The following is a 206997-nucleotide window of genomic DNA, read 5'->3' as shown; positions in this document are numbered from 1 at the left end:
ATATGGCCACTTATTGCCCCTTGTTGGTCGCTGCCATCTTGTAAATCATCTGCTTCACATTCTGGAACATGCCCTCTCTTTGCTCGGGTAGACATCTTCTCCACTCCTTAATTGGCCTGGAATCCCACTGCTGCTGCCACCAAATGTGGTAGGACTCGACTTAAGCGGTCAAAGAAGTGCAGGAGACTGATGCTGTCCAGTGTAGCAAGTGATTTATTCACCATTCTGTGGCCCAAGAATATTTACAAAGAAACAAATAAGAAACTCAACTCTATAATAAACTCAATTCAAATAAACATAACTGAACTTAAATCAACGGAAATTAAGGTCAAACTGCACACAGCTACACTGACCTGAACCCTTCTTCTGAAACACCTGAGTTCGTCTGCTTAAATAGTCCCCTTAATCAAACACTTTCTCCTCTGGACTATTCCATTCAGTAGGTAGGTGAGATGAACATGATTATATTCATCCTCTACTACTCCTCTTGACTGGCAACATAAACTCTGGTGTAATCAATACATATCACAACATTAAATCTATTTCTTTATAAACCCTTTAAAATCAACTTTATTAAATTATAAGAATTCTTCCCCTCCTGCCCTTGGTCTCTTCCTGTGACCTCAGATGAACCCAGAAGGTATAAAGCAGGAAGTAGAACTACATTTCCTCCTTTTGCTTCTGGAAGACAGGTAGGTAAAGGTAAGTTCAAACAATACAAATTAACAGTTGAAATAAATAACATGTTAACTTAACAAACTTGTATGAATTGATTTAAACCAAGATGTTATATTATATAATCTGTAAAAGTGCAGAACATAAACAAACCCGGGATAGTAGATGTTTGCCTATTGCAGATTACATGTGAAATATGGTTAAATCAAAACAAGAATGTTAACTAAGAATGTAGACAAATGGTCTTCTCACCCACTTTGTCACATTGTGACTTTACAAAGTTATGATGCCAGAAAATTAATTATCAGCATGTAAGATTTTTCCATCGTGTAGATCAGAACCTGCAGATTCCTCTCAGCTGATTTTGATTTTGGAGCTCCTCACTCTGACGGTTTGTTCCAGTGAGTCACGCACAGTCACCTCCTTCCAACACTGACAATACTGAGCTGTCAGGAGCTGCAGCTGGGTTGATGAGATGACTAAAGCATGCAGACTGACCTTTGACCTCCTCAGTGTTGGCTGTCATGTCTTTGATCCAGGATGTGAGAGACGCAGAGTTTGCATCACCGATGTTCGTGTTGTCGAGGAGCCGTTGGGTTGCAGATGTGCACCTACATGATTCAACAGTGAAGTTCAAACATGAACAAATGTTTGATATCCAGGATTTCACACTCACATTATCTCAGATGGTTTTTCAGCCTGCTGCTGTGGGCTGAGATAACCGTGTCCTGAAAGATAAAGTGCAAAAAGAACACATCAGACCTTCCTTTCAGTTATTTCTGATCTGAACCTGGTCGCACTGCTGAAGTGCTGAAGAGTGTGATCGAGTGAACATGTTGCTGAAACTGGAGCTGAGCAGGATTTAAGCTGACAGACGGACAGACGGCCCTCATGCAGGTGGATTACTGTGACTCAAAGGTATTCACAGCCTTCACGGCTCAAACACACACAGAAAATCTAAAACAGCATCAGATGAAACCTATAAGCTCCATTTCAAATCTTTTACTCCCTCAAAGAATCAAAGCTAAATGACAGGCTTTTATTTTGAAGTTTCAGAGTCAAGCAACCTTTGCTTATCCTCGCTCTGATCTGATCGAGTCTTTCAGCTCAAATAAAGATAATTATGGAAAAAAATGATGAGCAGCAGAGTTTCACGCTGCTTTGTGAAATATTTCCAAAATGAAATGGGATTATTTATCGGCCGGCGTTTTTTCCAGGTTTACAGACTGAAACATCCACCTTTGCAGGCGTGGTGCCACGAGCCTCACATAGAGATGAAGATTTTAATTAAGCTCAATGAGGAAGAGCTCTTCTGCCATCATTCCAGCTTTGCTTCGTTAGTTCTGTTCTGCTTTATTACGACACTTTTTTTAACTAATAAACTCTCTGCCTGAGTTCTCTGAGCCAATCAGCTTCACTGTGTTCCCCCTCTCAGGCTGCCTGTCATCCAGGCCGTCCAGCGAATCTCATCCGAAATCTTCATGAACCATCAGCTTAACCTTCTCCTCCACCACAGGGTCCAGTCTCCGTGATGTTACGGTTCATTTACACAAGCGTGACACGTGTAGGAGAAAACGTCGGTACCAAACGAGCCAATCGCAGTCACCGTAGGCTGCGATGGCGAATGCGCAGTTACACGAAAGTGAGTTTCACTCGTGTTCCTGGACACAGCTGAATGCTTTGGGTCCGATGTAACTCTTCCTCTTCCCAACTCGATGCTCCTTCAGCCTCTCTGCACGGCTGCTGTGGTTTTTTGTTATACTGGTGCAAAGCAGGAGATCAGATGTTCACACGAGCCAGTGGCAGCGTGTTAACCTGAGCGAGCCGATCCCAGCCTGCATGGTTTCTGTGGGCGCGTGATTCTCTAAGTGATCAAACACAGAGGGAAAACTTTTCTGGCATTTGGTTTAAAATAAAAGTCTGAAAAGACACATTCAGGTGCAGAGAAGCGATATTTATCAGTGACAGCAGAAACATGAAGGTGGGTTCGGTTATTAGCTTATTTATAGCCAGAGTTACACATGATGAGTCATTAAAGGGAGATAAATGATTAAAAAACAAACAAACTGTAAATGTGTCGATAAAACAGTTCAGATTTTCTTCAGCGTGACGATTTGAAAGATGCTGTTTAAAGTCTTCAGGTTTCTTTGTGTGAGGAAGACGAAGACATCTCAAGAAACCAATAATAAGGAAGCCAGAGGTCAGAGGTCACACCTCCCAGAGCTTCAATCCAATTTAACGGGAAGCTTTAAAGCAGTTTAAAGTTTAAAGTTCAACCAGAGTTGAATCAGTTAAAACAAACTTAAATCCCCTGAATCATCCAGTTTGTCTGAACAATGATAACTGCAGTCTGATCAAAGCTGCGAGCGTCTTAGCGCTAATCAGCCGCTCCTCTTCATCGATGGGATCAATGAGGTCCCAGACAGGAAGTGTCAGCGCCTCGCTCTGCGGCGGCGGGGAGGTGACTCCTTCTCAAACAGCCTTCATCCTGTTTTTGAGCTGTTAATAATGTGTCTGCAATTCTCCACAAACAGACTGATCCAGTCACAGCGGACAGATACAGATGTGAGGTCCCTGCCAGGGAGGGACATACTTCACAGCATCTCCGACATTAGCACGAGGCGTCCCTCCGTCAGTTCACCGGTCGGGCAGTTCGACACAGACAGCTGTGGTTAGTGTCAGAGAAACCAGTCTGGGACTGGGACTGATCATTTCAGTATTTTTGAGGACATGTTGCCTAATCTCAGAATACACAAACCCTTCCACAGATTCCTGGATCCAGCTGTGAACTGACATGTGGTCAAACATCTGTTTCACCACATCTGGTAAAAATGTCATTTTCATGCAGAACTTTTCTTTTGAGTAACCTTCAAACTGACCGAACCAAAGCAATGGCGGCTAATTACCGCCACGTTTCTTTGAATGCAGAGCAGGCAGCGAGGTCCCGTCGTATCTGGAGCAGCTTGGTGAGCCTCTGCTTTGTTACTGCCACGTCTGTAAAGTCCTGCCACGCCCATCAGCTCACCTGCTGAGTATTTAAGGACCGTCTCTGTCGTACAGATCGTTAGTACTAACACAGTAGTAATGAGTTTAGGCTCTACCTGCTTTCATCCTTAACTACATGTTCTTGGTATTTACCTGAGTTCTTCTTCCTCCTGTGTTCATCTGCTGTTGTTGTTTCCTTCAACCCTAAAAAATAAACTCACCTGTCCGATCGCTCTCCACTGCAGTAGACTCTCCAAGCTTGTAGCTCGTCCCATCCAATGCTTCGCCACCTCAGTGCGCACCTGTAACCTGTGACTGTACCACGTATAGCACTCTGCTTCTGATTTCTGTTAATAAAACTTGCTTCTGTCACAGTGCCTACATTTGATCATGACATTGGAACATGTGTGACTGAAATAAACACAGCGTGGGTCTCTAATGATGGCCAGTCCTGTCCGAGGACAACAAGTAGCAAACATCTCTACATAAATGCAACAAACAGTTTTGTGTTGAAGGCTGGAGCCTGTAATCATCTTCAGCTCTCAGCCTCTCGGGTTTGATGTCACACGTGTTAATACCTGATTCTCTTTTGTCTGCCGTCACATCAGGTATTTCTGCCCGTAATCTGTTTGATAGCGACGGTTTCAGATATCAAAACACGAGCCGGCAGACGTCTCTGCTGCTCGCCCGTTCACGCCTGACGGATCCAGAAAACCCTTCAGGACAGACGCACTCAGCAGCACGAAGTCCTGCAGGAAATTAGACTTGATGCAAACTGTTTAATACAATTCCTGTATTGTACATTGTAAATTATATTTTTTGCTCCTAAAACAGTAGATGTAAGAAAATTAAGTAAATATATTTGATAAAAACATGTATTAAAATATTTTGTTGCATTTGGTTAACAGTTCTAAATCAACACTTTCACATCTGAAGTCGGTTATTCTGTTAAAAAAAATGTTCAAATACATAATATAACTACACAACCCGGGATCACAACTAAGTGTGAAATCAACACGCCAGTCCACGCTTTGTCTCTGCAAAACATGAAATGTACAGACATGCAGACGTTACAGTAACAACGCTGGACATCATTAACACGTTTACATGTTTCACTTGAAGTGGAAAGTTCGAGATCCTGAGATGTTAAGAGGCTGAAGTACCTGCAGCTTCATCCTGTTTACACTATACATGCTTCCCTTAGGCAGCATCATTAGAAGACATAGCATACATTTACACTGCTATGCAGATGACACCCAGCTCTATCTGTCCATGAAGCCAGATAACACACACCAATGAGTTAAACTGCAGGAATGTCTTAAAGACATAAAGACCTGGACGGCCGCTAACTTCCTGCTTCAGCAGATGGCCCCGCCCCTCCCTGAGCCTGGATCTGCTGGAGGTTTCTTCCTGTTAAAAGGGAGTTTTTCTTTCCCACTGTCACCAAAGCACTTGCTCATATGATTGTTGGGGTTTTCTCTGTTTTCTTTGTATTTCTGCGGGTCTTTACCCTACAAAATAAAGCGCCTTGAGGCAATCTGTTTTTGTGATTAGGCACTGTATAAATAAATCTGAATATAATTCACGCCACAAGTTAAACTGCAAACATCTAAAGTCTGCAACAAGCTTCTCCTCAGTTTCCTCTGTAGAGTCAGCGATGGCACTGAGAAAAACATTTGGTTCAGTTTATTTCAAATCTTTGGGGAGTTCTGTTGAAGCCTGCTGGACTGCAAGTTGTAAAAATGACACTAAAGAGGTTAAACTGTGATGCCAAGAGGTCCTGACCAAGAATCAGCATGTGAAGAGTCGGGAGTGACAAATTTTAGCGAGTGTCAGTGATTTTGTGTGAAATTCGCAGAGGCAAAGGCGAGGAAACGATCAGATAAGCTGCTGGTTTGATCCACAAACAGAGGATCAATGTGACCGGAAACAAAACTAAAGTTCTCATTCGTTGAGCTCAGACTGAAGATCGCTGCTGCACCGATGACTGATTTTCAGTAAGTGACATTTGATGCTCATTACTCTGGATCCTGCTGATACCGGCGTGCTGTTCATGTGCTGTTTCCCAGCATTCTTCCTCACTGTCCTCGGGTTGAATTAAACTCAAGTGAGCGGCATCACATTGGGAGAGTGCTCTGTGAAAAAGATGAAGATTATTTTTCTGATTTGGTGGAAGGTTTTTGAGATTTTGGGAAGTTAATGAAGTGGTCAGAACATAAAGTTTTTCACTTCAAGTTTGGAAATATGAGACAAAACTCCTTTGAGGTAAAACATCTGCTCGTTGCTGAGTAGACCCGGTCACGTCATCCATCCTGCATCTTTAATTACCCGACACGTTGTGCCGTCTGTTAGTAAATATCAGCGCTGGAGGCTGGAGGCGTCACCGGGGGACGTGATGCTGGCAGCTGACTACAAAGTGTGTGATGAAAATTTAAAAAGTGAGACAAGGTTTCAAACAGCGTCTACTTTGGTGTCTAGTTTCTGCCACGCTCTGCTGCCCTTTATTTACCACACAGTGTCTGCGAAAACAGAAACACTGAGCGCGAAGCGGGCGGACGATCGACGAGCGGCAGCGTTGAGGATGCGGTCCACACAGGAACTATGTGTGAGTAAATCTATGAAGGCTGAACCTCCACAACGTCTTTAGTCCTCGACAGTCAGAGCTGTGCACAGGCTGCATAATGAAAACTGCTCAGGGCACAGTGTGAACAGCACAACATATAGGCTGACATATTACACACTCAGACTTTCCCTGCTGCAGACTCTGAAAGTGCTGACGTGCAGCTGCGCGGCTGTAACGACCGAGAGCTGACGTCCTCTGGGTAACGTGTATGTTTGAAACAAAGTCGAGCTGCTTGGACTGAAACAGAAATCGTCTCCTTAAAGCTTGAGGCTCCTCCGCTTTCTTTCCACTGAACGAGCTGCTGCACAGGCAATAAATATGGGTTAATGAAGGAAGGGCGACTTCCACACGTCTGCTGTCTGTTATTTCAACCCACAGTTGGGAGGTGGAATATCACATCTTTAGTCCATCGTTGTCAGTTTGAGCAAATAAAAGTCAGACAGTGAAACACAGACACTGTTGTTCTTCTCTGTAGCAGCAAACTGTAAGCTCTGTCTGAGCACTGAGGGGACACATGAATGGAGGGTTTTTGCAGTTTTCCTGCATCCTGGTGAATTTTTACGCATTAATTTGAGTAAAAAAGCTGATAATTCTGTCTGATCAGGCTACTTTCTCTCTTCTCTTCCCCTAACCCTTACTGCTCCATCCTGGGGTTTACTGGAGGTCTCTTCCTCCCCACATCACCAAAATGCTGCTCCCAGCATCATCTGATAGTTGGGTTTTTTCTCCACTATTGTAGTCTTACTTTATAAAGCACCATTCTACAGCTGTCAAAATTTGTGCTACAGAAATTGAAATTATTTATATCTATGTTTTTGCTTAGGAAAGTAATTTCCTTAAATGTGCATATCTGTGGTACCTGGTCAAAAATAATAACCCCTGGATTTTAATAGCTCAGAAGTTCAAAGCTTCCTGCACATTCAGAACATCAACAGATATCTTTAATGGTGCGAGGCAGGAGAGGATCGGGCCCAACATGCAGACTCATAGGCATTTTAACTAAAACACAACTTTTTTGCTGAATTACCAAGAGAATGAACCAAGAAAGACAGGAAACCTAAACTGAGATACAGTAACCGGGCAGAACACAGCCGGAGGATGATGGAGACGGCGGCGCTGGACAGATCGGAAACACCTGGGGAACAAAGATGAACATGATACATGCAGGACAAGAGGCTGTCAAACTAAAACAGGAAGTACGAGAAACACACACCAGGACACAGAGGGAGAAGAGCGAGGGCGAGAGACAGACAATGAAAACCACAATGAAAAATGTGTTATGACGATGTGTGAATGCTGTAGGGAGCAGCCACTGGTGAGAGTTGTAGTTGTAGAGTCCATCAAGGAGCTGTGGCATGAGCACCACCTGTATTACTACACCACGTTCTCACGACAGGATTATTCCAATAAACCGAGGACATTGTGCCTGATAATTATTTGCATCCTCCTGTAGCTTTACTCTATAAAGAGCTAAAGCCTCCAAAGTGTCAGGAGTAATAAGTCCTGACACTTTGGAGGTGTTTGTGGACTAAAAGTCAAGAATGTGGGACACTGCTTGTCTGTGATTTGGAGAGCCCAGTGTGTGCTGCCGACGCAGAGGAAACAAATTCTGTGGTGGATACTTGGCACGACATCGGCAAACAGCCCACTGACCGATGATTGAAAACACCGACCTCAGAGAGGAGAGTTTGCCATCAGCTGAATATACTTCACGAATCCGTGTCTGGCTTTGTAGTGAGAGAAAGTTTGTGCTGAAGAACTCATTTACGTCACGTTTTTATCAACTACAGCAGAATCAGATATTGTCTGTGAGGAAGGGATTTTCACATTTTTGAGATTCAAACTTGCCGTGCGACACGCACACACATCGAACGCGTTGTGTTTCTGAGGAAAATTCTTCAAATGCAAAACATGGAGTTGACATGAAGCCACGATGAGCTGGTCCTGATGAGACTGAACGAGAGAAAGAAGAAACAGATTCCTCAGCAGCATCAGGCAGAATTTCACGGTTTGATCCAGGATTTGAGGCTTTTGTGCTTTTCAGGACGTCAGTGGCTCAGTTTGGGCCTCTGATAGTCATTTCAGAGAGGCGACTGACCCGCAGCAGCGTTTAGCTGTGTGTCCAGAGATGGGCAGTAACGCGTTACTGTAATCTGATTACTTTTTTCAAGTAACGAGTAAAGTAAGTACTATTGCAAAATCGGTAATTAGATTACCGTTACTTTCCCGTAGGAACGCTGCGTTACTGCGTTACTAAAACCGTGATTTTTTTTGCGAGAATGTCTCATGACAGTGACGTAAGCGAGTGCGACGTTAGTGACAACAGCTGTGTGCAGATCAACAATGGATCATATATCGAGTGCAGAGAGAGTATGAGCGTGCAGCGTTTAAAGCGTGGAAGTACTGACCTTACTTTGAGTTTGATTCCATAAAAAGTGACAAAAACATTAGTGTCCGCTGTGCGTGGGAAGAAAACTTTTTACAGAGAAAAAACCCCTAAACTTCCAACAAGCACCGAGTAGCTACGACGTAATGAGAAACTCACAGAGAAACTCGTGGATTCTTCAACTGACCGCAGCACACCTGCACCAGGGTAAACCTCCGCCTACCCCACTCCTGCTTTACAGGTGAAAATAGAGCAACAGGACCGCTGAGTCTTTGACTTTATTTATTTTCTGCTGTGTTTTACTTGCATCTATTTGAAAGACTGAGTGTAAACACAAAAAATATTTTATTTTATGTGCTGGAATGTGCAGAAAATAGGTTTAAATGTTAAACTAATTTCTTCCAGTCAGAGAATGTTGCATATAATTAAATTTTTGCTTGATGCATAAAGTTAAAAGATTAAAACTAATAAAACAAGTTTTAAAAAGAGACTTTTCCATTTGATTCCATTTTGTATGATGGATTATGTAGAAAAAGTAGAATTGGGCTGAAAGATCTATCGCTCTATCACCTCTTCAGGTTGTAAATCGTGTTTTTAAAAAGTAACTAAGTAACTAAGTAACTATGTAATTAATTACTTTTGAAAATAAGTAATCAGTAAAGTAACGGGATTACTTTTTGGGAGAAGTAATCGGTAATTAGTTACTGATTACTTTTTTCAAGTAACTTGACCAACACTGTGTGTTTGAGGTAAAACAGATTATTTGACTGTTTCCATGTCACTGTGTGTTCAGTAACCGTGTGCGTTTTGTGTTACAAGTCCACATGTTGTCAGTGGTGCGACTGGTCAGACCAGTTTTTTCGAGAAATCGACAAACTCGAAAAATAAATTCTGCAAATTCATCCGGCAAAATGACGCCATCAGAGTGAACGGCTGCATCAAGAGTGCGTGAGTTTGAAAACTGGAACACACAAAATATTTGCACAGATTTTAAACTTTCGGTGTGTAAAAGCTGTAAGAAGGAAAAGCTACCAAGTGTAGCGCTGCTCAAACACCTGAACTCACGCCTCACGCTAACTGACGGCGTGCTATCACGCTATCTGCTACGAGGAGTAGATGTTCACAACGGTTTATTTAAAAAAAGATGCATGTGTTTCGTTTCTTTGTTGCTATAACACGATTGATATTTCTGCTTTGCTGTACATGGAAACAGCATCAACATCCTTCATCTAGTTTCAGTTTTGTGCCTGTGAGCAGTTTTGACCCGAGAGATGACGTCGCTGTTTGGTCCATGTTCGCTGGTCTTTCTCCACATTTAACATCTCTCACATTAAATGTTGGTGCTTTATTTGCTCGAGTGTTACGACGCGTTTCTTAAATCCTGATGGTGATATGCTTAACAAAATCCCCGAGATATGATGTTTACAGTTTGTCAAAATCATTTAGCCGTCCGTAAATGGAATTCACTTTATGTGCTTTTGTCTACACGACGAGCTTCAGCGTCCAATGCAGTGAACGTCTCGATGACTAAGTGACGTCAGTGTTTGTTTTCCTCATGGTAAAGTCGGCTCTGTGCGTCAGCGCCATCACGGCAAAGTCCTAAAACTTTGCTAAGAGAAGCACAAGCAAAGCAAAGCAAAGGGTCTTAGCTCAGTCCCTTTATTTCAGACGGACGCAGAAGACATATAATTTACTCCGTATTGATTTACAAAGAGAAAAGTCCAAAATCAATTTGTGCCCGAGGTCAAACACGAGCCGGCGTGGCGGTCACCTCCGACGTGGAGCAAAGGGAGAAAACATGAGGAATTTTATAGGAAGTGACTCAAAGTTTGAGTATTACAACAATCTGGACCTCAGATCGGCCAAATTAAAAACATCAAAGAGCCACAAAAATGAGACCAACAAACGAGAAGCCACGATCTCATAAACCGAACAAGAAATATGAAAAAACCCAAAACTGTTACTGCAGTATGATTACTATTATTGTTGCTGTTACACTGAGTCACTGGATAATGATTTCTTTCTTTTTCCCGCTATTATTAGAATCTAACTTTGATTATTTTGATGGAAATCATCCAAACTTACAGATTGATCTTTAACTTTATTACCAGACAAAATGTCACGGTCCGCAGTGGCAGACCGTGTGGAGAGTGTGTGGAGGACACGAAACTGAGTTCGAACGAAAAGCGAGCCTTTATTGTGGCTGAATGACAAGGAGTTCAAACAAGGCAGAAACGCAGTGACAAAACTAAACTATAACTAAACTGGGAAACTGATACTATGATAAACTATGAAGACACAGAAAACCATGACTACGAATACAAAGACTGGCTGTGAAAACATGGAGGGTGGGAACACAGACGACACGACACAGACTGCCTGAAACACAGAGACTAAATACACATGAGGGATGATCAGGGGAAGTGGCCACACATGGGAGCACAGCTGACACACGTGAACCTAAAGACAGGACAGGAGAGGTGCAACTACATATACTGACATTAAATGCAGACTTTCAAAGTAAAACAGGAAACATGGACATGACATGAACTAAACATAACCACGCAGACATGACGCATGAACCAGGGAGACTTGGTACAGGGGGAGATGACATAAACAGCTAAGGAACAAGACTAAACAGCAATCTCAAAATAAACTAGATGAGCTGAACTAGGGCACAAATGAATACAAAAGATACATGAAACTCAAACACTGGGTCACTCGACCCAGGACCATGACACAAAAAGCCAAACAGTTCAGAACTTTTTGTGATCTTTATCATTATTATTATTATGGTGACATTTTATAGGGAAATTAACCATCGTCATTAAATCCTAATTGGAGATTTAAACTCTTAGACTAGAACTTCACTGACTTGAAGTGTCGGGGCTTCAAAATCAGTAGAAAAATGCTTTGGGCTTCATCCCGAGTCCCCCTCTGCGCGGGCGTCAGATGGTGTACTCTGGAGGTGTGCGTCCGCACTGAGGGTCATTCTGGTCAGCGGCCTTCTAAGTGGCATCTAACAAGCCGCAGAGCTGGAGTGTAAAGGGTCACCGATCGGGTTGCTGCTAAACAAAGCTCATCACAGGTTGTTAACACTGAATTTCACTCATTCGATGCTTCAGCTCGGAGAGGCGGCGAGCTTCAGGGTGGAGGACGAGACGCCGTCAAGTCTGTGAGTTCAAACAAAAATGAGGAAAGAAAAAGAAAATGGATTCTGTCAACAAAGAGTGAGAGAAACCTTGTACAGGATGAGCTGCTGAGCTGGGATTCAACAACCAAAGTTTTCTCATTTCCAGCTTCGGGTGGTTTTGGTTTGAGCCTCGTTAACGTATCAGGTTATTTTACTGTCTTTCATCAAATCATTTACATGTTTTTCACATGATGAAAACTACAAGAAAACAAACTTTGGTCCCACACTGAGCGAATCTGATGTTTCAGGTTAGAGAAGAAAGCCAATCGAGTCGTTTTAGATTAATAATCGTTTTACTTTGAACTTCAGAAACCAAACCATCATTAACGATTTACGGCTGTTGTTTAAGACCCACATTCAGCATCTGTGTTTGGTTTCTAATATTTTGTCTTTGTTAAGATTTTAACTTTGACTTCAGATAATGTTGTGTATTATTTTCAGAGTATTAAAGTTAAAGTTCAAATATTAAAGTATTAAAGTTCAAACTGACCATTATTTGTTTGACTTTGTTACTTTTTCAGAGGGTTGTTACTTTTTTACACTATTGTTACTTTTTCCAGATTACTGTTACTCTCTTAAATAGAATCTGTTACATCAGACTCATTGTTACGTTGTTGCTCTTACACACTAGAATCACCTGTAAAATGGACTGTTGTTTCTTTGTAGCGAATATTTTTGAAGTAAAACGGCTCCAACCGAAGAAGAAAATAATCCACAGTTTTCATGAGTGGGTTTTGCAGAATTAGAAGCAGAGTTTATGATCTCAGATTTATTTAAAATTAAAGCGAATGATTAAAACCCTCAAACGACCTTTATAGCGTCAGCGGGTCATGTGAGCACAGACCCACCTCAGGTCGAGCTCGTCGTCATTAACACGAGCACTGAGACGGACAGCAAACAGCTAACGCTAACAGGTTGTGCCACATCGTTGTTGTTGTTTATGACTGACGTGTGCAGAGCTGCAAACACCCGGATGGGTGTGCAGCTTTTTAAAAGATGACAACACCCCCCGAGGATGAGAAACGCCACAAGGACACGAGGAGGAGGCGTGCTGGTAAGAAAGCACCGCTATGATACTTTGATTTGTTTCAGGTGAACACATGCTGACGTATTGAGGAGACAGTTTTTAGTCTAATTTGCATACATAGAAGTTATTTCTGAAGTGATGAAATTTTGTTGCAAAAAGTAACTTCTTTAAACTGAATTTTGTATTTAATACTTTTCGTATGTGTAAAGAAATCCATAAACTTAAAAAAGTAACAGCTTCAGATGGTTTTAGTCTTTTATGTCATGTCTCAAAATATCTTCAGAATCAGGAAAGAAAAGTCAGAGCTGGAGGAAATAAACTTCAACACAAGTTATTCTGAATCATAAACGCGTTTCAGGGTTTAAAAAGAACTGGAAGTATCGGTTTGTTTGATTAGACACCAACGATTCTGGCTGTCAGGATGTGGTGATTTCCAAGCAGCAAGTGAAGGCAGCACTGTGTGAATGCAGCAGGTAAAATCAAATGGAGAAAAAGAAAAAATCATGTCTGTAACAATCTCAGGTCTGAAAGAAATGAAATGGTTCAAAAATTATTTTTGTTTTATTCTGATTTTCATTTTGAAATTTGAATATTTAAAAAGTTGCTTTTGGTGAAACAAAAAAATAAAATATATAAAAGAATATAAAATATAAAAAATAGAATATAAAAAAATAAACCAACTTTGTGAAAATGCTGATTTTAAAACAAACGCTCATTTTAACCTTTTCACTTTGCAGAATTCATGTAAAATATTGTTTTTACCTCATTTATTTATTTATTTATTGTTTTTGTGGGCGGAGCCTGGCACATCTCCACCTGCAGATGTTCAGTCATTGTGGAAAAACAACAGTTTTACCTGTACTCAGCTATATCCACAGATATCAGGAGGTTACTGTATAAACACAGAATATTTGTTACTGAAATGTTTCACATTTGTTTGACTTTTTCATAGCTGTTGGTGAAACAGGTATTTAAAAAACATGTAAATGTTAATGAAGTTAAAAAACATTAATCTGCAACATAAAACTTTAACAGTTTAAATGTTATGTACACAAAATTTACAAATGTGTACATTTATTTAAAATTTAAAAATATATTTTATGGCAGAAATTGTGATTGTTGCAAAACATTTTGTAATTTTTATTACAAAAGTAACAAAATAATAATAATAAAAATAAATAAATAAAAATAAAATAAAAAAGTTAAGTTTCTGTTTTGTTTTGTTTTTTAATTACGTTTAAAATTTTTGAAGTTTAACTTTCTTTTAACCAAAAAGGAAACGGGAACTAAACCGGAGAAAAGCCTGCGAGTCTTTGCATAAATGGAAATAATAATAAGGAACCTCATTTTTTTATACATCTAATACAATTTTGCCATTAAATGTGATTTTGAATGAAGACAAAGACGTCCTGTGTGACTGTTCTTGGTCTTCTGCAGAGAAACGTTCAGAGCTGATTTTAGACTTTACAGCACACAACAGGAATGTAGAGCAGCCAACCCCCCTCCATCGCACACATACGAATGTAAAACAGCACCAACACACTTTAACCCCATTAAGACGCGGCTTTAAATAACTTCCTGCTCCTGTGTTTTGACAAATGACTCACTTGCTCACAACATGATGAAAAAATACCCACTCAGTCGTTTTTTGATACTCAGTATTTACACATATTGTCTCATTTATACTCATTTCTGTTACTGTTGCAAAACAGTAAAGAAGAAGCAGGTTTCTGCTCATCAAACATCAAATTTTCCTTTTGTCGTCAATATTCTAACACATGTTTCTTCTGGTTTTAATCGTTTGCACATTTTCGTAGTTAGTTTGTTATGATCAGAAGATGTTGGAACAGTAAAGAGAAAATAAGATAACTGATTTCTTTTAAAGGATTAACAAAAGGCCATAAATTGCTTTAACGAGCTGTGATTGTACCAAACATCCTGGAGTCCTCGAATCTCTAAATTTAACACCTCAGACCTGCTCTAATGGCACGATTAGGCTCCCGTGAACCTTAAATTCGGTCTTTAAACTCCTAATCTGGGAGATTTTAGACTTCACTTTGGTTCTTTCAAGATCGCGTTTGGTTGTTTTGACACTTAAAGTTGCTCGTTCTGCGTCACTTTTAATCTTCGTGTCACTATGAAAAGTTTTCAGGGGTTCGTTTCCTAAAGCAAAAAGGTTAAACGCGCGTTTGAGCGGCTTCGACACGTCAGTTTGGTTTTTTCTGCCAGCCGTGTTTTCTTTCGAGCTTTCATTCGTTGGAGTTGAATCGCTCACGCGGCGGTCGTCGGGTTTTGGCAGCGACCTATGGCCTTGAACTCTCAGTGGACTTTTTTAAGGGCATCGACTTGCACAGCAGCCAAAACGCAGCAAAACTGTTCTGCAGTATTTTCAAACAAACAACGCAGGAAAAAAAAAGAAGCTCTGACCCGGGCAGCCGCGGCGCCGCTCTCACCCCGCCCCCCGGTGAAGATCGCGTGCAGAATCTAGGCAACCCTGAGCGTGCTGAGGGAGCGCTCGCTGCTGCGATGTGACCTTCCGTTCCCTTCGCCAAACAGCCTGTCGATGTGGGGGCTGCCCGACTTACCGAGCATGCTCAGTAGCGTCCGCAGCGTTTCGTGACAACACTAATCGTCTGCATGGATCACTGGCACGCAGAGTCACTTCTAATTAGAATTATCTCAATCTTCTGCAGGATTTCAGGCATTTTTTCTCTTTTTTCGTGGAGCGCCGCCGCCTGAGTGGTCCACCCAAGTGCCAGTTTCCCCTCTGACTCCGCCCCCTGCTCCCTCCCTCCGAACCGTCACTCGCTTTCTGCAGCCCGGCCTCCCTCCCCCCAGCTTTCCTTTCCTACTATGAAACAAGAAAACACAGGAGGTGGAGGAAGGCGGGCGATCCTGACCCGCTCTTCATCCTCACCTCGTGGCTTCACGCTCTATTACCTATGCGTGCTTCATCTCGACCGTGTGTTTGCTGCACGTTCCTCGCCCTCCATCGTTCCTTCCTTCCCGTCTTGTGACCGTCTGCATTCACGCAAACGTCTGCAGGTTTTCCAGACTTACAGTTAAAGTCAGCCGCCTTCCCTCCAGCTGACCCTCTCCTGAGACGTCAGCCATTTTTAACCCACTTCCTCCATCAGAGAGGAGGTGAAAAGTGATGGATGTCGCCTCAACCAGCTCGGATTATAGCTGGTACCTCACAGAGTAGCTAAAAGCGGGAGGAAAGGATTCATTCTCCGCCGATTAACTCTGTTGTTTCTTTAAAACCACCTTCGTTTGTCCGGGTTTAATCTCCGTTTCCTTCCCCGACACCCTCCTCTGAAAGGGAAGCACAGAAAGCTGCAGGGCTCCAGCTTTACAAGCAGGAGGTCAAAGGTCAGAGTTTCACTCAGAAAACACCTAAAACGGACAAATAGAAATCTTCACAGCTCCACTCAGAATGAGGGGAAACTGCGAGAACACTGGACAGTTTCAGACGAGTCGAGAGCAAAAGTTCAGACGACTTTCTCTGATTTTTACGCCCCAAAAGCCGAAGAGTTCAGGAGGGAAGGCGAGGCCGGATTTTAACTGTCCGCCGACGGACAGACGGACGGGCCGGCGGGGCTCAGACAGGCAGGGAGGGAAGAGCGAAGAGACAGAAACGAGAAGAAAGCGTCAAGCCGGGCAGACGGCCGGTCAGTCAAAGAGACAGAGAGACAGACAGGTGTGTGCAGCGATCGGACGGCGAGATTTAAACAGGCAGGCAGTCAGACGGACAACCTGCCCAAGAGTTAGACGGACAGGCCGAGAGACAGGCGCAGGTAACGCTTCCTCAGAAACACGCCGCAGGTCGGAGAGGCTTTTTTCACGTTTGGATCTGAAACTGTCCGAGGTTTCAGGTGCCAGCGAGCGCGGGGGGGCGTTTTTTGTTTCCTGTCTGCAAATCTGTGAAATCGGATTAAACATGAGTTTTAAAGGCTGATTCTGATGTCTGCTGATATTGTGTATTTGTCTCACTCTCAGTAAATCCCATGAAAGCAGCAGACCCACAGTAAATGTTCGCTACACCACCGTCTGATAGATCCTGTCATCCCTCTGCACCGCTCAGCCCCGCCACTGTTAAAGTTTCACCTCACGTCACCTCGGCTCGCTCGGACACCGTCGCCAAAGTGTTTCTGAACCATCAGCGTCAAACAGGTTTCCATCTTTTCCTTCCAAAGTCCAACCGAAAGCTCTTCTCCTTCTTTCTTTAACTCTTTAATCTCCACGTGGAAGCAAAGTGGAATCAGCTGCTGCTGTCTGACTGAAAGCATCAGGAGACGTCAGTGGCAGAACCTGACGTGTTACATGGAGGTCAGAGGTCGTGTAGAGGACCCAGCTGCAGGATGCTGAGGTAGGCAGGTAAAATCAAAAAGGTGAAACCCACAAAAACATGAACAAGACGGTAAAACCAGGAACTAAAGCAGGAGAAACTCCTCCTGGATCACTAAAACAGCTGATTTGTATTTCCTGCTGTCGAACAGGTTTTACACTCGTGTGCATCATGACGTGTTTGTGTCTGTCTCCTCATCCTTTTATAATCCTCCAGTAATAATTCACCTTTCTTTATCATGTAACCAATCAGACTGCCGGGACAGACAGGCCGACATGCTACGACGTCCACGGACGTTTCCACAACCGAGCGGCTCCAACAGAGGACACGCAACGGTTTCACTGAGTCACAATATGAACATTTTCAAGACTGAACCTGTCGTCACATCAGGAGCACTCCCTCACGCTGTCAGCTACAGTGAATCACGCTGGAACACCAAAACCCTACCAGCGCTAAACGTCCAAACTAATCCATGAACGGTTTCATCCCGTTTGTTCCAGATTATTGGGAACTTTCTCAGAAAGGACTGCTGGAAACATGGCGGTCGGTTTCACAGCTGCTGAAGGATGGTGAGGGTGATGAAGGAGAAGCTCTCCACAGAGGAGGCAGCGGGACGTGGAAACTGTATTTGACCAACAGATTTGGGTTTTTGGCTGAGCGTAAAGTCGTGAAGGGACGTTAGATTCTCTGCTTCTAGCTTCTCAAATTGAACATTTCTGCTGTTTATTCACAAATGTGGTCAAAATTGTGGATTTTTCACTCGCAGGTCATCTGCCTCCATCATCTGAGGTCTTCCTCTTTCCCTCCTGCCCGGCATCTCCCCTCTTCACATGTTCAAGTTTTATTATAACGATTAAATGTTGAATAATTGAATCATGGCCATGAACATCGGCCTATTCTGTAATATTAAAAAGGTTTTGTTTCACTTTTACACACAGAAACCGACATGAGAAGGTGGATGAAGCAGGAGAACATGGTGTGTTTGTAGGGCAGGCATCGCTGAGGAGACGGAGCAGAGGGGACGAAAGCAGGACACGGCTGATGGAGTGCGCAAAGAGAGGAGGTGGAGGATGGTAGAGCGGGAGGATGGTTGGTTAGTTGGTCGGAGGGGGAGGATGAAGAGACACGATAACAGCAGGAGGGAGGAAACAGCAAATGAGATGAAGACTGTAAAGACTCGTGGGGGGAGCAGAAGGTTCATGGAGCATGTGGAGGATAGAAGCAGGCTAAGGAAGGAAAGGTGAAACCGAGACTAATGCAGGAGGGGGGGAAATCACGAGCTCGCCCTCAGTGCCCTTCGGCCTCCTCGGGCTCCATGATTATTGACGTGTTTCTGAAAGAAATGCATTGTGGGAAATGTGGTCGAAACATGACATGAAACTGTTTAAGATGTTTTCTCCAACAAATAAATGTAAATGATATTTATTATGGAGAGCAGCAACTGCAAGCCAAGGACACAGGTAACAACTAACACTGTAAACATTGTGTGTACATCATTTATTTGTACTTTAATAAGATCGATAGTTCCTGTGTATGCCTTCCTTGTGTTTTTTCAAAATAAAGATTCTGATAAAGACTAAAGGATTAATGAAGCCGTGGTAAATATATCAGAGGACAGATGCTCAACCTGAGGCGGGAATACCAGTCAGTTACAAACCTCGGCTCAGTGAACGGATGTCTTTATAGAAATGTGTTTTTAAGGAATGTGGGTGCACCGTGATTGGTCCACCTGTAAGTCCGTCAGCTGTTTGACCACATGAGCGCAGGAAAGCATCAAAAACAGTAGTAAAAAATTAGAGACAGCTGCGATCGTCATCCAAATGACAGCGAGGCGACAGACGGTGCCGACATCCAATGGTCACAAGAACCATGAAAAGTTCCTGTGAGAAAGAAACGAGTACGAGGAAATAAAAAAGGCCACAACGAGGAAGTTTCACAGCGTGCAACCCAGAGGAAGCTTTAAGGTTTTATCCATTTAAGTAAGTGATTGAAGTAAAGGCACCGCCTTCCTCGACCTAAACACCGACGCTTTTGTTCCCTGACGGAGCGGCAGGCGTCCAGACCTGAACCTCGACCTGAACCTCGACCTGTGGGACTTTGCAGGGCCACCATCCACCCCGACCACCTCCGACTCACTCGTCCACGACAGCTCAAATGTGACGTCTTTATTTTAACCGTATTTATTCCCACAACAAAGCGTTTCACTGGCATGTTTGAGATCAGCGGCGTGTTTAACCTGCAGAACCTGACGGGTCATCTTTGGACCTGTTTTCACTGATTAGCAGTAACAGATGACATGATTACATTTTTATTTCTGTATTTTTATTTCTGCACAAACAAACATGGCTGACTCTGACCTCGGGCTACAGATCACATGACCCTGAGCCGAGGGCTTCCTCACTCCTTCATCCTGCTTCATCTTCATCGGCTTTTATTGTCTTTTATAATCATGTTTTTATCATTTCTGTTCTTTTTCACGTGTTATTTGTACTGTTTTTGTAACTTTGTGGCTTTTATGAACATCCCGGTTCAGTATTTCCATGTCTGTCAAAGAAAACTTGCATAAATAAAGTTATTATTTGCTGCTGTTGTTGATTTGAGGAGAAAAGGGAAAGGAACAGGAAGTGATGGGACAGCGAAGCAGAGCTGTAGGAAAGAAGGAGGAGGAGGAAAAAGGAGGCGAGAACATGAGGAGAGAGGAGTGAACGGAGGAGACGAGGAGGAGGAGGTGAGGCAGGTGGGTAAGCCAGGGTCAGCTAAAGGCCTCTGCACTGGAAGAGGGCGTGGCCAGCTTGACCTTCCTCTGCACCCTCCTCTGCCTCCGCCCCCGTAGAGCCCTGTGTGCTCATGGGAACTTTCTGCAGCCAATAAGAGCTCACTGGAAACCAGCGTGCAGACCAATGAGATCCTCTGGTAACCACCGTGCCCTCCTTCACTCGTCTTCCTCCTCTTCTTCATCCCCTTTTTGTTCTTCTTCTGAGTATTTGCGTTCATGCCCGTTGCGTGACCACTAATCACTTCAGAGGTCGAAGCGGCTCGAGCAGCTGGGCGCATCCACCGCCACTGCCGCAGCTCTGATCAGCTGATCAGCTCAACTCGGCTTGTGGTTAATAATGTTGGGGCAACGGCGAGATGTTTTGCTCCGTAAGGAGGCTTCCCGCTGCCGCTGAGGGGTGGCGCCGTCTGAGAGGTCAAAGGTCACAGGCGCTGCGGCAGTAAACACGACTTCCTGTAAATGTTTGAGGAGAAGCTCGTGAAGACGTCGAACTTTAAAATTTTCATTTTATATGCATCAGATTCACTTTAAACTGTGTGCTGGGATGTTGGCACGCGCAGGCTTCCATACATGGAAACACACACACACTCCTGATTTTACATCCGAGGACGTAACGCAGAACAAACGCAGTTTTTTACCTGAAACATTCATCAGCCATGACTGCTCCCCCATGAACACACATTGTGTGTCTCACAGCTGTGTTTTACACATAAACACATTTATTGGCATTTCTGGGTTTGCAAATCTTAAAACAAGCACAGCTACATTAAAAACCACTTTGATACATTTACTATATACTGGTTTTAAACCAGTGGTCTAACTGGGTCACTGTGCATTCATAACATAACACTAACGTATCATCGATTATTAATGAGCTCGTGAAATGAATGGAAAGCATCCATCCAGCCTGCATTCACTTTAAGTTCATATAAAATTATCATCATTTCTAAATTAGCAGCTAAAACCTATAAAGGTGGTGCAGATCTATTTTTATTTAATTTAGTTTAATGTATCATTCTGCGTGTTTGTTTCTGATTTTTTTGTGGTTTTTGGCTGATTTTTTAAAATAATTCTAAAATGTGCTTAGAAATAAAATTGACTTTTAATTAAATTAAAGTGAAAACAATTATTGGACTTTATAGTCACATATTTTTAGTCATTTATGTAAAAAAAACAAACATGAAATAATAAAATGAAAAATCTTTAAAGTTATCTTAAAAAGAAAAATAAGATTTCTTGTGTTTATTTTGGTGAAACAGGAAGTCTTTTTCTTTTACAATATGAATATTAATGCACGTTACAGACTGGTTTCAGATTTTAATTTTGCTTATAGGGCTTTTTTGTTTTGTTTTTGTAGAGTTTTAATGTTATCCTGACACAACATATAATAATGTAATAATAACGCTTTATAAACGGGCGTTCCTGTGTCAGCAGGTCTCAGTGTGATGACAGGAGAGCTTTTCTTCAGCTGTGAACAGCACAAACCTGCAGTTTGGTCTTTTATTAAACAGCCTCACAAAAAGAAACAAATAAGCAATAACATCAATAATAAAAGCCGCACAGGTCTGCGGAAAACGCGCAGAGCGTTCACTGTTAACCTTTGCTGTATTTTTCACAGTAAAATACCACAAAATGCCCAGTAACTTACCTGAAAACATTTCTACAGTTAATTACTGTAATTTGCTTTGCATTATGGGTATATTAAGGTTTTTTACATTTACTTACTGTATTTTTTAAAATTGCGGTAGTAGTTATACCTACCGTTAACACATTAGCAGTAGTGCTACTGTATTATGTGATTTGAATGGTTCATCATACTGTTTGTGTATTTTTACTCTTTCAGTGGTTGGTTGCAATAGTGCATTACATTTTAACTCTTTCACTGCCAACCATTTCCAGATTTTCCTCCAACCTATGCCATTTGTCAGTATGATACCAGTGAAAGTATTATGGTTTTGACTTTTTAGGGGACTTGCCTGTGTGTAAGGTTCAAGAATTCTGATCATCTAATCTGCTGCATGCAGTTGTATGCACATGCACAGCTGCTGCAAATGTGTGCTTGCCACTGCGTTGCCAAAGGCGAACTTCAGTCAGTGGAGAATATTGTAATAATTTGGTGGAGGCTTCTCAGTCGAGCAGTAACTGAATTGCTCATTTACATGTACAGAACTCTTCTGGGAACTAGTCAACCCAACTTAGTGAAACACACACTGAATGCATGCTGGCCCCGCCCACCAACCTATCTCTACCAACCACCACTCCATATCCTGACTGACATGACCTGTGATCCAGTGATTGACAGGAGAGGAAAGACAGGCCAACTTTGCTAACTCTTCGTTACGATATGCTCGAGAGGACAAAAGATTTTGCACCTGTTATTGTTGGACCTCTGTGTGGAAACTGCAAACGGGACGTCATAAGGTAATGCAAAGGACTCTCCTACCTAACATACTCGTTTATTAATTTTTAAGAGCATATATATTTTTTGTGTGTGTGGGGGGGAGGGGGGGCTTAAATTCGGTGTTAGCTTGGTCGAAATAGCACATTAGCTGAATTATTCTGGAAAAAATAGGTTGTGTGTGTTTTTTTCTTTTCTTATTCAAATAAATATTTAGATATATATTTTCCACGGGGAGGGGCGAGGAACACAGGCGCAACGACAGTCTTTGTCTTTTTCCCGCCGAGTGTGGTGCATTGTCCTCCTGCGCTTCTGTTCTATGACTTTTGAGAAGCTGGCCATGCTAACAGTGGGACATTTAGCTTCAGCTAAAGCAGCAGGTAAAAATACACATTTAATGAGAATAATGTAAGACAACTTTTTTTTTTTTGGAAATTTAGAGACTGCTAAAACAATCTTATCCAGTTTTGAGCTTGCTCATGTAGGTTAGCCTGCTTTATTTAATTTTGTGTGAGCTGCAGTGCACAACATTAAAAAGTTAATATAACGTTAGGTTGGTGGCGCGAGGAACTCCAACCTAAGTTTAATATTTATTATTTTTTTAAGTGGGAAGGGGAGCATGTTTTTTTTCCTTTAATACAACGTCTTCCAGGGTCTTTTTCATATGAAAACCATGTAACGTCTGTGTTAGGTTGGTCAAAAGGGAATTAGTTGAATTATTCTGGAAAAGATGGGTTGTGTGTTTTTTTTCTTTTTTTTACTTATGTAAATATATTTTTCAAGGGTTAAATAAATGCAACATTAAATTAACAGTTGTCTCTCTGTCTTTTCCCGCCCAGTGTGGTGCATTGCTGTCCTCCTGCCCTTGCTGGCCGCGCTGACAGTGTGATGTAGCCTCAGTTCTTTGACAGACAAGACAAAACAGCAGGTAAAAAGACATATTTAGTGAGAATAAAGGTAGACAACATTTTTTTGGAAATTCAAATTCAGACACATGCAGCCATGTACAGGTGTAAATTTTGTGGTGTTTTTTGTTCAGAATTAAGACAATTTTGTTATCATACGAAGAAACATCAGCACACAGCTAATTATCGATTCACATGTGGAATAGAGCAATGTCCTTCTTCCTATCGAACATTTTCTGCATTCAGATCCCATATGCACAGGAACCACCGCTATCGCAGGGCTCAGACTAAACACACCCATTTTAAAGGAAATCTTGCTTGTGGAGTTGAGGCATGTTTCTATGTGGCAGAGAATTTTTCAGCATTATGCACTCATTTGAGATTTCATATTAAAGATGGCAAGAAAGTTGTCTGTCCTTATGATGACTGCCACAAACATTTCAGAGTGCGCTCATCTTTTGCCACACATTTATCCAGGAAACATAAGCCGGTGATAACAACTCAGGTGTCAACTCTCCCCGAAAATATAGACTGTACTCAGCCTTCTGAGGAGACTCTGACTCCAACTCCATGTGATCATCTAGAGGAGTGTGATAATCAACAAGAGACATTTTTACATAATTTGGCTCTTTTCTACCTGAAAATGCAAGCCAAGATGCTGTTGCCAGCGAGCACAATACAATGTATTCTTGATGGATTTCTGCATGTCCATAGCACTTCTATGGCAGATGTTTTTGACAAGTTGAAGGGCAAGCTTTCTGAGCTAGACATACCACAAACTGAGATAGAAATGATTATTCAAAATCTCTCTAAAGAGGATGTCTTCACAATATACAACAAAGGAATACTCAGATCTGACAAAACAAGGAGAACATTTTACAAGCAGTATTTTGACTATGTTGAACCCACCCAGATTTATCTGGGAAGTGATGCTGCTGGAAAGGAATGCTTTTGCCAGTACATTTCCATCAAAGAGACATTAAAATCACTCCTTAGACAGTCAAGTGTTAAAGAGCAATATCACCAATCCAAAAATCATACCTCTTCCAACATGGTTGTAGAGGATGTGGCAGATGGAAGAAATGTGAAAGAAAATGCTCTGTTAAAAGACAATCCTTCTTCATTGTCCATCATCCTTTACCAGGATGGATTTGAGGTTGTGAATCCTCTTGGGTCAGGGAAGAAAAAACATAAAGTTTTGGGGGTTTACATGAGTCTTGGTGAGGTCCAGCCACACAATCGCTCTTCAGTTGATCCCATGCAGTTGGTGATGCTGTGCAGAGAAAGGGACTTCAAGACATTTGGTCAGGAGAAAGTTTTCTCAAGTATTATCACAGACCTTAAAGATCTAGAAGATACAGGGATTGAGACAGATGATGGAAATACCCTCAAAGCGGCCTTGATTTCCATTTGTGGAGATAATCTTGGTTCACACTGCTTAGGTGGTTTCACTGAAAACTTCAGTTGTAGTACGCATTTTTGTAGATACTGCTTGATTGAAAGGACAGACTTTGAAAAGACACCACTAAAGCTTGGTCCAAAAAGAACCATCACTGGTCACAAGGAGAGTGTACAACAGCTATCCACCACTGACCAAGACATGGTACAGGGGGTAAAGTTTGACTCACCTTTCAATTCTCTGAAATATTTTCATGTCTGTACTGGGCTTCCCCCATGTTTGGGTCATGATTTATTTGAAGGTGTAGTCTCTAATGACTTGGCATTGTACATCAGTCATTTAGTGAAACAGGAAAAGCATTTCACTTATGCACAACTAAACAGGTCGATCACACAGTTTAAATACTCAGGGAATGATAGTCTCAGTAAACCATGTGAGGTTAAGGAGTGTGGCAAAAAACTTTCTGGTTCTGCAGCACAGAACTGGTGTCTGTTGCGACTGTTGCCATTGTTGGTTGGTGACAGGATAAAAAATCCTGAGGACAGTCAGGTCTGGCAACTGTATCTACAGCTCAAGGAAATGGTTGAGCTCATATGTGCTCCCAAGATCCATCATGACCAGATTGCATACCTTAAGATAATAACAGAGGAGTATGTTCATTCAAGACACACAATTTTCCCTAATCACCCACTCAAGCCCAAGCATCACTATTTACTGCACTATAGTGACCTCTTTTTGCACTTTGGGCCTCTTATTCGCTTGTGGACTCTCCGGTTCGAGAGTAAGCATTCGTATTTCAAGGAATGCGCCCGGAAACTGCACAACTTTGTTCACCTTTGTAAAACACTGGCAGAAAGGCACCAGCTGCTTCAGGCGTACCTCAGCAGTGGACCATTGTTTGCTCCAGCAGTTCAAGCAGTTGGTGAAACCAGTGAATATGATGAGCAGTTGTACAATGGTCTAATTCAGGAGTCTGTCAGGACAGCTGGCTTGATGAAAGAAACAACGTCAGAGGTATCAGCAGTAGTTTACAAAGGAACAAAATATTGCAAAGGGCTTGTTGTTGCTATGGGTCATGATGAATGTGGCCACATCTTTGGAAAAATCTCAGTGATCCTCATCAGTCACAAACAAGTACACTTTGTTTTGGACATCCTTCAATCTGTGATACTGATCAACCTTGGACTTCACTGTCTACACAATTCTGAAAAAAGATTCATATGTGTTCAAGCAGACAGTTTGTTTGATTACTACCCTCTGCCAGTGTATATCGCTTCAGGTTTAACCGTTGTATCTTTGCATCATTCAATATCATCCTCTTAATTCATTGCAGATATGGACAGTGGCAGCCTACATCATGAAATTAACCTGGCATTACCTGACCTGCATGAAGAGACAAAGAGGGCAGTTATTGAGCACCTGACAGACATTATTGGTGTTAGAAACAGAGAAGATCTCCTGTTTGTTGAGCCTGATGATATCAAGCCTTTCTTGACACCAATTCAAAGTCGAAGACTTGTTCAAGTATTCAGAAAAGGTGAGAATGCATTAATGTCATAAATGGTTGCAGTCCTATCTTGAAAATAGTTGTAAATTAGTTATTTTGAGAGTTATTTTGAAATTGTTATAGCTTTCAAAACTAAAACTAGCTTTCATTGCCATTGGTATTATTTCTCCAACACTCTTGCTTTTGTGTCTTATATAAGAGTATTACTCAATAAATACTCCAAAAAACCCATCTGTACATAGTTAATGTGGAATTGTTCTGCTGTGTTTATGTGTGTGTGTGAATATCGACGACCAAGTGGAGTCTGGCTCTTCAAACAACCCAAAGGAACCTGAAACCACCTGCTCAACAACTGTGCAAATGCCACTACAGGGTAATTCACTCTGTTCTGCACAAGCATCAGGTCAACTCCCTTCCACACAACCAAATGTAAGCAACACCTCCTGGATCAGCAATTTTTCAGTTCCCTGGGAGAAGATGCCAACAAGACTTTCACAGGCCTTGGCAACTGGTGGAATGGCTCACCCAGAAGACAGGAGAATAATGATTAGGACTGTTGTAGAAGGAATGCGAGTACACTGCCCCAACCCTAACAGAGCTGCTTGTGGGGAGGTAGCTAGAGCTATTGTATCTAAGTATCCCGCTACCTTTGCAGATAAGACTGCAGAAGGTGAGCAATTAGGCTGTGGTTATTATTCCCTACTCAAACAGCTTAAAACAAGAGTTGAACATGTAAATAGAGACAATGTCAGCAGCAGAATCCGGCAGCCAAGGAAAAGGTCTACCAGGGAAAACAATGAGGGTGATGTTGCCATCAAAAGGGGGAGATCTGAACTTGATAGCTATGGTTGCATCAACTGGCAACCCACAACCCTACCAGAAGGAGAAACGAGTGAAACTTTGGAGACAAAAAGACAGACTATGTCAACTGTCTTCAGATCAGCAGGTCCTCAAGCAATTGAAACAACAGATGTAAATACTTATATGTCTTTGACTTATATTTACCAGAGGCACATGCTTAATTCTTGGCCTGCCCCCACCTTATGTGAGGTTCAAGAGCATTGGCCATTTCTTTTTACTAAAAGAGGCCTCTGCACTCACTTCCACACACTCACAGATATTGAGGTAGAGACACGTCTCAGTGAAGCCCTTCTTACGAAAGGAAGGAGAATTTTGAACTTCTTTCAAAGCCAGAGACTTCAGTGGAACAAGGAGATTGAACATCTGCTACGTGAGTGCGACAGTGCAAAGCTGAACCACAACCAGATCGCCACAGCAGCCATCCTCCTTCTGATGAAGTACTTCCAAGAAAAAGAGGACTCAATCTTCATCTTGGCTGACGTAATTATATTTAAAATTTTACACATGCACTCTCAATACTGTCAACATAAACAAAGGAAAATATTTCAATGATTTTGGGTATCATCATTCAAATCAGTTCATTTTGTGTTTTAAAGGCTTTTTCCACCAAGATGTCTGTTGAGAGAGAGATGACCTTACCCATCACACCAAGGGTAATAGCGCTTGGTAAGTAAATAGTTTCAATCCTGTTGTAATATTTTTGTAAAAAATCTATGTAATTATTGTGGTATTTGTACCCACAACAACTTACTTAACAGGGGTTTGTCTGTTTTATATTGTATAAAAATAGAATACACACAGTTTGCTGCTGTTTCTCTTATTATTTATTATACACAATGACCAACAGGAAAAAACAGCCTAACACTTCAGCACAGGCCAAAATGCAAAGACATAAGGCAGTTTTTTCCTGTAATTGATCATAATTTTCATTAGATAATAAATAATAAGAGAAATAGCAGCAAACCGTGTGCATTCTATTTTTGTACAGTGTGAGGCCTGCTATCCAGCATTCTTGTGGAAACCTTATTTGTAAGGGTGAGCACATTGTCTTATTGGACTCTTGTCTGTTTTTAGGGAATAATTTCATGTCTGCAAGCCGCTGGATGATCAGTTTGGAGGGCAAGACATTTTATGAGCCTGAGCAGATGCATGACTTTGCCAGCACCCTTGCTGTCTTCTTTGCGTCATACTACGTTTTCAACCTTGAGTATCAGGAGTCAGCGTCCATCACACTGGAGATGATACAGAGGTAAATACTTTACACCATTTAAGAATGAAATATATGTGATAGCTTGACTACAGTTGCAGAAACATATAGGTGATTGCTGTAACGTATGTTTTAATTTTGAAATTAAAGCAGCCTTTTTTCTGTTAAAAGGTTCTTTGTGAGGATCAATCCAGACATGGGAACAAAATGCCCTGCAAAACTTGGTACAAGCCGCAAGACAGGTCGTGTCATAAAGAGGAAGGTTACAAGCATCTGCCCTCGGATCACCACCTTCCTCCAGCGGCTCTCTGAGTTTGAATGGAGGACTTCCAACTAGGTAAGAACAGAGATGATAATATCTTTTACATAGCTGATAATTATATACATACTGTACACACATCCATACAACAGTATGAATGATCTCAGACAGATGTGAACAAGTGAATAACCTGAGCAAACATGAATATTGATTATGTGTCTTTGACAGGTGGTGATGTAGACTACGCTGAACCCGACCATCCTGGTAACGGAAATCTAAATCCCATGTCACATTCTATTTCCTGGGACCCACTGATAATTATTACATTTTGTAAATGAGTTTTGTTTTACAATTGTAATAGTTTATTTAATGTTCATGCTGGTGGGTTTGTCCTGTTTTTAGTGGAATGAAAAACTGTTTTCCTTAAAAAAATCAGACAGAAAGGTGAAGGACTGTGTAGTTTTCATGTACGCTTCTATTTATTTTGGTTATTGACATTGTTTTTATTCAGTTGAAAAATGTTTTTCTTGTTAAAAAAAAATATCAACAATAAATGTTGGTTTAATTCACTATTCTGAGACTACTTTATTGAATTATATTGTTTTTTGTAAATGTTCTTATATTGAATATGAATGTTAATATTATTTTATATGCTGTAAAACACAATTACAGTCTAAACAAATTATACTGTACACAATTACAGTGTTATACCATAAACCACATTTGCAGTACAGTGATACTATAAAACTTAATCACGGTAAGTCTTTCTAACTGTAAACCACGTTTACAGTAAAGCTGTTATACTGTAATATATGTTTACAGTAAAGTGGTTGAACTGTAAAACATCACAACAGTAAAGATACTGTAGATCAGTAATTACAGTAACTTACTGGCAATAGTGTTGCCAGTAAGTTACTGTAAAAATACAATAAAATGTCTAACAGTGTTTGAGTGTTTTGCGTTGTTCTCGGTTTGAGAATCTTTTTTGTCTTTTTTCTTTTATCCCACCTGACTCTTTACTTTCTTTTTCTTTATTTCCTGGTTTTTATAAAAATCATTTTGTTACTTTTTGCAGATTATTACAGTTTTTCCCTCTAATGCAGCATTGTCTGAGGTTTTATTTTTTCCGTTTGAGTCTCGAGCGGCTTCTTTGTCCTCGGAATTAAAATGAAACGTGTTTCAACTTTTTTTTCTCCTCGTAACAACAAGGAAATAAATGAATCTCTATTTCCTTTAAGAGTGTGAGAAGCAGCTGCCGAGGGTGAAGTCTCGGTTTGGAACCTGGAGCCTCGACACGGAGATCAGGCTGTTTGTTAAACGTTAAATAAAAGTTCAAGTCTGAGACTTTTTAAAAAAGTAAACCGTAACTTTATCCGTCAGAGGAGACAGAAACGCAAAAACAGTGACGGTAAAAAGTCCGCAAACGGCACAGATATATATATATATATATATATATATATATATATATTAGTATTATTTAGTTATTATCGGAAAAAGCGTGTTGATGATTTCGATTTGATTTTTCTCGGTAAAATAAAAAAGAAGCAGAAAAGAGTCACAGCCAGGTTACCAAAGCGGAAACTTTGATGGTTTTCCTGCAGCGAGCAGCGCTGAAATCAGCCAACTATTCATGATTTTCACTTTAAAATAATAATAATAATAATAAAAATCCACCATAAACTGTCAGAAGGACAATTATGCATATGCAATTATGAATATGATTAGGCAGCTAAAACTTATTAGCTGATGTAATAATACTTTAAGTCTAAATGACATTAAATTACATCAGAATTAATTAAAGTTTGTCTGAAGAGCTTATTACACGTTTTTAAGTTTTTTAAGTTTCTCCTGTTTGAAATGTTATTATTGTGTATTTGCATGATTGTGGAAAGAAATAAATTCTTTAAAGTAAAAAATCAGAAAACACATTTTTGTTTTAGATAATAAATAATAATGACGAACAGATATTGTAGCTTCCACGAGACTTTGTCTGTAATAAAACACAGTTAAACTTTAATGTGTTTTTCTCTGTTAACCAGCAAAATAAATCAGAACTAATAAAGTTTGATGTGAACTTTATGAAAACAGTTTTCAGAGAGTTTATGAAGCTGTAAGCAGGCGGGCAGAGAGAGGTGAGCTTATGATCACATCCACAAGCACCCAAACTGACCACACTGATTAGTAATCAGATTACAATGACAATCGTTATTAGGTGTGTGTGTGTGTGTGTGTGTGTGTGTGTGTGTGTGTCTGCGCAGCTGTAATCAGGCTGTAGTCATGATGCTAAAACAGAACATGGATAATGATGAATCTGAACTTTGCTGCTAAAAGTAAAAACATTTCTGAAAGTTTATTAAATTTTAGATTAACCATCAGAAAGTGTGAGCACATAAACAAGTGATGGAAGCAGCATTTATATTATTCACTTAAAAGAAACAAAAGCATGCTGTGGTATGCTAATAATCTTCTTTTAAAAGTAATTTTAACATGAAATAAATAAAATCAAACACTCTACCATGTTTATTACTGTTGCTTTACATTTATTGGTGTGTTTGTTCAGACAGAGACACTTTTAGCTGTTTTTATACAGTTTCTCAATTTTTGATCTTTAAAAATGCAAAAAATCTATTTTGTTTTTAAGAAGGATTAAGAATGACAACAAAGGAGCAAAATGCACAAAAATAAACAAATGAAAAAAAAAATTAAATTACACAACATAGATGGGATTTTATTAAAAGCAGTCCTGACGTGTTTTAATTGTAACATTCGCTCTGGGAAAACTGACAGACTGAAAGTAAAAGTCAGTTCACCAAAACGCTCTGAAGCCGCACGGACACATGTTGGGACTTTTATTTTGTAGGAGGCGTGTGGCTCTTGGCTCCCAGTGGTGTCGGGCATCGTGTCGCCGAGGCTCATTTTAGTGACACTGTGGATGAAAACAACATCCGCCGCGTGCCCAAACTGCGAAGACGTTGCTGGGAATTAGAGGATAATTAGGCAGAAAAAAACGAGCTGACCAGCGGCCGTTTGCTCACATCCCATTTCTTCTCCTCAGCTCAGCGTAATCTGAGAGGACGCCCCGGGCTGCACTTTACAGTTTGAGTCGAGTTTAAATAGGGGAGGAAAAAAACCAAATACAGCAACCTGTTATCCAGCAGGACTCGGCTCAGTGAAAGCAGTGTGTGCTAACATGAGGCCGTTTGCTGCCTGCAGCCATGACACCAATCTGTGACTGTAATCAGCCCACACCAGAGGACTGATCGGTCCCATCCAGCCTCACGCCAACGTAATCTTCCCTAAAAGTGTGCGGACATTCATATGATGGATGTCACTCCGATATTCCAGCCTTAATCTGCGGCTCTGACAGCTTCCACTCTTCTGGCTTCATTCTTCCCACCAGATGTTGACCCTGCAGCGAGGATTTGCCCCCACGGATGAAGGAGTTATCCCTTAAACTAACAAACAGGCCGAGCTTCCAGGCCTGAAGACTGCGTTCTTTTAATGCCCAGCAGGGGGCGACTCCAGAGGATATCTGAGTGCATAGAAGTGGAGGAGAAAATGAGCCTACTTCTCATCTTATTAAAACAGTTTCCTGACGAGTTTATCGTCTCGCTCTCTAGTTTCAGGTCCTACGAAACACAACGTGAAGTTCACTTTGTAAAATATGATCACATTAGAGTCAACACGGACAGTAAAACTGGGGCTGATTTAGGGCGGGGCAACCTCCTGACTGAAATGCCCTGAAACTGCAACAGCATCAAAGGTCAAACGAGAGGTCAACGTTTAGGTTAGTTTGTATAAACCTCCTGTCGGATCTCTAATCTGCTGACTCAGTGTCACAAATGTCATTTGTCCCCTCTGTAGAGGAATTATGTGAAGCAGTAGCGGTTTTAGATACGGGCGACACGGGCGGTTGCCCGGGGTGGCATCATGGTGGGGGCGGCATCACGGGCCTCGGCAAAATTTTTTTTTAAAAATGATCGTACTCGTGCTGCCCCGACGTCATGCCAGTGCATATTGTGAATGTCACAGGCACCGATCGGTTTTCTATCGCCCATTTGCTGGGAGTAAGGGCGCCCTTCGTTTGCGAGGTGCGCCTGCTGCTTGCGGCACAGGGAGGAGAGGGCGGTTTGGTATCCGTTTGCATACCATGCATACTCTCTCTCTCTTCATATGTGTGTGTGTGTGTACAACAGTTTTATGTTAATGTACAATCCTTAATATGTTTTATGTGTGTGTGTGGGGGGGGGGGAGGGGGGGGCGCCCGAGGGAGTGTTCGCCCAGGGCGCCAAACAGGCTAGGATCGCCACTGATGTGAAGTACGAGTTACGAAAAGTTTATTATGGGCAAATTCTGTGAATGTTTGAGAGATTTTTATCCAGCTCGACTGCTCATTCTATACATGCATGTTTTATAAAAACACTGAGATCAGATGAAAATGAACTTAATTCTCCAAAATAACTCCCTGAATAACAACCCAGAGCCATTTCAAGGCTGCTGCCGAGTGACAACACGTGCCTCTACTGCAGGAAGCATGGCCTGCATCATAAATGCCCCCAAACGCACTGCAAACAGCATCTTCCTCCATGAAGATCTTATGAAGGAGGGAGTCATGGACAGAGACCAGACAGTGTTTTAACATGGGAGTCTACGGGGACGGGCTCACTGCTGCCTCTGCTGGACACCAGAGGAACTGCAGGGTCAGGGACTTCCAGCTTTGTATCAGGCAAAGTTAGACTTGATGATTTTTGTTAGTAGCAACACAAATGGGAAAATGTGACTCAGCGGTTTCATAACTGATCTGGTGATAAATGTGTTGTCCAACAATATTCACAGCTGAGCATCAGCTTACATCTACTTCAGGTTCCTGTCTCTTAGCCATGAAAGTCTTCATCTTCGAAAAATGTGGTGATAAAAACAAAGATGAAAAAGATAAAAGAAGATTTGTAAATACCTCAGATGTGCGTGGTTTAACTGCAGTGGTTCCCTTCAGTTGTGTGGTGCAGATGGAGGAAACATCCACAGCACACCGACCGTTAGTGAACAGGATGCAGCTGGCACACAGCATCACAGGGCAGATGGTGGAGGAACACTAAGCAACAGGGCTGATGGGAAATGTGGTCCTTAATCAGAGAGAGGAGGACTCAGAATACAGCGAAGGCTGCAGGCTGTTTACAAACCCACCAACAATAAGATGCATAAAACAGAATCATGTCGAACGTTTCCAGGTGTAAGCGATGATTAATAGTCTTTGAAGGATCAAAGCTAACCCTAAGCTGTTTGCTGTCATGGAAACAGCAAGTCCCCTCCACCCCACCCCAACCACCATCTTTACTGAGTGCCAGTAGCTTGCTATACATTTGCTCCTGACCTGTGCCAAGACAAAGGCTTACAGGTCACTAATGTTAGGCACTGCTGAGGGATAAAGGTCTTTAATAAGCCTCACAGTAGATATTTTAGGCTTAATGGATGAGGGAAGGAAACCGAGTGGGAATACACAAATACCTGCGGCATCGGTCCAAAAAGGGAAGCACGTGTGACATTACGTGTGCTCCCATCCACCTGTTTAAGGCACATTTTAGTCATGATGGAACACGTCCTAAATTTCACAATAAGAATTCAGTTTTTCTTCTTTGTAAATCAGAGATGGATGAAGATGATGGAAAAGTCCTTTAGCAGCAAAAACCCAAATCGGACACTTCCTGTAGCTCCAGAGTCGCTCTGTTCATTATGTGTCTGCTTGAACAGCTGTCTTTGGCCATGAACAGCACCTCAGCTGGGCTTTCACAGCGATTAGTGTCGACAGAGCTGAGCCGTCCGACTTCCCGATACTGAAGCTGTCCGTGAGATCAGCTCAAAGTGCCGGGAAGCTGTTCCTCAGTGAACTGGAGGAAGCTCACTTTGTATTTGTGACGTCTGATTTTAAATGAAACAGCACTTCTGTCCTTCAGTTTTCCTTAAAAGGAAGCAAATGAAAACATCAGCATTGTGCTAAAGTGTGCTGATTGGCTGGTTTAGGATTGAGGCCGTGCTCCATGGCGATGGCGCTCATTTCCAAACAATAACTGTAGAAGCGTAGTTACAGCGTCAGTCACACAGGTGACTTCCTGTGATCGTTTGCATGAAGGACGCCGTCCTGTCTGCTGACACGAGCGAGAGCACGTCCAAACCTGAAACTCAAAGCTCGAAGAATATCTGTGCAAAGACGTGGACTACAGAGGGAAAACTGAAAATATGGTGGACGCACGATAAAGAGGGAAAACAGACACGCAGGGAAGGTAAACGAGAGGAAAAGCAGTTACTGAAAACTCTAAAAACACGAGTTTTTCCAAGAAAAATATGAAATTGCTGGTTGGTCGATTTAATTGTTGACTATCTTCTACTCTACAGATGAGTGGGCGTGTCCAAACTCAGGTGTTGATTTAACCAATGGAAATGAGGAAAAAGAAGAAAGGAAGGAGAAACTGACCTGTTAGTTTTATAGAAAGTGAGAGAAAATATTGATGAAGATGATGAGCTGAGCTTTAACAGCAGCACTGTGGATTCAGACTCATGAAGAACCTTTGTGATTATTTTCCAGAGAGGTGCAAAGTTTGGCCTCTACACCCAGTTATTGTTCATTATTTCACTGATATAAAAATATAAATAAACATCTAAATATGATTTCACTAAATGTCTATTCTTGGATGTGTCTTTAGTCACAAAGTGAGATAAACATCCCTCCACCCTCAGGTCACAGCTCAATTAACTTGTAGGTTCATTTCTAATAGATCCATATTCATATATGATCTACTATAGATAGGTAGGTAGGTAGGTAGATACAACTTGACTAAAGGCGGCAGCTCTATTGCTGGAAAAACAAACTTAAAAACATAAATACATGAATACTAAAGAAACAAATGAAACATGAACGAGAACTAAAAAATCTGGTCAGTAGTGACTGGACTTGACCGGACTGGAGAACATGGACCTACACACAGCAACGTGGAGGAAGCAGCAACAAACAGGGGAAGACTGAAGACTTAAATACACCACAGGGTAACGAGAGGAACAGGAAACACAGCTGGGAGTAATCAGACATATCGAGACAAAAGGAAGCAAAACTGAACACAGCAGGACGCGAGACTGTCAAAGTAAAACATGACGCATGCACAGAGACACAGACGCTGAGACATGACTGACTGCATATGAAACACAGGGACTGAAAACTAGAAGCTAAAAACAACAAACATGAACAGAAAACCATCACGACAACTAAAACCATGAATAACAACAATCAAGGAATAAACACACAGAAAACACTGGATCGCAGCCCCAGTGCCGTGACTGGGATCATCGGACTGGTCAGTCCTGATCCTGGTCTGTTTGTGGCTCACTGAAGGCTGTAGTTCATCACGTGTGTGCTGATTTCTCTTCATATTTCTTATTGCTCACACAGACTTTGCTTTCTAGCACTCTGATATGTTATAAAAACAACCAAACATTTCTTTAATACATTTGTTTTGTGTAAAATCAGGATATTGTTAATTTTCCTATGCATTGATTAACTGAGGTCACCAACCTGCAAGTTGCTTTTAAACTAAGTTAAAATCGAACTAACAGACGTTCTGTTATTTCTGTCCGTGCCGGGGCTCGAACCGGCAACCTTCCGAATACAAGACGAACTGCCAACTCTTGAGTGAGTATGATAGCACCCAGGCTCTGTGTGCTCAGTAAAGTGTGTTTGATTATAAAGACCACGCAGATGAAGCTCAGATCAAACTTCCTATAAAAAACTCTCAGACTTTTGCTTTTACGTGTGCACGAGCGTCAGCGGGCCTTCAGGGGTCGCACGCCTGGAAACACCAACAGTAAAAATATCCCTTTGTTTACGGTGAGTCGGTGTAACCGGACCTATCGCTCAGAAGCTCGCCGCATTAGCGCAGCTCTGAGGGAACATCATATTTTCTGTTTACTCATTAACCTGCAGACTGGCCGGACTCCAGCACACAGGCTCACAGGTCAGCCAGGTTAGAGCCTCCTGAGAGATGCTGCCTGATAACAGGAGGCTTTACTGCCCAGCTTAATCCTGTGTACCAACATTAAGAGCTGTGTTTGGCCACAGAGTCCACAGCCAACAGCTGCATTAACACTGCGTGACTCGAGGGGATGAGTCGTATTTTTGTTCGTTTATGGAGGATGGCGTGATGTTTTGTGCTGGTGGCGTGCGGCAGAAACAGGAAGTCGGCCCATGTAAACACCTAGAATCTTTTTTTTTCTTAAGATGAGCTCAGGGGCAGATTTGGTCACAAATAACTTTTTTTCCCCACCAACTAAATCTTCCAATGGAAACAGGATTGGAAACATTTGTTTAGCCTAGCTTAGCATAAACCCCAGCAGCACAGGGGAACGCAGCGACTGATTAAGTCTGATATCTCAGTGAACGTCACACTAATAATGTCCCGATATAACAAACTATTCAAACACCTTCATACCCTGAAGTTTATCTGGTAATTATGTTAAACCACTGCTGGTGACAAAACATGCAGTTCCTGTGACGTCCACTGGAGGCTCCAGCAGTGAGTCAGCCCCCACAAAGCCCCATGTTAGCAGAAATAAACATGTCGGGCCTTCTGGAGCATTTTAATGACATCATCTGACCAATAATATGGCTGCAGTGACGTCACTGCACTAACAGAACATCCAAGACTCTGAGCCCAGTTTCCTGAGTGAAATATGAGGATTTTATTTGAATGTTACTCGGCACTAATTCTGTCGCTTTAATGTTCTTACACAGTTTATAGATGCAGCTTGTTAGCTAACATACCTAGCATTAGCTCGTGATGTTGTGGATCCAAAATGTAGACACAGAAAACAGGTGAGATTTTAAAAAGGCAGGAGTTTAATGAGGCTGAGGGTAATCAGGGAAGTGGAGGCAGCTGAAGACAACGGGAAGGAAACTAAAAGTAAGGCACTACTAACTATCAAAATAAAGCAGGAAGTGAGAAGTCGCAGACACACAAATGAACTTAATACAGGAGGATTCAGTGTTGCCAACTTAGTGACTTTGTCGCTATATTTAGTGAGTTTTCAGACCCCCTCAGCGATTTTTTTTCGCGACTAGCGACTAGCGACAAATCTGGCGACTTTTTCTGGTGTTTTTGGAGACTTATTTATGACGACTTTTTGACATAAAAGCACGTATCGCTCTTACTCTCAACAAGCAGCGGTGCTGCCGTGGGCACCTCACCCGTGCCAAAACGCTCACGGGCGGAGGATAGTCCTCCCCCAGCTGCTATCAGGGCAGGAGATGTTCACACCTATGAGTCCAAACGGCAAATGAATCGCGCATCAGTGAAGCCGCTGCTCTGCACTGACTGTAACGCAGTCAGTTCTTCTTTTACTCTTATGCTGTTTTGTGGATCACAAGGTTTAAAACTACTTATAAACACACACACAAAGTAACTCCACCATTTCGGGTCACTTTTGCGGGTCCAAGCCCGGGTAAAGGAGCAGGGTTGGAACAAAAAAACAAAATCAACAATCGCTAAAAGAAATTTAATTTGTATTTAATTTGTAGTTCTAAATAAATTCTAAATGCATTTAGGACGTTTTTTTACTCGCTTTATGTCTCTTCCACGATGTTATTTCTCTCTCCAACAACGTAGCATAACCAATTATGCAAATTAGGCGATGACGTCATTTAGCGACTTCTAGCGACTTGCAGGACAGCCAATAGCGATTTTCCTTACTGAGGAGTTGGCAACACTGGGAGGATTAAACACCGAGGGAAGAACTAAACTCAACCAGGAACTAAGAACGGACTAAAGTCTAAATACACGATAAAAGGAGACTACATGATGAAAATATGAGCAATGATCAAACCAAGAATCAAAATATCTAAATAAACAAAAATGGAAAGTCCAAAAACTCTGGGTCAAACAATCCAGGAGCGTGACACTGAGGGGATTCTCCAAGGTAAAGTATCAGATAAATATGGCTCATTTTAAACTGTGAATCATGCAAAGCTGCTCTGGATGTGGAAATGAGCAGCTGCCTTCTTCAAAATCCGAAGTACAGCAAAGGAACCTGCTTCATGAAAACGGGGAGAAAAGAATGACGACCGAGCACTGACTTACAGACATCGTTGACTCTGCAGTGTGACGCAGGCAGCAGAGTTTACATGTCAGTGACTGTGACAGCGCCGTTTAGACAACACAAAGGAAACTGCACCAAACTTCCCGTTTAAACCTTGGCAGAGAAGAAAGTAGTGATTAGGATCTCAAAGGCATTTCCTCCACAGCCAACCATATACTTGACACAAGGGAAAACCCGAGCAGGCCAAATCCCTGGTGTGCTTGATGACATGTGATGTAATTGAGGTAACGACACGGCGTGGGAAGCGCGAGGAGGTCTTTGTGGGTCTGTATGAGAGCGGGAGGGGAGCAGCGGGAGAGGACATGGACGAGAAGAACAAGGAGAAGAGGAGGAGGAGGAGAAAGGGGGTCCTGCTGGCTGGCTACCTCGACCTCTCCTTGGGGGTGGGGTGAAGAGGTTAAACAAACAGGTCATCGCGGCGGTGTCGGTCCTCGTCCGCAGGCGTCAGCGGGCATCCTAACTGCCACTCGGCGGCCTGTTGTTGTAGGAGCCGCCGTTCCTCCCTCCATCAGCACCACATGAACATGGAGCAAACGTTTCAGCGCGGTGGGCGTGGCCCGTTCTGCCACCTCGGATGGTTACTGTTGTTCTTTTAGTCGAACATTTCGTTTCCAGGAAACTTGAAACACAAGATGTTTTTAAAAATGACCAATTAAATCAGTGTCGATGACATCAGAGGAGGAGTGTGCTTCTGTTCTCACCCAGCACAGCAGCAGTACTAACAGCTGTAGTGTTTGTAAGCAGCAGGTCACAGACGTTTGAGCGTCTGCACCGTAAATCCAAGCATAATACATGATTTATAAAGCAGCGGATGTAAAAACAAACACGTCAAACACCAAAACCTTCGTCCTGCTGCTTTGTGAGCAGCTAAACTCGGTTGTGTAGTTGTTTGTTTGCATCTGTTTTTATTTTAATTACAAACCCATAAACATTTTATTGATAAAGTTAAAGGCTGAGGAATCAATAACGCTCTTTAAATATTGTTTGACATTTTATACAAAGCACACGGTTTAATATTTTAATGAAGGAAGAACTTTAGATATGCAACAATCAATAAATGTATTTATTTATATTTACTTTGTTATTTTAATTGAAGCACTTTGATGAACTTTTGCTACATTAATGATGAATTTTACATATTGAAGATTTCACATGACATTCTCTCATGACATGATGATGTCACCCAAACTTCATCCTGTTATCCCTACAGTGTCGGCGTCTGCGCCGATGTGCTATTTTTATGGCGGCTTATTTCAATAACTTTATCGATAATCAGCTGGACCGTTCCACACATCGAGCTCCACACACAGTGTCACAGTCCCTGGGTGGGTTTGTGATTCTGTTTTGAGGATAATTTACGTTTGTATCCCACTTTGGGTTCAGCGTGTCTGGGTTGTTCAGTCTTTAGTTTTCCTTTTGTGTTTGCAAGCCTCATTTATCTTCTGACACTTTGTATTACTTCGTGTTAGTTACAGTTACTTTCTGTTAGTTTCCTGTTGTGTTTTGTGTCCTTCGGTGTCTCCTGTGTCACGTTTCTCCTGTTTTACTTCCTGTTTTATTTTGATCTTGTTTAACTTCCCACTGTTTGGTAAAGTTGTCTCCATATCGCTTTTGTATATATTGTCTCAGTCCTCCTTTGTCCTTTGCCGTGTTGTCTCTCTAAGCTGTGTTCCCTCACTCTGATTTCCCAGTTTCCTAGTATTCCTAGAGTTCTCAGATTTAACTCCATGTCTCGCTCCTTGGACTTTTTTCTCCCGATCAGCGTTAACGATCGTTTGAGTTTGACACGTGGGTCGCGCGGTTGGGTCTCTAAGGTGCTCCCACACATCTCAATATGACAGCGAAATGCTGCTGCTTCTCTGGGCCTGAGCAGAAAACTGTCCTGTGATTTGACCAATCAAAGAGTTGTTTTGATACTATCAGACAGAGACCTGGTAAAAGCTCTGTTGTCCTGTAAGTGTAAAGACATATTCAGGGTCTGTACTCCTGGCAGCATGATTGATTCTGTTTTTTGATTTTGTGGTTTTTGTGATAAAGCCCACAGATCACAAACACTCGTGTCCCCTCTGAAGTCAGTGCACCACCATAAAAAGAGACTTTCTATGCTTGTGACTCAGGCAAAGCCTCATGTGGAAAGACGGTGATACATGGTTGTGTGACAGCCAGTTAATCAACACATCGGCTCTTTAATAATATAAGATTGTGTAAGTGAACTGAAGCATTGCAGGTCTGACTTTTCCGGTGCTACCCACATGGATTATTTCACCTCCCAGTTCAGGTTTTTCTTCTTCTGTGACCTGAGAACGAGGTGCGCCAACATCGCCGCAGCAGAGGTTGAAAGCAGGATTGCAGAGCGTGTGAAATGTGAGATGGAAGCAGAGTTTTTAAATGCACGTCGGTGCTACGCTACACTGACCGGACCAACTTTGCTAATGGTCTCTCTGGCTTCTGGCCAATGCTGTTCCCCCCAGTAATCTCCTACTTTTCCCACTTTGCTCTTTAGTTTCGTTACTCTCCAGTGCAAGGCGTTCAGCCTGACCTCTGCCACCTGTCCTTTCATTCCTCCTTTTCCCGTCTTTCTGTCAGTTTAACTTCATCTACCCGCCTTTTTTTGGTCGTTTTCTGAGCACTGCACTGCATTAAGTTTGACCTTTTGTCTCTTTTCTCATGTCCATCAGGTTCCTCTCTGTGTTCTTTCTCTGTCCATGTCTTCCTTTGTGTAATTGGGTCTGTTCGTCTCTATGCTGCCTGAATGGAGGAGAGGTTTAACTCCTCCTGGATTAGGGACCCCTGTGGTGAAGTGAAGGCATGAAAGACAGAGGAGAGGACACGCTGATGCTGACATTCATGGGTTTGTCCTTTGGCTCATCTGAAGCCTCGGAAGATTTACTAAAAGTCACAAAATCATTTTTTAACATGTCAAGAACCAGTCCGGAGAGATGGGAACAACCCAAAGCCCGGATTCAGACTTCAACTTGAAAGATGGAGTAAGACGTGGGAGCGGGAATGTTCTGAATTAGATCACAGCGTTCAGTGTTTTCCACTTAGTGCTGAGGGTTCAGCTCTCCTCAGTGGTTTCAGTAGTAAATCTGACCTCTGAGATGAAAGCCTCGCTGTCCTCGTCCAGCGGTCATGATAACTGTCAGGAATTTGTCCCGGGCGGGGCGGCGGTCACGCCTGGTCAAACCTCTTTGCTGGTCTTTCTCCTTCCTCTGTCACCGGGCTCACTGAGCTGTCTCACCAACACGAGCTGTTAAAGGCAGAAAATCAGCCCAAATTAAGATTTACTCCTCCAGCATCAGTTGTCAGGAGGTCAAACTGCAGATATGATGCTAATAAGCTTAGCTTTTTCATTAAATGCAGATCAAATAAAATTTAGTTTGACTTCACACTCACTCATGCACAGAGATCGTACTGCCAGGGCTGGGGCCCAATGAAGCACAAAGAAGGCCTCTGGCATGAACATGTGTACTTCTATCAGGAAGATTTGGTAAAAGACCCGAACATCATCTTTGCAAACATCACCCTGCACAAGGTTTCCAGTCTCAGCAGACTCGACTGCCAGACTCTCTCAGCAAGAGACACAACAAGCGACTCTTATCGCTCGATAAAGTCGTGGTAGCAAATACTAAGTCTGAATAAAGCCAAACAGTAAGACGCTCATTTGCATCCAGAACTAGTTTAGAGATACTGAACGTGCAGTTTGGCCAAAAACCTGCAGGTCCTCTGACATCCACGTGAGACTGGCTCCAGCGGTGACTCAGTTCCCACGGACTCTTTGGTAAAATGCACAACTTTTACAGCAAACATACACATTTACAGCCTGCACAAGCATGAAGGTTTGTTGTTTTAAACTCGCCTGTTTAATTTGCTAGGCGCTCCTGGACTGGACCTGTGTGACGGTTCTTGGATTAGAGGAGGGGCTCATTTAGAGTCATGTTGTTGTCACCTGGGCTGATTGACACAGCACAGGTCCAAACATCCGAACATCACATCAGTTACTGATGAACTAACAGCATAGTTAAGTGATGTATGGGCTCTCTGTGCACAGACTTTGGATTAAAAAATAGTGATAAGGTTAAACTCATGGTTTTCAAACAGAACTCCACAAACCAGTGGGTGATGTGGCTACTTCCATCTGTTATATACAGTCTTATTTTTACAGTACATCACTCAAAGTTTACTTTACTACTTAGTGACAGTTCAGGCTATCGGATACTGGAGATACTGAATCACTCGACTCCATCACTGAAGGGCTCCGCCCTCAAGGATGACATCATGGATGTCAGTCTTTAATATACAGTCTATGGCTGGACTAGTGATACACAGAAATAGGGAGTCATAATATTAAAATATTAATCATATATTAGTATCAAATATAATACAATTAATATGATATTAATATTAGATTTTAGACACTGTGACTTCAAACTGGTGACAGTTAAATTCAAACAGGGCCAAAACTTTTAGGGAATAAATTCAGAAACAGATTAACGCGCGTAATTCAGTTTTACATAAATAACAGTAAATCTCACTGATTTGGAGTAAAATGAAAGTTATAAATCAGAGAAATCATTTACATTTATCATGTGCTGACTTTTAAGTCTCTGATCACAGTAGCTCCATGCTTAAATATCATGTCTTAAAAACGTTTTAGGTACAGCTGAAGCCAGCTGCTGGTTTTCAGGTCTTCATGTGCAGGTGTTTAGGGGTAGCTGGGGCTGGAGGGAGGAGCATCAAAAATAAACAATCACAGTTTCTGTTTCTTTTTTAAAAATCACACGACAGGGACGTCTAACAAAGCAACACCTTCTTGGTTCACCATCAGCCCACCTTCAGACCATCGTGGTGGACTCGCTCGTGGCAAACAGGCTGCTGAAGCTAGTTTGGTTCGATGCCTGAACTCATACACAGGACTGTGTGCCACTTCAGCCGGTCTGAAGCCGGTCTGGGCTCCACCCGCTTCCTCTCATCTTCCTCATTTCCATAAAAGTGACTTCACCTCTGGCTGTGCGTTGATGGTCTGTTAAGAAAAGATGACGCTCTGCACGCTTTGTTTCCAAACGTCGACTGACAACAGGCGCACGACGCTCCACTTCCAGGGAAAAACTCTGAGGAACAAACTGTCCAGGCAGAACCAGACAGGCCTGATGTGAAGTCTGCATCACGCTGATGGCGCAGATGTTTTCCTTAGATTTCAGATTTAGACACTAATGGACGGCTTCGTGTCATCTGAGTCAATTTAAGTCTTTCTCTTTAGACTCGCAGGTCTGTTTGGGATTTCTCGTGGTCACATCATACGACTGTAAGGTAAATAGAGCAGCTGGAGAGGTAATTACCAAGAGTTCATCAGCAGATCATTTGATTGTCTCAGATTTCTCCTCCTTTGTTTTAGAGCCCGTGAAGACGGATGTTTCTCAGACAGTTTAAATTCTGCATCAGATTTGACGTCCAGAGGATGGTGACATGCTGAGTAAGCCTCTCGATAAGCTAGCTCTTATGTTTATAAATATTTCTAAATTTCCTCAGCTATCACTTTAATTACATTATGGGCCAGAACATTAGGAACACAAAGGAGAAACAGGGCTTTTGTGATTTTTCTGTTTTCAGAAAAGATCATGAACATTTATAACAAGATGTTTAAACTCCAAAAAAGAGCAAAAAGTCTTAGGATATTTAGACGTTACGTTCTCACTGACAGAGCTGAAGGGTTTTTACCGTAAGCAGATTATTACCCTTTATTCTGATTTCCAATAACACATATTAAGACAAATTTACTCAGATCTACTTTTCATGTCACGGTGTTCAGGTTGCTGAGAAAAATCCACAATACAAAGCCTGCAAGGTGACGGCCAAAACCTACCAGAGAACAAACCAAGGACACTACGCACCCCAAAGACTGAGGGGAAGGACAGGGCTATTTATACACATGAAGGTGATCAGAGAAGTGGAAACACAAGGGTAAGGAGGCACCGCTGAACAAGACAGTGAGACAAGAGGAGGGAAGTAAGACTGAACATGAAGTTAGAATAATTACACGAGGAACAGCAGAGATGAATGAACTTAACGTGGAGGCAAATGGACGGGACAAAGAAAACACTTACAGAATAAACCAAAACAGAATAAAATAGAGAACTAAAAAGGACTAAAGACAAAGTGACTAAGAAAACACAAGAAAATCCAAACAGATTCACTGACCAAGCAAAGGAGCACCAGAGAAAAAGAAGAAATCAGAACAGTTGCATCACAAAGTGTTCTCGACTTTATCCGCTGTCTCTTTATCATTTGGAGAGCCGCACAACTGCTGCGATCAGAAGTAATCCATAGCGCTGACCGGCTTATTGCTGCATACAGGAGCGTCCCAACTGTGGGTGATCTGAATGATTGAAAAAAAGGATTAGCCCCCACAAACCCACTAAAAACATTTAAGTTGGATGTGAAGTTTTCCCATCTCGCCTCGTTCTGAATGTCAGTGTAAAATTATACTTTATTGTCAGCTGATTTTAAAGCTCTGTGATGACCTGCAGATGAACTCATTCACTTCCTTTAGCAGACACTTTCATGAGAAAGCCGTCACATTTCCCACGTCAGATTTATCCTGTTGCTCCTGAGAAGTTATTATTAATCCAGCAGCATGCAGCGCTTATTTGCTTCTTATGAATGAAAACACAGACGTGTATATTAATTTACCACGTCATTCTTTTATGCTCATTATATCGCTTTAATAACGAAGTTATAAAAACATATTTATTGTTCTTCTTCTTTGCGAGCTACATATTCATAGTTAAAGACAGGGGTGGTGGAGCTCCAGGGTGCGAAGGCCGGTGTCCTGCAGGTTTTAAATCTCACCCTGGGTCAGCACACCTGAATCACATGGTTAGTTCATTCCCAGGCTCCTGGAGAGCTTCAAGACATGTTGAGGAGGTCATTTATCCATTTAAATCAGCTGTGATGGATCACGGACACGTCTGAAACCTGCAGGACACCGGCCCCGAGGCCGAGCTCCGGCTCTGAGGCAAAGTGATCGATTACAGGCTCTGTTAGCATCACCGACGATGAGGATTTATTTAAAGATATGTATGACAACATATTTCTGTGGACTTAAACTATTTTTAGTGCAGTGGTTCTTTATCAAATAATTTATTTACAAACAACAGCATAAACATACTGCAAACGTATAATTTCCAAGGCTCTATAGATATTAGTACAGATAACATATATACAGATACGTAGATGATCCTGGTCCCACGGCCAGTAACAGAGTGAGCTTCATCCCGACTGATCAGCACCTCCAGGAGGAGTTGGGGAACAGTCACTGTGATCGTTATCGATGATTTCAGGTTAACGGGCACGTTTACTTTAATCCCCCCGCGCTCTTCCTCGGTCGACGGCTTCACTCAGCTGTTTGTTTTATGTTTCGCTGTCATTCTTAAAAGTTTCATTTCTTCTTTTCACTTTTGCCTCTCAGTTAACTTCATGCAGCGAAGCTTCAACACAGTTTTCACGAACCTGGAAAACACGTTTCTGTATTTCTGTGATGAAAACACAAATTCAGACCAGAAAAAATTGTCACAATGATCAAAAGAGGAAACTGTGAGGACGTGAAATGTGTTTGATTGTATCGGTGCTGCTGATTCGCTCTTTGAGATATTTCTCCCAGGCCGGACTGAGACCTTGTTTTCCAGCCGGCGCTCCACCAGGCAGGGTGCAGTAGAGAGCAATTACACCACCATCTGCCCTGCAGGGATTTACTGTGGTTTACATGTCAGGATTTTACAGGCTGCGTTCAATAAACATATTCAAACATTTTCAAACAGCACGCAGCCATCTCTCCGGCCTGTTGTGTCTTTCCCGGCTGTAATTACACTCGTGTTTCCACAACCGCCGTCTCAGGTTTCACAACGCGGCAGGAAGCTAAAGCGGCGACTAATCAGCTGTAATGGAGGAAAGAGCTGCCGCAGATTAAAGGCTGCTCACGATCAATATGGCCGACATTTCTACATGTGCTTACACATGTCATCGCCGCCAGGGAAAACCTCGATGGCAACGGAAACACGAAGATGCTCTGAGAAGTCGTCGGCGCCCTCGGTTTTCCAAAGGATTATTACCATGTATTGTGAAAGGTGATATTTCTGTTCTTTTCTTTCACTGCTAACGTTTGTTAGAGCAACAGCAGGCTGGAAAACGAGGAGCAGCACGTTATGTTGCCACAGCAGAAAGTGATAAAGCAAAAATCTCATTTTTGTCAAAAAATGCTGAAAATCAGCCTCCAAACCTCTGTGTGCTTTGACAGGATGTAAGGAGAATCCAGGGATCTTTAGATCTGCTCTTTGAACTCTTAACTGGGAAAGATTAAAAAGTACAGCAGATATTTGTAAAATATTTGTCCTGGACGATGAAGCAGGATTAGAGGAAGAGTATCTGGTCCAAACTGGCATCATGATAGACAGATTCCTTCTAAAAGATGGACGATTGTCAATAATGGATTTAACAGATGTCAGGAGTGTTGTGTTGATTTTTCAGCTCTGTGTGAGTGTTCATCTGTCTTTGTGGGAGTGCTGGATCTGTGAGGCCATGTGATAAAGACCAGAGGTTTGGCTGCCTGACTGGTAACACGCAGGTTGCTGGTTTGAGTTCTTGTTGAGTCTGTCATCTACACCATCACTGAAAAAGTCCACACAATGTCCAGAAGTCCACAGCTACAGGACGGTTTCATCTGTCTACAAATAGTAAGAATCAACATCTGCACATTTATTTTCTGTTGCAGCTTACACACACACACACACACACACACACACACACACACGAAGTCTGTTCTGGGATTTTTTTTGGATTTTTTTTGGATGTTACTGAGCTCTGTGCAGCTCAGCTCTCCACCCTCACATACAAAAAACGGCAATACTATTGCACACCAACAGGTGATGTCACTACAGCCACCTTTTATATACACTAGTGGACAACAAAGTACACCCTCCTCCTCCTTCCATTCTCAAGTTTTCTCAGGACATACTAAAAACCATCTGCTCCTTTGCAGGTCTTAAATAAAGAGAACCTCACCCTGTGTCGTTAGCTCTTTAAAAGATGAGGAAAACCGCAGAAACAGTGTGTGAAAAACTGGAGAGGGCACGTTGCATTCAGGTGCTGCTAATCAGATACGCTAATTAATGAATTCATTAGTGAGCGTGAGCACATCTGTGAAAGCAGAGGTGTTGCAGTTGTGTTCACACAATGTCAAAAGGACATCAGTGTGGAGAGTGTTCTGCAGCCCGTCATCAAACAGTGACAAACATTCAGTCGAATCATCAAGACGGCTCCCAGTCCTCCCAGTAGTGGAGTGACCCCAGGCCACACCGAGCGCTGCTCAGAGGAGCTGCAAAAACCCAAAAGCTCCACCGCAGACTCTACAGGCCTCAGTTAGCAGGTTGAAGGTTAAAGGTCATGGCAGGTTTGGAAAGGCTAGCAGCACAGCTTAGGTTTGCAAAGCTGCATCTGAACAAAGAACAACTGCTGGAACAGACGAGACCAAAGAGGAGACGTTTGTCCTTAATGCACAAAACCAACTCCTCAGACCAGCTGTGAGCACGGGGAGGAGTGGACCGTGAACTCCTCAGTATACCGAAGTAGAGTCAAATATGTCCCACAGCTACAGGACAAAGATCCAATCACAGCAGCAAATCTGCAACAGAACAGCTGAAAAAGGACAGATAGAAGCTGCAGCGATGGTCCAGAGTGCAGAGCTCAGAGAGCTGTGCATGAATGGATGCTGCAAATGTGAAGCCGAAGCAACGACGCTGATAAAGTCACACAGGAAGCCATCCATGCTGCACATGTATCACTGTACAGCTGCTGTGTTTGGCCTGGTGGGGTCGGTGGGCGGGTGGGTGGGGGGCATTCACTGATAATCAGGCATCTGGAAACAATGACAATCAGAGAACAGGAAGTGCTCAATCAATGGGACGGCACACGTACGATTATAGCACACATACAGAGAGAACATGGACACACACTGAAGCTCACAGAGACCACAACAGTCACACCTGCTGTTTCACACACACGGACAGCATCGTCCAATCACAGCTGCTTATAATCATAAGGAGGAGCTGTCACATGATCACAGACAAACCGACCTGCAATAAATCCTCCAGAAACCAGAGCAGCTAGTCTGATTATTCACCCAACCTCAGACACCCACTTCATTACGTCAGCGCTAATCATATCACATCCCCACAAATGATTTTTACCCTGACCCCCCACCCCCACCAATGGGCAGCTAAAATTAAATGTTTGTATTGATTTCAGGGGAAATAAGGTCTGAGGTTTAAACAGGAACAAAGTCTTTTTTCCCAGCACAGAGACGAGAGGAAACACGGTTAGTTTGAGTCATTTATCAAAACAAAGGCACAGAAATACACTGAGATATTAAAATAATACGGAGGAGATTAAAATGCAGAAGAATAAACGTGACCCTGAAAGTCTGTGAGTGCCCAGATCAGAGAGGCGTGATTTTATTATTATCATGTTTCTGTAAGAATAGAAACTGTATTTGTTTCCTTTATTTATTTTATTGTTTGGATTCTGAGAAAAAAAATTCTGGAATCTTTTTACTTTTTTACATTTGTTTATTCAGTTTGAAGATTTAATATTTATTAAACAAATCAAAATTTCAGTTTTGAACATTTTATGACAAGACTTTAATTTCTCTATTATTCTTTGCCATTAGTATCTCCAGTGGCGTGTCCAGCGGGGTGGCCGTGCCCCCCCCAGACTGGCCACCCCAGGTGCCACCCCGAAGCTAAAACAATAAAATTCAATCAAATAGCAAATCTACGATTATGTTTTCACAGTGAAGCTCAGATATCCAAGTGTAAGTGAATGCAGCACCGGCTTCGGCACTATGAGCATCATGTTAGCAAAGGAAGGAGAAAGACGCACTGCAGGAAACAATTTTTCGGAGAAAGAAAATGAGGAGAGAATAAATGTCCCGGTAAGTAATATTAAGTTTGTTGAGTTTAGTAAACTTTAAATTACAATCCCAAGGAAAAAATAACACTTAAAGAATTATTGCAACCGTCGAATATTTCAGACAGTAGACTGCTGGGGGAGCTAACATAAGAGTTATGAGTTATAAGATATAATCTAAGTCGTAACATTGCTGTATGGAGCTGCAGATTTGGTTGCAGGTTAACATCGCTGGACTGGCCATCGGGCATACCGGTGGGCTGATGACTTTTTTTTTGTAACGGCATGAACAATGAGAGGTGGTGGATTGGCCAGATGCTGCCGATGTGTAAAAATAACTGAGTTGTTTGGTGGTGGCTATGGCGGAGCTTCCACAGAGGCCAGCAGGTGGATGAGGGAAATGGGGGGCGGAGGAGCAGAGACCTGAGGTGGCCGCCGGTCCGAGCGTCAGGTGAACTTCAGGTAAGAAGTTCTGACCTGCAGTCTGTCTGGGTCAGATATAAACCAAGTTTAGGTGGAGTTTCTTTTCGTTGTGCTGACTTTTTACAGTCAGTTACAACAGCGGTCTCCAACCTTTTTTGCGCCACGGACCGGTTTATGCCCGACAATATTTTCATGGACCGGCCTTTAAGGTGTCGCGGATAAATACAACAAAATAAAACTAGTACCGGTACCGAAAAAAAGAAGATTTATTCATAACACACGTGAAAAGCCCCAGGAAAACCGAGTAAACGATAAAAACGATAACAAAATAACGCTGAAAACCGATAAAAACCCTGAAAACTAAACATTTCACACCTGAGCCTCAACTCTCGCGGCCCGGTACCAAACGACTCACGGACCGGTACCGGTCCGAGGCCCGGGGGTTGGGGACCGCTGAGTTACAATAACTCGTACTGTGTGAGCTAGCATGACGGAGTTCCTATACAGCTGGGTGGGTGCTGTGATGTTACTGATAGTGAACTCTATTTTATTCATAAGGTCAGTTAGTAAAGTTGCCAACCGTCCTGTAAAAAACAAAATCCTCCCGCATTCAGAGAAAATATTACGCGTTTGGTGTTGAGCTGAAAAGGAACACAGTTTGTCCTGGACTTCAGCTAGAATGAAAAAGACACAAAGCTGGAGTTACTCTGTGTTTACGCTGCACAGCTGCCTCTTCTCCTCTCATTCTCCCCCCTCCCTCTCCTGTTGCTACTTTAATCATGAAACTGATCAATGATCAGCTGATCGGCTTTTCTCTGTTGTTTGTTTATCGCTCACTTTGCGCCAGAAAGAGGAAACCAGCGGATGTCGCGCTAAACAACAGCAGCACGTTTAAGTTTGATCAGCTGTTGTTAGAATTGATTTAATATTAATTTCTAGTATCAGCTGATGTTTGCTGGAGCCACAGCTGTAAAGCTGCTGGTCATGATGTCGGTTTGGATATGTGGTGAGAGGGAAACATGAAGATGAAACCAGGAGATGTCCTTACTGAACCATCAGAGCTGAACAGGTGATGGAGAAACAGGTTTACCTTTTAGGTGACATGGATGAGTTGAAGTTATGAACTGTTTCTGAGAGACAAATAACACCAGGATCCTTTTCTAAGCAGCTGACAGCTGGTAACTGTGCAGGGGCGGGTCTAGCAAAGTTCTGCCAGGGGGGCAGGTAGGGCATTAACAGGGAAAGGGGGGCAGAAAGACATACCTTTCTTTCTTTTTGTCATTTTAAAAATCTAGCTTTTATTAAATAATTATCTGAATCTTGCGAATTATACGTAAAATGTATAGAAATCATACATATACCAAAAAGACTGTACATCACTGTCACCACAGCGTCTGTTTTCATTCAAAAGCTTTATGGCTTTAATACCTGGTGGGCCGGTCTGTAGTGAAAATGCCCAATTTTTTTGTCCCAGTCCAGCCCTGCAGGTTAATACTGGCAGTGTCACCATGCCAGCTGACTGGATTTCATCATCAGCCAGTGTTGTTCTTTATCAATATTACCAAAGTTTACCATAAGGCAGCAGAGAAAGTATTTACTTGCTTTCAGGTTTTATTCAAATGTTAGTCTTTTCAGTTGTTTCTCCACTTTTTTCCTGTTTCAAAATCAAACACCAGTTTGTGAGAAGATTATCTTCTTTTTTTAACAGGCATTGGTTTTGCATTGGCCAATTTGCCAATTGTATGTTAAAAATGTTCGTATTTTAATATTCAAAAATGTTTTCACCCAAAACATATGTGCACTACATGTCAGTAAAAATACTATGCAAATATTGCTGTCCTTAAATGCTGAGTAAACACTGACTGATTGTATCTCTTGTACTTTATCAACGCAGTATCTAAAAACTTTGCACTGTAGTGGTTAAAACCTCATTATAATAAGAGTTAAAAGCACATTCGGTTATTAGGTTTATAGGGTTACTGAATTATGATGAACGGTTGGTAGATTTGTTTTTAACATTATCTGCCACCCTTCTCCAAATCTGTGCCCCCACCTGGCCCCCCCAACAAAACTTTTCTAGACACACCACTGAGTATCTCGGAGCTTTTATTGTTGCTGCTTTTACAGCAATAATATTTTTGGTTGTTTATTTTTATTCTGCACTTACAGAATTAATATGTCAACAATAATGTTGAAATACTTTTTTGTTTTCGTGTACTTCATTGATCCCCTGTAGGGAAACTACTCTCTGCATTTAACCCACTCACTCAGTGAGGCAGGGAGCAGTGCTTAGGGACGCTGCCTTGCTCAGGGGTACCTCAGGGTAGCTGTTCAGTGGATTTGAACCCCTGACCTTCCGATTACGGGGCGAGCGATCTACCTACTGAGCTGAAAAGTTAAATGTAGAGCTCGATTACTGAAGTTCAGGTTCATAACCTAAACTTACATTTATTCACATTTTATAATAATAAAAAAGACATGACAGCACTGACCGAGTGCACAAAATAACAAGAAAAGTTTTTACTGAAGTTTAAATCCGTCGGGATAATTTCCCAATCACTCAAAAAAACTGTTGAGTGAAATGTGATTACTGCAAGTTTTCTGTGTGTTTAGTTCTTTAAGCACAATTTAAAATGTCAAATCTGTTCACATCAAATGTAATGGCTTGCACACGTTCAGCGTACACCAAACACATTCCTGAATGATTCATTATGTGAATCAATAAACTTTGGATTTTATATATTTCAGTTGCATTTTACTCAGAATTATTGCTTCAGGTTTATTGAGAGTGAAGAACAATTGGAGAAGTCGCCTCCTGCTGGCCATTGGACAGAATACAGGTTTCATGCACTTCAGAACCCGCAGACGCTACATCCATCTTTTATATACAGTACGCTGTTTCTTCCTGTGACGCTGGACGTTTTCCTCACACGACAGAACACCCGCGGATGACGCTGACTGTGACCTGATGCTAAACTAATAAAATGTGTTCGTTTAAAGCAGCTTCAGCCCCGGCTCAGCAGCCAGCACGGCCGTCTGCAGCTCACGTTTGCTGTCTGTGTTTTCCATGATAGTGAGCCATGGCTTAGACGAAGCCTCTGCATTTACAGTACAACTTAAACTTTGGGACAGATGGCCTGACGTTCTGTTTAAGCTCAGAGGGTTTCCCGCCAGCATACTGTAAGCCCGGCGACCCAGGGTGCCTAAGTTGCCCCCTGTCGGGGCTCAGCACCCGAGGAATATTAGACATAAACAACAGCACTTAAATAAGATATTCATCGTTTTGACCTGCTGCACACCTGTGCAGGATGCACCCTGCATATGAGAGCCTCAGGCTGTTGGTGATGGAGAGCATGCAGCAGCTGCTGAGATCGAGGCTGTAACGCTGATCTAATATCAGACTGCAGTTATGTGGTTTCAATAAATGTGTTTTGATGTGCTTAATAAAACCAATCAATCAATTAAACAGGAGATATGAGCGTGCTGTCAAACTGCAATAATGGACACACAAGTGTGTGTGTGTGTGTGTGCTGTACTGTAAAACACACAGAAACTTGCAGATGTTCTCTACCCCAGCCCTCAGGAAAACACACAAAATTGCTCATTTATGTGCAACATTTACACACACGCAGACACACACACAGACACACACACACGCAGACACACACACACACGCAGACACACACACAGACACACACACAGACACACACACACGCAGACACACACACAGACACACACACACACAGACACGCAGACACACACACAGACACACACACAGACACACACACACACAGACACACACACAGACACACACACACACACACACACAGACACACACACACACACACGCAGACACACACGCAGACACACACACAGACACACACACACGCAGACACACACACAGACACACACACACACACAGACACACACACACACGCAGACACACACACAGACACACACACAGACATGCAGACACACACGCAGACACACACACACGCAGACACACACACAGACACACACACACACACAGACACACAGACACACACACACACGCAGACACACACACAGACACACAGACACACACACAGACACACACACACACACGCAGACACACACGCAGACACACACACACGCAGACACACACACAGACACACACACAGACACACACACACACACGCAGACACACACGCAGACACACACACACGCAGACACACACACAGACACACACACACACACACAGACACACAGACACACACACACACGCAGACACACACACAGACACACAGACACACACACAGACATGCAGTCAAGCAGGCAAACGTGCATGAAGTCACATTTTTTTACTACAGCGTCTCAGATTCTACAAAAACGCACACAGACGTGGGCGTGATGACACACAGCATGTCTTATCCAAACTGCAGGCCGGGACACAGCAGATGAGTCCTGGGGGCAGAAACAGTGAACCACACGGCTAAAAATAAACACAAATACACATAATACAGCTAAAGTGAGCACGGCGCTCACGGTCGCAGGGTTGACAGTCATCCGCTCGTTAAATCCTGTCTTCTTAACTGTTTATGGGGCCAGGTTCTTTTTTCATGTCCTCAAAACTAACTGGGAACCAGTTTGAAACACTTAGTTCTCCCAGGTGTTAGAATAAAGCGACACCCATGTAAACTAAAATTTACAACGACTGCCAAGTTAGGAGGAAGTTAACTACAGACGATCCAACTGGAGGATTCCTAAAAAACAAAAACCTTCAGCTCTGCTGGAAGAAAAGAAAACGAAATCTCAGCCATGTTTGGAGGAGAATGGTAAATGGTAAATGGCCTGTATTTATATAGCGCTTTTCTAGTCCCTAAGGACCCCAAAGCCCTTTACATATTCACACACACATTCACACACTGGTGATGGCAGCTACATTGTAGCCACAGCCACCCTGGGGCGCACTGACAGAGGCGAGGCTGCCGGACACTGGCGCCACCGGGCCCTCTGACCACCACCAGTAGACAACGGGTGAAGTGTCTTGCCCAAGGACACAACGACCGAGACTGTCCAAGCCAGGGCTCGAACCGGCAACCTTCCGATTACAAGGCGAACTCCCAACTCTTGAGCCACGATCGAAAGACAAGTATCAGACGCCAAAAACAGACCAAACTTCAGCTGAGAGAATGTGACCAACGAGATGATCGGCGTTCGGTGAGGCTGTGAGCTTTAAAAAGCTGAGCTTGAAGACGAGCTGACTGTGAACAGAGCCGGAAAGGCCCAACGAGTTTTTACGGTCTCTTATTTAAAGAGTTAAAAGCACGAGAACCTCGTCCGGTGTAGGAGACGCTCAGATATCAACACTTGTTTACTATGAATACAGTTGCATTTCAGTTTTGCAACAGTCGTGTTAAAGGCAGCTGCGGAGGAGAGCGCGCACAGAGCTTTTTAACACAATCCTGGAGGGCGAGGGGACGATGAAGAGAAGTGTGCTGGTGATGAAGCTGATGAGCCGCGCCGTGAAGCTGAGCGAGCAGCAGTGTGGCTCCATGCTGATCACGGTCCGTTACAAGCATCAGAAAGGAGGGTTTCTATTATTCGCTCACGATTTGTCGGCACGCGTCACAGTCGTTAGTCGGTGAAGTCACGGTGGCTACATCCACCGTCCACGACGGACGCAGGTGACTAAGCATGCACGGTAGAAAAATGAATGAATAATAAAAGTAATAATAAAATCAGGCAAAGTCAAATAGAGAAGAAAAACATCTTTGCACTTGAGCTGCTTCCTGATGTGCCAGCTGTGCTTTTGATGCTTCTGCACCTCCGTCACAGGGCAGGGATGGATGGAGGCACTTCTCTCTGCTGCGGGGAGACATCGTGGAGGTCGGAGGAGTCGCAGGGACTTTGTTTCCAGAGGTAAGGGTTCTGCTGAGTTTGCACATTTTTTCTTTTTTGCTCCGCCTTCCACTCGATGGTCATGCTGATGTTGTAAAAACGACTCGGTGAAAGATCGGGGAGATTTGTGGTTTGGGTTAAAACGACCCGTTAACGGCAACAAGCCTGTTCGTTCACACGTGACGGGAGTGATCGCTGTCACCTTTGACATCGAGCACAGAGCCACAGCACACACGGCTCTGCAGACACCCATCAGCCACGCCGGCACCTTTGAGGAAGCGGTACAGACTGAGGCCTCGGCGATCAGCCTGGCTGGACTGCTACAGCGGTTCCAAGTGTAGGTGTCTAAAACCAGATGCTGACTGGTGTGCACACGAAGCTGCGTCTCCGTAGATGCCAGAGGGACGAGGCGTTGTTGCTGCTGCGTTACATTTCAGCCACGTTGAAAAGCTTTGATCAAACTTGTCTTGAACTTTAAGAGCTCGCTGTTACCATTTGTGCAGTGATAAACATTCAAATGTGTGAACTCAACATTTTAAACACATAATACGCCCTAATGCTCACACACACACACACACACACACACACACACACACAGACTTATGGCTCGCTGCCAGCGTCCAGCTGTACAGCCGTTAATGATCAGTGAAGTGATGACCACCAACGGACTGGTAATGAACCGAGCCAGACAATGAAAGAAGCGTCTGCACGCCCCGCCACAGTGCACGCACACACACACACACACACACACACACTTACACTACATTGTAATGGAACAAGATGGCCGATGCGTCAACACAGAGGTCACTGGGTGTGATGGGGGAAAAGCGAGGCTGTCGGGGGTTAATGGCGCGAGAGGGTGTGGGGTTCACACACACACACACACTCCCACGCACTCCGGGGTTTGTTTTCGTGCAGGTGTCGCCCGCTCGCACACGGAGGGAAGCGAAGGCGGCGGTGAAAACAAGGAGCTGCCTTCCAGTCTGCAAAAGTTTTCCAAACAGATCAACTGCAACCGAAAACGGTTTGCGGACACAAAATGGCGGCGCTGGCCGGGAGTGCTTTGGTGCCACTGTAGAGCTGCAGGAGGGAGGCGACGCTCGAGCCTCCTGGTTTTTGCTGCAAAAAGAACATTTTTCCTCCTCCGGTCCTTCTGCCGTCGAGCCCGAGCCCATCCAGCTTTTGTGAGGTGCGTTCAGGGTCGTGGTCGTCTTGTTAAAAGAAGTCGTTTCCACTCACAGTCTTCGTTTTAGCCTCTCACGGTGGAGTAACTCTGTGTGATCCTCTCAAAGGGAATTAACATCACGGCTGTTTGGGCTTTCTTGATGCAATAAAATATAAAAACCTACAGAAAACGTGCGAGCCGCCGTCGCAGTTTCACAACGCTGAAAAATCCTGAAAGTGGAGATAAAATCGTCCCGTTTGAGTCGAGATTACGTTCCTCTTCTCACTTTATTCAACGTTTTCCTACAATTACACGGAATTTACTCGACTGCAGAGCAGCGTCCTGGTGATCGTCGGTGTCCAAAACGTCTCGAAATAACGTACATCAACCTAGTTTTAATTAAAGAACAGCATGAATGTAAAACTCTGAGAGCTCCAGGTTGAATCCATCGTTTTAAATGTCGCACTTTGAATTTACCGTCAAGAGTGCAGCGATTTCATATTTCTGCTTTTAAACCGTTACGGCTTCGATTCCAAACCAAGTCAGGACATCAGAGTGTTTGTGTGTGAATACTTCAAAGATGGAAAAGAAATACGGAAAGTGTAAGAAATTTAAAATTAGGAATTTTTATTCCGTTACTGAGTTAATTAACTTTAATGTCAGAGCGTTGGATTTTATTTTAGCAGAACAAGGTAAAGACACTAAAAAAAAGTTGAAATAAAAATTTATAGAACAGGATATTAAATAAATGTATTATTTAATATGTATATATATGTATATATTTGTGTGTTTTAATGAAGCGTTTCATCTCTGGAGGTAAAATAGAAAAAACACAAAATATGTAAAATATTTCCAGGTCACGTGAGTTTTAAAAACAATCCAGACGAGTTATTAAGAAATCATTATAGAGTAAAAAAAACTTCTCTGGTAATAATAATTAAAAATATACAGTTACACCTCATTTAAATAAAATCAGCACTTCTGGAGTTTTTATGCAGCTCAGTGTGTTTTAATGTTGATAAAAAAGTTGGATAAAGAAATGATATAATGTATGTATTTTACACAGCATATATTTGTTACCTGTAATAGAAGCAGACGATCGTTGTTTTATTGAGGTTTCATTATCAAAGAACTCTTTCTGGATGCTTCTTTACTTTTGTGTGAGAAAAATGAGATTTTTCAATCACTTTGATTCTTACATGCATTATTACAGCCTTTCGTTTATTACTGCAGTAATACTTCACTTGGTTTGTGCAGGATTAAAGGAAAAACTAGAAAGCGAAAATTTCTGAAGAAATTTTAAGTGTGCCTATGCCGCCGCTAATCAGTATAGTTTGCCATTCAAACGGCTACAGAGAGCAAAACTCACCGGAGCAGCCATTCTCCACCATGAACTATGGTAAAACCAAACACCGCTCACGCCTCACAGATGACAGCTTACAGTTTTGTGTAAAGATGAGGTGACTTCGTACAGCCCCAATTTGTAGACGCTGTGCGCAGAGGTTCATAAGCAGACCCGACAATGTTTGCATGAACACACTTTGAAGCATTACGTTATGGACCACTTTTCACACATAGTTGCTGTACCCACACAGCCGGCTGTAGCTTTTCATCTCATAGCCCGACACATACAAAAAAAAAAAAAAAAAAAAAAAAAAAGCAGAGAGAGCACAGACTTTACACCTGAGAGGCGTGATTGCAGATGCCGCTGAGGTGGGTCCACCTCCCCTGCAGCGGCACTGCAGACCACGCCCTGCCACACACATCAAACACGTAAAATAAATATTTATGCACTTTTCATTCACTTTTTGTTTTTTGTTATTTTTACACAGTGTTCTGAATGATTAACAATAGTCTACAGCCAATCTTGTGTATTATTATACAAACTTTGGTTGTAAGATTCAGATAACTATTTAATAAAAGCTAAATATTTTATATGAGAGTAAGAAAGAAAAGTATATCTTTGTCTCATACTCTCATCAGACAATACATGAACCTCTCAATAAACAAAATATTTGCTCGGCTTAAATGACAAACCGCTATTTTACACAGTGGAACACTTATTTTTAAACAAAACCAATGCAGTTCGCCACTGACAGTGCTTACCTTTGCACATCACAGTAAACACTGAACCAAGATGGCGCCCACGCGAACGAGAAATCTGAACTACGGTGTCCTGCAGAGGACAAATGGTCAAAATTGCTAAAATTTACAACATATATGCAGCTCAACAGCGACACCTTGTGACTTATTCCAGTCACTACCTTACATATACATAACGTCTTACCTGACATTCAGTTCACCGGACACTCATACTGAATCACCAGCCCATATAAATGAAAAATAAGTCCAGCAGCCAACCAAGAGTCATCACGAAAGACTAGGGGTGACACGACAGCGTGAGCGGGCCTGGGTGTCAGCCAGCCCAGCCTGGGTGTCAGCCAGCCCGACCTGGGTGTCAGCCAAGCCGCGCTAGCCAGCTAGCCGCCATGCGGCGGTGAAACGAGAGCGTGAGGCGGCCTGGGTATCAGTCAGCCCGGCCTAGGTGTCAGCCAAGCCGCCCTAGCCAGCTAGCTGCCATGCGGCGCTAGCAGTAACATCGTGAGAGATATGGGACTTCTTGATAAAATATGGGACTTCTTGATAAAACGAGCAGATATTTGAAGTTTACACCCCTACATTCTCGCCTGAAAATAGGGGAGGCTGTCATAAAGTTCAAAATCAGTAACTTAGCGCGCACAGCTGTATAGAAACGCCATCGTGCTAGCTAGCACGCAGTACAGTTATTGTAACTGTCAGCACAACGAAAATAAACTACACCTAAACTCGGTTTATATCTGACCCAAATAGAGTGCAGTTAATAACGTCTTACCTGAAATTCAGTTCACCAGCCGCCTGCTTCTCCTGCATTGGGTTTCCCTTATCCACGATTGAGCTCCGCGTTAGCCACCACCGGTCGATCGGTGTTTCTTTCCCCGCATACGAGGGGAAGAGACATATACCGGTGGCTAACGCGGAGCTAGCTAGCCACCGGTATATGAACAACTCAGTTATTTTTTCCACATCGACCAGCATCATCGGCCCATATAAACGAAAAATAAGTCCAGCTAAGACAAAGACTGTTTGCGGAGCGATCGGGGGTGAAAGGAGTTAGAGACGCCTCACTGAAAGCCAAGCCTGGGTGCTTTTGAGCGAAGCGGCGCTAGCTAGCCGGCTGGCCAAACTAGCTAGCCGGCTAGCAGCAACATCGTGAGAAATCTGTTGCTAATATGGGATGTTTTGACAAAACGAGCAGATATTTGACGTTTACACACCTACATTCTCACCTGAAAACCGGTCGATCGGCGGCCGCCTCACATGTTTCTTTCCCCACATATGAGGGGAAAGAGACACATACCGGTGGCTAGCTAGCTCCGCGTTAGCCACCACCAAACAACTCAGTTAGTTTTTCCTCATCGACCAGCATCATCGGCCCATATAAACGAAAAATAAGTCCAGTGTGAAACAGTCGCTTGGCGAGCGATCGGGTGGTTTAGCGAGTGTCAGCCTCTTAAGTTTAAGACAAGCCCGGCTGCTTTTTAAGCGACGCGGCGCTAGCTACCCAGCTAGCGTCAGTACACAGGAACTACTTCCGGTAGTTATACAAAATAAAAGCGTCCACAGGGACACAGCGGCCGCCTCGCATTACTCCCGACATACCACTAGAGTGAGCCAGCACACCACAAATGAAGTTTTCTTGTTCTCCATTCATTTCAATGGGAAAAAACTTGCATTAAAATATTCATATTTAAAAAACTATAGAAGTAATAAACACCAAAAGTCATAGCAACTCATTCCAGCTCCAGCCGCACACAATGATATATCATATGTGAACCTTGTCTCAAAACTGTGGGGCGAGTTAAGGTCCAAAATTTCAGGCGGAAAAAGAATAATAATAATAATAATAATAATAAATCCGAGCAATAGTAATAAGTGTGCCTTCGCATAGGCACACTTAATAATAACCTGCAGCAGGTTTATGATGCATAGATGTGGCCGAACGTTGATCAGACATCGGTGAATAAATCAGTGCTCCTTTATGTTTGCGATATTTAAGTGTAAATGATGGACAATAAGTGCAATAGTGAAATTAACTTTCCTAAATTTAGTGAAAACGTGGTGCGGCTATTCGATGTTTTGGTAATAACTGTTAATAAGCAGGATTTGTGTGGTTGTGTTCACAGTGTCGTGTTCACAGTGTCGTGTTCACAGTGTTGTGTTCACAGTGTCGTGTCCACACACAGACGACAGACGAGCCGCCGTTAAAAAGAGGAACTTCCTGTTGGGAGCTGAAGCCTCACGTTTAGCGCGACGTCTCATCGTGTTTTTGACCCCGTGTTGTTGTATAAACTCGTGTCAGGTTATGTCAACATTAAAGTACTGTTCAGCCATCCACACTTCCTGTAGAGCACCTGCCAATCACAGTGTGTGGGCGGGCACAGTGACATCATCACATGTAGCCTAGGATGTGCCCCGACCCTCGCCCAGTATGAGCTGGGAGACGCACTGCGACCCTCTGCCGGGTGACACTGGTACCACCGTGAAGAGTTTTGCTTCTGATTACAGCAACTTTATTTATTTAGTTGTTTCTGATATGAAATGAATAAAATGTTCAGGTTTCAGTCACGCTGTGCAGTTTCGTGTCGGGCAGAAGAAATCCAGATTACGTCAGGAGCTCTGCTCGACGTCTACGTGGTTCTCAAACGCTTGCTGGTCGACAGGGGCAAGAAAGATTTCAAATTTTAAATCTATCCACTGCTTTAATCAATCATAAACAAAGGTAAATATAACAGCTGTGAGGCTACAGATGACCAAAACTACAAATACAGAAACTTTAAAAATAATGTTAATGTGGGCAAAATTACACAAAATTCAAAGATTTTGAACTCTAATATAAATTAATTATATATAAACAATTCTAACATTTAACACAGTAACAATTTTCAGCTGGTTTATATTAGAATATAACAGGTGTGACGCTGAATTAAAAGCAGAAATGCAAATAAAATTAATTTATAGATATAAAATAAAATAACACAAAGGTAACTACAGACGCAAATGTCAGAAATCCATTTGTCACATTTTATATCTGAACACCCACACTTTTTTAATATATTTATATTATTACTATATATTTGCTGAGGTGTACAGTGATCAGGTGTGTCCCTTTTGGGAAACTACTTTCATCCCGTCTCTCCGGATCTACATTGTGGGAAACTTTCCTAGGGATCAACCAGCTCCAGAAAGTTAAGACTTGTGAGTGTGAACGGGAAGTGTTTATCTGAACTCTGGATACATCCATACTGAAACTCCGAGGTAATACGGAGCTGAAGTGAGAGCTAACATAGTAAAGTGCTGGTTTAGGGGAAAGTGGAAACAGGATATGACAGAGTACAAACACCGTCACCGTCTGTGACCTGCACGGTTTATCTGTGAGCCAGGTCCTAATCTGCTTTGGTTTTAGAAAATGAGAAAAACTGGAATAATTAAGTTTTCCCGTGAAAATATCTCAGATGAAACTGGATCCAGAGATCATTCTGGTTTCACAGGCTTACTTAAGTCTCACAATGCTCTGAATGCTTTACATGAACTTCGCTTCGGCCACGTCGGCTCTCCCACTAACAACACGTGCACGAACACGGTCCTGTCCTTCAGTGCTGTTCTCCGTTTTGTATAGATACAAGTTTGAGGGAACCGTTTCATATTTGCGTGATCTATTGTCTCATCATTCAATCACCCAGGTAGGAAACGCTAATCTATCCCCAAATATTGGGAATTCCTTTGTTCACAAACATAAAAGTGTATGCTCTGCTATTACTAGAGATGGACCGATCCGATATTACGTATCGGTATCGGTCCGATACTGACCTAAATTACTGGATCGGATATCGGAGAAAAATAAAAAATGTAATCCGATCCATTAAATATCACGAAAGCACCTCACAAAACTTGCAACACACCGTAACTCACCTCAGAACGTTAGCATGTCGGAGCAGTATGCATCATGTGATAGAGCGGCTGTGGCATGGGGACCTGTAGGTGGTCTGGATAGCATTTGGAGCTTCGCTAGCAACCCGGCATTTCATCTCCGACAAAGTTATCCCGAGAGAAGTAAAGCAAGTGTGTAAGTCCATCTCTGAATGTTTGTAAAGCATTCCTGCATTAAGCTTAACAAACGATATATGGAGCGACTGCCTCTTCTTGCTGCTACTTCAATCATGAAACTGCTTAACGATCAGCTGATCGGCTTTTCTGTCGCGAGTCCGTCTCTCTGGTTTGTTTTTGGCCCACTTTGCACCAGAAAGAGGAAACCTTTGGCTGAACAACAGCAGCACGTTTAAGCTTGATCAGCTGTTGTTAGAATTTATTTATTATTACTTTCTACTCGAGGATCTTTTTCTACGTAGCTGACGCTGGTAACTGTGCAGGGGCGGAGCTAGCAAAGTTTAGCCAGGGGGGCCGATAGGGCATTAACAGGGAAAAGGGGGCACAAAGACATACTTTTCTTTCTTATTCTCATTTAAAATGTCTAGCTTTTAATAAATAATTATCTGACACCCAAAGTTTTAATTTGATGCAAAATAAATAGAAGTCCATTACTGTATATAGTAACTATTAAGTCTAATATATATACCCTAGTAAGCTATAGTACTTTTTCCTTTGGGAAGGTACCATCTGTGCAGTCTGCAATTTTGTTGAAGAGAGATGTTGAATCTATTTAATATTTCTTGAAAAATAATTGATTTCTGTGCATTTTTTTTCACACTGCATCAAATTAAGGTTGATTACGTCGATTAAGCATCATGAGGTGGCGCGTGAGGGGTGGTTCCCTATTTTTTATTTATTTATTTTTGTTGTTGCTGGGAGTTGGAACCCTATTAGTTAGGCTGCTTAATATTTATGCTAAGTACTCTTTAAAATACCAGAATAGGGAGGATGGTGTAGGTTTAAGTTTATTAGATTGATCAGTATTGCTGAACTATGAAATTTTTTTTTTTTGCATACAGGTATAACAGAATAGCTTTAGTGTAGTTGTTGTTTTAAACTTGAGTATGAACTTATACAAAATGCAGCAAGATATTTAAAAAAAACAGTTTTGTTGATTAAAAAACACTATATCGGATTCATATCGGTATCGGCAGATATCCAAATTTATGATATCGGTATCGGTATCGGACATAAAAAAGTGGTATCGTGCCATCTCTAGCTATTACATTTTAAAAAATACTAAAAGAAAGAATTTATTTTATTGTAAAGTGTAATTTTGGACAGATGGATCAACAAACGCAGCTCTATCAGCTTTTTTTTTTAAACCCACCACACTTCACTCACAAAATATTCAAGGTTAACAAATGCTGATTTTTTTTCAAAACATCATGTTCTTCCTCATCTCATTTATTTCTTATTTAATAATTTATTAATTAATCTAAGTCTTGAATGACCCACGCTGCCCTCTGGATGCAGAGAACAAGCGTTGCTGGAACCTGGAGCACAGAAGCTGCCGTCTGGTTGTATTTCAGACTTCGCGTTCTTGTGTTTGCAGAGAAGAGCTCAGAGCTGGTTTCCACTCTGCTGCACATCCACAATGGGAGCTGCCCAGTACGAACACACACTGTGCTTTTAATAATTACCGTCCACTTCCATGCATGATATTATTGTATGTATTACTGTAGGGTCTACCTTCAAAATATAAAGAGCCTCAATATTTAAAAAAACTGAATTGAATATTATGATCTTACAGCTGACATCTCTAATTATAGTTTAATAAGAGGTATTTTGTGAATAAATAAAACCTATAATTTATTTATACTGTATAAATATTAAAAGTACTTCTACAATAAAACAAAAAAATTAATAGTTTCAAACAATTTAAATGAAAAACATTTTTACGTGTATTTATTTCTTAAACTTAAAACATGATAAAGTTGTTTCAGTTTATATTCCTGAGAGTTTTCATTACAAGCAGTAAAAAAAATGCAAATCTGAAACCTGCTAAAATAAATAGATAAATCCCCACAAACACTTTCTTACATGACAATGCTGACGGATGCCAATAGGCACCAGTATGGCCCCCAAACTTTATGAACTGGTCTGAGTCTGGATGTACCGTGTACGGTACTCTACACCAGCCTTTAACATTTGGTTCTTTCTCACTAGCCTGCTGCATTAAGACGTTCTTTCGAGTACTGATACACAAAATGTGCACTGTATGCACTCACTGTGAGTGTACTTTAAAACTGTGTTGCTCCGTTACTGATTGCCATCATTGACTGTGACACAGAGGCTGTGTTCACATGTACGGGAGGATTTTTCCTCAGCACAGTAAACTCAAATGTCAAAGAACATGAAGAAGAATTTCCCTTAAAATCTGAGATTATTGTACAAAATCTGTCACGTAATAGGACAGAGGGAGACGTTAAACCTTTCTGTATTTGTAACATGTGGTAGTGCAACAAAACGCACACACACACACACAAACCTACCTTAACATGAATGATTCTAATGTTTTTGGCCACTTCACAACATTTAAGATTAAAACAGGTCGGTGCAAGTAACATATAATATAGCATAAATATATGTGATCAAAGTTTAGTTTAAAATATTTGTAAGTATTTAAATTATTTTTATTCGTTTACATTTACAATAATTCATTTTGATAACGTACAAACGTTTTGCTTTGAATTGTTCTGAACTATACAGTAAGGAACCGTTCAAAAGTAAAAATAGTTGATTACAAGTCTGGAACTTTGTTAATGTAGAAAAGTGTTCAAGTACTTTCAGCAAAGTATTTGTACTTTGTATGTACGTAGTAATTATGCAGCAGAACAAACACAGTTTAAAACTGTCAGTCACGTATGGAGTAAAACGTCTGGTTTTTATATCAATCGTTTGCACTTTTCCAACTAAGTTGTTAAAATAAAGTTCAGCTGTTATGGGTATTACAGATGAAGTAAAATTAAAATGTAATTATACGACAATTATTATTAATTATTATTATTATTTAGGAATTAACGGGATGGACAAAATAACAGAAACAGCTCGATACAAGAACAATAACCTCATAAAACTTTCTACATTCCCCTTTTCACTGCTAAATTTCACCAAAAACAAACAATGTTAACCAAATGTTGGATTTCTTTGCAACCCGGTATTTTTGACAGTTCAACATCTTCTCTGTCTTCTTCTTCTTTCTTAAACTTTCTCTCAACTTTCAAACGGTTTCTTACCACGACCACAAAGTTGATTATTTTTATGTCTTGTACATCAAGTTTAAAATATTAGCATAGTGTGTTGGTGTCACAAAAGGTCATACAACCCCTTTGTATGACACTATCAGGAACACTGACCATATAACTGTAATAAAGGTGTAATGTATCACAGAATAGTGTGCCTAATAAACTGGCAGCTGAATGCTTTTCACAGATGCTTGCAGTGTGTTTGTTTGAGTCACAGCTGAACTGTTTGCACAGAGTTTGGTGTGTTTGAATAAATGAAGGAGACATTTTATTTTTCATGCCCGCTCCTACAAAACAGAAACGTGTAGATTAATCCTGACCTTACAGATGTAATCGAGGATGTAAACAACATCCAATTGCTCCTTGGGGTCACTGAACGCAGCCGAGGTCGGCCCCTGAAAACGAGATTTAAACCTACACGAGCGATTGTGTGTTTGGGAGTAAAGGGATCGCTGATTTTAAAAATACAATAACTGTTGTTAGTCTTTCACCTCCAGAATCGGACTGAAATAATAACATGCAACAATATTTAGAGACTGCAGAGCTCCTGTAATCTCATTACAGTGAAGTCTGAAAAGCAAACCTGCACTCACGTGTGTTTTGTCTGTTGCTGAACGACCTCAGCTCGGTTTTAATCCCATGAAACTTCCTGTTATTTCCATTTTATGATCCAGATTTAAGGTCAGATCTCCTTATCCAACACCTCATACAACAACAACAACCAGCACATGGCTCTTCTGCTTTCATTTCCCTTCCACCTCCACGTTTTAGACTCCCCCAAACACACCGGCACAAACAACCTCAGACCATCGGGTGGTCCAGGAGGGAGTCTACTGCCCCCTCATGGACCCCAACTGAACAGTTCCACAGCAGCTCGTTCACACATGGACCAGTATGCTGACATATTTGGTCCTGTGCTATTTACTCTGTATGTTAGCAACCTGAATTAAAGCGAACGACCTGCTACAACTTCACAGATGTACGCTGATGATGCCATCAACTATCCACACGCTAAACCAAACAGGAGACTGCAGAAGAACTCTGAGTTATACTGGTCCACATATCCGATCCATGTTTGCATCCCAGTGTCAGTAACACTCTGGAAAGGGATCCAGATGTGTTTCAGTAACAGGAAAACGACGATCAGTATCAGAAAATATGAATGTAACAAACTTAAAACACAGCGAAGAGACTTAAAAGTAGTTTGCCTAACTTCAGACGTCTCCTCCTGAGAATGGAGGGAAAGTGTTTTTTGTGATTTCCTTCCTTTTTGGAGCTAAAAGAGGTCACTCAAACACACCAGATATCCAGAAAGCCCAGGATGTGTCCTCGACAACGGGGCAGCTCAAAAGATAGACCAAAAACAAATGTGCATTAAAGAGGACATTAATTAATAAGTTGGTTCCCATAAGGATACTGTAGGCTCTTTAGTTTACATTATAAACCACTTTGATGTGACTGCTGTTGTGTTTTGGCTCTATATAAATTTAAGTGAATTAAATTGAATATTAGGAAGAGTTTGTGTTCTTTAAGTTTGACGGGATACGTGGTTATGTGTTTGTTTTATCATCCACATGCTTCTGCTCTTGTCTGTGAATAGATTTCTAGATGTAGCGTCTACAGATAGGCTGCAGATAACAAAGAGTATGTTCAGATAAATTACACAGACTTTGAAACTCTCCTGCCTGCAAAGCAGCTCCGTCCAAACCATCAAACCTGTAGCATCTGCTTTAACATAGAACAGCACAAACCTGTCCCGCTGTCTCGTCTTATGTGGGACTGCATTGAGGTTTTAGTCTTTTTTCCTACATTCTGGTGGTGTCCAGTATTTCCAAGTCAACGCTTCTTTAACTTCAACACCGCAGCAGCAGTCGGCCTCCTTCGGACACGCTCAACCACGAATCATGTGCCTCAGTGGCGATCTGGAGCAGTGATGGAGCACCGATAAAGAATGAAATACTATAGATAAGTGAAGCCGGCGGGAAGTTATTTTTGCTATATTATTCAGTTATGCAGAGTTTACTGTGCCAAACAGCTTCATGGATTTAAGGGAATAAATGAGTGTAGCAATGCATGTTTATATTATTCACATAGAGACTGAGCTGGGGTAAAATACAGTATATTTGTCTGTCACATGCTGAATACCAGACCTGTATCCTGCACACGAGTCACCTGCCACACTGTGGGCAGGGTGAACGGGTCGGGGGGGGGGGTCTCAGATCCAGGATTAGATCCAGTCTGGCTTAGAGTAGACCTCAGATCCATCACAACTGTTTCCATATCCCAATGCATTATTCAGGCTTTCCTATCCTATCTTTAATTCCTCTGGGTGCATATCCGTGTTCAGCAGTGTATGCTTTAATGTTCTGTTAATCAATAATTCATTAAGTTTGTCTATATTAACAGCTCGTGTGGTCATGTCTTTGTTTCTCTTTTAAGTGTAAGAAAATGTGTTATAGAAATCACATTTTCATTTCGAGTCACTCCTATTTTTTCTCTTTAATGAAGAATACATCAGTTATTGCTCGTGTTTTGTAAATAAAATACAAGTTCTATTATTTTTTGCTCTTTTTAATAAAGACGTGCATGCTTACACTGAGAAAGAGTAAAATTACCATTCTTGGTAAAATTTGTTCTGCACGTTCTTTAAATCCTTTGTTGAAATCGTTATCATCAGTAGGTTCTGTTTTTGGTAGCGTTCGTGTGCATTCGTGTCCCTCTGTCAACACCACAGCTCATTTTCAAGTTTTGACTTTATGCTGATAAAACTCAGTGGGGGTGTGGAGTGGGGTCGTGTCTACGATCCATAAAAAAATGTAGCTTACATCCATTTAGCTCTTTAAGGTCAACTTAATGAATTATTGGTGGAAAATTGACAAAAAGCCTTAAAATTTAGGAACTACGACTCTTAAATGTTTGGTGCTTCTAAATGTATTAATGTGCTTTTATTTGATCTTAGATTTTTAGAATATTTGTTCATATTTAAATATCCAGTAACATTGACTTTATTGGTAATCAAAAGATAAATATTACATCTAATTCGCACAGTTATTCAGGTGAAATGTGTTGTGAATATCACAGAAAACTAGCTCTCCGTTTCTACTTCCAGTTTAAGCTCTCGGTTGAGTTTGTATGAGCCGTACGTCATAAACTGCTGCAAATATTTTTAGAATCACTAACCAATGACAACAGCGTCAAGTCACGTGAGTTTGAAAAGCTGCGTTCATGAAAAAAGCCTAAACAGAGCAGGACTGAAACCCTCGTGATGCCGTCCACGTTAGTTCGAGGTCCAGGCTCCTCTTTTTCCTAATGCCACATCTAAAAAATTCAATATACTTTCAGTTATTTATCAATTTGATGCAACACATTTTAAGACCACAGTTTTGTGTTGGAGTAAGCCCAAAGCTCTGGCTCGCTTAAGCGATCAAACCCCAGCAACACTTTTGACGCAGCTTCAACACTGTTTACACGTTTATAACACGTTTATAACACGTTTATAACCTGAGAAAAGTCCATTGTGGTGTGAAATCGATCATACTTGTAATGCTGAGATATGCTTTAACATGCAATAGTGGGACAGTTCCTTACACTGCAGGATGCAAACACAAACATTTAATTAAATTCAGTTTCATTCACACAGCACCAAATCACAACATGTCACAGCTGTCAATTCATCTGTCATCATGAGAAACACGAGTCCAGTGTGACCTCATGTGGGCAAGATTAATAAAATGACTTAAAACATAATTTTGCATTAGTGTAAAAAGTTCACTCTAAAAATCCAACTTTACTTATAGAGCAAAAATAACACCAGTGACCAAAGTGCTCTCCAGTAAAAAACAGATAAATCTCATACATTAAACGACAAAGAAAATTAAACAATATAAACAAAATGAACAAAATAAAGAAGAATAAAAACCCTGACTGCACGCTAACTCTGGTCCTACTCCTAAAATGGAAAAAGGTGTTTTTAAAAGGCCGGATGGGAGTGTTGGGCGGCCGCGTCTGGATCCGTGGCTCTCACAGTGAAGACCATCCCGATGGGCCCGAGCGGCTGCAGGGGGGGATATGAACTAATGAACTCGACGGCTAAATACACAAGATGACACGGTGCCAGGTTTGTGTTACTGCGCTGAGTTTTTGTGATATAATTGAGTTTTGAGCCTGTTTGAGGTTTTAACTCCTGTTGTTGGCCTCCTCAGAGCTCCCACTGTTTGGATCCCCTGATTTGTTTCTGCAGGTTTGGTTTCTTTGTCAATTTTTAAGCTTTTTAATCATTCATAATTGGGGTTGCTCTAAGTTACTTTCACTTCCTTGTCCCTCACATTTAAAGCTGGTGTCCGCTCACTCAGGACTCACCAACGACATATTTCACAATACATTAAATCTGCCGTCCCCAGCCTCTTTTGCGCCACGGACCAGTTTATGTCCGACAATATTTTCACAGACTGACCTTTAAGGTGTCGCGGATAAATGCTACAAATAAAACCAGTACCGGTACCAAAAAAATATTTATTAATAACACACAGGAAAGAAAAAAACAGGGAAACCGAGTTAACGATAAAAACAATAAAAAAAAACAACGATAAAAACCCTGAAAACCATAAATTTCACACCTGAGCTTCAATTCTCGCGGCCCGGTACCAAACGACTCGGGCACCAGTACTGGTCCATGGCCCGGGGGTTGGGGACCGCTGCATTAAATAACCAGCTGCTAGCTTCCTGCTCTCTTAGCACAGGCCTTTAGGCCGTCATCATGTGACCTGATGCTGACGCTCGGCTCAGGTAAAGAATATGACTCCATTTGTGAGCCAATATATCGGCTATTTAAAATACCACAAATAATTGATACAACAGATTTAATCACAGTCCAGTTATTAGTAGCTGGAAGTGCTGCCAGAACCCGCTTGAGCACCACTGAAACGAGCATTTCAGCAGTTGAACGCTAACGTTTAATTTATTAAAACTGGTGGAAAGAAAAACAAGATGTAAGCCCCGGCTAATCCTGCAGTCACACGAGGGAGAAACAGGGGTGCTTTAGTGACGAAGACCAACCACTAACTATAGGACTTTAACCAGAATACAACCAGTTGGCATCCAGCTTAGTCAAGTCCCCTACTGCAAAGACACGTCATAGATGATCCGAGTTAATCGATGCAGACCAGCTTAGATTGTTTACAACCTGCATTTATAAATCAGACTGTAATTATTTGACAGTGATTGTTGGACTGTTTGCAGATCGGTTGCTTTTCTACCATTTTCTACCAATCAGTCTGTGACAGCAAAAACACTGAATGCAACCACTGATTGTTGGTCATCACGGGGAGGTTACTGTGCTCTGGTGTGAGTAAACCCTAAGTTTCAGTGGTGATAATTATGAGCTGGTGTTTGGAGCCATATTACAAATTGTAAAACAGACAGAAATGTTGGTTAAACAAAGTTCTGCTTAAAAAGCCTTCAGCTGGACTTTTAGATGTTGACTTCATCAGTCAAAAGTAGCTTACCTGAAAAACACGCTGCTGTTTTGCTCTTAGTGTCAATAAAGTGGTGTTTGGGATTATAATTTACAAAACAAACTCATCTTATATTCATTAAACATGATCAGGGAAGTGTTTATAGAGTCCATAGATAAATTTTGTCATAGACAATCGTGTTTTTGCAGCCAGAGAAGTCGCCCCCTGCTGGATACTGGAAAAAATGCATTTGCTTTGTTGACAAAAAACCAATTGTAACTTTTTATTTGAATTTTTCTTTTTAATCTCCTTCAATCTGTTTTCAGCTTTCCATCTGAACCAAATTGCACAGTTAATCCACTGTATATAAAGGATGGCCTGAACCACTGTGACATCACCCATCGAGGTGTCCAGTTTGGTTTGTCCTCCTTAGATTGTTGCTGGTGTTTACAGAAATAACCTGAGCTCTCTAGCTTCTCCTTAGCTGAGGACTGGCTGTCTCTGCTTGCAGTTTGTTGCTAGCACACTGATTCATATTGGCAGAATATCGCCTCCATTACAGGTTTCCAGTTATTTAAATCCACACCTTCCAACCAATCAGAATTCAGAAGTTTCAGCAGCATAACAGCACCGAAGACACCAGCCAGACTGAGCTGAGAGTCAACAGCTGCTGTCTCAGTATGAAAACACGAGTCTTACCTTAAACCTCTCCGTCACCTGAAGTCGCGCTCAGTGGATGTCCAGCCAGCCAATCAGAGCCACCGCGGTGCCGCTCGTTCAGAGCCGATGAACCGAGCCAAACGCCCTCCAAATCTGCTGCTGCTGTTGTGCAGTGCTGGACTGAAGACCCATAGCGACGCAGGTCCAGACAGAGACGCCCTCCCGTGCCTCTCCCAGCAGCCTTCAGGAGTGTGTGGCTGAAATACAAAAGAAGAAAGAGGCCGAGGGATGAGTGAGCGCTTCGGCGTGCAGAGGAATGTCTTAATGACTGTCTGTCTGTGTATCTAACCTCATGTCCGTCGTCCCGCTGCTCTTTTATGCTCCAAACCGAGAGTGTGACCTCAGTGCGTGTGAATTAGAGCTTAAACAGACATGAATGAGGAAATGTGAGGCACACAGTGCCTGAGAGAGTCTGAGTATCGTCAACAGTCAACAGAAAACCTGCAAGAGGTGAAAACATGACATTTAATTTCATGCAAGCAGAGAAACACGATTAAATACACTCGACTGACTTACAGCATCACATCTGCATTGTACTGTCATTTTACACTGTGCTGCTACACAGCGCACATACATGTGACACACACTGGAAAATATACTGAAATATTCAAAGACTGACAGTGAAAAATGTGTTTTTAAATGTATTGAAATGCACTCACATTAAATAAAATTAGCTACTTGTTAGTTTTTACTTTCAGTATATTAGCTAGCAAAGCAAAGCAGGTGCATGTGGTTCTCATTAGATGAGGTGAATACTATTGTTTTACTTTGCTCTTTATTTCGTGCTCGAGGGCGTAAAAATCCTGCACTGATGTGTTGATTGCAGTGTCACATTTACCCATTAACACTTCAGGGGAGGATTTTTTTTTCACCTGTTGAGAGAAAGAAATAATGTGCAAGCTAAAATAAGAAATGAGGAAATGCAAAAAGGCTGAGTAGAAAATGTTGTTTTACTCAAATCAAATCTGCATTTTAGCATTTATGTCACTGAACTGATACGAGATAGTGTGCCATCTTAGGACAACCTTACGGTGGCCCTGAGAGGCCAAACGGACTGCAACTAAAGAAAACACCAGCAATAAGAAAAACGCTGCAAAAGCACACAAAACACAACGGAAATAGGAAAAAACACAAGGGAAGTGTTTCTGGGGAGACAATAACCCAAAAAATGCTGAGAACTGAGAGACACTTAAAAGCAGAGGATCTGTCGATTTTGTGAGGAAAGAAAAGATGAACAGTAAGTGTGTTAGCCTAACTATTAGCACAAAAATCCGTCATCAGTATTTTATGAATCATGATAAGACACACCCACCATGTTTTGAGTTCCTGCAACTGGTGCGTTGGGTTATTGTCTCCCCAGAAACACTTCCCTTGTGTTTTTTCCTATTTCCGTTGTGTTTTGTGTGCTTTTGCAGCGTTTTCCATTAATGTTCGCCAGTGTTGGTCAAGTTACTTGAAAAAAGTAATAAGTAACTAATTACCGATTACTTGCCCAAAAAAGTAATCCCGTTACTTTACTGATTACTTATTTTCAAAAGTAATTAATTACTTAGTTACTTAGTTACTTTTTAAAAACACGATTTACAACCTGAAGAGGTGATAAAGTGATAGATCTTTCAGCCCAATTCTACTTTTCCTGCATAATCCATCATACAAAATGTAATCAAATGGAAAAGTCTCTTTTTAAAACTTGTTTTATTAGTTTTAATCTTTTAACTTTATGCATCAAGCAAAAATTTAATTATCTGCAACATTCTCTGACTGGAAGAAATTAGTTTAACATTTAAACCTATTTTCTGCACATTCCAGCACATAAAATAAAATAGTTTTTGTGTTTACACTCAGTCTTTCAAATAGATGCAAGTAAAACACAGCAGAAAATAAATAAAGTCAAAGACTCAGCGGTCCTGTTGCTCTATTTTCACCTGTAAAGCAGGAGTGGGGTAGGCGGAGGTTTACCCTGGTGCAGGTGTGCCGCGGTCAGTGGAAGAATCCATTACGTCGTAGCTACTCGGTGCTTGTTGGAAGTTTAGGGGTTTTTTCGCTGTAAAAAGAAGTTTTCTTCCCACGCACAGCGGACACTAATGTTTTTGTCACTTTTTATGGAATCAAACTCAAAGTAAGGTCAGTACTTCCACGCTTTAAACGCTGCACGCTCATACTCTCTCTGCACTCAATATGTGATCCATTGTTGATCTGCACACAGCTGTTGCCACGAACGGCGCACTCGCTTACGTCACTGTCGTGAGACATTCTCGCAAAAAAAATCACGGTTTAAGTAACGCAGTAACGCAGCGTTCCTACGGGAAAGTAACGGGAATCTAATTACTGTTTTTGCAATAGTAATCCCTTACTTTACTCGTTACCTGAAAAAAGTAATCAGATTACAGTAACTGCCCATCTCTGATGTTCGCTAACCTTCACTTCCTGTTACGGAAAACGTTTAGCCGGTAGCTTCAAGAATCCTGTTTTACCCCCCGGAAGGTCATAAAAACGGGATTTACTTAAAGGGGTTAACTATTCATAAATCAACAGGCTGAGTGGTTGAAGAGATGATTATGAAGCTACATATCAGACTTTAGTATTTTTAATTTCAGCCTCAGCAGGCTGATGATCGAAAAATGCTCTGACATGCAGTTTTATCCAGGTAACTGAAAGTATCAAAATGAATCTGTGCAACAGTATCTGCTCTAAAAACATCTTTTGGGAGTATTTCCCAATTGTTATTAATATTATTATTGTTTTACTATTTAGTGAGTCCAATTTTTCCATATTTCAAATATTATTTTAAATACAGAATATACATATTCTATATAAATATTTAGATAAAAACATTACTGGAAACATTTCTGTCGTAATACTACCAAGGCAAACACAATAAATCCACAGCACCAGATATAAAAGTCCAAAGAACTGCTTTGATAATCGAAGCTGAGATATGGAAACGCAACAAAGACGAGAGAAACACGAGGTTTAAACAACATTATGTGTCATTTTACACGTTTGTTTCTTTAACTGAAGCCCAAAAAGTTGTATTTCACTATGTTGAGATATCTCAGAGATTAAATATGTTCCCAAAATTTGCAGTGGGACAAGTGAGGAAGTAATGACCAGCAGGTGAACCAATCAGGGAGGAGCAGACCATCACAAACACTGACATGAACGCTCAACAAGATGTGAGAGACAAGGAGGCACCAAGTCCAGTAAATAAAAACAACAACTTCTCAGTAGAAACCACAAAGTGAAACAATAATGGAGACATGAACCAAAACACAGGATCGCACGACAGCCAATCAGAAAACCACAGAGTCAAACAGAAGCAGGATCTCAACGATATGACACGAAATCAGAGTCAGCGTTAGAATAATAACGAAATCTTTCAAAGCTTCAAACACTAGAATAAAAAACCCAAACAGGAAGTTAAGCACCAAGACCTCTCACCATCAGCGACCATCACCCACCTGTGCTTCCAACAAAGCCTTTAAATCAAAACTAATTTTTCTTGCGACCACTTTGGCAGCGTGGCTGTCAATCATGTCGATCATGTGATGGTAGCAGCAGGCATGCGCCAGTCCCAGGAGAGTCTGCAGTCGTGGCTTGGATGGCGTTGCTAGCTCCTCATCGCTGACACGATCCAAACACAGACGCTTGGTTCCATCACAGGAAGTGAACAAGAAGTTGAGGTTAGTGCTTCCTGCACTAAAAACACCTTCTGTCCAACGTTAACGTGAAGCAGTCTACCTGTACCTGGGATGTTGATGACCACAGGACGAGGTTAAAGGTCATTCACAGGATCAAATCCACTGATTTAGAAACAGATTTTTAAAATATTACCTGATATTGTCCAGATGTGACTTTGTGTGAAACACGCGTGCTCCAAAGACAGTAAAACTACAAAACTGACAAAAAAAACTACAGATTTAAACATTTAGAGTGACATCATGCATGTTTCCCATAATGCAGTGCAGTCTGCAGTTATTACTGCACAAGAGAGTTCAAAGTTAATGTGCACGATACACAGCACCTACATGCAAATAGAAGATATGTAGTGTGTGCGTGTGTGTGCGTGTGTGTGCGTGTATGTGTGTGTGTGTGTGTGTTGGTGTTGTTGAGACAGAGCCCCCCCCCCCAGACAGTCTGGCGTTCAGCCAGGACTGATCGGGGTCCCGAGACGTCCCAGAGAGTGACCCGAAGACTCGGCTGTCGGTCCGCATGAGCATCAAACACACACACACACACACACACACACACACACACACAGAGCAGTCAGTAGAGTTGAGGGGGGGGGGGGGGGGGGGTGCTATCTGAAGGTAAAGGAGGGGTAAACTCCTCTCTCTCTCTCTCTCTCTCTTGGCTCCCTCTCTTGGACCAATCACAGATCTACAGGCAGATGGAGCTTAAATCCCAGAACAATAAACTTCTGATCAAATAATCCTTAAAAATAAGTAAAAAGTTGAGACGTGACTGCAGATACATGAAGAGGAAGGACTCGCGCTGTAAGGGCCGAGGCAACGATTCAAAGTACTCAGTGCGGACAGAATGTAATAATAATGTTTCCAGATGTCACACAGACTCAAACTGTCCAAATCAAGACGGAAAAACTCCAAAACAAAAATCATAAAATCATTTATTTGCTCCCTGACACATGCAGACAGCGTCACAGCAGTCCTACAAAAGCCTCTGCAGCCGGACCAAAACACCTTTGTACTCTTATTTTGAAGGACGACTTCACTTTTGAATATGGTCAGTAAACAAAAAGTGCATGTACACAAAATCCTGTCACATCTGAGGAAACTCATTAATTTGCCCATAAATAAAGTTCAACGTCTGTCATCATCGTTTTTCTTTTTATATTAGTGTTTATGTTTATTTTGTTTTGAGTTTGTTTGGCTGAGTTTCCACTGCACGTTTGCTTGTTTACTTTGATTTCATCGTCAGATCTACAGCACAGGTGTTAAATATAAAAACACTGATTTTTGTAAACAGTCGACTCTCACTGATCATCCAAAGCCTCGTTAGATGAACGAGTTCTAAAACTGAAGATATTTACTTCTTTATTTTTATTAATTATATTTATAAGGATATTTCTTTTCATAAAATGCTTGTTTCAAGTGTATTTTATTATTATTCTAATAATCTTGGTTATAATTATCGTATCAAGCTGTTGTCAGACGTACAGATCCAGTGTTTGACTTTTACGTATCTCCTGTGAACGTCACATGCTGAGCAGTGTTACCATGTTTCTGAAGTTGTGGCCTTTTTCTCCCGGGAACACGCAGCAGCTGAACCTTCGCACACAGTCAGGGTGAGATTTGTTTCTCTGGTCAAAGCGCTGCTTTGTTAGAAGTGACCTTCAGTTTTTAAAAGGTTCCTCCGCTCCCTCCTCTTCATCAGCACTCAGCACGTCCTGAAGGACAGCGCCTGAGAGGAGCAGGTGGAAGGAAGAAGGTTGGTCTGTGGAGTATTTACTTCAAAAAAATGATCACAGTTAATATTATTGCATCGGTCAGATTTAAATATTTGTTTATCACCTCCCGGGATCGTTTACAGATGATCAGCTCATCACAGAGCTGGAGGGGACATGAGCTTTGATGATGATGCTTTTCTGGATTTCTTTCCTTTATTCAAAGACTCTGACTCAAAGAGTCTGACTCCACTCTGCCCTGTGTGACCGCAGCATGGACGCCCTCCACCCTGATTCTCAGAGGCTCGCCGGAGTGCATATGTGCTCCACAGATATCAGCTGTTTCCTCACCTGAAACTAAAAGTATATTTAGAAAACAAACACGTCGTACGTGTTATTATCCTGCCTCCAATTTTCTGCAACATGCAGTCCGACCTTCAAACCAGAGATATTGAGGTCACATGTTCAGATTTCTGATCTCTGGGCCTTGTTTACCCCTTCTCTCTCTCGCTCTCTCCATCCCCTTATTCACACACACACACACACACACACACACACACACACACACACACACACACACACACACACACACACACACACCCCTCAACCCTCTGGCAGTTATCTGTTGTATGGAAACACAGCTAACCCTGCTGCCCTCCGATTGTTCCTGCTAAACCAACCAACCAACCCAGCTGTCCATCCATCCATTCATGCATTCATCCACAGTCAATACGTTACCTACTGTTAAACACACACACACACACACACACACGCTGACATTTGCAGCTGAAACACGGTGGAAACTCAAGCTGGTATCGACTTGAAATTTGGAGAGATTTGCTCAGTGCAGCAAACTGCATCCACACACTCAGCTGCTCCTGTTTCTACTGCCCCGGGCTCAAACGCTGACATTTTATCTGCCGCCGCATCGCCGCTGAAAACGCCTGACGGTGATTGATTAATCTGCCAACACAGAGTTATGTATCTGCACTTCTGATGATTAATGCCAAACGATTTTAAAGACTAAAGGCCGATAACTCTTTAATGAAAGCGTCTCAGGCTCCAGAGGTTTGTGTTCACTGTTTTAAAACTCAGTAAATTACATTTGTCTGCAGGTGAGACAAAGCAGGATAAAACAGGACACTGTGTGATGCTAACAGGTTGATTTTAGTTAAGTGAAAGACTAATTATAGTTCTTCGTCAACTTTAAGAAAAACGTTTTTTTGGTGCCATTTCAATTCTTCATTTATATTTAAAATTAAGGAATAGTTTGTTTTTCAGTTTACATTTATTTAATCCTATTAAATAATATGATTTGAATTACTAATATTACTAATATTTAATTTTAATTATGATTTAAAGAAAGGACATATTTAAATAAAATATGTGTTTAGATAAATTATTATGAACAAAATAAGAATATAAATATAATCAAAGCCTTTTTCCCTCTCTATAAATGTTAAATATTTCAGGCATATTTAAGTCCAAAAAGGTTTAAACTAACTTCCAAATATAGATTCTAAAGAAAGAAACCTGCAGTTCCCCTGATGCCCAGCAGGGCGGCAGCAGTGAGTCAGTCCCCATAGACTCCCATGTTAAACCTTTACAGCAGAAATAAACACGTTTACAGGCTGATACACAAACTGATTGGTCTCTATAGATAATTTCCTTTCAAAACACCTACATGTGTTTTTATAACTTAAATTGTATCAAGGCTCAACATCTGTATTATTAAGGCGGGGCCTCTTAGCTACCATAGTATTACCTGATAATTTAGTGGTTCACCTGTCCAAAAGGGGTATGGCTCTTTAAAACTAGGATGGCGATGACCACAGTGGGGTCTCAGATCAAACCAGTGACATCACCACTGGGTGGTGTCTCGGTGGCTACGTCCATCATTAATATATTACAGCCTATGGATTACTATTGTCTAGTGACAACTGCAATTATTTTTAAGGAATATGGACGAGGTGGGGCTGATGGATGGGCCGATAGACTTTAACCAGAAACAGGATGTGGTGGAACGGGAGAATGCTCTACATTCAATTTGTTTAAGGCAAAGCTTAAAAACTGGTTATGGACAAATCAAGTGTGTGATCATGTATGAGTTGTATAGTTTTAATGTTTTATTTGGGAACAGAATGGTGTGTATGTGTAAGTTTGGTGATGGAGTTTTTATTATGAATGAATGATGAATTTTGACAAATTTATAGATAAACACAAAATAATAACGGATAGTCAGTATGGTTTCAGATCAAATAGATCAACATCATTGGCATTAATGGAACTGATCGAAAATATCACCAACAATATAGATAAAAGACAATGTATAGTTAGTGTATTCATTGACCTAAAAAAAGCTTTTGACACAATTAATCATGACATATTACTTGATAAACTGGAGTACTACGGCATTAGAGGAGTGGTGTTAGAATGGGTAAAGAGTTATTTGAGAGACAGGCAGCAATTTGTGAAAATTGGGGAATATCAGTCAGAGTGTATGGACATTGTTTGTGGAGTTCCGCAGGGGTCAGTATTGGGACCAAAGCTGTTTATCCTCTATATCAATGATATATGCAGAACATCAGATATACTACAGTTTATTCTATTTGCAAATGATACAAATATTTTTTGTGCTGGAGAGAACTTACAGCAGCTTTTGGAAATTGTCACACAAGAAATGATTAAACTGAAAACATGGTTTGATAGAAATAAGCTATCATTAAATTTGGAAAAAACTACATTTATGTTATTCGGCAATTGTAAAAAAGATGCAGGAGCAAAATTATTAGTAAACAATGTTGAAATAGAGCAAGTTTCGGATACAAAATTTCTGGGTGTGATAATAGATAACAAAATCTGCTGGAAACCTCACATAAAGCATATACAAGCCAAACTGTCAAGAAGCATCTCCGTACTAAGTAAAGTTAAATATTTTTTGCCTTCCAAATCACTCCGGGTACTTTATTGTTCACTTATATTGCCATATTTGGAATACTGTGTGGAAATTTGGGGAAACACATATAAAACTGCACTTCAACCAATATGTAAAATTCAAAAAAAAGCAATCAGGATGATTAATAAAGCAGGATTTAGAGACCATACTAACATCATGTTTTTGAAATTAAAAATACTGAAGTTTATGGATCTTATAAAATATAAAACTGCAAAAATTATGTACAAGGCCAGATACAATATGTTACCAGGAAATATACAGAGGATGTTCTATGACAGAGAAGGAGACTATGAATTGAGGGGGAAATTGAATCTAAGGATTCTTAAAGCACGGTCAAAGGTTAAAACCTTTTGTGTCACTATTTATGGGGTAAAACTGTGGAATAGTTTTACTATAGATCTACAGCAATGCTCAGGAATTAGTAAGTTCATGAAAATACTTCGAAAACTGATTTTGGAAGAATATGATACCGATAAAGATGATCACCCATTGTATGTATAAAAATATCAAATTATATCCAAATTATATCAGTCACGGTAGCCAAGTTTATATAGGTTCTCCTCGTGTATCGTGTGGAGTATGTGATGATGGGAATTAGGTGAATTATGTGGGATCAATAAGATGTTGAGCAGGGGTAGGAATTAATAAGTATGTTCATACTTCTTCCTACTCCTTTTCAGACCAAACATTGTTACATTATGTCAGACGATTTTGTTTTATTTCATTATATATTTTTTGTTTATCTGAACACATACGTGTGTGTGTGTGTATATCTACATATATATTCGTATCTGTAAATGAAAATATATGTAGTGTGTATATATTGTTTTTTGTTTTATATGTCTGAAACAAATAAAGATACAATACAATACAATACAATTTTTATGAATTATTATGCCTATTTTTTATGCTTAAGGACAACAGATGGAAATTAGCCCTTGGCTATAATCTGGTATGTTTACATTCATGTATTATTTTTTTTTACATTTATGTTCATTAACATGCACTGTCCTAAATAAAATAAATAAATAAATAAATATTCACATGGTGATGATGTCATGTCGACATAGAGCTAAATCTCTGAGGAATGTTTGCAGCTGCTTGTTGAATCTGTGAAATGAAGAATTCAAACAAGTCTGAAGGTAAAATAACAAAGTGTACCTAATGAAGTGGCTGGTGAGTTATTTTTCATCAGTGGAATACCTCCCACTGTGCAGGACAGGGATAACCAGTGTGCAGTACCATTACTACCAGCAGTGCTACTGAAATACTGCTTGTAGTAATAAGTTCAAGAAAAGATGGAAGCAGCGGCGTCACAGTAACTGTAGGATCAAGTACTGGAGTCAGCATTCAGAAAGCCAAACACACACACACACACACACACACACACACACACACACACACCCTATCCATTGTTAATGGGAGTGAAGCACTCAGTGTTTGACTGTGGGTGAGCGAGGAGGCGGCGGGACGTCAAACAGCATCAACGTCAAAACGAGCAGCATTCAAACTCAGCTCAACGTCGCCGCCCTGCTGCTGCAGCAGGAGCACTGCACCTCATCGGACCTCAGCCTGTGTTCTCTTTAACTGTCTGCAGTTTTACATGATTGCATCTGCTCTCTAAACACAGTCACAGCTCACATTTATCAGACTGTAAATGAGAGGAGACCAGTTTGTTCTCACGGTAACTCAGTTTATGAAGATTAGGGATGGGTATCGTTTAGGTTTTATCTGATACCGGTGCCAAATCGGTACTTTTGAAACGGTGCCGGTGCTTAAACGGTGCTCAAACCGGTGCTTAAAGAATGGAGAACACAAAATTGGTCCAAAAACCTCTCATGTTCAGCTGTTTTTTGTAAAAAGATAACAATGTTAGCCTTTTCTGCAGCTATAGGGCATATATGGTATCACTCTTGGCTGGAAGCAGTGCTTAAACAATGGAAAAAACACAAACTTTGTCCAAAACCTCTCATGTTTAGCTGTTTTCCACTTTTTCTTTGGTCATTTTAGCCTTTTTGTCCAGGGTGAAGGGAGCATCTGCCATCACACAAGAGGACAGCTGCACGTAGCTATGATGATGTTTGCTAGTTCACCTTACATGCATTAATGTAATAACGTGGTTAGCCTACTCAACGTAAATTACACACGAACAACATGAAGCTACTCACGCAGAGAAGAACGGCTGCTGCTGCATCATCATCCTCATCATTTCTGCTACACTGGCAGGGCTAGGGGCCAGGACTCTCCTCTTCGGGTTTTTGGGGGATGTTGCATAACAGGCAACCCACCCGCAGTAGATGTGCTCGGTGTGAGGTCTCGCAGCAAGCTATCAAATACGGCGCATTTCTGGGCTTTTAAAAAAACGCTATGCGTCTCCAGGTGTTTCATCAGATTCGAGGTGTTACCTCCTTTGACAGTATCACAGTATCAGCTTAAAGCACTTGTTGCTGCTGAGTTTGCATATTTTGCTGTGAAGTACAGCCAGACTTTTGACCGCTTTGCCTTGGACATTTTTAATCTGTAGCTCTGCTCTAAAAGAACGTACGTACCTGGCCCCGCCTACTATCCTCGGAAACGTAAAATGATTGGCTAGAAGTGTATCACAGCTCAGGAAAAAAAAGCACCGAAATAAAGCACCGAAATGTGCGCTGCTTTTCGGTCTGGTTACTACCGTTTATGTCAGACACCGGTACCCATCCCTAATGAAGATATACTGACATGGTTGTTGGAGCTAAGAGATGAGCCTCAAATCTGTGAAAGTATCTGTGAGCTGAAGACGTCGCTCCAACCTAGCTTTGACTGGTCATTGTACACACTGTTTGTATTTTGAGGAAAGTTTCTGCAGGAATCGTGTGTTTGTGCATCTCCACACATTTTCTGCCATCATGGGTTCAGATCACAGCAGGAGCGTTTCAGAGGAACGTTTTATCCACAGAGTCTTTGGAATTGAAATCTTTGTCTTCAGTGGGAACGATTACATCACAGCTGGAACGTAATGGAGCTGGTCTCGGTGTATTCCTGGGAATTCTGCTGTCAGCTACACTTCCTGTCTTTGTCAGTTTGCCCTCCTTTCTAACTGGCCCATCTCCTGTCTGAGCCCCACACATTTGCATCATCGCTTGGAGGCGTTACCTGTTCTGAGTCTGAGGTAAGCTAGCCTCAGGTGGAAGGGTGTCATAAAGTCCTCCAATACAGCGTCTCCGCTGATGCTGCCTGCGAACCGCACTCTGAAGGTGCTGCGAGTGCTTGTGTCCGATATGTGCCTGAGCCCATAATCTCAGACTGGAAGTCTTTTTGCAGCCGCAGTTATCGCCCCCAGTGGCCATTAAAAGTAATGCAGGTTTAAGCTTGCAGTGCATAGCACAGGAACGCTGCTGGCTTTAAACCAGGGGTGGGCAACTCCAGGCCTCGAGGGCCGGTGTCCTGCAGGTTTTAGACCTCACCCTGGGTCAGCACACCTGAATCACATGATTAGTTCATTACCAGGCCTCTGGAGAACTACAAGACATGTTGAGGAGGTCGTTTAGCCGGAGGGACAACAATCTGCTATGATGCTTGAGGGCTAAAAATGAGCATATGACATCATTAAATGCTGATGATGTAGTGCTGTTTAAAACAATATTATTAAGAACAGACTGAGCACAGAGGTCAAATTCAGGGGCTCCAGTTAGCTGAGGCGAAGCCTCGCGGACAGCTAGCACCTATAGAGTCATCTGTGACATCATTCAGTTGTCAGTCAAAGAGGCCACGCCCCTAATGATGCTAAATTTGAGCCTACACAGGTGAGTTAAAAATAAAACCCTCTGGGTTGTTATAAATGGGGAAGTAACGATAGAGAGCACCGTATCAGGCTGCAAACATTCTGCAGGTGGAGCAGAAGGACGCCCGTTTTAATTTTTGAACATTTAAAACACAAAGTTCAGAAAGTGAAGAAGTAGGTCTGAATATTAAGATCCTATTATCACTTTTATCTCACTGATCTGTGGTTGGAGCTCTCAGAAAAAAAATCCAGGATTTAAACAAGTTGACAAATCAGCTACAAGAAAAACAAGTGTGTGTGTGTGTGTGTGTGTGTGTGTGTGGGGTGATAAAAAAAGATTTTGGTTGCTTTAAGAGAGGGAAGCAGCTGTAGTGTGTGTGTGTTGCTGGATGTTAAACAGACAGTGATTGTGGCTCTAAGTGTTTCTGTTCGGCCTCGGGGGATTAGGTCGTTGACTTTAATGTTCCCGCGGAGCTCGGCGCTGTGTGTGTGTGTTGCGTCGGATTAGTCTCTATTTGAAGTGTGAGGTCGCATCTAATCTGCAGGTCGCTGTAAACAGATGCAGTGATCCCGCCTGTCTGAACACAGTGTTCACTGCCAGCGTTACACAACACGCGGAGATTAACACAGTGATTTCATTCTGATCACACAACTGCTTCCTGTGGAGGGCCGACGTTTCAAACGAGGCGGCTCTGAGGAATCAGAAAATGACAGCAGGAAGAATTACAGCATTAGTGACGCACAGCCTCAGCCACAGGTAGAGATCAGGTGATTCACGCTCTGATTTTTAACCAACTTTAACAAGAAAACGTGGATTTGGTTCATGAAACAAAGACAAAATCTATTTTACACTCACTGTGTGGGGCTTTTATTGTGAAAGGCGAGGATGGGAGGAAAACCTTTTCACACGTGATTAAAACTAATCGTTTTTCAACAACTGGATCGGGCTGAGACAGATGTGAACAAAATGCAGTCTGGTTACGACTGATCAGGAGTGGTTCTCCGTCGATCTGCGACCCTGAGCTGCAGGGAGTGACCAAAAAATGAGGTCAAAGACACAAGTGGTGGAAATGAGCTTCCTTTGTCTGAGTTCACCAGATGTGACGACTGTGGTGTGAATCTAGCGACATCCAGTGAGCATGTGCAGGAAAACCCTCCTGTCTGACACATTACATGTCTGCCTTTTTAGACTTGATGTTTTACCCAGTACGAACCAAAAAGGAGTAACTGTAAACTCACCAGAAACCAGCTTCGACTTCCTGTCGAGTGCCAACACAGGTGCTGCCCCCTAGTGGTTCATTAAAGAGACTCCAGTATCGATAAACTTCCATAACAGCTCCATGGTGCTGTGACCACAGCGGTATGATGCGATGTGCAGCCAGATTCAGTTTCAGCTCAGATTTCTGGAACCTGCTGGATATGAAATGACTGAATTTAGTCTAAACGCCTGCGTTCAGAGGGCGTCACTTTCTTTTACTCATTTCCTGTTTTTCTGCCACCAGAATGTTCCTGCACAGAGTTATCAGGAGCATGTGATGGCTGGGAATTAGGAAGTATTGTTAAAGCTCGACTTTACAGCAGCCAGAAGGACCCATGTGAGGCTAATATATAATTTATCACACTGAGCTTATGTATCTCCTACAGACCGCGTACAGGATGATAGCGCTGTCTCCCACAGGACGCAAGAAGTCACTGAATGTTGTACCGAGGATGAAAATGATCCAGGGACAAAACACAATGCATGTGATTGGCAACTCTGCAGCATTCAGTTGCAGACTGACTTTAGCGAGTGTTTGTTTGCTTCACAATCTCAAAAAGATCAAAGGTGACGTGAGATAACTAACAAAATCGCAATATTTGTTATTCCGACACTCTGCATTTGACAAAACGTTAAAAATCTGGTGATTCCCACTTTGTGCTAACTCCTTCAGAGTCCTCGTATCTCAGCCCAACTGAACACTGATGGTGGCTTTTGAATCTTCATCCTCATCATCAAAGCATAAAACCATGAGGAGAAGCAAAGCTGCAGAATGAAAAGCTCGATGTTGGCTTTTCCTTTAATCTGTCAGCCATATAAACGACGCGATCACCTCTGAAAGTCGATTCGAGCGACCAGCCATCAGTGAGGTCACAGGCCCCGCCCTTCCCCTCCAGGTTTTCTGCTCCAGTTGGCGCAGCTGAGGTCAGGGTTTGTGACCTCAGAGGACCTCTGACATCATTATCGCCCCCGCGGCTGCTGCTGCGGCTGCCATGACCGCACTGAGCACGTGCACCACATCTCTGCTTTTCATGCAGATATCCTTCTACGCTGTAATCCTTCTTAACCCGACATATTCCTAAAAGACCAGCAGAGCCTCAGTCACCTCCCTGCAGCCGCGCTCCACCTCCAGCAGGCTGCCCTACATACGCTGCTCTCCTCCTCCTCCTCCTCATCATCATCATTGTATTCCAGTCAGTTTTTTTATCCTCAGAAATCACACGAGAAAAAAAAGCATGCAAACTTGCACTAAAATCTGTGAAACAGCGAGGTGAAAGGTGAACCTGGTGAATCTGGTTCGACTATTCTTCACCTGTAGTTTGAATGCTGAACATTTGCCTGTTTAAATCATGAGACCAGTCACTATACAGAGATGTGCTTCTGAATGTGGACGATGTGTCTTCTGCTGCAGTGATGCAGTTCTGCTTGTGTTGAGTGATGCAAACAACTGATCGATCGAAACGCTTTAAACGTCAAAATTGATCATTAGATTTTTCATGACACAACAGCGGTGAGTGTTCCCACCTTCTGCTCTTTGTAACTTAACGCCATCTTTCCGTTTTCGAGTTTTGGACATGATTTTGGAGGATATATCTTCGCAGCAGCGATTGACCGCAAAGTAAAGCTACCGGAAATGTACAACCCCACATCCGGTCTCAAACGAGGAAGTTAGCATTTTCTCGTGCACAGGGTCTATCAGCTCAAATCCAACGGCAGCCTTTGGAGCTGTTACAGGAACTATTATTACTAGAGACACTGAGACTGTGAAGGAGACCAAACAGGTGCGCTCGAAGTAAAGAGATCTTCACTCTGCCTGTACATTACATCAGCAGGTGTTTGCTTCTGCATAAACCCTCCAACACTGCCTATAAATATCATCATGGTCGCTCATTTAATCTCTAATAAGAGAGCCAAGAGATTTGTCCAGATCTGACTATTTAAATGTCAGAAATCTATTTTTTTTTCAGCTTGTTTGGTTTTTTAAGGTGAGATCCTGACTCCGCCCTCCTGAAAGAGTAGTGGAATGTCAGCAAGCAGTACTCGAGTAAATGTACTTCTACTTTCCTCGTTAGGTTGCGTGTACGCAGTCGGCCGGTGTGACCTGAGCTGACCGTGGGGCGGGCAGCGTCGACCTCGGCGGTGTCAGATTTGACCCAGAAAGCAGCGGCGCTGCACTGATCCTGTTCATTTGGTGGGGATTTTGGTCACAGATTACAAAAGCTCAATACCATTTGTTTTGTAACAAGCGTGTGAAGTCAACACTCATAAAAACGCTGCCACTCCGGACTTTGAAATGCTGCAGGACCTCGTTACAGGCTTAATGACTGTTGAGCACATCCAGCGCTGAGGGAGCAGAAGCTCCCGCTAAGCTTTCCAAGGAAAAGTACTTCTTTGATTGTTTGGTCAAAATCTCCTCTGAAAGCCGCAGAACAAAACCAGAGGAGGGATTATCCTCCTTTGGAGAGGAAATGAAATTCTTCAGAAGAGGCACTTAAACGGGTTCCAGCTTCTGCGAGTGTGTGTTGGGGGGAAATACGAGCGGCGCTGTGCGACTTGTTAGCTCCAACAATTTGACATATCATCCAAAAAACGAGGCTCCAAAGCTCATTAGAACAACAGAAAGCGCAGCTGTGGGCTCGGCAAAACCAAACATCAAATCCTGAAAGATGAAGCCAATGAGGAAGGAAAAGCTGCAGTTCCTCTAACGTCCAGCAGAGGCACCAGCAGTGAGTCAGTCCCCATAGACCAGAAAGAAACATGGTTACAGCCTGACACACAAACTGCTTCGTCTCTATGGGTAATTACCACCTTTGTAACACCTGTACAGGTGGAGAAAGCTTAAATTGTATTAAAGCTTAACATTTGCGCTAATAGGGGCGTGGCCTCTTTGACTGACATCACTAGCATTACCTGATAACTTAGTGCTTTACCTGTCTTGCTAAAACCAGGACGGTGATGACCACAATACTTAAACCAGTGATGTCACAGTAGCTACAGCCATCATTTATTTACAGCTTATATTTTTAAGACACACCCTCTAATGACAGCTGTAACAATGACTGAAGGATGGGGGGGAGGTCAGGTTGATGGAGCCGATGCACTTGAACAGGAAACTGATGTTTATGTCCAGTTTCATATCAGTATCTTAACCACATCTGTGCCTGTGTGATGCACAATTACAGTTTATTAGTGCATCTTCTTAATAGAGCTTGCTAGCATTAGCACTTTACCCTCGGGTGCTGAATGTAGTCCCTTCTGGCATTATCCAGAGCACTACTGTTCAGACTTCAGCCTTTTATGTACAGCCTAAGGTTTACCATCAAGTGACACTGCCCTCTAGTGGTGACTTGAAAAAGGGACAGAGGTGGTTAGGGTGGATGGATGGGTCAGCAGATGACAAAATATCTCCTTTGTGTCACATTTCAAAGAAGGTCTTGCCGTTATCTGTGTGATGTATCCATACAGGCTAACACTTTGCATCCCATGCTAGCTAGCATTAGCAGATAGCTTCCACACCATGTGGGCAAACGTTTGAGGCCAAAATACAAATGCAGTGGCTTCAAAATCTGAAGCCAAGAAACCAGTGAGTGACCTCATGATGATAGCGTGGAAGCTGGATCCCCATCTTTTGTGTACAGTCTTTGCATTCGAACTAAAGTCAGATTGTTGAGTTTGTAGCAGAGCTGAAAACGTGAACCAAACTAGGCCAGTTTAAGTGGCAGCAAAGTGCAGCTTTGAACCCTGCTCAGTGTTTCTGACACATTCAGATTCTACAAAAATAGGCACACCTTCGTTCTTCTGAAAGGTGAAAGGCGTTGTGCTGAGGACATAAGGAGGTGATCAGCTGCCTCTTCAGTGAGTTTTATGTCTCAAAGATGGACTTGAGCATGTCATCTATCCTCAGTGTTTTACTTCTGCTGCTGAAATTTATGATAAAGTTTCATTTGGTGGAGAGCTGTGTCTCATGTATTTGAAACTCCTCAGATTTGAGCCGAGCCCTGCAAGGATCCTGATCACAGAGGAAACATGAAGCTCGGAGTAAAACGTGTGAATGTTTCATGGGGAAGGAAATGCTTTTGTCAGTTTGCGTGAGGCTCAGTGATGCGTTTCTGTGAGAGACGAGCATCACTGCGTTTACCGCAGGAGGAGCCCGAGAGGGGACGAGTGTGTCGGTAAACATTTGGTCGCGTTTGGCACATTCTGGGACAAAGTTTGAACACGCACCTCTTTAGTAAACTCCTGGGAAAACGGCGAGCTTCCCTCCGTGCCCAATCTTCTCCCCATCGTTGGATTTGAACAAACACAGTGATCAATGTGCGCCGAGCTGGAAAAACAGCGAAACTTGGGCCTATTAGCGGTTTTTGGAGACCAGGCGGGTCCCTCAGTAACGGGGTCAGGAGTCTGTTGGCCTCCTAACACGTTGCGACTCCGCCGGCCTCGAAGCTGTCTCCTTGCTTCATTCTCATTCGCCGGCCCGCAGCGTCTCTCACTCATTTGAATATTTTCTGGGCTGATGAGGATGCGAGGGCGGCGAACCGAGGGCCGAGAGGGTAACGTAATTGCAGGGGACAAAATAATGACCAGTTGCAGCAAAGTCGCTAAAGTGTGTCATCCATTAAAATGCAAGCGTGTGGCTGAGCACGCTTTGTGGCGTCGGCCTCGTTGGATGTGACAGCAGAAACAAGATGAAGTGAGGACACGCCACAGCGGCGTCCTCAGACCCTCTGATGCTTCCAGGGTTTTGAAAACTGTTCAGGACCTAACAGGTCCATGAGCTCCACATCACAAAATGATCCGGACGTAGATGGGATCACAGCTGGAAGATGACCTTAATTTAAGTTTGATCCAGTAAAACGTGACAAACATTAGCGTCCGCTGTTCACTCTGCGTGGGAAGAAAACTTGTTTCTACTGCGAAAAATGAAACTTCAAATCTGAGCGAGCGGCGAGCACGCTGCCACGGGAACGTGACATTGACAGAGAAATCCCCACTGACACGCCCGCTGTGGGCAAACCTCCACCCGCCCCACTCCTGCCAAACAGGTGACAACAGATTTAAGAGCTGCTCAGTCTTTGATTTTATTTATTTTCTGCTGTGTTTTACTCGCATCTATTTGAAAGAGTGTAAACACAAAACAGTGTTTTATTTTATTTTATATGCTGGAATATGCAGACAATAGGTTTAAATGTTAAACACATTTCTTCTTGCATATAGTTAAATTTTTGCTTGATTAATTTTTGTTAAAAGATTAAAACTAATAAAACGAAATAAAAGTTTTAAAAGGAGACGTTTTCATTTGATTCAGTTTATATGATGCAGAAAAAATAGAACTGGGCTGGAAGGTCTTTGTCTTTATTACGTACTCAGGTTGTGTATCATGCTTTTAAAGAGTAACTAAGTAACTAATTCGTTTTGAAAATAAGTAACTTTAAACGTGTTTTTCTGCCGTCGTTATGAAGTTCAGCAGAGCAGTCAAAACAGCTGGAAGCATAATTTAAAAGTACTAAATGGAGGTCCTGTAGAATATTCATAGTATGAAGGTAAAACTTTGGATTTATTAAATATAATAAAGTTATTAATCTAAAAAAATCAGCTGATTCTGAGGGGGTCAGGTGAACCAATGGGGACCTGTCTGTGTTTGTATTGGGCGTGAGAGAGGACGGGCTGTCTCAGTACAGACAGAGGATCATCAGGTAGAAGCTGAGAGGTCAGAAGGTCACCAGCGTCCTACAGGACACGATGAGGATTCCAAAGAGCTCGGCTCATGTTCACAAAATCAGACGAAGCTTCAGATGTTGAGAAGAGTCAAGAATGTCTTCAGTCAACTTCCAACCTCAGAAAACATCAAATTTAAGAAGTCGGGAAAGTTTTCCTGGCTCGGACTTCAGAACTTCAACGATTTGCTTTTAACGACTGGAGCAGAGGCGTCACAGCCCGACATTTAGTGTCATTAGGAACTGTTTGAGTTCTTTTGGCTTCACTCTGTTCTCCTTCAAACATTCCCTCGACCTCCTGAAACTGAAGGACAGCGAGGAGGAAGAGGAGCTGATTTGTGCGACTGTACCCAAAGCCTCATGGCCTCTTTGTGAGCTCGTCTGATGGGGATGTGCAGCCCTGATTTCCTGATTAGGACCCGCCTAAATAAAAGCTGGTCTCCTCCTCCTCATCATCCCCACACGCCAGGACGCGGGAAACCTCGTACAGGGGCGGAGTCACTGATGGTGTTTAAAGTTTAATAGTTGATGGACTGAGCAGATTTATGGACCGGATAAAGATCTGGGAAGTTTCCTGATCACTTAGGTCTCACCTTTGCCCCGTGACGCGGAGCTCCACCACGCTGGACGAAGTCGGTCTGTGAGGAAGTTCTTCGTTAATAAAATCTGCATGAAAACGACTCAAACGAAAAGATAAACGAGGATTTCTGATGTTTGGTGAATCTCGGGTGAGACGTGGAGTTCGCTGTGATACTTGTTTCACGCAATGCTGGAAATATTAAACATCAAACTCTTTCAGACTCAAAGACTTTTATTTTTTTAAGGAATGTTTGCAGGAAAAAAAAGCTTACAAAGTACGAGCACGCCACTTTCTAACCGCCAAACCTCACGATCAGTCCCATAACAAAGAAAGCACTCAAAGATACGCGGTGGTCTCCTCGTCCGGACAATAAATACATCACCACCATCGCTCCTCTGAAGTCATCGACATCTAACACCAGAAACTGGCGCCGTCGTCGATGCTGTGACGCCGCTGCCTGACTCGACGTTCCCGAGGAGCCGACCGTCACAAATGAATTTCGAGTACCCGAAAGTCCTGAACCCGCCGGAGCGGTCACGGCCGGTACTGTCGGTACTGCGACTGTGAAGCCAGAGGGTTTCCGAAGCGCAGCGGCGCCGTCGACCCGCCAAACGCAGTTCTGTAGCTCTGAGAGGACGGCCCGCCGCCACTGCCCACGCCCAGTCCGAGCCCGACCCCCAGACCCTGTGTGCCCAGTCCCATCCCGCCACCAGGCCGTGCCAGGCCCTGATTCAGCATCCCTGTGTAGGGGGTCGACCCGTAGGAGAGTCCCAGGCCTCCGTACGGCCTGTGGGTGTGGTGTCCCAAAGCGGCGAGGACCATCGGCTGCACGTTCCTCCCCGGAGTGTCGAAGGAAAACTCCGGAGGGGGGCTGGTGGGTTTGGAGGGGGTGGAGGTCAGCGGGTCGAAGTCTCCTCCCGGGGACAAGAGCAGAGGAGGCAGCGATGAGGCGAGGGCGGCGTAGCCATCGGCAGCACCCAGCGGGGAGGCAGCGGGCGAGGAGGACGAGGAGGAGGAGAGGGCCCCGGTGAGGAGGGGCCGGGACCAGTCGTCTTTGAAGATCTGCACGGTCAGCGTGGAGACGAGCGGCAGCAGCCGGTTGGTGACGTGAGCCAGAACCAGCTGCTCGTTGGCGTCGCGGCGGATCCGGACGTGGGCGGAGCCAGCCTGAAACACAAGAACAGAGAGAGAGAAGAGCTAACTCTTCAGTAACTGCTCAGCAAAGCGATTAAATACAAACACGCTCCAGACCAGATCAATAACACACAGATTACAGTAAGCCTGATCATGCAGTTCCTCTGACGTCCACACGGGGCTCACTCCACATACACGCCTATATTAAAATGCCCATACGATGTCTATCGATGCCCAAATATGGTCACATCTGGCTCCGAAAACCCAAAATGAAGCAAAAAAAAAGCTTCAAAATGCAGAAACCAGCGGGTTATGTGACGGTGGCCACGCCCACATGGCCTGAAGTGTCTTCAAGTCCGTGACCCCGTTATCGGTGCGCAGACACGAGAGCGATCATCTGATCCAAAATCATGCAAACAGTTCAGATCCAAACTCGGAGACGAACAAAGACGTCTCCAGTGTTCCTGCAGCGCTCCTCGGGCAAACCGAGCGGCGTCACAAACGTGCGCTGAAACGAAGCTTAGCTGGACTCTAAACGCTGTTAAATCCAACCTCTCTGACCTTAAAACATTAAACACAGTTTGTCATTTCTGTTGTTGGGAATATTCAGACCTCACAAGGACAGACTCCCTCTCTTACACACGCACACACGCACGCACACACGCACGCACGCACGCGCACACACACACACGCGCACACACACACACACGCGCACACACACACACACGCACACACACACATGCAGAGCAAATCGCCCCATGGGGCAGAAGTGCAGTCAGGGGGTCAAATCAGTTTGGACAGCTGCTTTGTTAGCAGTGGGCCAACAACCAACAGTTGTGTAACTGCAGCAGCATCACAAACGACAACACGAGGGGCGGTGGCATCGACAACACGAATACAAACAATAAAAACAGCATCAGGGCGAGGTAAACACGGGCGCTGCGCCACCCGGAGGCAGGCAGAGGAACGGCGGCCTTCATCCTTCATACCAGAGAGGAGCTTTCAGCAGACACACGCCTAACACAGAAGGTTTGGCCTGTAACCATGGATACTGTGGTGATGTCATCTTTAACCCCACAGACATGAGCCTCGGCTGGAAAACGCCTCCGTGCCTCGCAGCTCTTCGTTTACAGGAGATCCAAGAAGAAGTCTAAACTCAACCTGAAGTCGCCGATTTCAACCAAATTTAAACCTTGACAGGCTCAAAGCACCCACCCCTCCCACCCCATCGCCCCACCTGACCCAACCACTCCACCCATCTAAACCACCGGAACCAATGGGTGTGTTCACTGAAGTCTCGAGGGCGCTGCAGGGTGGATAAATTTGACTAAACGTTGTGTTTTGGTTTTATTAACATGTATGAGCCGAGTGATATGAAACTGTGCTAGCCTTATGTTAGCGTCTCAGTACAAAACTCCAACAGGAAAGCTGCTAATTTAAGATAATAAGCTATAAAGCAGAACTGAAAGCTGACTCATGAAGTGCAGATGAACTATTTTATCCCTGTTTGAACTTTGTTGTTTTTCATTAGCGACAGCTTCACTTTTACTTCCTCACTTTGTTTTTAGGACGTTAAAAAAACGCAGGAAGTGGACAGGAAGTTCTCCTCGTGTGAACCTTCAGGCTCAACAGCAGCACGGTTAAATTATCCATAAATTATAATGAGCATCTGAGCCCGGCAGAGGAGACTGTCGGTGTGTGCGCTCCTCTCTGTGTGCGTCCCGCCCTGAAAGCCAGCTGGGTTTGTTTGCGTTGCGACGACAGCAACACGAACAACAACAACAACAACAACAACAACAACGCACCCCCAAAAAACAGAGAGGGAGAGGAGGGGGGAGCCAAGTCTCCGCATGAATGAGTCGTTCCTTCTTTTCGTCTCGTTGAACAAATCCCTGCAGATCATCGCTCTAATCCGACGAATGACGGAGGAGCGGACGGAGGAGGGAGACGGGACAAACTCAACAGGAAGAGGAAGAACCGTCAGAGAGGAACTGATCAGCAGACCCTGAGAGACCTCCGACCCCGCTCTGTAAGTAACCCGATTCATTTCTTTAAAAGAGATCGCGGCGCCCTCACTTATTTATTTACTACGAGTCTGCAGAGCTGCACTCAGGCTCAGCCCAGGATACGTTTTCCTTATCGGGCTTCACTGATTCTAACGCCAGCGATCCGACGCCACGATTAACTGGATAAGTTAATCCAGAGTTTCTCCGTCGGCCTCTGTCACTCACCAGACATCCAAAGCCAACAGTCCAGAAGTGCTCGTTTCGGACCTCCAGCACCCCGTCCAGAGTCGACACCTGATTGGACACAAGAAGGCACAAATAGCCAATCATAATCAGTCAGTGTGCTGTTCTCTCAGCTGTTCCTAATAAAGTTTAACGTGGTTTACGGCGTTTGCTCGCTGGTTTCCGTCTGACGTTGACCTCGTGTTGTGTCTGAAGGACTCAGAAACCAAGCTGCCGTCACCGTTAACGTGAATGAAGGAAACATGAACAGCAGCCATGTTTGGAGGGTTAGCTCAGGACTCGTTAACTCTCTTTAACTAAAGTTCATGTTGTGAGTCCCTGATGGGCGGAGACGAACGCCATCGTACGACAGGAAGCTGAAAACGGAAGCTGTGAAATGATCCGCCCAGTCAGTAATCTGCTACTTCGTGGTTTGGATTGACTGTGAACGAAGTCGAGATCCTGAGCGTCGGTGAAATCGCAGTCGGCCCCGAGGCGGCCGGTCAGCTGCAGAGGTTTGAAATTCGGAGTTTCTGCACAGTTTAATGGTGCAGTGTGCTGGACACCCGATCGATACGTCAACAGTTACATTTGCGCTTGAAATTTGATCTTAAATGCCAAAAGTGACAGTTTTATGCAACAATCTGGACTCAATGTAAGTGATGTATGAAGCCTCGCAGGGAGAATTTGATTGGTGGATCCAGTTTATGTTTGGATTTTAAACTCTGGTTATGATGAATTCTGGGATAAAACTAAGCAGTAGAAACACTTCCTGATGTTGCAGTAACGCTGCGATAAAGCGCCGGCTCTCACCTCTCTCAGAAGCTTGTCCAGCTGCCCGATGATGTGGGAGGGCGTGGTCTGTGGGCGAGAGGCGGTTAATAATCATGATCACGTGGCTTCCATACCTGCATCATATTTTGGGGTTAAAGGCCAAAGGGGAGCGCACTGTCCCGTCTGTCTCACCTGCAGCAGCACTTTGCCGCTGTACACGCTCATGGGATACATGGTGCCGAAGGTCATGAGGGCGATGGCGACCGCAGACGCCGTGTCCACCGCGTTGAAGTTGCTGAGCACACAGATCACGGACACGAGAGAAGAAATGGTTCATCAAACATAAAGAAGATTTCCACTTTTCTAAAATAAATAAACGACATCACTGTCACCACCACAGATCCTGATATAATCCAGTCTGTAAATGAGCCGATACAAGCGCACAGTTCACTCTGAGGAAGACTTCAGAGGAATAAATGACAATATTCATGTTATTCGTTGAAGCTGGTCGACATTTTCATCTGTGCACGTTTGCCGCTCTAAGCTCAGCACAGCTGAAGATATAAAAGGGAAGCAGGGATGGAAACGGCATCAGCTGAACAAACTCGGGCTGGTTAAACAGATCGTGGACGAGCGTGAACGTGGGGATTTACATCCACGCAGATTAAATTCTTACTTGATTTCGATGAGCATGTAGGTGATGCACAGGGACAGAGCTCCCGCCATGTTGATCAGGACAAAGGGGTTCATGCGAGGCAGCAGCACGCTGCTCAGGCCTGGAACGATGCCACACAAACTACACACAGACACACACAGGGAAACAAACAGAAACAGGATTAGTGCACATGATCACCTCCACATTCTCCCACTGAACAAACTCCAAAAGCTCCTCCAGCGTCAATAAAACATAAAAATGATTAAAATACGACGAAACATGAAACAGGTCACTTCCTAAGGAAGCTTCCTTTACGTATGTTTCCTACATCCTAGTTTTGATTTATAATTTTTTTTCTAACTGTATATTATTAAAAATAAGTGCAGTTATGCTCACGTGCATGTTCTTTATGATTATAATGAAATTGTAGTTTTAAAGTAAGCTGCCCTTAAACTTGGTGAAGATGCAAAGCAGAGCCGAGCAGCCTGTTTGGAGACTTGTTTGGTGATCGTTGTGAATGAAACTGTCATTAAAATCAGACCAACACTCGGAGGAGCAGCAACGTTATCAACTGTGCAAGGACGGATGTGTGACAGTCACCTCCCCGTCGCACGAGCTCATTGGTCGTGCAGCGAGCGAATTAAAAAAAACAAAACTGTAAACATCACGTACGATGCGTCCCGGAGGCGTCAGATGAACCAGGAGACCTATTGATCCATGAATCACTCAGCCTCAGCATTAATAACTCCTCCTCCACGTCTCGCCAGCTGCTCACGTGAAAACTTTCTGCCGAAGTTAAAATCTGTGGTTGGATTTGCTTCTGTTCACGTTTGCGCCCGTCGGCTTCGCTGCACAAAATCAGACTGTGCAAAAATAGGTGTGAACACACCTGAGGGGTTCTCGACTGATGACCTCACAGGGTTAACAGGACACCCTCACCTCATTGGCTCATCGCAGACACAGCAGCAGGTTCAACTTGTTAATAAAATGTCAAATTCTCGCACCTCTGAGTCTGTGTGCTCTCAAGTCTTTCTGGCGTCAAACAGGTAACAGGTGCGCAAAGGTATGAATTTAAACTGACTTCATAGTTTCATAGTATCTGGAATTCCTGAAACCCAGCAGCGTCTCTGGGAGGCAGAGCCCTGAATCCTCCGGTGTTTATATTTGTCTTCAGGTTTAGGCCTTTAACCCGATCACGCCATCATAATGGACTTTAGGGGGATTTGAACTGGACCTGATGGGATCATTCTTGTTTTGTTTCATGTTAGTTTAAGCTCCGACCGAGCTCCCGCACATCCTGCCTGAGCATCGGAGAAGAGCCGTCACACAAAAAACTCCCTCTCAGTTCATGCCAACAGCAGCAAATGGTTTAATGTGGGAGGAGCCGACGGGGACGCTGATCTAAACGATCCCGGGAGTTAAACGCTAAGGACCTGCTCCAAGAAGCAGCGATCCCGACTCCATGATCATCAGAAGGACGAGGAAATAGGCACTGAAGATGAAATATAGTTTATCCCACAGTACAAAAGAAAACCCTGATAAATGATAATAATACAGTGAAATATCAAAAAGAATTTAAAATGGTTTATTAAATACAGTCACATGTATCAGACAACAGCAGATATTAATATTTATACAGATACATGCTCATTATTTGCTGCTGGTTGGATAATAATAATAATAATAATAATAAAGAAGAAGAAGTAACAAATATAATAAAGGTGTGCGATGAAAGTCGACCACCTGCAGGAACAGTTTGACCCCTCGACCTTTATTGTTCCTCTCAGCTGAGGTCAAAGGTCGCGCTAGCGTAAAAAACCTGTGGAGCTGTGGAAAGTTTCGGTTTCTTGCTCAAAGGCACTTCAGCAGGAAACGATGCATCTGACAGGACCTAATGTGATGTGACAGCGTGACGTGATGCAACGCGGCGTGACATGCGGTGGCGGGATGGTGTCCCGGTGGAGCGCCACACGTCGCGGTTCAGAGACAGCGGCGTGGCGCCGGATGTTCGGCCTGAGAAGACTCGACTGAAAGAGGTCAGAGAGGACCGCCCATCGATGATGCCTCGTCCATAGATGAAGATCGAACGCAGCCTGTGGACGGGCTCGCCGTCATTTTATAAACAGCTAAAGAGAAACGTTGGCCTCAGGACACGCTGCCAAAAATCCTGCTGTTCCAGCTGTGGCAGAAGAAAAGGACATCCTCCGTCCTAATCCTGCCCCAAAGCCTAAAAGAGCACCTCTACGGAGGGCCCACAGTGCCAACAACCAAAATCCATAACATGAAACGCAGCAAAAAGACCTCGCGCCCCTGGTGAGACTGAATATGTCACATGGCCGCACTCTGCCGCCGCTGCCTGGGCGTGTATCATTAGATGATGATTAGAAAGAACGCAGAGACACGCATGTCAACACGTAATTAACGTCAAACATGTCATTCAGAGAGGCGTGTGCTCGCCACGGGCGGAGCTGGAGGAACAGACGAGGGGGGGGGACATCACATGTTTAGCAGCAACAACAGAAATGCACGTGCTCCTCCTTTAATGTCTTCAAGGTCAGCTGACGGCGTCATCAGATCCTGTGGCGGCTCCTCGGACGGTGAATAATCGAGGGCCGGGCAGGACGCGGCGATGTTAGCGGGATACTCGAGCACATGTTGTGATTCACCGGAGGACGCTCCGCGTTCATATCTGAGCCGCGGCGAGGAAACCTGAGCGATGATTCACGACACGGGAGCTGCTGGGTTCCCCTCGCCAGGCTTAGGAGGTGCTTTTATGTCCCCGCAGGACCTTTGCGGGGACATAAAAGGTGTCTTAGGTGTCTTCCTCATCATCATCGTCACTGCTCGTAGCTTTAAGATTGCAAAGATTCATCAGGATCATTTAATTAAAGAAAAAATGGATGTTTGGAGAGTTTTTTCCTTTAATTTACGTAAAACTGAGGCACAGACGAAACAAAATGACCATCTGATCTTGTTACTGAAGGAAAGCTCCGGGCTCTTTAATCTGACATTCAGTGAAAAACTGAGTCTGCACACTGTGAGACTTCCTGTCTTTAGTGTTGGACTGGAAAGAGCAAAAGACAAAAAGGAGGCGAGACTCAGAGTGTCGAGGATGAGCCTGACAATCCCAGCGATCCCATAATCCCCGCTGATGCATTGATATAATTTGACATGTGACCTTGGTGTGTGCTCATCCAGAGCGGCTGCAGGATTTAAGCAAAGTCACAAACGAACTCTTGATACCCCGTGGCGCTCTGCCGGCTCCACAACGAACCCGATAACAAGAAGACAAACGCCCAAACTGCAACCCGTTAACCTGTGGGAAAACTCCAGTTTAGGTAAGGGGCGGAGCCTGGACACAGCGCTGCAGGAGGCAGGACCACGACTACTCGATCACTGTGAACTCTCCAGGCTGAACGCGGGCTCGACTGAAGCGCCGTCCGAAGCATGCAGCGATCTGCTTAGGGGACCAATCACATTTAAAGTTGCTGCTGGTTGAAGTCGTTCACGCCCATTGGAGACAAATGATTGTTTATTTGAAACAACGACAACGGAGTCGGTATAAATGCACGCGGTCCAGCGCTGAAGCTTTGAACTCGGCGTTTTCACTGATACCATCTGAGGAACACCTGACACCTCATTAACCACTGAGCACACCTGGGATAATCCTCTAAAGCCCGTCCACGTTTAAACCAATTAACTTGTTGCGTACACTTTGTAGCCGGTCACTAGTGGACATTCGTAGATAACCCTTTAATGCTTTTACCACCTCGTGCATCCATCAGCAGCATCCTTGACTCACGCTGAGTGTGATGCAGGTTTGAATCTCTGTCAGAGGTTCTGATGGAGCTGCAGGGAATTACGATCGACATGTACGGACATGTTTCATTTCTACTAGGGATGGACCGATATCACGCATCGGTCCGATACTGACCTAGATTACTGGATTGGATATCGGAGAGACATAAAAAATCTAATCTGATCCATTCAATATCACCAAAGCACCTCCCAAAACTAGCGACACGGCGTAATTCAGCTCATAACGTTAGCACGTCGGAGCAGTATGCGTCACGTGATAGAGCGGCTGTGGCGTGCGAGACCTGTCGGCGGTCTGGTTGAGCATTTGAAGCCTGGCTACCAAAACGGCATTTCAAAGTAACAAAGTGGCATCGTGCCATCTCTAATTTCTACACTGCAGTTTGTTTATAAATAACGTCGTTCCCGTGGCTACGCTTTTAGCATCCCGGCCTAGTTCCAGAAAACATCTGCAGGAAAAAAACTCCAGATCAACACAATTTAAGACAAACTGGTTTCCAGTCTCAGCTTCCACCCACAAATATCAGGTGTGCAGATATTCAGCTCCCTGCAGCCTGACTCGAGTTCACAGTGAACTGTGACGGACCCGTGGAATTCAGGAAGCAGGGAGGAGTACAGACTCCTCCCTGCTTCCTGAATATGAAACAATAATTTACATCCAGCCTGTGAGCACATAAAGGCATCAGGAAAGGTAAAATTCATGCAAGGTGAAGCGTTATTGGAGCCAGTGTGACTGCCCCCTGCTGGCCGTCAGAAACACTTCTCTGTTTGCGACACGTCTCAGATCCGGGAGCTACGGCCCGACGGCTCCCGAGGGAAACGTCTGCATTTCGAGCCGCTAAAAGCTTCTCCGTGTTCAGCAGCGAGCGTCTGACTGAGCCGTGTCTGTTTGCTGCTGAGCAGGTACTCCGCTGTGGCTTTTTAGAGCTTCTCCTCTGAACACAGACGCCTGCTGCGAGTGAAAACAACGCTACGGGCAACCGCTCTCGCGCTGTCACAATATTTTCACATCGTCATTAGAAAAAAACGCCAGTTTAAAAAAAGAGAGAGAAGAAGACGCTCAGTGATACAGCAAGTGTTTTTTACTTCAATGCAAAAGGAGTCCTGCATACAATAACCTGAAATATGACACAACACAGCAGCTCAATGTAAACATCACATGATCTGCAAGGAAACAATTAAATATGTGTAAAGACTTCAGCTCATACAGACGTTCAACGATGAACATCTGCAGTCACACATCTGTCTGCTGCCCAGGTGTTTGGGGGCTAATCTAAGCTCATTGTGACATCACTAGTCTAGTCCAATCATCTTTGTGCTGGCCTTCTCCAGGCCAATCAATTTAGATGGAAAAAAGAAAATAAAGAGAAAATTAAATTACCAACTGAGTTAAGTTGGTAGAGATTTCTAAGTGTCGAATGATTTTGACTGTGGTCAGACGTCCTGCCTGCACGGGCAGAAAAAGGCGTGGGACTCCGTGACCTCCGTGGCACAATCACGTCTCCTGTGACCAACAAGTCGCCTCCATCAGAGGTCAACCATCCATCAAGTTATCAAGGTGATGCAGAGACTAGTCTCCGCCCACCTGAGAGCACAGGTAGAACCTCCCTTGACCCTGAGAGGTTTGCACGCAGACTGAATCTGGGGGTGGCTGATGCAGTCCTCTGCATGCACGGTTAGAAACGCCTCCTCTGGTTCCTCACGTGCATTGACACGATTCAGCAGCTGCTACTGAGAGAGAAGCTGCAGGAAACACCTCAGGAGGCGATAACGTCTCCATTCCTGCTCACCTTCGACACTTTGAGGTCAGAAACACTCTGGATGTGTTAGTGATGTTCAGGAGGAGGAGGACAGATCTTCTCCTGCATGTGATAGCAGCAGAGATGGTGAGAGGACGGCTACACAGCTGCCGTCTGGGACAGGATGTCAGGGAGGTCCAAGAGTGCGCGTACCTGGGCGTCCACATTGATAACAGGCCGAGCTGCAAGACCAGTGCAGAGGCTGGATACGAGAATGATCCGAGCAGGCTCTGCTTCCAGGGAAAGCACCACAGTGGATTTCTGCAGTAAGATGGGGGAGCAGCATCGAGCTGCAGCCTCCAGCAGATGGGATAAACTGATCAGGAAGTCGGGCTCTGGGATTGGAGGTCACCAAGAAACAGTGATCCATCATGGATAATCCCGACCACCTCCTGCTCCTCCTCTAACACACAGGAGCTGCCCTGAGCGCAGACGCAGGAAGACACATCTGCCAGATGTTGTTGTGACTCTTCATCATGTCTGCCGTAACAAACGCACAAATCCAGACATAATAAAGAATTTCTCATCTCTGTATGTAAACGTAGACAAATGTGCTATAAATAAAGTTACTATTTAAAAAAAACTGAAGACGGTGCAGCGATGCTTGGAAGTAACCGGACGAGCAGGATCAGGGCTTGTTAATCCAAATCTGCACGTTTTTTACTTCCTCTGTCTCTCTCCTCCCCGGTGGCAACTTACACACACACACACGCACACAACACACACGCACACGCGCACACACACACGCGCACGCACACGCATACACACACACGCACGCACACACACATGCACAGAGCTCAGGCTTCTGGCTGGTGAGGCTGACCGAGCAGCAGGCTTTATATAACCCAGTTGGCCCGCAGACCATGCTGGGGTTAAGTGGGGACAGGCTGTGATAACACACACACAGTAACACACACACAGCATCTCTGTGTGTGTCTCTCCCACACGCAGTCAAAGAGTGGAAACTAGGCTGGGACGTCCTGTTCACTTCTGCCCTCTCAGCCAATCACAGCGCAGTTCTGTTGCACAACTCTCCAGGCTGTCACCCTGAGTAACCCGCGCCGACTGAGCCGCTGACTCTCAGCGTGTGTGTGTGTGTGTGCGTGTGTGTGCAGACATCGTATATTTCACCCACTTCGGATGCCGGAGCGATGCAGCAGCATGGAATATTTATCACAGGAGCAGCAGAGGCTTCAGAGCCGGTTGACAGGTTGCACACGGGAAGTTGCCTTTGGCGTTTCATCAGACGCGACGACACAATTATCAAACACCGATTAATGCTTCATGCTTTGATTGCATAACTTGACATAAGGAAGCTGAATTCTGGGAAGCATTTCAAATTTCTGATTCCATGTTTCTATTTTTGGATTCGACTGCAGCAGCTTTGCACGATTCACTGTTAAAAATAATCAACGTTTACCTCACCTGCTGGATAATAAGCCCCGCCCACATATAAAGCACATCGTGCGTCACCCGACTGCCACCTAGTGGACAGTCTTGGCTACTCGCTTGCTTATTTACCGCCTCTCACACGTCCGTAAAGAGCAACCTTTGTTCTCATTGGCAGTCACTGGGTTTGGACTGATTTCATCAGCCAGCAACGACTCGCCAACCACTCGGGGAACACAAACTTTTTCCTGGAGGGTCATCGGCCAGTCTGTGTGTCTGCGTCACTGACGCCTTATTTCGCTTTCATTTGCTTAATGTCACTTCCTGAGGTCATCAGCCATTGTCCAACTCTCAATTCTCCCTCAGCTCTAAAAATCAAACACTGCGGCGCCGCTGAGACTCAAAACGTCCAAATTCCTCCAGTTCAAACGGACGGATCAGTGTGGCTGTTTCCCCGGGTCGGCCACGACCCAGGCTGAGAGTGACGGGTGCAGGGGTTTGATGATGCTGCAGAAGAGTCGTGCCTGTTGTTGCTGACGTCTCGTTCTCTTAAACCAACCATCGATCGGCCTCAGAAAGACTCGCGGTTATGATAATATTCACTGAACTAACGCAGCATCAGTGGCGTAGCTTCGGAGGCTTTTCCTTCCTGACCAAGGAAAACGTCTGCAGTTCTTCTGGGCGTTGATCCTCCGGATCAACAGAATTTAAGACAAACTCTGCTCTGGTGCAAAGTCTCAGCTTCCAACCACAAATATCAGGTGACCAGAAACTGTCAGCGGGGGGATATTCAGCCCCCTGCTGCCTCGCCTCTGCAGACAGAAACTGATCTAACAGCTGTTTCTGAGAAGACAAATCAATGAGGCTAACCTTTGACCCCAGAGGCCATACACCTGGGCACACACAGGGTGTAACATACAGGATGGATGTGTGTGTGTGAGTGTAAGCAGAGCGAGGAAGCGTCCTTACCTTCGACTTAAATCTGCCACATGCTCCTGAAGCCAACTGCTGCTAGCCGCTGAGGAGAGAGAAAGATCGGTTTAATACAGCAACAAAAACCACACGCAGCCTGTCTGAGGGTGGAGCAGTGGTGGAGCGGTGCACGGACACGATGAGCCCGGCTCGTTGATGGCTGCACTTGTTAAACTGTTCAGATCAAACACGAGGAAACTGGGGTCAGTGTCCCATTTAAAACCAAAGGAAGGTTATTTTTAACCTCCTAACTCTTTGATGGCATTTTTAATTTTTGCTATTTGGGCTGACTGCGACCTGATGAATGTAAAAACAAAGAGTTGCCTGATTTTTGTTTCTGACAAAAATGTGATGTCCACATATGAGGAGCCCGGTCCTCGGAGGTTAGACTGAGTTGACTTTCTTCTTTTTTTAAACTTTTCTGTTTTGGAAAATGTGGTTTCTGCCCTTCGAGCCCTTCATGATGTCACTCCTGTATTTAACGCCTCTGCCTGAATACAAACGTGATTGGTCGGATCATCAACACTGATCGCAGACCCTCTCACCTGCGCCACATTAATCTTACAGTTCTCATTGGATAAGAGCATGGGCGGTGCTGGAAGGTAACTTATTACATTTACTCGAATACTTCTGTGCTATGGTGCCATGGTTTTCTGGAAATACATCAAATACTCAACTTTGTAATTTATACTTTTACAAGGGTATTATTTTATGTAATATTTTAAGTATAAGATTCTGTATTATTAAAGTTCATGTTTAGATCAGAGTGAAGATTAAAGGAACAACGTTTTTTATACTTATGTGCTCACCGCACACGTATGACCCCAGCTGTAGGAATATTTTCTGCTCATAAAATTGTTTCCTGTTTCTGCTCCTGCATCTTTTCACTACAGGCTTTGATTTTGTCGCTGAACACAGCCGAGCTACGAGATTTACCGCTGCAGGTACTCAGTGCTCAAAGTGACGATTAACAGAGCTCAGCTGACAGAGATGAGTCGGGCTTATGAACAAAATGATAGAAAACCATATCGGATCTCTTTCTGAGTCAGCTGTAGAGGAAGCAGGTGTGACAGACTCCGCCCAGCCTGCGTCCTGGCCCGGGTCCTTCAGCGTTACAGTTTCAGACACGATGACGCTTGTTGTGGAGAAACGGAGAAGCTCGAGATGGAGAGTGGAGGACACGTTTCTGTCTCAGTGCTGCATGAAGGTCCCAGCTGTTTCACTCCACAGCTGCCTCCGTCAGCTCCGTCCTATAGATCTGACACTCGCAGACTCCCGCTCACCCAAACCTGCAAAACTGTACATCGCAGTTTTCTTCTACTTCTTTTTTGGTTGTTGGGTGGGCGGGGGTGGGGGGAATCTGATTACAGTGTTTAAAGTGAGGAGGGCGTAGCCGCCTCCATGATGAGGGATAAAAACACCTCCCACTCGTCTTTAAAAAAAGATAAGCGCTCTCGCTCGGCTGCGCCGTCCCACCTTTAATGTTTGAAGACACCGCGAGGCCCGAAGGCTCAGCGTCGGGTCAAAGGCCCTTCACATCCCATCCTGCTCAACCCCCGAGTGTGTGTGTGTGTGAGGGAGAGTGTGTGTGCTCTGTTTGTTTTTCTAGCAGGGTGAGTCAGTCTAAACAAACATTTTAATGGAGTGACTTATTTATGATCCGTGTGCACGAGGACGCCGTGTGTGTGTGTGTGTGTGTGTGTGTGTGTGTGTGTTGGCATGTCTTTCTGCTCGCATGGCCCCCTGGCACACTACATTACCACAGTCTGGAACATGGTTGCGTAATGCACTTTTAGTCTCGCTCCATCAGAGATGCTGTGTGTGTGTGTGTGTGTGTGTGTGTGTGTGTGTAATGAGTGAGAGATTGTGTGCTTCAGCAAAGTTAAGTGCCCGTGTGTGTTTGTGTGCGAGCGTGTGCAGCTTCATCCCCCTCCTGTTCCAAAATGTCAGATGTTAAGTGATGTTGAGACTGCTCCGAACGCAAGAACAGACAGCTGACGAACGCGCACACACACACACACACACACACACACACACACACACACACACACACACACACACACACACACACACACACACACACACACGCACACACATACACACACACACACACTCTGACCTCATTCATCGGTAGACTGTTCATGCAGTGAGTCAGCCGGAGAGGAGAGGAGACGAGGGGAACACATGAGAGGAAAGGAGAGGAGGAGAGGATCTGTCGGTCTCCTTCCATCTTTTTATTTCTCCACATGATGACGGTTTGGATTTTTAAGGAGAAATGATGGGAAAAGGAGGCTGGAGTGAAGGAATGAAGGGAGCAAAGAAGGCTCTAAGCTGTGTGGCTTGTTGTTCATGGACCTTTCAGGCTCCTCCTCCCTGCACAGGTGTACACCTGGTTGGCCAGGTATATTCTGAGGTTTATTTTTACCTTTTCATCCATCAGATTTTTCAAGTTCAGTTATCGCTACGAATCTCAGGTGGACTTCAACTCCAACATTAGTCCTTTTTCTGCTCTGGAGAATTTTAATTCCAGTTATTATAGGCAGGGTGGAGCGGGTGGAGACGAGTGTCAGGGGTGAGCTGTGACAGAAGGTGAGCAGGAAGACTGAAAGAGGAGGTTTAAAGATGGCACTGAGATGGCGATGGTTTGGAGACGGTGGAGCTGAGCTGATGTTCGCTGGGAGCGAGCGGGATCATCTCCTCCACAGAAGTCTGCATCCTACGTGGGTGGACGGCCAGTCGACTCCTGGTGCTTTTAAATGTTCTTAAAAGGGACTTCAGGAAACCTTCAGGAGCATGGAGCTGCGTTACCCCTTTAAGACCTACCATAGAACCAAGTCCGCCAGAGCTTACTTTATATTTTTACATGCTGCGGAGCCATTTCTGGGAGCATTTCAAGCTGCTATACATCAATACAACTGTTATAGCCCAAATTTTAATAATATTTATGCATTAAATCCATAGTAACCACATTAATTGCAAAAAAGTGCAACAAACTACTGAAATATTGAAATCGTTTTTTTTTTTAACATATATTTCTAATTAGAGAAATTTAAGAGGTTTATCCCTCAAAACTTTAAATACAAAAAAGTTGCAAAAAATAGTTTACAACAACAGGAAATTAATTTTGAGTGCCTTCATAGTTTTATTTTTGAGATACAGCAATTTTTATACACTGCAGGAAAAACAAAAAACAATCCTATGATGCAAATTTGCAAAGAAAACAGCAGGTGCATCAAAATAAACTATTTCCAGCAGTGCAATTCGAGTTCTAAGCATCCCAGAAACTATTCAGAAAAGCATAAAGTCAAACATGACTTTATGCACCAGTATAAAAAACACCAGTATAGGCTTTTAAGGCCTACAAGTAAAAAAACTACATTTTCCGCGAAAATGACGTCACTTCCGGTTTCGGACAGGTAATGGCGGACATGCGATAGTTCGCGCTGACGTCTGTTTCACTGTGGGAAGTGTTACGACAGCTGATCGGATCAGCAAAGCGTTTTTCTGGAATATTACGTTTTTGTTCCTGCAAGCGCTTTTTATGCAATTTTTGCAAAGCTATATGTGGAAGGAAACTGTGACCGAGGACAAGCTGATGGCATAAGATGTAAGTACAACTCCTCCGGTTTCATATGCAAAAAAAATTATTGCGCTAGCTTACACGGTTCAGGTTCTACAGGGATTTAAAAATAGTTACACAAAACGGAGCATGCTGCTCTGACCGGCTTTAAAGGGTTAAAGCTTCAAATCTAAAGACATTCATTTCACTCTTGTTTGTAAAAGGCTCTGAATCCATTAGGTTTGGGTAGAACTCAGTCCGTTTTTGATATGTGCTTCAAAATGATGCCCCAAACCTTTAGATAACACGTCTCACAGAAATCTTAGTGATGGGTTCAGATAACAATAGCAACTGCATACACACATTCTTGTTTTGCTATCTTAGTGAGGACATCTACTTGAAAAATAAATGCCTAACCCTTAGCCTAAGCCTAACCATAACCCAACTGTAACCCTGACACTAAAACCACATTTTGAGTCTCAAAAATACCTTCAAACTTGTGGGGACCCCACGAAGATATGAATACACACACACACACACACACACACACACACACACACACACACAGCAGGTGGGGACACGCACTGGTTTAACTGCGATGAAGAGGCAGGACGTACCTTCTGAGACGTAGGCAAATGGTTTGTTCCTGACCGACAGTAAAGTCAGCAGGTTGAAGAAGAGAGCGACGAAGGTCCCGACCAGCAGACGCCCGCTGCAGACAGAGAGAAACACGTTCAACATGTTATCCAGACACGGTTAGGTCTGCAAACGTTCCCACAGGAACACAGGGTTCACATGTAGGCACGACAGATCTGAATCAAAGGATCGGACTCTGATCGCCTCAATTCAAGGAGCCAAACACAAATATTGCTTTAAAAGTTTATGACTGCAGTCGCTTTTGTACATTTTCAGATAAAGAAGTAGAATAAAGTCCATGAAATAAATCTAAGATACACTTTTTGTATTTTAAATATACGTGTTAAAGGAATGACGGTAGATTGTGGATGGGATTAAGATGCTGGAACGATGGCTTCAACTTATATTTGCGTTTTCTTTCTATTTAAATGAAATAATTTGTGCTGGCAACCTCAGGTGTGCCATCTTCTTTATATATTGCGTTCACTGAGATTTTTGTATTTTTTAGCTGCGGCTCTTTGAGCATCGAGCTCTGATCGGCATGGATGGATTTCCATCGATCAGAGTTGGATTCAGGAGATGATGAACGGCGTGCTGCACAGAACTGTAGAGGTTACGAGGAAAGGTGAACGCTGTGAACTCCAATAAGTCTTTGAAACATTTGAAATTCTTATGATTGGTCACGAGGTTATTGTAGTTATCTAAAACTAAAAACTTAAACTTGACCTTTAAAAAACTGAAACCTCGAGAGTTTCACTTACTAAACAAAACAAACACTGAAACAGTGAAGTGGAGCAAACAGACTGAGCCCCCACGTGGCCACACCCTCGCCTCCCCGAGACCTTTTCCAGCGATCGGGCCCTCAGATCATCTGATCAGGGTCCACATCGACCGCGCTCTCAAGGCTGTACCTCCTAAAGTGTGACGCAGCCCTGAAAACGCACGTTTACGGGGTCGCCTTTCCTTCATCTGTCATCACTGATCTTATTCAGCTACAGCCATGGATGCTGGGATATGTACGTGCCTATGCCTCTTTAACTGGTGAAGCACTGCTCTAAGACACGCTGTACACATAAAGGTAAAACTTTTAGAGGATCATCGGACCAACAATTTTAAGGTCTAAAATCTAAAAAAAAAAAAAAAGACGTCATCAGCAAGCTAAACAGCTGAAGTACAGATTAACGTTTTTAATTAACATCCTTGTAATAAGAGCCTGTAAATAGATGCTTAGTAAACCATGTTAATGAGACTTAATAAACAAACAAACACAGAGTTTGAGCTCGACGGCTGTTTGAGTGATTAAAATTTAATGGTTAATGTTTTTAAGGCTTTGTCTTTGTGTCCCCAGAAGAAGTCGAGTGACTGTGTAGTATGAGCACAGATTTACACACACACACACACACACACACACCAATACACTAATCACACGGGACAATCCATTTAAGAGCCTAGAAATTTGGTCCAAACAATCAGCGGGAGGCGAAACGCTGCCCGACGGTGAGCCAGAATAACTGGATGATAACCTCCTCCTCCCTTTAAAAAGGAGATTAAAGAGAGAGAGAGTGTGTGTGAATGTCTCTCGCTCGGCGGACACCTTTCATGCCGTCCAATCACATCTCGTCAGAGAGGAGAGAGAGAGAGCAGAGTGGGGGGCGGGGGGGTAATCTCGTCACAAGAGACAGGTTTAAAGCTCGCTGTTTTATTTTATAAAAGCCGTCGCTAATCTGCTTTAGAACCGAGAGAGATGGACAAAGATGGAGAGGGGACGAGCGAGAGAGGAGAAATTATATTGCAGAAATCAATAATCATGATTGTTTTGGTCAGATTTTAAAACAACTATCACTGACTCAGGGTCGTCTGCTAGGGAGTTTAGGGGAGTCGTCATGTAGTCAGTATAAAAGAGGGCCGCAGTTTCTGAAACACGAAGCCGATACTGCCCTAAACCTGCATTCTATTTAATATCCACCAGGGGGCGACAGGTGTGGGACGAAAAAGACTTCTAGACCTGCTGAAACTAAGAGAAAACTGTCAAAATCAACAACCTGTAGTGATGACTGGAAAAATAACAATCGGTGAGCTGGTTCTAAAAGCGAGGTTGAGACGAGCGATGGAGGCAACCACCAATCAGAGTGAAGGGTACGACTGATTGACTTATTCTGAGTGGTAAACATATCAGAGGGCTACCTGTGGATCCTGAAATACCAACCACCAGATACAAAACAATGCATGAAACTTAAACTAAAGTTATCGAAGGATCACTTTGCATGAACGCGGGACATCAGCGCGAGGTGTTTCTGACATGGAAGGCCAGCCTGAAACCTCCACCATGAGAAGTATTGCTGTGTCACGTGGGGGTAACAAGAAGCTTGGGCAGCATCAGGTTATCCCCAAGCTTTCCTGGACTAACCCGGGGTCTCCTTTTGGTTTGGAACTCCAAAGGGAGGCGTCCTGACATCCAGGAGACGAACTCGGCTGACCACTTCCATCTGAGTTCACGACTGTTAGCAACTCAGCTCTCTTTACCGCGATGGTTTGGTACAGTGCTCGCATCACTGGGACCGTTGAGAAACTAAAATATCAACCAGCGACTTCCCATTCAGACGCAAACTGAGTTAAACTTTGATGTTTGGCTGCGCCGATGCCTCAAAGGTTCAGTAAAACCTCCACGCTCCACCTTCCCAACGCTCATATCTCCACTCTGATTACCTTGATGTTTATTCCAGACTTCACAAGAAATCTGAACAACCTACAGAAAACTCTGAAACCAGGAAAACACTCGGTAGGTATGGAAAACATAAACGATACCACCGAGGGAGGAAGCATGGACAGATCTTACTGGTCTGCTTTAGTTGGTGTATGCAGACTGGTCAGTGAAGGAGGCGAGGGTTCAGCGTGCTGCTGTGGACAAACACGATCCTCCGACTCAGTCCCAATCCCGCCGTGTTTGTGGGTCTGTCTGACCCAGTTTGTTTGGGATGTTCTGTTCTGACAACAGCTGGCAGGCTCTGTGTGTGTGCTTTTACAGACACACACACGGGGGTATCATGCTGTGTCTGTTTATTTTACAATGTCACATGGGAATTTGTGTGTGTGTGTGTGTGTGTGTGTGCATGGGTAATACTTACGTATGGACCTCAGGCTGCTCCATGAAGCGCTCCACACTAACAAAACAGAAACAAACACCGTCAACAACAGTGGCCAGGTGGGACTACACTGTGTGTGTGTGTGTGTGTGTGTGTGTGTGTGTGTGTGTGTGTGTGTGTGAGCTAGAGGCAGAGTGATCGAGACAAATGAAATGAATGAAAGGAGACAAGGGGTGAACAAACAGAGAGAAAACAGGAAATACATTAACACACATGCACGCACAAGCATGCATGACATGGTTTCATCTGGCTCCGCCCCCTGTGCTGCTGCCCTACTGAGCCTTTCATGGTGTGCACAGACCCCCCCCACCTCCCCCAACATGCATGCACGCGCACACACACACACACACACACACACACACACACACACACAAAGCTTTGTGTGTGTGTGTGTGTGCTGCCTCGCTCACAGGAAGGAGCAGAAACGAAGAAAATCGCAGACCTTTAAATTAAACTGCTGTTTAACAGCAGCATCAAAACCGTGAACGTCCACCAGCAACACACAGGAAGATTTAACCCTCGAGTGCCCGGTCTGGTGCACAGTCACCAAACATGAGTGTATCAGATGAAATGGTCACGACTTTTAACCTGTTCATTTGGGTTTCTACTCGTAACTGAAAATCCTCCAAAGAGAGCCATGTTTCCTGACTTCCTTTCGTAAACCACCTCAACCTGACGGAGCTGCAACTCCACGCTGCCTTCAGAGCTCCTCCTGCATCTGCAGCCTCATGGTTCTGGTCATCCAAGAGTTCATGACAGAGGGAGCCACAGACAGAGGGACACGAGGAGAGAGGGAGCCACAGACAGAGGGACACGAGGAGAGAGGGACTCACAGACAGAGGGACACAAGGACAGAGGGAGCCACAGACAGAGGGACACGAGGAGAGAGGGACTCACAGACAGAGGGACACGAGGAGAGAGGGACTCACAGACAGAGGGACACAAGGAGAGAGGGAGCCACAGACAGAGGGAGACGAGGAGAGAGGGAGCCACAGACAGAGGGACACGAGGAGAGAGGGACTCACAGACAGAGGGACACGAGGAGAGAGGGAGCCACAGACAGAGGGAGAGAGAGGGAGAGAGACTCACAGACAGAGGGACACGAGGAGAGAGGGACTCACAGACAGAGGGACACAAGGAGAGAGGGAGCCACAGACAGAGGGACACAAGGACAGAGGGAGCCACAGACAGAGGGAGACGAGGAGAGAGGGACTCACAGACAGAGGGACACGAGGAGAGAGGGACTCAAGGACAGAGGGACACAAGGAGAGAGGGACTCACAGACAGAGGGACACAAGGACAGAGGGAGCCACAGACAGAGGGAGACGAGGAGAGAGGGACTCACAGACAGAGGGACACAAGGACAGAGGGAGCCACAGACAGAGGGAGACGAGGAGAGAGGGACTCACAGACAGAGGGACACAAGGACAGAGGGAGCCACAGACAGAGGGAGACGAGGAGAGAGGGACTCACAGACAGAGGGACACGAGGAGAGAGGGAGCCACAGACAGAGGGACACAAGGACAGAGGGAGCCACAGACAGAGGGAGACGAGGAGAGAGGGACTCACAGACAGAGGGACACGAGGAGAGAGGGACTCACAGACAGAGGGACACGAGGAGAGAGGGAGCCACAGACAGAGGGAGCCACAGACAGAGGGTAGGTGGACTGACAGATCTAAAGCTGAGCTCAGTCTGATAACACGTCTGTATCAAACCTCACATTCCTCCTTTGCATCACTCGTGAAGAAGAACATCCCAGAATATCTGAGCGCTCTCTCAGCACAGTGAGGTTCTGGGACTAAACACCTTCGTGGTTAAATTTAGGCAATGAAAATGAGGTGCAGGCTGTTTTTCATCCATGTCACCTCTGTGAGTCTGCACAGAGAGACAGACTCTGCAGCAGTAAATCTCGTGACCCTCGGTGTGTTAGGTCGGAATTAGAAGCTCGCCACACCAATGATCCAGCTCATGTACGAGTCGTGGTGAACTTGACGTGTTGAATTTACCTGAGACGTTTCACTGACAGCTGCAGTGCAACTGAAGACTTTAACCTCACTGAACCACAAACCGATCGGCTGTATTTAAACCTGATGGGATTTTTGCTTTTATTAATGGAGCTAATCAAGTTTACTCTGAGTAAATCACTTTATGCAGCATTCAGGTTTGCAATATTAAAACTAAGACTCAGGCTAAGCTGCAGAGTCCTGACTGAGCACAGACAGAGAGCACATTTCCCCATCATTAGTGTCTCTGTGGAGAAATGAATTTAAAATCCTTAAACGTCAGGCCCGATTAAAGACCTCGTAGCAGCACATCATCCACACACTGCAGGCTGACTCGTGGTTTGCAGAGTAACTCAACGTTATAATGGAAGGCAGAGCAGTCAGGACTCTCTCCTGTGGAGCGAGTCGCAGTAATAAATACAAATGAACTTTCTGTGAATCTGATTTTCCTCTTACACAAAGGCCACGTTTACAAAGTACTCTGTGGTATTTTAGGTGTGTGTGGTCAGTTTTCCTCGACGCTCCGTTCATAAATGCATTTATGCAGGTTGATAAATGCTGAGGCCAATATTCCCAAAACACACACGTGTCTGCAGATGAAAGCGTGAACAGACCTGTGTGTGTGTCTGTGTGTGTTTCAGTTTTCTGGAAAGGGAAAGGAACCCCTCCCTCCCCTAAGAACTGACCGCAGGACAACCTCACACAGGCCACCTGAAGGTGTGACTGTGTGTTTGTGTGTGTGTGTGTTACACTGACAGACACAGCTAGGCAGTGACATTCCCACAGTCTGAAAAACATCTCTCACACACACACACACACACACACACACACACACACACACACACACACACACTACAGCAACCCACTTGCCCAAAAAGTGTTTGTGTTTTAGAGTTTAGCAGAAAAACTATTTCACACCCATTTTTGTCCACTTGTTTAACATCAGTCTCATCACAGTTTGCAAGAACTATAACTGTCAGTTTGTGAGATCACTATTTAAAAAACGCTGGCAGGAGTAAAGAAAGAAGGACTTTTTCCAGAAGAACGATTGTGTTTAATCGAGATAAGGCTTAGACGTGAATGAAGTGTGTGTTCACACTTTTACCCGAACAAACCACGGGTTCACAAACTTTTGAATGTTCAAGAGGATTAACAGTGTGAGTGAGAGAGACCTACACACCTTTCCTTCAGGATGAACAAAGCTCCCAGCTGGACGAGAACAGTGGAGGCAAAAACTGCCAAAACTTCCAGTCTTTCAAACCTGCAGACAAGAGGAACACACACACAGTCAGATATATATACACGACACACCAACACACTCATCAAAATCCAAAAACGCTGATGTTTTGGACTCATGCTGGTGTACGGTCACTTCCTGACGGCTTTGAGCACCTATAAGCAATATTCCCACTGCAGCAGCTTCGGCGGCCGAGGGAGATCTTCTCAGCATTTATAGGGTTGGATGCTTGATTCAGATTCTGGGTCTAAAGGTTTCCCTGAAACACCTCAAGAAAAAGAGATTACGATTTCTATTTTCATGGGCCTCTGTCAAAAACAAAGTAAAAAACGGTAGATTAAGAGCAAAAAAGGACAATTATGGAGTAAAAATAGTCAAATATAGAATAAAACAGAATGGAGTTTATTCCTTCCAGACTCAAACATGAAGCTGAGGTCTGTCGTCTCCGAGCCTCGGGACACGTCCCTGCTTTGGGTTCACACTTTAATGCTCATGCACAGGAACATAGCCTGACATAACCTCTCCACAGGGAGACAAATGAACCGCTCCGCTCTCTAACACCAGCTTTACTCTGTGAAGCATATTCAAATATAGTCACTCAAATATACATTAGATCCATCTCACTACAATAACCTGAACCAGGATGTGCCACAGCTGCAGATGCATGTCAAATCAAAACGAAGCAAGCGTCGGCCTCAGGGCGAAGAGATGAAGCTGCGACTCAAAGTACTACAGCTGCAGTTCCTCTAGTGCCCACCAGATGCTCCATCAGTGAGTCAGTCTCCATTAGGGCTGGGTATCGATTTTGATTTCTATGATCGAATCGATTTAATTCAATTTGGACTCAAACGGTCAGAAATATTATAATTCTGATCATTTATCAGCACATCTCCATATTTTATATATGTATAAAAACAAAGCTGACACTGTGAGACTTCGTCAGAGGAGTGAGCATCACAGCAGACACCTTTGTGTCAAAGTCACTGAGGATAAAACAGAAAAACATGAAGCACATTTTCCTGTCCTGTCCTGTTTCTAACAGAGAACCTTAAAAATATTCTGCACTCGATCAAAAACTGAGGAAAACCATGAATCAACATCTTTACGTTACCTGATGCTGCTGAAGTGAAGCAGAGCAAAGTTACAGAGGTTTGATTACAGACACAATGAAGCAATTTGGCATCACTTTAAAAAGTTTACATTTCTTCCTGACTGAACAGCAGAAATGAGGCTTTACTGTCATTTTTGGAGGAAAAAAAAACAGAGGCCGACAGCACTGAACACAACTGTAGACTCGTGCGTAACAAGCAAGAGAATAATGCAGAAAACTGAGATGTTTGATGGTAAACTGGTCTCTGAGTACGCTGAGAGAGAGCGCTGTGAGGAAGTGTGATTTTATCGTGGTGGAAGCAAAAGTAAAAGAGAATTCATGACGATGTTTATCGAACGTGTAGTTCGGATCTTCTTTTGCTGCTGGTTCAGTGAACTTTGGCTGGAGTGATGAAACCTGCAGCCTCAGAATCTGTGAGACGTCGGCTTTCAGCCCCGGGGGCGTGTCCGTACCATCGAGTGACCGTGTACCTGCTCTCATTTACTGTTTCACCTGTTTGGCGGGTGCTGAAATAGTTCTGTGACCTTTAACCTGAGATTCTGGCGTTTCTGGCAAAATGTATTTATAGTTAAAAATCGATTCAGGATTTAATGAATGAATATCGTTTTATTCAAACTAAAATCATTTTGAATCGGAAAAAACGATTTTTTAAACCCACCCCGAGTCCCCTGAGACTCCCAGGTTAAAGTTTACAGCAGAAATAAACATGTTTACAGCCTGATGCACTGATGTACATTTAAGGAGGACTGGTTCGGTTTGAGTCTGCAGTCTCAGAGGAGGAAGCTCATGTAAAACATACTGACGGCTGCATTACGTGTGAGTATTCTCTGTGAGGAACCAAAGCTCAACACCAGCTGATTCAGACCGGAATAAACCCTTATGTCACCAATAACAACCATGAATACACCTCTGAGTTTAGTCAAAGTCAAAGTCAACTTTATTGTCAATTCTGCCACATGTACAGGACATACAGAGAATAGAAACTACGTTACTCTCAATCCCTAGATAAAATAGCAAATGAACATTTAAATATAAGAGTGATTAAAAAATGCAGGTAAAATAATTAAAAACTAAAAATTTAAATAAATACAATACAATTTTACATATAACAAGAAAGCTATACAATATACAATATAATGGGTAAATGACATTGGGTGTAAACCACCTTAACTCCACCCTCTCACATCCACCCGGTTTATCGGACACATTCACACGTTCTTTCCTTTCACAGGAAGTACAGTTTCTCTCAGAAGACACTTTGATTTCCAGGTACCTGTTTAGCCCCTCCCTCTCGCAGTCATTTGTCCTGACCCTGCAGGTGCAGGTGAGGTGAACAGATCGGGGCTAAGAGGCTGAGTGGATTCAGTCTCAGCTCTAAAGAAGAAACTTGGCTGCACAGTTAGAGGTTTGATTTCTGAATGTGACCGTGTTCAGAAATCTCTGAACCTCTCAGCCGGTGTCGTCACCGCCGTTTGTGGCAGCACATCGTGTGGGCGGGACTCGTCACCAGGGAAAAATGGGGATGTCTATTTCCGAGCAGCGAGATAAGGCGGACAGAGACAGGAATGGGGCGACGCCAGTCCTTTGCACAATGGTGGCGACAGTGGTGATGAGCTGTCAAGATACTGTTGCCATAGAGACAAAAACCAGAGACTTATGAAGCGACTGGATTTGTCCAAAGTCCTTCAATCTCAGAAAAACGCAAACCCTGTTTAAGTGCGAACACTGATGGATCTGAACTCTTTCATACTTATTTTTCCTAAAGATAATTATAACATGTGCCAATTCCTGTTTTTGATTTTAGACCAATAAGATTCAGCAGCTCATAGGACCGCCTTCAGCAACAATAAGCTGCTGTGATGGTTTCTACTTTTCTTTACGGCGTTGCTTCAGCTCACAGAGGTTTTCAGCACAGCTCTTTGAAGCTGCAGCATCTCAGTCAAGCTGAGCTCTGCGCTGTGACATCACCATCGCTGCAGCTTCATTCTGTCCTTCTTCAGCTGTTCTGTTGCAGATTTGCAGCTGTGATTGGATCTTTGTCCTGCTGATGACTCAGTTTGGTCCAAGCTGTAGCTGTGGGACACATGTGACTCTACTTCGGGCGATCGTGGCTCAAGAGTTGGGAGTTTGCCTTGTAATCAGAAGGTTGCCGGTTCGAGCCCCGGCTTAGACAGTCTCGGTCGTTGTGTCCTTGGGCAAGACACTTCACCTGTTGCCTACTGGTGGTGGTCAGAGGGCCCGGTGGCGCCAGTGTCCGGCAGCCTCGCCTCTGTCAGTGCGCCCCAGGCTGGCTGTGGCTACAATGTAGCTGCCATCACCAGTGTGTGAATGTGTGTGTGAATGGGTGGGTGACTGGATATGTAAAGCGCTTTGGGGTCCTTAGGGACTAGTAAAGCGCTATATAAATACAGGCCATTTACCATTCTGTATACTGAGGAGTTCACGGTCCACTCCTCCCCGTGCTCACAGCTGGTCTGAGGAGTTGGTTTTGACAAACGTCTCCTCTGTGGTCTCGTCTGTTCCAGCAGTCTTGTTCTTTGTTCAGATGCAGCTTTGCAAACCTAAGCTGTGCTGCTAACCTTTCCAAACCTGCCATGACCTTTAACCTTAAGCCTGCTAACTGAGGCCTGTAGAATCTGCAGTGGAGCACAGCCCGGTCTGACCTCAGGGGGACTTTGCTGGACGTCCATTCCTGAGAGGACTGTGGCATTAACACACACCTGAACGCTCCAAACCTCTGCTTTACAGATGTGCTCACTCTTACTGATGCTCAACTAATCAAGTGCGTTGATTAGCAGCACCTGTCTGGTAATCAAAACAGGCGGGGGGGGGACAAGGTCTTGTGAGAGACTTTACTCGACGTCAGCTAACTCCCGACGCCTTCAGGTTAATGGGTTCCTCGTCTCACCAGGACTGCAGAGTGGGGACGCTCACAGATGACTCCTAAATAAAATCCCACATAGTTCCCACTGATGTGGGGTCAAAGGTCACACTCTGCTCTGCAACCTCCTGTGGTTAATCTACACAGGCTCCACGTAAAGCTGCCATCTGCTGACATCATCATGTGTGCCCCTCCTCCTAGTTAAAGATAAGATCAATATTGATCGTACATAAAGTCAGTTTAGTGAGGACGCGTTATTACCGTCCATCACGCCGCTGACTTAACGAAGTGAGTCACTGCTCAACCTGGAAACGCGCTCAGTGCTAATGAATCAACACCACGCTGTCGGGTGGTGGCGATGATGTTTTGGGGGAAACAGAATTAGAAGCTGCCTCCTTCGCTCTGACAGCCCTGTCACCGTGCAGATGACAGCGCCGCTATTCATGGTTTATAATTGTTTCAAACATTTGAGTCTAAACATTTATTCACCCTGTAAATCCACTTTATTGTGTTATATTCACACATTAATGCAGCATATGAAAGCTCTTGGTTACTTTTAGAATTTAACTGTTATTATGTGAAATTCTTTTCATGTAACTGAGATATTTTATTTCTAACAGTTTGCATTTAGTGTTTCATTTCATGTTCTTAACGTCTGGGATGAAAAAAAGAATATTTCTGATTAAAAATACTTATGGGGATAGTTTTGACTGCTAATTTAAATGGCTGAATGATAACGTCCCACTGTGATCAGGTGGTCATCACCGAGTGAAGATCTGGATCGTGTTTATCTTTTCATTATTCGTCAGCGTTTATTTTTTGTTTGATGTCCTTTATTAAATTGTACATTTACTGTTTTCTTGTTTTTATGCATCATGTCTTAATTTTAATGAACTGTAAATTGTCTTTATCCAGCATCATTTCATACAATTTATTTTATTTGTATATTCTAAACATACTCTGGGTATAATTACAGTTAACTGGTCATTTTGGGCACATAAGCTCCGCCCACCTACTGATCAAACTTTTGGTTTGTGAGGGATAGCCAATCAGAAGAACGCTGATTTCATGGAGGAATTAAAATAGTTTGAGGATGATCCTACAGGCTGCAGAAAAGCCCAGAATCAGTAAAATATGGATTATTTTGAACTGTGAATCATGCAAAGCTGCTCTAACAGTTAGAATAAAAATATGGAGCTGGATAACTTTCATGATAAGCCTACTGTGATCAAACTAAACTGCAGCCTGAGGTGGTCATGAGGTGCTAAGCATTAGAACAAACATGGATCAGGCTAATTCCTGAAAAGACCAGTTCAGCTCCGGTGGGGTTTAAAGGAGTCAGACACTGGTTGAACTGGGCTGTGGGCCATTTAGGTACTGAAAGTCCATTAGGACACACACACACAATTGCAGACACACAAACACACACTTGGGCATTATTGGTGTCAACTGAAGCTGAAAAGCAGATTTCTACACGATCACCAGTCTCCCACACCTCAAGGTCAGAGATCACCTGTCAGCTGCAAAAGCACTGTTTAGCCAGCTCACAGACACACACAGACAGTAAACTGGCTGTGTGTGTGTGTTCGTGAGAGACACACAAACAAATGACAGCGCATAAACAAACACAGATGGAGCCCAAACCAAAGGAAGGAAGCGATGCTGATACATTCATGTCAGTAACGACTGCAGTAAATATAAACCAACGGATGCCTAAAAATAAATCTCTCAGGTCTGGACCTGGAAAACGAGTCTACAGTCTGGAGTGGATCACGGCCACAGAAGGTCGCTGCTAATTTCACTTTTCAGAGGCCGACGTTTAGCAACGAAAACCAAAAGCAAAGGCACAAAGCATGAAGTAAGGAGAGCCTTCAAGAGAGTGAACACCAGGAAAGCAGCAGGACCAGACGGCATCCCAGGTCGTATCCTCAGAGACTGCACATATACCAGCTAGCTCCTGTGTTCACTGAGATATTCAACATCTCTTTATCTCAGTCGGTGATCCCCACATGCTTCAAAGAGTCCATCATTGTTCCTGTCCCGAAGAAACCCCACCCTGCTTCTCTCAATGACTATCGCCCTGTAGCCCTCACCTCAGTAGTGATGAAGTGCTTTGAACGCCTGGTCAGAGACTTCATCATTTCTTCACTACCAGACACACTGGACCCACTACAGTTCGCTTACCGTCCAAATCGTTCCACAGACGATGCCATCTCTCATCTCCTCCACACATCACTCACTCACTTGGACACTAGAAGGGGGAATTATGTTAAAATGCTCTTCATAGACTACAGCTCTGCATTTAACACCATAATTCCCTCCACACTCACCACCAAGCTGGAGCATCTGGGACTCAGCTCATCTATGTGTCAGTGGATCTCCAACTTCCTAACTGGCAGACCACAGGCAGTAAGGATGGGCGGACATGTCTCAGCCTCCACCACTCTCAGCACTGGAGCCCCCCAGGGGTGTGTTCTGAGCCCCCTGCTGTACTCTTTGTACACATATGACTGTGTGGCCACTACCAGCTCCACCACCATCATCAAGTTTGCTGACGACACCGTCGTGGTGGGCCTGATCTCTGATAACAACGAGACGGCCTACCTGAAGGAGATTAGGAATCTGGAGAACTGGTGCCAGAGGAACAACCTCCTTCTAAACGTCAGTAAGACAAAGGAGCTGATAGTGGACTTCAGCACTAAGCAGGAGAGGAACTACCAGACCCCCGTCATCAACGAGTGCCCAGTGGAGAGAGTGGACAGCTTCAAATACCTCGGAGTTCACATCACGCAGGACCTGTCATGGTCCTGTCACATCAACACCGTGGTGAAAAAGGCCCGTCAGCGTCTCTACCACCTCAGACGCTTGAGAGACTTCCAACTGCCCTCCAAGGTGCTCAGGAACTTTTACTCCTGCACCATAGAGAGCATCCTGGCGGGAAACATCTTAACCTGGTTCGGGAACAGCACCATGCAGGACAGACGAGCTCTACAGAGGGTTGTGCGGTCAGCTGAGCGCACCATCCGCTCCGAGCTCCCTGACCTGCACTCAATCTACAGCAGGCGGTGCTGGACCAAGGCCAGGAAGATCGTGAAGGACCTCAGCCATCCCAACAACAGACTGTTCTCTCTGCTGAGGTCAGGAAAGCAATTCCGCTCCCTGAAGACCAACACAGAGAGACTGAGGAGGAGCTTCTTCCCGCAGGCGATACGGTCTCTCAATCACACCACCACACAGTACTGACCCACACATATGGTTCTTACACACACACTGGACTTTCTGGACTTTGGTTTTGCACAACACTGGTCACTATATTCTTCATTTCCGGTTAATACTTGTACAGCTGCTGTTATTGTGTATATATTTATTTATATGTAGATTTCTTCATACATTCTTATATAGTTCTATATTGTGTATTGTGTATTTTGTTGTACAGTTATTTTATTTTCAACTTTAATTTATATATTTTATCTTATTCTTCCCAGTTAAATTTACCCTTCATTCCAATTTGTGTTGTACAGTTATTTCATTTTTAACCTTAATTTATATTTTATTCCTTCCTAGTTAAATTTACCCTTTTTAATTTTTCATATTTATTTCCTATCTTATTCATAGCCTTTTCCTTTTTTTGTTCTCTTTAGGTCACGAGCAGTTGTCCAAGCATTTCACTACATATCGTACTGTGTATGACTGTGTACGTGACAAATAAAATTTGAATTTGAATTTGATCCCACAAATCTGCTCAGAAATACTGCAGCGTGCACTAAAAAGGATGGGCTCGCTCAAAATTACACTTCAAAAGAAGTACAGCAAAGCATCGACTGTATAATAAAGATGGAGCTAATGACTGTGCATTCATTCTTTGTTAAGTCCCATTTTTATGCTTCAACTTAAGCATTTTACAAAGACAGAAATACCTGCTAATTAATGCTGGAGCTCAGACGTCACAGACAGTCTGTTCAAACGATATCTGGGGTCCAACTGTAAAAACACGGCCCAGAGGTCCCATTCAGAGGACAGCTAGCAGCTACGGCTACTGTCAGTCAAAGAGGCCACGCCCATAATAATGGAAACATTTTGGTTTTAATACAATTTAAACAGCTAAGTTATAAAAACCTTTTCTCCCCGTACAGTTGTTATGAAATGATCTATAAAAACCAGAACAGTTTGTGCATCGAGCTGTAAACACGTTTATTTCTGCTGTAAAGTTTAACATGGGAGTGAATGGTGATGGACTCACTGCTGCCTCTGCTGGACGCTAGAGGAACCTCAGCATGGAGGTGGTTTGATCTAAACCAGGCAGAATTTACTGATATCTGAGCCGTTTGAATAAAGATGTTTATTCAAAGAAAATGTATATAAGTATAACTGTGGTGTACAACACGTTCTGGGTTATTATGGTGGACTCACCCAAACGAGTAGACCTGGCTGGGTTTCTTCATGGTCACCCAGGAGCTGATGAGACAGGTGATCAAACTGCAGGTCAGAGGAAGGAGAAGAGGAGGATGAGAGGAAGCAAGGGTGATGGCAGGGAAAGAGAAATTGGGTGATTGATGGAGTGGATGGAGGAGGACAGACGAGAGAAGGGCAGATAGGAAGAGTCAGCGAGAGACAAGCGGCAGAAAAAAGAAACCAACACGACACAGAGGTCGGCCCAAGTTCACCTCCTCCTGATTTATTTTTCATTCATAACATCTCAGAATTTATTTTTCATAAGGAGCAGAACATGAAGGTACAAAGCTACGCTGAGCAGGCTGAGTGCAATCTGCCATCAGTTTCTGCGCTCAACCCGTCGATCAACCTGCCAAACATCTTCAACCGGCTCTAATCTATTAGACTAGTCTAGTCTGCAACCTGCTCCGGAGTTTCTGTAACTCTCCCGAGACTGCTAAAGACCTCAATAAATACAAACTAAGATTAAACAACCACATTTTGTGTCACGTTAGATTTTTTATTTTTTTAAATGGAAACCTCCAGACACCAGTGGCAAACCTGTTCTGCAGAAGCTTTCAGTTATCCAGAGCTACACTGTCACGTTTTAATAAACTATTTCAACTTTAAAGTGCCAATAAAATCAGAGGAAACAGAAATATGAGGTAACCCACTCACCTGAAGAGGTCAAAGATGGTGAGGTACGTGTAGGCAGTTAAAGCTGAAACGACAAAACAAAAAAAGACAGTCGAGTTAGAATTTTTGTAATTTCATGTATTTGAGGATTTATCTTCATCTACATTCTGGACGCATGTATACGCATAAAAGAGGTAACTGATTAGAATAAGACATTTAATAAAATTACCCACAACATTTAAATTGTCTTCTTTTGGTGAATTAAATGTCATGAATACAACTTCGTGTATTAACCAGCATCTGTAATGAAGCGAGAGGTTGATTCATCACATCTCTGAGACAGTTCTAACATCAAACTGTGTCTGATGGAGTTTGGCAAAAACACACAAACTGAAACACAAAGTCTGACCTGCAGATCTGTTGCCATCATCTGGTACTTACAGTTGCAGCAGATTAAATGTTTTTCACTGACTTTAAAGTGAGTGAAGGTGCTACAATCAGTTTGTTAGCAACGAACTGAAAAGTGCCCACGGTCGGACACCCATCCATCAGGGTAAAGAGAACTGAACAAAGTTTGTACACAGAGAAGTCAAGCTCAGCACTATAAAATGCCAAATCCACAGTGCTTGCCTATGAAAATTTAAAAATAAACATAAATTAAAAGCCAAAGTGAAATCTCTCCTTATATATCGAACAGCGTTCTGTTCTATAATCTCCTCTCGCTGCCTGTTTGCATCCGTCCTTTAATTACTGCCATCTTATGGTCACAGTTTGCTATTGTCTCTGGAAGCAAGGCCTGAATCTGTCGAGCTGAGCAGGCAGCAGCTTTTCTTTGCTGTAGTTAGCTTGTACGCATTAACAAGCTAACTACAGTAGCTTGTTAACATATAGCTTTCATTGTTATTTGCCTGCTTAAGCTAGTGGTAGAAAGCTAACAGCTCTGTATTAAGGTGAGGTAAGACGTTCTTCTTTGATCTCAGAGATGGTAAAGCTTCGCTTTCTAACAGTATCGAGTCAAAAATGGTAAATATATTTCATGTTCATTTATTCTGGTCTTACTGACCACTCAAGGTACCTGATACCTCAAAAACATGCCCATTAGTGCAGCATGTTGTCTATCACAAACACACATATACACTGATGGATGCATTGGGGACAACTGGGTGTTCTGTCTATGGCCCTTCCAAGCCACTGTAGATTATTTTGGGATGCTAAAATAATCCCTAGGCTTAGTGAAATCTAATATTTTTACCCAGTTTGGGGCATTTTGTTGGCATTTCATCCTTGAGTTGTACAGTGTAAGGTTTACTGTTCATAAATTAACTTCCATGTAATCCAGCGGTTGCTGGTGCGATCAGGGGAACACACGGAGAGTTTTACGACTGTCCAAATGAAACGGGTCGGTTTATACAGATTGTTTACTACCAGGCTTGACTGCTAGCCACTAAATCAGTCACTGAGTTAACAAGTCAGTAAATCACGCGGGCAGACAGTCAGCCAGGCTTTCACCGAGTTAATCACCCAGACTAATTACCTGGCTCGTTTCCAGCCAGGTAAGCTGAAGCGGCAGTTAGCCAGTTAGTAGACCAATTAGGCAGTCGGCCAACAAAGTAATCAGTCTGTTAACCAGCCAGATACAAATATCGGCCTGGCTTAAACCCTGCCAGTCCGTCTGTCGATCTTTCGGCCTGTCTGTCTGTCCTAATGCTTGCCTTCCTGTAATCAGGCTGTGCTGTGGGGGATGAGGAGAGCGGATTAGAGCGGCTTTGTGCTGAGAGGAACATTTTGTTTCCCCACCACCGCCGTTCATGTTGGCCAACCTGACGTCCTGTAATCCTGACAGAGAGGCCCCGCGGCAAAAACCCAAAGAGAGGCAGACGGACAGAGAGGGAGACGGGCGGGAGGGCTGAGTGACAGATCGACAGGCTGGGAGAGGGAGGCGGAGGGAGACAGATGGATGGATCGAGGCAGGAAGACGGGCAGAGAGAGGGAGGTGAGAAGGCGGATAGACAGCATGATGGACGTGTGGACGGACGGGTGCAAAGAGGGAAAGTGAAAGAGTGAGAAAGAGTGAGAGACGACCCCTAAATGTGGCGAGAGTAGACAAGAAAAGGGAGATTGAACCAAAGAAAAGTGTTTTATAACAATGGTTTGGATTCTAAAAGAAAAATCTATTCACGTGATCCTCGTGGAGAATAAAGTATGACTAGTCTCTGTACAGGCGCCAGTGCGACCAACAGCATTTATTTCAACTTTGATGAGCATGAAGTCGTAAACAGTTCATGGAAAGACAAGAAGCCCTTCTTACATACCGATTACATCCTTCAGATTGATTGCTAACAGCTGTGGCTCTGATAAACTATTAATAAATTATTTACAGTTAGATTACTGCTCAGTGCTCCAAATCAATACCCACATTTATCATCTGTTCAGCCTTTTAATCACGTCCTGCTGTCACAGAGGGACTGGAATAGTTTTTTCCAGACTTAACGTAAGAACTCGTCAATAACACTGATAATCTAATTAAAATGTGAATTAAAATACATTCATGTCAGTTGTACTTAGACACCATCCACCTGCTTCATCGCGGCCCCGGCATGCTCCAACAGCCAGTCAGACAAATTTGCTTCGTTAAGTAACAAAAAAGAAAACAGCAAAGCAGGAAGCCGGCCTCCAAACCAGTCCAGAGGTATCAGAACTGAGACACTGGGCCCTGATTTAGGGGCTTTTCCTCCCCGCTGTTACTGTGCTGGCTCATCGTAGGGTCTTTACCTTACACGCCTCGAGGAGACTGCTGCTGGGATTTATCACCATATAAACAACTTTACTGCACTAAATTTGACCTCTGACCTCAGTCAACACTCCCCTGTTGAGTTTCTGGTCCCGTGCTAGCAAACAAGTGTGCGGGTGCCAGTTTCTGTTAGTGAACAGCCCCACAAAAAGGCGACGCTACGTGGGGCGCATCGCCTTTCACCGATTCTGTTCATAACTTTCCTGGACAGCAGCTGCAGCCACGGAGCGGACTGTGCTGGGTTTGGTGGTCGTTTGATTCAGAAAGCAGCGACCTCCACATCAGACTGTTAAAGCTTCAAATCAAGTGTGAAGTGGCACCTCCACGCCTGAGCCTGTGGTTCTCTTAGATTTCACCTGTCCCACATCTGATATGAGCCTTTAAAGTTTACCCAGAATGCAATTTTTGACGTTTTCTCCAGTATCAGAAACTTTTGGTATGATTCTGATGCTCAAAGCTGGTCACAGACGCAGGAACTTGTGTTCACACTGTGACTCTGGGGGTAAACTGATTTGGTTGACTTACAGTAATATAAAATAATTTTCAGAAGGTCCTTTTGCTGACTTAATTTTGATATGCAGCAGCTCATCTCTCCACGGGGATCAATGAGCGTTGATGTCACTGTGTTGAATTAAGAGCTGCAGACAATAAAAGCAATAATAATACAAACGCTGACATCACAGTGACCCTGAAACAGGCCGCAGCAAATCAATACGTGGGCTGAAATTTCCCCTTGCTGTGCTCAGATAGGTTTACATGTACACTGCAGCGCACACACACACACACACACACACACACACACACACACACAGAAGCCAGTTGAATTCCTGTCCCAGCCTCCTGCTTACAAACACTGACACCCAGAGGACGTGTGGATGTGATACCAGAGCTGCAAACACAGCAGACAGGACATTATTCATCTGTAACACACACTCATACTAAAAGGAACAGATGGAGAACATTACGCTGAGCTACAAAACAAGAAAACACACACACATACATGTATATTAGAACATGTAGAGACATAAAGGCCCCAGAGGACCTGAACTCAATACTCAGAACAGAACGAGAGGATTAAGATCCCTGTGTTTGTTTTCAGGAATGATCGATGGAGGGGAGGGCAGCAAATCTGTCACAACCACTCGTCTCTCTTTATTTTTTTGGCTCAACTCTTCTGTTCTCTTGGTTCCACGTCTTTCCTGGGTTTGCTTTCCTTCTTTGATGTTTTAGAAGAAACAAAGTGTGAGGATTTAAAACAGAAGGAAGAAGGAAAGCAGCCGGGAGTGGACGGACAGATGAGAGAGGAGAAATACGAGCAGCAGGATGAATATTTAATGGTGTCTGCAGAGGAGAAGCCCAAACACACACACACACACACACACACACACACACACACACACACACACACACACACACACACACACACACACACACACAGGAATCAGAATTAAAACTATAAGCGCACACTGGCAGACGGACGCTGCACCTTCACAGGTTGCAGATTCAGAATTCGTGTGGCCCATTTTCTAAGAAAGTTTCTACGAGTGCATCTAAACCAGCTGCCCCTCCCATAACCATCACGTCCTCATGATGGACTCCTGCTTCACGGTCTTGGACTGCAGCTGGTGGTGTTTGGGGCATTGAACCAGCTCTCCACCTGCTGCAGGGTCTGGTTAGCGTGGCCTTCCACCTCTCACCACCTCCAGGCCAGAAGGACTTCCATCAGCAGCTGGAGCCTGAGACTGTGACACTGGAAGAAACCTATCAGAGAGAAGCTAGACCAACCAGCCCAATGAGCCGGCCTGCAGAGCAAACAGGCAGAGCACAGGACAGCTGGTTAGGACTGCCATCACCAGCTGCATCATAGCAAGGACCGCCTCAACAGCAACCCGACCAGCAGCAGGCACAAAGATGGCAGAACTGCAGTGAGAGCATCACCCATTCGTTCTGAACTTCAACGCGTCAACGTCAGCATTTTAGATGCCGCCATGTTGTTTTGATATGGATGAAAGGGCGGAGCTTTAGCCAATAAGCTAAAGCTTCTATGCCCGGTTAGCAACAGCATCCACACTGATCTGCACTGATTAATGCGACATGAAAAACGATTTAAATACCAAGAAAACTGGAGCTGAGTTAGTACAGTGACCTCACAGCAGCCATGTTATTGGTCAGATTAATCATTAAAAATGCAGCACAACTTCCACCTCACCGCTTTCTGTTTGGGGCAACAGTTAGACACTAAAACCACATTTTGAGTCTCAAACTTATGGGAACCAAAAGCCTGGTCCCCATAAGTAAACTTTCAATTTTTGGTCCCCACAAAGATATGAATACACACACACACACACACACACTCACACACACACACACACAAAATCGGGATCTGGATGTGCTAACCACAGAAAATAGCAGCTTAGTGTCATTGGTTCCGGCAACCAGTAAACTGACACACACACACACACACACACACACACACACACACACACACACACACACACACAGTGGTCGTGGTGTCAGTTCAGCTCTTATGTGGTGCAGATGTAAACTAAAAGCTTCTATCGAACGCCTCAACTGCTGCGGTGAGGAGGAGGATCCTCGGGGACGAGGAAGAATATGAGGAGGAGGAAGAGGAGACGGCCGGGACACGGGAGGAGGAGGAGGTGCACTGCTGACCACTGAGGAGGAAACTTTAAACTGGAGAAGGCAACACACACACACACACACACACACACAAACGCATGATCACAACACTGCCTATAATATCAGCATGCAAACACTCAATACACACGTGCTGATCAATACACACACACACACACACACACACACACACACACACACACACACACACACACACACACACACACACACACACAGTCTTCATCAGCTTAATGTGAGGAAATAAGCTGGAAATCAATCAAATGAATAAGACTGGGAACCATCGTGTCCATACGATCATATTTTAATTATTTAATTGGTCAAACAGAAACACAGACACGCCCTCGACATCTTCGGCAGATCTTCGTCGATATGAAACCAGAGCGACGCCGCTCTCAGTCAGACTCGTGTCTCCACGTGGGAGTTCAGAGGCAGCTGGCTGTGATATGTTAAACCACACAGCCCCCCCCCCCCCCTGACCCCGCAGCCCCCTCCTCGGGCACTGCTGATGAGGATAATCAATAAAACACGATGAAGATAAGCAGCAGGGCTGTGTTAAGGCTGCCTCTGCTGACTTGGATCTGCATTTAGGAGGAATTTCAGAGCCAAAGGACCATCTTCATGACAGATCAGGTAAACCCCCCCCCCCCCCCGAGACACTGTGATAGGCTTATTAAATGCACACAAAACCTGACCTTCATTCAAAATGAAAAAAGGCTGAATTTTTGTGCTTTTCAATCATTTTCCAGTATTTCTGAGTCCTCGTGATTCCACAAAGTCCTGCAAACACTCACGTGGAACTTTCAGGACAGAAAACTGCAACCAAATCCGTTTTCTCCAAAATCTGTTTATTAATGACCGGTGGAGCTCTGGTATGGTGGGATCTGTGGTAGTCTCAATAAAGAGCTTCATGTCTCAGGAACAGAAGCGAGCGTTGTTACCCTGCATGTTGGTTCTGTTTGCTGATTTCCTCTAAGTTTGTCTCCAACCGTGTGGGACGGACGGCTGCTCAAAACAGGCGACGGCACATTAATCCTCCATGTTTGGTTCAGGCCGGCCCACACGTTAAGGCGGGCATGGAGCACATACAGTCGAATCACTCCGGTCCTGCTTAAAATTCCTGCAGTCTGAACCCAAACAAGCCGTCGTTAGAATGAAGTGACTGCAGTTTGCAGCAGGCTGTGCCTTTAAAGGTGGGACCCCTGGGAGCACATTCACAGACATCAGTGTGTTTAGGAGATCGAGTCATAGGAAGAGCCAGGAGCACATGTGGTGGCTGTTTGGGGAGCAAGAGGAGTGGATCCCTCTCTCTCACACACACACACACACACACACACACACACACACACACACACACAGCTACAGCAAATGTGTGTGTGTTGGCTGTACTGAAGGCCCCGTGGGACGAACTGCTTCACCAGCTGTGTTCTGACACACAGGAACACTGAGGGCCTGGGGACAGCACACACACACACACACACACACACACACACACACACACACACACACACACACACACAGAGATCACATGTGTGCACTCAACCGTGTCGGGATGAGAAACAAACAAACTCATGGATATGCACACAAACACTGCAACAGCCGAAAATACGACTGAAATATTCCAACTTCTAAAGTCAGTGCATGAAAACCGTCTTTTCTACTCGAATTTAAAACAAAACTCCAGGAAACATCAGATTCTTTTTATCATCTGTCTCAGACTGAAACACGACTAACAAAATCAAACTAAGATCTGCACATCACAAAACCCCCCACAGAGGGCAGGTCTTCTATTCTGAAATCGCACACCTATCCTTTCATTGTCTTAATGTGAGAAAGTCAACACACACACACACACACACACACACACACACACACACACACACACACAGGCTCAGTCTTCAACTCTCCCGAGGACGGAGGAGCAGGACGTGTGTTTATTCGTCTGTTGAAGACACTTGACCTGGATTGTCTGAGCTGCTCTGGGCCGAAAAACAGCTGGAGACACACACACACACACACACACACACACACACACACACACACACACACACACACACACACACACACACAATCAAAATATTTAAACTATATATTGAACCTGGGCATTAATGTGGGTTGTATGATTTTAGAAATGTTAATTCAGTGAAATATTCAGCTGCTCAGCCGCCACACAGGATCCAACCTGCACATCTGCACTGACTGTACGGGTGAAGATCTCAGGCAGGGTACGAACCACCACCACCCTAACGCTTTTAAAGACAGCAGTTATTTTAAATAAATCCACAAGTATGGTCTGCCATCAGAAACCATTTCCGGGTCCAAACACTCGACCGGTGCCATCAAATGATCAGCGCACAAAAAACAAAGCAAAAACAGAGCTCAAAGTCGTGCTGATGAAAGCCTGGAGAGGCCGAGGATGACATATGACACATGACATCTGTGCTCTGAAATAAATAAATAAAGGTCAAAGAACTGAATTAAGAGACGAGAGGCTCGTCCCACCCAGGAGCTGCTGCAGGGAATAAAGTTTATTCAGTCTGGAAGCCTCGAAGCAAACACATGCAACATGCAATTAGGTCCAACTCTGTGAAAGGAAGAGGAAAACATGAAGAGCCTCTGAAAGATGGAGCAGCCATGAGCTGGGAGGAGGGTGGGGTCAGGGGGTTGAGACAGACAGGAGAGAGAAGGAGGTGAGTTCAGGTAAGTGCTGAGAGGTGTGTGTTTGTCAGGGAAACAGAGGGGTGTGTGTGTGTGTGTGTGTGTGTGTGTGTGTGTGTGAGAGAGAGAGTGAGAGAGAGACAAAAAGCTGATGTCTTCATTTTGTAGAAAGCTGAAAAACGATCCAGTGGTCCACTGCACAATTTGATATGGACACACACACACACACACACACACACACACACACACACACACACACACACACACACACACACAGATCTGAAGAATCATCATCAGATTAAGTTTCAGCAACACTGGCTGCTTAAACAGCGTGTGCACATGCACACACACACAGACACACACAGTCTGAGCTCTCACATTTAAAGAGCTTTTTGTAGTTTCCCTCTGCAGTGCTCGACTAAAACTTTCACCAGCAGGGGGCAGAGTTTCACCAGTGTGGTGACATGTTTCGTGTGCCGCAGGTTTCGCTTTTTCACTTTTATATAAGCCCACATGTCCCACAGAGCTGTAAAGAACAACTTCCTCATTAACACTGATATAAAGATTACAGCACTGCGCCACCTTGTGGTATAAAATGGTACTGATGTGGGCCTGTCTGATCATTACTGTGTTTTCTTTGAAAGTAAAATCTCAGCCCACACAAATATATCAACAGCAGTGATCACAAAACGGTGTATAACTGAACACAGTAGTGCAATTTTTAACCAGGTCTTCCCATTAACACCTGACCTGTCCAGAGGTTCAGTCAATGAGCTCGTCAATAGCTTCAATGCAAAAATGTTAAATGTAATGGATACAATTGCTCCCATTAAGGTGAAGGTTATCTCTGGAAGGAAAAAGTCTCCATGGAGAAACTCCACACTGGTGAAAAATGAAAAAAGAGAGTGTAGGAAAGCTGAGCGCAGATGGAGAAAAACAAACCTCCAGGTTCATTATGACATCTATAAAGAGAAACTTCACAATTATAATTTACAACTGAGGAATGCAAGGAGGTCCTACTTCTCTGACATCATCACTAAAAACAGCCATAATGCTCGGGTCTTATTTTCTACAGTTGACAGGCTAACAAACCCTCCTGTGCCAGTGGCAGCTGAACTTCATTCAACCATGGCCTGCAATGACTTTGCCAAATTCTTCACAGACAAAATCCAAAAGATTAGACAAGCAATTGGTACATCAACAGCAGATCCAGGATATGTACTGTGTCCACCGAAAAACTTTTTAAACACCATCAAACAGTTTCACCCTATTAACAGCAAAGACCTGGAGGACATCTTAGGTCAACTGAACTCCTCCTCTTGCTGTTTAGATGTCCTGCCAACAAGTTTTTTCAAAAAGGTCTCAAAGACTTTAGAGTCAGACCTGTTACAGATCGTCAACTTTTCCTTAATGTCAGGTGTGTTTCCAGAACCACTAAAAACTGCAGTAATTAAACCTATACTGAAAAAGGACAATCTTGACAAGACACAAATGAACAACTACAGGCCGATCTCAAATCTCCCGTTTTTAAGTAAGATCATTGAAAAAGCAGTTTCTCAACAGCTCAGTTACTTCTTAAAACAGAATAATTGCTACGATGCCTTCCAGTCAGGTTTTAGACAGAACCACAGCACTGAAACCGCTCTGACAAAAGTGTTTAATGACATATGTCTGAATACACACAGTGGAAAAATGTCAGTCCTAGTTTTACTGGATCTCAGTGCAGCATTTGATACAGTTGACCACAACATATTACTCAAACGACTGGAGAACTGGACAGGTCTTTCAGGAACTGTACTAAACTGGTTCAAAACATACTTAGAAAACAGGAAATACTTTGTATCAATAGGTAACTTCACATCTGAGCAGACAAGTATCACATGTGGAGTTCCCCAAGGTTCCATCTTGGGACCCCTTCTGTTTAACATCTACATGCTCCCACTGGCACAGATTATAAAGAACAACAAAATAAACTACCACAGTTATGCAGATGACACACAAATATATATCACAATGTCACCAGGAGACAGAGGCCCTGTACAGGCTCTTGGTAAATGCATTGAGGAAATCAATGACTGGTTGTGCCACAATTTTCTCCAGCTAAACAAAAACAAAACTGAAGTAATAGTCTTTGGCGCCAAAGAAAAACGATTACAGGTCACCAGAGAACTTCAATCTATACATCTAAAAACCACAAACCAGGCGAGAAATTTGGGTGTAGTGACGGATGCAGACCTAAACTTAGAAAAACACATTAAGACAATAACAAAGTCAGCTTACTATCACCTCAAGAATATATCAAGGATAAAAGATCTGATGTCTCAACAGGACCTGGAAAAACTAGTCCATGCATTCATCTTTAGTAGGCTTGATTACTGTAACAGCATCTTTACAGGTCTACCTAAAAAATCAGTCAGACAACTACAGCTCATTCAGAACTCTGCTGCTCGAGTCCTCACTAAGACCAAAAAAGTGGACCACATCAGTCCAGCTCTGAGGTCTTTACACTGGCTGCCTGTCCGTCAGAGGATAGACTTTAAAGTTCTGATGCTGGTCTATAAAGCTCTGAATGGTTTAGGACCAAAATACATCAGTGACCTCCTGACCCAGTATGAACCTTCCAGATCCCTCAGGTCATCTGGATCCGGTCTTTTATCAGTTCCCAGAGTCAGAACCAGACACGGAGAAGCTGCATTCAGCTTTTATGCTCCTTATATCTGGAACAAACTCCCAGAAAGCCTCAGATCAGCTGAAACACTCAGTTTATTTAAATCCAGGTTGAAGACTCACCTGTTCTCAGCTGCATTTGAATAAAGCACCAAATCCACACTTTTAAGCTTAAATTTCAAAACTAACATTTTAACTACTGATTTTATCTACTGTTCTGATTTTATCTGTTTTGATTTTATATACTGTTTTGTTTGTTTGTTAATTAGTTAGTTTGTTTGTTTGATTGTTTTAATCAATTTTAAATTATGCTTTTTACTTGTTTTTGTTTCTAATGTCTCTGTAAAGCACTTTGAATCACCTTGTTGTTGAATTGTGCTATACAAATAAACTTGCCTTGCCTGATTACAATGGTGCAGCGTGGTTCGACTTCTTCTGTGTCATAGTGATGGTTTCGTCCAACGCCGTTGATGCCTGTGGTTGTTTGCATTGAACCGTTTTTAAACCTATGAATTTACCTTTTTAGGCATCGTTGACGGAGCCTGTGTTAACCTGAACATTCACATCGTTGCTTTGTCCAGATTTCAGCTAATAAATAATCAGATTCATCATATTAGACAATCTCAGTCGGCTCGCTCGTGATGTAAGACTGAAGTTTCATTTATTCAAGACAGGCATGTGTTTACAGGTAACTACAGACTGTGTTTTTATGTCTTCAAATATATTTTTTCATTAATTTGGTTTATTTGATGTATATTTTATCATTTGTAGGATCACTTTATAGTCTCTCTGTGTCGCAGTTACACACAACGTGAGGTTAGCACTGGCTTTCTTTTTGCTTTCACAATGACAATAAGGTAACAAATGAAACGCCACCTGTAACGTTTCCCTCTGATTTAGCTTTAAATACCTGCTCCTCTCCAACATTTAAACCAGGTTCCTTCTGTCTGCAGTGACGTCATTGCTGCTTCTTACAGTTATGCAGACCACCCTGACATGCCTTCATCTGGATACAAGTGCTGTGCAAAAGGCCTGAACCACCCTCATTTCTTCCTTTTTTGCGTAGATGTGTTGTTAGGTTGGGATAAAGTAAGATTAGGCTGAGATTAGGGTAAAAGTTCAGGAAACTGACTGTAGAGAACATGCCATCCTCTGATGGCTGTAAATCTATGGTGTGTATTTAAACGTCAGCTAAGCCATTAGTCATGAGCTAAAGAGTGTCTGCAAAGGGAGGTCAGCGGGGACACGTCTGCGTGCGTGGGGGGAGTCACATATATGTGGCTTATGCTTCATTTAAATGAAGGCTGCCTCTGCACCACAGGTGCTGGATGTACACATTTTATTTCAAAGGCACCAGAAAACACCAGCAGCTGCAGTGAAGTACGAACAAATTAGCCTCCAAGTTAAACTACATAAAAATGTCCAATAAGTCGCCTGTAAATGAGGCATTAGATTTGTCTCCAAGCATGACATCATTGAGAATGTTGGCATGATTTAACTGAGCTGGTCGGCTCCTGTGATGCTGCTGTGATGCTGCACAGCAACATCACTGCAGCATCACAGCAGCATCACAGCAACATCACTGCAGCATCACAGCAGCATCACAGCTCTGTGTCCAGTTCTGAAAATCACAGCAAATCTTTTTTTGCACACATGAAATCAAAAATTTTAAAAAATAAGTGTGTAGGTGTGAACCTGTGAGGGTCTGTGCATCCACGCCTCATACGTGTGTGTGTGTGTGTGTGTGTGTGTGTGTGTGTGTGCGCGCGTGTGTTTGCGTGTGTGTGTGTGCGTGTGTGTGCGTGTGTGTGCGTGTGTGTGTGTGCGTGTGTGTGTGTGTGTGTGTGTATTGGCCTCAAACTAATGAGGTGGAAGATAAACAGTGAACGTTCCACATCATCAGGGTCATTAGCCAACAGCTAAGGACAGGAGGAGATCTCATTGGATCTGACACACACACACACACACACACACACACACACACACACACACACACACACACACACACACACACACAGCTGATAACTAATTGACATAAATAAATCGGAATAGTTTGACAAAAATGAAACAAAATTGCTCAATGAGCTGAAAATGAAAGACAACAATATGAAATCTTTAAACCTTCCTGTCTCAAATCATCGCTCAACATCATCTCCACCCGCTCCACCCTCCCCTGCACTCATGATGATGAAAGAATGAGGAAGAACATATTCTCTCAGATAACAGAGTTTTTAGGAGGAAGGATTTTCCAGTGGCTCCATCTGAAAAGTTCAGAGAAGCAATTCTTCTAAAAACTCCGGCCAGGGTGGAGATTTCCGAAAACTTCGTTTTTGCATTTACGTGTGGACGGGATAATTTTTTAAAACGAAAACGGAAAATCTCCGTTTTCAAAAATACCCGTGCACGTGTGGACGTAGCCTTAGTTTCTGTGTTTAGATCAGTTTTAGTTAAATGTAAGCAGTATCAGTCTAAATACAATTAGGGAGTGTGTCTTTACATGCCAGAAAAAGGGGCGGAGCCTGGACTGGAATCATGAGCTGCACAAACGTCGCCCAACAAACACGAATGTACCAGACGCCACAGCGTGAGCGTCGCTGTCTTTTTCTCAAAGGGTGCATCCATAAACACAAGCACGTGTCGTACTTCCTCGTAACCTGGGTTAAAGTTGTGTTTGCTGCTGAGGTCGGAGGAGACTTCCTCGGTGCAGAGGACTGTCTGACAGCGTTGAGACCGGCCCGCTGTCTGCGCCCGTTGTTCTCCTCGGGGCCGAGTATCGACAGCGGTGTCACCTTCCCCTGTTTGTTCGATACCTCTGTTCTCTGCTTCCTGTCTGTGCGACACCCGACGCCACCACCCCGTGTGTGTGCGTGTCTCAGTGTGTGCGTGTGTCTGATGCCGCAGTATTTGCAGGCAGAGCAGGGGATAAAGTTGCATGTTGTTCTTTTCATGGCAGCGTTTTTCAGAGCGATGGATCCCTGAGAGGATTTAATGTTGGTGGGCATACACAGGCCTCGCTGACCATAAACACGCCGCCTCACCCTGCGGCTGGAGGCAGACGGAGCATCAGCACAAACACTAAATAATCAAACCTGAGCTCGTAACACTCACACGAGTTTAAGCTCCGACAACCGATATTTCAGGCTTTTGGAAATGTTTCTCTCCTCGGCATCATTCCCACCGATCTATGAATCCACCGACCTGTGAGCAGACGTCTCCTTCCCATCTGCACAGCTCTGAGACTGATTTAAACCTGTCTCTTTCATATACAGCGAGCAGAGCTATGAGGTGGAACGGCTCTGCTGTGCTGCTGAGTTTGGAGAGGAAAAAATAAAGCGCGCCTGTCAATATGACAGATGTGTTCTCTGTGTTGTAGCACCGGAGGGCGAAAGCAGACGCTGTGAAGGACTCTGTTTCTTCAACGTGCCCTTTAAAGTGCAATATTTTGACTGAGGTGACCTCCCCGCCGCCGCCGCCTCAGACACACGCACACAGCAGCATCGGGATCAGCCTGACCCCCTGCGGCGAGACGATCCTGCCTGTGTTTGTGTGTGTGTGTGTCTGTGTGTCAATCTGTGTTTACGGTGTGTCGACAGGTATCTCTGCCGGTTAACATCCGAGACTCCGAGAGAGTGTGTGTGTGTGTGTGTGTGCTCACCCATGCTGTTGGTGGAGCTGCACCACATCAGCAGACAGCCGGTGCACAGCAGGTTGAGCACCCCGAACAGCAGGATCCTCCACGACTGCAAACGACAACAAACAAACAAGAAAGCCGTCAGAGAGCGGCGGCTCAAGCTCCGGGTCGAGGCCCCGCTGAGGCCCCGTCATACCAACAAGCAGTCCTTTAATCAGCATCACATCGACGAGAGGCACGAGGGACTTTACTTCACTCATAGTGCTGAAGAAATGTTTTGAAGCTGTTTTGAAGCTTTTTACCGACTGGGATGGATCAGTGTGGTTAACCATATGAAGCAGAACAGATACAATTATTTTAAGTTTATTTGCACACGTGAGGCAAATCTTTTTCGAACATGCAATAATAACAAAAAGGTTCATAAGCGAGCAGGAACACCAGCGCTCCTCAGACATCTTTACATCCGGCGAGCAAGGAGCAACGTCAGCTGATCAGAGTCAGGCTTTGATCAGCTGACACTCAGTAAACCAAACAAAACTCAGAGTGACACAAGAGTTTTTTTTTAATACATTTTTTGAGGCTTAATCACGTCTCAACCACTCACCACAGACAGCTCTCCTCTAACAGGCAATCAGAGCTCCAATCGGATTGGGAGCTGCTGGTTTTGGCTCTCGGACGGAGAGGGTGAGTTTACCACCTGCAGTCCCGCCGCTCTGAGCTGAGTGAACGAGGCTCGCTGAGGTCTGAATCAGAAACACGAGCCCAGAGGAAGGTCACATTCAGAGCACGAGAGAAGGAAACGGGCTCGGTGATGACAAAGAGCAGCTCTGCCCGTCAGGAACATCTGCAGGGCCGAGCCTCTTATTCCAAACAGAGAAATAAACGAAGCAGAACACCAAGCGTATACAGCGCTGAGCCACGCCTCATTTCTTTAGATTTTGCCTCGAGGAGCCAGGCTGTCTTGTAATTCTTAAACAGGTCTTGAGAAATAGTTCTCCAGATTATCTGAAGGTATTTTTAAGTTGTTCTCTGGACATTGGCGGCTTTTTCACTCATTTTCAGTGCAGTCCATGTACTTGATAGGGCTGAACGATTATGGAAAATAATCTAATTGCGATTTTTTGCCCCAATATTGCGATTGCGATGCGATATGCGATTATTTTTTAAGGTCTTTGTCTTCTGTATTATTAAACAAAGACAAGCAATACATCATATAGTATGGCCAATACTATATTACATTAATTTTAAACTGTTCTTTCCTGGAAGACAGACCTCTGTTATGATGACATGAGGTGATGCATGAATTGATGACTGACATTTTTATTTAACTTCTTCAATCACAACAGTATATTTGAACATACACAATAGTTTATTTTTAGCTTACAAACATCTGAGCATAAAGTGCTGACAAGGAACCCTGGTGTAAACATTAAAATGAAAGTCAGTACAATGTGCAGATTGCAGAAATATACATAAACAAAATCAGTGGCTTTACCACACTCAGTTTTTCGACATCTGTGAACTACTAGACAGTCATTCAATTAAAAAATAATATTAAATAAATAAAACTAATAAATAAAAAATACACACATCTTACTGATCTCTGCAGTCAGTAACATTACACATAAAGTGCAAACATAATAGCAATTGTATAAACACACACACAAACACGCCTTTAAAATTTAAAGGCGTGAAATTGGACGGTCTAGCCTTCTGATTAGCGTCACCGCTGTCTCGGTGGAGTTTAATAAACTCGGCCGTCTGCTTCTTGCTATCTAAAATATAACCAGACACTGGTGTAAATTCTCGACTGTCTCATACTTCTGTTTAATAAGTTTTCTGTTTGACGTTTAGTCAGCTGTGTGAAAACCAAGGAGGAACCCACCCGGGGGATTAATAAAGTTTTATTTTATCTAATCTAATAACTTTAATCTCAGCCAAACCGATTTACTCACGAACAAACAAAACACTGAAAAAAGCCCAACAATAACATTTTTAGGTTGTCTAAGTGACTTATATATTACGTTTAACCCGAGCAGCGAAACTCCGCGGTGATCTGAAAATGATGTGCCGGGAGTTGTGCCGTTCTCGGCCGCATCAGTAACCCTCGAGCTCCCGGCTAGCTGTCGAGCTGGTGGGTAGCAGACGCCTCTGAAAACGTCGAAGCACTTTTGCAAATATGGGATATCTTGATAAACCGAGCAGATATTTGATGTTTACACAACTACTTTCTCGCCTGAAAATATGTTAAAAGTTTATTTTGTGACCCAGAAAGATTAGTATGAGTAATTTTAAAACTTAGTAGCGGCCGCCATTGTTGGAAACTGGAGTTTGGCTGGGCCGCGCTATGAATTCTGGGATATGGTAGTAATTTGGACAGCCTTCGGCGCGTCGCTGTGACGTAATCGGTCTACAAATGCGGCCTCAGGAGGATGCAGCCCATGAATTGTATAATATAATCGCAGTATAATCGCAGCCTTTGCGGTTAGAAAATTGCACTTGATCATGTCGCGATATTATCGCAAATGCGATATATCGTTCAGCCCTAGTACTTGATCATTTTCACCGCAGTTTCATGTTTGTTAAACCACCTACGACTCATTCAAGCAGAAATAGCTTCAAACTCAAAGCATGAATCAGTGTTATGTCTACACACAACTGAGCACCTGTTACCAGCAGGTGTTTCCATTTCTTTAGTAGAATCTATGAAAAATGCCAAAATCTGACATAAAATAGTATTTTTGCACCAACAAGGTGAAAAGAATTTGCTGAAAACTTGGCATATGGAGCACAAAAGAAGAATTTCTTCTTCTCCTTTTTATTTACAACAGATCAGAGATGACCTGGACCTTCAGCTGATCGTCTACTGTTGACTGAAGCCTCCTCAGAAATGTCTCGTGAAAGGGCGGCTGTCAGTATTTCCATGTATGTTTGCATGTTTCAATAAATTACTGCATCTATTACTGCAGCAACACATAAAGAAGGCCTGGCTCAAGACTTTTACACAGTGCTGTGCTTCTTAGCACTTAATGATACGCACCAGCAGACCCATACGCAGCATTTATAAAGACATAAAATAGGCCCTAAAGCAGGCCCTTGTGGAACTCCATATGTCATGGTGGCTCAACTTTACCTGAGAAAGCTACACCAGTGTTAGCTTCTGTCCTCATGTGTGGTTTGTGTTGGTAACCAGTAACGAGGCGACATTAGTGATTACTGGATGTTATTCCCAACAGGAAACCTTTGTGATTTTTTAAGGGAACATCCAACTTGACTCAAAGAAAATCCTGCTATTAAACCAATGTCTTCCTTCTCTTACCCCAACCAATCACAGCAGATGGCCCCGCCCCTCCCTGAGCCTGGTTCTGCTGGAGGATTCTTCCTGTTAAAAGGGAGTTTTTCCTTCCCACAGTCGCCAAAATGCTTGCACATAGGGGTCATATACATTTTCTCTGTATGGTCTAGCTTACAGTATAAAGCACCTTGAGGCGACTGTTGTGATTTGGCGCTGTATAAATAAAACTGAATCGAGAAGATTTCACTTTTAACAACAGAACAGCTGACCAAAGTGCTGTACAAAAACAAAAGCCTGGTTAGCTGATCTAAGCTGATCATGGGGCGATCGTGGCTCAAGAGTTGGGTGTTCGTCTTGTAATCGGAAGGTCGCCGGTTCGAGCCCCGGCTCGGACGGCCTCGGTCGTTGTGTCGGTCGTTGTGCAAGACACTTCACCCTACTGGTGATGGCCAGAGGGGCCGCTGGTGCGATATGGCAGCCTCGCTTCTGTCAGTCTGCCCCAGGGCAGCTGTGGCTACAACTGTAGCTGCCTCCACCAGTGTGTGAATGTGAGAATGAATGAATAGTGGAATTGTGAAGCGCTTTGAGGGTCTCGAAAAGCGCTATATAAATGCAATCCATCATTATTATAAGAGAACTCGACGGCACGTGAGGGTGAAGCTCGCACAAATAAGAAGAGGCAAGAGACGCATTCCTGTTGTCTGCATAAAGCTTTGTTGTTACAATTTGTTTTACATCCTTTAGTTAACAGTCAACAAAAGAAATTTAACTGCGTCTTCCTACAATGACAAGTAAAAGATCTCAATCTTAACCTTAATAAAACGCATTTTTTTAAAAAGCACATAAGGCGCATTTAAATCTCTGTGGGTTTTATGGGCAAACACACAAAGGTGACACAACTCCAACAGAGTCCGCAGGTAAACGTTCAGTGTTTTTACTGTGAGTACAGCCCGTTCCCTCAGCCTGGATGTGCAATCAGCAGAATTTTCAATGAAGAGAAAAAACCTTGAGTCCAGGCTGCGTGTGCACGTGTGTGTGCGTGCACGCCTGTGTGTGTCAGAGGGGAGAGAAACGAGAAATGGAGCGAGGCGGGCGAGCGACTGTGTGTTTGTGTCCTGGCCTGTCACTTCGTGTTGGAGTCATATGCCGTGGTGGGGAGCGCAGAGTGCTGTGAAATCTACAATTACTGTGGTGTGCTGTGTTATGACAGCGTTGGGGCGTCTGGTGACAGCACTAGCCAGCGACAGGCATGGGAGACCTTCAGTGTGTGTGTGTGTGTGTGTGTGTGTGTGTGTGTGTGTGTGAGAGAGAGACAGAGAGTGTGTGCAAACACAGAGACAGCACTCGAGCCAAAACACCCCCCCACCTTCGCTTCCCTCCACGTATGCAGAGCGCCCAGGGGAGCGCGCACAGCGGCCACATTGCGACGCTCTGCTGCCCCCGTTTGTCTGTCAGCGGCCTCGCCCGGCCGTCCGGCGGCAGCGTGACGGCGTGCCAGCATATTGAGGCTACATGTGACACTGGAGTGACAGAGGGTCAGTCACCAGGTACTGTATTAAAATCCCGAGTCGCTGCTGATGCCAGGCGCATTACGGCATCACCACGCAGCGCCAGGCACATGTGTGTCATCGTGGCGAGCAGAGGTGTGACTCACACCAGTCTCGAGACTTTGTGCAGAGCGGGATTGTGGGATATTTTTTTGTGTGTGGCGAAACCCACCGAGGCTCGCTTTAGGTGGCAATTAAAACACAAGGAGTGACCTCCGATGACCTCGGTGTGGCGCTCAGACCGCGCCGACAGGCCTCGCTGTCTCCAGGGTGGCAGTGTTCTCCTCTCAAAATAAACCCACTTACATAATGAAGCGGCGGCGGCTGCAGACGAGTTTTCCCGCTCGTTTGAAGCCTGCCAGCCTCTCCCTGCCGCCCTGCAGTCGTGTCCTTCCCGATGTCCCCGTTCAGCTTCGTCGGGACGTTTTGCTTTCAAAACGTCGATGCAGCTCCCCAACCCTGTGCTGAGGGAGAACTGCAAGAAGCTTCCACTTCTTCTTCCCAGGTCTAAAGTCTCCTCCTGTGTTGGAGGAGGATCTCATCAGCGTCATTCTCAGTCTCTCCAGCAGGTCTGTGTGGCACAGTGGTCCAGTGGTTAGCGCCGGTGCAACAGACAGTCCAGGGTTTGAATTCGGTCTGAACACATGCACGTTCAGCTAAACTTGTGATTCTAAATTGTCTGTAGGTGTGAATGTGACTGGTTGTCCATCTCTCTTTGTTAGACCTGTGATGGACCAGCGACCTGTCCAGGTGTACCCGCCCCTGTCCCGCCCTGTGTCAGCTGGGATTGGCCCAACCCCCCTCAGCTGACTTTTGGTTCGTTTTCAGTGTTTTCTTCCTGCCACGTGATGTCGTTTGTCTTGACGAAGTTCTGAAGAATTTTTTTTTGGTTTTGAAGCCCTTCAGTCTCAGATGCCGTCCGACGGTTATGGGGCTGCAGTCGGCACCAGTAACGGCCTTAGTTTGGGTCGAGGATCGTCCGGTGTCTCAAAAGACAGCCAATCAGATCCTCCGGCTCAGTGCTGGTGACATTTTTTGGGGTCTTCCACTTGATTCTTTTGTTCCATAACCCTGAGGATCCTTTAAGAAATTCCAAATGACCGTCTCACTGCGTCCCTGTTTATGCAACACGACCACGTTCAGGGTTTGTTTACCTTTGCCATCAGGACTACCTGACAGAACATGACAATGAATCCACATTTTTGCACCGATTTAAAGACACGTGGTCCTAAACCTTTGATCACCTGTTTCGATTTAAGTGTTGTTTTCAATAAATTGCTCGAAAAAAGTTTCTGTCTCACTCACATTTCTTCTTGTTGCATGTTGAAGCTCTACTTGGAACCTTGTTGAGATCCAAAAATGCAAAATAAAAAATTTTTTTTTTGTTGTTGTCATTTTTAAAGTGGTTTTAAACTTTTGATCAGGACTGCACCATCTCTCTGGCCAACTGCCATTACATTTGAACTAGCCTGACTTCAGTGCTGCTGATTTTCCTCCATCGTTTTAGAAATCCTTCAGGCAGCACTCCTTTAAGTTCTGCTCCTTGTAAATCCTTGTTTTAACGTAACAGCTGGGAGGAGAGCCGCACTGATCGCTGAATGGGGCCGTTTTTAACGCTCAGTTTGTCTGATGTCAGGAACTAAAAGAAATGGCTGCGAGCAGAACATACAGCTGGAAGTCTGACAGTAACATAATCACACAGTCACATCCGTTTCTGTAGACCGTGAAGCCGCAGGTAGCTGCTGCAGTATTCTCCTGAGCAACAGGTGTCGCCACTCAGACGATCCACCACACATATGAAAGGAAGATTCGAAACTAGAAGCAAAGCCATTAAAAAGTGTTTTTATTTTTAACAGAATGTTTCATCTTTTTGAACATCTGCAGCATGTCGGTCTATAAAAATCTGAATCTGTGAGCTTCTGAATGGATGTGTCATTAACACGCTGGTCAAAGGTGACACGATCGTACACTCGCGTCTTCAACCAAGAGGTGCACCACCAACCGAAAAGACATCAAAGCAGCCACTCGCAGTTGTGTCCTTGATCCAACACAGCTGATTCAAATGGCTAAATGACCTCCTCAACATGTCTTGAAGTTCTCCAGAGGCCTGGTAATGAACTAATCATTTGATATAGGTGTGTTGAACCAGGGTGAGATCTAAAACCTGCAGGACACTGGCCCTTCAGGCCTGGAGAGGTCCACCCCTGGTCTACATACTACTCTTTTTCCATCATCACACACAGCTCGCCGTTTGTGCCTCTTTCACACGAACTCGTAGTCAGACTGGGAGAGCCCGTGCTGACTTTTCCAGTTGGTAACCACCTTTATGTGACCGCTTGGCTGACATTAGGAAACAAAGGCCATCCCCCAGCTGGCGCAGGACGCGTGTTCATTTTGAGGCACATTTAGGCAGCGAGAGTCTGACGCCGACTTCGTTTCACAGACCTAATGTCAGCATTTATGGCATGAAACCTGCAGATTTCAGCGATCAGTAAAAATATCTGCATCGTGCTGATAAAACCTCAAATCAGATGTTGACGAGCTTTATTGCACAAACAGGAGATGTAAGCGGAGACTGGAGGCGAGGCGCTGAGGAAGCACGTCTCAACTTTTGCTGCTTTGAATCGCGTTTGGTCGCTAAGCCGTGTACGACACTGCGTAATCCAATCCCGGGCTCTACGGGGAGGCTGGACCCCCTGCTAGTGCATCACCAAAGTGGATTATAGCACAATAACACACACACACACACACATTTAATCCTTTCACATTCATTACCATGCCTTCAGTGTTTTTGCTTTTTTTTTGTCCTGTTCTGAAACATTTTTAGCTCCACATCTGTGCCTGTTTTGTTTTGGCTCTACCTTATTTTTTAATGCACTGTAATTGTATTTTTATTTATAAGCAGGAATCAGTACAAACTCTGCTTCTGCTCCTTGTTTTTATGTTGTTGTTGAATATTTAATTTATGTGTACAGGGGGAAATCGCAGAAGAAGAACCCTCCCTGGGATTTAAAGTCGTGTTGCAGGAAGGGCGAGAGATGCTGACGAGACGCCTACAGCAGGCGGCTGAACCGGAGGCTGCAGCAGGAGCCAGAAGCAGGAAAACCAGGCATGAACACAAGCCTCGTGTGCGATGTCTGAAGCACTAACATTTGCACTACACAGCTCCTACCAGCATTTAATTCAAGCTGCTCAGATTTAGGAACTTTCAGACGATCTGAGCTCTGAGCGAGGACAGCTGGGTTTCAGTGAGAGTTAAGTGAGGAAGGAGAGTTAACCAAAGGACACTCAGTATATTTATTCCATGTCACCGTTTTGTTTTTTGTTTGTTTGTTTGTTTTATACACTGGGATTATTCTGCTTGTTACAGCTGGAGATGTTTTCACATTTTGTGATGGACTGATCCAACTTTTTCCCGTTCTCCTCCGATACTGCAGCTTTGGGAATCGGTTGACCCCGAGCACTGATCTGATGTGTGTGTTAAAATAATACCGGGGCCAAGTCCTCACCTTTTCCGTGGATCCAAGTTTTCAGGTCGTGATGATGATACAGGCCCGGACGCTAAATGCTCACCTACGAGCCCAGCCTGGCCTTAGAGATAAGCGGAGGAGTTAAAAATAGATCCGTTGCTCCTTCGTGTTGAAAGCGAGCCAGCTGAGGCTGCTCAGGCGTCTGCTTTGGATGCATCCAGAGCGCCTCCCTTTGGAGGTTTTCTGAGGACATCCAGCTGGGAGGAAACCTCGGGGTAGACCCAGAGAAAGAAACCCAAACCTGAGCGTGATAAAAGCGTGTTCCCATTTCTGCTCAGTCTTTCTTTCCCTTTTTATTCTCTGGCTTTTAAACCGCACGAGTTCTAATGACTGTTTATTCACTTCATCTTTTATTCTTTTAGCTCCACAGCACCTCCCGTTTCAAGCAGAACTGAAAGGAAACTTCAGAGTTAAATGTGCCCAGATTTGGTCACCGAGCAGCGATCTCTGCTGGAAACGCCGCTAATAAGTCAGAGGTGGTGGAAACCTCACGGGGTTGATGGAGGGTTGTTTTAAAGGCCTGGAGTTTGATGTTAAAGGATTATCTGAATCCAGACCGAGCGTGGACATCGACCAAATGAAGTGACAGGCTGACGACGATCACCCACAGAGACTAGCCGCCTCCTGGTGTGGGTGATCCTGGTGAGTACGTGCCATTTGCTTTTACAGCCTGTGATTTGGTCATTCGAGGGCGAGTAGGAGTGACACAGGAGACTTTAAATTAAAAACACATAATATATCCACACATCCTTTAATCTGATGACCTCTTCACTCAATTCAGCACATACATGCAGACTTTGGGAAGTCCACATGGATCTCCCTCTTTTTCACACAGACTGTTCACCTACATCAGCCACAGCTGAAGTAAATATCACTCAGACGGAGCACAAACACAAACTCAAAGGTTTCACTGCCAAAAATCTCGCTTCTGTGTGTTCATATGTTCATAGAAATGAAACCTTACACTCAAAGTAAGCCTGATCTGCGATAAGGTGTGTGTGGTATTCCCAGTGAGTTTTTACCATTGCAGTTAAAACACCCAGCGCTGCATGTTCATATAAAACAACTTTCAGTCTTTTTTTTTTAATCTACAGGTCTTTATGATGTCAGAGAGAGAGACTCATGTGCAGAAGCCCCACCCACCTGCTTTTCAAACCTTATTTTTCCAAAAGCAGCCAATCAGAAGAAAGTCTTTGGAGGAAGGAGGAGCTAAAGCAGCTTGTTTCACACTGGATGAACTGAGGGTGCCGTATAAGAAAAATTATTCTGAGCTGTTAATCATGCAGAGCTCACCACAGGGCTGTTTGTACCTGCCACGGCTCATCTAGTGTGGAACAAATAATAAAAGCTGGTTTCTGAACAGATTTTGGTGATTTTGAAACTGCACAGAGTCACAGGTTGACTCATCAAAGTTTAAGGGAAAGGTTTGCTACTAAAATCCTAAATTCTGCTCGGTTTAATCTTCCAATCAGAGGGAATATTCTAAACTTTAACCAAAAAGCAGCAGCAAAACAGATGACAGCAGGAAGCAGATGAGCGGAGGCTCTGCCGGCGCTCCGAGGACCTTTAACGAGCTAAAGAACGTGAAATCAGCTCACGAATGACAGTGTTTTCCTCTGAGGGTTTCATCCCTGCTGGAACACGGTGACCTTTCAGGAAAACAGGATTACAGGAGGTGTTTGGGCTGGGCTCGGCGTATGACACACAGCGTCTAACCAGCTTATCGGGATTATAACGTGAGGATCCTTCAGATGATCGCCGCTCAGTGAAAACGAGAGGAGGCCGAACAACCAAAGCCCGGAGAGGACACGACATGTTTCATCACTTACTCGTCTGTCTGAGGACACCAGCCTGAACTCCTGCAGAAGCTTCCCAAAGATGGATCTGTGCGTCTTCCTGAACGGGTGAATAGTCCCCTGAAAATTCAAAGCACACGAGGAAGAGCCATGAGAAGCAAAATAAAAGCCCTCGGTCCGGCTGTCAGTGAAATTAAACTACGATCAGGTCCAGAAGAGCGGCAGGCAAACATTGACCTACACCGCCACCATGTGGTTGCGTGTTGTAGCACATTTATTTCAGCTTCCCGATAACCTCAAGAACAACTTTATTCTAAGTTTGTAACACTGAAGGAAAATAAATCACAGTGAAGTCGGCTCAGTTTTCCATCCTGGGTCAGATCCACGAAGCCCACTCTGATCTTCATGGGCTGGACGAGTGAAACTTTGCCTTCTGTCAGTGTAAACAAGTTTAATTACACATTTAAAATCCCTGCTACATGTTAATAAAACAAAAATCACACATCTCAGCTTTTCTTCATGAGACACAGATTTGCTGTAGAAAATGGAAAAATGTCTTTCTGTAAAATGTTAATTCTAACATTTAATTGTTTATCGGTCACTTTGGTGCAGTATGAATCAGCCATGAGCTCTTTATCAGCAGGAAAGCAGCAAAACGCCTGAAAATACAGTTCAAAGTTCAGACGCCCTCCTTTACATTTTCCAAAGCTTGGAGACCTTTTCCAGGGAAATGTGCAGAGACGGGCTGACAGATTCATGCAGGGAAAGTGTCACAGCAGCACACGATGACTGCCTGGCCAAAGCAGCACTCACATTAGAGGCACTGAGAACGATCAGACCAGGGTTTCAGCTAAAATTCTGCGGATTTTAAAGAAGATAGAAATGTTTTGAGGTGACACCAAATTGAGTCTAACAGTTTTCAGCTTTTTGATGTCGTCAGATGACGACTAATAACTCTGTAAAACCCAAGCGTGTGCTTAAAAACAGCTGAAACCCAGAAAAACAACACTGCAGAAACTTTACCCCAAAGAGTATGTTCATTTAAATATTTAATATCTGCATTTTTCTGACAAATGACTGTTTTGCATCACACATGAAAGCCTTAATTAAAGCTTTGCCTGCCTTCTTTCTACAAATCCTTTGTTCCAGTGTCACACTGGAGAGAATTTCTCTCTCTCTCTGTGGCCAACCCTCCACTCCTCGGAGTTTGACTGTGTTTGAGCCCACGTGGACCATTGGAGACATAAGAGAGAAACTATGACTGTGAAACCTGAGGAAACTCACCAGGACGTAGGTGTCGTGCTCGTGCTTCTTCCTGTGCATCGGGACGTCTGTGGACGACAAAAATCAGTCAGTGTGTTACAGCACAACTACAGAAGGACTTAAAAGTGTGATTACAGCCTTATAGGACAGAAACGTTTGTCCCGTCTCAGGTTTTCCAGGTTTCCAGCTTTTGATTGACTGGGTCACAGCTGATGTGGTCCTCGATGCCATGCACCATCACTAGTTCTCAGAAGAACTACATTTAAAGCTGGAGCACATTTTTCTGCTTTGCAGCCTCCGTTAACTCATCAGAGCTGCATATAAACCAGTTCTCCACCTGCTGCAGGTGCTGATCCTTCATCTTGTAGCAAAGAGACAGTCAGGTCAGCAATCTAACCAGGGCTTTCCACAGATCAGATCCCTTCCATTGTTCGGCAAAAGGGTGTTTTTGATCCAAGTGGTTGACAATTTTAAAGATTTATCTGATTATTCATAAGAGGTCCAAACCGATATTAACACACTGAGCATGTTTCAGCTGATCTCACATCAACCACGAGACAGCAGGACATGAAAAGATTCTTCCATCCACTGTCTCCTCCAGCTTCTCCATCTAAAAGGAACTAGTTTCCTATAAAATACCTGCACACATACTTCACAGGTGTAGCGAGCAGATATTAGTGAGTCTTTCTTTAACAATAAGATGAAATGGAGCAGTTACCATCAGGTTCTGCTGACTCCAGCAGAAAGATGGCCCTAACCCTGGAGTGTGAGCCTGTCGCTTTTACAGCTGTGCTGGTTGTTGCTGGATCCACCAAGAAGGACCAAAAGAGTCACGTTAGGCTGATTATTTAGCAGCAACACGGGAGCCGGTGGAGGACTCCTGCTTCACCCTTTTCCATTAAAGGAGAGGAAGCAGGAATGGTGGAGGAGTGCAAATACGCCGTTTAAACGTTAAACTGCTTTCTACGAACTGATTATCCGGATACAGCCCTCACCAAAAAAAGACGACAGGTCTAACTGACTCAAACCGGCCGTTAGCCACGGTGCTAGTGTCGTTTCAGCCGGTAACTAGTCGGTAAACTCCGGAGCAGCTGATTGAATACGTGTTGTTAGCCGTTAGCCTGCTAGCATAACAAACCTGAATCCTTGATGTTGAGGACATCCACCGACACCATGTCCGGTTTATCCAGCGGCCCCACCTTCCTCTCCGTCACCCCGGACGGCACCACGTCCGGCTTCGGGCCGAACTTTCTCGGGTAAAAGTCCCCGGCATTGTGATAAGATAGACCCGAGGACGTGGACATCATTCCGTCCATCGCCATTTTGGACTTCCTGTTCCCATCAGTCTGTTCTTTCTTTTGGTTGCGCCGCGCATGCGCCACTCCACCAATCAGCGGAAGCGCTGAACGTTTACAGATCAATCTATGGAAGACCATTTGGGCTAAGGCTTTTTTTTTTGCATATAATTGAAAAATTGAAAAATTAGAATTTAAAAACTGTTAGTGTTTGCTCCAAGTCCCGAGAAACTGAAAGACAGGGCATCCTGCGCCAAATCAAACATGTTACAAATGGAGCATGACGAAGGAAAAGCTCGAGTGTAGAGGTGAGGGTAGGGACAGCAACTTAAGAAAACACAGGCAAATAGAAACACGCTGCAAAAGTGCACAAAATACAACAATTTTTGGTTAAAAAAAAAAAAATATATATATATATATATATCTGGCGACATAGTAACTTGACGGACCGGATGCGGAAGTGACAAGCTAACAGTAAACAGCAAACTCAGTGTGGTCCTTCATACATTTCGGTGCCGGTCGGGTTCCCAGTCTTCAAAGAGTTTGAAGACTGCCTTCCCAGAGAGGTTGTGAAATGGGACAGTTTAGCCCACGATGCGCTGCCCAGTTTACCTAGCAACCAAGACATTAGCCGCTGGAAACATTTTATCATCTTATTTTGACTGATTTCACATTGGTATGTGATATATCTGAGGCGGAGAGACAGTCATTTTAAGATTAGCTAGTTAAAAACAACAAGCTAATATACTTCATGAGACCATTGTCTATCACACTTTGGTAATTTAATGTACATATAATATGTCAGACATTACATTTATTGTATTAAATTAGATGAATTCAATTAGAAAATTTAAACCTGTTTCAAATACCATTTGAGGTGCAGTTGTTTCTATTTCCTATCACTTTGTATCTTGTTCATCTCAAAGACAAATATCCTTTACACTGAAGTTTTAATCATTGGTCCCGAGGCTCAGAGAGAGAAACTCTTCTCTAAATTAGAGGCATTTTCACTATGTCCTTCGCTACAAGTGAAAAACCTGGGTGTTATTTTTGACTCTGAGCTTGGTTTTATCCCACATATTAAACATGTGACCAAAATTGGATTTTATCATCTAAAAAATATAGCCAGAGTCCGCCCTATTCTCTCTCGGGCCAACACGGAGATGCTGATGCATGCTTTTATTACCAGTCACATTGATTACTGTAATGCCCTGCTCTCTGGTCTCCCTAAAAAGAATATTTCAACTTTACAACTTACAAAACTCTGCAGCTCGTGTGCTGACGAAGACCAGAGGGCGGGCCCACATTACACCGGTTTTAGAATCGCTGCACTGGCTCCCCGTGTGTTTCAGGATCGATTTTAAAGTTCTTTTATTGGTTTTTAAATGTCTTAATGGTCTTGGGCCTTCTTATCTCTCAGATCTGCTTTTACCATACGAACCCTCGCGGACCCTGAGGTCCTCTGGTACTGGCCTTTTGATTGTCCCTAAAGTCAGGACACATACTCACGGAGAGGCAGCTTTTCAGTGGTATGGTCCTCGTCTGTGGAACAGCCTGCCGGAGGAGCTCAGGGCCGCAGAGAACGTACATGTTTTTAAGAACAGGCTCAAGACCACCTTTTTAATTTAGCTTTTACTTAGCGTTTATTTATTTTATGCTTATTTATTCTATCCTGTTATTCTATTATTAATTTAGGCTTTACCTAATATTTATTGATTTTATTCTTATCCATTTTTTAATCTTCTTACTCTATTTATATTTATATTGTATCCCGTTCTTGTTTATTTTATCATTTTACCCTGTATATATCCTATTGTGTCATATCTCCAGTGTTTCCTCGGAGGGCGCTCTCTGCACCGGGGCTGTGATCGACCGTGGCTGCTGGGTCTCTGGGGGTCCTCTCAGCCTGGCTGGGGGCTCCTTTGCCTCCCTCCTGCTGTGTGCCCGGCCTGGAGGCTGCGGTCTGTGACCGGCTCTCGGTGCAGACGGCTCCCTGTGATAGTGTTTCCTCACTTGGCTCATGTGAACCCAGCCCAATTTTTACTCTTTAAGTGTGCGTGTGTGTGGGTGGGGGGGTGGGGGGGAGATATGTGTGTATTCACATCATTTATGTTAATGAGAGTGCAGGGAGTGAGTTGGAGGGTGGGGTGGGCTGCTTTTAACTATGTAAAGCACTTTGTGCTACATTTTTTGTATGAAAAGTGCTTTATAAATAAAGATTGATTGATTGATATATAAGGATGCATTATCTATGAAAGAGATAAATATTGTTCTTTTAATATATGGTACCCCTACATTTGTCTGAAAGCTTACCTGTATAAAAAAAAAAGAAGAAAGAGAAAGAGAGAAGGGGAACGTGAAGGACAGACAGAGAGGTGACGGGCTCAGGTGGTGTACAGAACTACAGAAACAGCACAAGGAGTACTTCCTGTTTGTGTTAGTATTAGGGCTACTAAATAAGATGAGAGCTACATGTTCCCCCACTGGCCAAGCGTCTGGCTCCTGTGAATAAACTCGTTTCTCCTTAAAACAAACGTCGGTTTAGCTCGACACCACTAGCAGAACCAGCTTAGTGTAATCGACCCTGATGTTTGTGCATCACTGTAAAAGTGAAATTCAGCTGAGTGTTCCCAGCATGTGTGTGGGTGTCACATGTTCCGTTTTGGGATATTCTGCCATTATTTATCTATAACATCGTAACCGCTCTGTGAGGTTGATGTCAGTCTGTGAACGCCGTGCGTCATAAAGGCTTTAAAAACAAGTGGAACCTGAGCTGCACTGAGATCACTAATGTCACGTGACTTTGCCAACATTTGTATCTCTACATAAATCAGTGAGATTAAACGCAGTACACACTTTTAGAAGTTTACTCTTTGGCTGTCGGCCATTTAAAAACTTATCCACCCCCACACTTCCATCAAATCACTTTCCCAGAAACACTTCTGATTTCTTTCCAGATTTTTTTCTTTTTCCTTTTGCATTGTTTTCCCATTTCTGTTGTGTTTTATGTGCTTTTGCAGAGTTTTCTATTTGCAGTTCGTTTGGCCTCTGAGGGCCACCGTGCATTCAGGTCTCACAGGCAGTTCAGCAGAATACTGATATTTTGCACTTAAAAACCAGATTGATAGAGCCTGATCACTGCGCTGTGTGCGGCTTATTTAGTGAGTGAAGCTCCTGAACAAACGTGCCGAGGCACATTTGTGATTCAGCTTTCTCCGTTTGCCTGATTACCCTTTGCAAAACCTAACTAAAACCTTCACCACCAGGGGGCGGCGATGTGACAGTAGGTGTTTTATCTTCTCCTTATCCAGCTCAGGGTCACCGTGAGGTGACAGCCGGATGTTGAAATAATTTCATCTTTAAAATCTTGATATTTAACTTTAGCTAACGTCAGTTTTCACAAGACAGAAATTCTACTGATTTCTCTTTCTCATAAAATTTATGCCAAAAATATTAATAGTATAAAGTGGCTAATATTTTAAAAAAGTTTTGCTAGATGTAAATATTTTTGTCCATGTTGCCACTGAGCAGCGTCCTCTTCTCTAACATCAGTCTGTGATAGTCTGATGGAGGATTCCAGCTGCTCAGCTTCATCCTGTTTTTCCTCGTGATGCTCCAGATGTTCCAGATGGCGGGCCGGTTCAGCGGCTTTTCTCCTACGAAGCTGTGCTGCTGGAATAGATGCAGTCACCTGTAAAATCTGCCTCCAGCTAACAACGTCTTGTTGCCATGAAATAATAAAACATGTCAGTTTGAACATTTCATTTGTTTTGTCTTCTATTGTGAATAAAATCAATGCATTCTGTTTTTACTCACATGTCATGCGAACTTACAACTTTTTGAGAATTTTGATATAAAGAAATAGTAAACTGAGATATGTTCATACTTGATAAACGTCAGCCAACACCTTTTCTGTCACTAATCTGTGTTCTTCTATTTTACTCAAACCTCTGCTGCCTTTTATTTACTTTCTAATCGTGATTATGGCGATCAGTAAAACTCGGGAACAGGCCTGGCATCATTCTGATGAAGTGAAATCATTCCCAGCAGAAACAGACGCGTCTTTGTAGGTGTTTGAAACGCCAGCAGGAAAAGTCAGCAGGGTGTAAAATCATTAATTAATTAAACACTTTAAGAGAAAGATGAGGAAGCGTGACGGATTCAGGCGTGGAAATGTGTGTGTGTGTGTGTGTGTGTGTGTGTGTGTGTGTGTGTGTGTGGAATCTGTGGTTGCTCCTTTGCGTGGAGCTGAATGGAGTTTTTTGTTTGGGACAGTTTGCAAATGACACCGTGAGGCCCCGATCGCCGCTGTGGCCGAGAGGGGCCCCGGGCGGAGAGCCAGGATGTAAGACAGCGGGTGAAGAGGGGAGGGGGAGGGGAGTTATCTGAGGACAGCAAAGAGGAAGGGTGAGGGACCAGAAGAACAAGCGAGCGATTGAGACTGGCAGATTCTTTTGTTTTTAGACCAAAGGTATTTTTCTCCGTCCGGCTTCATCTCAGAGCCCTGAAAAAGGATCTGCTTCTGATACATCTGCTAACCTTCAGAACTAAAGTGCCCCGGTGCAGCAGGGATGCTGCTGATTGTTTGAGCTTTTAGATTTTGGTGCAAATCAAACTAAGACGTAGCATCACTGAGTTCCATCTTCAGTCTCTCTCCTGATTTTTCTGCTCTACGTGACCTGAAGAGAAAAAGGTTGCGAGTAAAACCAGCCGGCTCAGAACTTATGAGATGAAATGTTTCATCTAAATTTACAGAGAAAAAGACACAAACACGCAGATGATGGAAAAACACCTGAGATCAATAAAAATGGAAAAGTTTGATTTTTATTTTAAAGGTTTACAAATTTAAAAGACAAAAACATCAAAATCATCTGTAATTTTTTTAGAAAACTGACATTTATGAATGAAAGCAGTATCTGCATACAGATGGCATTAACATTGCATGTTAGGATATTATAAAATAAGGTCAGGTTTATTTATTAAGCGCTTTTCGTAGACAGGCAACAAAGGTTAAAATAAAGAAAACATTAAGTAATAAAACAGACAATATAAACAATGCAAATTCAAAACAATTCAAAAGTGTTGATTAACTGAAGGCCTGTTTAAACAAACACGTTTTAACTGCTTGTTAAAGGATTCCACAGAGTCAACAAACGTAGTTGTGGTGGGAAACTGTTCCACAGCCTTGGTGCCACAGACTGAAAGGCTCCGCCCCCTTTTCACCAACCAACAAACTGTGAGCCTGTGAGCAAAGACCTCGAGCAGCAGTGTAACAATAATATTTTTAACATACGTCAGAGTCAAAGGAGCTTGCAAAGAAAAGCGTCTGGACTTCTTTAAGTTGCTTGAAGACGTTTCACCTTCATCCGAGAAGCTTCTTCAGTTCTAAGGTCAAATGGTGGAGAGTCCCAGATTTAAACCTAGTGGGAGTGACCCCCCACAGAGGGACAAAAGGACCCCTGATGATCCTCTAATCGCCTGAGCCAAGGTGGGAAACTGGGCGTGGGTCCCAATCAGCCAGAGTTTCGGGTGAGTTCATTGTGAAACCTGGCCCCACCTTATCATGCGAATTCCTGAGATCAGATGGCCCAGGATGTGAGTGGGCGTTAAGGCGTCTGGGAAGGGATCTCAAAGGGAAACTCCCACTAGGTTTATATCTGGGACTCTCCACCATTTGACCTTAGAACTGAAGAAGCTTCTTGGATGAGAGGTGAAACGTCTTCAAGCAACTTAAAGAAGTCCAGACGCTTTTCTTTGCAAGCTCCTTTGACTACGATGACCTGGATGACTGAGAACCTTCACAGACAACATACGTCAGAGTTGGCTCAGAGCGATCCTGCCACAGAGAGTCGGTCCTCATGTGCAGCTGCTAAGTGACGAGGGGCTTATGTGTGTTGATAATGCAAATAACGCACATATGCAAACACAAGCAAGGAGACCAAGCAGAAAAGGGACGAATAAAACACGACCTAGAACATGTTATGAGTAAATGGTGACCTCGTGAGTCTCAGGATAACTCCACCTGAAGACCTGAAAACATTTTGATGATGACCTGTTTACAGTGTTCAATACTCTTAAATAAAGGGTGTATTTGATGGTAATTATTATACAGTTTGTCGATTGCTGTTCTTCATTCTTTTCAGACGTCAGACGTCTATTTTGTCGTCACACTGTGACTCAGGTGTGAGCCCACTGGACAGCTTTAGTGGACAGATGTTAAAGTTCTGTAGTTTTCCCTGTTGATAAAGACTCCCACCACTCATTGCCACCCATACAACAGTGCTGTCAGGGTCCTGGGTCTCCCCACCCAGCATGTTTAGTTCTTTGTGATTTTTGTATTATTGTACTTGTGTGAGTTGTTCTATGGTTTCTAGTTTCGATCCCTTGCCCTTCATGTTTCTCTGTGTCCCCTCTGTTCTGTGTAGTCTGTGTCTGCATGTTTGAGTTCCCCTCTGTGTCTCTCGGTTCTTAGAGTCCTCTGCCTTATGGTTTGTGTCTCTGTGTTTCTTAGTTGCGGTCTCCACTGTGTCAAGTTTGCGTCTCTGTGTCATACTTCCTGTTTTACTTTGAAGGTCCGTGTCTTATGTGAATGCGTCCTGCTTTGCTTGTCTCGTCAGTCCTGATTTCTCCCAGCTGTGCCCTCCTTCTGTGTCTCATTCCACTCGTTACTTCCCAGTGTATTTAAACCCTGTGTTTCTCTGAGTCAGTGTTGCGTCGTCCCTCATGCTGTGTGGATCTCCCTGTGTGTCCCTGTGAGTTTAGGTTGTCATTCTCCAGTTTGGTTTGCTTTTCCCAGCCAGCAAATAAAGCTGTGGTTTTGAGTTCACCCCTTGTGTCTAAGAGCCTGCATTTTGGGTCCAATTCCTGCCTGCCACACAGCGATTCATGACAAATACAAGGACATTTTCTGTGAATAAATGAATTTTCTACACGTTTATCTTTTTATCTCCCGTCCGGCTCTGCAGCAATCACAGTTATTGTCTGAAGGACAAGAAAAATACCCAATAGATTTATTTTCCCAAGTAGGCCAGTACAGCTTTTGCTATACTGCTGACATGAAGGCAGACGAGTGAATCGCGTGTGGAGGACTGTTAGATAACTCACAGCCTCACCCACAGGGACCCGCATGGACCGGGGCTGAGCAGGGCGCTTTTCCTCTGGAGGAATGTAGCTGTGTATGCCCTCAGTGCAGCCACTGAGGCCTCTTTCTAAGAGACTGACACATAATAGCTTCCTGAGGTTTGTATGATAAATGAATGAGGATTAGCCCCGCCCACTTATAGCACGCTCTGCTCTTGGAGCCTGGCTCTCGTTTTGGCCATGAAACAAGTTTTCTTAACTTTTTCGGTGTCCGGGAATTAGACACAGGCTTAAATAAAGGCTTCACTTGTATTCAGGTGTCAGGTTATGAAACCCCACAACTGGTTAGTTCTGTGCAGCAGGAGTGCAGTGATGGGCTGAGTTGGTCATAAGAGACAAATACATGACAAAAAAGACACGAATGCTTAAATGTGTTTCACTAAAGCAACAGTTTAAAAAGCTTCCTGTGCCACTCGTCATTGTCGGCTAATAGTTCACATTTAGAGGATCGCTTCAGGAAGCTGTTTACAATTCACCGACCAGAAAGGAGCACAGGAAGCTCATCTGTAACGCTTGTGTGTGTGTGTGTGTGTGTGTGTGTGTGTGTGTGTGTGTGTGTGTGTGTGTGTGTGTGTGTGTGCGTCCGTGTGAGTCAGTCTGGCACCTCCATATGGTGAACCTTGTCCAGAGATCTCCATTCAGCCTTCAGCCACGCCTCCATGAATCCAGGGTTTTCTGCATATTTGTGTGCGTGTGTGTGGAGGGGGAGGTGCTTGATGCCTCCTCCTCCTCCTCCCGTTGTTCCTACTTTACACACACACCCTTTTTCCTCTGTGTCTCAGTTCTGCTTTCTCACTTTCAGCTCCAGCAGCGTCTGCAGCTTCTCCCGAGTTTCCTTCCTCTTTGAGTCTCTGCTCCGTGCGTAAGTCAGGATGAGCGGCGAGGGACCGATGGGCCCGCTGCAGGCCAAGATGCTGAAGGCGAAGGAGATGAGCGACGAGGAGAAGGTGTACAGATACAATGGTGTGCTGTACTTGACCCTCCTGTCTCCCAAGGAGCATTTAAAGTGTCTGGAGAAGATGCAGGCCAGAGAGGACGACATCATGCTGGTGGCTTACCCCAAATGTGGTGAGTAATGCTGATCGAGTCAAAAAGATCTGTTAATGAGCTGAAGATGAGAGCCTTTCATTTAAAAACGCCAACATGTTTTTAGTCGTGTTTAAACTCCATCAGACGGTGTGACCTCTGACCTATGAGCTTTCTAGGTGCAATCCCTGAACTCTTCACTCTGCAGCAGCCAGACTCCCTCAAGAGTGCACGACAATGTGCAATCAATCATGAGCCGACTACTCAGAGATGATTTAAAAGGCGAGGAAAAGGTTCACACGCCGGATATTAATCAGAGCAGGCAAACAAATCCAACAGGGAAACCAGCTGTAAAACAAAGACAGAGAGGAGGTCAACTTTAGGGGCAGGGCAAAGATTACAACAGCGGGAAACACGTGAAACCAGGAAGTGACGAGTCTGAAATGAGAGCACAAAAAACAAACAGACGAGTATCAGGGAAAAACGGGGAAGCCGCCACAGTTGAAGTTCGGGACCTGCTCGGCTCATTTTTACTTCCTTATTTTGTTCTTAGACAGCTGTGCATGACTAACAGCTCAACACTGATCCTTTTCCTCAGACGAGCAAAGGGATACCCCTCTCTGTGACATCATGCAGATCTGAGAGTATAAAAGCTGTGTGAGCTTTAGTCTCACAGGGAAACACTGAGCTCAGCATTAGAAACATGTTTAATGTGAACATTCACCACCACTTCATATCAAATCTACCAGGTTACAGCAAAAGTTGAAACTTGTTTTCTGTTGGAGAAACTTTTTAAAGGCCGTCAGTGGATGGTAGCTGAGTCTGCCCTCTGCTGGGACCTCTTAAAAACACTCTCCTGATGACTTCATGCTCTTGGCTGCTTATTTCAGGTCATATTGAATAAAAGGTTTTAGCTCAGTTAGTAAAATGTACATTTTTGGTCATTGAAGTGTCAGAAAGGATTATCCAATATATTCTCATTGACTAACAGCTGATGATTGACAAGCCAGTGAGCGTGCGGCTCTTTGGCTAATGCTCCACCAAAGCCAGCGTCACGCAAATATAAGCAAACAGATCTGCACAGAAACGACCAAAGAGAGCACGAAAGGGTTATAGGCCTTATATCTGTGTAATCTCTGCAATGATAGCACAACCGCACGTGTGTGTGTGCGTGTGTGTGTGTGTGCAGGTTTCAACTGGATGGTCGGGGTGATAAAGAAGATCATCACAGCGGCTACAGGCGTGAAGTCGGAAAGCAAACTCCCACCGCTGATCGAGTTTCATGGACCAGAAAATTTAAAGGTTGTGTGTGTGTGTTGTATAATGTATATGAGACACTAAAAATCAGTCATTATTATTACAGTTATTGTTAGAAACCGGCCTCCTGTCTGCAGGTGTGCTGTACAGGTGAAAGGTTGAGCCGTGCAGAGCGCCTCTGTGTTTGCGTGACACACCTGCTCCTGTGCAAACACAGATACCATCTAACAGCGCGGGCGCGGCGACACGTCTGAAGCACTTGTGTGTGTGGTGCTTTTAGCTACAGTGGGGCAAAAAAGTATTTAGTCAGCCACCGATTGTGCAAGTTCCCCCACTTAAAATGATGACAGAGGTCAGTAATTTGCACCAGAGGTACACTTCAACTGTGAGAGACAGAATGTGAAAAAAAAATCCATGAATCCACATGGTAGGATTTGTAAAGAATTTATTGGTAAATTAGGGTGGAAAATAAGTATTTGGTCACCTCAAACAAGGAAAACCTCTGGCTCTCACAGACCTGTAACGTCTTCTGTAAGAAGCTTTTCTGTCCCCCACTCGTTACCTGTATGAATGGCACCTGTTTGAACTCATCATCTGTATAAAAGACACCTGTCCACAGCCTCAAACAGTCAGACTCCAAACTCCGCCATGGCCAAGACCAAAGAGCTTTCGAAGGACACCAGGAAAAGTATTGTAGACCTGCACCAGACTGGGAAGAGTGAATCTACAATAGGCAAGCAGCTTGGTGTGAAAAAATCAACTGTGGGAGCAATCATCAGAAAATGGAAGACATACAAGACCACTGATAATCTCCCTCGATCTGGGGCTCCACGCAAGATCTCATCCCGTGGGGTCAAAATGATCATGAGAACGGTGAGCAAAGATCCCAGAACCACACGGGGGGACCTGGTGAATGACCTGCAGAGAGCTGGGACCAAAGTAACAAAGGTCACCATCAGTAACGCACTACAACGGCAGGGAATCAAATCCCGCAGTGCCAGACGTGTTCCGCTGCTGAAGCCAGTGCATGTCCAGGCCCGTCTGAAGTTTGCCAGAGAGCACATGGATGATACAGCAGAGGATTGGGAGAATGTCATGTGGTCAGATGAAACCAAAGTAGAACTTTTTGGTATAAACTCAACTCGTCGTGTTTGGAGGAAGAAGAATACTGAGTTGCATCCCAAGAACACCATACCTACTGTGAAGCATGGGGGTGGAAACATCATGCTATGGGGCTGTTTTTCTGCCAAGGGGACAGGACGACTGATCCGTGTTAAGGACAGAATGAATGGGGCCATGTATCGTGAGATTTTGAGCCAAAACCTCCTTCCATCAGTGAGAACTTTGAAGATGAAATGAGGCTGGGTCTTCCAACATGACAATGATCCAAAACACACCGCCCGGGCAACAAAGGAGTGGCTCCGTAAGAAGCATTTGAAAGTCCTGGAGTGGCCTAGCCAGTCTCCAGACCTCAACCCCATAGAAAATCTGTGGCGGGAGTTGAAAGTCCGTGTTGCTCGGCGACAGCCCCAAAACATCACTGCTCTCGAGAAGATCTGCATGGAGGAATGGGCCAAAATACCAGCTACTGTGTGTGCAAACCTGGTAAAGACCTATAGTAAACGTTTGACCTCTGTTATTGCCAACAAAGGTTATGTTACAAAGTATTGAGTTGTATTTTTGTTATTGACCAAATACTTATTTTCCACCCTGATTTACCAATAAATTCTTTACAAATCCTACCATGTGGATTCATGGATTTTTTTTTCACATTCTGTCTCTCACAGTTGAAGTGTACCTCTGGTGCAAATTACTGACCTCTGTCATCATTTTAGGTGGGGGAACTTGCACAATCGGTGGCTGACTAAATACTTTTTTGCCCCACTGTATATGATAAACAGGCATGGTTTAAGAAACTGGAAGGCTTTGCTCCAGGGGAGGCACATTCACTGTCTGCAGCGTTCGTGTCTCTCAGTACAGTTTATAGCCGTTACCTTCTGATGAAAATAAAGATGTCATTCAAACCCAGAAACCACAGAAGTGCATTTTCCCCTCATGCATTTTTCTTTAATGTGAGCTCATTTTTACTGTTAGGCTCCACTACAGTGGCTTTGCATGATTCGCTTCAGAATAATCTGCATTTATATCGTACTGGGCCGACTGTGGGCTAAAACCCTAACCCAGATTACTAATTTAACAGTCTGAACACTGATGTTTGTTAAATATGCACTAAAATAAGACAATATTTCATCAGCTGCTGCTACTGGCCGAGCCTTGTTCATTCAATTTAACAATTAAAAAATATAAACATAAAGTAATTAGCAATTATTCGGACTCTCTCAGTTCTATGTGACCGGGAGAAGGCTGTCCGTTTTCTCATCGTTACAATTTTAAACCAAAACACATCAAATAAATTAAAGAAGCAGGGCTCGTTGTACTGGAACCCCGGAGCACACATTGATGAGGAGCTGTGTGGATGTTATTTTACAGCACAGTACTGACGAGGTCCCTGATCCACATCTGGATTCCTGTCAGGCTTCTCCTCAGCGTTCAGTCACTGAACGTCTGTGAGCTGCTTCAACATTTTATGAGATAAAAGGTTTAAATCAGACCCCGAGATGAAGATCACATCTATGTAAAAACAGAGCAAAATGTCTTTTCAGTCTTTGCTTTCTTCAGGAAGTTGGTTTGTCTGCTCCCATGTGGAAGTCATTTAATAGGCTGATTCCTACACAGTTCATGTTTAGAGTATGGAGGCCTTTTCCTCATTTTCTTTTGACAGCACTGATTTGATCCCAGAGTCGCCTGAGGAAGAAAAACCAGTAAAACCTGTGTTTAATAACTGCAAGTTAAAAAGTACAGTTAGATCACACGTGCCTGCCTAAAGTAGAAGAACTAATATATTTGTATGAAGTCCTATTAGGTGAAAGGTTGGATTCAAGCACGCCAACTTAACTGTAATCAAACAGTTTGTGTAGTGAATATTTTAAAAGAATAAATCCTGAAACTACGTTTAAACGTTTGTGTTTACAGCTTGACTGCAGCTGAAATCACTTCCAGGGGCCTGTTCTTCGTACCTCGCTAAGTAGGTTAGCCGGATTAGATTGTTGACGATTTCGCGTGATCCTGGATCAGTCGGTTCCCCGAAGCTCATCCGGGACTTGCTGTCATAGCAACAGAGCCGTAAGCGTAAACCTGCTCGGGAGCAGGTTCACTTTATGTAAACAGGATTAGATCGCGGCCACGCAGGTATGTCCGCTTCATTTATACGAAAGCAACAGCGATATTTTTCCACTGTTTCACCATAAATAAATATTATCAATGTAACTAAAGATAATGCAGCACTTGATCCTTTTATTGATGTCACACAGATACATACAGGTCATTTCCTAAAAAAGGGAAATGTACTATTAATCATTCTATTACATGTATGTGATTATTACAGATGTAATTCATATTTCAGAGTAGTAATTGTAAATTACTTCGTGTAATCAAGATGGGAGACCACGGCTATAAAAGCGAAGGTGGATTTGGGAAGTCTGTCGCAGTCATATCCTGTCCGTATACGCGACCAACCCATTGCGGAAGGTGCAAGATTGATAAGGAGAGTCCTCAGAATTCAGCGTATATTGCGGGACAGACAGGATCCTTTAGCTCAGCGCGACAGTGTGCTCATAGAGAGATATCAATATTCCCGTGAGGGTATTATTTACTTAACCAACTTGTTGACGAGGGGGTGCAGGACCACCACCTGTCTTTTTTTCCTCTGCCCTTTTCTTGGTTGCTGTTATGAACAAACTAACAGAGTATTACAGGCCAGTATTACCTTGCCAAGAGACGCAAAGCAATCTAAGAGATAAATATTACCATTCTGTAGAATACTCCTGTATTCCACTTTTACTTGTTCCCATGTTCTTGTGGGTCCTGTTGTGGCTCTAATGTGAAAGGGGATATAATATAACATATTATAATATAATATAATGCCATATGATATTGGACAATATAGTGTCATATGATAGATCTACCCTACCGCCTACTGGTGTTGGCCAGAGGGGCCGATGGCGCGATATGGCAGCCTGGCTACAACCGTAGCTGCCTCCACCAGTGTGTGAATGTGGGAGTGAATGAATAGTGGTATCGTAAAGCGCTTTGGGTGCCTTGGAAAGCGCTATATAAACCCAATCCATTATTATTATTATTATTAAATTACCTACGAGTTTGATTTGTCAGCAACTTTCTGCCAGCCCTCTCTCCTTGCTTTTGCAGCCTTTGCAGTGTTCTCTTGCGTTTTAATTAAACTCTGAAACTCCTGAAATCCCTCACTCAAGAGTTCTTGCTCTGCTGCCGGAAAATACCGAGCACGCCCCTTGGACATTTTCGCCGACCAATCAGCGGGTTGCCGATCAATGTTTCTACTATCGATGCGTAGCCCCTTTTACGACACCCAGTGATGTCACATTCCTGCGTCCAGCTGTAGTAATCGTCAACAGCAGGTGTGTTCGGGGAACCGGATTAGCGAGCTCACGGTTAGCGCGATGATTTGATCTTGGATGTGTCATTTGATCTTGGATGTAGTAAGCGACGTACGAAGAACGGGCCCCAGGTGTGACGTAATCATGTGAAGCAGCTGCTTTGTTTGTTCCTGTTTGGATTCACAGCATTTTCCTCATAATTTTCCAAAATTTAAATTCGGTTTAGCTGGAAATAAATCAAAGATACTTAAAAAATAAAAAAATAAAAAAATAAATTTGTATTTATGTAGCACCTTTCAAGACAGAATCACAAAGTGCTGCACATAAGATTATAGCAGTCAACAAAGTCAACAGAGTTCAGCATTTTTGTGGTTTGACTCTGGGAAAAGCAGCCGATTGGCTCACTGAGGAGCAGATGTGATTCCCTGAAGGTGCTTTTTCACTTCCTGTTTGAAAGAAAAGGCACATCTGGACGTGTTGCAGCTGTTCAGTCACAAACGTGCAGACAGTAATTCATCGTGAGTCGAACCCTGTAGCATTACAACCCTGACAAATTACAGCACAGGAAGCAAAATCCTTAAAAGCAAAGTCTGGAAATTCTGCAAATTTGCTTTAAGCAGACTGAATCGACCCAGAGAATGTGAAGCTGCAGACCTTTGGTACACTGGGTTCCTGAAAAGCCACACCCTGGGCCAAAGTGTTTGCACAAGCAACGCCTTCCCTGCTTTCACCACAACAAGACTCTAAGTGCATGTCACAAAATGTTGGGTAAATATGGTATGTTTTGTCCACCCTCAGAACATGGAAGAAGCTCCTTCTCCAAGACTTCTGGGGGCTCACCTTCACCCCGACAACATTCCTGCTTCCTTCTACGAAAAGAAGACTAAGGTGAGTTTCACGAGCTCTGCAGGAGACGTTCAGCTGCATACTGCTGCCACAAGCATCTGTGTAAAACTCAAGCTCTCATTCCCACAACGAACTGCAGCTTTTCCAAATGTAACCCCAGGATTTAGATGCTTGGTTGATGACAGTGGAAACTCTGTAAGAAAAAGAACAGACCGACGCATGGACCCTGCTTTGAGGAAAAATGTGGCCAATGTTCAGAGTAGTTGTAACTGTTGTTCCCGTCTTTCTGTTCTTGTATCCTTTCTCTCGTCTCTCCAGGTCAATAAAATCTCATTTGTGTGGTTTTTCTTGCACAGATTCTGGTGGTCTTCAGAAACCCGAAAGACACAATGGTCTCCTTCTATCATTTCTCCAACAGCAACCCAGCGCTCCCATCCGCAAAGTCCTGGGACACCTTTTACTCCCAGTTCATGAGTGGAGAAGGTGAGCAAACAAACCGAGCATAATACTTATTAATGTGAGGAACGCTGGACACACTGTGGTCCAAACCTTGTCCATAAAAATACCAGCTTTTGTTTCACTCTTTGATTTGGCTTCATAATCCTGAGCCTTGCTGCACTTGTGGCCTCACAAACAGCACATAGTGCTGACTCAGCAGGGTCACGGTGGAAATGTTGGATTGGTCCAAGTGGGGCAAAGAGCTGCTGTGGCCCCACTTAGTGAGTTTGCTATGAAGCACTGCAATAAAACAGTTAGTTTAGTTGCTTATCAGGCCTGGACTGAGCACAGAGAGATGCTTGTCAGAGTATAATAAACACAGATACCATAACCTGTAAGTAAGAGATTTATAATGTCTATTAAAAGAGAAAAAGTACAGAAGAAATACTCGGTCCAAGACTGTGAGTTTCTGTGATTCTGAAATTGGATTTAAAAAGAGCAAAAATTATTTAAAATAAATTCTTCTGACTGTAAAGAAAACTATCAACGAGTGGCACAGAAGTTACTGCCAAGAGTGTATTAAAAAAAGGCCTTGGTTAGCTTGAGACACCAGAGATTATTCCATCAGGTTTATCACTAGACAGTACTTGGTTTGCTAAAATTACTCAGCTTTAGGTGTGAAAAACGATTTAGTCAAAGGAGCTTGGAAAGAAAAGCGTCTGGACTTCTTTAAGTTGCTTGAAGACGTTTCACCTCTCATCCAAGAAGCTTCTTCAGTTCTAAGGTCAAATGGTGGAGAGTCCCAGATTTAAACCTAGTGGGAGTTTCCCCCCACAGAGGGACAAAAGGACCCCTGATGATCCTCTAATCGCCTGAGCCAAGGTGTGAAAACGGGTGTGGGTCACAATCAGCCAAGGGTGAGCTCATTGTGAAACCTGGCCCCACCCTGTCGTGTGATTTCCTGAGGTCAGATGGCCCAGGATGTGAGTGGGCGACTGGGGACCATGACCCTCGTGGGGGCACTCCCATAGGCCTTAAAATCTGGGACTCTCCACCAGTTGCTTTTATAACTGAAGAAGCTTCTTGGATGACGCTTTTCTTTCCGAGCTCCTCAGACTACGATGACTGAGAACCTTCACAGACATAAAAACTATTTAGTTTAGCTTTGGATGCTAAAAATATCTTGGTCAAATTTAGGCGTTAAGAATGGGTTAAGCAATAATTTGGTTACCTTTAGGTCCTAAAAATTACTTCAGAGCTTCTGAAAAAACTGTTTCTGAAGCATTAGAATGAATGAGATTATTGATTTGGAAATCAAGCCATCGTCAATACTGGGAAGAACCCTGACAATATGTTTTTGTGAAAAAATGACTTCATAGATTCAAATCGTTTTTGATTAATTCATTTGAACCTAGACCTGGAAATTACACGTCTCAAATTGAGATATTCTGATATGATATATATAATTTATTCAGATTAAAAAAATCTATAAAATTTGATATTAAATCTGAAGACTAGAATTACAGAAGTATTTCTAACTAAGCATGGGAAAGAGTGGCTTCGATTTTGGGGGCCATCTTCTGACCTGGTGATTCATTAATTTTTTGTCATTGTTTGTGTGTAGTTCCCTGGGGGTCTTACTTTGACCACGCCTTAGGTTGGGAGAAGAAGATGGACGACCCCAATGTCATGGTCGTTACATATGAAGAGCTGAAACAGGTAAAGCTGCATTTGACATAGAACAGTTAGACACCGCAGGGGTTTGTGGTAATGTGCGGTAATGATTCTTCTGTTTCCCGTAGGACCTGAGCGAGAACATCCGTAGGATCTCCAGCTTCTACGGCTTCAGCCTGACAGAGGCTCAGGTGCAGCAGATCGCAGATGCGAGCACCTTCAAAGCCATGAAGGAAAGCTCCAGCAGCTCCCACGGCAATATGGGGAATGTCTTCTTCAGGAAAGGTGCCCAGAAAGTAGCCTAGAAAACGAGAAATGCATACTGTGATACTTAGCCAACATCTTATCAATCCTCAGGTGGAATCCAAATGCAGCTGTTTCACTTTGTGATGTTTGTGTCCCTGCAAAGGTGAGGTTGGAGACTGGAAGAACCATTTCACACCAGAGCAGAGCCGAGAGATGGACGAGGTCTTCAACAAACGTCTGGCAGGAACAAAGATAGGAGCCAAACTTAACTATCAAGCACACTGTCAGTAGGAGGAAGACACAGGAGAGCTTTGGGAAAAGGCATCTTTATGTGGGTTTACCTTTAATATTGTTAAACTTAAATTAGTGGATGAGGCTCAGTTCACAGCCAAAGACCCACTGTTAAAATCTCAAGTAAAACAAGCAGAAAAAAAGGGATAGAAAGAGGGAAAACCGATCTCATGATTCAAGCATTTTAACCCCAATATGCAAATGTAGTTTCAACCGAAGTCTGATTGTGTTGTGATTAGAACCTATTCTGCTCATTTCCAGCTCCATATTTCTATCCTTGGACTGGAGTAACTTTGCATTATTCACAGCACCAGTATTCAAGCAATATATGCACCACCCACTTCTCAATTTGAACATCAGATGGGGGTGGGGCTCCTGTGCCTCAGATGACCTCTTTTTGACATCATACAGATCCAAGAGTAGAAAAAACTGTCACAAACTGAGTGTTTATAGCAGTCTGCAACCGGAGCTTTTGACTGACAGGGATTATTGTATCTCATTATTTAAAACTCTGGTCAAGTTTAATATGAACATCCATCATTAGACCAGGAAATAAGGAAAACTAACTCAAACTAAAACCGCTTTTTGTTTCCTTTAAATCACATAAAGTAGATAAAGTGAGAGATGTTTGGTGTACTCCTGATGATTCAAATCAAATGAGCACACTCGTTCGAACGGCAGCTACCTGGAACCATGATGGTGCAGTTCAGGAAACACTCCTGTGGCTGATTCTGTGGCAACCAAACAATACTGTAAAACAGTCACATTTTGAGTTACATGTACATTACTACAAACAGCACATCGCTGGAAGATATCATTGCAATAAACAATAGATCTCTTTTGTCTTGACTCTGTCGGGTTTTTTATGATGAAACAATTTTAAAGTTTACTCTCGGGGGACATCTGAATGTTTTGAGGAAGTTGGATGACTTTAATCTTAAATCTCAAAAGTTTAGCTTTTCAATCTTAATTTAAGGTACAGTCAGTACTTTTTCTGGCTATTTTGTCTTTTTTTTAAAAGCATACTGTATCCATAAATGTCCATGGAACAGTGTGTAATTAAATTATCCAACAAACTGTTCATTTTTGTATTTCCTGATCTTTTGCTAAGTGATGATATTATTCAAATATGTTCAAATGTAATTTGTATGAAAAGTATTTCTTAAACAAACTGTAGTAGAAATATACAGCCAGCTGTGGCTGGTAAGGGATAAAATCTGATGGTAATGTTTTTTATCTATGGCTGACAAAACCCTGTTTGTCCTATAACAGCCACCATAGCTGGAATAATACACTTAAATTGGGAGAAGTAAGAAAACAGAATTCAGCTGATTGCAACCTGCAATCTACTGACATCTAGTGGTGAAAAATTCTACATACTGAACCTTTAAGCTGTTTGTTTAATGTTGTGTTGAAAGTAACTGCTGTTACAAAGGAATTTTCCACTTTTGAGATAAACAAAGTATCTAAAAAGAAATAAAAATGATATCTATCCCCAGAAGTTAAGATATTGTGTTACAGTAGCCAAAACGAAGCTAATAAAATAGCTTCATATAAAATGTTATAAAATAATAAAAAGCTATTTTTGTAAAAAATAAAAGATTGCTCGAAATGGTACAAATAAAACATAACAAAAAGTAAAAATAAGTAACATTTTAAATAAGACAGATTCAATGCTTTTTCTTTTTGGTCATTCTTACACATGTATTCACATGAAACGAACATTTGCACCCAAGTCCAGCGAGACCTGAAAACCAAAAAGAGTGAAGACACAAAAGCAACAGAACAGAAAACACATTTACAGTCTTATTTAGTATACATAAGAAAATCTTTTATTATTATTATTATTATAAACAAGAAAATGTTCAGGCAGAGAGTGAACATTTCAGAGGCTCCAGAGCAGTGCCAGAGTTCAACAGTCTTACAACTTGCTGGAAAAAGTTCCCAGTTGTTCATGCACCGATTACTGCACTAGTTTTCACAGTGCATGTCAGTCTCATTGTTGGTGGTGATGCATCGCCATCCCAGCTTTCAGGTTTTTCCTGAGCAGTCATATGACAGCAGTAAAAGTAAAAAAAAGAGGAAAACTTCTAATAAATACGTTTAAAACGGAAAAAGAAAGAAAGAATAAAAACCTTGAATATGAATAAATGAACAAAACCAACAGTTTCGCCCGCACCCTGGACGGAAGTGACGCATTTGATCTTATTTTGAAACGTTTTCCCGGATGTGGCTGGTCAGCGGCGCTGCTAGCTTGCTGTCTGGTCCTATGTGTCCTGAATGAATGACATCATGCAGGCTGCTGTTTGCGTCGGGCTGCGAGCGGACTCCTTCAGACAGTAACGGGTCATCTGGGAGTGTCATCTGAAGGCAGCCGTTAAAGCTGCGCGCGGTAAGAGAGTTTAAATCCTTCCGCCGTGATTCAGCGATTGTTTCGGTCTCTGCTAACCCGCTTGGCTAGGCTAGGCTAGCAGCTGCAGCCAGGTAAAGCTAACGGTGCAGCTTTGTGATAACGACAGGTACCTGTTGTTCAGACTCGGGATCAAACAGACTCTGAGGGGGAACCGAGGGGGAAGTCCTCTCCGTTTGTGTTCAGCCGGTCCGAGCTCACTTAAAATCACATATTTTCGGTCTATATTAACTACAAACACAATAATCCTCCAAGGTAACAGAAACTTAACATTAGCCCAGGTGTACATGACTATGTATATGTGTTTAAAACCCCCAAAACAAAACAAATAAGCTGTGTAAAATGAGGCTTTCATCGCCCATAATAATCTTTTTTGTCTTTTTATTGTAAAAAAGAAATGCACTGCACATTTAAATAAATTAAATAACTGAATTGAAACGAGGATGTGATGTTGCACTGTGTCTTTGTGGATCTACAGAAACCATATGATAGACTGTCAAGTATGTGAAGGTGGTGCAGGATATGTATGAGGTGGGGTGTGTGAAGGGCTGACAGGTGGGTTTACATCAGGGGTCTGATCTGAGCCCCTTGTTGTCTGCAGTGGTGATGGACAGATGAGGTCAGGCAGGGTTATCTCTAGACACCCTAAAGGTTACCAAGTTTGTGTCTGCTGTAAAGTTGGACATTCTAACCTGGGAGTCTATGGAGTGGGTGTTTGAGCTAATGCAGCTTTTGTAGTCAGTAAATTAGGGTCTTCAGTCTTTCAGCACTAATCCCCTCCGTACTTCTCAGGTGTAAGGTGATGCAGCAGAAGTTGTGTTCCCGAGGTTCTGGATCCTTCCTTTTAGAGAGGAACGGCCAGGCCTGCGGCGCAATTGTGGACACTGTCACTCCCTGTGACCTCCCCTTCCGCTGTCCCCGCTGTGGCGAGCAAGAGCGTTTCCACAGTTTGGCTTCCCTCCGCGCTCACCTCGAGTACCGCCACTCGTATCGCTCACCAGACATGGTCACTGAAGGGTTCAGCATTACCGGGAAGCTCCCCGACCCGCTGACGGCAGCTATCCCGTGGCACGACATGAGCCTCCCGACGCGTAGGGGGCAGCAAAGTACAGGGAGGCCACCTCATGTCCGCTCTCTCAGCGACAGCAGAGACAGCGGATACCTCCACTCATATGGGTCTGCGAGGAGGCGCACCCAGAGCGTTGGGGTAGGGACGCAGGCGGAGGAGGAGGAGGACGAGGAAATCGATGTGGGGACAGAAGACGAAGATGTGGAAGAAGACGAGGAGGATGAGGACGATGAGGGTGAAGAGAGAAGTGGAAGCAGAAATGAGGAGGATTTGAAAACTTCCTCAAAAAAGTCAGACCATCACCACATCAACCACCATCACATACTGTTCCCCCCACTTGGCCCTCCACCGGACCCAGATCTGGACCTGGATCTGGATCTGACTGGTGGGTTTCTGGAGCAGAGTGTTGCAGTATCAGAATACATCTGTTTTTTGCAGTAACGTCTCGTCTTGTTTGCACCTACCAGAGCATAACTCCTACTCCGGTTTGGAGACGGCAGCAGCCTCGGCTGCAGTGCGGCAGCGGCTGGCCAGCATTCTGAGGGCGGCCGATAGCACCATGCAGCGCCGGCTGGCCAGGGTGAGCACCGAGCTGGCTCATACCGACACGGAGCTCCTGTGTGAGCGTGCTCACTCACAGCATCTGGCCCAGGAGAGGCAGGAAGTTGCAGACAAGGAGAGGTCGCTTAGCCGACAGGTGGATGTGGCTGTGATGGTTATTGCCGCGTTGAGGGAGCAGCTCAACGCCTCAGAGAATGAGCTGGAGCGGCGAGAGAGGTGAGGCGGGCAGGATCTCACTGATGTGGTCTGGAGCAGCGGTCCCCAACCCCCGGGCCACGGACCGGAGTCGTTTGGTACTGGGCTGCGAGAGTTGAGGTTCGGGGGTGAAATTTATGTTTTCAGGGATTTATTCTTTTGTTTGTTAAGAATAAATCTTCATTTTTTTTGGTACCAGTACTGGTTTTATTTTGTTGTATTTATGCGCGACACCTTAAACGCCGGTCCGTTAAAATATTGTCGACCATAAAACGGTCCGTGGCGCAAAAAAGGTTGGGGACCGCTGGTCTGGAGGATGTGCCAGGTGGATGGTGCTGGACTCCAGGGTTGCTCCTTGTCTCTGATCCTGTTTATGATATTCATGGACAGGATCTGAAGGTGCAGCCCGTTATTTCCCTTTTGCCTCTCTTGCATAGCTGGGGGTGAATGGTATATTTAAGTTATGAATTGGGTGATTTTTGCTTTGCAGGGAAGTGTTAACCATCCAGAAGTTTCTGGAGGCGGCGGTTCGCCAGGAGACGTGCGGCAAAGTTCGAATCCAGCATTTCATCGAGAATCTGCTGAGACGTATCGCTCTGGCCGAGAGGCTGGTGGAGTATTACCAGGTCAACGGTAGTCCGCCACAGTGCAACCACTACAAGGTACTGTCTTTGGTTGTTTTTATTCATTCATTTATTTATTCTAGTTGTTTTGTAAGTCTTTGTGTTTCTTTATGTCATTTTATGTTTGTTTTTTCAGCTGCTTTTAAATAACTTTTACACTGACAGACTGAATTGATCCTGACTTTTCCAGTTATGATGTTTTAATGTGGTGGGTTATTGCTCTGATGAAGGCCTGATTCTTGTGATTTTTATGACCTCAGCAGCACCAGCAGAAAACTGATAACGGCCCTCACAGAATAACTAAGAGCAGGTGAGTCCATCGTTACTTTGAATAAACAGTATTAGCAAATTTTCAGACTGAAATCAAGGAGAAATATTAAAGTGTTAACTGGACACAAACAGGTTGAACCTTATACTTATATTATTAAATACTGCTAAAAAATGTAGGATTTAAAATCGTATTAAACTCTGGCCGCCCTTCTCTGAGCCTGGTTCTACTGGAGGTTTCTTCCTGTTAAAAAAGAGTTTTTCCTTCCCACTGTCACCAAGTGTTTTCTCATACAGGTTTGTCTGATTGTTGCGGTTTTCTCTGTATAATTACATCATAAAGTGCCCTCAGGTGACTGTTGTTGTGAATTTGTGCTATATAAATAAAGTAGATTTGAATCCATATTTGTTCCTCTGAAAGTGCAGCATTACAGCAGCTGTTTCCTTTTCCTCTTGGCTTTTTATTGCAAATCATTTGAATTTGAGCTGAGAGGGAGGAAAGTCGTCAATAACCGATGGGGTGTAGGTGTAAAAAGGTTTGTTGCTCAGCAGGAACTGGCCTCTGACAGAGCAGGTAATCTGCTGCTGTTGGTCTAAATCAAAGTCAAAATCATCCAGGAGCTTTCTCGTGTCATCTGTCGGGTTTCTCTGTGGTGTTCTCATGTTTAATTCATGGCTCGACATGGGATGCTTTGTGCTTTCGCTCAGTGACTGCAGAGGGATTACCAAACTCTCTCTGTGTGCGCTCAGGTCAGATGCTGTTTATCTTCAAAGGTTCTTGTTGAACTTTGTTCGTCGTGTGAGACCAGCTGTTCGGTCCAGCGTGTCCGTAAAAACCGACTAATGTTGCACAGCAGGTTCTGTCTGTTTTTGCAGTTAGATGGAAGTTTGTCATTTTTGAAAGTTTTCATGTCTTACCTGATCGGGTTACTCTTGTGTCTTCGATGTAAAGTTGCTGAACATAAAAGGATGTTTGGTGCATTTTTCTTTCTTGTTTCGTGTCAAACTCATAAGGATTTGTTGAGCTTAAAGAGATCATCGGTGATGCAGGTGAAAAGGCAGCATTTGAGGTGCTGATGGTCTCCAGGCTGGACACCAACCAGGGACAGTTCTGGTTTATCATCAGTGTGACTGGCTACCCGCTCCTACTGTGTAAAATGTAATTGAGGCGTGAGTGTTTCCATCATATGAAGTTAAAATGACAGCTTCCTTCTCTTGTTTGTTTGTTCGTTCATGTCTGAGTTTCGTCTCCAGGTCAGCAGGAGGTCAGCTGTCCTCGTCTGATCTCGCTGACAGCAGAACTCAGTCCTCGTCCCAGTTCGGCGGACGTCCTCCGTTCTCCAAACCAGGCGGAGACCGAGATCGGGAGCGGGAACACCGGGAGCGCCTAGCTCAGTCATCCCGGCTGTTCTGCCGGCCTGAACACAGAGACGACATCTGGAACCATCAGCGGCGCCGGTCCGCTGGGTACGAGGACTAGACCAGCAGAGAAAGACCAGAGGGAGGGGTGTCAGGGGGCAAGACTTTATCACACGGTGACTTCATTCCAGTACGTTAACCTATGGAAAAGTAGCTCCCATCAACATCAGACTTCTTTTACACCACTTCTCATCTTAAAGCTGGATTTGTTAGTCTGACTCCCAGGAGTCCAAAAGTTAAGTATTCAAATACTAAACAGTAATAAATTTGACATGAATATTTTTGTCATTGCAAATTTAGACCAAATTTTCTAAAATGATTTTAAAAAGGATTTTTTGTATCTGGCAGATTATTTAAAAATATTTAATTATTTATACTTTAGTGCTTCTCCTCCTGAAAACTCCATAAATGACCCGTGGTCTCTAATAATAATGGAGGGAAAACTATATATAAAAGATGGACGTAGCTTCCAGGTCTGAGAAGTGGTGCCAGTGTGGAAGTGCCTTAAACCTGCATTCTTTCTAATGGCCAGCAGGGGGCGGAGTCTGATGACAAGAAGAAGGCTATGTCACCATTAAAGGTTCTGCTTACTTGGTTTTTGACCCAGTGCATCCAGCTTTTACATAAAATCTATTGGATAAAATAATTCTGAAGATGATAACAGATTATCATGGCTGCTTCCTCCGAACAGGGTTTACAACATAAAGCAATAACAAATATGACTCCATGAGCTCTTTGCATCAGACACATTCCACTTTTAATTGATTGCTGTAATTTTGGTACTTTTCCATAGATTATTAAACTGGAGTGGAAGTGTAAACTGTTACACTTGGTTCTTTTTCCTTTGGATGTATGACTGGGTAAACCTTCGATATTGAAACATAGAACTGAATTCTGTCTGTTAAGTATAATAGTTCATTTTATCTTCAGGTACAAAGGTGTGCTTTCTATTCGTCTGTTGATTTATGATTTAATGCCCGTCTGATCACAGAATTTGAATTTGACGCCTGATGACACGTCCTCTCCTCTGGTCAGACCTTCACATCCTGGCCTGGTTCGCTCGAAAACTCCTGATCAGTCAAGTTATCGTGTCTCTGCCTGTGCTTTCTAAGCCAAATCATCACCCGGGACCATCTCGATAGTTTAAGATTTGTTTAGTCTGTTATTGTTCAATCACATCTTAACAGCCCATCACGAGTGAAACTTTGGCTTTCTGCTGAAGGAGGAGGTACAAGGAGCTAAATTCTTACTATTCCAAGAGAAATCCTGGGTCCTTGCCTTTGCATGGTGCACCCAACTCTACTGTCTATCCTTTCTAGCATTGACTGTTTTGGGCTGTGCCCAACTGGTTCCATGTTTCAAGGCTGCTTCAAAGGTCTGGTTTAAATCCTTTTCCGCTCATAGTCTGGGCTATTCCTCTCCAAGGGAGGATCCTGGTATGTAAAGGGTTTGCATAGCCACAGTCCTTTTTCTTTGCTTGATGGAACCAAATTCAGTGCCATTGTAGTCGTGGCTATTTCAGGTGATACCCAACTGCAGCTCTTTCGGGCTCCACCCATCACCATTACCCCTGGTTTGGCTTTGATAGCTTCTGGGCAACGTTTATCACTTCTAGTTGTCAGTTTTTATTGAGGTTACTCAGAAAAGAAAACCAAACACACCCGGGACCTGTTCGCCTTGGAAAACTCTAGCAGGGTTTTTTTCTCAAACAGTGATGTTCCCAGGATCACAGAGGCACACAGCCCTCTTCACCAGCATAATGAGGTGATTCTTCAGTGAACGTATCTGGGAAAATGTATATCTGAGAATCCCATTCCCGAGTAAAGTGATAATAAGACTGAGGGTGATGTGGTTGATTGCAGTAAGCTGTTGATGACCACCAGTTTAGTTTGTACAAAGAGGAATCGGCTGAGGTGGTTTGAGCAATTAGGATGGTCCTGTAACACAGGACCCACACACACGACTGGGTTGTGCTTGAACTGTCCTTTATTGAGCATACAACGTCTTTCTTTCTGCGGTTTTTGGCACCAGCCTCGGACACGCTCTGAGTGAAGTTGATTTTCAGTAACGCCTCCTTGTCAGCACTGATTTGGTTTTTAAAGCACAGGCACAAGTTCGATGATGCCAGACCCGGGTCAAATCTGTTCAGCATGTAGCTGAGAGGAGTTTCCTTCGAAGATCGATCTGCTTTTGATGCATAGAGAGGAAAGATGACAACAGGTGATAAGTAAACATGGAGGAAACCGCTTCCTTCTACACTACTCAAATAAGGACGAAATGTTGCAGAAATGGGCGATGATATTTTAGCGGTGGGTTTGATGTGGTGCTGACACGCTGCCGCCACCATCTCGACTCCACCCCACTGGACTCTGGGTGTGGACACTTGTTGGAGTAAAATGATCTGTAGCTGCTCGGTTGCCTGTCTCTTATCATAACACCGAGGGCAGGGCAAAATGTGGGACCTCGATATCGTGTTCTGAGTCATTACTGCGACGTCTGTAGATGATGTCACATGTCCTAGACGATGACGCCCATTGCTAAGATGTTTTAACTTCACTTCTAAGGAGCTGTCATGCTATCCATCGGTGAGAAACTTACCGACCTGCTGCCAAAGCAGGATTTCATCAGTGGTGTGGCGGACTTAGAAAAACTAAAACAGCACAACTTTTTGGACGGTTTGTCCCATTTCAGACAATCTGAACTGAAAAAAGACCCGAAGGCTTGTTGGCGTAGCCGACGCCCTTTAGTGGAGACGATTGAAAATAGTCCCCAACAAGTGCAGATGCATTTGGAGAGGCTTGCTTTTTTGAATATAGCTGTCCAGGTACATGAAGGAGCGCTTTGGCCCAGGTCTGGAGGACGCCACACACTTAACGAATGTATGAGTTAATTTATAGCTCACAGTGAAGCGACGCCGTGCTTCAAGTCCCGACGTTTCGGGCTTTAGCTCGCGCTCCTTCACGTCTAAACGGGTGGAGATTCTCCAATCACACACGAATGACGTCGCGTCAGCGCTTTCATCCAAAGTGACTTAACAGTGCCGTGAATGCGTACAGTCCATTTGCAGTATTCTTAACGACTCACGACGGCTTGTTTAACAGAATCATTCCTCGATCCGTTTACATTTCTGCACTCATCTAATGTTAGAATGTAAATGTAAAAAAGGCAGTATTTGGTGTAAACTGTATCTTTGCTGTCGTCGGTTTAGGTTTTGTTGATGGTGTTGATATTTTATATACAGAGCTGTTACATGTCATCAAGTGGAGGTGGTGGTCCTACAGTACTATAACTTGACAGGACTTTTGTATGACTTGCAAATAGAAATCATTTTATGTCTAACAGGGTGCAGGTTCTGGAAACATTTCAGTATTTCCTAAATTATGTCATGCAAATTCATCTTGGAAATATGTAATTATGGAAGCATATTACCCTGCTGCTGCTGAGGCGCTACAGCATGAAATCTGTATTATCTATTATTCTCTCTTTCTTTCCAGTTAGTCGGTGTGAATTTGACTTTCGATTGACCTTGTCAGATCTTCGAGAATTGAGCTTCCAGGCACCCTTTTTGAATTTCAGATTTACTAGAATATATTTAAAGCCAATTATATGTTTGTGTTTTCATTGGAATCAAACTGAGATGTGAGACGTTTGGTAGTAATGTAGAGTATATCTTTGATATTAATGTCCTGTGGTCAAAAATTGGATTCGTGTCCCTGAAACGGTATTCTTGAATTTCGCCGCTTGGAGAAACCTGATGCTGATAGGTTTGGATAAACCGACCACTGAGCACTGCTGTTGTTGACATAAAAACCCCGTCTCTTGATGGGCATTAAGCTTAGAATCGGGGAGTGATCCAAACCATCCAGCACCACACTAATGACTAACCTCATGTTGTGGACGGATCTTCTCAGATGTTCTCTCGGCTGAAGTTTGCCTCATTTTTTTAGCATCTTTTTCCTGCCGTAAGTTGCCATCTGTCTCTGGCCATCGGAGACCTTCATCATGAACAGTTCAACGTCATCCTCTGTATGCCATCTGGTAATGTGTTCATATCCTGGTAGAAGCTTGCTGTATGGTGTCTGGCAGGTCTCTGGATATGAAACATAACGGTATTCTTGGGAGACATTACGGCTTTGTAGCTCATGATTTGCTGCTGTACGGTCATGTGACAGTCAATAAGTGGTTTTTCACTCCCGTTGGTAAACATTCAGTGGCTCTGTGCACGTGCGGTTCCTCCACCTACAAGTTGCTGAATTTCATGAAGTTTCTCGAGGTTTCTGGCGACTTCCTCTTCCTGTGTGGATGCCACTTTACTCTGCCGGTCAGGGATGACGTACCAGCTTTAAGTTTTGGGTTTTTTTATTCAGACAACAGCAGATCTCTTGGAAGTGTGTGGGCGTTGGGTTCGACTCTGAACTGCTTCCTGTTTTGTATTTGGAAAATGGAAGAAGATGCATGAAGCAGCCCTACTACTACTACCACTACTACTACTACATATGTAGCTATTGTGTTACTGTGAAAGCATGCTTCATATGTAGCAAAAAAATCCTATAAAATACTGTTATCTTGTACTACCATGTGTACTTTTGTAGCAGAGCGAGGTCTATTTTAATGGTATTTGAAGGAGAGTTGCACTAAACCATCCAAGAGAGCTTCGCTTGGCACTGTTGGATGTCTTTCGATGGGAAGAGGGATGTATAACGGACAATCAGCAGGGTTCGTGCACAGGTTTGAAAGAGTTTTGAAATGTTTGGGGTGATCGATGTGCAAGAGGCGGTTCAAGTGTGCAAGAAAAGAAAAGTATTGTACCTGATGTATTGTTTGTTTGAATATGACTCTCTGCCTTTCTTGCAGTAAGGTGGTAGAGGTGACGTTAGCTTTTCTGTTTGCGTAAAACTTCTAGCAGCAGCGTTCTGTTTGATATTCTTGATTTCTCAACTTTTGTCCGTAGGGATTTCATTTGCATAAGTAATCTCTAGGTTTGTGCCTTCACTCAAGAACTCTGTACTCTGTAAAAAAACAAACTTAAAAAAAAAAACACTGTGCAAAAATGCAATACTGTGAAGATCTGGAACACTTTATGTTGAATCCCGTCGGTCGGTATGTGTGATAGCCATCGAAGATTAAAGAACAAATATGACGCCAAGACGAGATCTGCTGTTTTGTCTGTTTTTCTTTTATAAAAGATCATTCAACAGAAGTCTTAAAAAGGGGGTCAGTTTCATGCTTCATGTTCATGCTGTGCAAGTTTAATGAGTGATTAATGACATAATGAAGTTATTGCTACATTAGAAGTGATAATGATGAATGAGCCCCTCGATACGAGGAGACAACATTTCTAGAACATTTAAAAAAAGCAGCGAGGGGTGCATTACCAACCGCTGGCTGTTTGTGGTACGCCTGCAGGTTTATGACCTCCCACTGTGCAAGTTCTTCCTCACCAAACAAGCCTGTATGAGCCTCGCTTTGTCACGGCCATGATGTCGCAGAGATGTTGGAAGCATTAAATTGTCCAAAGTTTATTGCAAAACTAACCCATTAATATTAAGACGACTCGTGTCATGAAGCTCCTGAAACACAGATTTTGTGCTGATGTTAAAGCCGGAGGAGTTCTGCAGCTGCGGAGTTACTGAGTCAGCCAGGGTTGGTCACTTTTACGCACCTCAGCAATCGGTGACCTCACTCTGTAACTCTAGTCTGACACTTACTGGCTGAGCTGCTGTACTTCAGCTTTGCAACTGAACCACTTACAGCGTATCAGGGAGGAAATTCGTTGAGCTGACTTATTGCAGCTGTGGACCATGGTGCACCTGTGGCAATGGGACTGGGAACACCTGCATTCAAAGATTATGAGGTGTGACCTAATAACAGTGTACCTGCGAAAAGAAGAGGTAAGTGCAAAGCTAGCATGGCCTACAGATCCCCAACATCCAGATGCACACATTCAGAATAAATTTCAAGCAAGCCTGAAAACGCTGGGAAAAGATGAAAACAAGCAGATTTGTGTGTTTTTGAATGTAACGTTTCCAACATGAAAGTCTTCTGACTGTTGGAAAACTTCTCCCAAGTCTCTGTTCGAGTTAACCAAAGTAACCGACCTGTAGTTATCCAACTGTTTTATGGTAGTACTCGTATCTGGCCACTTGGTGTCACTCTTCTCACATAAATACAGGTGTGGCACCTTCGCTACTTCTTTGGTTGCTATTCTTGCATTTCCCAGAATGCCTTCTGTGAATGTTCAGGCTGTTATCCTCGCAGTAGATGACGGGAGACGTTTCTAAACCTCTGTCACGCCCGCTCATCGTTGCGTTACAGGTTATGTCCTGTAAACACCATAATCATTACAAACTGCTTAGAAACAGGCGACTCATACGTGCAGCAGAGTCACAGAAATGAAACGAGAGAGTGGCGTAAAGTCTGTAAACAGGTTTAATGTCTTTACGGTGTTTTGTTAGGAATAAGTCAAGATTCCTTCATTAAAAACAAGCCCAGGGGTTCTGAACCTATGGCCCGAGGGCCAGAATTGGACCGCTAAGAGTCCAGCCCGGCCCACTGCGTGGCTCTGGAAGGGAGGGCACAGATTTTAAAATAAGTGGTAGTAAAATACTTTCAATATTTTCATTAAAGTTTTTAGGTAATGGATAAAAATTTAAATGATTGTAAAAAGTTCCTTCTTTTTTACTCTCTGAAAAAAAGTAATATTTTTCATAGAAAAGACTTTTTCCTTTGCTTTATTATTTAAGGAGAATCTGGGAATTTGAACCATTTTTCAGGAATTTTGCACATTTATTTTTTAACATTTAATCCAGAAACATCAGGCTGACAGATTTCATCCATTTACTGCAACAGTATTTCTTTATCATATCGAAGAACTGAGATGTATTGTTGGGATTTCACTTTTTTTTCTTCTATCACGATATCTGAGACAGAAAAGTGGAGTTTAAGGTCAAATTGGGCTGAATGAGCCTCATCCGTGGTTTAGACATTTCAGTTTGTCAGTGTCTTGTCAGATTTATAGATCAGTGTAAATGAAGATCTGTTAGAGGGAGCTTCTTCCATATGATGGTGCTGACATGACGACTCCAGGAAATGTTTTTAACTTGAAAGAAATAGGGGTTAGAAGAAAAATCTGTTTATGAATTTCTGCAGGTATGAAGTGATAAATTGTAACTTTTTATATTCAGACATATTTTTGTTGTTCCTGTGATCGTGTGATGTGTGTGAACAGGGCATGGTGGGAACTTGCACAGTGGTCGGGATGGAAGAAACCAGCGGTTAGCCACAGCTCATTCCAACCCCCCTGGACTCTGGGGGGCTCGTCTGCCCGCCTCTCTGTCTGTGAGGACATATGAACATGATTAAGATGACAGCTCTGTTTCTTTTTTCATCTTTCTGATGATTGTTTCTCAAGTCCAAGATGTCCAAAGAAGCTGGAGGCAGAGCACAGAAATACTCTGTGAGGCTAAAACGCTGTCCTGTTTCTCACGTCCGTCCAAAACTCTGAAAACAGACGGAATCGTAGTGAAGATGCTGGCTTCACGTGAGGGTGGACTGTGAACAACAGTAAACGTGATCGGTGTGCCGTGAGTAAAAGCATCGATGCGTGGGCCCGAAACATGAAGCTTCATAAACTGTAGTTCCTCTAGTGTCCACATGAGGCTCCAAAAAGCGAGCCAGTCCCCCAGCTACAGTAACTGGACCTCTGGTCTGTACTTTTGGAGACTTTTAATCCAGTACTTCGGTTTTCCGTGTGCTTTACTGCATTAACAGAAACCTGTGCTCTAGTTTGAGATTTAAGGATTTTCTTTGCCTGATTAATAGTCCAATTAGGGGAGGCTGAGCAAATCATCTAATTGGAAGGTTGCAGGTTCAATTCCTGGCTGCTTTGGTCTAAGTTTCCTTAGGCAGTATACCAAACCCAGAGTTGTTCCTGATGCACTCATTGGAGCATCAGTGTTATAACTAATTCATCACTCTGCATTTAAAAAAATTAAGTTCCCTAATAGAATATCCGACATGTCCAAATTCAGTTACGCTGAGTTTAAAAATGCCAGTAAATGTATTCAGTCGTGTAAACGGTCCATCAGCGTGTATTGTGTATTGTTATAGTTTGCATAGTTTCATAGTCACTGCAGCAGGACATATTTTAGGCTTCTGAGCTGTCAGCGAACAGTTTCCACTCATCTGCATCACTCTCACAGCCCAGCGCACCCCAAAGACCTTCAACAACAACAACACACACAAGGTCATCGTGCATTTCAAACACTGGATTAAGATCGGTCTTGTGATGCCTGTAAAAAGCAAATTTGGCTCCTGGAGGCAGGAGGTTACTCTCACTGAGCCGACAGCTGCTTCCTCTGGCAGATCTCATACTCAGTCATTTAACTCTGGCTAAGTGAGTAACTGATGAGCTCCAAGGGGATGGATCTTCAAAGTCTTCATCACCAGAATAATGTGCATCTGGAGGCAAAACATGACCATCAAGTTATCCACACACGCCCAACACACTGAATCAGGTGTCATAGGTCGTCTTGGTTTTCTGGTTTCAAACCAAAATAAGTGAAGCATTCGCAGATGAAAGCTTCGCGATCGTGTTTACTTGTGTCACATCTGCAACGGGTGTTATTTATGACATCAGCGACCCCAAATTAGTAAAGAACTAGTGTTAGATTTGATACAGCAAATATAATCACTTAAAAATCAGAAAACACAGAACTGGAGAGGACAAAACACTAACGGTGAGACTCAAAGAACTGGAGAAAGTGTTTATGTCCACGTTTTATAAACCATATATGATCCAACAGCTGCTGAAGTAAACCATCTGTTATGGCCAGGATGGCCGGTGTGTTTAAGGTGTGGACCCAAAATCAGACACACAAAGGACAGGACGAAAGTTAAAAAGCGAGCCATTTATTCAGGCTCATGAGAAACACAAAAAGCAAAGGTGAACTATAACAAGAACTCGGATAAGCAAACGATGACATGAACCTGAACCGAAGCTTGAAAATAATCCTGCGAATTGAAGAACACGATGCTGAACAGAGGAAGACAGAAGACGATACACAGGAGGGCAATGAGGGAAGTGAGAACACCTGAAGAAACACAGCTGACACAAATGAACCTGAACAGCAGGGAACACTGAACATGGAACAGCAGACCCTTCAAAGTAAAACAGGAAACTTAAAAGAATGTGGACAAGACAACATGTAAGACTGCACAGAGGACAGGAAACGACTCAGGAGACAGAAAAAACATAAACTAGACCAAAACTCAACTAAAACAAAGTAATAATAACAAAAATGTAACATTTTCTTAATGTTTAATAAGCAGAGAGAATTCAGAATTCGCAGCCCCCTGACAGCATCTGATGGTGTGAAGACAGTTTGACATAAATCAGTGCAGAGCTCACAATTTGATTAAGCAGCCACTTCAAAGTTGAATAAAGATGTATATTGACAGAGTCACTATTCTGTCACTTTGCTTAATAAATAGTAAATACTTGGATCATCGTGTCCACCACATGTCTGTTTTCCTCCCATCTGAACAGAAATTCTTCACATGAAGCATTTGTTTCTATTTCTGCTTCTTCTCCTGGTTTTTGACCTACATCAGCACCATCTGCGTGTTGGGAAAAACCATCCGGCTGTCGATCCTGAGGCCACGGCAGAATGTTAAATGTCTTGTTATGTTATGGTTCCTAACTGCGCTCCAGCCTGTCAGTAAATACTGCAGGCTGGTGTTGATCTTTCATGGAGAGAGTAAACACAATAACACGGCACTTTGACGTCACCGCGGAGGCTCGCACGGCCCTCTCAGTCCTCTGCGCTCCGCCGTGAAATCGTGGCTTTGACGTAGAGAAAAAGGACGCTGTGTGAAGCGGCCGGTCGGCGTATCGCCGGACGCATCTACAGATTGTAACCGTGGCGCCTGGGCCGTGTGGGCTGCAGATAACAGGTTTCTGGGAGCACAGACACACAGCACAGTTGTTGTTGTTGCTCTGATACAAAGGAGACATGCGTGAGGCTGACTTCAGAGGCAGCATTCATAATGCAGCCTCTGACCGACGGTGTCACTTCCCAGCATTTAGGAATCAGTCTGAATTATACGTCTCAGTACTTTAATACTACCTGTAAACGAAAGCTTTGTGTTTTTTGATTGAGTGTTTTAAATAAGTTCTTTTAAGCTATTTAAAAGGAGGTAATGTTGTACTTTTTCAGATCTTTGGAGCATTTTAAAAGAAAAGTGATGAATACTAGACCTTATTTTTATTATTTCAAAAGAAATAAACAGTACTATTAAGTGTTGTAGCTTTGTGTGTTCATACTTGGTGCAGGTAACGCTGATTCTGACGGAAAGGTGTCAGTATACACAGATCATTACAGTTCATGGTGTTTGAACTGCACCACCAATGAGCCCCTTAGCATCCAAACTGGACCCCAGAAGTAGTGTGATACTTTGGGCCATGTCCTGCTGGGAAACCTTGGGTCCTGCCATCCATGTGGATGTTTTCTAACGTGCAGCACCAACCTGAGCATCGTTCCAGACCATGTGGTCTTTCACGCGAGGTGCTCTTGATGTTTTTCAGTGCTTAAAAAACAGATTCAGGAATCTCACTAAGTCTGAGCTTCAGCACGATGATCTATGATCTATTAGTCTGAATAAACTGCATCAGGTTAACATGTGTGATGTAGAGGAACAGAAACAGGCTTTGGTGCCTCAGATCTTTGATCTGTTTTCTGAGAAATCGCCAGATAAAACTTCAAGAATTACATTTTATTACCATGTGGGGTAGGTGGCTGCTCAGAACACGTTCGAGCATGTGAAAGGTCTCCTTTTCACCAACATTTGGTGCCAGGTTTCCAGCCAACACTCTGAGTGTAGCTTTTTTTAGCACTTGCAACTGTAGCTAATGGTTGTGAAGTGGACAAACATCATTGATGTTCGCTACATAGTCGACACCGTTAAAAGAAAAATGATTTTGTGTGTGTATATCCTCTGCAGGAACGTTTTAACAACATAAGCTGACCCACCATAAAGACAATGACCATCCAAAAATGGGCCGAAGCACAAAATAAGGCAGAAACGAGTCCATGCGAATCCTCCAGACAGAAATAACATGAAACTTCATCAGGTCCAGATCCCGAGAGTCTAAGGAGAAGTCATGAAAAACTGATATGAACCTAAAAGGACAGTAATGTTAATATTATTACATATATCACCCCCAAAATAGAAAGGTCCATCAAGATAGTTTGTTTCTGGGCTAAATACCACCATCATTTACTTACAGAGTGAATCCCAGAGTCATGTGCATGTGAAGGTTCTCTGTGGGATTCTTTTGCCTTCAGATCCAGCTTCCTGTCTATACTCTGTGGACCAAAGTCTGTCAGAAAACACATTTGGATCCACTCAAGCTGAAGTGTCTGAGGAACAACGGCACGCAAACCTAAACTTAGCTCCGTTTGGGCTCCTTTAGAAATGCAGATTCCCGATCAGAGCGCAGCACACATCCTGAAAGGGCAAAGTAGTTGTCATCCCGAGAGCGACATTTATACGATACCCCCGGGACGACAGCTCCCTCAGCCAGTTAGTCTTGGAAATGTCACACAGAGCTCTGCTGCCAATGCTGGCAAAAGTTAAAAAGAGAAATTGTTACGCAAAGCTCAAATTCCAATTTCAAGGAGCTCCGTGTTACCTCGGAAAAGCATGAAGGGAACTGTAGAGCTGCTCTGTGTGCGAGCTAGCATCACGCTAATTATCACTATAATAATACAAATAATAAAAAGTATAACGACTGCACAGCTGAGCTGAATGTAACTAAAAATACAGTAAATTACAGTCAATACACATCTATTGGTCAGTTATGCTAATTACAAACATGCAGTAAACTGACCGACGTGTTCATGAAGTGACGTCGAAGCACAAAAACTTTGTAAATGTCAGAGACACATCAGCTGAATTCAGTTTTGTTCATACAGCTCCAAATCATCACAACACTCGCCTCAAGGTGCTTTATGTTGTAAGTAGCGCTGTCAGCGTTAATGTTGGCGATCAGCGTTACCTTGCTAACGGAGATTTACCGCGTTAATGCGGTAATGGCGTTAACGTCATTTTAACGAGATTAACATTGACAGCACCAAGTGTAAGGTAGACCCTACAGTAATACATGCAGAGAAAAACCCAACAATCATATGACCCCCTATGAGCAGCACTTTGGTGACAGTGGGAAGGAAGAACTCCCTTTTAACAGGAAGAAACCTCCAGCAGAACCAGGCTCAGGGAGGGGCGGGGCCATCTGCTGCGATTGGTTGGGGTGAGAGAAGGAAGCTGCAGAGAAAAAAAATGGAAACATATTGGATTTTTTTTTAATGTGAAATTTGTCTTAGAAAACATTTTCATAAGATATCCACCTGTGAAATTACCAACACTCACACACACACGCGCGCACACACACACACACACACACGCACACACACTCGCACACACGCGCACGCACACACGCGCACACACACACACACACACACACACACACGCACACACACACACACACTCACACACGCGCACACGCACGCACACACACACGCACACACGCGCACGCACACACACACACACACACGCACACACACACTCACACACACACGCACACACACACACACGCGCACACACACTCACACACACACACACACACTCACACACGCGCACACGCACGCACACACACACGCACACACACGCGCACGCACACACACACACACACGCACACACACACTCACACACACGCGCACGCACACACACACACGCGCACACACACACTCACACACACACACACGCGCACACACACGCACACACACGCGCACGCACACACACACACGCGCACACACACACTCACACACACACACACGCGCACACACGCACACACACTCACACACACTCACACACACACACACACACACACACACACACAGATACTAAAAGCACAAATAACTTTGATCTTCAGTTTTATTTATGCAGCATGGATTCACAACAGTCCCTTCAAAGTGCTTTTCGTTGTGAGTTTCAGTGTCAGGGATAGATGCAAAATAAAGACACAGAAACTAAAAAAACACAAACAAATAAAAACTGATTCGAACAATAAAAGGGACAATAATAACTTCCATGGAAAAACCAAACAAACAATTTAATAAGTTTAAAAAATGACCACAAAGAGGCAGGAAACAAAAACACGAAGCATGTTTTTGTCATGAGTCGTGTTTGTTTGTTTTTGTTTATTTGTTTAGAGGGGTTGGGGGATTCTCCTGAATCGTCTTCACTTCTTCTGAGTTGGGATTTTATTGTGTCTTAGCGTCTGAAGCTGTCATCAACCGCTGTGTGGAAAATGACGTTTTGCAGTTATGAATCCAGGACTCTCGAGACTAAAATAAATAATTTTATTTTCATGTTTCTCTCTTCTTTGACTTTCCGATAATTATTCTTTCGACTGCTCCGTTTCGCTGTCTCCACATTAGACCGTCTGCTTCCAGTTCCCTCTACCTCAGCATCCTCCTCTGTCACACCAACCCTCTGCATGTCCTCCTGCATTCCATCCATCAATCTTCTCCGAGGTCTTCCTTTCTTCCCTCCTGCCTGAGAGCTCCAGTGTATCCACCCTCCCTCCTCTGCACAGGTCCAAACCATCTCAGCCTCGTCTCCTCAGCTTTATCTCCATTTTATCAGAATAAAATGGAGATAAAGTTTTTGTTGGACTTTGTGAGATTTCGAGGATGAACTCAGCCACCCGCGTCCTGCACAATCCAAAATACTGTATTTTAAAATTTTGCCCCAAACTTCGAGCTCACTGACATCCTGAAAATAGTTCACAAACTAGTTTGAGACTAAAGTTTGATCACAAATTTCTACATTTGAAGGACAAGGTCTGCGCATACAGAGAGGAGCCCCGCCCACACCTCGGACACTCGCACCACTTGTCTGTTTTGCTAACAGACTCGTCAGACGCTGCAAACTGGTTCTGAGACAGGTGAGAATTTGGCCTGCAGGAGCTCTCAGCGCCCTTCAGGACTCTTGTGCACACTGACTGGGACATGTTTAGGGAGGCTGCAACAAATGTTGACCGCACCAACTTAGTACACATCTGTGACCACGCATCCCTACCAGATGCGCTGAACGCACGGTTTGATGCTCAGAATGATGTGTTGCTACGTTCTACAGTTGGACTATCCCAGAGCTATCCAGAGCGTCCTGAGCAGCTGCATCCCTGTCTGGTATGGTAACTGCACTGTATCGGATTGCAAGACCTGATAGTGAGAGCAGCTGAGAAGATCATTGGAGCCTCTCTTCCCTCCATAACAGACAGCTATCGCACCCGCTCCATCCGCAAAGCCACCAGCATTGTGGAGGACCCCACACACCCCTCACACACACTCTTCACCCTGCTGCCTTCTGGCAAGAAGTACCAGAGCATCCAGGTGCTCACTGCCCGACTGAGGAACAGTTTCTTCCCCCAAGCCGTCAGACTCCTGAACACTCAGTGACACACACAGCTGCATACACATCACTGCCGAGCACTTATCTGCAGTATCACACACACACACACACACACTTTATGTATTTCTGTGTTGATCGTCTGTTATGTCATATGCAGCACCAGGGTCTCAGAGGAACGCTGTCTCGTTTCACTCTGCACTGTCCCACTGCACATGGCTGAAAGGACAATAAAAGCCACTTGACTTGAGTTGACAATTTGTGATTGGATGTGCAGATATAGTAGCAAAAAATAATCTTGGATTGTAGACTAAAGTAAATGTGATCTTGGAAGATATCGAGTTAATGCAGTGCATCATGGGAGGATCTTCAGTGTCCAGGAGCAGAATGAAGCTGTGAACTGGTGCAGTAAGCACAGGACAGCAAACCTCAAAAGAGTCTGCAGTCTACACACAACATGCACAGCCTCTGCTGTTTACTGTCCTGTTATAAATATACAAGGCTGGCCGTGTGTGTGTGTTTGTGTGTGTGTGCTGGCTGCACAGCAGCCGCCTGTTGCAGAATAATTTAAACTGTTTATTTGATTTGGAGGACAGCCTACGCGGGGCTTCCACAATCTGGCTCTCCATCAGGGCTAAAAGCGTCCGAGCTCTGCATCACGCCGTCTATTTTCAGCAGGCCTTCGCTTCCTGCTAATAAAAACAGCACGTCGCTTCAGGAGAACTGTGGCGTCACACGCTGACCGCACACATGCTCGGCAGTATTTCTGGTGTGGAAGCGAGGCCTCTGTGTCACATTGTGAGTGGGTGGGTGTCAGGAGAAGTTTTTACGGACTGAAGGGAAGTGAGGAGGTGATCCGTGTGGGAGCGGGTGACATCTCCACGGACGGGTGGAGGGAGATCTCTGTGACTAGTTCGCTCACAGCCCGAGTGCACACTACAGTATTACTGAGGTGTTAAAGAGTCAGCATGATGGTGGCTCCAGATCCTGTCCACATTATGTCATCAATGATCTGATTACAACTGGAAAACTCTACAAAAGTCACTGCGAAACTCGACTGATGCACTCTGCAAAGGTTTAATGGAAACAGCTGATACAGGACCCACCAAAAAAGCCTAAATGACTACAAAAAGGTTCACAAAGTAATGAAAAATGGCCCTAAAAAGACACAAAATAATGCATGTAAAATTAAAATATGGTACAAAATTACCACAAAAGGGTCCACATCAACTCAGAATGAGCACAACAGACCCCCAAAATAAGAAACGTGCAAAATTATGACAAAAAAGATGGAAAGTAACAGAAATAAATTCTCCCAAAGAGCCAGCATCTCATCCAAAACCCCACAACAACATCAAAATAGAAAAACCCACAAAAGATTGTCAGAAATATCTACAGTAATGCAGTAAAGTACAAAGAAGATCAAATGCTCACAAATAGGTGAAAAACAAAACTCCCCCAAAAAACTACAAAATGCTGCAAATTCCGTGCAAACAGCATCGAAACACAAACACACCAAAAAAATTAAAATGAACACAATATAATTCAAAACAATCTCAAAATTGTGAGAAAAGGTAACAAATGTCTCAAAACTGCCACACAACAAAACACAGTGGCCGTAAAATAATAACACAACCACAGAGAAACTCCCAAATATACAAAATGACCTAAAAACAAACTCCAACAAACACAAAGTGTTTGTTTAGCTTGGCACAAACTGCACGTATGGGCATTTAAGTGAACACACAGCAAACAGCATGCCTGGTGTTTGTGAACTTTACGAATCCTTTTAGAGCATCGAAACATGCAGTTTGGTTTGTGTCAGCTTGTTTTTCAGATTTACAGTCCTGGATGAACCTCTGTAAACTCTCCATTTCAACCCTAAATCTGTAAAACTGTACCTGACATATTTAAAACAGGTACAAATCAGTTGGCTGTGGACTGTGAGCACCCTAACAGGATAACACATCCTGAGGAGGATCGCCCACATCCTGTTTCTCTCTGGTTTGATGTCAGCAGTGAACACAAATCAGCCAAACGAATGCCTTTATCAGGGTGAATTTCCATAAAGTAGGCTGTGTGTGTGTGGGTGGGTGTTTCCCAGCAGAAAGATGCCCAAATGGGCTGCCTACGTCTTTATCATGAAATGCCAAACTCAACTAGTGAGTCACGCTTACAGATGAGTCACTGTTAGAGTTTCAGGACTAAAGTGTGTTTTTTACCCACAAAGATGTTATAATTTCATTAAAGTGTCCTCTTCCGTTTGGAGCAGAGTGACAGACCCCAAACAGCTGAAGAGCTTTATCCCAAAATATGATGAATACAGCTGACACCCTCTCGTGAGTGGGGTTATTATAGAGGTCCAGCGATCCTGCAGTGACAAAAAGGGGACGAGACAGCCGCAAACTCCAAACGGCCAAAGGTGGAGGGAAATGACCGTAAAGACACAAATCAGACAGGAAACACCTTTAAAATCACAAAAAAGACATAGAATGATTAAAAATGACCAGACATGATGCCGTGTGACTACTATTAACATAAAAATACTTCAAATGTCTACAGAAAGGCAAAAATGTCCACAAAGCCCACAATCATGCAAAATGCCTGCAGGGGAACACTAAAGAACTCAGGAAAAATGCAAAAATGATCACAAAAGGGACCAAAAAGTCACAAAAAGGCATAAAGGGACCCCAAAGCACCAAAAACAGACGGAAAATGAACACAAAACAAGCAGAACACAACTTCAAATGACAGAAAAGATGCAAAACAATTACAGAAGCACAAAAAACTACAACATATCACATATAACACCAAAATGTGCAAAAATGACCCAACAAACACAAAATGTTGCAAAATGAGTGAAAAGAGGCACAAATGAACTACAAACCTTATGAAAAATGCACCAAACACTCAATGTAGACACAAAACAACCAGGTTTCAACTTTAATGTGTTCCATAAAAGCTGAAAACGGTGTAGCAGCAACACAGTCCCAGATCCTGATGCTACCACCATGCTCGGTGCTGTGTTCTCACCGTCCCTCCCTCAAACATGCCTCTTGTCCTTGTGGCCAAACAGCTCAGTCTTCGTCTTTTTGGCTCATCCATTTGGGCAGCTGTGAATTCCAGCTGAGCTTGAAGGTGTTGATTTTGGTGCCGGGGCTCCTTCCTGTCCATGATGTTGTAAAATGAGCTTCACTGTGGCGGGCTTCAGCCTTGGCTGTTCCAGGTTGTTCCTGGAGATCCTAACCCACTTCCTTCCTTCCAGAGCTCGGTGGTGACACATCTAAAGAACTTAGACTTCGGTACGACTGCGTGATGTGACGATCTCTAAAATCTGCAGCTGTTTAGAAGAAGAGAGAACTTCCCAGCTTGTTGTTCTGAGTATGATGAGCTGTCTCGTTTATCATGTTTCTTTTTCTCTTTTTTGAGGATATGTGGTCCCTTTTGCCATTTCACTATTTTTATTATATTATTGGCCATCTGTCTCTTTGACACTGTGAATATTTAATGTTTGTTAAGTTCATGAAGAAGTGCGTCAGCCTCAAAATGTCTTTGGGGAAGGATGACGCCGGAGCATTTTGCAGTTTTTAAGCTCTGCCTGTATTGGTTTATCTCACGTTTTTGACATGTTTTTGTGTTTTATGTTTACTTCATGCTGCGTCTGCTGCCAAGAACTGATGGAAAATAGCTGATAGCTTAATCGGGTCATGAGATCAATGTTTTTGTGCTGCTCCCTGATAAAGACAGGCTGAAACGAGGCTAATGTGGTTGTAAATGGCGTTTCTGTTGATAATAACCTGAAGGCTGAGGGTTCAAATCCAGCTGGAGCGGTGAATTATTATAAGTAAAAGCATATATGACACTTATGTCCACATTAATCACCAGAACGCTGCTTTTTGACATCTTTAATAAACAAGATGTGATAAATGTGAAACTCGAGGCCGTCCGAGTGTAAAGTGCCACATTAATGCTCCCACGGTGAACCGTGGAGTGTTTTCTTTGGAATAAAGCGTTCCAGGAAACGAGGCTTCATCTTTCAGACTAATATGCTTCAGACAGTTGATGCACTCTATATTTATCCCGATGTTGGCCCGCTGCTGGGTTACTCCTGTCGACTGTTTGTAACTCAGTAATGACTGGGGGCAAAGAGCATTAAGAAGTAAATATTCAGAGGCATGCTGGGTAATGTAGTGCTACTAGATATTCGCTTGACCTTAAGCTCGCGGATAAAGCGACAATGTTCGCAGTGCGCTGACCCTGGAGGAGAGGGACCTAAATACGAAGCTCATTTTGTCCCCGTTTGACTTCAATCTGATTTGGTGTCGTGGACGTCCACGCGAGAGGCCCGACAGACTTCGTTTCCCACAATGCACCAGGTGTGAACCCGTGAAACGCTGCGCGGTGCGGACGTGTTTGACAGTAATTCAAAAATGGGGCAGCGGAGCAGATAAGAGTGACCGCGGCGGAGTGTGACGAAGGCCTCCAGACACCCCGAAGCTCCCCGAGCTTCTCCGACTCCTCCTGCTTTGTGTCCGTTTGCCTCTTTAGCTTGTTTGTGTGCTGCTCGCGGAGCCTCACGCGCTGATCGACAAAAACGGGAATGAATGAGGACAGCAGGCTGTGAAAAAGGTGAGCGCAGGGAAGCAGGTGAGGTCTCACTCTGCTGCCGTTTCCGGACACCGGAAATCATTCCGTCCAAAGAAAAATGCACAAAACCAGACTAACGGCGGTCAACGTGCCACGTGTTGTTGTGGTGATCGCACCGGTGACGTATGCGTTGTGTTTTTGATTTTAGCTTTAAAATCAGCTGTTTGGTGGGATTTCTTTCAGTTCATGTCGGGTTAATGATTATGATCCATGACGTCATGTTTGTGTGAATGCAACACTTTTTCCACTGAAGCTTCAGACACACTTGCAGCACACCTGGACAGGTCACCAGTTTAGAGACACCTCACAGAGAGGCCCCAGCGGGTTCGAGTCCGGGCATCATAATTTAAAATCAAATCACTTGTATTGTCACATCACATGTGCAGGTACACGGGTACAGTACATGCGAGTGAAATTCTTGTGTGCGAGCTTCGCAAGCAACAGAGTTGTGCAAAAATACAAATAACATAAAACACGCAAAAATATAAGAATGGCTAAATCTGAGAGTAATAAATACATGTACAATATAAGAGTGCATGCATTCTAAAACGCACCACGAGATTCATCAAATACACTTGATGCTTTTTTCAGTGGGACCCAAAACAATCATTGTTTTCAGGGTTTTTCCTGAACAGGTGCTAAAATAGTACCTGCTCGCTGGGCTACAAAGCTATCTGAGCAGGTACTGAAATGTGATGTCATCAGACCGCATGCCACCGATTGGCTGCTCAGTGGTGTCACTCGATGAGTCACGAGAGCGTCTCATTCCCGAAAATTAAACTGCCATTTTTGAAACCCAGTAACAAGGGAAACGGCTCCCCGAGTCACCTTGTATGGATTAATTACAGTTAAGATAAGACTTTATTGATCCCACACGGGGAAATGTGTGCATTACCTCGACTCAGGTAGAGATAGCAGAAGAAAAATACAAACAAATACAAAATAAATAAGATAATAAACGGTAGCATACACCGTATGTGATTATGCACAGAGGGTTGTTGAAATATGCAACAAATAAATGGAACTAATTAAAATAATTATCCTAAAAATATGTGACAAATTGTTTCTGAATTGATTTACCTACTCACTTTTATTTGTTTTGGGTTTTTTTGTTAAAATAATCATTTTTTATTAACGTTTTTTTTTTTTTACTTTGCCGTCCTCTGTATTTGTTTCCTTTTGCAAATTCAAAGTGTTTTCATGAGGTCACATTTTTAAGGTTTTGGTTGATGGACGTCAAAATTGAAAGTAATAATGAAAGGAGCCGAGAAATTATCTAAAACTTAATTTAATAACAAATTAGTTTATTTGTGAAGTTTGCAATTTTGGCCGCTTCGGTCCTCCGTGGCTTCACACAGCGGAGTTACGTTTGCACTGATGGCGGCGCTGTAAACCGTCGCAGACTCTGTGGGAGGACACCCGAAGGATGAATACCAGCCCTGCTGTTTCTCGTTATTCGGTTTATGATATTTAATTTCGTCGTTTTTGTTTCTGCAGTTTCTTTTTTAGGCTTTGATCTTCGTGAGGGCAGAAACCAGTGAGCCGAGCCCCTGAGGAGTGAGTCCTCTCGCGGTCACACGATCTTCGGCGCTAGCTACACACAGCTACAGCTAACGGGGACCAGCGGACCGAGCGGCGGCTCCTCGCTTCGGTATGATGCCCGGTGACAGCAGTATGGCCTCCCTGGTTCAGAGGATAGCTCGGCAGGCTCTCGTCACCTTCAGGAACACACCCGCGGTGGGCGACGAGGCTTCCAAGTCCTTCCTGGAGAACCACGGCAAGCTCCGGAGCCTGATGTCGGAAGTGCGGGCTGCCGACCTGAAGCTCGTCCCGCGGAGAGCCGAGGACGGCGACGCGCCCCCTGCTCAGCACCCGTATCACCGCGGTGCGCCCCCGGTCACCTACATGCACATCTGTGAGACGGACCAGTTCAGCATGGGGGTGTTCCTGCTGAAGAGTGGGGCCTCTATCCCGCTGCACGACCACCCGGGCATGCACGGCGTGCTCAAAGTCATGTACGGGAAGGTCCGGATAAGCTGCTTCGACCGGCTCGGGCGACCGGGCGGGGGCGGGGACGCGCTGGCCCGGGCGGAGATGGGCGCTCTGCGGCGCTACGTGCTTCGCTCCACCGGGGAGTACACGGAGGAGAGTGGACCCTGCGTCCTCTCCCCCGACCGGGACAACCTCCACCAGATTGACGCCGTGGATGGGCCCACAGCTTTCATGGACATCTTAGCCCCGCCGTACGACCCGGACGACGGCAGGGACTGTCACTACTACAAGGTGCTGCCCGGGGACGGGGTCAAAGACTCGGAGCAGACGGAGAAGGAGGTCTGGCTCATGGAGATCTCGCAGCCTCCGGAATTCTGGTGCGGAGGGGAGCCGTACCCGGGCCCGGAGGTGTGCCTCTGATCCCCCCTCCACCCTCCCGGAGCCCTGCAGCCTGGCTGGATCCACAAAGGATCTCCACAGTCATCATCAGAGCCGCCAGCAGGCGCAGAGTAAAGGGCCAAATGTGGGATTAAATTGTGGTAAAAGGTAGAAATGATGCATCAGCCCTGCAGCACACACTCTGGAGCGTGAATTTTATTCACCCCAGCTTCTGCTTCAGTTGGACAAACATCGGAGCCTCAGGCAACAGTAAACGACTTCCTGCCTGTGCTGTGATCCCCGTGGATGTGACGGTCAGGAACCCACATCTGAATCATTCTGTTGATGTGCTGACTTTCAGGAAGTAGTTTTATTTTTAAAAACTGAGGCTCTTTACTCTACAGAGACTCCAGTTAAGCCAGAGTCTGTCCTGAAACCTGACTGAAGCTCATAAACCTCTCTCGGAATTTATATTTACTCTGCTCAGTGACACTAACCTGTATGGAGGACCCCAGCTGCCCAAATCACACACAAATCCATTGTTGAATCGACAGTTTTCTTGTTTCCAGGCTGTCAAAATGGGGGAAAAATAGATGTGCAGGACTGAAACGACCACAGTGAAATCCAGCCAATAAGCCTTAATGCATCAATAAGTTTATTAATAGTCCATGGGCATAGATGAATATTGGATTCATAAAATTTAATTTACTGCTGTATAATAAAATAATTCTCCCATTTCGTTACCTTCCCAGTTATTCGTTTATAAAAGTGTTTAAAATGATTTAAAATTGGTATAGAGTTCTAGGTAATACGCTAATTTGTGATTCGCCATTAAATATGTAGGAATATGAGCATCAGAAAACTCCATGTTGTTTGTATGCATTGCTAACTCTTCAAAGAATGTATAGATAAATAAGGGATTAAAGAGATTCTAGGCCAAAGGTTTGACTATGAAGGAAAACATAAAAAGAAATATAAAAAATAAAGTAAAATAATGCAGAAGCAACTTAGCTGTGAAAGTATTAAATGACCCAATAATACATGTTAGTATTTTAATTATCTATTAATTTATAAATGAGCAGGTGGTGGATAAATAATTTAAATTTAAATATTTATTCTATAAAGTGACAGTTTTTGTTTTCTTATTATTTTGTTAATCATTTTCTTTTCTTTGTTTCCAAATTTTGTTTTTGTAAAATCAAAATGTTTGTGATGTTAACTTTTTGATTTCGGTGGATTGATGCCAAAATAGAAAATGAATTTAAAAAGGACAGAAAGAGGTTAACTGCACAAATTTGTGTTTTTGGCGGCTTCAGTCTTCCATAAAGTGTTGAATCTGAATCTGACCGACAACTGTTTCGTTACAGTCACATCTGGACTGATTTTCAAAGCTAAAATCAGACCAGGTGTTTTTATTTCACACCTGAAAGTTGATAATGCTGCGTTTGAGAAAAGTCTGGAATTTTCTGCTTTCATTTTGACTGAATTTTTCAATAATACTAACAATAACAATAATAATTGGGATGTTTTAATACACGTCAGTACTTCATGTCCTTCAGTCTGAGGACCTCACTGGTAGTGAGTGACTTGCGGTGTTTATTCAAAAGAAGGTTTCAGGTACAGGAACAACTACAGAGGACTGTAACTGCTGAAATAATTACTTATTAGGAACAAAACCATATTGGAAACAAATGCAAGCATTAATTACACTTTTATGAACTTAATTATGTTCACTTTGGTTTTCTTTATTAACCAACTTTAAATATTTTCCTTTCCTCTTGTCACCTGATTTATTTCCCCAAATATCTTTTATTTTTACTTTATTTTTTTTCTACTGTTCTGCTTCAGCTAAACCATCTGAAACATACAAATAATAAAACTGTAAAACTGCCTAAATCACAAATGAACATATCAGTGGTAAACATTTATACTTTTGCCCAAAGCAGAAATAAAATGAAAAATGAATTGGGGGGTAATGTACTTTAAAATAAATAAGTACTGCTAATTGAAATAAATACAGTAATAAATAGAAATCAGTTCATTTATGTCCATGTAGCATTAATATTCACTTTGATGGCTTTATTAGCAAATGTATAATACCATAATGTAATTTATATTTTTGGCTTCTCTGGTTCTCCGTACACGTGTACCCAGCCGCTACCATGTATTACTCTCCGCATGAGGGGAAGCAAAAACGTCCCAGGCTCCTGGCTGCTCCTTGAAAGCAGCACTGAAGGACCACTGCAGGACCCTGCTGATGTCTCTTTACTCGTCTTCCTGCTTCAGGCTTTGTGACGTCAGAGCTTCGGGTCTCTTTTGAAGACTGAAATCTCGTAAAGCTGCAGATTTTCTCGTGTTAGGACTCTTTACGCCGTCGCCGCCTTTTCTTCTTCTTCTCCTTTCTGAGAGACTCCTCAGGACTGTGTTCATGTTTGTATCTCCGATTGAAAGATGTGCACTAAATCGAGTTTATCAGCACAAAGTGTCTTTAAGAGAAATGTCAGAAAATGTCCATGTGATTACAAAATAAAGAGAAAAGAAATCTGTTCATCCTTAAGTTTGATTAGCGCCGGAATTTATTTGTAATTAATTTTTATTTAATTGTTATTCATATAACTTCCTTATTGTGTTATGATTTTGGCACTTAGAGTCCTCCATACCACTGATAATATCATGTAAATACAGTATGTAATACATTTATGCATAAATGAGAAAATAACTTGAAAGATCAAATGAGAACATTTTAGAAATTTGGATTTGATTCCCACACAAATGCAAGAAACACGAGAGCAAATAAAAGCAGAGATTTGTCTGTTTCAAAGTTAAATGAACCACCAGGGGGCGGTGTTCCCCCGCTGTGGTTGTTGATGGGTGTTTTATAGCATCTTTGTCCTCACACAGGAAATGTGCTCTTACTATCTCTCTTGGTTAAATAAAGGTAACCCTGCGTCGCTGCACCATCTGGTGGTAGAAACTGGTATTACATGGATGTGCAGCCTGGCCATATTTCAGCTTTAGTTGATATTTTTTGGACACAATAAACAGATGATTTGAACATAAAGTTGCGGGTGTATCTTCACAGTCCGCTCCTAGCTTTAGTAAATTTTGGAATAGGTACCTTTCATGCCCACATAGCAATTTAGTGACAGACCATTTACTGATTCACGTTTTTGTCCATATATTTTTGATTTTGACAGCGTCAGTTCTCCATATATGAGGAAGCTGGGGCAGAATCTGTCATATACACCTGAACCAATGTTCCCTCTAATTTTCCATGTGTCTGAGCGAACACACAAACTCCCTGAGCGTCCCTTGGTCCACTGTGAGCGACAGCAGACGTGTGCACTGTGGTCACGCCAGTGTCGAATCCATCCAAGTTACATGGTTTACTAAAATAATCAAATTACAGCATTTACATTTATGTTAGACGACTTTTAATTAACTGCTTTAGCCCACTTACAATGAAAATGTAAACAAATCTTAAAAAATAACCTGAACTCCAATAAAGCTCTGACTTGTATGATGAGTCTGAGTCTGGGAGAGAGTCTGTAACTCTCTGTCTGCAAAATACAGTAAATAATGACCAATGTTGGGAAATTAATTATATAGTTACTTCTTCAAAAAAGTAACTGAGTTATGCAAACAAAGTTTTTTGCAGCTGTTTACCTAAAAATGCAGCCAAAGCGTTTTTTTAAACAAACATTTCAAACTATTTACAGAACAATCAGCTGTTCTGCATCAAATCTGATGCCACACAAATTATTTGTGCCGCTCCAAAAAATAATTTCTGTTCACTGTGAGATAAACGAGAACTACAGCCTGATACCTGCAGGCCTGACAGCAGCAGATGTGTCACTGCTGTAACACCTGTAACACTCAGCAGTCGCCTCATTGTTCTGACACACACAACAAAACTACTGACTACACTACACACTAACTACACACTAACTACACACTCACTACACAAGATTTGTGTTAAACGTCGCAAATCTCTCACATCTCAAACACGCCGTCACTCCTAAAACTTCCCCCTCCCTAAACAACTAAATGCCATGTTGCCATATCATTTTTTGATTGGTCCACATGGTACATTTTTCCACCAATAGGAAAGGCTGGAGGGGGGCTGTGTTTGTTCACAGGCGGAGTGATTTCGAGCGTTTTCCTTATAAAACGCCGTTTTTACCGTTTCTTCCTGCAGTAAATATAAACAACGACAGTATTCAGGAAGGAAACCAAACACTGCAGATATTTTATCATAACTCTGGTTTTACGTGGCCGATCAACACAATTTAAAAACTGGTATAAAGTCCACACTGTTTCCGTCAGTTGTTCCGTCTGTCCTGCTCACATCTCCAATGGTTGTACACGTTGTCATTAACGTGGCTTCACTCCGCATCAACACCGGTGTCGGCACATAAGTACGCTGTCACAGCCTGTCAACCACGTGGATTAGCTGTGTATAGAATGTGAATCCCATCATTGGCTGGACTGTGGGATAAGGCGGCATCGTTCTGATCCCATACTGGAGCAGCCAGTCACTCACTGACTAACACTGCAGAACAGAAATGTTAACGTATTTATTTTCATTTCAATTCAGGTTAGATTTTTTTTGTGCGCAACACAGATTTTCTGTGCGCAGAGACCGTGCCAGCAGTGCGCAATTGCGCACCCGCGCAGCTTAGAGGGAACATTGCTCCTGAAGGCGACCGTTTTATGCTTTTCCTTGTTTCTCGAGGCCTGAGTGTGAGACAAAGTTGGATTAGTCTGAAGTAAGAATCGTGCAAAGCTAACCTGTGTGTACTTTCATTGAAAAGAAAAAAGAGGCAGCAGCGACTGAACAGTTCCACGTTTATTTGCATTGACAAGAAGCATCAATTCTTCAGAATAAAAGCTTTAGTGCTTTCTCTCGTTTGCATAAAATAGTAAAACACACAAAAACAAACTTTTACTTTTTGCCCACTTACTCTGTGTCTCTTTGTCTCACATTGACTGGCAAGAAATCCAAAAACAAAAACAGGAAATAACAGATTATCAGGCTACAATCAATACATCCCATTCACAGCGTACCCCAGCCTCAAGCTGTGACATCACCGTATCCCCTCAGTGTGCTCTGATGCTGCATCACACATATACACCTACATACTGCATTAGTTCACGTGACGCCGTGGCTGCCATGCTGCTCCAAATACATGCGTGTGTGTGGAAACACAGGGCTGATCTCTCGCTGACCTTTCAGCCGATGTTCGGTGTGCTATATGTGCTATGGGACACTTATTTAGGTCAGTTAAATAGTTTTTTTTAACCAAAACATTTGTCTCGTATCTCAGAAGGTTAAAAATATAAAATAAAGATGGCTGACTGAAGTGAGCAAAAGCAGCAAATTTTAGAGGTTTATGTGAAAAAGCCCGGAAAAACAGGAGCTTTTATTTTGGAAACCTGCTATGATAAATACACTTGACTAACTTCACACAATCTGAGGTCTTTCTGAGCATCATGAAAGCTTTCTAACAAATTATATTGTTTTATTTTGAAAATCTAGCAAAATAGACAAGTTCCAGTAACTGAATAGATGATTTTTTTTAACTAAAAAACAAAAACAAAAAAAACAACAACCGTCATCTTAAATAATCTCAATGAATTCCCAACTAACTAGAGGATTAAATGTAGAAAATGTGGTAACTTCCAATAACTAATGGAGGCTTTTATTTTGAAATAAGCGAACGTAACTTGTTTCACAAAATCAAAAAAAGGTCTCTTATTTTGACATTCTCACAGAAATAAATTACCTTGATAACGTCTAGACAACTAATTAAAGGCTTTTATCTTGAAAAATCATTTAAAATTATTTTAGTCCTGATCCCCCCTCCCCAAAAAAGGATTTTTACTTTGAAAATATTGAAATAATTTAAGTAGTTTCAGGCTGTTTAACACAATAACATGATCAGCTTCTCTCTGATGTATTTGAATAAAATGTTATTTTTGTTTATCCTAACTTCACGCCAGTCATTTTACTCATTTACGACTATAAAATGTCATAAAACAACCTTCTGTCTGTGGCCTGTTGTTTCCTGTCGCCCAACAAAGCAGCGCAAAATGAGTTTATTTCATACAGAAACGTCAGAAGCCAAACGCAGACCCCCTGAGCCACGGCATCCACGTGTCTCACTCTGACGTTCATTGGTTTCTCCTAAAAACTGTAAAGTGTTGGACTTTCATTCTTTTCAAATATGGTGCAGAGGAACGTTTGAGTGCCAACAGTCTGAAGACACTCAGCCTTGAACTTGGACTGAAGGTTGTTAAAGGATTTTTCTTACAAATATAGAAAAGGCTGGTGTCGCGTTATCCGAGAGAATTTCACTAACGGTTCCTCACAGTCCTCCTCCGGAAGTCATATGTGATGCCTCCGTGACTCTCTGCGTTTATACGGAGTGTTTTTGTGCATTTAACTCCAAATGAAAGCTGGAGCAGCAGTAACCCTCTCACCTGACTCACCTGTCGCACCTGTGCTGCCCGGCACGTGACTGAATCCCTGAGAGCTTGAAGCATAGACAGCAGACAAAGTGTTCACTAAAAGCAGGTTGTGAGATGTTGTTCTTGGAGGTTAATTTAATCCTAGCACGGCCAGCTCCGCTCGTGTGGCTTTTGTAGTCATAGTAACACACCTGGGGACCGGGTTTCTGGCTCTCCCTGATTTCTTCTTCATGATATGGCTTCTAAAGAGACTTGCGGCTATTTCTGAGGTTAACTTAGACTACGGGGCACCGTTTGGGCTCGGAGGGCTCGGATTAGGACGCGGGGGTCTTCTTCTCCTTCTGCCGCAGGTGAATCTTCATGTGCCGCCTCCTCTCATCGCTGCGTGCGAACTTCCTCCCACACTGGTCGCAGGTGAACGGCTTCTCTCCGGTGTGCGTGCGGATGTGCGTGGTCAGGTGGTCGCTCCGGCTGAAGTTGCGCATGCAGATGCGGCACTGGAACGGCTTGTGGCCAGTGTGGATGCGCAGGTGCCGGCTCAGCTCGTCCGACCGGGAGAACCGGCGGTCGCAGCTCTCCGCCGGGCACGGATACGGTCTCTGGTGCACGGGGGTCTTGCTCGGGCGATTCGGGTACTTCCGGGGTCTTAAGATGGGCCTGAGGGGGAGGTTCTGGTGGCCGGGGAAGGGGGCGGCCGCCGGGCCTTCGGGCGCGCTGAGCGTAAAGTTCCTGATGGTGTTGAGAGGCGTGAGCGGCGGAGGCACCCGCAACGAGTCCAGCGGGTACGGGAGGGCCTTCCTCTCCGGGAAGCCGGCGTGCATGTCCCTCTGGCAGCTCTGCGGGTAGAAGCCTCCGTACTCCGGCACGATGGAGAGCAGCGCGCCATCAGCGGCCGGTTTGGGCGCAGAGCTGTAGGCGGGAGGCGGGTGGTAGGACACCGCGCATGTGGAGGTGGACAGGTAACCCTGGTCCTGGTACACGTCCCCGCTGCAGGAGTAGGACTGGGGCGGGTGGGGGTGTGAGTGTGGGTGGGGGGGCGCGTACATGTGGCTGATATCCGGCTGGCCGTGCGCCATGTTCCCGTCTCCCGCTCCTCCTCGTCCTCCGCCTGCTGCTTCTCCCGCGTAAATGTTGGGTGATGCTGATCCGGACCCCTGTGCCGGTCCCGGGGGGGCGATGTCCGCACTGACCACGTTGATCACGTCCCCCTGCGCCCAGCCTGGCCCCCCGCTCCCGGAGTCCAGGGAGAACCTGCCGCTAAACGCCACCGGCTGCGTGCGTAAAGTGGCCACGTACTGCGCCAAGTGGCCCTGGAGAGAGAACTCAGGTGAGCCGAGATCACCTGCAACACAGAGAAGAGCGCAGTCAGACACATTCACAGTAACAAGCTCAGTACCTCCATCTAACTTGTCCGTCCACATCCTCGAGTGTTTGAAACACACGAACGCTTACCGCCTCCATCCCCACCACCGTCCCGCCCTTCAGCTCCCTCCGGCCCCACGGCCTCCTCCTTGAACACCATCCCCGTTTCTGCGCACACATCTTTGGGAGCACCGTCTGGGATGCTGCCGAGAGACGCCGAGACTTCAGCCGCCGTCTTAGCGCTCATGTTCACCGACTCTCAGACGTGTTCGGTGTCTTCCCTCATTTTCTCCGGTCCGCCTCTCATCCTTCGTTAACCACTCCGCGGAGGCGCGGCGGGGTTATAAAGGGAATCTCCCGGTGTCCCGTTGCGTCATTCACCAAATATGGAGTCGGGTTTAAAAATAAGAATAATAATAAAAAAGGAGAGGGAACTCCAGAAATAGGAGCTTCCCGTGACGAAACACGGACCAAATAAATGATGTTCAGTTCATTCGCAAAACTTCAAGAGTGGATTTAAAATTTACTGCTCAATTTCAGCATGTTATCACTATCATGCGCACGTGCTTTGCGTTGTTTTGGTTTCATATAAAGGGGGAAGAAAAGATGTTCCATTATTCGGAATTCCGGTCCCCCTGTCTCCATAAAAGGACTCTCCGGTGAGGTGAGAGGAGCTCCGCCTACGTATATGGCGGTATCCGGTTAAATTGGGTTGCATTGTGTTGTCTTCGTGCCAGCTGAGCCCACACACTGACTGCGCACACCCATTTGTTTTCGCTCTTGTCTTGTCAGGAACAGATTACTGCTCTGACTGAGTCCCGCTATGGTTGGCCCGGTGTGAGATGGATGGGGGAGAATAATCATTGGAATCATCTCATCGCTGCTCTTGTACAAACATGGGTGAGATAATAAAAGAAACGTCCAAGTGCAACATCAGATCATCAGCCGAGAGTCCTGTAAGTTAAAGCTGAGGATCAGGAAGTGTTAAAACGTGTAAAATGACCAAACAGATTCTCTCTCAGGCTCTGTTTCAGCATTTAAACCTTCTCTGAGTCTCTCATCCCCAAAAAAATATTTGCAGGTGAGCTCAGAGCTCTCGGTCTGCCGAGCATACATGAACATATTAAAGGTATTTACTGGTTTAGCAGGTATGGAAGCTTGTTTATGCTACTGGGGGGGAAAGTAGACATTGCCAGACAGTCCTACTGACTCACACTTAACTGGAAAAATTGAGTTAACCTGAAACTTAAACTAGCATCCACAGAGTAAAGAGTTAAAAAAAAAATTATTAATCCTTTATTTATCCAGGTAAAAAATCTCATTGAGATTAAAAATCTCATTTCCAAGAGAGACACCGCTTGTGTTGAGATTTAAAGATTTGTGAACGATGTCAGAAGTGAGTCTGTCCACTCAGCAGCCCCCTCGGCCCTTATTTACAGCTTCATTGGAGGATTTTCTAAATTGCACACGGTTTCAATAAATGAATTCAAACTTAGACAGAAAAGTTTGACACTTATGAATATGAATCAGCTCGTTTTCTCTTCTATTGCTGCTCAAACTGGACTGATGTGGATTTGAAAACACGCTTCATGTTTCAGAGTTTTCTGATGATCATTTCTGAATTTTATCTGAAGCTTTTAAGCTTCAAAGGTTTTAAAGGCTCAGTTTGGGTTTATAACAACTGCTGACCTGCACACATGAAGGAAGGATCGGGCGAACATTCATGAACACACTGGCATGTGCAGGAACACAGAAGCAGCTCACTTTGCATCTTGAATTTTGAAATAGCGGCACAAATGTTTATCTATCAGCTGGGATCTGTTTGTTTGCTTGATAATTTATTTCCATCGTGTAAACAAACAAGTACGTTTAGGAAAGAAAAGAAGAAAAATGCTATACAAAATAAAATTATTACATTTCAGTATTGCTTCAACTGATTCAGTTACATGTCGAAAGGAGCTGGAAGAATTACACG

At 43.6% G+C, this 206997-nt stretch overlaps 6 protein-coding genes and 3 long non-coding RNA genes across 19 annotated transcripts in view; 5 read left to right on the top strand and 4 right to left on the bottom strand.

The window, feature by feature from the left end:
- Window positions 1-10415: 10415 nt before the first annotated feature.
- LOC309720572 lies at window positions 10416-90917 on the bottom strand. Of its 7 annotated transcripts, none has more exons than XR_014280524.1 (10): window positions 83090-83617; window positions 78093-78322; window positions 77798-77982; window positions 76396-76460; window positions 76023-76308; window positions 73329-73433; window positions 72851-73002; window positions 72541-72758; window positions 41781-41936; window positions 10416-11842 (listed from the first exon to the last, which is right to left on the bottom strand). It is a non-coding gene; the product is annotated as an uncharacterized lncRNA (long non-coding RNA). The 7 variants fall into 7 exon arrangements; XR_014280522.1 differs by lacking the exons at window positions 10416-11842; window positions 83090-83617 and adding exons at window positions 85921-86094; window positions 90164-90917 and having other exon boundaries at window positions 34940-41936; XR_014280523.1 differs by lacking the exons at window positions 10416-11842; window positions 83090-83617 and adding exons at window positions 85921-86091; window positions 90164-90917 and having other exon boundaries at window positions 34940-41936.
- On the top strand, window positions 12509-19030 carry LOC309720573. Of its 2 annotated transcripts, none has more exons than XR_014280529.1 (3): window positions 12509-12916; window positions 17141-17258; window positions 17490-19030. It is a non-coding gene; the product is annotated as an uncharacterized lncRNA (long non-coding RNA). The 2 variants fall into 2 exon arrangements; XR_014280530.1 differs by lacking the exon at window positions 12509-12916 and adding an exon at window positions 13289-13362.
- LOC309719917 (uncharacterized protein) lies at window positions 21705-29423 on the top strand. 3 transcript variants are annotated; one of them, XM_082556345.1, is made up of 9 exons: window positions 21705-22434; window positions 22629-22791; window positions 23251-23339; window positions 26049-26252; window positions 26521-27563; window positions 27680-27749; window positions 28158-28332; window positions 28462-28627; window positions 28778-29423. In XM_082556345.1, exons 4-8 carry the CDS (start codon window positions 26051-26053, stop codon window positions 28625-28627), a joined length of 1656 nt encoding a protein of 551 aa, XP_082412471.1. In that variant the 5' UTR covers window positions 21705-22434; window positions 22629-22791; window positions 23251-23339; window positions 26049-26050; the 3' UTR covers window positions 28778-29423. The 3 variants fall into 3 exon arrangements, 2 of the variants coding, with proteins under 2 accessions (XP_082412471.1, XP_082412470.1); XM_082556344.1 differs by lacking the exon at window positions 22629-22791 and having other exon boundaries at window positions 21706-22434; XR_014280356.1 differs by lacking the exon at window positions 22629-22791 and having other exon boundaries at window positions 21708-22434; window positions 27680-27736.
- Window positions 90918-92667: 1750 nt separating the features above from the next.
- Window positions 92668-153111, bottom strand: slc30a6 (solute carrier family 30 member 6). Its single transcript, XM_082557619.1, has 15 exons — window positions 151610-153111; window positions 150493-150539; window positions 149242-149328; window positions 139065-139149; window positions 124681-124723; window positions 123982-124047; window positions 115523-115603; window positions 112321-112356; window positions 109177-109271; window positions 104998-105046; window positions 97046-97165; window positions 96562-96664; window positions 96409-96456; window positions 95599-95667; window positions 92668-93400 (listed from the first exon to the last, which is right to left on the bottom strand). The coding sequence occupies exons 1-15, from the start codon at window positions 151905-151907 to the stop codon at window positions 92768-92770; spliced, it is 1860 nt and encodes a 619-aa protein (XP_082413745.1). The 5' UTR covers window positions 151908-153111; the 3' UTR covers window positions 92668-92767.
- Window positions 153112-159539: 6428 nt separating this feature from the next.
- Window positions 159540-170005, top strand: sult6b1 (sulfotransferase family, cytosolic, 6b, member 1). The gene is made up of 7 exons (XM_082558051.1): window positions 159540-159974; window positions 161122-161234; window positions 166460-166549; window positions 166864-166990; window positions 168570-168664; window positions 168748-168904; window positions 169029-170005. The coding sequence occupies exons 1-7, from the start codon at window positions 159779-159781 to the stop codon at window positions 169154-169156; spliced, it is 906 nt and encodes a 301-aa protein (XP_082414177.1). The 5' UTR covers window positions 159540-159778; the 3' UTR covers window positions 169157-170005.
- A 1347-nt stretch (window positions 170006-171352) lies between these two features.
- On the top strand, window positions 171353-180851 carry znf365 (zinc finger protein 365). 2 transcript variants are annotated; one of them, XM_082557721.1, is made up of 6 exons: window positions 171353-171548; window positions 172359-173020; window positions 173103-173412; window positions 173882-174053; window positions 174278-174324; window positions 175536-180851. In XM_082557721.1, exons 2-6 carry the CDS (start codon window positions 172369-172371, stop codon window positions 175759-175761), a joined length of 1407 nt encoding a protein of 468 aa, XP_082413847.1. In that variant the 5' UTR covers window positions 171353-171548; window positions 172359-172368; the 3' UTR covers window positions 175762-180851. The 2 variants fall into 2 exon arrangements, with proteins under 2 accessions (XP_082413847.1, XP_082413846.1); XM_082557720.1 differs by having other exon boundaries at window positions 171354-171548; window positions 174275-174324.
- Window positions 180852-184431: 3580 nt separating this feature from the next.
- LOC309721088 lies at window positions 184432-187584 on the bottom strand. Its single transcript, XR_014280655.1, has 3 exons — window positions 187144-187584; window positions 186986-187066; window positions 184432-186848 (listed from the first exon to the last, which is right to left on the bottom strand). It is a non-coding gene; the product is annotated as an uncharacterized lncRNA (long non-coding RNA).
- Window positions 187585-194422: 6838 nt separating this feature from the next.
- On the top strand, window positions 194423-199746 carry LOC309720133 (2-aminoethanethiol dioxygenase-like). The gene is made up of 2 exons (XM_082556723.1): window positions 194423-194801; window positions 196317-199746. The coding sequence occupies exon 2, from the start codon at window positions 196473-196475 to the stop codon at window positions 197229-197231; it is 759 nt and encodes a 252-aa protein (XP_082412849.1). The 5' UTR covers window positions 194423-194801; window positions 196317-196472; the 3' UTR covers window positions 197232-199746.
- Window positions 199747-202020: 2274 nt separating this feature from the next.
- The window catches only part of LOC309720795 (E3 SUMO-protein ligase EGR2-like), a gene marked incomplete at its 5' end in the record, with an annotated part of 8916 nt that continues 3939 nt past the window's right edge, over window positions 202021-206997 (bottom strand). Inside the window, one exon of the mRNA XM_082557969.1 lies at window positions 202021-205002. Coding sequence (XP_082414095.1) covers window positions 203975-205002 — 1028 coding nt within the window. The 3' untranslated portion in view covers window positions 202021-203974. The remainder of the gene's footprint in view (window positions 205003-206997) is intronic.

This window comes from Aulonocara stuartgranti (genome assembly GCF_965226115.1).
Source record: "Aulonocara stuartgranti genome assembly, chromosome: 13".
NCBI lineage: Eukaryota > Metazoa > Chordata > Actinopteri > Cichliformes > Cichlidae > Aulonocara > Aulonocara stuartgranti.
This window is presented reverse-complemented; position numbering and strand designations above follow the sequence as displayed.

Excerpts from the sequence above, each read along its gene's own strand:
- LOC309719917 (XM_082556345.1), top strand. The coding sequence starts at position 26,051 with ATGGACAGTGGCAGCCTACATCATGAAATTAACCTGGCATTACCTGAC. Across the intron at positions 27,750-28,157 it reads ACCAAGGGTAATAGCGCTTG|GGAATAATTTCATGTCTGCA; the intron begins GTAAGTAAATAG and ends GTCTGTTTTTAG. Across the intron at positions 28,333-28,461 it reads ACACTGGAGATGATACAGAG|GTTCTTTGTGAGGATCAATC; the intron begins GTAAATACTTTA and ends TTCTGTTAAAAG.
- slc30a6 (XM_082557619.1), bottom strand. The coding sequence starts at position 151,907 with ATGGTCTTCCATAGATTGATCTGTAAACGTTCAGCGCTTCCGCTGATT. Across the intron at positions 124,048-124,680 it reads ACCATCTTTGACCTCTTCAG|TTTGATCACCTGTCTCATCA; the intron begins GTGAGTGGGTTA and ends TCTGACCTGCAG. Across the intron at positions 96,665-97,045 it reads TACATGCTCATCGAAATCAA|CAACTTCAACGCGGTGGACA; the intron begins GTAAGAATTTAA and ends CTGTGTGCTCAG.
- sult6b1 (XM_082558051.1), top strand. The coding sequence starts at position 159,779 with ATGAGCGGCGAGGGACCGATGGGCCCGCTGCAGGCCAAGATGCTGAAG. Across the intron at positions 166,991-168,569 it reads CCAGTTCATGAGTGGAGAAG|TTCCCTGGGGGTCTTACTTT; the intron begins GTGAGCAAACAA and ends GTTTGTGTGTAG. Across the intron at positions 168,905-169,028 it reads GAATGTCTTCTTCAGGAAAG|GTGAGGTTGGAGACTGGAAG; the intron begins GTGCCCAGAAAG and ends GTCCCTGCAAAG.
- znf365 (XM_082557720.1), top strand. The coding sequence starts at position 172,369 with ATGCAGCAGAAGTTGTGTTCCCGAGGTTCTGGATCCTTCCTTTTAGAG. Across the intron at positions 173,413-173,881 it reads GAGCTGGAGCGGCGAGAGAG|GGAAGTGTTAACCATCCAGA; the intron begins GTGAGGCGGGCA and ends TTTGCTTTGCAG. Across the intron at positions 174,054-174,274 it reads CACAGTGCAACCACTACAAG|CAGCACCAGCAGAAAACTGA; the intron begins GTACTGTCTTTG and ends TTATGACCTCAG.
- LOC309720133 (XM_082556723.1), top strand. The coding sequence starts at position 196,473 with ATGATGCCCGGTGACAGCAGTATGGCCTCCCTGGTTCAGAGGATAGCT.